The 275047-nt window shown below is 39.5% G+C and overlaps 2 protein-coding genes and 1 long non-coding RNA gene across 9 annotated transcripts; 2 read left to right on the top strand and 1 right to left on the bottom strand.

Annotated features, from left to right (window-relative positions):
- Positions 1-9740: 9740 nt before the first annotated feature.
- LOC108705640 (glycine dehydrogenase (decarboxylating), mitochondrial-like) lies at positions 9741-27556 on the bottom strand. Of its 5 annotated transcripts, none has more exons than XM_041564027.1 (5): positions 22486-23491; positions 21303-21344; positions 20068-20210; positions 19891-19966; positions 9741-9917 (listed from the first exon to the last, which is right to left on the bottom strand). In XM_041564027.1, the coding sequence occupies exons 1-5, from the start codon at positions 22501-22503 to the stop codon at positions 9741-9743; spliced, it is 456 nt and encodes a 151-aa protein (XP_041419961.1). In that variant the 5' UTR covers positions 22504-23491. The 5 variants fall into 5 exon arrangements, 3 of the variants coding, with proteins under 3 accessions (XP_041419961.1, XP_041419958.1, XP_041419964.1); XM_041564024.1 differs by lacking the exon at positions 22486-23491 and adding an exon at positions 21426-21505; XR_005961477.1 differs by lacking the exon at positions 22486-23491 and adding an exon at positions 27078-27209 and having other exon boundaries at positions 9779-9917.
- Positions 27557-101709: 74153 nt separating this feature from the next.
- kdm4c.L (lysine (K)-specific demethylase 4C L homeolog) lies at positions 101710-223663 on the top strand. 3 transcript variants are annotated; one of them, XM_018258140.2, is made up of 22 exons: positions 101710-101884; positions 108153-108299; positions 109883-110058; positions 112882-112996; positions 118769-118962; positions 124977-125026; positions 136686-136789; positions 138931-139068; positions 174043-174239; positions 176689-176918; positions 181518-181861; positions 183965-184091; positions 186707-186882; positions 187580-187793; positions 188320-188396; positions 194003-194058; positions 196204-196312; positions 210494-210679; positions 211494-211664; positions 212641-212760; positions 219958-220050; positions 220424-223663. In XM_018258140.2, the coding sequence occupies exons 2-22, from the start codon at positions 108159-108161 to the stop codon at positions 220457-220459; spliced, it is 3054 nt and encodes a 1017-aa protein (XP_018113629.1). In that variant the 5' UTR covers positions 101710-101884; positions 108153-108158; the 3' UTR covers positions 220460-223663. The 3 variants fall into 3 exon arrangements, with proteins under 3 accessions (XP_018113629.1, XP_018113602.1, XP_018113637.1); XM_018258113.2 differs by having other exon boundaries at positions 101712-101884; positions 220283-223663; XM_018258148.2 differs by lacking the exons at positions 174043-174239; positions 176689-176918; positions 181518-181861; ... (9 more) ...; positions 219958-220050; positions 220424-223663 and adding an exon at positions 142244-142303 and having other exon boundaries at positions 101716-101884.
- A 7035-nt stretch (positions 223664-230698) lies between these two features.
- On the top strand, positions 230699-273963 carry LOC121394061. Its single transcript, XR_005961475.1, has 4 exons — positions 230699-230934; positions 271239-271366; positions 272170-272241; positions 273532-273963. It is a non-coding gene; the product is annotated as an uncharacterized LOC121394061 (long non-coding RNA).
- Positions 273964-275047: the final 1084 nt, after the last annotated feature.

Genomic DNA, 275047 nt, shown 5'->3' with positions numbered 1-275047 from the left:
AAAGTTGCATTTTATTCCATTTCTGTTCTATCACATTTATAGACTCATCATGCTGCATTTTCTTATACTTTTTGCACATTCAGAAATCAATAGAATAGAAGGTTGTTTCTGGAACTTACAAAACACGCATAAATGCAATACTGTATATGCATTTTTACACATTTAGCATGCTTTTAATAAACGCCTGTGTGTAAGAGATCTAAAGCAGAAATTAGTAAAGAACAGGAAGCCATCCACATTTAGAAGAGCAATGACTGGGTGGCTGGGCAAATAAGGGGCAAGATGCTTCTTTCTGAAATAAAATAAATAATGGGTTATTAGATACACTCCTAGCCCCATACTCTGTGCCCTTTGGAGGCATCCAACCACTCTCTAAACTTTCAGTGTGAAAATATAACAGCCATGGAACTCCCTATATATTGTATATAATCAGTGTAGGACTGGGGCAGCAGGACACCGGGAAAAAAGCCCCGGCCCCGATCTATCCTTTTGTGAAACTCCCTCCCTGGCCCCCACAGCAGCAGAAAAAAAATGTAAGAGCGGGGCCAGATTGGGGGGGGGGGGGGCAGGTTGCGCTTCGGGAAGGGGGCAGAGAGTGATTTGTGTCTGGGGTGGGGGGCCCCCCAGCCCAACACTGTGTTTAATGTTTTATAGCAAGAAGGTGCTCTTCATTCTAAGCTTGAAAAGAAAGTCTCTTCCTGCTATAAAATAACCCTAACGTGCAGGGGTCATGACATGTTTTGGGGTTTCTCCCTTTCTCAAGTGTATAGAAATGTTCTACATTTAAATATATAACCCCACCTCTCCTGATGTCATAGCCTCTGTGTGGTCTCAAAGTACTAGACTATATTTCCATGAGTTATAGGGGGTTATTTACTAAACTCCGAATGCAAAAAAAACCCCAAAAATTCGTGTTTTTGTACTATTAAGTCCAAATTATTAGTGGAAAAATAAACACAAATCTTTCGCGATTTATTAGGGCAGGACTACACGGCGATTCCACCGCGATCTGGCACTCTGCGCAAAATCGCAGGTGTCACGTCAGATGCGACGGAAATAAGGTAAGTAATTCAATTGTCGGATCTTGTCGCATTGTTGATCTGACATGACTGTCGGATGCAGGCGCAGCGATGCGGCGGAATTGCCCATGTAATCCTGCCCTTATACCCCGAGGATGGAAAAAGTCAGAATCCGAAAACCCGGCATCTCATACCTGCCGAGGTTGCATATAAGTGAATGGGAGAAGTCCCAAAGATTTTTTGATCTGTGCTGGGTTTCGTGCAATAACCCAAAGATTTCTGGGTTCTCTGGCAAAAAACCCAGAAAAATCATAAAACTTTGTACGATTTTTATTTTTCACGATTTTTTCGAGTTTTTCCCGCAAACAAAATTTTCGGGAAAGTGTATTAATAAATAAGGCCAAAAAAAGTGTGAATTTGGTTAGAGTTTTTTTCACAAAATATTTGAATCAATTTGGACTTTGATAAATAACCCCCTAGGTGTCCCTAGAAACCTTGTATTTTTTTATTCTCTTATTCTTTATCTGGCTTACACAGTCTATCCCTTAGAGCCATGCCTTTTTTTTATATATAAACATGGGTGTGTCTGTGAATAATTTCCCATATTGCTTATCTTGCTGAATAATGGGCCAGAACCTTCTTATTACCTGTTCAATTTTCTTACTTCTGTTATCAAATTTAGTGATCAAAGCTACCCTTCTCTTCTGCCTGCTTTTTTGGTTTTAACAATTTGTCTCTATCCACCATTTGAACTTCTTTCTGTGCCCTCTCTAGCTCATCTTGTCGTCTGTTGTAACCTTTCTCTGTAAGCCTATGTGTTAACTCTATATATGAAAAAAAGAGTACCCAGAGAGCACAACACATCTTATGGCATAACCGTGAGATTTATTGCGGGAATGTCCAGCATTACAGGTTTCGGCATAATAGCCTCGTCAGGTGCATAAATATTTGACACAACAAACAATCTTTTAACCCTTTAAGTGCCACAGAACGTAGAATCTACTTTATGTGGAAAAGTAACTTGAAATGCCACAGAACGTAGATTCTACGTTCTGCAGCACTTCCGGGTTTGCGAGCGGAGGAGCGGCTGTTAGAGCCGCTCGCTCCATTCCTTCACGATCCCCTGCCCCTAGGCAACGAGCAGAGATGGGGATCGAGTGGCCCCTGGGGCGCGATCGCCCTGGGGCCCCAAAGCAGCAGCAGGCACGGTTAACTTACGTGTCCTGCTGCTGCAGCCTGCACTGCGATGATCAGCTCCGCCCACACAGCACAGGGACACCGATGACGATGCAGATGTCTTCCTGGGGCCCTTCCAGATCGCCTGCAACAGTCTCCAGCGACTATTTCAGGTTAGTGCAACAATTACACACACAAACACACCAACACACACTTATTACAGTAATACACACTTAGATTCACACTAATACACACTTAGATTCACACTTGCACACACTTACACATACATTTTTGGGGATTGGGGGGGTCACTTACACTCACTGCACTCACACACACGTGCACACGCACACACGCGCACATAACATGTAATTTACCAATTGTACACACGCACACGCACATACATGGCATTGTGGCTTTTTTTTTTTTCTTATCGCATCGTCTCTTTTTTTGGCTGAAAAAAATGTTTTATTGCCATTACGAATAGCGTATTCGCTAACCGTACTGTGCAATACGTTTTGTATGTTATTTCGGTGATTATATTGCAATTTTGGGTATTTTGGTGCATTTTTAGCCATTTTATTGCATTTTTAGCCATTTTATTGCATTTTCAGATCTGCATATGTTGTGTTCACTTGTTTCTAGCCGTATAACCTGTTTGGCCCAGCTAAAATATTCAAACTGTGATTCTGACGGCCAATAACACTAGTCTGGAAAAAAAACATTGATTTTTGTGGTTTTATTGGATTTTTTTGCATTTCACTCTTTACTGCCTTATTTTGTTTTGCCTTGTAAATTTTATCTACTATATATCCATTTGGGGGTCTCTGTGCGCCACATAGTTTGGTATATCTATGCATATTGGGCATCAAAGTGTTCAGTAGACCCCTGCCGTTCATATTTAGGATGTTTTATGCTGATAAGTTACGAAATGTGGGGCATATAATGGGGTAAAATTCAAGCTTTGTGACGATTTTCAGAAATTTGATAAAAACCGTTACGTTCAGCATTTATTTGCAGTTTGGCAGTTTGCAGTAGAAACACTTATTTACCCATATTGGATTCATCAGAATGTGTACTTTCTGAAAATATATAGTTTTCTGGGGTCTCTGTACTGTTAGGGGGTCTAATGTCGCATAATACACACACCAGGTGCTTATATTGCAGCAGCCAGCGCGTCAGCCGTGAAAATGTATATACACTATTGTCATTTGGGGGTCTCTGTGCGCCACATAGTTTGGTATATCTATGCATATTGGGCATCAAAGTGTTCAGTAGACCCCTGGCGTTCATATTTAGGATGTTTTATGCTGATAAGTTACGAAATGTGGGGCATATAATGGGGTAAAATTCAAGCTTTGTGACGATTTTCCGAAATTTGATAAAAACTGTTACGTTCAGCATTGCTTTGCAGTTTGGCAGTTTGCAGTAGGAACACATATTTACCCATATTGGATTCGTCAGAATGTGTACTTTCTGAAAATATATGGTTTTCTGGGGTCTCTGTACTGTTAGGTGGTCTGATGTCGCATAATACACACACCGGGTGGTTATATTGCAGCAGTCAGCCGTGAAAATGTCTGTACATATTGTCATTTGGGGGTTTCTGTGCGCCACATAGTTTGGTATATCTATGCACATTGGGCATCAAACATTTAGTAGACCCCTATGTTTATATTTAGGATGCTTAATGCTGGTAATGATACATGGACAATACGATGCTGGAAAGTTGAAGCTTTGAGGCAATTTTCAGATATTTCACCAAAACCGCCAAATTTGGCAAAGCCTTGCGACTCAGTAGTTTGGAGCAGAAAGGCATGGGTACCCATTTTAGATTCTGTAGAATGTGTACTTTCCAAAAATATATGGGTTTTGGGGGGTAAACATATATTTCTGTGTTTTTACCCCACAAAAATGCAGTCAATGTGTTGATTTTTCATTAGCTGAAGTTACCCACGGGACTGTTTGTATGCGGTAACTTCATTTTGGGGCCTCTAAATGCCAGATACTTTGGTAAACTTATGAACAATGGCCACCAAAATGTTCAGAGGAACCCTGGCAATCATATTTAGGGTGCTTTTTCTTAGTACGTAATGATACATGGGTGATATGGTGCTGGGAAGTTGAAGCTTTGAGGCAATTTTCAGATATTTCACCAAAACTGACAACTTTGGGAAAGCCTTGCGACTCAGTAGTTTGGAGCAGAAAGGCATGGGTACCCATTTTAGATTCAGTAGAATGTGTACTTTCCAAAAATATATGGGTTTTGGGGGGTAAACATATATTTCTGTGTTTTTACCCCACAAAAATGCAGTCAATGTGTTGATTTTTCATTAGATGAAGTTACCCACAGGACTATTTGTATGCACTAACTTCATTTTGAGGCCTCTAAATGCCAGATACTTTGGTAAACCTATGAACAATGGCCACCAAACTGTTTGGAGGAACCCTGGCAATCATATTTAGGGTGCTTTTTCTTGGTGCGTAACGATACATGGGTGATATGGTGCTGAGAAGTTGAAGCTTTGAGGCAATTTTCAGATATTTCACCAAAACTGACAACTTTGGGAAAGCCTTGCGACTCAGTAGTTTGGAGCAGAAAGGCATGGGTACCCATTTTAGATTCAGTAGAATATGTACTTTCCAAAAATATATGGGTTTTGGGGGGTAAACATATATTTCTGTGTTTTTACTCCACAAAAATGCAGTCAATGTGTTGATTTTTCATTAGATGAAGTTACCCACAGGACTATTTGTATGCGCTAACTTCATTTTGAGGCCTCTAAATGCCAGATACTTTGGTAAACCTATGAACAATGGCCACCAAACTGTTTGGAGGAACCCTGGCAATCATATTTAGGGTGCTTTTTCTTGGTGCATAACGATACATGGGGGATATGGTGCTGAGAAGTTGAAGCTTTGAGGCAATTTTCAGATATTTCACCAAAACTGACAACTTTGGGAAAGCCTTGCGACTCAGTAGTTTGGAGCAGAAAGGCATGGGTACCCATTTTAGATTCAGTAGAATGTGTACTTTCCAAAAATATATGGGTTTTGGGGGGTAAACATATATTTCTGTGTTTTTACCCCACAAAAATGCAGTCAATGTGTTGATTTTTCATTAGATGAAGTTACCCACAGGACTATTTGTATGTGCTAACTTCATTTTGAGGCCTCTAAATGCCAGATACTTTGGTAAACCTATGAACAATGGCCACCAAACTGTTTGGAGGAACCCTGGCAATCATATTTAGGGTGCTTTTTCTTGGTGCATAACGATACATGGGGGATATGGTGCTGAGAAGTTGAAGCTTTGAGGCAATTTTCAGATATTTCACCAAAACTGACAACTTTGGGAAAGCCTTGCGACTCAGTAGTTTGGAGCAGAAAGGCATGGGTACCCATTTTAGATTCAGTAGAATGTGTACTTTCCAAAAATATATGGGTTTTGGGGGGTAAACATATATTTCTGTGTTTTTACCCCACAAAAATGCAGTCAATGTGTTGATTTTTCATTAGATGAAGTTACCCACAGGACTATTTGTATGTGCTAACTTCATTTTGAGGCCTCTAAATGCCAGATACTTTGGTAAACCTATGAACAATGGCCACCAAACTGTTTGGAGGAACCCTGGCAATCATATTTAGGGTGCTTTTTCTTGGTGCATAACGATACATGGGGGATATGGTGCTGAGAAGTTGAAGCTTTGAGGCAATTTTCAGATATTTCACCAAAACCGACAATTGTGGGAATGCCTTGCGACTCAGTAGTTACTCAGTAGTAAACATATATTTCTGTGTTTTTACCCCACAAAAATGCAGTCAATGTGTTGATTTCTCAGTAGCTGAAGTAAAGTCCTGAACAATTTGGATGTGCTAACTTCATATTGGTGTCTCTAAATGCCAGATACTTTGGTAAACCTATGCATAATGGGTATCAAACTGTTCAGTGGACCCCTGGCAATCATATTTCAGGTGTTTTTTCTTGGTACCTAATATAGTTTGGGATATGCGCAGCAGCAAAAAATAACCTTTGAAATGATTTTTCAGAATTTTGAATTTTTTGAAAAACCGCTATGTTCAGACAAGCTTTTATGCTTGGTAGTTGGGAGTAGAGAGACATAGCTACCGATTTTGTAATCGGCAGAATGTGTACTTTTCAAAAATGTATGGTTTTCTGGGGTAAACCTACGGTTTCAGGATTTTTTGCCTTGGAATCTAAAGCATGCCGTTTTTTGCCTTAGTACTTTCAAAATTCGGTAAAATACTGCCGGGAGTTTTTGCTGAACAGAAGTCCTAAATCTCCCTAAAACTATACATATCTGGTATTGGCATGTTCGAGAGACATAAGGCTTTCTAAATCAGTTGGATTTGAAAATGAAATATTTTTCTGGTATAAATTGATATACAATGAAAAATGGCAATTTTTCATTTTTTTTTGGTATTTAGCACTATAAATTTTTTTGCACAGCTGGAAATACATGAAAACTCAGGCAGATGTAGAAAGCTCAGTTTCTACCAAAAAAAACAATGTATAGTTTTCCTAGGTAAACTATAGGTTTCCCCTCAGAAAATGCCCCTAAAGTGAGAGATCACAAAATGTTTCAAAAACGGCTGGCATTTCGCTTAACCAAAATGTGAAATTCTGCTGGCACTTAAAGGGTTAAACCCTTCACCCCACCAACAAGTTTTTTACCAGCTCCATGGTGTGGCCAAGTACGTATATTATTATGAGATCAAAGAATCACTGCCATCTAGTGGCCTACTCACTAACTGCATCTGCAGGTAACAATGTACAAAAAGGAATGTCCTTATAACGACCGGTAGTAGTTCCCTATCCTGGATTGTATAAAAGACCATTCACATTTAGATATATACATGGAACAATTTTCAATCCATATTCTATTCAAAGGGATACCTCAAAGAGAAAGGCATTATATTACAGAAAGCATTTATAGCTCAAGGCCTTATTCATTCCTAATGGTTCTAATGTCTCCATTTTAAGTATCTACCTTGCCTCACATTGTAAAAGGAGGCGATTTCTATCTCCACCTCTTTGTGGAAGCTGCACTTCCTCCAGTACCAGGCAACTTAATGTGGCCGGACTATGCTTTTGTAAATAAAAATGTTTGATATAGAATTATAAAGAGTATCTCATTTATCGCACACGGTAATTTTCTTCAATTTCTTTATTTATTCATTATTGCCAAATTGATTTGAGATCTCAAATCTATTTAGAAAAGACTACCTTGTATAGTTCATGTATATAACAATATTAATTTCAGATTTACCAATAGCATTTCATATTGCACATATCAAAGTATTCTACCATATAAGCAAGGTGCACTTAATAAATCCTATTTCATATTGTCTGTGAATCAATTGTTCAATTGAATGTATTTAAATAGTCAATGTGACAACACAGTTCATAGTTTAATTCCCAAATTCATAACTGTTAAAAGCATCTCATGGAGGTATTGGTTAGCTCACTCTTTTTAATCTTCATTTGGGCACTTGATAATTCCAAACTCAGTCAATAATTCAGTCAGTATATGGCCACATCCGTCTCCTACTGGCACATATTTTTTCCTAAGGAGCAAAATGTATTCGTGCACTGATCCATTCACAATTGTAGTTGCAGAGTCAATAGCTACATACAAACATATAAGGCAACAATGTAGCCCAGAGCCATACTTTAGATCGGCACGGATGTTGCACATGTCTCACACTGATGATGCACATGTCTCACACGGATGTTGTACATGTCTAACAAGGACCTTGCACGGATGTTGCACGTATCTTGCATGTATGTTGCTCGTGTCTCGCATGAACCTCACGCGGATGTTACATGTTCCTTGCACAGCTGTTGCAAGTGTCTTGCGTGAACCTTGCACAGATCTTGCATGGTCTTTGCATGGATGTTGCACATTTTCTGCATGGCTGTTAAACCATACATGTGTGTTACATGGACCTCACACGGATGTTGCACATCTCACACGGATGTGAGCTTTCATGGATGTTGCACGTGTCATGCACGGACCTCACCAGGATGTTTTACTTTCCTTGAACAGATGTTGCACAAGTCTTTCACTGATGTTGCATGTCTTGCACAGATGTTGCACGTCTTGCATGGATGTTGCACATGTCTCACACTGACCATACACAGATGTTGCACAGTTCTTGCATGGATGTTGCATGTGTCTTGCACAGATGTTGCATGTGTCTTGCACAGATGTTGCATGTTCATGGCACTGCATGGATACTGCATGTATCTTGCACAAACCTTGCATGGATGTTGCAGATCCTTGCATGGATGGTGCACGTGTGTCTTGCATGGATGTTGCATGTTCCTCGCACAAATCTTATACAGATGTTACATGTGTCCATGTGCGGATGTTTCATGTGTCTTGCACGGATATTGCACACATCTTGCATGGCTGTTGCACCATTCACATGTGTTGCATGGACCTTGCATGGCTGTTGCACATCTTAGCATGAATGTTATACGTGTCTCACACGGATGTTGTACATGTCTCACAAGGACATTGTACAGATGTTGCACATGTCTTGCACAGATGTTGCACATCTTGCACAGATGTTGCATGTGTCTCAAAAGGACCTCATATGGATGTTGCACTTGTCTTGTTGTACTTAACAAGCACTGACCTTGCAAGTATTTTGCACATTCATCGCATGGATTTTGCACATGTTTTGCATGAACCTCGCACTTATGTTGCACCATGCTTGAACAGATGTTGCACGTCTTGCACAGATGTTGCACGTCTTACATGGCTGTTGCACCATACAAGTATACAAGTGTGTTGCATAGATGTCGCACATGTCTTGTATGGACCTTGCATGGATGTTGCATTTTACAAGTTTATTGCATAGACCTTGCACGGATGTTGCTTGTGTAATGCAGCGAGGTTCCATATGTCTTGCATGGCTGTTGCACCATACAAGTATACAAGTGTGTTGCATGGATGTTGCACATGTCTTATATGGACCTTGCATGGATGTTGCATTTTACAAGTTTATTGCATAGACCTTGCACGGATGTTGCTTGTGTAATGCAGCGAGGTTCAATGTGTCTTGCATGGCTGTTGCACCATACAAGTGTGTTGCATGTACCTTGCATGGATGTTTCACGTGTCTTGTATGGACCTCACACGGATGTTGCACATGTCTTACTTAGATGTTGCACTTGTCTTGCATGGACCTCACACGGATGTTGTATGTTAATCAGACGGATGTTGCACCTGTCTTGCACAGATGTTGCAAGTGTCTTGCATGGACTTTGCATGGATGTTGCAGTGTCCTTGCACAGATGTTGCACATGTCGTGCACGGATGTTGCACTTGTCTTGCACATATGTTGAACGACACTAACAAGTGAAGCACTGACTGAGTACCTGAACAAAGTACAGATTGATCTTGAATGTCTAAGTGAGAGTATTATTCAATATAAGCTTAAGAAATATAAGCAAGATACCCAGGACTACAAGCTTGACCGGGTCTACACATGGGTCCAACAGAGAAGGGAGACATGCTAAGCTCTGGTAGTGAAGACACCATTAACTAAGCGATCGATGCAGAGAAGTGAAGTTGAACGCAGAATCAAGTGACTGTTGTGGGGATGTGATGTCAGACTTGAGCGCGGAGGCAGTGGACCACGACCCTGCAGCACCAAGAGATCAGATGTTTTTTTCTCCAGCCACAAGCAAACCTGGAAGGGAGATGGCATTATAGGAGGAAAGAGAGGAACGCAATTGGCAAGGAAATGAGCAGCTACTCCCACAACACAGGCACAGATGAGCAGCGAATACTCACTGAGAAGGAAGAGGTAAATGACTTAATAATGAATCTGTCTTCTAAGCCTCTGTCCCCCGGTGAACTGAGATTACTTAATAAGGGCTTTGTCCCCATGTATGTGACCCCTTCTCTGTACAGATTAAAATGTTTACATTTCTGAGATCGATCAAATTGAAAATGCTGTTTATGAATAAGAGCACAGGTATATGGCCAAAGGGTAGAAAAGAGGTGAGTAAATTAAAAAATTGTAGTATATACAATCCAGTATTTCCCTGTGCCTCACTAGATACCTTTTACATGATACACACTGACATTGACAAAAGTTTAATGAAACATTTGTTACCAAGAAGGAGCAATCTTAATTCAAAAGAAGAAGATGCACTATTTAAGTTACAAAATAACAATGATATAATAAGGGGGAAAGTATTGCAGTGATGGATAAGGCTGACTACATGAAGGAAGCCCACAGACAACTCGACAACAGGGAATATTATATAATACTTGATAATGATTCAACTAGTAGATTAAAAATGGACATTAAACTGTTCCTTGAGGATGCATGGTTGGCTGGAGTAATTTCTCCAGAGATACAGGAACTCCTTTACAAAGATAATCCATGGGTTCCAATTTTTTACCATTTACCAAAAATACATATGACCTTTATAAATCCCCCTTGTGAGGCCTATAGTGTCAGGGGTTAACTCTTTACTACAACCCTTAGCATTATACATTGACACTTACTTATAAGAGATTCTTCCTAAACTTGATACATGTCTAAAAGACACTACTCAATTCTTAGAAACAATTGAAGGTTTGGAAACTAAGTTACATTCACCCATACTATTTACCATAGATGATAAAGATTTATACACCTGAATACCACATGATGAGGGTACAGAATGTACCAGGGAGTATACTAAAAGAAGATTTAGCTCCACACAAGACTAATTTCCTATGTGATTGCCTTGAACTGGTGTTGAAATGAAATTTTCTGTTTTGACATAAATTTGAACATGAGAACATTTTGCATAATCCACTGTTTGAGGAGCATATTGCATTATGGAGGCATTATGTGGATGATATGTTTCTCATTTGGACTGGTCCCCTGGAGATATTATCTGGGGTTGAGCGTGTTTTGCATGGACCTCACATGGATGTTGTAAGTTCCTTGCACTAATGTTGCACATGACATGCACGGATGTTGCACATGTCTCACACAGATCTTGTGCGATACAAATTTGTTGCACGGACCTCGTAGGAATGTTGCACGTTCCTCACATGGATGTTGCACGTGTCTTACACAGCTGTTGCACCATACAAGTATGTTGCACAGACCTTGCAAGGATGTTGCATTGATGTTGCATGTTCCTCCCACGAATGTCGCACATTCCTCCCATGGATCTTACACTTTCCTAACACTCATGTTGCACATGTTTCTCATGGACATTGCACAGATGTCGCACAGTCCTTGCACAGATGTTGCACATGTCTTGCATGGATGTTGCACGTGTCTCACATGGCTGTTGCACAGACCTTGCATGGATGTCGCATGAATATGTCTTGCATGGACCTTGCATGGATGTTGCACATGTCTTGCACGTATGTTGCACGTGTCTCACATGTCTGGTTCACCATTCACATTTGTTGCATGGACTTCGCAAGAATGTTGTACTTGTTTTGAACAGATGTTGCACGTTCCTCGCACGGATGTTGCACGTTCCTCGCACGGATGTTGCACGTGCCTCGCATGGCTGTTGCACTATACACGTGTGTTGCATGGACCTCACACTGATGTTGCACATGACTTGCACGGATGTTGCATCTGTCTTGCATGGCTGTTGCACGTGTCTTGCAAGGCTGTTGCACCACACAAGTGTGTTGACCGGACCTTTGATAGATGTTGCAAGTGTCTTGCATGTTCCTTGCACGGATTCTGCACGTCGTGAACAGATGTTGCATATGTCTCGTGCATACATTGCACGGATGTTGCGCAGTCCTTGCACGGATCTTGCACTGATGTTGCACATGTTTTGCATGGCTGTTACACCATATACGTGTGTTGCACAGACCTTGGATGTTCCTTGCACAGATGTTGCACTGTCCTTGCATGGATGTTGCACATATCTCACGCAGCTTTTGCACCATACAAGTGTGTTGCACAGGCCTTGCATGGATGTTACACCTGTCTCACGCTGACCTTGCACTGATGTTGCACTGTCCTTGCACGGATGTTGCACATGTCTTGCACGGCTGTTGCACAATACATGTGTTGCATGGACTTTGCACAGATGTTGCACATGTTTTGCACGGATATTGCATGAACCTCACACGGATGTTGCATGGTCCTTGTATAAATGTTGCATGTGTCTTGCACAGATGTGTCTTGGATGTTGCACATATTTTGCATGCATGTTGCACGTGTCTCACATGGTCCTTGCACCAATGTTGCATGGTCCTCGCAGAGATGAACGCATTTTGCATGGACTTCAAATGGATGTTGCACATTCCTCGCACGGATGTTGCACATGTCTTGCACGGATGTTGCACACGTCATGCACAGACCTTACGCGGATGTTGCAAAGTATTTTTACTGATGTTGGACATCGTTTGCATGGATCTTGCATGGATGTTGCATGTGTCTTGTATGGATCTTGCATTATACAAGTTTGTTGCACAGACCTCACATGGATGTTGCATGGACCAAACACAGATGTTGCACATGTCTTGCACAAATTTTGCACATCTTGCACATATGTTGAACATGTTTTCATGGACTTCACATGGATGTTGCACGTTCCTCACACTGATGTTGCATATGACTTGCATGGATGTTGCACATGTCTCACATGGATGTTTCACATGTCTTGCATGGCTGCTGCAGCATTCACATGTGTTGTATGGACTTTGCAAGAATGTTGTACTTGTCTTGCACATATGTTTGGACCTCGCAAGTATGTTGCACAGTCCTCGCACTGTTGTTGCATGTTCCTTACACATGTTGCACGGACCTTGCAGGAATATTGCACGGATGTTGCACGTTCCTTGCATCGATGTTGCACATTCCTTGCACAGATGTTGCACGTTCATCACACAGATGTTGCACATGTCTTGCACTGATTTTGCACATGTCTTGCACGGACCTAGCATGAATGTTGCACAGTTCTTACACAGATATAGCACTTGCCGTGCACGGAATGGTGCAACAGCCGTGCAAGACGTGCAACATCCATGCAAGGTCTGTGCAACATCTGTGCAAGGTCAGTACAATGTCCATGCAAGACATATGCAACATCCTGGGTGAGGAATGTGCAATATCCGTGTGAGGTCCGTGCAAGGTCTATGCAACATCCATGCAAGACAAAAACATTCTTGTGAATGCATCACAGATGAATGTTGCAGCAGCAGTGCAAGACTTGTGCAACATCCATGCAAGGTCTGTGCAACATCCATGCAAGACGTGCAACATCCGTGCAAGGACGTGCAACATCCATGTGAGGTCCGTGCAACATGTGTGAGACAAGTACAAAATTCTTGTCCTTGCACGGATGTTGCACTGACCGTGCACGGTTGTTGCTTATGTCTTGCACAGATGCTGCATGGACCTTGCATGGATGTTGCACAAGTCTTGCACGTATGTCTCACAAGTCTTGCATGGCAGTTGCACCATTCACGTGTGAAGCATTACTTTACAAGAATTTTGTACTTGTCTTGCACATTCCTCGCACAGATGTTGCACGCGTGATGCATGGTCTTCGCAAGAATGTTGTACTTGTCTCACTGATTTTGCACGTTCCTTGCATGGATGTTGCACGTTTTCCATGGATGTTGGATGTGTCTTGCATAGCTGCTGCACCATTCATGTATTATGCATGGATTTTGCAAGAATGTTGTACTTGTCTCGCAAAGATGTTGCACGGACCTCGCACGGATGTTGCACATTCCTTGCATGGATGTTGCACCATTTATGTGTGTTGTATGGACCTCACAATGATGTTGCACATGTCCTCAACAGATGTTGCATGTGGCTTGCATGGCTGTTACACGTGTCATGCATGGTGGTTGCATGGACTTCGCAAGCATTTTGCATATATCTTGCATGGATGTTGAACGTTCCTCTCCTGGATCTGGCATTTGTCTTGCACGGATTTTGCAAGTTTTTAGCATGGACCTTGCATGGATGTTGCATGGACATTGCACGTTCCTCGCACAGATGTTGCATTTGTTTTGCGCGGATGTTGCACATTTCTTGCACGGAACTTGCACTGGTGCATGGACCTTCCACGGATGCTGCATGTCTTGCATGTATATTGCACATATCTTGCATGGCTGTTGCACCATTCACATGTGTTGCTTGGACTTTGCAAGAATGTCTTACTTGTCTAATACGTATGTTGCACGGACCTTGCAAATGTGTTGCACTGACCTCGCACTGTTGTTGAGGTTCCTCACACGGATGTTGCACTTTCATTGCACGGATGTTGCACATTCTTCGCATAGATGTTTCACATTCCTTGTACAGATGTTGCACGTTCATCGCATGGATGTTGCATGTTCCTTGCATGGATGTTGCACATGTCTTGCATGGAGCTAGCAGTTCTTACATGGATGTTGCACTTGCCATGCATGGAATGGTGCAACAGCCGTGCAAGACATGTGCAACATATGCACAAGACATGTGCAACATCCATTCAAGGTCCGTGCAACATCCGTGCAAGACATCTGCAAAATCCGTGTCAGTGTGAGGAAAGTGCAATATCCATACAAGGTCCGTGCAACATCCATGCAAGACATGTGCAACATCTGTGCAGGGAACTTGCAACCTCCATGCAAGGAAGTGCAAGGTCCGTGCAATATATGTGTGAGACAAGTACAAAATGCTTGTCCTTGCACAGATGTTGCACAAGTTTTGCGTGTATGTCTCACAAATCTTGCATGGCTGTCACACCATTCACACGTGATGCGTGGACTTCACAAGAATGTTGTACTTGTCTCACACTGATGTTGCACAGACCTTGCACGGATGTTGCACTTTCTTCACAAGGAAGTTGCATGTTCCTTGCACAGAGGTTGCACGATCCTTGCACGTTTTTGCACGAAACCTTGCACGGATGCTGCATGGACCTTACACGGATTTTGAACATGACTTGCATGTATGTTGCATGGCTGCTGCACCATTCACGTGTGTTGCATGGACTTTGCAAGAATGTTGTACTTGTCTCGCACACGTTGCATGGACCTCACACATATGTTGCATGGACCTTGCACAGTTAATGCACATTCCTTGCATGGATGTTGCACGGACCTTGCACTTTCATTGCACAGATGTTGCACATTCAATGTTGCACATTCCTTGCACGTTTGATGTTGAACATTCCTAGCACAGATGTTGCATGTTCATCACACGGATGTTGCATGTTCCTTGCACTGATGTTGCACATGTCTTGCACTAATTTTGCACATGTCTTGCATTAACCTAGCATGAATGTTGCACAGTTCTTACATGGATGTTGCACATGCCGTGCATGGAATGGTGCAGTCATGCAAGACATGTGCAACATACGCACAAGACATGTGCAATGCCCATGCAAGGTCTGTGCAACATCCGTGCAACATCTGTTCTAAATCCGTGCAAGGTCCATGCAACCTCCATGCAACCTCCATGCGAGGAACGTGCAACATCCATGTGAGGAATGTGCAACATGCATGCAAGGAATGTGCAACAAAATTCTTGTCCTTGTACGGATGTTGCAAGGACCTTGCACAGATGTTGCTCATGTCTTGCATGGATGTTGCATGGACCTTGCACGGATATTGCACATGTCTTGCACGTATGTTTCAGAAATCTTGCATGGCTGTTGCACCATTCACATGTGATGCATGACTTCACAAGAATTTTCCCCTTTAGCATTTCACATCTTTGGTAAAATATTGCTCCTGTTTTGCATTAAAGGAGTTTCTTGTGCTTTTCTTTACAGCTTTGCTGTTTGTTTATGTACTAGTTATTTATGTGCAGCTGTGATATTGACAAAATGGCAACCATTTCTTTATTAACCATTTCTTTATTAACCATTTCCCAACTATAACACAAATGTTTAGAAACTGCATTAAACTGAACTTTTAAGTATGTAAAAGAATGGCCAAGTCTAAGCAACTTTTCACTTGGCCTTCATTATTTTTTTTGTATATTTTTAAAATGATGTTGTTTATGCTTCTGACTCTTTACAGCTTTAAAATGGGGGTCTAGACAGAAAGGCTCTGTAAGACTACACATATGATGTTATTGTTTGTATTACTCATATTACTATTCAAAACACCCCCTTATTATATTACAGTCTCTTATTCAGATGAATGCATGGTTGCTATGCTAATTTGGACCCTAGCAACCAGATTGCTGAGATTGCAAATTGTAGAGCTGCTGAATAAAAAGCTAAATAGTTAAAATATTTTGGCAGTATTTGTTTTTATCCTGATATGATTCATTAAATGTGTTTTATGTAAACAAAGGAATAACCATAGACCCTGCGGTTGTGGGGAGTCAGGTGGTCCTGGACTATGGGGTTTGCTGCAATAAATCCTTTCCGCAGCACTTTTATAATGTTAAAATCTGTGCCTGTCAGGAGCAGGAGGGGAGGGGCTCGTAGACGCAGAATTGTTGTTGTGCAAGCCAGACCCCTCCGAACATTTTTTTCATGGGTGTCAACTTCTAGGTATGCCGTGGAATGTGAATTTAATATCTGGAGTGGCACAGGGACATGCATGTTGCTATAACAGTAACAGCAGATTGATCTGTCCAGGGAAGGAATTAAGCACATCTAAAATGGCCTACTGACTAGTTTACTCCTTATTGCCCCCCGATATTTATTTTTGCTTTTTAAGCAACCTCCTTCATATGATTTACGTAATTTGCATAGGAAAAGTGACCCAGGAGAGGTATCAGGCATTGTAATGACAGAAGATGGGGTTCATCAGTGACCACTAACACTTCGCTAGAGGAGGAGGCACAATATTCAGTAGCCAGTGAGTTTATTTATAGAGAACACTTAGGGGCAAATTCACTAAAATTCGTAGTTACGCCAGGCGCAACTTCGCCGCACTTCGCCAGGCAGCGCTCTGCAAATTCACTAAAATCCGAAGTTGCGCCAGCATTTTTTGGGACTTAGAAAAAATTTGAACTTTTTTTGAAGCAATCCCTATCTACTCTATTGTGCTTCGCCTGGTCTTAGGTGGCGAAGGAAGTCTAGCGTAAAAGGTAGCGTTCAGTACACTGCGCGCGTTAGTGAATTTGCATAGTTACGTCCGTAGCAAAAATTCGCCAGGCGTAAGGGTGCGAAGTAACACTAGCGAATTTACGCCAGCGTTCGTTAGTGAATTTGCGAAGTAACGAAAATGCCCAACGCTAGCGAATTGACGCTAGCGTTAGGCGCTTCGGCGCTTAGTGAATTTGCCCCTTAGGCTATGGGCACACATGTTGTTAGAGGCTGTTGTCAGCCTGCATATTTTTGAAGGCTGAGAGAGGCAGATCTGCTCAGTGCTCCTGCTCCATTGATTTGAATTCGACCAGCCTGTGTGCGGTCACACACATCTGAGGTCAGTATTTGGGTTAACCACAGCCTGTCTGTGACACACACATGCTGGTCAAATTCAAATCAATGAAGTAGGGGCACTGAGCAGATCTGCTTCTCTCAGCCTGCAAAAATATGCAGACTGACATCAGCCTGTGTGCCCATAGCCTTACACTCTACCCAGTAGATGGGTTGCTAGGTTGCACACTTTTATTGCATCAATCAGCTAAAAATAACAGATTACCAAATATTTGTGGCTCTCGATTTTGAGATTTTGCTAAAGCTTTGTGATTGTAGATGTATTCCCATTTCTCAATAAAAAATTAATTATAAGGGTGGAAAAACAGAACAAATGAGTGTACAGGCCAATCCAATAATGTGAAAAGGAAAAAGGGATGGCCATAAAGAGCAAGAACAGACAAGCAAATGTGTCGATGTTATCCCTCTCCTAGACTACTTATCTTTGTGACTACCTGCTAAATGCTAGACAACACAGATGAACCAGATCATCAGTGATTACTCTACAACAGGGGTGCCCAGACTTTGTTACCCTAGGATCTACTCTCGACACCTGGCCTCCATCAGGAGATCTACCTTGATAAAAATAGTGTGCTCTCCTAAGGCAGAAGAATGCCGACTCGCCTGTATTGTGCAATTTCATGCAATTTCACCGGCCTTGTCAATAAAAATGATGGTTGATCCCAATGTTATTAATGGGGAAAATAATAAATATATAGGAAGGCCGGTATTTTTCCCCGGAAAAGATGGCATCCCTATCCGTGCTGCTCCTCTTGTCTGCCTTCCCTCCCTATCTTTCATGGTGCTCCTCTTGTCTGCCTTCCATTTCTCCTTTCCGTGCTGCTTCTCTTGTCTGCCTTCCCCCTTTCCCTTCCATGCTGCTCCTCTTGTCTGCTTCCCTCTCTCCCTTCCATGCCTCTCTCCCTTCCATGACGCTCTTCTTGTCTGCCTTCCCTCTCTCCCTTCCATACCTCTCTCTCCCTTCCATGACACTCCTCTTGTCTGCCCTCCCTTCTGTGCCACTCCTCATCTGTCTTCCCTCCCTTCCATGCCGCTCCTCGTCTGCCTTCCCTCTCATCTTGTTTGCCTTCCCTCTATCCTTTCCTTGTCGCTCCTCTTGTCTGTCTTCACTCCCTCCCTGCTGTGCCGCTCCTCTTGTTTGCCTTCCCTCCCTTCCGTGCCCCTCCTCGTCTGCCTTCCCTCTCTCCCTTCCATGCTACTCCTCTTGTCTGCCCTTCCTCACTTCCTTCCATGCTGCTCCTCTTCTGTCTCCCCGTCCTCCCTCCCTTTCGTGCCACTTCCCTTCTGCCTGCCTGCCTGTCCTCCCTCCCGTTTGTGCTGCTGCTTCGCTTCTTTAGCCTCGCCTGCCTTCCCTTCGTGCTGCTGCTCCTCGTCTTCTTTAGCCCACCCGCTCTCCTTCACTTTGTGCTGCTCTCCAGCCTAGCCAGGCCCACGCTGGGCTCTAGGCTGATAAAGGGTCCAGTGGGCCCGAAACGTTGCCTGTTTGATATGTGGTTTTTGGGAAAATAAATCAACTTTTGCAATCACTACAACTGACTTGGTGTGCTGCTGGAAAACTGACTTGAGATATTTATGATCCCGTGGCAGGCTTAGATCTCCCAATTCAGCACCAGACACCAGCGATTGGATGTCACTTTGTGGGAGTTTGAGCATTCCATTCCTGTTACCCACGCCGGGCTCTAGGTCGCTGTCTACCAGGAACCAGGATCGACGTCCTGGGCACCCCTGCCCTACAGGACTCTAAGAAATGTGCCAGAAAGTTACTCAGTGCAGTAACCCATAGCAACCAGTTAGCAATTAGCTTTGATAAATCTACTGCATGAAGATTACAGAGATTAAATGCCCAGCTGCTAAATGTTACAGAACTGAGCCAAATTTGCAATTTGTGCTGGTTCTCTGATAATAACAATATTTTTGTTCAATATTATAGGTATGGTATCTGTTATCCAGAAAGCTCTGAATTACAGAATGGACATCTTTTTAGGACTCCATTTCATGCAAATAATCCATATGTTTACAAATTATTTCCTTTTTCTCTGTAATAATAAAATTCTACCTTGTACTTTATCCTAACTGATATACAGTATAATTAATCCTCATGGGAAGCAAAGCCAGCCGATTGGGTTTATTTAATGTTTAAATTATTTTCGAGTTGATTTAAGGCATGAAGATCCAAACTACGGAAAGATCCTTTATCCGGAAAACCCAGGTCCCATAACCTGTATTAGTTGTTTGACAGTAGCCTGAAGCATTTGTGAAACAGATTCAAGAGTCTAGTGCACTTACTGTCCGGTGGTGCTCTCCTTTCGCATTCAAGTAAGCCTTGATTGCAGCCAGGCCAGCATTTTCACCCTGAGCTCCACTTTAAGTTTGGGGGAAAAAAAAAGCAGAAAATATAATACAGCATGTACAGCATACAACAGTTCCATAACAATCACACAGACAGTACAGAGGATTTTTTACCTGTTTGGCTGGAAGGATATATAATCATATCCTGTTATTTCACATAGATCCTTCTCCAACTCTTGGAATAGCTGCTGGAAGTCTTGGGCCTGATCTAGAGGCACAAATGGATGTATATTGGCAAAAGCTGACCAAGTAATTGCCTATGAAGGAAAAAAACCACATCAGTACTTGGGGAGGGAGGCAAGCATTGTTACAGCTTCACGTGCATAATTCTGTACAGTAATTGGACAAAACCGGTTACAGTGCCACCAGACCGTAAATAACATTGACCTCAAGGAAAGTACAGATCTGCTCATCCTTGAAATCATTCACCAGATGCAACTTTCTCTGGGAGAAAAATTAAGCACCATCCACTGCCATGCTTTAATGCAAAGTCAAACTCAAAAGTAAAAACAAAATTCAGCTTTATAAATATAATAAAATGTTAACCAAAAAAACTACATAGTGTGCAATTCAAGCAGGAAATGTCAGTAGTTATGACCTTTCTCCAAGAACCTTCTAGCAAAAAATGCAAAATGCTGTCCAGCCTGGCCATCCAAAAAAATTATCCACACTTCGTTATTGCCTGAAAATGCTGCGGTTACTATTAAGCACATACAAAATTGGACATCAGCCTTAGAAACGTAAAAACAGACAGTTCAGGGAACACCTGAAAGATGCATATGCAATTTTGTTGATTTTGATGCAGTGGGCATGAAATGGAGCAGATGCAGCTTAAACCATGACTGCAAATCACTGGAATTTGGGAAAAACGGCATTATTGGTAAAAAAAACAAAACATGGTGATTTGAAACTCAAAATTCACTTTGTATACTATGCTGCTTTCATAAATAACCCTTTAAATGTCATACGATACATCATTACCAACAGCAGGGCAACAGAATATTAACTGTACACACTTATACTTACATTCTTAGCAAATAATCAAAATTCATAAATGATAATCAAGGACAAAAGAATAGACTGACCACTATAACTACCAAATCTGGCAAAGCTACATATATTTAAGCAAGAATATTCTCTATCCAGACAGACCTGGTGCTATCCTGCGGGATGTCCTGTCCAAACTGCATTCCAAGGGACACTTATTGGCTCTTTTGATTTACCACCAATGCAGTATTAAGTGCTTTACATTTATTGGATTGAACATATTATAATCACAAATAACATTTATGTTCCACTCATCAGGCTTATATTATGGAAAGAAAACATGCATTTTACTGAGCACTTACTGTAAGTTCAGAAGAACTATTAAATTTCATTGTGCAGGATCCCTGTTGGTACAACAAATGGAATAGTTAAGACTATACTATACTAGGAGACTATTTTGGAAAAAGTAGTATAAGGCATCTTACCAAAGGAATCATACTGTGCACAAGTAAAATATCTTTGTTTTCTAGCCGTTTCATGTAGCGGACAATATTGGTTTCATAATGATAGCTTAGAGAGAGAAAAAAAAAATTGCACCATCAGAGAAGCTTGGGGAGAAGCTTTATGCCACCTTTGCCATCAGCAAAGGTTTCTTTTTATGAGATTCATAACTTTAATCTCTGTTGGAAAGCCAGATTGCAAAACTGTTACTCAGGGTCAGACTGCCCCAAGAAGGCACCAGGGAAAATTTGGGGAACAGGACAAATGCCGACTGATATGTTTCCTGGTACGCCATTAAGCCAGTGAGAATATTGATCAGATGCGACTTGCCACCAAAGATAACCTTTTAAAGTAAGCAGTTGGTTGGGGCAGCCCCAATGGTCTGGTTCTCCAGTAGTGCAATAAAGATTTACCAAACACTTTAGGCAGGTGTAGCGGGGAGATCCCCTGCAATTTTATTGAAGTCACGTGATGCAACGTTTCGGGGGCATACCCCTTCATCAGACATCTGAAACGTTACATCTGACAGACTGAAACGTTACATCACGTGACTTCAATAAAATTGCAGGGGATCTCCCCGCTACACCTGCCGAAAGTGTTTGGTAAATCTTTATTGCAGTACTTGGGAGAGTTGCCGACCTCTCCAACCAACACAAGGCAAGACTGAATAGGAGAAGCTTCATTGATACTGGTTCTCCAGTACGCCCTCAAAAACATAAGGAAAAAAAGTCCTAGTGAAATTATACAGGATAAATGCTATAAAGATATATGAAGGAGGATCTACCCATGGAAAAATCATATGGTGACACAAGCAAATTGTCCAAGGAGACTGACAAAAAGGAATTGCAGTTCCATTAGATAAAGCATGGTAAGCAGAGAACTGTAAAGAATCTCAAGGACATGAAGGCAGATGAACAAAAAGTAAAAATTAATTGGGAATCAGACACACTTTCTACAGCTGAGCCATGCAAAGGAAAATGTTTCTACAACAAAAAGGAAGGTTAGAATAAGGAGTAATTTTGCTAAAGCAGGGGGGGTTCTCACCGGCAACAACTTGACCATTCAGGAGCCCCCATTCGTGACGTACCCGGGGTTAATATTGACTGTGTTTTTTTCTCTCGAGCTGCATTAATGAGTTACTGATATTTACGATTCAGTAAAGCGCCGAAAGCTGCCTTTGCTAATCAGCTTCTCAAATTTTTTTTCAAGCTATCTTCAGAAGCCTGTCTTTGTGAAACACCTGACCAAGGTCCACCGCGAGCTGATGCAAGGCATGCCCCAAGAAGGACAGGGGGGCATCTTACAGGTAACCCCTGTAAGAAAAAGGGGCAGTACCCTTTTAAACAATGGGTACTGCCCACATCCTTTTTTAGCAAGGATGCTGCTTTCCATCACAGGCAGGTTAGCGCCAGCCCCCTCTTAGCAATCAACCTAGGAGCAGACAGCTTGCCCTTCCATCACTCCAACTGTCCACCATCTGAGCTTTTGGCACAGGCAGGCATTGTGATTTGTTTCCACCTCTTGATAGGCAGCGGTCCATCCAGTCCTGGCACAGGTGGGAAACAATCTCACAACCTTCGGTATCGTAGGCACGCTCCTTAACTATTTGGCTATTGAGGAAGCTACCTTTTGAAAGGTATCTTGGGTTTGTATTGACTCTGTTAGGCGGAAGATGGACTGCCGGTACTGCCAGTCAATGAAGAGGCCCAAGAGGACATAGGGTTATTATGGTCATCTGTAACTGCTCTTCACAAAAGCCAACCTTGTGGCACAGTTGGTAAAGCGCTGGTTGTTTCCCCGAGGTATCCAGGGTTCAAATCCCAGTGTGGATACTTTCCTGGAACTTTGAGGGTTGTCATTTTCTTCAGGCTGCATTCAAGAGTGAATGCTACTTTAGGACATTGGGTTGTTATGGTCATCTGGAACTAGTCCACACAGGAACCATCACGGTGGCTCATTGGCTAAATTGCCCGTTGTTTCCCCGAGGAGTCCAGTGTGGATACTTTCTTGGAACTTTGAGGGTTGTCATTTTCTTCAGGCTGCATTCAAGAGTGACTGCTACTTTAGAGTCAGAAAAAAAACAGCCTCCCCACACGTCTGTTTTATGGCACATGCAGCAAATTGCCTGGTGTCTTCCCCCAAATGGCCTGTGTTTGAGCCTGTGCGGAAGTTGCCTGTTTATTTTTTTTCAGGCTGCATTAATGAGTAACTGATATTTACAATTTGGTAAAGAGCCAAAGGCTTCCTTTGCTAATCAGCTTCTCAAATGTTTTTTTTCAAGCTGCATTAATGAGTAACTGATATTTACAAATTGGTAAAGTTCCAAAAGCTGCCTTTACTAATCAGCTTCTCAAATGTTTTTGTTTCAAGCTATCTACAGAAACCTGTCTTTGCTAAACAATTGACTAAGGTTCACTGCGAGCTGATGCAAGGCATGCCCCAAAAAGAGCAGGGGGGGTTGACCATTCGGGAGCCCCCATTCGCGAGGTACTCGGGGTTAATATTGACTGTGTTGGGCGGAAAATGGACTGCTGGTACAGCCAGTCAATGAAGAGGCCCGAGAGGATATTGGGTTGTTATGGTCATCTCGAACTGCGATGCACAAGAACCATCCTTGTGGCACAGTGGGTAAAGCGCTGGTTGTTTCCCCTAAGCGTCCAGGGTTCAAATCCCAGTGTGAATACTTTCCTGGAACTTTGAGGGTTGTCTTTTTCTTCAGGCTGCATTCAAGTTTGACTGCTACTTTAGGACATTGGGTTGTTCTGGTCATCTGGAACCTTTCCACACAGGAACCATCTCGGTGGCTCAGCGGCTAAATCGCCGTTGTTTCCCCGAGTTCAAATCCCGGTGTGGATTATTTCCCCAACCTTTGTGGGTTGTCATTTTCTTCAGGCTGCATTCAAGAGTGACTGCTACTTTACGACATTGGGTTGTTATGGTCATCTGGAACTGTTCCCCACAAGAACCATCTCGGTGGCTCAGCGGCTAAATTGCCGTTGTTTCCCTGAGGAGCCCCGAGTTCAAACCCCAGTGTGGATATGTCCTGCGACCTTTGAGGATTCTCATTTTCTTCAGGCTGCATTCAAGAGTGACTGCTACTTTAGAGTCAGAAAAAAAACAGCCTCTCCACATGTCTGTTTTATGACACATGCAGCAAATTGCCTGGTTTCTTCCCCCAAATGGCCTGGTTTTGAGCCTATGCGGAAGTTGCCTGTTTTTTTATTTTTTCAGGCTGCATTAATGAGTAACTGACATTTACAATTTGGTAAAGTGCCAAAAGCGGCCTTTGCTAATCAGCTTCTCAAATGTTTTTGTTTCAGCTATCTACAGAAACCTGTCTTTGTTAAACAATTGACTATGGTTCACTGCGAGCTGATGCAAGGCATGCCCCAAAAAGAGCAGGGGGGGTTCTTACCGGCAACCACTTGACCATTCGCGAGCCCCCATTCGCGAGGTACCCGGGGTTAATATTGACTGTGTTGGGTACTGCCAGTCAATGAATCAGCCCAAGAGGACATTGGGTTGTTATGGTCATCTGGAACGGCATCCTACAGGAACCATCCTGGTGGCTCAGCAGCTGAACCGCTCACTCTTTCCCCGAGGAGTCCAGGGTTCAAATCCCAGTGTGGATACTTTCCTGGAACTTTGAGGTTTGTCATTTTCTTCAGGCTGCATTCAAGTTTGACTGCTAATTTAGGACATTGGATTGTTCTGGTCATCTGGAACTGTTCCACGCAGGAACCATCCTGGTGGCTCAGCAGCTAAACCGCTCACTCTTTCCCCGAGGAGTCCTGAGTTCAAATCCCGGTGTGGAACTTTGAAGCTTTTCATTTTCTTCAGGCTGCATTCAAGAGTGACTGCTACTTTAGATTAAGCCAAAACTGGCCTCCTTGCTGGTCTATTCTATGGAGCATGCAGCAAATTGCCTGGATTCTTCCCCAAATGTCCTGGCTTCGAGCCTATGCGTTAGTTGACATTTTTTTTTTTTGAGCTGCATTAATGAGTAACTGATATTTACGATTCGGTAAAGCGCCGAAAGCTGCCTTTGCTAATCAGCTTCTCAAATGTTTTTTTTCAAGCTATCTTCAGAAGCCTGTCTTTGTTAAACAATTGACCAAGGTCCACTGCGAGCTGATGCAAGGCATGCCCCAAGAAGGGCAGGGGGGCATCTTACAGGTAACCCCAGTAAGAAAAAGAGGCAGTGCCATTTTAAACAATAGGTACTGCCAACAGCCATTTTTTTTTAGCAATGACGCTGCTTTCCATCACAGGCAGGTTAGCGACAGCTTGCCTTTCCATCACTCCAACTGTCCACCATCTGAGCTTTTGGCAGAGGTAGGCATTGTGAATTGTCTCCATCTCTTGATAGGCAGCTTTCCATCCAGTCCTGGCACAAAGTTTCCGGCACAGGCGGGAATCGATCTCACGACCTTCGGTATCATAGGCATGCGCCTTAACCATTTGGCTATTGAGAATGCCCCATTTTGTAAAGTAACTTGGGTTCGTATTGACTCTGTTAGGCGGAAAATGAACTGCCGGCACTGCCAGTCAATGAAGAGGCCCGAGAGGACATTGGGTTGTTATGGTCATCTGGAACTGCTCTTCACAAGAACCATCCTTGTGGCACAGTTGGTAAAGCACTGGTTGTTTCCCCGAGGAATTCAGGGTTCAAATCCGAGTGTGGATACTTTCCTGGAACTTTGAGGGTTGTCATTTTCTTCTGGCTGCATTCAAGTTTGACTGCTATTTTAGGACATTGGATTGTTCTGGTCATCTGGAACTGTTCCACACAGTAACCATCTTGGTGGCTCAGTGGCTAAATTGCCCGTTGTTTCCCCAAGGAGACTGAGTTCCAATCCCGGTGTGGATAATTTCCCCGACCTTTGTGGGTTGTCATTTTCTTCAGGCTGCATTCAGTAGTGACTGCTATTTTAGGACATTGGGTTATTATGGTCATCTGGAACAGTTCCACACAGGAATCATCTCGGTGGCTCAGCAGCTAAATTGATCGTTGTTTACCCGAGGAGACCCGAGTTCAAATCCTGGTGTGGATACTTTCCCCGACCTTTGAGGGTTGTCATTTTCTTCAGGTTGCATTCAAGAGTCACTGCTACTTTAGATTAAGCCAAAACTGGCCTCCTTGCAGGTCTATTCTATGGAGCATGCAGCAAATTGCCTGGTTTCTTCCCCAAATGGCCTGGGTTCGAGCCTGTGCGTTAGTTGACAATTCATATTTTTTTGAGCTGCATTAATGAGTAACTGATATTTACTATTCGGTAAAGCTGCCTTTGCTAATCAGCTTCTAAAATGTTTTTTTTCAAGCTATCTTCAGAAGCCTGTCTTTGTTAAACAATTGACCAAGGTCCACTGCGAGCTGATGCAAGGCATGCCCCAAGAAGGGCAGGGGGGCATCTTACAGGTAACCCCAGTAAGAAAAAGGGGCAGTACCCTTTTAAACAATAGGTACTGGGGACTTCCGGGGGGCGGACCCAAAGATGGCCGCATTTTTGGGATCAAAATCTACAGCCATCACAGCTCTCTAGATTGCAGATCGCTGGAAAGATAGGCTTCCCAACATAAGGATAGTGAGGGGAAATAATAATCTAATCTATTTGGCTCATCCCTCAAGTGCTTACCCCTGAAGTCAACGTCCCCGTGTTACGGGCCTGAACCGACTGTCTTGCACACCCTCCAGATCCGGCTGCCAGTGAGAGACTCACTCGATTATACCGCCAGCAGACCTATTCCGGTCCTAAAACCTAAAGCACCTGAAAACAAGGGACTTTGTGCCACTTTCAAGCCACCGGAAGTGCAGACCTGAAACCGGAAGTGCAGACCCGAAACCGGAAGTGCGGACCCAAACCGGAGCGCAGCTACACAAGTGAGGAGAGATCTGCAGAGTGATCGGTGAGTGTACAACACCCGACCCTTACCCTCCCACAAGCTGTGGTGCACTCCGATTGCGAGAAGACACTTACTCTGCTACCCATCCTGCTGCTGACGCTGGGAGCCGGAAGTGCAGGCCACACGTGAGGCATCGCTTATATCCCCTACAGCTACTTAAGGGGATCTATAAGTCCCAACTTCAGTTACTCGGGCCATCTTTGCAACAATGGGAACCTAACCCCTTACCCGGAAGTGCGGACCCGAACCGGAACGCGGCTTTGCTTCATTGGGCACAATAGGGAAGAGGTTGGTGAATTGAACACACCCGAACCTCGACCCTCATAAGCCACTATACGCTACGGTTACGGGAAGGCACCCCAGATATAACACGCCACGTCATTGACACTAGAGGCCAGAACTGCAAGGCCCACACGAGGCGTCTATTTTACTCATGCCATACCCCAGAACAGCCATCCACCACCACGCTATAAACCTGCTCTTGCTTTACAATTGCTGGAGGAGCGAACTATACCATCCACAAATTGGTGGACCCTATGAGCAATAATTTGGATATTGGCTAAACCCTCTCAATTGGAGACATTACAGTGTGCTGTAATACCTCACACTATCCACTGAAGATCACTCCAACAAATCCCATCTCTAAGACAACTACTCACCGGCTTACAAACACCCAATGAACCCTGTACCCTTTTGTACGTAGAAGCCGAAACAACCTTACTTCATACTTCATTCCTCTATAAGAGGACACATGAGAAACAATCTCAAGCTGTAACACAGGATTACAATGCCCCACTGCATGAACCCATGATGGACTAATCGCTCCCAACTTGCCCATAAGGAGGAGATACTTTCACTACACTGTACTACTAAAGAGAACTCTTTCCACTCTTCCACTATTTGAACACATACAGAAGCTTTATACACAAATCTCTATTACATGATTATCTACTACGAACCATGGGCAAATACCTGGGTCAATCAGCTACAAAATCTCAGAAACAAACAAAACCAAAAATTAAAAAGGCAGTCCAAGAAGCTGACCCAACGGACTCAGAACCTGAACCAACCATGGATAAATACCTCGGTCACACCACCACAAAATCACAGAAGCAAACAAAAGCAAAAGCTAAAAAAGCTACCCCAGAAGCCGACCCAACTGATTCGGAAACGGAACCCAACTGATTCGGAAACGGAACCGAACCAAGCAGAAGACCTAATGAAAATACTAGGCCCGTGGCTGGATCAAAGATTGGACACTATCAAAGAATCTGTGTCAGAAGTGCTTCAACAACTAACTAACCAAAATCAGAGAATAACGGATGCTGAACAGAGAATTGGTACACTGGAGGATGAATTGGAGAAAACACAACAGTTAGTTGACACACAGCAAAAAGAAATCACAATCCTGGCCGAAAAAGTGGACGACCTGGAAAACAGGAGCAGGAGAAACAATCTCTGTGTAATTGGCATTCCGGAATCAATTAAAGGAACTGAGTTAGAAACATTTCTACATTCCACCCTTCCAAATCTACTAAAAATGGAAGAAGATCAATCTCACTTCTTGATTGAACGTTTCCACAGAATCGGCCCCCCATTACCAACGGAAACCAAAAAAACGAGACAAGTCATATTCAAACTTCTCAATTACACAGATAAAATTAACATTCTCTCAGCCTATAGGAAAACGAAAAATATATCGTATGACAACAACCGCTTGTTAATATTTCAAGACTTCTCTGCTTCTGTCGCTTCAAAAAGGAAGGAGTTCTCACCAATCTGCACAACCCTTTTCAATTCTGGCTACAGGTTCTCCCTTTTATTTCCAGCAAGACTCAAAATCATAGACAAAGACAATGGAAAACCACTATTCTTTGAGAATCCAAAACTTGCTAAGGAATATTATGATGGGAAAACAAGTGACGCCAATCCTGCTTAATTTAACGACTGGGATAATGTTTTTCTTTACTTCCTTTTTTTGTGAGTATACCACAGTGAAGGGTAACCCGTACTCCAAACTGAAATGTTATTGACTCACAGAAAGACGCTCGGAGAATTGTATTTCTTTTATCCCTACAATCAACCTCCTCAACATGAGTGACATGTTACGGACAGACCATATCATAAAGGGCAAGATGTGAACTGTTTATGTTACTAAACTCTCTTACGCTTCTTTTTTCTTTTTTGACCAATATGTTGTTTTACAAGTTAAATAGTTATTGTTTATATGAGCTCGATGCGATTCAGGTTATGAAACAACCCTACATGACTTATAGGATTCCAGGGACTCGGTTTGCTCGCTGGGACAGACCGCTCCCAATACATACATATATCTTACAAATTGACCATTTCCGAAAGGGAATAGGTTAGAATATGCAACCCACACATATGACAGGTTCCAAGGCCCCTTCAAACACACCTATAGAACAATTTAAAATAGTCTCGTGGAATGTGGGAGGTCTAAACTCTCCAATTAAAAGACGTAAGGTACTGGATAAACTGCAAAGAGAAAAAGCCCAAATAGTACTCTTACAGGAAACCCATTGGAAACAAACAGATACCCGAACATTAAATGATAAATGGATGCAGACTACACTAGATGCTTCTTATAGAACCAAATCCAGAGGGGTAGCGATATTAATTAACAAAAACCTACAATGTACTATTTTGCGAACTTCCAAAGATAAGAATGGCCGATACCTAATATTGAATGTAGACATTTCTGGTACCAAATACACAATAGTGAATGTTTATGCACCTAATGATGATAACAAATCTTTTTTTGCAGATGTGTTGCAGAAAATAACTTCCTGGGAGGCCGCAAATCTCGTATTGGGTGGAGACTTCAATGCTGTTTGGGATGATTTCATGGACAAATCAGGCAAGCCTACTGCGCATTCACGCAACAGAGCAAAACCTGTACACATAACGTGTAACACTCTGCAACTATGTGACACATACAGACATACTTTCCCCACAACTAAAGATTATACGTTCTACTCTGGAGTCCATGGCACGCACTCCAGAATAGATTACTAATTCCTATCACAAACGCTTCTACCAACGTTATTATCAGCTGACATCAACAATATAGACATCTCAGACCATGCGCTAATCTCAATTACTTTAAAGCTGCCCACGCCCCTGCCCAATTCCTATAACTGGAGATTCCCGGCATATCTGTGCACTAGTGAAGACTTCCAAACCTTTTTGAAAACAAGTTTGGCTAATTACATAGATGACAATATTGATCACTGGGATAACCCACAACTATTATGGGCGGCGGCTAAACCAGTACTGAGAGGACAGGTTATCTCATACTTAATCAGACAGAGAAAATACTACAACGAGAAATATACAGTGGTGTGAAAAACTATTTGCCCCCTTCCTGATTTCTTATTCTTTTGCATGTTTGTCACACAAAATGTTTCTGATCATCAAACACATTTAACTATTAGTCAAAGATAACACAAGTAAACACAAGTAAACACAAAATGCAGTTTTTAAATGAGGGTTTTTATTATTTAGGGAGAAAAGAAATCCAAACCTGTGTGAAAAAGTAATTGCCCCCTGAACCTAATAACTGGTTGGGCCACCCTTAGCAGAAATAACTGCAATCAAGCGTTTGCGATAACTTGCAACGAGTCTTTTACAGCACTCTGGAGGAATTTTGGCCCACTCATCTTTGCAGAATTGTTGTAATTCAGCTTTATTTGAGGGTTTTCTAGCATGAACCGCCTTTTTAAGGTCATGCCACAACATCTCAATAGGATTCAGGTCAGGACTTTGACTAGGCCACTCCAAAGTCTTCATTTTGTTTTTCTTCAGCCATTCAGAGGTGGATTTGCTGGTGTGTTTTGGGTCATTGTCCTGCTGCAGCACCCAAGATCGCTTCAGCTTGAGTTGACGAACAGATGGCCGGACATTCTCCTTCAGGATTTTTTGGTAGACAGTAGAATTCATGGTTCCATCTATCACAGCAAGTCTTCCAGGTCCTGAAGCAGCAAAACAACCACAGACCATCACACTACCACAACCATATTTTACTGTTGGTATGATGTTCTCTGAAATGCTGTGTTACTTTTACGCCAGATGTAATGGGACGCGCACCTTCCAAAAAGTTCAACTTTTGTCTCGTCGGTCCACAAGGTATTTTCCCAAAAGTCTTGGCAATCATTGAGATGTTTTTTAGCAAAATTGAGACGAGCCTTAATGTTATTTTTGCTTAAAAGTGGTTTGCGCCTTGGAAATCTGCCATGCAGGCCGTTTTTGCCCAGTCTCTTTCTTATGGTGGAGTCGTGAACACTGACCTTAATTGAGGCAAGTGAGGCCTGCAGTTCTTTAGATGTTGTCCTGGGGTCTTTTGCGGCCTCTCGGATGAGTTGTCTCGGCGCTCTTGGGGTAATTTTGGTCGGCCGGCCACTCCTGGGAAGGTTCACCACTGTTCCATGTTTTTGCTATTTGTGGATAATGGCTCTCACTGTGGTTCGCTGGAGTCCCAAAGCTTTAGAAATGGCTTTATAACCTTTGAAATTGAACTCAGGTGTGATAAACCACAGTTAAGTTATTTTTTAACAAGGGGGGCAATCACTTTTTCACACAGGCCCATGTAGATTTGGAGTTTTTTTTCTCCCCTAATAACGTAAACCTTCATTTAACCCTTTAAGTGCCACAGAACGTAGAATCTACGTTCTGTGGAAAAGTAACTTGAAATGCCACAGAACGTAGATTCTACGTTCTGCAGCACTTCCGGGTTCTGGAGCGGAGGAGCGGCTGTTAGAGCCGCTCGCTCCGTTCCGCATCGATCCCCTGCCCCTAGGCAACGAGCAGAGCAGGGGATCGAGTGGCCCCTGGGGCGCGATCGCCCAGGGGCCCAAAAACAGCAGCAGGCACGTGTAACTTACGTGTCCTGCTGCTGCAGCCTACACCGCGCTGGATATCTCCGCCCCCACAGCACAGGCACACAGAGGACGTCGCAGATCTCTTCCTGAGGCCCTTCCAGATCGCCTGCAACAGTCTCCAGCGATTTTTTCAGGTTAGTGCAACAATTACACACACAAACACACCAACACACACTTATTACAGTAATACACACTTAGATTCACACTTACACACACTTACACATACATTTTTGGGGATTGGGGGGGTCACTTACACTCACTGCACTTACACACATGTGCACACGCACACACGCGCACATAACATGTAATTTACCATTTGTACACACGCACACGCACATACATGGCATTGTGGCTTTTTTTTTTTTTTCTTATCGCATCGTTTCTTTTTTTGGCTGAAAAAAATGTTTTATTGCCATTACGAATAGCGTATTCGCTAACCGTACTGTGCAATATCTTTTTTATGTTATTTCGGTGATTATATTGCAATTTTGGGTATTTTGGTGCATTTTTAGCCATTTTATTGAATTTTTAGCCATTTTATTGCATTTTCAGCTCTGCGTATGTTGTGTTCACTTGTTTCTAGCCGTATAACCTGTTTGGCCCAGCTAAAATATTCAAACTGTGATTCTGACGGCCGATAACACGAGTCTGGAAAAAAAACATTGATTTTTGTGGTTTTATTGGATTTTTTTGCATTTCACTCTTTACTGCCTTATTTTGTTTTGCCTTGTAAATTTTATTTACTATATATCCATTTGGGGGTCTCTGTGCGCCACATAGTTTGGTATATCTATGCATATTGGGCATCAAAGTGTTCAGTAGACCCCTGGCGTTCATATTTAGGATGTTTTATGCTGATACGTTATGAAATGTGGGGCATATAATGGGGTAAAATTCAAGCTTTGTGACGATTTTCAGAAATTTCATAAAAACCGTTTTGTTCAGCATTGCTTTGCAGTTTGGCAGTTTACAGTAGAAACATTTATTTACCCATATTGTATTCGTCAGAATGTGTACTTTCTGAAAATATATGGTTTTCTGGGGTCTCTGTACTGTTAGGGGGGTCTAATGTCGCATAATACACACTCCAGGTGCTCAAATTGAAGCAGCCAGCGCGTCAGCCGTGAAAATGTATATACACTATTGTCATTTGGGGGTCTCTGTGCGCCACATAGTTTGCTATATCTATGCATATTGGGCATCAAAGTGTTCAGTAGACCCCTGGCGTTCATATTTAGGATGTTTTATGCTGATAAGTTACGAAATGTGTGGCATATAATGGGGTAGAATTCAAGCTTTGTGACGATTTTCAGAAATTTGATAAAAACCGTTATGTTCAGCATTGCTTTGCAGTTTGGCAGTTTGCAGTAGAAACACTTATTTACCCATATTGGATTCGTCAGAATGTGTACTTTCTGAAAATATATGGTTTTCTGGGGTCTCTGTACTGTTAGGGGGGTCTAATGTTGCATAATACACACACCAGGTGCTTATATTGCAGCAGCCAGCGCGTCAGCCGTGAAAATGTATATACACTATTGTCATTTGGGGGTCTCTGTACGCCACATAGTTTGCTATATCTATGCATACTGGGCATCAAAGTGTTCAGTAGACCCCTGGCGTTCATATTTAGGATGTTTTATGCTGATACGTTACGAAATGTGTGGCATATAATGGGGTAGAATTCAAGCTTTGTGACGATTTTCAGAAATTTGATAAAAACCGTTATGTTCAGCATTGCTTTGCAGTTTGGCAGTTTGCAGTAGAAACACTTATTTACCCATATTGGATTCGTCAGAATGTGTACTTTCTGAAAATATATGGTTTTCTGGGGTCTCTGTACTGTTAGGGGGGTCTAATGTTGCATAATACACACTCCAGGTGCTCATATTGCAGCAGCCAGAGCGTCAGCCGTGAAAATGTATATACACTATTGTCATTTGGGGGTCTCTGTGCGCCACATAGTTTGGTATATCTATGCATATTGGGCATCAAAGTGTTCAGTAGACCCCTGGCGTTCATATTTAGGATGTTTCATGCTGATAAGTTACGAAATGTGGGGCATATAATGGGGTAAAATTCAAGCTTTGTGACGATTTTCAGAAATTTGATAAAAACCGTTACGTTCAGCATTGCTTTGCAGTTTGGCAGTTTGCAGTAGAAACACTTATTTACCCATATTGGATTCGTCAGAATGTGTACTTTCTGAAAATATATGGTTTTCTGGGGTCTCTGTACTGTTAGGGGGGTCTAATGTCGCATAATACACACTCCAGGTGCTCAAATTGAAGCAGCCAGCGCGTCAGCCGTGAAAATGTATATACACTATTGTCATTTGGGGGTCTCTGTGCGCCACATAGTTTGCTATATCTATGCATATTGGGCATCAAAGTGTTCAGTAGACCCCTGGCGTTCATATTTAGGATGTTTTATGCTGATAAGTTACGAAATGTGTGGCATATAATGGGGTAGAATTCAAGCTTTGTGACGATTTTCAGAAATTTGATAAAAACCGTTATGTTCAGCATTGCTTTGCAGTTTGGCAGTTTGCAGTAGAAACACTTATTTACCCATATTGGATTCGTCAGAATGTGTACTTTCTGAAAATATATGGTTTTCTGGGGTCTCTGTACTGTTAGGGGGGTCTAATGTTGCATAATACACACACCAGGTGCTTATATTGCAGCAGCCAGCGCGTCAGCCGTGAAAATGTATATACACTATTGTCATTTGGGGGTCTCTGTACGCCACATAGTTTGCTATATCTATGCATACTGGGCATCAAAGTGTTCAGTAGACCCCTGGCGTTCATATTTAGGATGTTTTATGCTGATACGTTACGAAATGTGTGGCATATAATGGGGTAGAATTCAAGCTTTGTGACGATTTTCAGAAATTTGATAAAAACCGTTATGTTCAGCATTGCTTTGCAGTTTGGCAGTTTGCAGTAGAAACACTTATTTACCCATATTGGATTCGTCAGAATGTGTACTTTCTGAAAATATATGGTTTTCTGGGGTCTCTGTACTGTTAGGGGGGTCTAATGTTGCATAATACACACACCAGGTGCTTATATTGCAGCAGCCAGCGCGTCAGCCGTGAAAATGTATATACACTATTGTCATTTGGGGGTCTCTGTACGCCACATAGTTTGGTATATCTATGCATACTGGGCATCAAAGTGTTCAGTAGACCCCATGCGTTCATATTTAGGATGTTTTATGCTGATACGTTACGAAATGTGTGGCATATAATGGGGTAGAATTCAAGCTTTGTGACGATTTTCAGAAATTTGATAAAAACCGTTATGTTCAGCATTGCTTTGCAGTTTGGCAGTTTGCAGTAGAAACACTTATTTACCCATATCGGATTCGTCAGAATGTGTACTTTCTGAAAATATATGGTTTTCTGGGGTCTCTGTACTGTTAGGGGGGTCTAATGTTGCATAATACACACACCAGGTGCTTATATTGCAGCAGCCAGCGCGTCAGCCGTGAAAATGTATATACACTATTGTCATTTGGGGGTCTCTGTACGCCACATAGTTTGGTATATCTATGCATACTGGGCATCAAAGTGTTCAGTAGACCCCTGGTGTTCATATTAAGGATGTTTTATGCTGATACGTTACGAAATGTGTGGCATGTAATGGGGTAGAATTCAAGCTTTGTGACGATTTTCAGAAATTTGATAAAAACCGTTATGTTCAGCATTGCTTTGCAGTTTGGCAGTTTGCAGTAGAAACACTTATTTACCCATATTGGATTCGTCAGAATGTGTACTTTCTGAAAATATATGGTTTTCTGGGGTCTCTGTACTGTTAGGTGGGCTAATGTCGCATAATACACACACCAGGTGCTTATATTGCAGCAGCCAGCGCGTCAGCCGTGAAAATGTCTATACATATTGTCATTTGGGGGTCTCTGTGCGCCACATAGTTTGGTATATCTATGCACATTGGGTATCAAACTGTTTAGTAGACCCATATGTTTATATTTAGGATGCTTTATGCTGGTAATGATACATGGACAATTCGATGCTGGAAAGTTGAAGCTTTGAGGCAATTTCCAGATATTTCACCAAAACCGACAACTTTGGGAAAGCCTTGCGACTCAGTAGTTTGGAGCAATAAGGCATGGGTACCCATTTTAGATTCTGTAGAATGTGTACTTTCCAAAAATGTATGGGTTTGGGGGGTAAACATATATTTCTGTGTTTTTACCCCACAAAAATGCAGTCAATGTGTTGATTTTTCATTAGCTGAAGTTACCCACGGGACTGTTTGTATGCGCTAACTTCATTTTGGGGCCTCTAAATGCCAGATACTTTGGTAAACCTATGAACAATGGCCACCAAACTGTTCGGAGGAACCCTGGCAATCATATATAGGGTGCTTTTTCTTGGTGCATAACGATACATGGGTGATATGGTGCTGAGAAGTTGAAGCTTTGAGGAAATTTTCAGATATTTCACCAAAACCGACAATTGTGGGAAAGCCTTGCGACTCAGTAGTTTGGAGCAGAAAGGCATGGGTACCCATTTTAGATTCGGTAGAATGTGTACTTTCCAAAAATATATGGGTTTTGGGGGGTAAACATATATTTCTGTTTTTTACCCCACAAAAATGCAGTCAATTTGTTGATCTTTCATTAGCTGAAGTTACCCACGGGACTGTTTGTATGCGCTAACTTCATTTTGGGGCCTCTAAATGCCAGATACTTTGGTAAACTTATGAACAATGGCCACCAAAATGTTCAGAGGAACCCTGGCAATCATATTTAGGGTGCTTTTTCTTAGTACGTAATGACACATGGGTGATATGGTGCTGGGAAGTTGAAGCTTTGAGGCAATTTTCAGATATCTCACCAAAACCGACAATTGTGGGAAAGCCTTGCGACTCAGTAGTTTGGAGCAGAAAGGCATGGGTACCCATTTTAGATTCTGTAGAATGTGTACTTTCCAAAAATATATGGGTTTTGGGGGGTAAACATATATTTCTGTTTTTTACCCCACAAAAATGCAGTCAATTTGTTGATCTTTCATTAGCTGAAGTTACCCACGGGACTGTTTGTATGCGCTAACTTCATTTTGGGGCCTCTAAATGCCAGATACTTTGGTAAACTTATGAACAATGGCCACCAAAATGTTCAGAGGAACCCTGGCAATCATATTTAGGGTGCTTTTTCTTAGTACGTAATGACACATGGGTGATATGGTGCTGGGAAGTTGAAGCTTTGAAGCAATTTTCAGATATTTCACCAAAACCGACAACTTTGGGAAAGCCTTGCGACTCAGTAGTTTGGAGCAATAAGGCATGGGTACCCATTTTAGATTCTGTAGAATGTGTACTTTCCAAAAATGTATGGGTTTGGGGGGTAAACATATATTTCTGTGTTTTTACCCCACAAAAATGCAGTCAATGTGTTGATTTTTCATTAGCTGAAGTTACCCACGGGACTGTTTGTATGCGCTAACTTCATTTTGGGGCCTCTAAATGCCAGATACTTTGGTAAACCTATGAACAATGGCCACCAAACTGTTCGGAGGAACCCTGGCAATCATATTTAGGGTGCTTTTTCTTGGTGCATAACGATACATGGGTGATATGGTGCTGAGAAGTTGAAGCTTTGAGGCAATTTTCAGATATTTCACCAAAACCGACAATTGTGGGAAAGCCTTGCGACTCAGTAGTTTGGAGCAGAAAGGCATGGGTACCCATTTTAGATTCTGTAGAATGTGTACTTTCCAAAAATATATGGGTTTTGGGGGGTAAACATATATTTCTGTGTTTTTACCCCACAAAAATGCAGTCAATGTGTTGATTTTTCATTAGCTGAAGTTACCCACGGGACTGTTTGTATGCGCTAACATCATTTTGGGGCCTCTAAATGCCAGATACTTTGGTAAACTTATGAACAATGGCCACCAAAATGTTCAGAGGAACCCTGGCAATCATATTTAGGGTGCTTTTTCTTAGTACGTAATGACACATGGGTGATATGGTGCTGGGAAGTTGAAGATTTGAGGCAATTTTCAGATATTTCACCAAAACCGACAACTTTGGGAAAGCCTTGCGACTCAGTAGTTTGGAGCAGAAAGGCATGGGTACCCATTTTAGATTCAGTAGAATGTGTACTTTCCAAAAATATATGGGTTTGGGGGGTAAACATATATTTCTGTGTTTTTACCCCACAAAAATGCAGTCAATGTGTTGATTTTTCATTAGATGAAGTTACCCACAGGACTATTTGTATGCGCTAACTTCATTTTGAGGCCTCTAAATGCCAGATACTTTGGTAAACCTATGAACAATGGCCACCAAACTGTTTGGAGGAACCCTGGCAATCATATTTAGGGTGCTTTTTCTTGGTGCGTAACGATACATGGGTTATATGGTGCTGGGAAGTTGAAGCTTTGAGGCAATTTTCAGATATTTCACCAAAAACCGACAATTGTGGGAAAGCCTTGCGACTCAGTAGTTTGGAGCAGAAAGGCATGGGTACCCATTTTAGATTCGGTAGAATGTGTACTTTCCAAAAATATATGGGTTTTGGGGGGTAAACATATATTTCTGTGTTTTTACCCCACAAATATGCAGTCAATGTGTTGATCTTTCATTAGCTGAAGTTACCCCACGGGACTGCTTGTATGCGCTAACTTCATTTTGGGGCCTCTAAATGCCAGATACTTTGGTAAACTTATGAACAATGACCACCAAAATGTTCAGAAGAACCCTGGCAATCATATTTAGGGTGCTTTTTCTTAGTACGTAATGATACATGGGCGATATGGTGCTGGGAAGTTGAAGCTTTGAGGAAATTTTCAGATATTTCACCAAAACCGACAATTGTGGGAAAGCCTTGCGACTCAGTAGTTTGGAGCAGAAAGGCATGGGTACCCATTTTAGATTCAGTAGAATGTGTACTTTCCAAAAATATATGGGTTTGGGGGGTAAACATATATTTCTGTGTTTTTACCCCACAAAAAATGCAGTCAATGTGTTTGATTTCTCAGTAGCTGAAGTAAAGTCCTGAACAATTTGGATGTGCTAACTTCATATTGGTGTCTCTAAATGCCAGATACTTTGGTAAACCTATGCATAATGGGTATCAAATTGTTCAGTGGACCCCTGGCAATCATATTTCAGGTGCTTTTTCTTGGTACCTAATATAGTTTGGGGATATGCGGAGCAGCAAAATAAAACCTTTGAAATGATTTTTCAGAATTTTGAATTTTTTGTTGAAAAACCGCTATGTTCAGACAAGCTTTTATGTTTGGTAGTTGGGAGTAGAGAGACATAGTTACCCATTTTGTAATCGGCAGAATGTGTACTTTTCAAAAATGTATGGTTTTCTGGGGTAAACCTACGGTTTCAGGATTTTTTGAATTGGAATCTAAAGCATGCCGTTTTCTGCCTTAGTGCTTTCAAAATTCGGTAATATACTGCCGGGAGTTTTTGCTGTACAGAAATCCTAAATCTCCCTAAAACTATACATATCTGGTATTGGCACGTTCGAGAGACATAAGGCTTTCCAAATCAGTTGGATTTTTATCCGTAAAATGAAATATTTTTCTGGTATAAATTGATATACGATGAAAAATGGTAATTTTTCATTTTTTTTTTGGTATTAAGCACTATAAATTTTTTTGCACAGGTGGAAATACATGAAAACTCAGGCAGATTTAGAAAGCTCAGTTTCTACCGAAAAAAACAATGTATAGTTTTCCTAGGTAAACTATAGGTTTCCCCTCAGAAAATGCCCCTAAAGTGAGAGAGCACAAAATGTTTCAAAAACGGCTGGCATTTCGCGTAACCAAAATGTGAAATTCTGCTGGCACTTAAAGGGTTAAAAACTGCATTTTGTGTTCAATTATGTTATCTTTGACTAATAGTTAACGGTTTTTGATGAGCAGAAACATTTAAGTGTGACAAACATGAAAAAGAATAAGAAATCAGGAAGGGGGCAAATAGTTTTTCACACCACTGTAACTTCTTACAAAAACAATTAACCAAACACTATACAACTTTTAAAAGAACGAATACCCTAGACGACAAAAATAAATACAAAGAAACGAAAGAACTTTTTGATATTTTATTAACTGAAAGGGCACACAAATCAATTAGTCACACTACAAAAAATTCTACAGATATGGTAACAAATCAGGGAAATTACTGGCACAAATAGCTAAAAAAAGGATTCGCAACACATATATACAGAAACTAAAAACATCAAATGGATGGACACATGATACCAAGCATATTAGAGACATAATGGCCGAACACTTTCAGAAATTTTACGAATCATCCTCTGACGACCCACAAGATGGCGTAAAATTTCTACAGGAAGCAGGTCTCCATAAATTGACAGTCCAAGACCGTGAGATCGAGGATGCACCTATAACAGAAAAAGAAATACACACGATTGCACAATTAAAAAATGGGATAACACCGGGACCGGATGGCCTTTCGGTGGAATTTTACAAACATCTCTCACCAGATATAACACCTATTTTGTCTAAGCTCTACAATGATACCCTACAAGGCACACCTCTATGGCATGAAGCTAACGTAGCTAGAATAATATTGATTCCCAAAGAAGGTAGAGACTTAACAGACCCCACTTCATATAGACCAATATCATTATATAACCAAGACCTTAAAAAACTGACTAAAATAATGGCAGATAGATTACAACAAATCCTTCCCTCAATACTTACCGAACACCAAGTTGGTTTCATTAAACACCGTCATTCAGTTCAGGCGCTTAGGAAAATCATAACAGCAGTCTATTATAGTAACCTGGAAAAAAGAAAACACGGAATGTTAATGAACCTAGACGCAGACTAGGCTTTCGATAGGATATCACATGCGCATTTATGTAGATTGCTTAAATTTCAACATTTCGGCATTCAGACCTTCAATCTATATAAAACATTATACCACTCGCCCACCACATTTATAACGGTAAATAACGCTAATTCGGATAGATTTGTAATTAGTACAGGTACACGCCAAGGCTGTCCATTATCGCCTCTTTTCTTCAATATAGCAATCGACCCGCTGTTACGACATATATTGAAATGCCAACAACTACAGGGGATACAAATGGGCCAAACTAATCTTAAAGTGACAGCTTTTGCTGACGATATCCTGCTTTTTATCAATCAGCCGAAAATGGAAATACCCGCTCTCTTACAGATCATTCATAGATTTGGCAAAATAGCAGGATTTAAAATCAATTTAGACAAATCAGAAGCTCTCCAACTATACCATACAGTAAACACGGATTGGCTTCCACACTTCCCTTTCAAAAAAACTAAACAAAGCATTAAATACATAGGAATCCACATTCCCTCCCACCATAAAGATTTTCCCCGACCTTTGAGGCTTGTCATTTTCTTCAGGCTGCATTCAAGAATGACTGCTAAAAATGGCCTGGGTTTGAGCCTGTGCGGAAGTTGACAATTGATAAATAATTGACCAAGGTCCACTGCGAGCTGATGCAAGGCATGCCCCAAGAAGGGCAGGGGGCATCTTACAGGTAACCCCTGTAAGAAAAAGGGGCAGTACCCTTTTAAACAATAGGTACTGCCAACAGCTATTTTTTTTGCAAGGACGCTGCTTTCTATCACAGGCAGGTTAGCGCCAGCCCTCTCTTTGCAATCAACCTAGGAGCAGACAGCTTGCCCTTCCATCACTCCAACTGTCCACCATCTGAGCTTTTGGCACAGGTAGGCATTGTGATTTGTCTCCACCTCTTGATAGGCAGCTTTCCATCCAGTCCATCCAGTCCATCCACAAAGTTTCCGGGCACAGGCGGGAATCGATCTCACGACCTTCGGTATCGTAGGCACGTGCCTTAACCATTTGGCTATTGAGGGGACCCCTTTTGTAAGGTAACTTGGGTTCGTATTGACTCTGTTAGGCGGAAGATGGACTGCCGGTACTGCCAGTCAATGAAGAGGCCCGAGAGGACATTGGGTTGTTATGGTCATCTGGAACTTCTCTTCACAAGAACCATCCTTGTGGCACAGTTGGTAAAGCACTGGTTGTTTCCCCGAGGAGTCCAGGGTTCAAATCCCAGTGTGGATACTTTCCTGGAACTTTGAGGGTTGACATTTTCTTCAGGCTGCATTCAAGTTTGACTGCTAATTTAGGATATTGGGTTGTTCTGGTCATCTGGAACTGTTCCACACAGGAACCATCTCAGTGGCTCAGCGGCTAAATCGCCCGTTGTTTCCCCGAGAAGACCCGAGTTCAAATCCCGGTGTGGATACTTTCCCTGACCTTTGAGGGCTGTCATTTTCTTCAGGATGCATTCAACAGTGACTGCTACTTTAGGACATTGGGTTGTTATGGTCATCTGGAACTGTTCCACTGTCTCGGCGGCTCAGTGGCTAAATCGCCCGTTGTTTCCCCGAGGAGACCCGAGTTCAAATCTCAATGTGGATACTTTCCCTGACCATTGAGGCTTGTCATTTTCTTCAGGCTGCATTCAAGAATGACTGCTACTTTAGAGTCAGAAAAAAACAGGCTCCCCACATGTCTGTTTTATGACACATGCAGCAAATTGCCTGGTTTCTTCCCCCAAATGGCCTGGGTTTGAGCCTGTGCGGAAGTTGACAATTGTTAAATAATTGACCAAGGTCCACTGCGAGCTGATGCAAGGCATGCCCCAAGAGGGGCAGGGGGCATCTTACAGGTAACCCCTGTAAGAAAAAGGGGCAGTACCCTTTTAAACAATAGGTATTGCCAACAGCCGTTTTTTTTGCAAGGACGCTGCTTTCTATCACAGGCAGCTTAGCACCAGCCCTCTCTTTGCAATCAACCTAGGAGCAGACAGCTTGCCCTTCCATCGCTCCAACTGTCCACCATCTGAGCTTTTGGCACAGGTAGGCATTGTGATTTGTCTCCACCTCTTGATAGGCAGCTCTCCAGTCCATCCAGTCCAGGCACGAAGTTTCCGGCACAGGCGGGAATCGATCTCACAACCTTCGGTATCGTAGGCACGCACCTTAACCATTTGGCTATTGAGGAGGACCCCTTTTGTAAGGTAACTTGGGTTCGTATTGACTCTGTTAGGCGGAAGATTGACTGCCGGTACTGCCAGTCAATGAAGAGGCCCGACAGGACCTTGGGTTGTTATGGTCATCTGGAAGTGCTCTTCACAAGAACCATCCTTGTGGCACAGTTGGTAAAGCACTGGTTGTTTCCCCGAGGAGTCCAGGGTTCAAATCCCAGTGTGGATACTTTGAGGGTTGACATTTTCTTCAGGCTGCATTCAAGTTTGACTGCTACTTTAGGACATTGGGTTGTTCTGGTCATCTGGAACTGTTCCACACAGGGACCATCTCGGTGGCTCAGCGGCTAAATCGCCCGTTATTCCCCTGAGGAAATTATCCCGGTGTGGATAATTTCCCCGACCTTGTGGGTTGTCATTTTCTTCAAGCTGCATTCAAGAGTGACTGCTATTTTAGGACATTGGGTTATTATGGTCATCTGGAACTGTTCCACACAGGAATCATCTCGGTGGCTCACCAGCTAAATCGCTCGTTGTTTCCCTGAGGAGACCCGAGTTCATATCCCAGTGTGGATACTTTCCCCGACCTTTGAGGGTTGTCATTTTCTTCAGGCTGCATTCAACAGTGACTGCTACTTTAGGACATTGGGTTGTTATGGTCATCTGGAACTGTCTCACACATGAACCATCTCGGTGGCTCAGCGGTTAAATCGCCCGTTGTTTCCCCAAGGAGACCCGAGTTCAAATCTCATTGTGGATATTTTCCCTGACCTTTGAGGCTTGTCATTTTCTTCAGGCTGCATTCAAGAATAACTGCTACTTTAGAGTCAGAAAAAACCAGGCTCCCCACATGTCTGTTTTATGACACATGCAGCAAATTGCCTGGTTTCTTCCCCCAAATGGCCTGGGTTTGAGCCTGTGCGGAAGTTGACAATTGTTAAATAATTGACCAAGGTCCACTGCGAGCTGATGCAAGGCATGCCCCAAGAAGGGCAGGGGGCATCTTACAGGTAACCCCTGTAAGAAAAAGGGGCAGTACCCTTTTCAACAATAGGTACTGCCAACAGCTATCTTTTTTTTTGCAAGGACGCTGCTTTCTATCACAGGCAGGTTAGCACCAGCCCTCTCTTTGCAATCAACCTAGGAGCAGATAGCTTGCCCTTCCATCACTCCAACTGTCCACCATCTGAGCTTTTGGCACAGGTAGGCATTGTGATTTGTCGCCACCTCTTGATAGGCAGCTTTCCATCCAGTCCATCCAGTCCATCCAGTCCATCCAGTCCATCCAGTCCATCCAGTCCATCCAGTCCAGGCACAGGCGGGAATCGATCTCACGACCTTCAGTATCGTAGGCACGCGCCTTAACCATTTGGCTATTGAGGAGAACCCCTTTAAACGGTAACTTGGGTTCGTATTGACTCTGTAAGGCGAAAGATGGACTGCCGGTACTGCCAGTCAATGAAGAGGCCCGAGAGGACATTGGGTTGTTATGGTCATCTGGAACTGCTCTTCACAAAAACCATCCTTGTGGCACAGTTGGTAAAGCACTGGTTGTTTCCCCGAGGAGTCCAGGGTTCAAATCCCAGTGTGGATACTTTCCTGGAACTTTGAGGGTTGACATTTTCTTCAGGCTGCATTAGAGTTTGACTGCTACTTTAGGACATTGGGTTGTTCTGGTCATCTGTAACTGTTCCACACAGGAACAATCTCGGTGGCTCAGTGGCTAAATCACCAGTTGTTTCCCCGAGGAAACCCGAGTTAAAATCCCGGTTTGGATAATTTCCCCGACCTGTGTGGGTTGTCATTTTCTTCAAGCTGCATTCAAGAGTGACTGCTATTTTAGGACATTGGGTCATAATGGTCATCTGGAACTGTTCCACGCAGGAATCATCTCGGTGGCTCACCAGATAAATCACTCGTTTCCCTGAGTAGACCCGAGTTCAAATCCCGGTGTGGATACTTTCCCCGACCTTTGAGGGTTGTCATTTTCTTCAGGCTGCATTCAAGAATGACTGCAACTTTAGAGTCCGAAAAAAAACAGGCTCCCCACATGTCTGTTTTATGACACATGCAGCAAATTGCCTGGTTTCTTCCCCCAAATGGCCTGGGTTTGAGCCTGTGCGGAAGTTGACAATTGTTAAATAATTGACCAAGGTCCACTGCGAGCTGATGCAAGGCATGCCCCAAGAAGGGCAGGAGACATCTTACAGGTAACCCCTGTAAGAAAAAGGGGCAGTACCCTTTTAAACAATAGGTACTGCCAACAGCTATCTTTTTTTTTTGCAAGGACGCTGCTTTCTATCACAGGCAGGTTAGCGCCAGCCCTCTCTTTGCAATCAACCTAGGAGCAGACAGCTTGCCCTTCCATCACTCCAACTGTCCACCATCTGAGCTTTTGGCACAGGTAGGCATTGTGATTTGTCTCCACCTCTTTTAGGCAGAAGGACATTGGGTTGTTATGGTCATCTGGAACTGCTCTTCACAAGAATCTGGAACTGTTCCACACAGTAACCATCTCGGTGGCTCAGCGGCTAAATTGCCCGTTGTTTCCCCGAGGAGACCCAAGTTCAAATCTCAGTGTGGATATTTTCCCTGACCTTTGAGGCTTGACATTTTCTTCAGGCTGCATTCAAGAATGACTGCTACTTTAGAGTCAGAAAAAACCAGGCTCCCCACATGTCTGTTTTATGACACATGCAGCAAATTGCCTGGTTTCTTCCCCAAATGGCCTGAGCTTGAGTTTGGGTTTGAGCCTGTGCAGAAGTTTACAATTGTTAAATAATTGACCAAGGTCCACTGCGAGCTGATGCAAGGCATGCACTAAGAAGGGCAGGGGGCATCTTACAGGTAACCCCTGTAAGAAAAAGGGGCAGTACCCTTTTAAACAATAGGTACTGCCAACAGATATATTTTTTTTTGCAATGGCGCTGCTTTCTATAACAGGCAGGTTAGTGCCAGCCCTCTCTTTGCAATCAACCTAGGAGCAGAAAGCTTGCCCTTCCATCACTCCAACTGTCCACCATCTGAGCTTTTGGCACAGGTAGGCATTGTGATTTTTCGCCACCTCTTGATAGGCAGCTTTCCATCCAGTCCATCCAGTCCATCCAGTCCATCCAGTCCATCCAGTCCATCCAGTCCATCCAGTCCATCCAGTCCATCCAGTCCATCCAGTCCATCCAGTCCATCCAGTCCATCCAGTCCATCCAGTCCATCCAGTCCATCCAGTCGCTAAATCGCCCCGAGGAGACCCGAGTTCAAATCTCAGTGTGGATATTTTCCCTGACCTTTGAGGCTTGTCATTTTCTTCAGGCTGCATTCAAGAATGACTGCTACTTTAGAGTCAGAAAAAAACAGGCTCCCCACATGTCTGTTTTATGACACATGCAGCAAATTGCCTGGTTTCTTCCCCCAAATGGCCTGGGTTTGAGCCTGTGCGGAAGTTTACAATTGTTAAATAATTGACCAAGGTCCACTGCGAGCTGATGCAAGGCATGCCCCAAGAAGGGCAGGGGGCATCTTACAGGTAACCCCTGTAAGAAAAATGGGCAGTACCCGTTTAAACAATAGGTACTGCCAACAGCTATCCTTTTTTTTGCAAGGACGCTGCTTTCTATCACAGGCAGGTTAGCGCCAGCCCTCTCTTTGCTATCAACCTAGGAGCAGACAGCTTGCCCTTCCATCACTCCAACTGTCCACCATCTGAGCTTTTGGCACAAGTAGGCATTGTGATTTGTCTCCACCTCTTGATAGGCAGCTTTCCATCCAGTCCATCCAGTCCATCCAGTCCATCCAGCCCATCCAGTCCATCCAGTCCATCCAGTCCATCCAGTCCATCCAGTCCATCCAGTCCATCCAAATCCATCCAGTCCATCCAGTCCATCCAGTCCATCCAGTCCATCCAGTCCATCCAGTCCATCCAGTCCATCCAGTCCATCCAGTCCATCCAGTCCATCCAGTCCATCCAGTCCATCCAGTCGCTAAATCGCCCGTTGTTTCCCCGAGGAGACCCGAGTTTAAATCTCAGTGTGGATATTTTCCCTGACCTTTGAGGCTTGTCATTTTCTTCAGGCTGCATTCAAGAATGACTGCTACTTTAGAGTCAGAAAAAACCAGGCTCCCCACATGTCTGTTTTATGACACATGCAGCAAATTGCCTGGTTTCTTCCCCCAAATGGCCTGGGTTTGAGCCTGTGCGGAAGTTGACAATTGTTAAATAATTGACCAAGGTCCACTGCGAGCTGATGCAAGGCATGCCCCAAGAAGGGCAGGGGGCATCTTACAGGTAACCCCTGTAATAAAAAGGGGCAGTACCCTTTTAAACAATAGGTACTGCCAACAGCTATTTTTTTTTTGCAAGGACGCTGCTTTCTATCACAGGCAGGTTAGCACCAGCCCTCTCTTTGCAATCAACCTAGGAGCAGATAGCTTGCCCTTCCATCTCTCCAACTGTCCACCATCTGAGCTTTCGGCACAGGTAGGTACTGTGATTTGTCTCCACCTCTTGATAGGCAGAAGGACATTGGGTTGTTATGGTCATCTGGAACTGCTCTTCACAAGAATCTGGAACTGTGCCACACAGGAACCATCTTGGTGGCTCAGCGGCTAAATCGCTTTTTGTTTCCACAAGAAGACCCGAGTTCAAATCTCAGTGTGGATATTTTCCTTGACCTTTGAGGCTTGACATTTTCTTCGGGCTGCATTCAATAATGACTGCTACTTTAGAGTCAGAAAAAACCAGGCTCCCCACATATCTGTTTTATGACACATGCAGCAAATTGCCTGGTTTCTTCCCCAAATGGCCTGGGTTTGAGCCTGTGCGGAAGTTTAAAATTGTTAAATAATTGACCAAGGTCCACTGCGAGCTGATGCAAGGCATGCCCAAAGAAGGGCAGGGGGCATCTTACATTTCGGAGGACCCCTTTTGTAAGGTAACTTGGGTTTGTATTGACTCTGTTAGGCGGAAGATGGACTGCCGGTACTGCCAGTCAATGAAGAGGCCCGAGAGGACATTGGGTTGTTATGGTCATCTGGAACTGCTCTTAACAAGAACCATCCTTGTGGCACAGTTGGTAAAGCACTGGTTGTTTCCGCGAGGAGTCCGGGGTTCAAATCCCAGTGTGGATACTTTCCTGGAACTTTGAGGGTTGCCATTTTCTTCAGGCTGCATTCAAGTTTGACTGCTACTTTAGGACATTGGGTTGTTCTGGTCATCTGGAACTGTTCCACACTACACAGGAACCATCTCGGTGGCTCAGTGGCTAAGTCGCCCTTTGTTTCCCCGAGGAGATACGAGTTCAAATCCCAGTGTGGATAATTTCCCCGACCTTGTGGGTTGTCATTTTCTTCAAGCTGCATTCAAGAGTGACTGCTATTTTAGGACATTGGGTTATTACGGTCATCTGGAACTGTTCCACACAGGAATCATCTCGGTGGCTCACCAGCTAAACTGCTCGTTGTTTCCCTGAGGAGACCTGAGTTCAAATCCCGGTGTGGATACTTTCCCCGACCTTTGAGGGTTGTCATTTTCTTCAGGCTGCATTCAACAGTGACTGCTACTTTAGGACATTGGGTTGTTATGGTCATCTGGAACGGTTCCACACAGGAACCATCTCGGTGGCTCAGCGGCTAAATCGCCCATTATTTCCCCGAGGAGACCCGAGTTCAAATCTCAGTGTGAATATTTTCCCTGACCTTTGAGGCTTGTCATTTTCTTCAGGCTGCATTCAAGAATGACTGCTACTTTAGAGTCAGAAAAAAACAGGCTCCCCACATGTCTGTTTTATGACACATGCAGCAAATTGCCTGGTTTCTTCCCCCAAATGGCCTGGGTTTGAGCCTGTGCGGAAGTTGACAATTGTTAAATAATTGACCAAGGTCCACTGCGAGCTGATGCAAGGCATGCCCCAAGAAGGGCAGGGGGCATCTTACAGGTAACCCCTGTAAGAAAAAGGGGCAGTACCCTTTTAAACAATAGGTACTGCCAACAGCTATTTTTTTTTTGCAAGGTCGCTGCTTTCTATCACAGGCAGGTTAGCGCCAGCCCTCTCTTTACAATCAACCTAGGAGCAGACAGCTTGCCCTTCCATCACTCCAACTGTCCATGGTTGACAGTTGGAGTGATGGAAGGGCAAGCTGTCTGCTCCTAGCTTTTGGCACAGGTAGGCATTGTGATTTGTCTCCACCTCTTGATAGGCAGCTTTCCATCCAGTCCATCCAGTACTGGCACGAAGATTCCGGCACAGGCGGGAATCGATCTCACGACCTTTGGTATCGTAGGCACGCACCTTAACCATTTGGCTATTGAGGAGGACCCCTTTTTTAAGGTAACTTGGGTTCGTATTGACTCTGTTAGGCGGAAGATGGACTGCCGGTACTGCCAGTCAATGAAGAGGCCCGAGAGGACATTGGGTTGTTATGGTCATCTGGAACTGCTCTTCACAAGAACCATCCTTGTGGCACAGTTGGTAAAGCACTGGTTGTTTCCCCGAGGAGTCCAGGGTTCAAATCCCAGTGTGGATACTTTCCTGGAACTTTGAGGGTTGACATTTTCTTCAGGCTGCATTCAAGTTTGACTGCTACTTTAGGACATTGGGTTGTTCTGGTCATCTGGAACTGTTCCACACAGGAACCATCTCGGTGGCTCAGCGGCTAAATCGCCCATTGTTTCCCCGAGGAGACCCGAGTTCAAATCCCGGTGTGGATAATTTCCCCGACCTTGTGGGTTGTCATTTTCTTCAAGCTGCATTCAAGAGTGACTGCTATTTTAGGACATTGGGTTATTATGGTCATCTGGAACTGTTTCCACACAGGAATCATCTCGGTGGCTCACCAGCTAAATCGCTCGTTGTTTCCCTGAGGAGACCCGAGTTCAAATCCCGGTGTGGATACTTTCCCCGACCTTTGAGGGTTGTCATTTTCTTCAGGCTGCATTCAACAGTGACTGCTACTTTAGGACATTGGGTTGTTATGGTCATCTGGAACTGTTCCACACAGGAACCATCTCGGTGGCTCAGCGGCTAAATCGCCCATTGTTTCCCCGAGGAGACCCGAGTTCAAATCTCAGTGTGGATATTTTCCCTGACCTTTGAGGCTTGTCATTTTCTTCAGGCTGCATTCAAGAATGACTGCTACTTTAGAGTCAGAAAAAAACAGGCTCCCCACATGTCTGTTTTATGACACATGCAGCAAATTGCCTGGTTTCTTCCCCCAAATGGCCTGGGTTTGAGCCTGTGCGGAAGTTGACAATTGTTAAATAATTGACCAAGGTCCACTGCGAGCTGATGCAAGGCATGCCCCAAGAAGGGCAGGGGGCATCTTACAGGTAACCCCTGTAAGAAAAAGGGGCAGTACCCTTTTAAACAATAGGTACTGCCAACAGCTATTTTTTTTTTGCAAGGACGCTGCTTTCTATCACAGGCAGGTTAGCGCCAGCCCTCTCTTTGCAATCAACCTAGGAGCAGACAGCTTGCCCTTCCATCACTCCAACTGTCCACCATCTGAGCTTTTGGCACAGGTAGGCATTGTGATTTGTCTCCACCTCTTGATAGGCAGCTTTCCATCCAGTCCATCCAGTCCATCCAGTCCTGGCAGTCCTGGCACAGGCGGGAATCGATCTCATGACCTTTGGTATCGTAGGCACATGCCTTAACCATTTGGCTATTGAGGAGGACCCCTTTTGTAAGGTAACGGGTTCGTATTGACTCTGTTAGGCGGAAGATGGACTGCCGGTACTGCCAGTCAATGAAGAGGCCCGAGAGGACATTGGGTTGTTATGGTCATCTGGAACTGCTCTTAACAAGAACCATCCTTGTGGCACAGTTGGTAAAGCACTGGTTGTTTCCCCGAGGAGTCCAGGGTTTAAATCCCAGTGTGGATACTTTCCTGGAACTTTGAGGGTTGACATTTTCTTCAGGCTGCATTCAAGTTTGACTGCTACTTTAGGACATTGGGTTGTTCTGGTCATCTGGAACTGTTCCACACAGGGACCATCTCCGTGGCTCAGCGGCTAAATCGCCTGTTGTTTCCCCGAGGAGACCCGAGTTCAAATCCCGGTGTGGATAATTTCCCCGACCTTGTGGGTTGTCATTTTCTTCAAGCTGCATTCAAGAGTGACTTCTATTTTAGGACATTGGGTTATTATGGTCATCTGGAACTGTTCCATACAGGAATCATCTCGGTGGCTCACCAGCTAAATCGCTCGTTGTTTCCCTGAGGAGACCTGAGTTCAAATCCCGGTGTGGATACTTTCCCTGACTTTTCAGGGTTGTCATTTTCTTCAGGCTGCATTCAAGAATGACTGCTACTTTAGAGTCAGAAAAAAACAGGCTCCCCACATGTCTGTTTTATGACACTTGCTGCAAATTGCCTGGTTTCTTCCCCCCAAATGGCCTGGGTTTGAGCCTGTGCGGAAGTTGACAATTGTTAAATAATTGACCAAGGTCCACTGCGAGCTGATGCAAGGCATGCCCCAAGAAGGGCAGGGGGCATCTTACAGGTAACCCCGTAAGAAAAAGGGGCAGTACCCTTTTAAACAATAGGTACTGCCAACAGCTGTTTTTTTTTGCAAGGACGCTGCTTTCTATCACAGGCAGGTTAGCGCCAGCCCTCTCTTTGCAATCAACCTAGGAGCAGACAGCTTGCCCTTCCATCACTCCAACTGTCCACCATCTGAGCTTTTGGCACAGGTAGGCATTGTGATTTGTCTCCACCTCTTGATAGGCAGCTTTCCATCCAGTCCATCCAGTCCATCCAGTCCATCCAGTCCATCCAGTCCATCCAGTCCATCCAGTCCATCCAGTCCATCCAGTCCATCCAGTCCATCCAGTCCATCCAGTCCATCCAGTCCATCCAGTCCATCCAGTCCATCCAGTCCATCCAGTCCATCCAGTCCATCCAGTCCATCCAGTCCATCCAGTCCATAACCAGGCTCCCCACATATCTGTTTTATGACACATGCAGCAAATTGCCTGGTTTCTTCCCCAAATGGCCTGGGTTTGAGCCTGTGCGGAAGTTTAAAATTGTTAAATAATTGACCAAGGTCCACTGCGAGCTGATGCAAGGCATGCCCAAAGAAGGGCAGGGGGCATCTTACATTTCGGAGGACCCCTTTTGTAAGGTAACTTGGGTTTGTATTGACTCTGTTAGGCGGAAGATGGACTGCCGGTACTGCCAGTCAATGAAGAGGCCCGAGAGGACATTGGGTTGTTATGGTCATCTGGAACTGCTCTTAAGAAGAACCATGCTTGTGGCACAGTTGGTAAAGCACTGGTTGTTTCCGCGAGGAGTCCGGGGTTCAAATCCCAGTGTGGATACTTTCCTGGAACTTTGAGGGTTGCCATTTTCTTCAGGCTGCATTCAAGTTTGACTGCTACTTTAGGACATTGGGTTGTTCTGGTCATCTGGAACTGTTCCACACACAGGAACCATCTCGGTGGCTCAGTGGCTAAATCGCCCGTTGTTTCCCCGAGGAGACCCGAGTTCAAATCCCGGTGTGGATAATTTCCCCGACCTTGTGGGTTGTCATTTTCTTCAAGCTGCATTCAAGAGTGACTGCTATTTTAGGACATTGGGTTATTATGGTCATCTGGAACTGTTCCACACAGGAATCATCTCGGTGGCTCACCAGCTAAATCGCTCGTTGTTTCCCTGAGGAGACCCGAGTTCAAATCCCGGTGTGGATACTTTCCCCGACCTTTCAGGGTTGTCATTTTCTTCAGGCTGCATTCAACAGTGACTGCTACTTTAGGACATTGGGTTGTTATGGTCATCTGGAACTGTTCCACACAGGAACCATCTCGGTGGCTCAGCTGCTAAATCGCCCGTTGTTTCCCCGAGGAGACCCGAGTTCAGATCTCAGTTTGGATATTTTCCCTGACCTTTGAGGCTTGTCATTTTCTTCAGGCTGCATTCAAGAATGACTGCTACTTTAGAGTCAGAAAAAAACAGGCTCCCCACATGTCTGTTTTATGACACATGCAGCAAATTGCCTGGTTTCTTCCCCCAAATGGCCTGGGTTTGAGCCTGTGCGGAAGTTGACAATTGTTAAATAATTGACCAAGGTCCACTGCGAGCTGATGCAAGGCATGCCCCAAGAAGGGCAGGGGGCATCTTACAGGTAACCCCGTAAGAAAAAGGGGCAGTACCCTTTTAAACAATAGGTACTGCCAACAGCTGTTTTTTTTTTGCAAGGACGCTGCTTTCTATCACAGGCAGGTTAGCGCCAGCCCTCTCTTTGCAATCAACCTAGGAGCAGACAGCTTGCCCTTCCATCACTCCAACTGTCCACCATCTGAGCTTTTGGCACAGGTAGGCATTGTGATTTGTCTCCACCTCTTGATAGGCAGCTTTCCATCCAGTCCATCCAGTCCATCCAGTCCATCCAGTCCATCCAGTCCATCCAGTCCATCCAGTCCATCCAGTCCATCCAGTCCATCCAGTCCATCCATCGATCTCACGACCTTCGGCATCGTAGGCACGCGCCTTAACCATTTGGCTATTGACGAGGACCACTTTTGTAGGTAACTTGGGTTCGTATTGACTCTGTTAGGCGGAAGATGGACTGCCGGTACTGCCAGTCAATGAAGAGGCCCGAGAGGACATTGGGTTGTTATGGTCATCTGGAACTGCTCATTACAAGAACCATCCTTGTGGCACAGTTGGTAAAGCACTGGTTGTTTCCCCGAGGAGTCCAGGGTTCAAATCCCAGTGTGGATACTTTCCTGGAACTTTGAGGGTTGACATTTTCTTCAGGCTGCATTCAAGTTTGACTGCTACTTTAGGACATTGGGTTGTTCTGGTCATCTGGAACTGTTCCACACAGGAACCATCTCGGTGGCTCAGCGGCTAAATCGCCCGTTGTTTCCCCGAGGAGACCCGAGTTCAAATCCCGGTGTGGATAATTTCCCCGACCTTGTGGGTTGTCATTTTCTTCAAGCTGCATTCAAGAGTGACTGCTATTTTAGGACATTGGGTTATTATGGTCATCTGGAACTGTTCCACACAGGAATCATCTCGGTGGCTCACCAGCTAAATCGCTCGTTGTTTCCCTGAGGAGACCCGAGTTCAAATCCCGGTGTGGATACTTTCCCCGACCTTTCAGGGTTGTCATTTTCTTCAGGCTGCATTCAACAGTGACTGCTACTTTAGGACATTGGGTTGTTATGGTCATCTGGAACTGTTCCACACAGGAACCATCTCGGTGGCTCAGCTGCTAAATTGCCCATTGTTTCCCCGAGGAGACCCGAGTTCAGATCTCAGTTTGGATATTTTCCCTGACCTTTGAGGCTTGTCATTTTCTTCAGGCTGCATTCAAGAATGACTGCTACTTTAGAGTCAGAAAAAAACAGGCTCCCCACATGTCTGTTTTATGACACATGCAGCAAATTGCCTGGTTTCTTCCCCCAAATGGCCTGGGTTTGAGCCTGTGCGGAAGTTGACAATTGTTAAATAATTGACCAAGGTCCACTGCGAGCTGATGCAAGGCATGCCCCAAGAAGGGCAGGGGGCATCTTACAGGTAACCCCGTAAGAAAAAGGGGCAGTACCCTTTTAAACAATAGGTACTGCCAACAGCTGTTTTTTTTTGCAAGGACGCTGCTTTCTATCACAGGCAGGTTAGCGCCAGCCCTCTCTTTGCAATCAACCTAGGAGCAGACAGCTTGCCCTTCCATCACTCCAACTGTCCACCATCTGAGCTTTTGGCACAGGTAGGCATTGTGATTTGTCTCCACCTCTTGATAGGCAGCTTTCCATCCAGTCCATCCAGTCCATCCAGTCCATCCAGTCCATCCAGTCCATCCAGTCCATCCAGTCCATCCAGTCCATCCAGTCCATCCAGTCCATCCAGTCCATCCAGTCCATCCAGTCCATCCAGTCCATCCAGTCCATCCAGTCCATCCAGTCCATCCAGTCCATCCAGTCCATCCAGTCCTGGCACAAAGTTTCCGGCACAGGCGGGAATCGATCTCACGACCTTCGGTATCGTAGGCACGCGCCTTAACCATTTGGCTATTGAGGAGGACCCCTTTGGTAAGGTAACTTGGGTTCGTATTGACTCTGTTAGGCGGAAGATGGACTGCCGGTACTGCCTGTCAATGAAGAGGCCCGAGAGGACATTGGGTTGTTATGGTCATCTGGAACTGCTCTTCACAAGAACCATCCTTGTGGCACAGTTGGTAAAGCACTGGTTGTTTCCCCGAGGAGTCCAGGGTTCAAATCCCAGTGTGGATACTTTCCTGGAACTTTGAGGGTTGACATTTTCTTCAGGCTGCATTCAAGTTTGACTGCTACTTTAGGACATTGGGTTGTTCTGGTCATCTGGAACTGTTCCACACAGGGACCATCTCGGTGGCTCAGTGGCTAAATCGCCCGGTTGTTTCCCCGAGGAGACCCGAGTTCAAATCCCGGTGTGGATAATTTCCCCGACCTTGTGGGTTGTCATTTTCTTCAAGCTGCATTCAAGAGTGACTGCTATTTTAGGACATTGGGTTATTATGGTCATCTGGAACTGTTCCACACAGGAATCATCTCGGTGGCTCACCAGCTAAATCGCTCGTTGTTTCCCTGAGGAGACCCGAGTTCAAATCCCGGTGTGGATACTTTCCCCGACCTTTCAGGGTTGTCATTTTCTTCAGGCTGCATTCAACAGTGACTGCTACTTTAGGACATTGGGTTGTTATGGTCATCTGGAACTGTTCCACACAGGAACCATCTCGGTGGCTCAGCTGCTAAATCGCCCATTGTTTCCCCGAGGAGACCCGAGTTCAGATCTCAGTTTGGATATTTTCCCTGACCTTTGAGGCTTGTCATTTTCTTCAGGCTGCATTCAAGAATGACTGCTACTTTAGAGTCAGAAAAAAACAGGCTCCCCACATGTCTGTTTTATGACACATGCAGCAAATTGCCTGGTTTCTTCCCCCAAATGGCCTGGGTTTGAGCCTGTGCGGAAGTTGACAATTGTTAAATAATTGACCAAGGTCCACTGCGAGCTGATGCAAGGCATGCCCCAAGAAGGGCAGGGGGCATCTTACAGGTAACCCCGTAAGAAAAAGGGGCAGTACCCTTTTAAACAATAGGTACTGCCAACAGCTGTTTTTTTTTGCAAGGACGCTGCTTTCTATCACAGGCAGGTTAGCGCCAGCCCTCTCTTTGCAATCAACCTAGGAGCAGACAGCTTGCCCTTCCATCACTCCAACTGTCCACCATCTGAGCTTTTGGCACAGGTAGGCATTGTGATTTGTCTCCACCTCTTGATAGGCAGCTTTCCCATCCAGTCCAGTCCATCCAGTCCATCCAGTCCATCCAGTCCCAGTCCATCCAGTCCATCCAGTCCATCCAGTCCATCCAGTCCTGGCACAAAGTTTCCGGCACAGGCGGGAATCGATCTCACGACCTTCGGTATCGTAGGCACGCGCCTTAACCATTTGGCTATTGAGGAGGACCCCTTTGGTAAGGTAACTTGGGTTCGTATTGACTCTGTTAGGCGGAAGATGGACTGCCGGTACTGCCTGTCAATGAAGAGGCCCGAGAGGACATTGGGTTGTTATGGTCATCTGGAACTGCTCTTCACAAGAACCATCCTTGTGGCACAGTTGGTAAAGCACTGGTTGTTTCCCCGAGGAGTCCAGGGTTCAAATCCCAGTGTGGATACTTTCCTGGAACTTTGAGGGTTGACATTTTCTTCAGGCTGCATTCAAGTTTGACTGCTACTTTAGGACATTGGGTTGTTCTGGTCATCTGGAACTGTTCCACACAGGAACCATCTCGGTGGCTCAGCGGCTAAATCGCCCGTTGTTTCCCCGAGGAGACCCGAGTTCAAATCCCGGTGTGGATAATTTCCCCGACCTTGTGGGTTGTCATTTTCTTCAAGCTGCATTCAAGAGTGACTGCTATTTTAGGACATTGGGTTATTATGGTCATCTTGAACTGTTCCACACAGGAATCATCTCGGTGGCTCACCAGCTAAATCGCTCGTTGTTTCCCTGAGGAGACCCGAGTTCAAATCCCGGTGTGGATACTTTCCCCGACCTTTCAGGGTTGTCATTTTCTTCAGGCTGCATTCAACAGTGACTGCTACTTTAGGACATTGGGTTGTTATGGTCATCTGGAACTGTTCCACACAGGAACCATCTCGGTGGCTCAGCTGCTAAATTGCCCATTGTTTCCCCGAGGAGACCCGAGTTCAGATCTCAGTTTGGATATTTTCCCTGACCTTTGAGGCTTGTCATTTTCTTCAGGCTGCATTCAAGAATGACTGCTACTTTAGAGTCAGAAAAAAACATGCTCCCCACATGTCTGTTTTATGACACATGCAGCAAATTGCCTGGTTTCTTCCCCCAAATGGCCTGGGTTTGAGCCTGTGCGGAAGTTGACAATTGTTAAATAATTGACCAAGGTCCACTGCGAGCTGATGCAAGGCATGCCCCAAGAAGGGCAGGGGGCATCTTACAGGTAACCCCGTAAGAAAAAGGGGCAGTACCCTTTTAAACAATAGGTACTGCCAACAGCTGTTTTTTTTTGCAAGGACGCTGCTTTCTATCACAGGCAGGTTAGCGCCAGCCCTCTCTTTGCAATCAACCTAGGAGCAGACAGCTTGCCCTTCCATCACTCCAACTGTCCACCATCTGAGCTTTTGGCACAGGTAGGCATTGTGATTTGTCTCCACCTCTTGATAGGCAGCTTTCCATCCAGTCCATCCAGTCCATCCAGTCCATCCAGTCCATCCAGTCCATCCAGTCCATCCAGTCCATCCAGTCCATCCAGTCCATCCAGTCCATCCAGTCCATCCAGTCCTGGCACAAAGTTTCCGGCACAGGCGGGAATCGATCTCACGACCTTCGGTATCGTAGGCACGCGCCTTAACCATTTGGCTATTGAGGAGGACCCCTTTGGTAAGGTAACTTGGGTTCGTATTGACTCTGTTAGGCGGAAGATGGACTGCCGGTACTGCCTGTCAATGAAGAGGCCCGAGAGGACATTGGGTTGTTATGGTCATCTGGAACTGCTCTTCACAAGAACCATCCTTGTGGCACAGTTGGTAAAGCACTGGTTGTTTCCCCGAGGAGTCCAGGGTTCAAATCCCAGTGTGGATACTTTCCTGGAACTTTGAGGGTTGACATTTTCTTCAGGCTGCATTCAAGTTTGACTGCTACTTTAGGACATTGGGTTGTTCTGGTCATCTGGAACTGTTCCACACAGGAACCATCTCGGTGGCTCAGCGGCTAAATCGCCCGTTGTTTCCCCGAGGAGACCCGAGTTCAAATCCCGGTGTGGATAATTTCCCCGACCTTGTGGGTTGTCATTTTCTTCAAGCTGCATTCAAGAGTGACTGCTATTTTAGGACATTGGGTTATTATGGTCATCTGGAACTGTTCCACACAGGAATCATCTCGGTGGCTCACCAGCTAAATCGCTCGTTGTTTCCCTGAGGAGACCCGAGTTCAAATCCCGGTGTGGATACTTTCCCCGACCTTTCAGGGTTGTCATTTTCTTCAGGCTGCATTCAACAGTGACTGCTACTTTAGGACATTGGGTTGTTATGGTCATCTGGAACTGTTCCACACAGGAACCATCTCGGTGGCTCAGCTGCTAAATTGCCCATTGTTTCCCCGAGGAGACCCGAGTTCAGATCTCAGTTTGGATATTTTCCCTGACCTTTGAGGCTTGTCATTTTCTTCAGGCTGCATTCAAGAATGACTGCTACTTTAGAGTCAGAAAAAAACAGGCTCCCCACATGTCTGTTTTATGACACATGCAGCAAATTGCCTGGTTTCTTCCCCCAAATGGCCTGGGTTTGAGCCTGTGCGGAAGTTGACAATTGTTAAATAATTGACCAAGGTCCACTGCGAGCTGATGCAAGGCATGCCCCAAGAAGGGCAGGGGGCATCTTACAGGTAACCCCGTAAGAAAAAGGGGCAGTACCCTTTTAAACAATAGGTACTGCCAACAGCTGTTTTTTTTTGCAAGGACGCTGCTTTCTATCACAGGCAGGTTAGCGCCAGCCCTCTCTTTGCAATCAACCTAGGAGCAGACAGCTTGCCCTTCCATCACTCCAACTGTCCACCATCTGAGCTTTTGGCACAGGTAGGCATTGTGATTTGTCTCCACCTCTTGATAGGCAGCTTTCCATCCAGTCCATCCAGTCCATCCAGTCCATCCAGTCCATCCAGTCCATCCAGTCCATCCAGTCCATCCAGTCCATCCAGTCCATCCAGTCCATCCAGTCCATCCAGTCCATCCAGTCCATCCAGTCCATCCAGTCCATCCAGTCCATCCAGTCCATCCAGTCCATCCAGTCCATCCAGTCCTGGCACAAAGTTTCCGGCACAGGCGGGAATCGATCTCACGACCTTCGGTATCGTAGGCACGCGCCTTAACCATTTGGCTATTGAGGAGGACCCCTTTGGTAAGGTAACTTGGGTTCGTATTGACTCTGTTAGGCGGAAGATGGACTGCCGGTACTGCCTGTCAATGAAGAGGCCCGAGAGGACATTGGGTTGTTATGGTCATCTGGAACTGCTCTTCACAAGAACCATCCTTGTGGCACAGTTGGTAAAGCACTGGTTGTTTCCCCGAGGAGTCCAGGGTTCAAATCCCAGTGTGGATACTTTCCTGGAACTTTGAGGGTTGACATTTTCTTCAGGCTGCATTCAAGTTTGACTGCTACTTTAGGACATTGGGTTGTTCTGGTCATCTGGAACTGTTCCACACAGGGACCATCTCGGTGGCTCAGCGGCTAAATCGCCCGTTGTTTCCCCGAGGAGACCCGAGTTCAAATCCCGGTGTGGATAATTTCCCCGACCTTGTGGGTTGTCATTTTCTTCAAGCTGCATTCAAGAGTGACTGCTATTTTAGGACATTGGGTTATTATGGTCATCTGGAACTGTTCCACACAGGAATCATCTCGGTGGCTCACCAGCTAAATCGCTCGTTGTTTCCCTGAGGAGACCCGAGTTCAAATCCCGGTGTGGATACTTTCCCCGACCTTTCAGGGTTGTCATTTTCTTCAGGCTGCATTCAACAGTGACTGCTACTTTAGGACATTGGGTTGTTATGGTCATCTGGAACTGTTCCACACAGGAACCATCTCGGTGGCTCAGCTGCTAAATTGCCCATTGTTTCCCCGAGGAGACCCGAGTTCAGATCTCAGTTTGGATATTTTCCCTGACCTTTGAGGCTTGTCATTTTCTTCAGGCTGCATTCAAGAATGACTGCTACTTTAGAGTCAGAAAAAAACATGCTCCCCACATGTCTGTTTTATGACACATGCAGCAAATTGCCTGGTTTCTTCCCCCAAATGGCCTGGGTTTGAGCCTGTGCGGAAGTTGACAATTGTTAAATAATTGACCAAGGTCCACTGCGAGCTGATGCAAGGCATGCCCCAAGAAGGGCAGGGGGCATCTTACAGGTAACCCCGTAAGAAAAAGGGGCAGTACCCTTTTAAACAATAGGTACTGCCAACAGCTGTTTTTTTTTGCAAGGACGCTGCTTTCTATCACAGGCAGGTTAGCGCCAGCCCTCTCTTTGCAATCAACCTAGGAGCAGACAGCTTGCCCTTCCATCACTCCAACTGTCCACCATCTGAGCTTTTGGCACAGGTAGGCATTGTGATTTGTCTCCACCTCTTGATAGGCAGCTTTCCATCCAGTCCATCCAGTCCATCCAGTCCATCCAGTCCATCCAGTCCATCCAGTCCATCCAGTCCATCCAGTCCATCCAGTCCATCCAGTCCATCCAGTCCATCCAGTCCATCCAGTCCATCCAGTCCTGGCACAAAGTTTCCGGAATCGATCTCACGACCTTCGGTATCGTAGGCACGCGCCTTAACCATTTGGCTATTGAGGAGGACCCCTTTGGTAAGGTAACTTGGGTTCGTATTGACTCTGTTAGGCGGAAGATGGACTGCCGGTACTGCCTGTCAATGAAGAGGCCCGAGAGGACATTGGGTTGTTATGGTCATCTGGAACTGCTCTTCACAAGAACCATCCTTGTGGCACAGTTGGTAAAGCACTGGTTGTTTCCCCGAGGAGTCCAGGGTTCAAATCCCAGTGTGGATACTTTCCTGGAACTTTGAGGGTTGACATTTTCTTCAGGCTGCATTCAAGTTTGACTGCTACTTTAGGACATTGGGTTGTTCTGGTCATCTGGAACTGTTCCACACAGGAACCATCTCGGTGGCTCAGCGGCTAAATCGCCCGTTGTTTCCCCGAGGAGACCCGAGTTCAAATCCCGGTGTGGATAATTTCCCCGACCTTGTGGGTTGTCATTTTCTTCAAGCTGCATTCAAGAGTGACTGCTATTTTAGGACATTGGGTTATTATGGTCATCTTGAACTGTTCCACACAGGAATCATCTCGGTGGCTCACCAGCTAAATCGCTCGTTGTTTCCCTGAGGAGACCCGAGTTCAAATCCCGGTGTGGATACTTTCCCCGACCTTTCAGGGTTGTCATTTTCTTCAGGCTGCATTCAACAGTGACTGCTACTTTAGGACATTGGGTTGTTATGGTCATCTGGAACTGTTCCACACAGGAACCATCTCGGTGGCTCAGCTGCTAAATTGCCCATTGTTTCCCCGAGGAGACCCGAGTTCAGATCTCAGTTTGGATATTTTCCCTGACCTTTGAGGCTTGTCATTTTCTTCAGGCTGCATTCAAGAATGACTGCTACTTTAGAGTCAGAAAAAAACATGCTCCCCACATGTCTGTTTTATGACACATGCAGCAAATTGCCTGGTTTCTTCCCCCAAATGGCCTGGGTTTGAGCCTGTGCGGAAGTTGACAATTGTTAAATAATTGACCAAGGTCCACTGCGAGCTGATGCAAGGCATGCCCCAAGAAGGGCAGGGGGCATCTTACAGGTAACCCCGTAAGAAAAAGGGGCAGTACCCTTTTAAACAATAGGTACTGCCAACAGCTGTTTTTTTTTGCAAGGACGCTGCTTTCTATCACAGGCAGGTTAGCGCCAGCCCTCTCTTTGCAATCAACCTAGGAGCAGACAGCTTGCCCTTCCATCACTCCAACTGTCCACCATCTGAGCTTTTGGCACAGGTAGGCATTGTGATTTGTCTCCACCTCTTGATAGGCAGCTTTCCATCCAGTCCATCCAGTCCATCCAGTCCATCCAGTCCATCCAGTCCATCCAGTCCATCCAGTCCATCCAGTCCATCCAGTCCATCCAGTCCATCCAGTCCATCCAGTCCATCCAGTCCATCCAGTCCATCCAGTCCATCCAGTCCATCCAGTCCATCCAGTCCATCCAGTCCATCCAGTCCATCCAGTCCATCCAGTCCTGGCACAAAGTTTCCGGCACAGGCGGGAATCGATCTCACGACCTTCGGTATCGTAGGCACGCGCCTTAACCATTTGGCTATTGAGGAGGACCCCTTTGGTAAGGTAACTTGGGTTCGTATTGACTCTGTTAGGCGGAAGATGGACTGCCGGTACTGCCTGTCAATGAAGAGGCCCGAGAGGACATTGGGTTGTTATGGTCATCTGGAACTGCTCTTCACAAGAACCATCCTTGTGGCACAGTTGGTAAAGCACTGGTTGTTTCCCCGAGGAGTCCAGGGTTCAAATCCCAGTGTGGATACTTTCCTGGAACTTTGAGGGTTGACATTTTCTTCAGGCTGCATTCAAGTTTGACTGCTACTTTAGGACATTGGGTTGTTCTGGTCATCTGGAACTGTTCCACACAGGGACCATCTCGGTGGCTCAGCGGCTAAATCGCCCGTTGTTTCCCCGAGGAGACCCGAGTTCAAATCCCGGTGTGGATAATTTCCCCGACCTTGTGGGTTGTCATTTTCTTCAAGCTGCATTCAAGAGTGACTGCTATTTTAGGACATTGGGTTATTATGGTCATCTGGAACTGTTCCACACAGGAATCATCTCGGTGGCTCACCAGCTAAATCGCTCGTTGTTTCCCTGAGGAGACCCGAGTTCAAATCCCGGTGTGGATACTTTCCCCGACCTTTCAGGGTTGTCATTTTCTTCAGGCTGCATTCAACAGTGACTGCTACTTTAGGACATTGGGTTGTTATGGTCATCTGGAACTGTTCCACACAGGAACCATCTCGGTGGCTCAGCTGCTAAATCGCCCATTGTTTCCCCGAGGAGACCCGAGTTCAGATCTCAGTTTGGATATTTTCCCTGACCTTTGAGGCTTGTCATTTTCTTCAGGCTGCATTCAAGAATGACTGCTACTTTAGAGTCAGAAAAAAACAGGCTCCCCACATGTCTGTTTTATGACACATGCAGCAAATTGCCTGGTTTCTTCCCCCAAATGGCCTGGGTTTGAGCCTGTGCGGAAGTTGACAATTGTTAAATAATTGACCAAGGTCCACTGCGAGCTGATGCAAGGCATGCCCCAAGAAGGGCAGGGGGCATCTTACAGGTAACCCAGTAAGAAAAAGGGGCAGTACCCTTTTAAACAATAGGTACTGCCAACAGATATTTTTTTTTTGTTGCAAGGACTCTGCTTTCTATCACAGGCAGGTCAGCGCCAGCCCTCTCTTTGCAATCAACCTAGGAGCAGACAGCTTGCCCTTCCATCACTCCAACTGTCCACCATCTGAGCTTTTGGCACAGGTAGGCATTGTGATTTGTCTCCACCTCTTGATAGGCAGCTTTCCATCCAGTCCATCCAGTCCATCCAGTCCATCCAGTCCAGGCACGAAGTTTCCGGCACAGGCGGGAATCGATCTCACGACCTTCAGTATCGTAGGCACGCGCCTTAACCATTTGGCTATTGAGGAGGACCCCTTTGGTAAGGTAACTTGGGTTCGTATTGACTCTGTTAGGCGGAAGATGGACTGCCGGTACTGCCAGTCAATGAAGAGGCCCGAGAGGACATTGGGTTGTTATGGTCATCTGGAACTGCTCTTCACAAGAACCATCCTTGTGGCACAGTTGGTAAAGCACTGGTTGTTTCCCCGAGGAGTCCAGGGTTCAAATCCCAGTGTGGATACTTTCCTGGAACTTTGAGGGTTGACATTTTCTTCAGGCTGCATTCAAGTTTGACTGCTACTTTAGGACATTGGGTTGTTCTGGTCATCTGGAACTGTTCCACACAGGGACCATCTCGGTGGCTCAGCGGCTAAATCGCCCGTTGTTTCCCCGAGGAGACCCGAGTTCAAATCCCGGTGTGGATAATTTCCCCGACCTTGTGGGTTGTCATTTTCTTCAAGCTGCATTCAAGAGTGACTGCTATTTTAGGACATTGGGTTATTATGGTCATCTGGAACTGTTCCACACAGGAATCATCTCGGTGGCTCACCAGCTAAATCGCTCGTTGTTTCCCTGAGGAGACCCGAGTTCAAATCCCGGTGTGGATACTTTCCCCGACCTTTCAGGGTTGTCATTTTCTTCAGGCTGCATTCAACAGTGACTGCTACTTTAGGACATTGGGTTGTTATGGTCATCTGGAACTGTTCCACACAGGAACCATCTCGGTGGCTCAGCTGCTAAATCGCCCATTGTTTCCCCGAGGAGACCCGAGTTCAGATCTCAGTTTGGATATTTTCCCTGACCTTTGAGGCTTGTCATTTTCTTCAGGCTGCATTCAAGAATGACTGCTACTTTAGAGTCAGAAAAAAACAGGCTCCCCACATGTCTGTTTTATGACACATGCAGCAAATTGCCTGGTTTCTTCCCCCAAATGGCCTGGGTTTGAGCCTGTGCGGAAGTTGACAATTGTTAAATAATTGACCAAGGTCCACTGCGAGCTGATGCAAGGCATGCCCCAAGAAGGGCAGGGGGCATCTTACAGGTAACCCCGTAAGAAAAAGGGGCAGTACCCTTTTAAACAATAGGTACTGCCAACAGCTGTTTTTTTTTTGCAAGGACGCTGCTTTCTATCACAGGCAGGTTAGCGCCAGCCCTCTCTTTGCAATCAACCTAGGAGCAGACAGCTTGCCCTTCCATCACTCCAACTGTCCACCATCTGAGCTTTTGGCACAGGTAGGCATTGTGATTTGTCTCCACCTCTTGATAGGCAGCTTTCCATCCAGTCCATCCAGTCCATCCAGTCCATCCAGTCCATCCAGTCCATCCAGTCCATCCAGTCCATCCAGTCCATCCAGTCCATCCAGTCCATCCAGTCCATCCAGTCCATCCAGTCCATCCAGTCCTGGCACAAAGTTTCCGGCACAGGCGGGAATCGATCTCACGACCTTCGGTATCGTAGGCACGCGCCTTAACCATTTGGCTATTGAGGAGGACCCCTTTGGTAAGGTAACTTGGGTTCGTATTGACTCTGTTAGGCGGAAGATGGACTGCCGGTACTGCCTGTCAATGAAGAGGCCCGAGAGGACATTGGGTTGTTATGGTCATCTGGAACTGCTCTTCACAAGAACCATCCTTGTGGCACAGTTGGTAAAGCACTGGTTGTTTCCCCGAGGAGTCCAGGGTTCAAATCCCAGTGTGGATACTTTCCTGGAACTTTGAGGGTTGACATTTTCTTCAGGCTGCATTCAAGTTTGACTGCTACTTTAGGACATTGGGTTGTTCTGGTCATCTGGAACTGTTCCACACAGGGACCATCTCGGTGGCTCAGTGGCTAAATCGCCCGTTGTTTCCCCGAGGAGACCCGAGTTCAAATCCCGGTGTGGATAATTTCCCCGACCTTGTGGGTTGTCATTTTCTTCAAGCTGCATTCAAGAGTGACTGCTATTTTAGGACATTGGGTTATTATGGTCATCTGGAACTGTTCCACACAGGAATCATCTCGGTGGCTCACCAGCTAAATCGCTCGTTGTTTCCCTGAGGAGACCCGAGTTCAAATCCCGGTGTGGATACTTTCCCCGACCTTTCAGGGTTGTCATTTTCTTCAGGCTGCATTCAACAGTGACTGCTACTTTAGGACATTGGGTTGTTATGGTCATCTGGAACTGTTCCACACAGGAACCATCTCGGTGGCTCAGCTGCTAAATCGCCCATTGTTTCCCCGAGGAGACCCGAGTTCAGATCTCAGTTTGGATATTTTCCCTGACCTTTGAGGCTTGTCATTTTCTTCAGGCTGCATTCAAGAATGACTGCTACTTTAGAGTCAGAAAAAAACAGGCTCCCCACATGTCTGTTTTATGACACATGCAGCAAATTGCCTGGTTTCTTCCCCCAAATGGCCTGGGTTTGAGCCTGTGCGGAAGTTGACAATTGTTAAATAATTGACCAAGGTCCACTGCGAGCTGATGCAAGGCATGCCCCAAGAAGGGCAGGGGGCATCTTACAGGTAACCCCGTAAGAAAAAGGGGCAGTACCCTTTTAAACAATAGGTACTGCCAACAGCTGTTTTTTTTTGCAAGGACGCTGCTTTCTATCACAGGCAGGTTAGCGCCAGCCCTCTCTTTGCAATCAACCTAGGAGCAGACAGCTTGCCCTTCCATCACTCCAACTGTCCACCATCTGAGCTTTTGGCACAGGTAGGCATTGTGATTTGTCTCCACCTCTTGATAGGCAGCTTTCCATCCAGTCCATCCAGTCCATCCAGTCCATCCAGTCCATCCAGTCCATCCAGTCCATCCAGTCCATCCAGTCCATCCAGTCCTGGCACAAGTTTCCGGCACAGGCGGGAATCGATCTCACGACCTTCGGTATCGTAGGCACGCGCCTTAACCATTTGGCTATTGAGGAGGACCCCTTTGGTAAGGTAACTTGGGTTCGTATTGACTCTGTTAGGCGGAAGATGGACTGCCGGTACTGCCTGTCAATGAAGAGGCCCGAGAGGACATTGGGTTGTTATGGTCATCTGGAACTGCTCTTCACAAGAACCATCCTTGTGGCACAGTTGGTAAAGCACTGGTTGTTTCCCCGAGGAGTCCAGGGTTCAAATCCCAGTGTGGATACTTTCCTGGAACTTTGAGGGTTGACATTTTCTTCAGGCTGCATTCAAGTTTGACTGCTACTTTAGGACATTGGGTTGTTCTGGTCATCTGGAACTGTTCCACACAGGGAACCATCTCGGTGGCTCAGCGGCTAAATCGCCCGTTGTTTCCCCGAGGAGACCCGAGTTCAAATCCCGGTGTGGATAATTTCCCCGACCTTGTGGGTTGTCATTTTCTTCAAGCTGCATTCAAGAGTGACTGCTATTTTAGGACATTGGGTTATTATGGTCATCTGGAACTGTTCCACACAGGAATCATCTCGGTGGCTCACCAGCTAAATCGCTCGTTGTTTCCCTGAGGAGACCCGAGTTCAAATCCCGGTGTGGATACTTTCCCCGACCTTTCAGGGTTGTCATTTTCTTCAGGCTGCATTCAACAGTGACTGCTACTTTAGGACATTGGGTTGTTATGGTCATCTGGAACTGTTCCACACAGGAACCATCTCGGTGGCTCAGCTGCTAAATTGCCCATTGTTTCCCCGAGGAGACCCGAGTTCAGATCTCAGTTTGGATATTTTCCCTGACCTTTGAGGCTTGTCATTTTCTTCAGGCTGCATTCAAGAATGACTGCTACTTTAGAGTCAGAAAAAAACAGGCTCCCCACATGTCTGTTTTATGACACATGCAGCAAATTGCCTGGTTTCTTCCCCCAAATGGCCTGGGTTTGAGCCTGTGCGGAAGTTGACAATTGTTAAATAATTGACCAAGGTCCACTGCGAGCTGATGCAAGGAATGCCCCAAGAAGGGCAGGGGGCATCTTACAGGTAACCCCGTAAGAAAAAGGGGCAGTACCCTTTTAAACAATAGGTACTGCCAACAGCTATGTTTTTTTTTGCAAGAACGCTGCTTTCTATCACAGGCAGGTTAGCGCCAGCCCTCTCTTTGCAATCAACCTTAGGAGCAGACAGCTTGCCCTTCCATCATTCCAACTGTCCACCATCTGAGCTTTTGGCACAGGTAGGCATTGTGATTTGTTTCCACCTCTTGATAGGCAGCTTTCCATCCAGTCCATCCAGTCCATCCAGTCCATCCAGTCCATCCAGTCCTGGCACGAAGTTTCCGGCACAGACGGGAATCGATCTTACGACCTTCAGTATCGTAGGCACGCGCCTTAACCATTTGGCTATTGAGGAGGACAACTTTGGTAAGTTAACTTGGGTTCGTATTGACTCTGTTAGGCGGAAGATGGACTGCCGGTACTGCCAGTCAATGAAGAGGCCCGAGAGGACATTGGGTTGTTATGGTCATCTGGAACTGCTCTTCACAAGAACCATCCTTGTGGCACAGTTGGTAAAGCACTGGTTGTTTCCCCGAGGAGTCCAGGGTTCAAATCCCAGTGTGGATACTTTCCTGGAACTTTGAGGGTTGACATTTTCTTCAGGCTGCATTCAAGTTTGACTGCTACTTTAGGACATTGGGTTGTTCTGGTCATCTGGAACTGTTCCACACAGGAACCATCTCGGTGGCTCAGCGGCTAAATCGCCCGTTGTTTCCCCGAGGAGACCCGAGTTCAAATCCCGGTGTGGATAATTTCCCCGACCTTGTGGGTTGTCATTTTCTTCAAGCTGCATTCAAGAGTGACTGCTATTTTAGGACATTGGGTTATTATGGTCATCTGGAACTGTTCCACACAGGAATCATCTCGGTGGCTCACCAGCTAAATCGCTCGTTGTTTCCCTGAGGAGACCCGAGTTCAAATCCCGGTGTGGATACTTTCCCCGACCTTTCAGGGTTGTCATTTTCTTCAGGCTGCATTCAACAGTGACTGCTACTTTAGGACATTGGGTTGTTATGGTCATCTGGAACTGTTCCACACAGGAACCATCTCGGTGGCTCAGCTGCTAAATCGCCCATTGTTTCCCCGAGGAGACCCGAGTTCAGATCTCAGTTTGGATATTTTCCCTGACCTTTGAGGCTTGTCATTTTCTTCAGGCTGCATTCAAGAATGACTGCTACTTTAGAGTCAGAAAAAAACCAGGCTCCCCACATGTCTGTTTTATGACACATGCAGCAAATTGCCTGGTTTCTTCCCCCAAATGGCCTGGGTTTGAGCCTGTGCGGAAGTTGACAATTGTTAAATAATTGACCAAGGTCCACTGCGAGCTGATGCAAGGCATGCCCCAAGAAGGGCAGGGGGCATCTTACAGGTAACCCCGTAAGAAAAAGGGGCAGTACCCTTTTAAACAATAGGTACTGCCAACAGCTGTTTTTTTTGGCAAGGACACTGCTTTCTATCACAGGCAGGTTAGCGCCAGCCCTCTCTTTGCAATCAACCTAGGAGCAGACAGCTTGCCCTTCCATCACTCCAACTGTCCACCATCTGAGCTTTTGGCACAGGTAGGCATTGTGATTTGTCTCCACCTCTTGATAGGCAGCTTTCCATCCAGTCCATCCAGTCCATCCAGTCCATCCAGTCCTGGCACGAAGATTCCGGAACAGACGGGAATCAATCTCACGACCTTTGGTATCGTAGGCACGCGCCTTAACCATTTGGCTATTGAGGAGGATCCCTTTTGTAAGGTAACTTGGGTTCGTATTGACTCTGTTAGGCGGAAGATGGACTGCCGGCACTGCCAGTCAATGAAGTGGCCCAAGAGGACATTGGGTTGTTATGGTCATCGGGAACTGCACTTCACAAGAACCATCCTTGTGGCACAGTTGGTAAAGCACTGTTTTTTTCCCCGAGGAGTCCAGGGTTCAAATCCCAGTGTGGATACTTTCCTGGAACTTTGAGGGTTGACATTTTCTTCAGGCTGCATTCAAGTTTGACTGCTACTTTAGGATATTGGGTTGTTCTGGTCATCTGGAACTGTTCCACACAGGGACCATCTCGGTGGCTCAGCGGCTAAATCGCTCGTTGTTTCCCCGAGGAGACCCGAGTTCAAATCCTGGTGTGGATAATTTCCCCGACCTTGTGGGTTGTCATTTTCTTCAAGATGCATTCAAGAGTGACTGCTATTTTAGGACATTGGGTTATTATGGTCATCTGGAACTGTTCCACACAGGAATCATCTCGGTGGCTCGCCAGCTAAATCGCTCGTTGTTTCTCTGAGGAGACCCGAGTTCAAATCCCGGTGTGGATACTTTTCCCGACCTTTCAGGGTTGTCATTTTCTTCAGGCTGCATTCAACAGTGACTGCTACTTTAGGACATTGGGTTCTTATGGTCATCTGGAACTGTTGCATTTGGCTATTGAGGAGGACCCCTTTTGTAAGGTAACTTGGGTTCGTATTGACTCTGTTAGGCGGAAGATGGACTGCCGGTACTGCCAGTCAATGAAGAGGCCCGAGAGGACATTGGGTTGTTATGGTCATCTGGAACTGCTCTTCACAAGAACCATCCTTGTGGCACAGTTGGTAAAGCACTGGTTGTTTCCCCGAGGAGTCCAGGGTTCAAATCCCAGTGTGGATACTTTCCTGGAACTTTGAGGGTTGACATTTTCTTCAGGCTGCATTCAAGTTTGACTGCTACTTTAGGACATTGGGTTGTTCTGGTCATCTGGAACTGTTCCACACAGGGACCATCTCGGTGGCTCAGTGGCTAAATCGCCCGTTGTTTCCCCGAGTAGACCCGAGTTCAAATCCCGGTGTGGATAATTTCCCCGACCTTGTGGGTTGTCATTTTCTTCAAGCTGCATTCAAGAGTGACTGCTATTTTAGGACATTGGGTTATTATGGTCATCTGGAACTGTTCCACACAGGAATCATCTCGGTGGCTCACCAGCTAAATCGCTCGTTGTTTCCCTGAGGAGACCCGAGTTCAAATCCCGGTGTGGATACTTTCCCCGACCTTTCAGGGTTGTCATTTTCTTCAGGCTGCATTCAACAGTGACTGCTACTTTAGGACATTGGGTTGTTATGGTCATCTGGAACTGTTCCACACAGGAACCATCTCGGTGGCTCAGCCGCTAAATCGCCCGTTGTTTCCCTGAGGAAAACCGAGTTCAGATCTCAGTTTGGATATTTTCCCTGACCTTTGAGGCTTGTCATTTTCTTCAGGCTGCATTCAAGAATGACTGCTACTTTAGAGTCAGAAAAAAACAGGTTCCCCACATGTCTGTTTTATGACACATGCAGCAAATTGCCTGGTTTCTTCCCCCAAATGGCCTGGGTTTGAGCCTGTGCGGAAGTTGACAATTGTTAAATAATTGACCAAGGTCCACTGCGAGCTGATGCAAGGCATGCCCCAAGAAGGGCAGGGGGCATCTTACAGGTAACCCCGTAAGAAAAAGGGGCAGTACCCTTTAAACAATAGGTACTGCCAACAGCTATTTTTTTTTGCAAGGACGCTGCTTTCTATCACAGGCAGGTTAGCGCCAGCCCTCTCTTTGCAATCAACCTAGGAGCAGACAGCTTGCCCTTCCATCACTCCAACTGTCCACCATCTGAGCTTTTGGCACAGGTAGGCATTGTGATTTGTCTCCACCTCTTGATAGGCAGCTTTCCATCCAGTCCATCCAGTCCATCCAGTCCTGGCACGAAGATTCCGGCACAGGCGGGAATCGATCTCACGACCTTTGGTATCGTAGGCACGCGCCTTAACCATTTGGCTATTGAGGAGGACTACTTTTGTAAGGTAACTTGGGTTCGTATTGACTCTGTTAGGCGGAAGATGGACTGCCGGTACTGCCAGTCAATGAAGAGGCCCGAGAGGACATTGGGTTGTTATGGTCATCTGGAACTGCTATTCACAAGAACCATCCTTGTGGCACAGTTGGTAAAGCACTGGTTGTTTCCCCGAGCAGTCCAGGGTTCAAATCCCAGTGTGGATACTTTCCTGGAACTTTGAGTGATGACATTTTCTTCAGGCTGCATTCAAGTTTGACTGCTACTTTAGGACATTGGGTTGTTCTGGTCATCTGGAACTGTTCCACACAGGGACCATCTCGGTGGCTCAGCGGCTAAATCGCCCGTTGTTTCCCCGAGGAGACCCGAGTTCAAATCCCGGTGTGGATAATTTCCCCGACCTTGTGGGTTATCATTTTCTTCAAGCTGCATTCAAGAGTGACTGCTATTTTAGGACATTGGGTTATTATGGTCATCTGGAATTGTTCCACACAGGAATCATCTCGGTGGCTCACAAGCTAAATCGCTCGTTTTTTCCCTGAGGAGACCCGAGTTCAAATCCCGGTGTGGATACTTTCCCCGACCTTTCAGGGTTGTCATTTTCTTCAGGCTGCATTCAACAGTGACTGCTACTTTAGGACATTGGGTTGTTATGGTCATCTGGAACTGTTCCACACAGGAACCATCTCAGTGGCTCAGCGGCTAAACCGCACTTTGTTTCCCCGAGGAGACCGGAGTTCAAATCCCAGTGTGGATATTTTCCCTGACCTTTGAGGATTGTTATTTTCTTCAGGCTGCATTCAAGAGTGACTGCTACTTTAGAGTCAGAAAAAAAACATCCTCCCCACATGTCTGTTTTATGACACATGCAACAAATTGCCTGGTTTCTTCCCACAAATGGCCTGGGTTTGAGCCTGTGCGGAAGTTGACAATTGTTAAATAATTGACCGAGGTAAACTGCGAGCTGATGCAAGGCATGCCCCAAGAAAGGCAGGGGGCATCTTACAGGTAACCCCTGTAAGAAAAAGGGGCAGTACACTTTTAAACAATAGGTACTGCCAATAGCCATTTTTTTAAACAAGGACGCTGCTTTCCATCACAGTGAGCCCCCTCTTTGCAATTAACCTGGGAGCAGACAGCTTGCCCTTCCATCACTCCAACTGTCCACCATCTGAGCTTTTGGCACAGGTAAGCATTGTGAATTGTCTCCACCTCTTGATAGGCAGCTTTCCATCCAGTCCATCCAGTCCATCCAGTCCATCCAGTCCATCCAGTCCATCCAGTCCATCCAGTCCATCCAGTCCATCCAGTCCATCCAGTCCATCCAGTCCATCCAGTCCATCCAGTCCATCCAGTCCATCCAGTCCATCCAGGAATCGATCTCACAACCTTCAGTATCTTAAGCACGCGCCTTAACCATTTGGCTATTGAGGAGGACCCCTTTTGTAAGGTAACTTGGGTTCGTATTGACTCTGTTAGGCTGAAGATGGACTGCTGGTACTGCCAGTCAATGAATAGGCCCTAGAGGACATTGGGTTGTTATGGTCATCTGGAACTGCTCTTCACAAGAACCATCCTTGTGGCACAGTTGGTAAAGCACTGCTTGTTTCCCCGAGGAGTCCAGGGTTCAAATCCCAGTGTGGATACTTTCCTGGAACTTTGAGGGTTGACATTTTCTTCAGGCTGCATTCAAGTTTGACTGCTACTTTAGGACATTGGGTTGTTCTGGTCATCGGGAACATTCCTACACAGGAACCATCTCGGTGGCTCAGCGGCTTAATCGCCTGTTGTTTCCCCGAGGAGACCAGAGTTCAAATCCCGGTGTGGATAATTTCCCTGACCTGTGTGGCTTATCATTTTCTTCAGGCTGCATTCAAGAGTGACTGCTATTTTAGGACATTGGGTTGTTATGGTCATCTGGAACTGATCCCCACCGGAACCATCTCGTCGGTGGCTTAGTGGCTAAATCGCCCATTGTTTCCCCGAGGAGACCCGAGTTCAAGCTATCTACAGAAACCTGTCTTTGTTAAACAATTGACTATGGTTCACTGCGAGCTGATGCAAGGCATACCCCAAAAAGAGCAGGAAGGGTTCTTACCGGCAACCACTTAACAATTCGGGAGCCCCCGTTCGCGAGGTACCCGGGGTTAATATTGACTGTGTTGGGTGGAAAATGGACTGCCGGTACTGCCAGTCAATAAATCAGCCCAAGAGGACATTGTGATTTTTATGGTCATCTGGAACAGCACCATACAGGAACCATCCCAGTGGCTCAGCAGCTAAACCGCTCGCTCTTTCCTCGAGGAGTCCCTAGTTCAAATCCCGGTGTGGAACTTTGAAGGTTTTCATTTGCTTCAGGCTGCATTCAAGAGTGGCTGCTACTTTAGATTTAGCCAAAACTGGCCTCCTTGCAGGTCTATTCTATGGAGCATGCAGCAAATTGCCTGGTTTCTTCCCCAAATGGCCTGGGTTCGAGCCTGTGTGTTAGTTGTCAAAAAAATTTTTTTTGTAGCTGCATTAATGAGTAACTGATATTTACGATTCGGTAAAGTGCCGAAAGCTGCCTTTGCTAATCAGCTTCTTAAATGTTTTTTTTCAAGCTATCTTCAGAAGCCTGTCGTTGTTAAACAAATGACCAAGCTCCACTGCGAGCTGATGCAAGGCATGCCCCAAGAAGGGCAGGGGGGCATCTTACAGGTAACCCCAGTAAGAAAAAGGGGCAGTACCCTTTTAAACAATAGGTACTGCTAACAGCCATCCTATTTTAGCAAGGACGCTGCTTTCACAGGCAGGTTAGCGCCAGCCCCCTCTTTGCAATCAACCTAGGAGCAGACAGCTTGCCCTTCCATCACTCCAACTGTCCACCATCTGAGCTTTTGGCAGAGGTAGGCATTGGGATTTATTTCCACCTCTTGATGGCAGTCCATCCAGTCCGGCACAGACGGGAATCGATCTCATGACCTTCGGTATCGTAGGCACGCGCCTTAACCATTTGGCTATTGAGGAGGCCCCCTTTTGTAAGGTAACTTGGGTTTGTATTGACTCTGTTAGGCGGAAAATGGACTGCCGGAACTGCCAGTCAATGAAGAGGCCCGAGAGGACATTGGGTTGTTATGGTCATCTGTAACTGCTATTCACAAGAACCATCCTTGTGGCACAGTTGGTAAAGCATTGGTTGTTTCCCTGAGGAGTCCAGGGTTCAAATCCCAGTGTGGATACTTTCCTGGAACTATGTTGTGATTTTCTTCAGGCTGCATTCAAGAGTGACTGTTACATTAGGACATTGGGTTGTTATGGGCATCTGGAACTGTTCCACACAGGAACCATCCCGGTGGCTCAGCAGCTCAATTTCTTCTGGCTGCATTCAAGAGTGACTGCTACTTTAGATTCAGCAAAAACTGGCCTCCTTACACGTCTATTCTACATAATAATATAGTAACATAGTAAGTAAGGTTGAAAAAAGACACACGTCCATCAAATTCAACCCTACTGGGTTCTTTTTTGTGTTTGTTTTTTCAACAGGCCTAACTGCTAGAAAAAGGCAATAAAAAAAACAATCTGAAGCCTCACCAATTTGCCTCAGAGGGGTAAAAAATTCCTTCCAGACTCCAAAATGGCAATCAGACCCTTTAGTCCCTGGATCAACTTCATTAATGACTTAGGGGAGGGTGTTGTAAGTAATGTATCAGTGTTTGCAGATGACACAAAATTATCCAGCCCAATTAATTCCATCCAGGATGTGGCATCCTTGCAACAGGATCTTGACAAACTGGCAATCTGGGCAGCTAAGTGGCAAATGAGATTCAATGTTGATAAATGTAAGGTCATGCACCTGGGATGTAAAAATATCCAAGCCACTTATACCCTTAATGGGACTGCACTAGGCAAGTCCATTATTGAAAAGGATGATAAACTTGTAGATGATAAACTTGGCTGTAGCAAGCAATGCCTTGAGCTGTATTAAAAGGGGCATAGAGTCAAGGGAGGAGGGGGTCATTCTTCCACTGTATAGAGCACTTGTAAGGCCCCATCTAGAATATGCCGTACAGTTTTGGTCTCCATCACTCAAACAGGACATTATTGTATTAGAGAGGGTACAGAGAAGGGCAACTAAGCTGGTAAAAGGTATTGAAAATCTTAGCTATGAGGAAAGACTGGCTAAATTGGGGATGTTCACGCTGGAGAAGAGGCGCTTAAGGGGTGATATGATAACTATGTATAAATATATAAGGGGATCATATAATAATCTCTCTAATGCTTTATTTGCCATTAGGTCTTTCCAGCTGACACAAGGTCACCCATTCCGATTAGAAGAAAAGAGGTTCCGCCTAAATATTCGGAAGGGGTTTTTTACAGTGAGAGCTGTGAAGATGTGGAATTCTCTCCCTGAATCAGTTGTACAGGCTGATACATTAGATAGCTTTAAGAAGGGGTTGGATAGCTTTTTAGCAAGTAAGGGAATACCGGATTATAGGAAATAGGTCATAGTACAAGTTGATCCAGGGACTAGTCCGATTGCCATTTTGGAGTCAAGAAGGAATTTTTCCCCCTCTGAGGCAAATTGGAGAGGCTTCAGATGTTTTTTTTTGCCTTCCTCTGGATCAACTGGCAAATAGATAGTTAATAAAAAAAAAAGGTTGAACTCGATGGACATGTGTCTTTTTTTAACCTTACTTACTATGTTACTATGTTACTATGTTTCCTATTAACTTCTTTACTTCTGTATTAAGCCACATAGGATGATTCTTAGAGCTGCTACATTTACTCCTTAAGGGGAATAAATTGAGAACAGTATTGATTTAATATCATTTTAAATGACAACCATTTCTGTTCTGTGTTTTAGCTGAAAACTTAATGCCCCAATCAGTACTCTGTAGGGCAGCCCTCAAGGCACTAAAATTAGCTTTTCCAAAATTCATGTTTTTTGTTGCCCCAGTATATATTTGTTTTTTGCACCAGACATTAAGGGGCAGATTTATCAAGGGTTGAATTTCGAAGTGGAAAATACTTCGAAATTAAACCATCAAATTAGATTACTTCGCCTTCGAATGTCCAAGCCAACGTTTTTTTTCAATCAAATTTGTCCATTTTCGGTCAAACGAAAATCGAACGATTTCATCGATCGATCGAACGATTGGCTATGGATTCTAGGAGGTCCCCATAGGCTAACATGGCAGGTTTCAGATGGCGAAGTGTCAAAGTCAAAGTTTTTTAAAGAGACAGTACTTCGATTTTCGAAGTCATACTTTTTTACTTCGAATCGAAGTCAAATTGAGGCTTATTCGACGGTCAAAGTACCCAAATTTTTTTGAAATTCTAAGTTTTTAACTTCGAAAATTCACTTCGACCCTTAGTAAATCTGCCCCTAAATTATATAACATTATGGTCACTATTACGCAGGGGTTCAATGACTTGCACATTTGCTATAAGTTCTGGGTCATTTGAGATCACTAGATCCAGAATAGCAGTTTTTTCTAGTAGGCTCCTCCACAACCTGTGCCATAAAATTGTCATGCAACAAGTTTATAAACTTGTTCCCATTAACTGATCTGGCAGTACTGTTGCTCCAGTCAATATCTGGGTAATTAAAATCCCCCATTATCATTACTTTACCCAAACTAGCAGCCTTTTCTATTTGCATCAGGAGCTTAGCCTCCTCCTCCTCACTTATATTAGAGGGTCTATAGCATATGACTACATTTAATTTGCTGGACTCTTTACAATTGGTGAAAAACTCCAACCATAAGCCTTCTGCCCCCTCATTTTATAACATAGCCTCCTCCTTTATATAAACTTTTAAATCCTGCCTAACAAATAGACATACCCCTCCTCCTTTTCTATTGCCTCTGTCCCTCTGAAACAAAGTATAGCCACTGATATTAACTGCCCAGTCATGCGACTCATTCAGCCATGTTTCAGCCACACCAATTATCATCATATTTTCCCGCTAGCACCAGCACCTCCAGCTCTCCCATTTTACCAACCAGACTCCTTGCATTTACAAACATACATTTAATACTGGTACCATATTGAACATATGACATGTGGTCCTCCCTATACTTAACAGTAACCCAGCCAAATCTCCTCCCCCATTTTCCCTTTCTTTGCCCACTATCTCATCTAACCTGTCTTCCACTAAAACTTTTACTGAACCCTCCCCCCACACCTAGTTTAAAATCTCCTCCAACCGGCTAGCCATCTTCTCTCCCAAAACAGCTGCACCATCATCATTGAGGTGCAGCCCATCCCTAGCAAAGCCGACTGAGAAATCAGCCCAGTTCTCCAAAAACCCAAACTCCCTTCACCAATCTCTCAGCCACGCATTAATATCCCTACACTCCCGCTGTCTCCTTAACGTTGCTCGTGGCTCAGGTAATATCTCTGAGAAAATTACCTTGGAAGTCCTCACCTTCAAATTTACACATAGTTTTGTTTAAATCGTTCTTGAGGACTTCACCACCTCCTCTAACTTGGTCATTGGTACCTATGTGTACCAAGACCACTGGGTATTCCCCAGCCCCTCCCAATAATCTGTCCACTCGTTCCACCAAATGCCAAACCCTAGCACCAGGCAAGCAGCAGACTGTTCAGCATGTAGGGGCCTTACGACAGATTACCCTATCCACCTTTCTAATAATTGAATCCCCTATAACTAAAACCTGCCTTTGCCTTTCTTGCACTTCCCCCACCACCCGTATTAGAACCACTGCCTCCCAGGGTGCTCTGAGAGTCAGTCTGCTCCATACATGCCAGTTCAGAGTTTTCCTCCCCAGCATCTTCAGCCAAAATGGCGAATTTGCTGTTTTGGACAAGCTATGGACCAGTCCCCTTAACCTTCTGTCCCCTACTTCCCCTTCTGACTGTCACAAACCTTCCTCCCTCATTAGCCTCCACTGCCCCTTCTCCTCCCCCCATTCCACTAGCCCCTGCCAGTGGTTGCTCTGTGAACCTCCTTTCCTCCCCCTCGTTTGTCACTGCTCTCAGTGCTGCAAGTTCACCCCTTAGAGTCTGCAGTTCAGATTCCAAGATGAAAACCCACTGACATCTCTCACATGTAAATACTGCCTGGAACTGCTGCTCCAACACCACATACATGTGACAAGACACACACTGAGTTACTTTTACCAGCAAACACACTTGCACTCATATTTACACTGGACACTTACAGTCTCCCAAATACAATTCCTCACAAACACCTTTTTGGTTTTAAACGCCTTAAGGTTTTTAATGCTGCTGAACACTAAGGGCTCTTACAGACTAGCGTTTGAAGCTGTGCTCCCCTGTGTTCCGTTTTTATGCGTTCAGCCGCAGGGGAGTGCAGGAGTACACGCATTCAGTTTTTATTAATGGGGGTGTACTCACACAGGCGCATGTAGGCACCAAACACAGGTTGAGACGCAACATGCTGCATTTTTCCTGCGTTCGATCCTGTGTGAGTACAGCCCCATTGAATAAAACTGAATGCGTCTATTCCTACGCTCCACTGTTTGTCTGTAAAAGCCCTTAAACACTGTATCCAAAAGGATGTGAGGATCTCCAAAAATGAAGAGGCAAATATAAAAAGTAGAAAAATTTATTAGGACATGAAGACCTAACGCGTTTCGTGCCTATTGGGGCACTTACTCATAGGCTTAAAAGCCCTTAGTCACATACAACACTCGCTTATGACTCTCGAAGAAAAAGTTTCAAAGCACAGAACAAAGAGCCTGATCAGAATTTACCTGATTAACTCCTCCCCCTTAATTAGCAGACAGAGAGAGAGAGAAAAATGCTGTTTGCTACCAGCAGTAAAACAACCCCTTGTTAACTTTTTTTTTTTTTAAACAAAAGTTCCCTTTAGAAACAATTTCAGGATTTAACACAAAAAGAAAATAAATGCACTAAATGTATCTACCAGTTTACCCCAAACAGAGAAAAGAAAAAGATGTTTGTCTCAGTCAGATACATTCAGGGTACACAGCAGTCAGTATTTTGCACTTATTCTCTTCTTGCACCCAGCACTCCCAGCATGCACAGCAAACACCAATGCCTTAAGGTTTTTAACGCTGCTTAACACTTAATTCACATGCAACACAGAGGGGCACATTTACTGAGGGTCAAATATTGAATTTTAAATACTTCAATATTTGACCATCTAATTGGTGTGCTACGATAGTCGAAGGCTGTTTTCAATAGAATATGGGCGCTTTCGATCGAAGAAAAAAATCGTTTGATTGATCGATTCCATGCTTCGATGCAAAGGTTTGCGAATAGTCGAAGATGATTGAAGGTAGCCTTTGCCCCACTTCTATTCGAATTGATCGATTCAAATTTTTCATGCCCCACTTCCTTTATGCCATTTTTTTCAAACAGGAAGTCCTCTGGAGGCCATTTTAGGTGCATTTTCGCCCTTAATGCACACTTGCTATTTGGATGAGCCAGGTGGAGGAGGCTGCCAAACTGCTGCAGAGAAAATGCAAAGAAGGAGTGAGGAGGAGTGAGGAGGAGTGAGGAGGAGTGAGGAGGAGTGAGGAGGAGGAAGGAGGAGGAAGGAGGAGGAAGGAGGAGGAAGGAGGAGGAAGGAGGAGGAAGGAGAATGTGCTTCCAGCCCTGATGAGGTGCCATGGGTGGCTACATCCCACACTACGGTGGATGAAAGTCACCACAGGAGGGGGAGAGAGGGGGACAGGGGCTGGAGTGTCAGAGGGAGGGGTTCCTGGGCTGAAGTGGAGGAGACCCTGTCAGCTGGAGGGTCCCATAGAGGGGGAGAGGAGAGGTCTGGGAGTGGCAGGAGTAGGAGCTCCCCCAGCTCATGCCATGTGTCCCACCAACATCGGAGACACATGGAAGGTCCGGCACCCCAGCTAGGGAAAGTAGGGCCTCTCCCAGGGCACGCCACGTGTCCCCCCAACATCGGAGACACGTGGAAGGTCTGGCACCCTAGCTCCGGGAAAGTAGGGCCTCCCCCAGGGCATGCCACGTGTCCCCCCAACATTGGGGACACGTGGAAGGACCCGCAAACCAGCCAGGGAAAGTAGGGCCTCCCCAGGGCACGCCACGTTTCCCCCCCCCAACATCGGGGACATGTGGAAGGTCCCGCACCCCAGCCAGGGGAAGTAGGGCCTCCCCAAGGGCACGCCACGTGTCCTCCCCAAAATCGGGGACACGTGGCAGGTCCGGCACCTCATCCAGGGCTGGAAGTATAGCTACCACTGCCAGGAGGAGGCAAGAGGAGGAGGAGGAGGAGGAGGAACCCACACCTGCCTCACAGAGGAGGCCAGAGGAGGAGGAGGAGGATGATGATGATGATGACTGAGATGAGGGCCCCAGTGGGCGAATGGCCCAAAGATTCACCAGTCAAGAGAATGCAGCACTGGTTGATGAAGTCATCGCACAATGGGATTTGTTGTTTGGATGTCGCTCCCAGCGCATCAATGCTGCCAGATGAAAAAAAATCTGGCAGCTGGTAACGGACAAAGTCAACACTGTAGGCGCTGTACACAGAGTTCGCAACACTGTGTACAAGCGCTTCAGTGACCTGAAGCGTTGGATATGGGCGAAGTTTGCTGCCAAGAGAGCAAAGGCCCAGAAGACCGGCGGGGGCACTTTACCAGCTTTGAGGCTCCAGCCTTTTGAACGCCGGCTTCTGGACATTATGGGCAGAGAGGTCTGTGAAGGTTTGGAAGGGCTATTCCAGGACACAGACTGGAGAAGTAAGTACATTTTAATACACAACATTCTTACTGCTTTTATCCACATTCTTATCATTTGCCTAAATAGCTCATTTCCCCTTTAGCATTTAGCTTCTTTGCTTAAATATTGCTCCAATTTGCCATTAGAGGATTTTATGTTTCCAGGATTATTGTTTGTTTTTGTAGTAGTTACTTACGTGCAGCTGTAACATTGCCAAAGGGTGGTTTACCTTGAAGTTAACTTTTGAAGTATGTTATGTTATAATTTTAGACTATCATATCATTCTATTCCAGTCTCCTATTTCTAGGAATGCATGGTTGATATGGTAATTTACATCCTAGCAACCACATTTTAGAAATTGTCTACTGTAGAGCTAAAAAATACATAATACTGTGCACCATTGGAAAACATTACTTTAAGGTTAACAACCCCTTTAACTTCAGTGTGTAAAAGTGTGAAGCAACATATGTAGAGCCTACAGCAGCTGTATTGTCATCTATTACATTCTGTTCTGCTCACATCATTGCAAACAGTGCCTTTGTGTCATGTATTTAACTTTTCAACCTTAGCATCTCCCTTGCAGTGCCCTGATAGACTCCACTTGGACTTTACCATCGCCCTTCCTGGCCCATTACATTTGAGTTAATATTTTAAAGGACAACTTAAATATTTCAGAAACATGTTGTAGGTCTGTCCATCAGCCTAATAAACAAGTACAATTGTAGTAGCTTATGATTGACAATTTTTTTTTTTTTTAATTTTCTTAACAATTGCAGCACCACTGCGGACAGCGCCACAAGCCACGAACAGGGACCAAGACCTTGATCCTCAGCAGCCCCAGGAAGAGGGTGAGGCTGCAGATAGCCCTAGAGCCCCACAAGCTCAAGGTACAGACATGTTTGTGTTTGTGGCCAATGTAGTTGCTTCATCAAATTGTTTGCAACATTACTAATGTCCTATTTCACATTACAGAACACCGAGCTCCCCACACGCCCAGTCACCAGACGTGATACCTGTGGTGCCCCCCAGACTTAAGAGCAATGTTTTACCTAATAAGCCCTTCCTTTATTTGTCTGTGCATGTCACAAACATGCAAAGCACATTTACTGAGTCCCTTATGCAGCCTACTTTATGTGCCTCTTCAGTGTTAATGAGAAGCAGTAGGTTGTTAAAGCCAGTTTTTTGATAGAATATACATTTTTAGCATAACCCTATGGGACCAAAGTGTAAATTAGATTAGATTCTTCTGCTGCTCTGGCTCTGCAGTTCTCCCTTCCTGTGCCCCTCCCATTCTGACTGGCAGCCTCAAATCACCATACAGCTCTACTGCTATTTCACTCTCTCTCAGGCCCGCTTTAAAATCCTACTGATGTTTTTGTGCCTTCCCTTGACTGTTGGCTCTGCTCAGTGTACATTCTCACATGCTGACTCTACACTTTTCTTTTTCCTTTTGCATGGTTCTTCTTGCTCCTCCTCACTCCAAGCAACCCACTGTCTCAAGTTTTACTCCGGCTCCTCATGCCATGTAGTAGCTTCCTCCCTCCATGCTGTCTCTCCGGTCTCCCTCTCCACTTGCAGGGTCCCTCTCCCGTCTTGCCCCCACCTCCTTTACCACCACTCTGTCAAGTTTCACTCCCCTCTCCCAGGTTCAATCACCACTCTCATTGTGTTTGTCATACAATCTCCTTAACTTGCAGGTGATGACAAACAAGGCAAACAAAAAACACATATATTTTGCCAATATACAGATTAATGTTCCATTTCAACTCCAGTATTGGAATGATTTAGCCCCCCCACACCCAAACATGACAACACCCACCACCAATTTATCTTCTAAGATTAGCTTTGTGAGCTTCCTTTCCCATCTTTGTTTTTTTGATATGGGTTATGCACATGTCCAATAAATGTATCTATATTTATATTAGATTTTTGTTGTAGGTGATGCTGCTGCAGGTGCTGCTGCTCCTGCCGCCGCTGCTCCAGCTGCAGCAATTGGGGGACCACCACAGGAGGAACAACAGCGACTGGGTGAGAGACGTCAGGACTTTATTGGGCTTCTGACGATGCTGGGTCGCCAGCACCGCTGCAGGATCTCTGGATGCGAAGATGGTTTGTTCTCATGCATGCCACCTTACATGACGGCATGCAGAACATGGAACAAACCATCCAACAAAGCACCCAGGACCTGGTGGCAGCTATTAGTGTAATTCTCCTACCGCACACCTGTAGTTCACCAATCCTGCAGTTGGTGGTGCGTTCCTTCCGTTGACCCGGCCGGGTCCCTTAGCAACCAATGTGTATAAGAAATGGATCCGTACACACACTGATTAATGTAGTCGGGGAATATCTCCTTTTATTCAGCGACCAAACATCAACGTATCGGGGGGAACACCCACCGGGGGGGGAACATTAGAGACCAGCCTCACCGACCAGGGGGTTCTGCTGAGGGTCCAGTCCCTGGTCCTACTGCTGCTCCCCCTCCTCAACAGCGCAGAGGAAGGGGGCATGGAAGGGAACAAGGTCCTGTCCGAGGGGACAAGCGCAAACGTCCCTAGCTCCAGTCTGTGTCACTTCTCCAACTGACACTGGCCTCTTTGCCCATTTTATCCTGGCAAAGAACTTCGTCCAATTCACGCTTCAGGTGTGACTTTGTCCATTAACCAGCAATAGGACTGACTTCCAAACAACACATCCCATTGTTTAGACCATGCTGCATTCTCTTGACTGAGGGGTGCCATTTTAATATCTATTGGCACCCTTTCCAATAACACCCGGAAAAGCACTTAAAACATCAAACTGCATTTGCTCTAACATATTTGTCTATTTATGGTGTTATCAGCACCAAGGTGTGCCATATCTACCATCCATTGGCACCCTTTCCAATAACATTTGGAAAAGCACTTACTAATATTTGCTCTAACATATTTCTATAGTAATGCTGCAGTGTTTCCCAAAACATTCACTTGGCCCCAAAATGTTACATGCAAGGGTCAAAGAATTGAAATACTACACTTTTGCTTGTGTATTTTTCCGTAATTACTTCAAACCTAACATATGTTAACATATGCTACCTCTGGCCTACTTTGGCTACCCAGCACTCATAATAGGTGCTAATGCCTACTATCTCCTCCACCTATGCTCATTAAATAGCAAGTCTAATGCGTGGCTCAAGGCTGCAGGAAGGAAGGGTTTGGGTTCCTAGAGCACTGTGCTGATTTTTCATTGGGGTACAACCTATACAGTCGTGACGGTTTGCACCTCAATGGAAGAGGGTCCGCGGTGCTAGGGGAAAGAATGGCTAAGAGGTTGGAGGAGTGTTTAAACTAGGCATGGGGGGGTGGGTGAGATAAAGAATTATGGGGAAGCTAGGGTAGACGGGGCAGTGGGGTTAGTAAGGGGTCATGGGGGAGGAGTGAGGGGGGCATACAGTTTACCAGCTAAGGAGGTCCCTCTGTTACAAGGAAAACAGAATAATACTAACTTAACGTATAATTCTTCACTAAGTAATGCAAATTTCAAAAGTAAAAGTAGTGACCTCCGCTGTATGCTGGCAAATGCACGGAGTTTGTCAGGTAAAATGGGAGACCTGGAATTAATTGCATGCTCTAAAAAATTATGATATAATTGGTATCACTGAGACCTGGTGGGATGAAACATGTGACTGGATTGTGAATTTAAATGGTTACACCCTTTTTAGGAGGGACAGAGCGATTAAAAAGGGTGGAGGAGTGTGTTTGTATGTAAAGCCTGAATTAAAGCCATGCGCTAAAGAAATAACAATAGCTGGCACTGGTGAGGGTGTAGAATCACTCTGGGTAGAGATTTTGACTGGGCAAAAGGTAACAAAAAGAATTATCTTTGGTGTATGCTATAAACCACCTCGTATAAGTGTCGAGTATGAAGCCCAGCTACTCTTGCAGATACAAGCGGCTTCACAGCTGGGTCAAGTTGTTGCTATGGGTGACTTCAATTATCCAGACATTGACTGGGGTAATGGGGTTGCTAAGACAGAAAAAGCTAGTAGGTTTGTAAATATGCTAAATGACAACTTTTTATTCCAGCTCGTTCAAGAACCTACTAGGAATAACTCTCTTTTGGACCTTGTAATAACTAACAATACTGAACTCATCTCTAACATTTGTGTGGGTGAGCATTTAGGGAATAGTGATCATAACATGGTCTCCTTTGAGATTCTGTTGCAGAAGCAATTCTATAAGGGAGTAACTAAAACACTAAATTTCAGACGTGCAAACTTTGACAGTATAAGGGCATCTCTGCAACATATTAAGTGGGAAATGCTTTTCACAGGGTTAAACACAGAACAAAAATGGGAAGTCTTTAAAATGCTGCTTAATAAATATACTTGTCAGTATATTCCACTTGTAAGCAAGGAACGTTGTTGCAAAGCAAAACCTTTTTGGTTCAATAGAAGCATTGGTGTTGAGGTGGGTAAGAAAAGACATGCTTTTAAGGCTTTCAAGTTAGCTGGTACAGCCGAAACATTTATAAGGTACAAGGAGGCCAATAAATCATGTAAAGAAACTATAAGGCAAGCTAAAATTGCTATAGAAAAGGATATTGCAGCAAGCAGTAATAAAAATCCAAAATTATTTTTTAAATATGTTAATAGTAAAAAAATGAAGCAGGAAGGGGTGGGACCCTTACTATCAGAGGGGGGTCAGCTAGTTGATGAAAACAAAATAAAACCGCAGATTCTGAACTCATATTTTTCATCTGTCTACACACATGAGGAACCAGTAAGTGAAGGTTTCCTTCTTAACAGTCCCAATTCTAGTAATACAACTAATGATGCATGGTTCACACATGAAGAAATTCAAAAGAGACTAGAACATGTTAAGATTAACAAAGGTCCAGGGCCAGATGGTATTCATCCCAGAGTAATTAGCGATCTTAGCCTGTTAGCCTGACGTCAGTGGTAGGAAAGCTTTTTGAAGGGTTAATAAAGGATAAGATACTGGACTTCATAGCAAATTATAATACTATGAGTTTGTGCCAGCATGGTTTTATGCGTAATAGATCTTGCCAGACTAACTTAATTTTTTTTTACGAGAATGTAAGTAGAGACCTAGATTCTGGGATGGCAGTGGATGTGATTTACTTAGACTTTGCTAAAGCATTTGATACAGTGCCACACAAAAGGTTACTGGTTAAATTAAGGAATGTTGGCCTGGAACATAGTACCTGGATAGAGAGGGCTCTGTACTAGGTCCCTTGCTTTTCAACTTGTTTATTAATGACCTGGAGGTGGGCATTGAAAGTACTGTTTCTATTTTTGCAGATGATACTAAATTGTGCAGAACTATAGCTCCATGCAGGATGCTGCCACTTTGCAGAGTGATTTGTCTAAACTGGAAAACTGGGCAGCAAACTGGAAAATGAGGTTCAATGTTGATAAATGCAAGGTTATGCACTTTAGCAAAAATAATATAAATGCAAGTTATACACTAAATGGCAGTGTGTTGGGAGTTTCCTTAAATGAGAAGGATCTAGGGGTCTTTGTAGATAACACGTTGTCTAATTCTGGGCAGTGTCATTTTGTGGCTACTAAAGCAAATAAAGTTCTGTCTTGCATAAAAAAGAGCATTAACTCAAGGGATGAAAACATAATTATGCCTCTTTATAGGTCCCTGGTAAGGCCTCATCTGGAGTATGCAGTTCAGTTTTGGACTCCAGTCCTTAAGAGGGATATAAATGAGCTGGAGAGAGAGTGTTGGAATGTAAGTTCTTCCTGCATTCATCAAGTATCAGGAGTCAGCAGTTGTTGGAAAGTTCTTTTATTTCCAGAGGAAAATTATACAAAAAAAAACAGAAGAAAAGTATTTTTTCACAGAAAGCACTGTGATAACTCCATATAACAAAAATAAACAGGGTACTTTGCAACTACCCCTTTCCAGGCAGCTACCCTCTGCACTCAGACTGCTTGCTCTGAGATCAGGAGTTCTACTAAACAGCATTTTGTATGTTCTTTAAGTAGGTAAGTCTGTCTTTCCCAGCAGCCCATGCTCTTAAAGACACATTCAGCTACAGCTGATAATACCTTCATATACATTTTGCTTCCTATCTCCCCATAATAGGAGCTTACAATCTTATTATTCACAAAACAAACACAGGCAAAACCCCATTATCAGCATATAAGAAAAACACATTTTGCTTACATGTGACCTGCTGCAGCTTTTACCAATTGGTAATTAAGCTCAGTGCTTGCATCCTGCAAACACCCAGTGCTTAGGTTTTGCTCCCATTATACCAAATGGGAACAGACACACTTGGTAAGTTATATTTTTAATTCTTTTACTGCTGGGTAAAATGTGGAGAGCATAGTTTATTACTTTGTCTGCATAGCAAGAAAAATGGGAAGAAAAAGAGATTTGCTGGCCAGCAATAGAGAGAGAGGAAAAGCATTTATATCACACATACAGGCAGACAAAATAAACCACTGGCATATCCTAACATACCCTCCAGCTTAAGTGGAAGCTTGTTCTTCCACAAACTCTTCCTGGACTTCAGTACCAAACCTAGATAGGTGATCAGCATTTTTATGCTGACTCCCTGGTTTGTAATTTACTGTAAACTTGTAAGGTTGTAACGCCAGGTACCATCTTGCTAAACGAGCATTGTTATTTCTCATTTGGTTCAACCAATATAATGGATGATGATCGGAAACTAAAACAAATTCCTTTCCGGTCAGATAATAACGTAAACTCTCTATGGCCCACTTAATGGCCAAACATTCCTTTTCTATAGTGGAATATTTCTGTTCTCTTGGAAACAACTTTCTGCTAATGAATAAAATTGGGTGTTCTTTCTCATCTTGAATTTGGCACAAAACAGCTCCTATACCTCTCTCTGACGCATCAACCTGCACTTGAAATGGTAGTGAGAAGTTTGGATTAGTCAAGACTGGAGCTGTGCAAAGTTTTTCTTTTAGAATTGTAAATGCTTTGTCACAATCTGGTGTCCACTCAACAACATTCCTTCGGGTCTTTTTTGTAAGATCACTAAGACAAGCTGTTAAGTCAGAGAAATTTGAGATAAAACGGCGGTAATAACCTGCTAGACCTGAAAAAGACCTAACTTCTTTTTTCGTCTTAGGAACAGGGGCTTCTTTTACTGCCTTTACCTTCGAAGTTTCTGGTTTAACTTTGCCATTACCTATCACATATCCTAGATAAGAGGTTTCTTTTTGTGCTATAGAGCATTTGGTTGGATTTATTGTAAGTCCAGCATTCGAAATGGCACAAATAACTTTCTCTAAATGGACAAGATGAGACTTCCAATCTGAGCTAAATATAATGACATCGTCAAGATAAGCAGCACAGTATGAACTGTGTGGCTTTGTCACTATATCCATTAGACGCTGAAATGTGGCTGGGGCCCCGTGTAACCCAAATGGCATACGTGTAAACTGAAATAACCCTTGGGGTGTAGCAAATGCAGTTTTCTCACGGGATTCTTTATCCAATAAAATCTGCCAGTAACCTTTTGTTAGATCAAATGTAGAGATATATTGGGCTTCACCCAGCTGGCTAATCATATTGTCAATGAGGGGCATTGGATAAGAGTCAAATTTTGAAACTTGATTAATTTTTCTGAAGTCTATGCAAAATCGCTTTTCCCCATTTTTCTTGGGTACAATGACAATCGGAGAACACCATGGGCTAGTAGATGGTTCAATGACACCTAGCTCTAACATATTTTCCAATTCTGCCTCTATTATTGGTTTAAGTTTCTCTGGTACCCTGTAGGGTTTTTGATGTATTGGTTTTGCATCCCCAGTGTCAATAATGTGTTTAACTACATTAGTATGACCGGGTTTAGATACAAATGTTGCCTTGTGTTTCTTAAACAACAGATCTAAGTCTGTGTTCTGCTTAGATGTCAGTTCTGTACCCCTTTTTAGGTCTGATAATTCAGAACAATTATGGGACAAACTAGAATAAGCTTGCTCAATGACATTTGGGCAACATTCTGAGAGAATAGTGCACACACTAGAAGACCTGTCAACCCACTTTTTTAATAAATTGGCATGAAAAATTTTCTTTTGCTGTGTTCTACCAGGCATAAAAATTTCATAGTCTACTGGACCAGTCTGACGTATTATTTTAAATGGTCCTTGCCATTTAGCTAGCAACTTATTCTCAGAAGATGGTAATAAAAGTAGAACTTTGTCACCTGGTGAAAAATGTTTCTCTTTGGCATTTTTGTCATACCATTGCTTCATGTGTGACTGTGATTCAGTGAGGTTAGCTTTGGCAAATTCAGTCATCTGATTTAACCTGTCTCTCATAGAAATCACATAATCCACCAAATTCTTTTGTTGACATTCAGGTTTCTCCCAGTTTTCCTTAATAACATCTAGTGGTCCTCTTGGCCGCCTGCCATAAAGCAGCTCAAATGGAGAGAAGCCACTGGATGCTTGAGGAACCTCCCTATATGCAAATAATAGATATGGGAGTAATTGATCCCAATGTTTTGGATCTTGACTTACAAACTTCCTGAGCATTTTTTTTAGCGTTTGATTAAAACGCTCAACCAGACCATCAGTTTGTGGATGGTATGGAGAGGTTCTTACCGCTTGTATACCCAGAAGCTGGTTTATCTGTCTCATTAGACTGGACTGGAAATTTGAACCTTGGTCTGTAAGTATAGTTTGAGGAATACCCATGTGGCTAAACAGTTTAATCAGTTCTTCTGCAATTTTCCTGGTAGTGATACTTCTCAAAGGAATAGCCTCTGGATAGCGAGTCATATAATCACTCACAACTAATATATATTGGTTTCCTTTACTGCTTTTTTGCAAAGGACCAACGATATCCATGGCTACTCTTTCAAATGGAGTATCAACCAAAGGAACTGGAACCAGTTTAGATTTTTTCCACCTGGAGAAGAATATTGACATTCGGCACAGGATTCACAGAAAGTAGCCACATCTGAATGTATATTTGGCCAAAAAAAACGATTTAATATTCTGGCCACCATTTTCTTTCTACCCAAATGGCCTGCTAATGGTATAGAATGAGCTATTTCCATAATTGGCTCTCTGTACTCTGAAGGTACCACTAATTGCCATACTTGTTCTTTAGTTTGGGGGTGTTCACACACACACGATACAATGTACCATTTTTTAATTGGAAACAAGGAAAATGTTCAAGTTTGTTTCTCCCTTCATTTGCCTCAGTGAACAGTGGGCAAAGGGTGATATCTTGCAATTGCTTAGCAGAAATATCCACCTCCCACTTCAGAGATTTAAATGGTTCCCCTTGTAGAACAGAATTTGAATTTTGAGACCTCCAATTTTCACAGGCAAGCCTCTTTTCCCTTCTAGAAAGGTGACCTTTACCTGTACCCTGAAACACATCTTTTTCAAAAGGAAATATTTCACCCAAGTTTTCAGCTGTAGTCTGGCTTTTAACTTGAGACCTTGTTGACACAGCAGACACCTTACTGTCCCTGTTCAATATATCACTGAAACCAGGTGTATCTTGCCCCAAAATAACAGGGTAAGGTAAGTTAGGTACTATGCCCATCTCCAACGACACCCGTGTATTGGCTATTTCCACAGGTAGTACTGTCTTAGGGTATATTTTTGTGTCCCCGTGAACACACTTCAAAGGTAACTGACCAGTGACATTTGGGGAAGCTAGCAAATTGGACCGAATTAAAGATTGTTGGCTCCCTGTATCAACTAAAGCTTTTACAGTTTGGGAGTTGATTTTGACAGGTTGTAAATAATCATTCACCACACAAACACAATTTGTAACAGTCTCCTTGCCAGACTTTACCCTCTTACTTAAACAGTCTTTGGCTAAATGTCCCACTTTATGACACAAGAAACAGATAACATCTTTAGTGTGACCTTTGTTTTTTAAAGTGTCTTGTCTGGGTTTATCACCACTGCCAACAACTGGAGTAGCTCTTACCATATGCATCTTACGTGATAGTCCTTTTCTTGAGAGTAAAAAATTCTCTGCCAATATCACAGCCTGGTCACCGCTCTCTGGCTGATGCTCCTTTAGCCAAACTCTCAACGGTTCAGGAAGGATTTCTAGAAACTGTTCAAGAATAATGGTTTGCAAGACTTGTTGGACAGTCTTATTTTCTGGAACAATCCACTTTTGGCACAATTCAGTCAGACGCGTATAGGTCTCTCTGGGTCCTCCTTTTCAATGTAGATATAGCCTCTGAACCTCTGTCGGAAGGTCTCCGTGTGAATATTATACCGCCTCAAAATGGAACTTTTGACTTTTTGATAGTCCCCAGCATCCTCAATCCTCATTTGGCTATATGCTTGCTGAGCCTTGCTGGTGAGGAAGGGTGCAAGATGAATGACCCATTGATTTTCTGGCCATTGACTTTCTTGAGCAACTCTCTCAAATACTGTCAAATATGCTTCTATGTCATCAGTCTCTGACAGTTTAGTGAGTTTTAAACTTGGCACAGGAGGCATATTATGCTGCATTGCTTGCAGTAACTTGCGAAACTGGTCATCTCTCTTTGCTCTCTCAGCTTCCTGATGCCTCAACTCATCCTTACGTTGCTGTTCCTCTTTTTCCATACGATACCTTTCTTGCTCACGATAAAATCTCTCCTCCTCCAGTCTGCGCTGGTCACCTATTTCTTGGCGCTTTACCAACCAGACTAAAAGTTCTTCCACATTTTTAGGAGTGGTCCCAGTCTCAGTTGAAATTTTAGCACCATCATCAGATATAGCGCCCTCCTCCGGAGGTTCCTCTGGGATCAAAGGTTCACGCTGCTTTGGCCTGGCTCCTGCCATCTTGGCTATTTGATGTGATCTCTCCGTCACTTTAAGACTTTTGCCAGACTGTTTCAGGAGCTCAGCTTCCTTTGCGCGTCTCCTTATGAATTCCCTTCCACGTGCTTTTACTCCTGCCATGCAGTGCTTAGTTCAACACCAAATGCAATCTCACCGCAGCCACCATATGTTGGAATGTAAGTTCTTCCTGCATTCATCAAGTATCAGGAGTCAGCAGTTGTTGGAAAGTTCTTTTATTTCCAGAGGAAAATTATACAAAAAAAAACAGAAGAAAAGTATTTTTTCACAGAAAGCACTGTGATAACTCCATATAACAAAAATAAACAGGGTACTTTGCAACTACCCCTTTCCAGGCAGCTACCCTCTGCACTCAGACTGCTTGCTCTGAGATTAGGAGTTCTACTAAACAGCATTTTGTATGTTCTTTAAGTAGGTAAGTCTGCCTTTCCCAGCAGCCCATGCTCTTAAAGACACATTCAGCTACAACAAAGTTGAAATTATTAACAAAATAATACCTTCATATACATGTTGCTTCCTATCTCCCCATAATAGGAGCTTACAATATTATTATTCACAAAACAAACACAGGCAAAACCCCATTATCAGCATATAAGAAAAACACATTTTGCTTACATGTGACCTGCTGCAGCTTTTACCAATTGGTAATTAAGCTCAGTGCTTGCATCCTGCAAACACCCAGTGCTTAGGTTTTGCTCCCATTATACCAAATGGGAACAGACACACTTGGTAAGTAATATTTTTAATTCTTTTACTGCTGGGTAAAATGTGGAGAGCATAGTTTATTACTTTGTCTGCATAGCAAGAAAAATGGGAAGAAAAAGAGATTTGCTGGCCAGCAATAGAGAGAGAGGAAAAGCATTTATATCACACATACAGGCAGACAAAATAAACAACTGTGCATATCCTAACAGAGAGTGCAGAGACGTGCAACTAAATTGGTTAGAGGGAAGGAAGACTTAAATTATGAGGGTAGACTGTCAAGGTTGGGGTTGTTTTCTCTGGAAAAAAGGCGCTTGCGAGGGGACATGATTACACTTTACAAGTACATTAGAGGACATTATAGACAAATGGCAAGGGACCTTTTTACCCATAAAGTGGATCACTGTACCAGAGGCTACCCCTTTAGACTAGAAGAAAAGAACTTTCATTTGAAGCAACGTAGGGGGTTCTTCACAGTCAGGACAGTGAGTTTGTGGAATGCACTGCCGGGTGATGTTGTGATGGCTGATTCAGTTAATGCCTTTAAGATTGGCTTGGATGATATTTTGGACAGACATAGGGGCACATTTACAAAGCTCGAGTGAAGGATTCGAATTAAAAAAACTTCGAATTTCGAAGTGTTTTTTTGGCTACTTCGACCATCGAATGGGCTACTTCGACCTTCGACTACTACTTTGAATCCAACGATTTGAACTAAAAATCATTCGACTATTCGACCATTCGATAATCGAAGTACTGTCTCTTTAAGAAAAACTTCGACCCCCTAGTTCGGCAGCTAAAAGCTACCGAACTCAATGTTAGCCTATGGGGAAGGTCCCCATAGGCTTGCCTGCGTTTTTTTGATCGAAGGATATTCCTTCGATCGTTGGATTAAAATCCTTCGAATCGTTCGATTCGAAGGATTTAATCGTTCGATCGAACGAATAATCCTTCGATCGTTCGATCGCAGGATTTGCGCTAAATCGTTCGACTTCGATATTCGAAGTCGAACAATTTTAGTTCCTGGTTGAATATCGAGGGTTAATTAACCCTCGATATTCGACCCTTAGTAAATCTGCCCCATAATATCAAAGGCTATTGTGATACTAAGCTCTATAGTTAGTATAGGTATGGGTATATAGAATTTAATTAAAAGTAGGGATGGGTGTATGTATGGATGCTGGGTTTTCATTTGGAGGGGTTGAACTTGATGGACTTTGTCTTTTTTCAACCCAATTTAACTATGTAAGTCCAAGGTGTATGATATGCCTTAAAGGCACAAATGGTTGTTACTTTGCACAAGAAGTTATGTTGGCTACCGCTGGCCTACTTTGGCTACCCAGCACTCATAGGTGCTAATGCCTATTACCTCCTCCTCCACCTGTGCTTATTAAATATCAAGTCCAAGGTGTATGATATGCCTTAAAGGCACAAAGCCTTGGTTGTTACTTTGCACTATCAAGCATTGTTGGGTGTCCAACACTACCTGGCCAGAAATAATCTCATATTGTTGATACTTTTAAACTGGCCAAATTGTCATATATTGACAAGTGTCATTTGTAGATAATATTGATTGTTATATTATTGTTTTGGACACAAGCTTATCAAGGGCCAAATTTTTGGATACTGTTTAATGTAAAGTTGGCCATGATAAATCCTAGGGTGCATTAGCAATGTCATGCAATATATGCTTTGTAAAACCTTTGTAAAGCTTTTTCCCTTTAGTGGTCTATAGGGGCTGCTATATTTTGAAATATATGTTGAGACCAAATTCCTCCTGTGCCTTCCAGCTAAGGTACATATTTAATGGTTTTAAATAACTATTGTGTGTTCCAAAAAACAAACAAACTTTATACAGATATAGATTGTCTTTTTATTGTTGTTCAACTGTTGATTTTGACAAATATTGTGTCAGTAAAGCCACTAAAACAGTACTGGGTGAGTTTGTTTTTTCTTTTTTTGCCAAGGTGCTTGTCCAAAATAGTAATATGGGTAATGTCATTTCAAACAAGAAAACAGAAGAAGCCATACCTGTGGATCAAACAAGAAAAATGCATTAACACAAATCAAAATAAATTTAAGTAGCCACACAAAAGCCTGTCATTGGTAAACAAACACTGCCACTTACTGATAATGTTTTCGAAAGGTGACTCCACCCAGGTTCAAATGAGGCAAACAGCTGTCAGTTCATCACATCTGTCCCGTGTCGAGTCCAATTTAGTGGGTCAGAAAAAGTTTGCACATGGAGAGGCTGCAAAGTCAAACAAATAATATGGTAAGTTGTACTCTAGATTCCCAGAGTAATTGCTAAATACCTGAATAACGGAGTTTGAGGCATGGCTAATCAGTCAGTGTCCATGTCTGTATCCTCTGTGGGCAAGTACCAAGATAATAAAGTAGAGTTTGACACACGTGAAGTATAACCATAACACAGTAGGAGGCCAGAAAGCTGAAATGACAAGTACAGATAATGGTTTCTCTTGAATATGTGTATACACATGTTAAATGTGTTTCTCATCATTTTCTGCTTATAGCATAAGATGTTACAGGAAAACATTCACTGCTAGGGGCACACCAGCACATCATCATTATTATTATTATTATTATTAACATGTATTTATATAGCGCCAACATATTGCGTAGCACTGTAAAGTAAATGTGATTATACAACTACATCACATGAATTACATACATAGAACATATGGAGTAACAAACATCACAATCAATACAGATACAAAAAGGTGAGGAAGGCCCTATGCATAGGCAAACAGTCTAAAGGGAAGGGAGTAATACACAAGGTGTGGGAGTGGGCAAGATCGAATCAAGTGGGTGAGAAATGTGGTATTGTATGCGGTGTTGCGTTTGGTAGTTAAGCAGAGTGAGGGTAGGCTTCTCGAAAGAAGTGCGTTTTCAGAGATTTCTTGAAGGCATCAGGCTGTTCATTTGTAAGAAAAGTAGAAAAAATTGTTTACTTTCCATATATCCATTCAAAACAATGTCATTTCACATCAATCATATAAGGCCTAATAATTGGGATTGGTTATATAGAATCAAAAGACTCATTACCTGACATATTACACTCATGACAAGCCAAACAAGTGACCTAGGAATTAGTGGGTTTCAGACATTATTGAGTTGATCTAGATCATTACTAAACCACATTACAATGGGGGGAATTCTTATTTTTAAGAGCTCTTATAGACGAGCATTTGAAGCTGCGCTCCCCTGCGTTCCAGCCACAGGGGAGCGCAGGAGTAGAAGGATTCAGTTGTTTTCAATGGGGCTGTACTCTCCGAACACAGGAAAAATGTAGCATGTTGCGTCTCAATCTGTACAGCCCCATTGAAAACAACTGAATGCGTCTACTCCTGCGCTCCCCTGCGGCTAAACGCATAAAAACAGAGCGCAGGGGAGCGCAGCTTCAAATGCTCGTCTGTAAGAGGCCTAAAGGCTAAGCAAATGACCTGATTTACAGTGGAATAACATGGTTTGAAAGGCAACTGACAAGACTGAAAACAATCACAAAAAATGTATTTAGGAATAAGGGCCCCAAAAAAATATGTGCCACTATTTGGCCCTTGAGAACTCTTAACTAGTACAAATTAACTATTTGTGTGGTTTGTTCAACTTACAACTAAAAGTGGGCATGGATGAGCCATTCACGCACTCTTCTTCCCTCTGGTTGGTTTTCCCTCCATCTACCAACATACCCCTCAATCTCAGGTTCCAGGTCATCATGAAAGTCTGCTGTTAATCCATGCTGCCTTGCCACATTATGCAGCATGGCACAGACAGTGATGATATGTGAAACCTTCAGGGGGGAATAAAGCAGAGCTCCCCCAGTGACTGAGAGGCATCGGGAGCGCGATTTGAGCACCCCAAAGAGGCGCTCGATGATATTCCGTGTCTTCCGATGGGCACGATTGTACCTACGTTGGGCAGGTGTTTGGGCAAACCTCACAGGGGTCATCAACCAAGGCAGAAGCCCATATCCTATGTCTCCTAAAAATGTAAAAATAAATATATTGATTAATTGATTCCAGTTGTCTGTTGTATTGACTATTCCAATGCTATAGTTATGTCCATTGTGTAGTAGTAAAATCTTTACAAACAGATCTACCCACAGATTCTTTGCTGTTGGGGTGCTTACTTTACCCCTTTTGTTTGCAACCAACATTGGTGGCACAAAAAAAGAGCTAATCCCCCCCCCCAGGCAAAAAATTGTGTGTGCGCAGATCCATTAAGAAATCCTCCCCTTAACACATAACACCTGTAAACTGAATCAGGTGCCAAGAATTAAAAGCCCTAACAAAGTTAGCTGATTGAACTAAACTACAGGTCCCAATATGCATAGTGCATCTATTGTAGCCAGACTGCAAATAGGGAAACATTTCTTGAAAATACATACATATCACCTATATAAATAATATTCGAAGTGTCTTTGTATGAAATTGAAAATAGAACTTACCCACAAGCTAGCCGTCCAGCATTTCTCCTCAGTTGAAGAGGTCATGGAGAGCTGACTGACGCAGGATAGTGGCATCATGGAAACTTCCAGGAAAGCCAGATCTCACACTCATGATGTGCATCTTGGAATCACACACCACCTGCACATGGGAGCGCTTACAATTTCGGTAGCGCTCCTGGTGATGGCGAGGTGGTGTGAGCGCAACATGAGTGCAATCAATGGCTCCTAGGCAATTTGGAAATTGGCCAATTAGGAGAAAATCATGTTTCAATCTTATCCACTCTGCGTGAGTTGAGGGGAAGAAAATGAGCCTTCGTGAGTGCTGCAGTAGTGCCCTCAGCACTTGTGCTAGTATCCTGCTAAAGGTGGGCTGGCTCATGTCAATGAGGCATGAAAAAATCTGCTGGAAACTGCCAGTGCCCAGGAAATGCAAAACTGCAAGCAGCTTGCACATCCCAGGCACTGCCTGAGACCGTGCCATCACAGGTTCAATGGCCTCACTGATGAGGCCATAAACCTGCACTATGGCAGCATGACTCAGGTGGAACATCCTCACAACCTCATCATCAGGCAGCTCATCCAAACAAAGTACAGGTCTCCTGAAGCGATGAGGCTGCCTGATCCTAGTAGGGACAAGCTGTTCTTCCTCCGCCTGCTCTTGGGCCTCCAAAATGGCGGCTGCCAAAATGTCCATTTTGAAATAATTAAAAGTCAAATGGCATCTTTTGGGGATTTTTATAAGTAAGACAGTGTTTCCCAGCATTCCATGCAGCTTTTAAACATTTAACCATTTAGTGAAGTGTAAGGATAGATAGGGCCAATTAATATTTGAAGTGATGTGGAAATAAAAAATAATGTTAGACTTTTGTAAGCCATTGCTACTTGAAAATCAAGGTTATGTTCTGATAGATAGCAAAAACAAACATGTTTCTGGTGTCAGTATTTCTTTTAATGTAATTCACCAAACCTCTAGTGCAGCCAGAACTAAAGAAGCAGTTTATAAAATGATCCCTAGGTGTCACTATACACCCACAACAGTGGAGAGAACCAGCAAAGATAATCAAAGACAATCGAATAGTCTAATGATTTTTTGCCTCGACTATTCGATTAATTTCCCTCGACTATTAGATCATCTTCGAATATCGAAGTCCAAAATCAACTTCGGCAGGTCAAAGATGGGGTAAAAATAAAACTTGGGTGAAGATTTCATAAATAAGGTATCCTTCGAGTCGAGTCGAATGGTCGAACTAAAACATCCTTCGATAATCGTACTTGTCTACTTTGATTATCGAATTTGACTATTCACCTGATCGGAGGTTCGTTCGATCGTTCGAATTGAAGGTCGAAGTCGAGGTAAAAAAACAGTCGAGGCTTAGTGCATCTGCCCCAGAGTCACATGCAACACTCGCTTAGCAGCTCCCACACTCACTTATGCATTGAACATTGCACCAAAATATAGTTCTTTTTACTAGTTATAAATATTTATAACTTAAATACAATAGTGACTAACTCAGATTGTGTAAAATTATTACTCTTTTTAGGAGTTGTCCCCCCACATGCCACTCAACTGTATTAGAGAATCTACAGCTGTTAGTCAGCATTTTTTGGTTGTGTCAGAACTCATGAATCAATGTTCATTTCTGTACATAATTTTTTTCCTACAATCAATGTGTAATCTTTACTGTTGTACATGTTTGGCTTTGTACATTGTTAAAAAACTTGCAGCATTCTTTTTCCTTTTGTTTAATTGTAGTTCAAGTTCCAGAGCCACAGAGCCAAGGACCAACAGACAGGGAGAGGTGAGCGGCCTCCGGTCAGACCCCTGCAGGGGTAGCAGTGTTGGCCTATGTAGAAGAGGAGCCCCAGGATGCCAGTGGGGCAGATGTGCAAGAAGCGCCCGTACAGTCTAAGGGTAATTATTATTAGTATACTTTCTGAAATATTTATATCTATGTCCTGCAAGCTGAATCCCAGTCCTTGGCCCCGCCCCCTTGTGGTGCCCCAGAGGCGTAAGTTTAAACAATTTAATTTAATATGATGCCTTATGTTTTAAGTATGGGTGGTTGGAAGAGTTGTGTGCCTAGGCCTGGTGGGTGTTACGACACTGAGCACACCTGTGTTTACAAAAATCAATGGTCGCTGTAGAAGAGGAGGGTGTGAGGAGACAATAAGGGCTAATTACCAATGCAAATGCAGTGTGCAAATTTTAGAATAAGTCAACAAGTGGGCATTTTTTATTTAATTTGACCACTGTGTGGAACATTGTGCCTCTAGGTGCAGATCTCTGCACTCCGCTTGAGATAATACAAAAATATTGATAACTGACTTAGCTCTAGTAATGAGAGATTTTTTTTGCCACAAAAAATAGACTCCAATGAGTGAAAAAAATTGTCACCCATTGACTTTGAATATGATTTTTTCCATGTTTTTAGTCAAAGCAAAAGGGGTCCGATTTGCCCAGCACTACTTCACACCATGGTTTTCTCTAAATTATAAAATCTAAGCTCAAGGTAGAAGCTCTTTTCAGAAACAGAAATAAAACAGCAGTGCTTGGAATTTTGTTCAAGCACGTTCAAGAATTGCAATCTGCTTACCTTTTTGAAAAATTATAGTCCAGCTACAGTTTTAATAAAAGTTTTGTTTCTGTAGATACTGCTGTGACAGTTGCTGCTGCTGGGGAAAGTGGCCAGGATCAATGCCAAGAAATGTAATTATCAGCTGTGGAGGGTCCATCTCGGATTGCACGGGCATTCGCGAGCTTGCCTAACACACTCCAGCTTACAATAGTGCAGCAACGCAGCTAACATTTCTGCCAAAGGTGCTGGATGGCCTGTATTGATGGCCACCCAGTTGACCTGAGACGGGAATTGGCTGCGTTGAGGCAAGACCTTATTGGTGAGCTGCACCAAAGTAGGCTGGAGAGAGAGCGTCAACATCGTGAACGTCAGGAAAGTGATGACTGGTGCACAAATGCTCTGCTGGCAGCCCTGCTGCAGGCACAGCATGCCGGGTCTGATTAAGGTTTGCTCCCTGGGCCCTCTTCTGAACCTCTACCACCACCCCATGTGCTGCCCAACCAGCTAGGGCAAGGGGCATGGAAAGGGGTCCAACACTGTCTGTGGGCCCATTAAAAAGGCCAAGTAGATGTCCTATTTTCTGTGTCGCTGCTGACGCTATACAACCTCTAGTGGCCAATACCCCTCAACTGATGCAACTCATACAATTCACTACACAATCTGATGGGAATGAGCACCAAACAAAGTCCAATTGTTTTTCAAATCCTCATCCATAAATGCTGTATTCTCCTTACTGAGGGGCGCCATAATAACATCTGGGAAGCACTTGTGACATCGACGTCAGTGCTGTCCAACTTCCAACTTCGATGGTTGGTATTTTCTGGTCTACATGGCCTATGTCAGTGTTGACCACTCCCCTTTTTAAACCACACCCACTGTAAACCACACCTATGTTACCACAAAAAACAAAACAAATGGTTGGTGCTCACAGCAGGCATATCACTCATTACTCATATATAAAAATATGTCATGTTAAAACATACCCTTAAATTCATGTGCTTCCTCCTCCCCTGTGGATAACACAGCACCCCCCAGCACATAATTAAACACCCTAGAGCCCCCTAACAACAAATTCCAAATGCTAACAAACCCCCAGAACAAAACTCTACAAGGCTGCTGTCCCACAGGTATTGTAGGGCAAGCATGATATGGCACACACATGGAGCATAGGGCAGGCAGAGTATGGCACACACAGGGACCATAGGACAGGCAGACTATGGCAGAAACAATGAGCACAGGGTGGGCATAGTATGACACAGAGCACAGGGCAGGCAGAGTATAGCACACACAGGGACCATAGGTCAGCCAAAGTATGGCACACACAGGGAGCATAGGGCAGACAGAGTATGGCACACACAGGGAGCATAGTTTCCCTTCAGTAAGTAACAGAGGAGATAAGGGTTCTGCAGGAAAAAAAAGGATTTAGGTTATCTTAGAGCTGTGTATTCCTCAGCTGTAATTTTCATTCCCCGGGGGATATAAGTGGATAAAAACATGCCCCATATGTTTCCAGAAGGCGAGAAAAAAAAATTAAGCAAAAACAATTGTCTGAGCCATAAAAAAAAAACAATGGAGCGTGTTTTCAGGGGATTTATTATAGCCCAAATACAAATGGAAAAATAAAACAAAGACACCTATACTAGACCACGCTTGGAAACACTATAAGACAACATTAGCTACACAACCAATAGCAGCTAGTGCGCGGTTTCCCAATGCAGCGGTTACATTCATTGGCAGTGATTTTTACCCTCGGAAATCTGTCGCCAAACAATACTAACACGCCTAGAACGCGAACGCTCTCAATGACGCGCTTCCCCCACCTCCTTAACCCTCTGCGGACCGGGCAACGTCATCAAGCTCAGCCCTTGGGTAGCAGCTGTAAAGACGGCAGGGACTTGTTGCGGTTGAAACGGAAAGGCCTTTGCTAGGATAAAGGGCCTTGAATCAGAGGTACTCGTGTATCAGTCATTGTGTTGTGTATTTCTTAGTTGGGGCGCGCTCGGCGACATTCGGAGGAGTCCTGACGGGGCGCTGTATTTCAGTATAATTCAGTGCGCCCACATTTACAGATATTTGCCTAGACATTCCCACGCCACTTCTTGGTAACCTTGTGTTCATAGCAGTGCGGTAACGTGATTTCCTTGTGTGTCTCTGCATAGTGGTATTATTATTATTATATCTGTCACACAGTCGTGTGACTGCTTGCGTGTAAATACAATTTATTTATGGGTGTTTTCTATTTACATATAATGGCATGAAGGGATTGGGCAGGTGGAGCTGTTCCTGTTTCAATTCCGCCATGTTTGATACTGGCAGAAAGTAAAGTTCCCCCTGGCATTTGGGGAAGTCATTTGATTTTGGCCAGAATAGCTGAAGATCAATGAAAAACAAACTGGCACAGCAAGAACTGTGTGTATAATTTGCTGTGGGGCCCAGTAATATTTAGTTACACCACTGACTACTGGTATTGGTATTACAGCATCTGTATCGATTACTAGAGCGCTTATGTCTGTGATCTATTATTTTAGGTCTGGTTTTTTTTTTTTTTTTTTTTCAGCCTTTGCAAAATTGGAACATGCAGTACCCAGAGAAAGCTGTCCTTTAAATGCAAACTGTGACTCTTTAGCTGTTGCTGAGTTACAAGTTGCACGTCTGTACCTTAGATTGTAGATTCTGTACTCAGATGTTCCACTGAATGTGGTGCATCTGTCAGAATTACACATACGCTTTATCATCTGTGACACTGTGGGTATGCAGATACCATGGCCTCTGTTCTGTAAACTTAACCCTGCTTAAAAAAAAACAAAAAAACCCCCACACAATTATTTTTTTGCACTTCCACTTCACAAGGGGAATTTAACCGTAATGTTTACATATAGTATCTTATTGACTTCATTGAACTAAACAACAACTTAGAATTTGTTTTATTTTGATGATTGGATTTATATCCTGTCTCTCCTGAACCTGCAAGGTACACCAGTAACCTATTGTATGGACTGGGTAAGAGACTGGGTGATTATTATTTTTATTTTATACTGCCTTGCTTTCTGTTTAGATGCATTCTCGATCATTTTGTTGTTTGTAGTTTAAACCACATCCTTGGGTCTTAGTGGTGCATATCACACTTTACAAATTCATTAAAGGGGTTGTTCACCTTCCAAAACTTTTTTTCAATTCAGTTGCTTTTAGATTGTTCCCCAGAAATAAAGACTTTTTTCAATTACTTTCCATTATTTATTTTTTACTGTTTTTCCAAAATCTAAGTTTAAAGTTTTTTTCATGTCTCTGGTGTTTGAGTCTGGCAGCTTAGTAATTTAGGCGCAGACTAAACTGTTACAATTTTGTAACATTGAGTTGATACATTTCTCAGCAGCATCTCTGGAGTATTAGCAACTATTGTATCAATTCTAACAGCTGCCTGTAATGAAACTCCGGGATTCTACTCCTCAGTGATACAGATAAGACATGTATCAACTAAATGTATCCATTTAAAACAGTTTACAGGGTCGGCGACGCCCCCTCCCAGAGCTGCTTCAGAAGGTGAAAAATGACACTTTACACTTCAATATTAGAAAAACGGTCACACACAGAAAATAGAAAGTCATAGGAAAAAGTCATTAATTCTAGTGATCCATCTGAAAACAACTAGTTGTTTGAAGGTGAACCACCCCTTTAAATGAGTGAAGCCTTTCACAGTTACCACTTCAGTAGGTAGCTCTCTGAACAATAATAGTAATAACACTTTTCATACCTTTCTATTCACATTGTGCAAATTTTATGCTGCTAATTGCCTCCATTTTCATAGTGCACATGCCACATATCATATTCCACCCCTACCATTATCTACTCCCATCGCTGATACAGACATGCTTGGTGGGTTAAATTGACAAACCCGTGGATGGTGAGGTCTACACAAAGTGAACATAGGTATGGCAACTAAGGAAGTCCAAATATACATAGTACAAGTAATTCGTAGTGAGAAACATTTTAATACAGATGGGTTATTCCATCTGCTCAAATTTCTTGTTAAAAACTAACAGATCGTAATGATTTACTGACTATACCTAAACAATCTCTTGAATCTCTTATTTCATTTCTCACTCTAAGAAGCAGATTTATTAATGTTTGATTCGTGCTTTCCATGAAAATTTTAGTTGTTTTTATGGTCAAAACTCACATTTTCAGGTTAAAAAAAAACTTTTCAAGATTTTGGCAGACAGTCCCTTGAACATCATGCAGGCTATTAACATCTTTGAATGGTTCATTGGACCTCTGCCATAGACTCCTACAGGGCCGGAACTAGGGGTAGGCAGCTCCTTAGGGCACTATTTAGCTAAGTTTGCTATACTTATGCGGCTCTGTCTTAGCTCTGCCCCTTCCCTCAGTAAGCTTCCGGTTCCTCCCCTGTGTGAAGAAGAAGAAAATCAGAGCAGATGGGCATCTGACAAAGTGTGTGTTATAGAGAGTATAAATTAACTTGTGTATAGACAGATGTGTAAATACTTATTTTCACATTATTAAAAGTTGGGTGTTAGTTTGCCTACAGCCATTTTCTCTAGGAAAATTTCCACAAAGCAGATTGACCCCTTCAGTTCCTTGTCCCACTGTCTCATTGAATCTTTTAACTCTATTCACTTCTCATATTTATATTGATAGTTTCACTCTTCTGATTTACTCCTCAATCACATCTGTTTCTAAAATCCATATGCCTCCTCACTCCTCTATATATTTGTATAGCTATAAATATCTATAATATTTGAATTACAATATTAATTTATCTATATATTTGAACCGCAGTCCCTCTCACTCCTGTCCTCATTCTACCTGTTAGTTACTGCTTTAAAGTGATATTGACACTAAAGAACTACTTTTTAAAATATGAATGTACATTAAAAGTTACCTATAGGTCATGCTGATTATTTTTTGCTGAGAGGTTTGTTTTTTGCAAAGTAATTTTTAGTTGAAGTTCCTAAACCTGACAGTATTGCCAATCTGACTGTCCCACCTCAGGCTGTCCGTTAGAGATTTGCTAAAGGACAAATGTGGCAGACCCTTATAGACAATCACAGGGAGTCAGAAAAAAAAGCATTGGGCAAATACTTTATGGCAAAATATTATAGGTAGCATGCAAAGTCAAATTTATGATATGATGTAAAAAAGGCATAATTTCTGGTGTCAGTATTTCTTTAAGCCCACCTTTCTTTAAGCCCCTTCTTTAAAGGAAAACTATACCCCCAAAATGAACACTTAAGCAACAGATAGTTCATATCATATTAAGTGGCATATTAAAGAATCTTACCAAACTGGAATATATATTTACATAAATATTGCCCTTTTACATCTCTTGCCTTGAACCACCATTTCGTGACTCTATCTGTGCTGCCTCAGAGATCACCTGACCAGAAATACTACAACTCTAACTGTAACAGGAAGAAGTGAGGAAGCAAAAGGCAGAACTCTGTCTGTTAATTGGCTCATGTGACCTTACATGTGGTTTGTATGTGTGCACAGTGAATCTTACGATCTCAGGGGGCGGCCCTTATTTTTTAAAATGGCAATTTTCTATTTATGATTACCCAATGGCACATACTACTAAAAAAGTATATTATTATGATAATGGTTAATTTACATGAAGCAGGGTTTTACACATGAGCTGTTTTACTCAGTATCTTTTAATAGAGACCTACATTGTTTGGGGGGTATAGTTTTCCTTTAATAATCAGTTTGTCCACTCTCTGTTCACATGAACATTTTTATTTCTCTTGAATGTAAAGCACAGCCTAGCACGCTGGCTATTTTATCTGATGGACTGACTCACATTACTATATGTACATGCCAACGGTACTGATTTGCCTAATAAAGATGGCTGCATTAGCGCAGAATAATGTGTGTGTGGGTATAATGCTGGCTAGCTTTGTGAAAGTCAAAAATGTAAATCCAGAGAGCAGATACCCTTGAACCTTACTAGACTGTGGTTTTAAAAAAAAAAAAAACCCCAAAAACCCAAATACTCTTTAAATTAAAAATCAACTGTGTGTTGTTTGGTCTCTTATGCAAATCCAGTGAATGCACAACTGAATACAGCTTAATACAGTTAAAGGAGAAAGAAACCCTTAATAAAAAAAAACCCTACCCCCCAGCCTAGCTGCTACCCCAGGCAAATGCCCCTAAATCTTTACTTACCCCTCCATGCAGATTCTGCCCAGTGGAGTTCACGGCAGCCATCTTCTTCTCTTTGGTAAACTTCGAAATAAGGCCAACGGAGCAACAACTGCGCATGTGCTGAAACTTACGAAGATTGCTGAAGCGCTGGTCTCATTCCAAAGATTGCCTAATTGGCTGAAGATGGCTATCTGTGAACTCAGCTTGACAAAATTGCACGGAGGGGTAAGGAAAGAGTTAGGGGCATTTGCCCAGGGTAGCAGCTAGGCTGGGGGGAGGAGGGAGGGCGGTCTATGTAGGGTAGGGTGTAGGGTTTTTTTTATTAAGGGTTTGTTTCTCCTTTAAGCTGGCCATACACTGCAATATCCGCTTGCTTGGAGAGGTCATTAAATGAATTTGTCTAAGCCTGATTAAGCCACCCACATGTTGGGCCAAATTGGAATAATCCAATTGATGGTAAAGTGTCAGTAACAGAATGACAATGCTATATTTCGCAACTCCCAAGTTCAAGTTTTTTCCCTTTGAGTTTTAAGATACCATTCAAGTTGTGAGTTCAATCAAGATATAAAAAACTCTTACATTCGACCTATGATAAATAACCCCTAAGTCTACACAGAGAACTAGCTGTCTATCAATATGTAGCCCACAAATTCACAAAAAATTAAAAATATGTTCTTTACACAATTTTCATCCAGTCCAGTATAATCAGATATTTCAGCTTACTCCATTTAAACCTATAGTGTTGTATCTGACTAGTATACAGTACATAAACCATTTGAAGTTCTGTTCTGATATTATAAATATCTTGTTAGATCTGACAGAAATATATGTTCTTTGGAAACAGGATTTCTAACATCCAGTTTGATTATTTGTCTGATCATATTTTTCAAATACCCCTTTCAACAAGATTTCATTTAAAGGCTTGTTTAAAAGAGCCCTAGTTTGTGGCAACTTAAAGACCTAGCACAGAAACCCGTTTCTAATGGGTCAAGGGGCAGAATTCACAATGTAACAGGTCAGGTCTTTTGAATTGCTTTAATCAGCTGGTTTGCAACATTGTTTCAGAAGTCAGAGCTACGAATGCAAGTGTATACAGACAGATGCTTCTATCAGTAACAATTACGTGTACAAATGGCTTTAAACCAAACTTTTTTTAATGAATGTAAAGTGGTTGTTCTCCTTCAAACTAACGTTTATTATGTTCTTAATTGGTCTTCATTATTTGTTTTGTATAGTTTTTGAATTATTTGCCTTTTTCTTCTGACTTTTTCCAGCTTTCAAATGGGAGTCACTGACCCCATCGAAAACAAATTCTCTGGAAACCTACACATTTATTGTTATTGCTACTTTTTTTTTTATCAATCTTTCTATTCAGGCCCTCTCCTATTCATATTCCAGTCTCTTATTCAAATAAATGCATGGTTGTGAGGTTAACTTAGACCCTAGCACCCTAGCACTTCTAAGACACTTGCATAGATGAGTATACATAGACTCCAGCACAGATGTAATACTTGCTTATTGGTTAAACTATAATATGAAAAAAAGGTAATTAAAAGGTGAACTTCTGCTTTAATTCAGGAAGTGTGTTGGGGTTTTTTTCAAAATGCCAGTAACTCGCATGCATTATCAAACAAGTTGTTTGCAGGACATTTTTAGCTATAAAGGAGTGGTTTACTTTTATGTAAACCGTAAGTAGGTTCTAGAATAGCTTATTCTAAGTAACCTTCAAATGGGGGTCACTGACCACATAAGAACATCTCTGTTAGTCTATGACTATGATATTACTACTTTGTAGTACTCATCTTTCTATTCAGGCCCTCTCCAATTCAAGTCTCTTATTCAAATCAATGCATAGTTGGACCCTAGCAACCAGATTGTTGAAATTGCAAACTGGAGAACTGCTGAACAAAAAGCTAAATAACAATTACACATATATAATACATATAAATGCATAAGTACATACATTTGCATCAAACCTAAGTAGTTATTTATGATTCTTATGTTTTTATTGTAGCGTCTACATTTTTATTCAAGTATTTATTTTATTGTTTTATAGAAAAAGATGGCTTCATCTGACTCAGACGAGCAGAATCCTACCTGTAAAATTATGACATTTAGACCAACTTTCGAGGAGTTCAAAGACTTTAACAAATATCTGATATACATGGAATCTAAAGGTGCTCATCGAGCAGGGCTGGCAAAGGTAAGTACTTTAGTGGATATAATGTTTTTAAGAAGTCAGTGTTGTTGTTGGGCCCACTCTAGCAGTTGCCGGCAGGCAATCACCGAAGGGTTAATGACCCTAAGGGCAGAGACACACATGAAGATTCTGGGAGATTAATTTGCCAAATTGCCTCTTCTTTAGGCGACTAATCTCACCGAAGTTGCCTCACGAGAAGTGCTCAGAGTGCCATCCTGCCGGCGATTTAGAGTCTAGCTGGCGGGAAGGCAGTTTGGGGTTATTAGTCACCCTAAGAAGAGGCAATTTGTCAATGGGCGACGAAATCTCCCTGAATCTTTGCGTGTGTCTCTGGCCTAACAGAACATTGGGAAAAACAGTATACTGCACAGGATGAACAAAATATTCATTGAGTGCTGCCTCAGTTACTGCACCTAACTGATAAGATTACAGTCACTCTTCTGCAACCTTCTCCTCTCTTGGCTTTCAGGCCAAACTGGTCCAAGAGGTTGTCGGTGGTGGCTAAAAGCCTTGAGGTATAATCCTTTTAGAGGATGGGGGAACCCTCCCCCCTACTTTTGTTCAGAACCAATTCATAGCTGTACTGCTCTCATAGCACTGTACTGTATGTGTGCAGCTAGAGAATCTGCTAAACAATAGCTAGAATCTTCAGTAAATAAAAGAAATTAATTCCTTGTAAATTTACTGGTGGATTCTAACTTTCTTATTCTGCAAAAGTGAAATACAATACAGATAACCGCAAATCAATGTAAACATATGAAAAACAGATATAACTGCGTCTACATATAAGCTTATAAAAAGGGGGTGTTCAGTTGCATATGCAGTGAAAAATGGGGTGAACTTACCCAAAAGGACAGGGGTCCAGGTGCTCAAGCCCCAGACCTTCAGCTCAGGGAGGCAAATATTGCAAAAAAGTATTTATTTAAGCAAAAACATCCCAGCAAAGCAGACGGCTTTGCTGTGATGTTTTTGCTTAAATAAATACTTTTTTACTACATCAATTCACGGAGTGACGCATGTGAGTGGGACTTGGCTTTTTCTATTGAGTGTTGTTCTTAGATCTACCAGGCAGCTGTTATCTTGTGTTAGGGAGCTGCTATCTCGTTACCTTCCCATTGCTCTGTTGGAGGCTGCTGGGGGGGGGAAGGGAGAGGGATGATATAACTCCAACTTGCAGTAAAGCGTGACTGAAGTCAGAGCACAAGTCACATGACTTGGGGCAGCCCCATGTCAGATTTCAAAATTAAATATAAATACATCTGTTTGCTCTTTTGAGAAACAGATTTATGTGCAGAGTTCTGCTGGAGCAGCACTATTAACTGATGTGTTTTGAAAAAAACTTTTTTTCCCATGACAGTATCCCTTTACCTATTTTTTATAACTGCCTCAGTGAGAGTGGCCACTAGATCGCAGTGCAGATATCAATAATATAATTCTGCAAGAATAGCTATGAGGGCAGCAAAATAGTGATTCATAGTGATTTTGCATCCTCAAAATTAAGCACAGAACCAGTGGGTGCTGATCCTTCCAAATATGAAAAAAAATATTTTGTATGGCCCAATTTTTGTTAATTTGATTTTTTTCAGGTGATCCCACCAAAGGAATGGAAGCCCAAGAGACACTATGATGACATAGATGGTCTTGTGATTCCTGCGCCAATTCAGCAGATGGTTACTGGCCAGTCTGGCCTTTTCACTCAGTATAATATTCAGAAGAAACCAATGACTGTAAAGGAGTTCAGGCATATGGCCAACAGTGGCAGGTTTGTATGCTTGTATAAAACGTCTGTGTTTGTTTATAGTATGTGCTGAGGAATGGTTGATGGTGTAATTTTTTATCTAATTAATATTGCTGCTTTCTGGCTAGTCAGAAGTCAAAGTAGTCATAATCGCTTAAATATGTGTGTTACTAGAAGCCAGCAAGGTTAAGAGTTGCTGTTACTCTTTTGAAACAAATCCAGCTTTTGTATAGCATGGAAAATTAATAACTGCTATAAACAACTAAAATTACTCTACTTTTTGTTTAACTTCTCCCATCTCATTGAATGTTTATTTTGGTAGTCTTTTTTTAAAGGGGGCCTCTGCCCAAAAACTTTTTTTCCCATAATGAAAGAAAATACAATTTCAAGCAACTTTCCAATATACATTAATAAAAATTTGCAATGGTTTAAACCCTTAACATGCAAGCAGATTTTTACTATACATTTGTTTTTCTGACTAAATGTTTGTGTTGTTCCACTTTTTTTTTTTTTTTTAAAAGGTAAGTTTTATTTTATACATCCAAAACAGACAATTAAGCAGACTAATCCATATAAGATTAAACAATCGGGTATGAGGTATAAGTTGACACAAAGCATAGTATGACAGATGTTACGCGGGGTGTGGATGGTTACGCCAAAACATAGTTTTTATGTTGGAGCTTAAGGGCTGGTTTTGGTCCTTGGGGTATTCAGGGGTAGGCTAACCCTTCACCGCCTAAGGGGCAAATTCACTAAGCGCCGAAGCGCCGAACGCTAGCGTTAATTCGCTAGCGTTTGCCATTTTCGTTACTGCGCAAATTCACTAACGAATGCTGGCGTAGTTTCGCTAGTGTTACTTCGCACCCTTACGCCAGGCGAATTTTCGCTAGCGACGTAACTACGCAAATTCACTAACTTGCGCAGTGTACTGAACGCTAACTTTTACGATAGACTTACTTCGCCACCTCAGACCTGGCGAAGCGCAATAGAGTAGATATGGATTTTTTCAAAAAAAGTCAACATTTTTTCTAAGTCCCAAAAAACGCTGGCGTGTTTTCTACAATATGGGTGATAGGCTGAAAAAGATCGAAAAATTTTTAGGGGCTCCGCTCCTTCCCCCCTACATTTCCTGACTCATGGCAACTTACCTAAACAGTGGGCACATGTGTAGGGCAAAATAAAATTTTTATTTGATGATTTGAAGGTTTTCTAGGCATTTGTAGTGCTGATACGTATTCCTCCATTGAAATTTGAATTTGGCGCCGTATGCAAATTAGCCTTCGCTAGCGTAACTTCGCTTTACATAGCGAATCAACGCTAGCGCAACTTCGCAAACTTACGCTACCCCTGAGCGCAACTTCGGATTTTAGTGAATTTGCGGAGCGCTGGCGAAACTACGCCTGCCGAAGTGCGGCGAAGTTGCGCCTGGCGCAACTTCGCATCTTAGTGAATTTGCCCCTTAGTGTGGAAAGGTTTTTTTGATTCAAGCTTCCTAAGGGGGAGTAGAGCTCGGGTCAATATCACTCCATGGGCCTCAGATCTTGTCAAATTTAGTTGGTGCTCCTCTAACTTCATAGGTAAGTTTATAGAGCGGTACTGTACTATTGACCAGTTGTATCCAAGCACTAAGAGAAGGTGGGGAGTTACCCATCCAGTGGAGTGCTACAGTTTTTTTGCATAAAAAAGAAGAATGCAATAGCAAAGTCTAGCATGCTTGGTTGGGATTATCTCCTCTAAGACCCTCAAGAGGCAGATAGTTGGAGCTATTATCCACGGAAAATCGAGATTGTCCGCTTGTTAGTGTGACTTGACTTGTGTGTTTAACAAAATATAGGGCTCTAAACACTGAAAAAATATATATGAAAATATACATACATATAATAAATATATATATGTGTGTGTGTGTGTAGTCCAGGTGATTGAAATTAAAGGGAAAATATACACCCCTTTTTAACATTACTTGCATCTATCTGCCTTCACATATTGAAAGAAAGTCACGTTACTCAACGAGCCATTTCCCAACATCCTTTAGGATCACAGTGTAATTCAACCCCTCCCTTACCTAGTTTGTTGTGAAGTGATGGATTTGGGAACTTGAAGTCCCTTCTCTTTTCAGAAAATCTGTGCAACACCCGCTATGGTCCCAGAATCCATCACTTCCCACTGCACAAGATGAGGGAGGGGTTGCATTAATTTGTGAACCTAATCAGGGTGAAGGCAATCACATTTTGACTATTGTAGTTTCTCTTTTAATTCGTGGAATTAGGTATGTCTGTGATACATTTATATTTATTTCTGAAAGTGCAGATGGTGTTTATGCATTGAACAAATGCAGTCAAAAAGGCTGTATACTTTTCTTTTCACACAGCTATGTCTTTCAGCAGGGTTGTATGTTTGCCTGTTGACTTTTTAGAGCAGGACTACATGACACGCTTGGACCCGACATGTCGCAATGCGACTAAACGCATGCGACGTGTCGGATGTTTTACATAAGATGGAAATGAAGGAGAAATTGCATGTTATAACTACATTGGTCCAACTATCGGATCAAAACGCAGCGTGTGGATCAATGTAGTTGTAACATGCGATTTCTCCTTCACTTTCGTTTTATGTAAAACATCTGACACGTCGCATGCGTTTAGTCGCGTTGCGACGTGTCGGATCCAAGCGCGTCGTGTAGTCCTGCCCTTACTTACACAAGCTGTTTAACTTTTCTAACCAGTTGCAATAGACAAATGCCAAAGCATGTTTTAGACACGTCTGTGTGTATGAAAGGGAGCTTATTCATCTAATAAATGTTATATATAGGATAGAGAACTTTTCTAAACAATACCATATTTGTTTCAGGTATTGTACTCCGACGTACATTGATTACGAGGATCTGGAACGCAAGTACTGGAAAAATGTAACATTTGTTCCGCCAATATATGGAGCAGATGTTAATGGAAGCCTCTATGAAAAAGTAAGTTAAAATTGTAGTGACTTAGAAATTTTAAATTCTGATTTATTTTTTAAATACCCCATTAGTTTTTCATTCATAAAACATGTTGAGTTAGGATTTGGGTTAAAAAGCATAGAAAAGTTTTCTGCTAAAATGTTTTTAAAACACATTGCTACTAGCCCACTCAAAATTTTTGTTTACTCTTAAGCGTTGTTCCGCTTTTTATTCTGCTTGTATGAAAAGGGAGCTTTTTAAGCTTCAAAGTAGTCCTTCCATATACCCAGAAACCAGTCAGCTTATTAGTTAGTTTCTCTTAACTACATGCTTCAACAACATAATGCTTTTAAAGGGTGCATTGAGTTGTGGTTGTACTTCACAGAAACTTAAAAAGGTTTGAATCCCTCGGCAATCAAAGTTTTCAAATTTAACATTACACTTAAAGGGGTTGTTCCCCTTTGAGTTAACTTTTAGTATGATGTAGAGAGTGCTATTCTGAGACAATTTGCAATTGGTTTTTATTTTTTATTTGTTTGTTTTTGAGCTATTTAACTTTTTATTCAGCAGCTCTCCAGTTTGCAATTTCAGTTATCTGGTTGCTAGGGTCCAAATTACCCTAGCAACCATGCACTAATTTGGCTGAGCCACTGGAATATGAATATGAGAAGGCCTGAATAGAAAGATGAGTAATAAAAAGTAGCAATAACAATACATTTGTAGCCTTAGCATGTAGCATTTGTTTTTTAGATGGAGTCAAGAGACACAGTCAGATTTATCAAAGGTCGAGGTGAACTTTCGAATGAAAAAAAAAAAAAATTGAATTTCAAGCTATTTTTTGTGTACTTCGACTTGGGAATAGTCCAAATTCGATTTGAATTTGAAAAAATTCGAAAAATTAGAATATCGAAATTTATCATGTACTGTCTCTTTAAAAATTCGACTTCGACCATTCGCCATCTAAAACCTGATGAATTGCTGTTTTAGCCTATGGGGGACCTTTTAGAACCTATTTGGAGTCAATTGGTGGACTTTGAAAAATCAAAGCTTTTTTTGGGAAAAACTTTGAATCGAAGTCGATCGATTGCTCTATTAATTCGATGCGAACTATTAGAATTCGGCCTATATGAACCTATTCTATCGAAAACTGACCTATTCGTCCCAAAAAAGCTTAGACTTCATTTTGGTTGGTCTTCTTTTTGAGTTAGAATTTCGAAGTTTTTTTCTATTCAAATTGATAAATATGCCCCTATAAGTTAACGTAAAGGTGAACCACCCCTTAATTAAAGTGGTGGAATATATATTTATGATATGCATATAGAAAGTTTTTAACTGCTTACTACCTCCATAGACCTGTTATGAGATAGTCCTAAAAGAGTGTGTGGGGCTTTTTTTTTTTTTTTTAAAAAAAAAAAAAAAGAATATTTTAAGATAGTAGTTCGCCCAACCAAATGCCAGATTGAGGGGGTTATTTATCAAAGGTCGAGTTTTAAAGGTTTGTGAGGTTTTTTTATACCTCGAATAAACTCACAACTAAAATGTTTTCTGATTTAAGAATACATTTGAATGGAAAAAACTCTAATTGGTGTAGTCAGGGTGAAAAGCTTGAATACTCGAATTGATCGAGTTTTCACATGAAACCCACTGAAGAAAACTGGCCTGCTTCTGGATCTATGGCAGTTGAATGCAAATAAGAAACCTCCTAAATGATGTGTTTACAGTCAAGCAAATCCATCCTTTTACAAGTAAGACAAATTAAGGTGCTTAATGAGAGGATTTTTAAATATTCTTATACGCTCATTTTATTTACATTTTAAAATTTATTTTAAATTTGAGAAACCCTTAAATAGTCATAGTATCACTTTCATTACTTTTTAAATATTGGGAAAGAAGTAGGACACCACAGCCTAAAGAGAATTAAAGGTAAGTGAATACATCATCATTTGGCATTCGCTCAAGGACCATGTTCTTGGCAACCTTTTTTTCAGATTTCATTGGGTTTTATTTAATTTGCATTATATTTTAATACACGTCTGCTTCAGATGTATTTGTTATACAGGTATGGGACCTTTTATACAGAATGCTTGGACTTGGGGTTTTCCAGATAATGGATTTTTCTGTAATTTTGATCTTCATACTTTGTCTATTTAAAGGGGAACTCCATAAAAACATAACTTTAGCACAATTTCAAGCAACTTTGCAATATACATCAATTAAAAAATATGCAGATTTTTCATGGTTTGTAATGGTTTGGAACAGTTCCCTAAGCCTAGCCCCCTGCTCTTCTTCTGGTCTCAATGACTACATTGCTGAGCTGGCTAACTACTGTTACTTTGTATCAACAGCCAGCTGTCTTCAGCCTGCATCCTCCAGCATAGATTTCAGCATAGAAAATAGCATTTATTCATACTTTTTGAAGAAACCTATAATGGGTGATGGATATATTAGGGGTTTCTGTGTTATGTGGGCCTCTTTTGGTTTGGAAGCCTGAGTTCCCCTTTAAATAAACCCAATAGGCTAGTTTTGCTTCAGTAAGGATTAATTATATCTTAGTTTGCATCACGCACAACGTACAAATAGTTGTGGTCCAAGCACCATTTCCTACTTTAAGTTGCTTCCGATTTAAATGAACTAGAAACTTGCTTATGGCAGTCATAGAAATATCACTTTGCGATTGCTCATGAATTCTCACTTCACCCAAAAACACTTGTAAGGACTACTGTTAGTGCTTAAAATAGGATAATATTCATAGTATTCCAAATCATTGGCCAAGTTGTCAAAATGCAGAAACTTCTTATGCTTAATATAATTTGGCACATTACAGATGAAATGTATAATCATGGATGTAGTAGTACACCAGTGCTGCAGAATATAAATATATTTTTATTATTCTCAATACAGTAGACTAATCAAACCTGACTGCTGGCTATTGATTTATGGAACAGAACGACACCACTGTTTATGAAAAGCAGGCAGCTGTCCAGCCATGACTGAAAAAGCGATTGTCATTGGCTGCCAGAGATCAGTCCTGATTGCAGTTTTATACTTTCTTGGACCACGAGTTTACAAAAATCATCGAGGAAATAGAGAGACAATTGAACTTACTAGTTGCATTGTTATAGAATTAAAATTAACTCTAAATCAGAAGATCACTACCAGTGCCTACATTTGTGTACATTTTTCATAATCCCTGCTGTAATATTCGTCAGAATATAGCAAACTTTACCATCCAAACTTGATTTGAAATGCGTGAAGGGCTACCTAATTTACATATGTATATCTTAATATATGACAATTACACACAAGTCATTAGAAAATGTGAATACCAAATTACACTTGGAGAGTGGTTAAGTTAACATTATGTTATAAACTGCTTTTTGGAACTCAAAAATTGATTTTTACAAACCATAGCTAGTAGTGGTTTTCTCACGTTTTTCCACCAGGTGGTGCCATGGCAATTGGTAACACTTTAAAAAGTATTTTCTCATGATAACAATACAGGAGTATTGTTTTAATTTGTTTTATTAACTAGACTTTTTTTTTTAATGAAATAATTTTATTTCCACAATAAATGTCAGTCTTGCTCTATCTATCTGGGAGCTCTTTCATTTCCTAAACATTTATGAATATAACTGGCAGTGCCCCAAGCAACAGAACTGAAAAAAACAAGACATAGATAATAGCTAGAGAATCCATCAGAAAACCTTCTCTCTTTTGTTTTCAATCCTTGCTAATTTGTCTACATACCATTTTGCATGCAAACACTGTATTTGTATTGGACATTCATTTTCAAGGGCCAAATTGACATTAAAATATAAAGGGGTTTTGTTTGCATTTATATTTATGTGCACTTATCATTGATTAGATTGATGGTAAAAACTATGCACAGTATAATAAAAACTGTCAATGTGGCCCCTCCAGACCAGATATCAGCTAGATATCCTGCTGGACGAGTGGAAATGGAAAGCTAAGGCTGAGCACATGTTTAGGTGAAAAGGATTTGAAGATGTGAGGGAGCATAAAGAGGATGAACAACAGTCCAAAATTTTCTTAAAAGTTCAGCGCTAATTCATAGCTCAAGGGAAAAAATAATATGATGGAAAAAAAGGAAAAAGGATTTTTTTATAGTGTAGTATTTACTGAGAGTTGTAGTTCCACAACCAAAATAAACTCTTTGGTGCAGTTACCCTTTACGATTCACCACATGTGGCTATTGAATGGGTACTTACAAACGTTTAGATTTAGCATATGCACATCACGATTTGTAGAGAATAAAATCGTAGGGTATTCTTTCTGGGCTGGAAGAGGTTAAAAATGCGCAAATATAGTGTAAAAACCCTTTTTATTAAATATCATTAAAAACCAACTGGTTGCACTCACATTTTAGTAGTTACAACAGGCAAATAGTCACTTTTCCATGCAAATCCGTACTGCTGCAAGTCTTTCCTAGCGGTTACTGTTGGGGTTCCGACCAGCATTTCCTCCACAATCCGCTTGCCGCTTGTTGCTTCCTGGATGCTTGGATGTGACGTCAGCAGTTTATGCCTATACTCTAAATGCGATTGGGGGGTTATTTGATAAAAAAATTTGAATATCTAAAACTCGCACGAATTTTACCGACTCAAAAACACGAATCGAATTCAACTAAACTTGACTAAGGTTTTTTCCTCAAATGTCAGTAAGGCTATTGACATGTCCAAATTGGTCCCTGGACCTCTCCCATTGACTTATACGTGAACTCGGCAGGTTTTAGGTGGCAAATAGTCTAATTCAAGTTCTTAACGAGCCAGAGTATGTTAAATCTCAAAATTCGAATTAAAACTCAAATTGAGTTTGGCTAATTCACAGTTCAAATTCGAGAGTTTTGACCATAAAATTTTTTTTTTTTGAAAAGTAGAATATTCAATTTGACCCTTAATAAATCTGCCTCTTAGAGTGTTTTATCTTTGTTCCTAAGAATATATGGGGGATAAAATTCGAAAAACTCAAGTGTTGAACAGATTTTTATTTTGTGTACAGTTAGCAGTACAACAGAAGAATGGGTTAATAATCTGAATACTTGTCAAAGTAAAATAAGTTTTTTTTTTTAAATTAGATTCTTATACACTATTTAAGGTGTTGTTGGTTAAATCCAGGTAAGGCATCTTGTTTCTATGTTGCAATCTGAACATTATTTAAGATGTTAAAAATAATTCTGTCTTGTAAACTAGAAAGAAAGTATCCTTTCACATCATACATTTGGGACTTTAATATTGATACGTTCACTGCATGCCTTACCATTCATTTCCTGAGATAAGAAGCCTTCTGTGATTTCTAAAAGGTCAGGAAATAGATTGTAGGTGTCTCAGCATGGAATAAATGTCATGGTAAAGTGTATCAAACCTTACATGACTGTATTAGTGTACATCCCAAACTAACAATATTCTGCTATTGCTCTGTGTGTCAGTATTAATTAGAACATTTATCTAATGCCTCCCCTTTGTCTAGTTCATGGAACATACTAGCTCTTCCTGCAGCCTTTTGAGAAGCTATTCACTCTTGTGAATTATGATTTGAATGCAGAGAGCTTTAAATATACAACTGATGTGCTAAATTGTCTTTGTAATTTAGATCCAACACCAACTAATGAACAGGTTTTATTTATTTATTTTCTATTCGCATATTGGTTCAACCCAAGCCCGAGCAATTGGTTAGCATCTACGTTCTAAGTCTTCTTTCACCTTTATTACTACAGTATCTTTACTATGTAAAGTTACATTTTATACTTTTTTCTTTAATCTATATTGTTTACTTTTCTAGGGTATTGATGAATGGAACATTTCCCGACTTAAGACCATTCTGGATGTTGTAGATGAGGAATGTGGAATATCCATTGAAGGTGTCAATACGCCTTACCTTTACTTTGGCATGTGGAAGACGACGTTTGCATGGCATACTGAAGACATGGATCTGTACAGCATTAACTACCTCCATTTTGGGGAGCCAAAGTCATGGTGAGTTTCTGAAATCCCTCAGTAAGTACAGTTTGTGCCCCCCCCAGCGAGGAACTTTCAGTTCCCCTTCCACTTATATTAGTTATATTGATTTTCTTTTGTGTGCACCACTTAAATATTCACGACAGCTTTTTGACATTTTTTAGATTATACAAGTGAATTGGCACTACACTAAATGCTGAATAATAAATTATTTGGACAGACAAGTTGAATTGGAACAAAAAGAGACACTACTAGGTGCTGAATGAAATTATTTGGACTGACTGAAGTTGAATTAGAACTACAAGAGACACTACTAGCTGCTGAATAAAATTATTTAAACTGACTGAAGTTGAATTAGAACAACAAGAGACACGCATAGGTGCTGAATAAAATTATTTAGACTGACTAAACTTCTGGTAGAACAATGGTTCTAATCTATGTAGGAACATGCAACAGTACAAGTTATCATGAAGGCTCTGTGGTTCACCATAATTTAAAACTAGCCCTATGTCCAGTCTTATGCCACCGGATCATTGGCCTAAACCTAGCAATCCTCAGTGATAGCCACACAGCACTCTTGTTCCAAAATTGGCAGTCATGATCTCAGTCAGACCATTAAAAATAACAAAAAATTCAAGTTACACACACAGGTCAGTCACAGTCTGGACTCTCAGGTATTTAACGCTTTAAAAAAATGCCTTCCCCCTGCTGCAGATCAGGACAGAGGACTGTCTCTGACTGCTGCTGCCTCTAAACTGCACCAAAACAATAAGCGCAAATCACTTTCTCCCCTCTCTATCCGGACCTCCCCATTCCTTTTCTTCCTTCCCTTCCCTTGGTCTTACTCCCTTCCAATCATCTCACTGCTTCCCTTCCCCTTTGTGCAGCTCCACCTGCACCCTGACCTGTGTTTCGCTTTTGTTCTCCCTGGCTGCTCCCTCCCTTCTTGACAAGCAAGAGCAGGGGTCCCCAATCAATTTTTACCCATGAGCAACATTCAGATGTAAAAGGGGAGCAATACAAGCATGAAAAATTTTACTGGGTGGTGCCAAATAATGGCTGTGACTGGCCATTCGTTACCCCGTATGTGGACTGTCAACCTACAAGAGGCTCATTTTTTTCAGTACACCTGGTTTTATGCAACCAAAACTTGCCTCCAAGCCTGGAATTCAAAAATAAGCACTTACTTTGAGTTCGGAGAGCAACTTGTTGCTCACGAGTCACTGGTTGGGGATCACTGGTCTAGAGAGATCCGCCCAGGCCGCCCACTGCTGCTCCTCTTCAGTCCCACACTCCTTCCTGACTCCAGGTTGCGGCCCGTGATGCCACTTCCTGGTGCGCGCAGTCCGCTAACCCGGAATCGACGGCGGCTGTACCCTAGGGCCCTTCTGGACTCTGCCCCCCCTGCAGGGGCTTTAATTACACGAAATATCACAGAAACCGGAGAGTCTTCAAAATGTGGGTTTATTTTATCAAAGCACTACATGTTTCGGACCTCTAGGATCCTTCTTCTGGTGCAAGTTACGAGAGGAAGGATCCTAGAGGTCCGAAACATGTAGTGTTAAAATAAACCCACATTTTGAAGACTCTCCGGTTTCTGTGATATTTCATGTTACTGCAGTGGAGAAGGCTACTCTACTAACCTGTTGAAGAGTCAGACTACAAAGTCATTTGGAGGATCTAGAGGGAATAAGAACCTATATCCATGGCTTTAATTACACCACTGAAATCACTGTTATTTTTTGCAGTGCTAGAGAACTGCACATTACAAAAGTGGGAGGATTAATCACCACACATTCCCTGGTTTCCAGTTTCATTCGTAATTTAATATCTGTGCAAGTGCAAATATCTTCAAAAACAAGGGTTTAGAATTCACCATTTCATAAATACGACTGTAAAATTCACAAATGAATACAAACGAGGTGAGTTTTTTTTTTGTGGTGAGCTCTAATCTCACATTTTGATAAATCTGCCTTCTAGTGTCCTGTTTCACTTTACTCTGTGGCACACAATGTTTTCTGTGCCTGCATTTCTAGAAAGTCTGACCCACTCATTGATCTCATTGCACTGGGGCACACACGATTTTGGCTCAAAAATGCATCCTTTTTTTAGTAGTCAGTATTTTTACATACATTTGCAGATCAGTCTTTTCTCCGCCTGTGTTTCTACGCGGGCTGAAAAATTCCTGGTGTGCCAATGTCCTAAAAGGAGCTCTATTTTGGTGTTTTGTGTGTAACTATTGTACCCCATAAATATTTTTAGCAAAATTGTGCTAGTATAGGGAAATATGCATTTTAGTTGTAGTTCTATGTGAAGGTTAGGCTTTTTGCTCTCTTGAAAAGTTTAGGATTTTTGCTCCTTTCTAGACCAATGCCCATGTGGTCTCCTATAAGTACTCTATCACACTTAGGCATTAATACAGAGTGCAACTGAACTGGAAGGCTAATAACACATGCAGTGTTTTGACCATATTTGTTCTCGAACACAGTTGTTGGGGCAAAATGCCATTTCTGGGAAAATTGCTAATATCATAATAGTTTTCAGTTCAACATAAGCCTATGGAAATGTTGCACAACTTGAGAAAAATGTTGGTGGCATTTTCATGCTCCAAAAACCTGATGTGAGAAACTGTTTTGTCAGTTCCCACACATAAGATAATTCAATAATAAACTAGACTGTTTATTTTAGAATTATGCAGTTAGCAAAGTTATTTTAATGTACTTTAAAGTGTGCTTTATATGTTGCATTTGTGCACTGCTTTAATGAAAATTTCCCTAAAATTCTTGTTAGCAGCAGTCATTTTCCTGCTGTTTTTTCCCTGGCAGCTAGGCATGCCTGGAAGGGAACTGCAGTATATTTTTACATGTGTGAAGGCAAAGCTGTGATTGACTACACTGAAGAAGAGGTATTAATCTCAGTTTATGCTTTACCATTGAATCAGAACTATATAAATGGAGTAAGATCAGAACTCTCCGTATGCATGTTGGTTTTGCAGCATTTCACTACAAATGTATACAGCACTGGGAACTCTACATTTATCAGCTCACTGGATAGACAATACCAGTGAGACTCTATAAAATAGAGTTGGCATTATGTCTTTCTTTGTCTGCATTCAGCAGTTATTTAGTTCCGATTTGCTGCTTTCACTTATACTTTGTAAAGTTAAGCACTACAGTATGGTTATTGTTGAACACTGCATTCTACTAGTGCTTTATCTACCAGTAATGTACAAAACAAGCATCCAATCCTCTTGATATTTTCTTACTTGGGCAGCACTCTGCATCCATGATCTGTTCAATCTATTGATTTCCCATCTGAAAAATTCAAGTGATGTACACTCGCTTGAAAAAATATTCCTGAAGGCAAGCCTTTGATTTTATTCAAGGGTAAAATTATTTTGAAATAGCTGTGTGTACTACTGTGCATCTTGCCTGCTGAGGGAACACATTTCAAAAAGTGATGTGCCATTAGGTCTCTATCCAGCTATCTATTTATGAATTTTGCAGTGCACAAATACCTGATTTACTTCTTGTATAAACAGTGGAATAAAAGACAAAGTACATGAAACTAGTCTACATATTAGCTTTTCCTCAGTAGAATGGCAGCAAGGCAGTCTAGGCAATGTGATGAAAAGACAACTAGAGCCTGTGGTAGAAAAGCAGACCCATAATTTTTGATTCCCACCACAGTCCTGGTGGGGGGTGGATCCTTTCTGATGGCAAAATAGCTTAAGGCACTCCTGCTATTGAAGGTTTCTGAGAGATGCTGTGGTCTGTGCCAGCAGTAGGGGGGCACCTAAGGCCATGTTGCAAGGAAGAACCCCCAATATTGTAAATATGGTGACCCACTGATTTGGAGGTTCTGCAAGTGTTCATCCAGGTTAGTGATGCTCATGTTTATTTCCAATAAAACACTTATATTTCTGTGGTTTTAGTGTTTTTATTTAAATGTGCATGTTCAGTTCCACAGTGCTGTTAATTGCTGGTTTACCTGTTAAATGCCAATTGCCTAGCGAAACTAGTGGAACTGGAACCTTTTTTTATTGGTTAAATTGGTTTTTATTAGATTTGAGTTATGGTATACTGCAGTGGTTGGAAACAAAAGGAGGAACTGGCACACAGGAACATAAGCAAACGGGGTTAACCCCTTACGTGTTTCTTAACGTCAAATGATACACAACGTTTCACCTGGCGTTGAATCCGTAAGGGGTTAACCCCATTTGCTTATATTCCCGTGTGCCGGTTCCTCCTTTTCTTTCTCTCCATTGGATTTCGGGGAGTGCCGTCTCCCCAGAGGACTGTGCACCAGGCAATCTATCTGAGGAGGGCTAGTGAGTGCGTTCACACTGTTTCTACAAATACTGCAGTGGTTTTCACTTACTTGACTTTAACAACTTTGTGTGCAGTATTTTCATCTTGGTGCTTCAACATGCTATATATTTGTGCCCTATGCTAAATGTTCCCTGCCACTGCTCTCACAAGCCTGCCAGCAACTTTCAAATGTATTCACTCTACTTATAGTTCATTTGGTCTGTTCCATCCCCTCTTGCGCCCTAAGCAACTGCCTCTGCTGCCTACCCTTAATCCTGGCCATGTGATACTCATGCATGCACAGTACATGTAAAACTTGAACTTTTTACTCCACTGGGCAATTGCAAGGCCAAGTCACGGATGCCTTGGAAACAAGTAAAATGGTGGTGGAACATGCAAGTTAGCTGCATTGCTCCAGGGGAGACATTCAGCAATTTCTTTCAATTGCAATAGATTTTTATTTTACATTATAATACGATATAATTATTTTATTGTAGATATAAAGTTAACTTTTAATTATATCTATACTGACCCAGATTTGGGGCTGCTCTACATACTAGTAATACCAAAAGGAGCTCTAAACCCAGTTAATGGTCTGTAAATGTTTTTTTTTATGAAATAAGCAACTCCCCTCCCTAATTTTATTAAACCTACTGTGACATCCAGCATACATTACAGTATAATAGGGATGTGCAGGTCAGAAAAAACTCAACCCACATCGACCCTAGCTTGTAAAACCTTAACCCGCACCCGTCCCTAACCCTCAACATTTTAACATTGTAGGAGCCACACCCTACCCATAGCCGCATCTTCTCACTCTGTATTCTGCTTCTGTGCATGCTCTGATTCCAAGACCAGGAATCTTCAGGAGCAGAGGAGGAGTGTACTACCCACACCCAAACACTTATCCACAATGGTTAACCAAATTTCAACCCAAACCTGCCCAAGTGTGAAATGTTACTGGCAGGGAAGGTATTAAAGTACATGCATCGGATACTTTATCCAGAAATCTGTTATCTGGATCAATTTGATTTACAGCAGGCCATCTCCCATAGACTCCATTTTAAGCAATTACTCATTTTATAAATTATTTAATTTTCCTCTTTTATAATCAGCGTAACTAAGCTGCATGAATCCATATTTGTGGAAAAACTATTCCATTGTTTTTTTTTACTGTCTAAATATTAAACTGGTGGATCACCTTTAAGTTAACTTTTAATATCTAATATAAAATGCTAATTCTAAGCAAGTTTTCAGTTTGTCTTCAATTTTCTTTTATGTTTTTTTTGAATGGTTTGCCTTCTTCAGACTCTATTTTCATTTAGTGGTCTTTAAACAAATGCTATGTAAGGCTATTGTTATTGCTACTTTTTATTGCTCATCTTTCTATTCATGCCTCTTCCTATTCCTATACAGTCTCTCATTCTTATCAATGCATTGTTTGCTAGGGTCATTTGAACTCTAGAAACTAGATTGCTGGAAAGCTGCTGAATAAAAAGCTAAATTACTCAGACCACAAATAATGCAAAAAGAAAACCTACTGCAAATTGTCTATCACTCACAACATCATACTTAAAGGTCCCAAGCATTCAGTATAATAGGTCCTATACCTGTATTTTGGATAGAACAGGTTTTCAAATCACAAATATTGTGCCTGTATTTATATTGGAAGGAATGAGTTTGATTTTAGTGTATTTAATATTTTGTCTTTTTCTTTGTCAGGTATACAGTTCCACCAGAGCATGGTAAAAGACTGGAAAGACTGGCTCAAGGTAATATTTTAATGTATTTTCAGTGATGCCAAACAATGAATTTTATTCTGTCAATGCAAAGTTTGAAGGGCTCTCCTACAGATAATACAGTGCAAACATTCTTCTGTGACTTGTGGCCATACACATAGATATCCGCTCGTTTGGCGATGTCACCGAACGAGCGGATCTCTCCCAGATATGCCCACATTGATTGGTTGGGGATATTGGGATGATCTGATCATGGGCGATTGTGGGCCCTAGGGCCCATATATCAAAAGTTGCCCCTGACTGGGAAGGCTAGATGCAATTTTGGCAAAACAATGGTGTTTTCCTCTAGTTTTTTGCACTTTGTACATTGTCCCCTTTAATGAAAAAATTTAATTATTTGACATTTTGTGGTTGTTTCTGCTAGGTTTTACTGTGGTTCATTTATTGTGCTTTTTACGATCTTATACTGCATCTGTTGACAAGCATATCCCACAGCAAACTTTAAAACAGAAAGCAGGGAGGCAATTAAAATGGTGAGGTTATGTTCTAACCACAAGGCAATAGGCATTGCATAGGAAAAGATTGTCACCAGCCCAGGGTATCAAGTAAGAGATTATAATCACTTGGGGTGCCTAATATTTGACACCCCACCAATGATTATAACTTTACTCAATTTTAAAAGAAAATGGAAAATACACAAGAATCTATTTAAAAGGAACAGTTTGACTCCTGTGTATCCTGTGTGCAATGAGTAATATAAACAGTCTAAACTTTGCAGATAATCTTTCTAGGAGTATACTAATGCTCATTAAAGTATTCAGTAATTTCTACTGATGCAGAGGCAGTTAACAGTATTAATTTTTTGACTGCAAATTACATTAACAATAATTAAAGAGTTCATAATGAGCATGAAAGAAGCTGGGATGTTAGAAGTAACGAACATCCAAAAATAACAAGATAATTGATTTGTATGCTAAATTCCATTCTAGTAGTAACGTATAATTTAAAGGGAAATGAAATACAATTTATGAAAAGGGTTTAAGCCATAATCTGTAATACAAGTCCTTTTTAATAAAAAAACAAAAAACAAACCCAAAATCTTTTTAATCAAAACATCCATTCCCGTTTAAACACATTTTAAAATCTCAGCTGTCAATCATAGTTTCCCTTCCCTGCCTCTATGCCTTCGGCACAAGAATCTCTTTCCATTGTGCACTTCCCAGATGTCACTGCACTCATCACCTTGTGTTATGTTTTGGGTAGCCGCGGATCTTTTGCAAAGTATTTCAAGAAAATATCCTTTGGTAGTATTGAAACAGCTGAAGCTGTATCAAGCATCAAGTTAATGGAGTGCCCCTTGTCAGCAGAAGCAGTACTGACACTGACTGTGCATATAAACTTGTCTGGAATAAATGTACCAGCATTATCCACACTTAATACTGTGACATTTGTAGGAGTGACTTCATGAACATCTTTAGCAGAACTACGGCAGATCTTAGCAAAATGTCCTACTTTTGTGCAGTTGCGGCACCATAAAGCTTTTGCAGGACATCTAACATGATTTGCAGTGTGTTATGTTGAACCTGTAAGGCCCGAGGGCCCCGAGGTAGTAAGGACCAAGGAGGAGGTAATAAAGTCCGAGTTCGCAGTACAGAAGGAGTAGGCAATAGAATAGTCGTAAACAGGCAGTAGAATCAGTTCAGGCAGACGAGGTTCAAAGACGAGAGTTCAGGCAAGGTCGGTACACAAGATATTCAACGAGAAACACACCCAGGAATCAGCAAGCGAAAACCTATAATTGGGCATTGAGGAGACTCTGAAGCTGCTTTAAATAGGCCAGGGTTTGGCGCCAATTTTGGACGCGCTGACGTCATGAGGCGGACGCCGACGCACTGACGCCAGCGTCCTGACGCCGACGCACAGTCTGACGCCGGCGTCCGTTCCAACGCCGGCGACCAATCCGAGGGCGTAAAGACGCTGATGTCATAGTGCTGCGACCAGCAGGATCCAGGAGACCGCCATCTTGGACGCCATCTTGGCCGCCATCTTGGAGAAGATAATCGGTTATCATTACAGTACCCCCCTCCTTAGGGGGGGCCTCAGGACCACCTGGGCTGGAAGGGAACTGTCGATGAAACCTTTGGACCAAGAGAGGAGCATGGACATCGGAGCTTCTTACCCACGAGCACTCCTCAGGACCGAATCCCTTCCATTCAATGAGGTACTGCAGGGTGCCTCTAGAAATCCGAGAGCCCAAAATCTTCTTTACTTCGAACTCTTGATGCCCATCTACAATGACAGGAGCTGGGGAGGAAGAAGAAGAAGAAACTGCAGGTTTAAGCAAAGAAACATGGAAAGCATTGGGGATCCGCATCTCAGGAGGAAGTTGCAACCGCACAGCCACAGGATTGATGATCTCGGTGATAGGGAAGTGACCAATAAACTTGGGACCAAGTTTAGGTGAAGGAACTTTGAGGCGAATATTGCGAGTAGACAGCCAGACCTTGTCACCAGGAACATACAGAGGGGAAGAAACTCTCCTCTTGTCAGCAAACTTCTTCTGTGCAAGGGAACTCTTCTCTAAGTTGACAATAGTAGCCTGCCAGATGGCCGACATGTGGGCAGCTTGATCGTTGGCGGCAGGAACATTTGTGAGCAGAAGATCTTGAGGAAAAGCCAAGGGGTTAAGACCATAAACACAAAAAAAAGGAGACTTTTCGGAAGAAGAGTGCAAGGCATTGTTATGTGCAAATTCGGCCCAAGGAAGGAGGTCAGCCCAATCATCCTGACACAGGGATATATGACATCGGAGGAACTGTTCAAGAGCCTGGTTAACTCTTTCTGCCGCTCCATTAGACTGGGGATGATATGAAGAAGAAAACTGCAGGGAAATATTAAGGGCTTTACAAAGAGACCTCCAAAACTTAGAAATAAATTGGGACCCACGGTCAGAGACAATCTCAGCAGGAAAACCATGGAGACGAAAAATATGTTTAATGAATAAAGAAGAAAGTTCTGGAGCTGAAGGAAGTTTCCGAAGAGGAATAAAGTGTGCCATCTTACTAAATCTGTCAATCACCACCCAGATGACAGTGTAGCCGGAGGAAGCAGGAAGATCCACGATGAAATCCATTGCCAAATGGGTCCAAGGGCGGGAAGGAACAGGCAAAGGTAAAAGTAGGCCTTTGGGAGGAGAATGTCCAGACTTGGATACAGCACAAGTGGAGCAGGAAGAAACAAAGTCTTTAACATCTTTTCTTAAAGAAGGCCACCAGACGAGACGAGATAAAAGTTCAGTCATTTTTTTAATTCCAGGATGACCGGCCTGCTTCGAGCTGTGAGATTGGACCAGAATGGAATGACGAAGCTCAGGAGGAACAAAGGCTACGCCTACAGGAGTTTCCACAGGAGCAGAGGCTTGAATAGACAAAAGATGAGAAGCAAGGGAAGGAAACAGGGCGGCAATGATCTTTGTAGGAGGCACAATGGATTCTGGGTCTTCAGAGATGGGATTTTCGGGGGTAAAACTTCGGGAAAGAGCATCCGCTTTCTTGTTTCTTGAACCAGGACGAAAAGTTAAGATGAAGTTAAAACGTGAGAAGAACAGTGCCCATCTGGCTTGTCGGGGATTGAGGCGCTTAAGAGTCTGGATATACTCTAGGTTTTTGTGGTCGGTGAAGATGGTTACAGGGACCGATGACCCTTCAAGTAAGTGTCTCCACTCTTCTAGAGCAAGTTTGACAGCCAGTAACTCACGGTTCCCTACGTCATAATTTCTTTCGGAGGAGGAAAACTTCTTGGAAAAGAAGGCACACGGATGCAGTTTACCATCAGAAGAGGATCTTTGAGATAATATTGCTCCTGCTCCAATATCCGAGGCATCTACTTCGATGAAGAAAGGTTGGAGAGGTTCAGGGTGCCTAAGGATTGGGGCAGACGAAAAGGATTCTTTAAGAGTCTTGAAAGCTTCCAAGGCTAGAGAAGACCAATGCTGAGGTTTACCCCCTTTACGTATAAGAGCAAGAATTGGAGCAATCTTAGACGAAAAACCTTTAATGAACTGTCTATAATAGTTAGCAAAGCCGATGAATCTTTGAACAGCCTTGACACTGGTGGGAAGAGGCCAACCTTGAATTGCCGAAACCTTGGCTGGATCCATCTTGAAGCCTTGTTGGGAAATGATGTATCCTAGGAAAGAAATGGTTGATACTTCAAAGGAACATTTCTCCAACTTGGCAAACAGATTGTTTTTTCGTAGACGGGAAAGAACTTCTTGAACCTGGTGACGATGTTCTTGGAGGTTTTTGGAAAAAATAAGAATATCGTCCAAATAAACGACCACATATTGCCCCAACAGATCCCGGAAGATATCATTAACGAATTCTTGAAAGACCGCAGGAGCATTGCAAAGGCCGAAGGGCATAACCAAGTACTCATAATGCCCGTCACGAGTATTGAATGCGGTCTTCCATTCGTCTCCTTCTCTGATCCGGATAAGATTGTAGGCCCCACGCAGATCTAGTTTGGTGAAGAGGCTTGCACCCTTGAGCTGGTCGAACAATTCAGAGATGAGAGGAAGAGGGTAACGATTTTTCACCGTAACTTTGTTTAAACCCCTGTAGTCAATGCAGGGCCGCAAACCGCCGTCTTTCTTTTCCACAAAGAAGAATCCAGCCCCGGCCGGAGAGGAAGATGGACGAATGAACCCCCTTTGGAGGTTTTCCTGGATGTATTCCTTCATAGCAAAAGTTTCGGAAGGGGAAAGCGGGTAGGTGTGGCCCCTAGGAGGCATGGATCCAGGAAGCAGTTCAATAGGACAATCATAGGAACGATGAGGAGGTAAGGTTTCAGCAGACTTCTTGTTGAAAACATCTGAGAAGACTTGGTAAACTGGAGGTAAAGAAGAATTCGGGGTCACAGAAGAAACTTTAATAAGAGATTTGACAGGCAGACAGTTCTGTTGACAAAAAGGACTCCAGCGGGAGATCTGAGCAGAAGACCAATCAATGACTGGATTGTGAATACTCAGCCAGGGCAGACCAAGTACAATGGGAGTTGAAGGGCAGTCAATTAAGAGAAAAGACAGTCTTTCTAGATGCATCGTTCCCACAGTGAGAGAAAGTTCCAGGGTAGACTGTGAAATAACAGCAGAAGATAATGGACGATCATCAATGGCAAGAACTCGAAGGGGAACAGCCAAGGGTTGAAGAGGAATGGAATGTTTTCCGGCAAAATCTTTGTCCATGAAATTCCCTGCTGCACCCAGAATCGAGGAAAGCTTGGGAAGAAATCTTTTGGGTTCCAAACCGGATCTGTACAGGAAGAAGGAAACGTAGAGTAGAAGAATGGGGAGAAGGACCAATTCCACCCAGGTAAGTCTCCCCAAACATACCTAGGTGTTGGCGTTTCCCGGCTTCACAGGGCATTCATAGGCGAAGTGGGCCTTGCCCCCACAATAAAGGCAAAGACCAGCAGCCCTTCTCCGAAGCTTCTCCTGTTCGGAAAGGCGAGCCCGTCCTATCTGCATCGGTTCTTCAGCCGAAGGAGAAGAAATTGCAGGAACCGCAGGAGAAGAAGGAGAGGGTGGGGAAGGAGCCAAACTGGAAAGAAATGGTCTCTGAAAGCGAGGAGCCAGTACTGGTTGAAATCTCTGGAATTTCCTTGCCCGCTCTCGATCAACTTGATGCTCCCTCTGCCGGGTATCCACTTTCACTGCCAAGGCAACGAGATCTTCCCAGAGTGGAGGCATTTCACGGGACACCAGATCGTCCTTAATGCGCATTGCCAGCCCATTATAGAAGGCAGCATGATAGCTATCGTTGTTCCACGAAGTCTCAGCCACCAGGGTACGGAATTCGATGGCATACTCAGGAACTGTACGAGTGCCTTGCTGTAATTGGAACAAGCGAGCAGAAGCTGAAGCGGATCGACCTGGGGCGTCGAACACCGTGCGAAGGTCACGGATGAAGGCCTTGGCATCGTCAATGACCGGATCCTCCTTCTCCCAGAGAGGAGAAGCCCACTCCAGAGCTTTCCCTTGCAGGCGGGTGATGATATAGCCCACCTTCGCTCGCTCCCGAGACAAACTGACCTGGAAGCAGGGTGAACTGGATCTCACACTGATTGATGAAACCACGGCATGATTCCGGATCACCGCTGTACAGGGGAGGTGCAGGGATGCGAGGTTCGGAAATCTGGAGCGGAGTAGCTGGAACCGGCGGACGAACTGGAGCCACTGGAGACAAGGCAGACAATTTCTCCAGGATTGCTTCTAGTGCCTGGCCGAAGTGGGTTTGCTGGGCTTCGTAGGTCTGCATGCGAGAAGCCAAACCACAAACGGCTCTGCCGACATCTGTAGGGACATGAGGCTCCTCAGAAGGGTCCATGGCCCAATTATAATGTAAGGCCCGAGGGCCCCGAGGTAGTAAGGACCAAGGAGGAGGTAACAAAGTCCGAGTTCGCAGTACAGAAGGAGTAGGCAATAGAATAGTCATAAACAGGCAGTAGAATCAGTTCAGGCAGACGAGGTTCAAAGACGAGAGTTCAGGCAAGGTCGGTACACAAGATATTCAACGAGAAACACACCCAGGAATCAGCAAGCGAAAACCTATAATTGGGCATTGAGGAGACTCTGAAGCTGCTTTAAATAGGCCAGGGTTTGGCGCCAATTGTGGACGCGCTGACGTCATGACGCGGACGCCGACGCACTGACGCCAGCGTCCTGATCTAAAACCCTAAACATGGTATTTAGGGTTATGGCCACAAAATGGACTTGGTCAAAAAAAAATTCACTGTGCTACTCATGGCAGAACATTTTGTCCTCTTTCTGATTTTCAAATGTATGTAAATTTACAGCATATATTTAGGAACAAATACAAATTAAATTAATCTTAAAAAAAAGGTTTTTAAATACAAAATGTTAATGACAAACTGAAATAAGAAGAGATTGGCTGAAGAAATCTGTGCCTATATTTTAACTTGTGTAGTCATTTATAGCAATCAATTCATTTTTGTAGATCAAATCATTAAGTGTAATCTTGAAGTTGTTTCCTGTAGAAATGCAAAAAATACTCATGAAAATGGAGCTGCATCACACCAACTAGATTTCTTCAGGAATGATTACATTCATTTAAATAATTACAGTGATAAAACAGCCGTTCCATTAATGTTGTTGACTGTGTTAAATGCAATGAGGCATCACCAGTTGCCCAGGTCAAGCCTGCACTCAATGCATAAGACAAAGGCTGCAATATTTTCCATTATCTTGTCTGCACATCATAATTATCATACTTGCCTTTTGTGCCTGTATGCTTTCATCTGTAGTTTTTCTGAAGTTTTGATTGACTGTGGAACCTACAAATATTTTATTGGAAATATATTAGAGTTACATCAAATAAAGCAGTTTGGATTTGCCCTTCAGCTGCTTTTTATTTAAATTTTTTCTTCAATATTTTACAAGCTGACATTGATGTTTAGTGTTTTCTGTGATTTATATATATATATATATATATATATATATATATATATATATATATATATATATATATATATATATATATATATATATATATATATATATATATATATATATATATATATAAAAAAAATATATATATATATATATATATATATATATATAAAATACTTGTGGTTTCCGCACTCCACTGAATAAAGCAAAATACCCAGGTGCTTCTCAAAAAAAAATTTTCAATAGATTTTCCAAGGGAGAATGAGTGCACACTGGGAGCATTTAAATAGGTTATTTTAAAACCATAATTTTATTTAAGTTAATTAAAAACAGGCCGACGTTTCGGTCCACATCTAGGACCTTTTTCAAGACCATGAATGTTTAAAATCAAACCTTTAAATAGACCAAAAAGAAGGAAGGGAGAGGCACTCACCCAATCACATACACCAGATCAGAGTCAAGTGAAATTAGAGAGGAAGCCAATCACCAGCATGTATTATTACCCAAGTGACTAGGATAAAGCACTGAGAAAACCTGTGAAACAAATATGAACAAAAAGAAAATTAATAAAAATAGATAAAATCACAGAGTCAATTATAGAGAAAACAGAAACCTGCACATACATTTTTGTTACAATTTGTAGATGCATGTCAATCAAACATATACAATGTATCAAAATACTCAAGAATATTTAAACAAAAAATAATATAGTAAAGGGCACACAATGTAGCACAATATAGCAAACAAATGTCTCACCTCTGCTTTAAAAAGCACGTTAAGGGACAATTTTCATTCAGGCCTAAAGGGGCCAAAGTGTTTAGCTTTTTTATCCAAAATACCTCACGTTGGAGTAGAATATTGGAACGATCCCCTCCCCTTCTAAGTGGTGGAATGTGATCAATCCCAATAAATTTGAAAGAGGGAAGTCTGTGGCCTTTTTCCAGAAAATGTTTGGCTACCGGTTTTGTAGTTTTCCCATCCCTAAAAGCCGTACTTATTGCGGATCGATGGGCATCCATCCGGAGCCTAAGGGTCAGGTCAGTTTTTCCGACATAGGATAACCCACACGGGCATGTGATAAGATATATCACATGCGTAGTACTACATGTAATATGATGTCTAATCTCCAACCGTTTGCCCGTATGTGGGTGCAAGAGTGATTGGGGGACTTGTAGCGACATGAGGTACAGGTAGGGCATCTGAAACAGCCTGGTTGTTGGCCAGCCATGTCCGTGGTTTCACGGTATAACACAGAACAGGGTAATTTTTAACCAATAAATCCCTCAAATTTGTGCCCCTTTTGTAACATACTATTGGGGGATTTGGGATAATTCTGGCTAATTCCTTATCCGCCTGGATAATGTTTCATTGTTTTTTAACAAACCTACCCATGTTCATCGTACCATGATTATACCTAGTACTAAACACCACATTTGCTTGTTCACCCTTAGAGGGAGTCTGGCCCTGAGAGGATCCCTCGCTATACTCAAAGCATCATTTAACACTTTATCAGAATAGCCCCTGTCTTTAAAGCGATTCCACATCTCAATCAGCTGTAGTTCCCGATTATTTGTATTCAAATTGTTCCGCAAAATTGGGAAATTGGTAAAGACTTTTTCATTGAATTAGGATGACTGCTTAAGAAATGTAATAAAACATTTTTATCAGTAGGTTTGCGGTATAGTGTGAAATCAACTTTAGTGCCATTCAAGGTGAGAGCCACATCCAAAAAATTAATTGTTTATCGGCCTGTTTTTAATTAACTTAAATAAAATTATGGTTTTAAAATAACCTATTTAAATGCTCCCAGTGGAATATATATATATATATATATATATATATATATATATATATATATATATATATAATACCCACTTTGATCCTAGTTGCTGATTTCCTTTTGCCAGCCTGTGCTCCACTTCTGACCTAATAGGAGATTGTGGGTTTATCCTGAGTGTAATGGACCATGACTGGGTGAAATGGGAGTGTGGAAACCAGTTGAATTTTTTTTTATTGGAGCCCTATTTTACTTAGCAGGATTTACTGCCCAGGGGTCCCAGACAGACAATGGTGTCTGCTAACTAAGTAGTATGGAGGCCACCTGATTTCTGATGTTGGCCCTGGCTAGCAGGGATAGTTGTCAAAATGCACCCTCAAGTGTTTGACAACTGAAAACATGTAGTGATTTAGTCTAAATACCTCTGCTTCTTAGACACACATCTAAGTACCGTAAAATGATGATGGCATAGGCAGCAGTAGAGTTTTTTTATTGAGGGAGGGGGGCTCATAGTATGAGTGGTCAATTTGCACACTGCAAAATATGCACTAAATATTAAATACCAGAACTGAAGGTAAAAAATTGGGGGGAGGGATATAGCCCCATCCTCCCTCTCTTACAGCTAAGATAGAACAATATGTACTGCATAATAATAAACTAAATCATTTTGCAAGCAGAATTAATTTGGGAAATAAATGCATGCCAGGTTACTTGTAGCCACACAGGTTAGAACTGTGTTTATATGATAAATTGTCCATTATGGAAACTTAATTTTTTTGCTGAGTGACTTATTCTTATTCTGTTGTTTCTTTATTTTTGTGGTTGCTGAAAACAAAAAAATAAGTTATTTAAATGACTGATTTCCTTATGCATTATTCCAAATGAAATCATTGTGCTGAAAGGACAAGGATACCACCTGCTGAAAATTCTAAACGAAAACGGCTATAAAATAAAGTGCCAACATCCAACTAAAGTGCTTTAGAAGGGCTTTAGTTGAGAAGCAGAATTCAGTATACTCTTAAATGGATTTGATTGAGTCATGAATGAGTTCCAAACCCAGAAGAATTTTACATTGAATAGTAAAATCGAAGTCTAATAATGAATACATTATATGTGCATGTATTTTAATTTCATGCTAGATTACGTTCTTGATCTGTTGCTTCTTGCTCAATAATACAGAACTGTCCATTTCACAGCATTGTTGTAATGCATTCATTTGAAAGATTTATTGAATAGTGTTTGTTGTTTCCACACATTTTCTAAGTGGAATATTTTAATGAAATTTTTGATACTTTTCATAGATTATTTGGCTTGTATTAGAGGTTAATTCTTGTTTTATCTCTAAAAGAATAGGAACCACAGAATGCCTAAAATGTTAATTTGTCACATTTCTGTTATTCCAGGCCAGCTTTACATCTTCATCTTACTTCCTAAATGGATAGTATTGATTAGTTACTAATGAGACTTGTTGGGAAAATGTAGTATTTTAAAAAAAGTAAACTGACATACATTGTTTTGTATTTCTATGTGCTGCTGAGAAATTTTGTTTATGGCGAACCCTGTCATGCTATTTTTCCTGATACTTGTCATAACTAAATAGGACATGCATTTTGTGGATCAGTTAGCCAGATTTAGCACACAAACATTTGCTAATATTTATAGCTCTGATTTGGTAGATATATTAGACCCTCTTATTAACATAAGGCAATTTTTTGTTCAAACAGTAACCCATGCAAATTGCATTAAACATAATACTGAAGGTAGAATAATACAAACCAATCTTAGTTTGCTTTTTTTTTTGGTTACATATTTGCACTGCATAAGTAAACACGCCCACTGTATCATAAATATGAGAGAAACAAAAGTGTAAAATCATTGATGTGGGCGGTTATACATGTAACAACTCTGAAGCTAGTTGTTTAACTGATTTCTTTTTTAGATATTTTCCTAATACTATGTAGAGTTCCTTTTCTGTGTCCTTATGACACCCCAAATACCCTGGAGCATGTTGCCTCCATACATTCCAAGTGCAGCAACACATGAGAACATTTTAGGACATTTGGCCCTCTGCTTATTTTTTCTTAACTAGCCTTGCCTCTACTGGGAGAATTCAGCTAAGAGAGACCCAGCTGGTTGCACACTGCCTAGACAAGACCATCCAACCTCAAGCATGATGTGAGGGACCTATTTACTAAGATGCTAGTTTAAGGGAGGATGTACAAATAGAGCTAATGCAAGTCTAAGAGTACAAGCAGAGTCCATATCAGGATCAATTTCATAGAAGGCAGAGGAACAAAATTTAAAACAAATTATATAGGAAAATAAATAAAAAAGGTAATTTGGTAATTAAACTTATTTCAACTTTACACACTATTAGACAGGAATGTCATAAAATTTGTTTCATATTCAAAATACTGAAACTTTTAATGTGCTTATTATTTTTGCAGGTTTCTTTCCCAGCAGTTTTCAGGGTTGTGATGCGTTTCTGAGGCATAAAATGACTCTCATTTCTCCATCAATATTGAAGAAATATGGAATTCCATTTAGCAAGGTACACAACAGTGGCAATTTGTTTGTAAATCCTTATAGAACCATTACTGTAGAAACTTCTTTACGAAAGCAGTACTTACACAAGAGATCTAAACCATATGCAAATAAGACACTGACTTCTTTTGTAATGTTGTACAATACTGCATGTTTTCATTCATCACATTCCAGCCATTACTGAGGATATTTAAACTTACCAGTGGCTCTCCTGAAGATACGCCTCTCTTTCTATGGGAGTTGATAGGCTGTGGGATCTGTAATCCATTCTGATGTGGGTTGTTGCTTTTTCTGCCTAATTACCTGGATTTTTGAATGTATTATTCATAAATGTTATCTGAACTTTAACCTACTCACAATTAGCACCAAACACAATGTTGTAACTCTTCTCAAGAATGTGCTGCTTATATCTCATATGAGAATACCTTGGAAGAATAATTGCAGAGATGCATAAAGCTTGAAGAAGCTACAGAGCTTTTCTAAAGGTCTGTATGTTCATCAATTTGCAGTAAGGCACAGTCTTCAGTTGAAGGAAGTGGGGTGTGCTTTAAAAATCATGGCAAGATGGCAGCCTGCAGTACTGACAAAGGTGAAAAGGAACACTAGGGTAACAGCAGTGTCTCTGCAGAAGTATTTTGAACTTGCCAAGATTGTGTTCATATGTCCACTAAAAGAAAAACGTTGGAAAAACAAAAGTGTTAATGGAAGGACACCACCTAGGTACTCTCTTCTCTTGTTTGCAAAAGACCACCTGCTATTCCACAATGCTTCTGAAACAGTGTTCTTTGGATGGATAAGGCAAACGTTGAAATTATTCATGCCATTGCTGTGCCGTATTTGCCAATATCTAATCTCCGACAATGAAGCATGGTGGAGGGAATATCAAGGTTTGGGTCTGATTTGCTGTTTGCAGCAGAGGAGATCTGACTCTTGTTAAATTGTTGTAAGAGTCGGATCAGGAGGACAGAAATGGATAAACAGATACTATAATTTACAAAAGGTTTAAAATATTTTAATGAATTTTGGGATGTTTATAATGACATTTTCTTTAGTTATGCAACAAATAAAAGTAAACCAAAACGTGTTTGTGGTTGGAGGACCCCTTTAATAGTAGTTGGGTGATGCATGAAGACAATACCTGGAAACACATCAATAAATCACCAAAATGGCTTTAAGAGAAAAAAATGTTCTTCAATGATTCTTTTAAATACGGAGTGTTGAGCCTGATGAAATGTGAGTAAATAATATTGAATGAAACATACTTTTAAACCTATACATATTTTGCAGATGCTCTTGCTTTACATAACTCAGAGTTGTGGGGCATACAGGAATGGGATATACTTAAGTCCAATAGGGGCTTGGTCTGGATGGCCTAACATGTCCTAAATTTTTTGTATAATTCCTCTCAACATGTTAAGTATGGGCCTACCTTCTGCCTGAGTGCTCTGTACTTTTCACACATATGCGCATGGGCGCAACCATTGTGCAACACATGTCAGGTGGGCATTACGTGCAAGTCCGGGCTTGCACTGTGAATTTTATGTAGTAAAACTATGTAAAGTGGAAGTAAACCCATGCAGGGATCATTAACGGTTAGCCTTAGGCCACTGTAACTTCATCCCCCTCACTGTACCCACATCACCCCCACATTTTTGGAGACACCTTTTTCTGCTGAAATTTTGGTCCAGGCAAGACCTTGCAGAGTGTACTAACCATTTGTAACCTGTTGATACATCAGCACATTCTACTGTAATGTTTTAAGTAGAGGTTACATTGCACATGAACTCTTCAAAGCATAGAATGAACAACTCCCGTTGCTTGCCTACCAAGCCTTGCATTGGCACATGTAGGAGAGTTTTTCAAGTGCTTGTGTAATTGCTCTTAGTCAATTTTACTTAACCTTCTCAGTGTTCAATAAACCCCTCTTTGTTTGTAAATATGATAGTTTCTATACATTTTTGTTTTGTGAACTAGTTTACCAATATATTTATTTGTGGGGACTAGACCCTTTAGTTACTGATTTTAGATTGTTTTAGCTCTCATTCTTAACCACGTAATTTTTTTTGTCTCTTGCTTCTTTGATGTCTCGGTTTGATGCATCTTTTCCTTTCACAACTCATCATGCCTTCTCTCTTTTCAATCTTGCAGATTACACAAGAACCTGGTGAATTTATGATCACTTTCCCATATGGGTATCACGCCGGTTTCAATCATGGTTTCAACTGTGCCGAATCGACAAATTTTGCTACAGTCCGGTGGATTGATTACGGAAAAATTGCCAAACTGGTGAGCTGATGATTTGCGTTAGACAAACGCTTGTTGTCCTGCTGTGCTGCATGAAACTTTCATTGTAAAATTACAATCTCAGCATATCAAGCTGTTAGAATATTGTTCAGCTCCTACTGATTGCCAGTTGGCACCCTAATAATATATTATTTAGAAAAATGCTCTGCTTTTTTCTCCTCTCTTGTCATTTTTGTTGTGATGGGCAAGTATTTTAAGGTAACACAAGGACACAGGTATTTATGCTTAAATGCATTCACACATACCTGCCTTAATTTTCACAAAGAGGGTGTTTCAAAATTTGAACTTGGTTGACTTAGGGGCTGATTCACTAAGGGTCGAATATCGAGGGTTAATTAACCCTCGATATTCGACTGGGAATTGAAATCCTTCAACTTCGAATATCGAAGTCGAAGGATTTAGCGCAAATAGTGCGAACATACGATCGAAGGATTATTCCTTCGATCGAACTATTAAATCCTTCGAATCGAACGATTCGAAGGATTTAAATCCAACGATCGAAGGAATATCCTTCGATCAAAAAAAGTTAGCCAAGCCTATGGGGACCTTCCCCATAGGCTAACATTGACTTCGGTAGCTTTTAGATGGCGAACTAGGGGGTCGAAGTTTTTTTTTTTAAAGAGACAGTACTTCGACTATCGAATGGTCGAATAGTCGAACGATTTTTAGTTCGAATCCTTCGATTCGAAGTCGTAGTCGTAGTCGAAGGTCGAAGTAGCCCATTCGATGGTCGAAGTAGCCCAAAAAAAACTTCGAAATTCGAAGTTTTTTACCTTCGAATCCTTCACTCGAAGTTAGTGAATCGGCCCCTTAATGTCTATTTTTTTTTTTTTACAACCTCACTATAATTGGTACCTTTAGATTAGTGTTGATTGATTGCAAGAATAGGAAGTCAGAGGGGAAAAGGTATAAATTGCATAGTTTTTATCACCAATTCAGTTAGTAGAATTGATATATGTCAATATGGATTATGTGTTAACACTGTGTAGGCAGCTATGTGTGATAATACACATCAGCAAAATAACACAAAAGATAGAGCTCCCCCTCCTGTTTTGTATTTTCTTTTTTCTACACCTAATCATTCTATATCTAATTTTCATCTTTTTTCAGCTTGTGCTTTATAAATGATTCATTCTGAGCTAATGAAGGTGTCTATGTGCAAATATGAGGGGTGTTATTAAGGTTAAAATAAATATAATTCCGCAAGACACAAAAAAAAGCATGGAATGAGGGTAACTGCAGGAGGATGGCATAGAAGAATAGTTAGGGGTGCTAGAGAGGGTTTGATCAGCAACCCCTACTGAATTGTGTGTCGCATGAAAAACCTTTGAAACTTTTCCCCATGAATTACTGTAGGGGATTTTAGTCAATGACCATTATTAGTATTTTTTGTAAAATAGTTGACACTAGTGATGGCGAATTCCCGCAATTCGCCGCTGGCGAATACATTTGCAAAATCGCCACGAAATTTCGCCAGTGTCACAAAAAATGGAAGCCGGTGTCCGGTTTTTTTGGACGCCGGGGCATTTTCGCCAGTGAATTTGCGCCAGCGTAAAAAAAAAAACGGATACCGTTTCGCGAATTTTTTGGTGAATCGAAACGCCCCAAATTCGCCCATCACTAGTTGACACATTTAAAAGCAATATTAATATTTTTTTTTTAGAATTTCAACTTTTAGATCTTACATAATTGGGTGAAATGCTCTATCTGTAAAATTTACAGATAGGCAAACTTTTTTACTCATTCTCTAGGGATAACTTCCTGTACTGGATCATTAAATAAATTTAGTGGCCACCAGCCAATATGACAGACTGTATATATGTATTGCAGAAAAGGAGCACTCCTATAATTAAGTGAAAATTATGGCTTTATTCATAATTGTGAACATTTTGGTATGGGATCTGTTATCCAGAATAACATTGCAGAAACTGGGGTTTTCCAGATAACTGATCTTTCAGTGTTTTTGATCTTCATACATTCAGTCTTCTAAAAAAAATCTTTAAACATTAAACCCAGTTGGCTGGTTTAGCTTCCAGTTAGGATTAATTGTATCCTAGTTGGGGTCAAGTACAAGGTATTGTTTTATTACAGAGAAAAAGCAAATCATTTCTAAAAATTTTAATCATTTGATTAAAATGGAGTCCTTTCTCTAATTTGGAGCTTTCTGGTTAATGGGTTTCCATATAACGGATCCCATACCTGTAGTGAAATTGGCACAAAAAAAATCACCTTGTGATGTCAAAAGTGTAGTGCACAGGAGAAAAAAACAAATACACCATGCACTCCTACACTGGGGACACGTGGGACAATACCTAAATCACTATTCGATACTTAACTGTCCCAATCCTCTGGAAGGGGTTAATAACCACACAGTTCAAATGAAATGTCCCTTCCCCAGAGCTCTTATTTCCCAGGTAGCGCTACCATTTCCCAAAAGTACCTCTCTCTTTGGAATTTAGCAGCAGCTTCCACGTAGCAGGTAAGTAGACCAGAATTGTCTTTACTTCGGGGCTCCAAGCTTGAATCCATGCCAGTATCTTCCTTTGGGTGGCTCATTCATCGGGGGGCTCTCAGAGGCAATCACACTGGAGATTATAGGTAGCTCTGCAACAGGATAAATCTCACCAGTGGCACCTTTCTCCTTCTGAGTCTCTAGCAGCTTGGCAGGGAACAGGCTGCTCTTAATCTGTACCTCCACAGATTCCACAGATTTAACAGCTTCTCTGTACTTAACAGTCTTACAGCTACTCGTGCTGGCTCTGTTCAGCTCTCTGGGAGACCCCTTGCATTTGGCTCCAAAGTCAGGCACACCCCCTCTCCCAAGGATGCACTGGGGTGCCCAGCCAATCGGGTCGCTCTCCAGCCTGTAACTGGGCTGGATGATGTCACAGGCAAAAAAAAAAAGGATTCCCCTACATTGGCAACACCAAATTGGTTGGATTAGTTTGTTAATCCTTGAACTTCATAGGCAGGTGTGTCCAATCATAAGAAACTGTATTTAAGGTGGCCAATTGCAAGTTGTGCTTCTGTTTGATAGCACGGGATCCTCAAAGCAATGCTCAAAAGATCTAAATAACAACAAAGATTGTTCAGTATCATGGTTTAGAGTTAGGCTACAAAAAGCTATCTCAGAGGTTTTAACTGTTCATTTCAACAGTAAAGAATGTAATCAGGAAATGGAAGGCCACAGGCACAGTTGCTGTAACCCCAGGTCTGGCAGGCCAAGAAAAATACAGGAGAGGCATATGCAGAGGATTGTGAGAATGGTTACAGACAACCCAAAGATCACCTCCAAAGACCTGCAAGAACATTTTGCTGCAGATGTGTAGCTGTACATCGTTCTACAATTTAACACAATTTGTACAAAGAACATCTGTATGGCAGGGTGCTGAGAAAGAAGCCCTTTCTGCACTCACACCACAAACCGCGTTGCTTGTTGTATGCAAAATCTCATTTAGACAAGCCACAGTCATTTTGGAACAAAGTGCTTTGGACTGATGAGACAAAAATGTAGTTATTTGGTCATGACAAAAAGCGGCTTGCATGGCGGAAGAAGAAGACCGCATTCCAAGAAAAACACCTGCTACCTACTGTCAAATTTGGTGGAGGTTCCATCATGCTGTGGGGCCGTGTGGCTAGTTCAGAGACTGGAGCCCTTGCTAAAGTTGAGGGTCGGATGAATACAACCCAATATCAACAAATTCATCAGGATGATGTTCAAGCATCAGTCACCAAGTTGAAGTTAGGCAGGGGTTGGCTATTCCAACAAAACAATAACACTCAATACACTTCGAAATCTACAATGGCATTTATGCAGAGGGAGAAGTACGAAATTCTGGAATGGCTGTCACAGTCCCCCGACTTGTATTTCATTAAAAATCTATGGGATGCCATTAAATTTAACTGAACTGGAAAGATTTTGTATAAATGAATGGTGAAAAATACCGCCATCCAGAAACTCATCAAAGGCTATAGGAGGTGTCTAGAGGCTGTTAGATTTGCAAAAGGAGGCTCAACTAAGTATTGATGTTATATCTTTGTTGGGTTGCCGACATTTATGCACCTGTCTAATTTTGTTATGATGCATATTGCATATTTTCTGTTAATCCAATAAACTTTGTCACTTCTGAAATACTACTGTTTCCATAAGGCATGTTATATATTAAAAAGAAGGTGCTACTTTGTATTTCTTGATGGGGGGAATTTGAATAATAGTGTATATTAAGAGCAAGTAGTCAAAAGGTAGATCAGACCAGTAAAGTGAAGCCAGTGTAAAAAGAAAACTTGCAAAAGGATCGCCATGCACATTTACAAATTAGTATGTCACTGACACTGCAAGGAGTGGCGCGGGTAAAGTGTCTTGGTTGAAAAGTTTGGCCAGTTTATAAAAGATTGAGCAGCTAGGTACAGTGAAGTGCGGGTTTTGCTGTTGTCACAAAATAAAGGTTAAGAATGCCAGAGGCATTTTTTTTTTTTCCCCACAGGGGTGTGTCAGAAATCCTGCTCTGCCTTGAAAGTATCTGACATTAATCCCTTATACCTCATTTGGAAGTTTATAGGTATAAATAAATATATATATATATATATATATATATATATATATATATATATATATATATATATATATATATATATATATATATATTTTGGTGGGTTGAAAGGTTAATCTTCTAGTGGTGGTCCAGAAAATGGATCTGTGGCAAGAATATAGCCTGGATACTCTCCATGCTGCGGCCCCTTCCCTTAGGACAGCAGAGCCTGTGAGAGAGCTGCCCCCAACTATCAATCTTTGTTGGAGCTCTTTCTAGCTATTCCTTATGTATCTAGAATGTGCTACAACGGTAGCTAGTCCTGTAACTGACTATACCTTGTTCACGGGGTCCTTGTTCCTGATTTTCACTAGAAGGATTGTCTTTCTAGGGCTGAACAGTTAAATTAGTTCTTTCACATCCATGTAGTTCAACAGATGAAGGCCAAAGAGGAAGAACCACTCTTTGCCAAACACTATATTAAAGTGTAACATGAAGAGGTTATAAACTGTAATAACTAATAATATGAATATGATAATTAGAGAAATTAGATAAATGGCCCAGTAACTAAGGAAAAAAGAAATGTTTGGATTTACATTCAAAAGGTCCCTATAAATATATATGCACATGGCTTTCTTTGCTTCTGCTGTTAATTTGGATAATGCTGTCACATTGTTTAAAAAGACTGTAGTACATAATAGTAATAGTTTTATACATGATAGATCTGTGCCTTAACCCTTTGCCTGCCAAGCACGTACACCATACGTTCTGGCAGGCAAGGGCTTCAACTGCCAAGCACGTACCTTGTATGTGCTTGCAGTTTTACACGCTGTACTCTGCATCAGCGGCTTTAGCCGCCTCTGCAGAGCTTTAGAAGCATTGACAGCCCCCTGGGCAACGACGCTGGGGGCTGTCATGTCGGTCCTGCGACAGGATTGTCGCAGGGCCGACCTAAAAGAGGCAGACACATCAGATCGTGTGTCTGCCTTGCTGCACTGCTTCCTCCTCCTTACCTCGTGTTCCAGCAACGCCCACACACTTCCTGCTGCCCGTAACTCTGCAGACAGCTTCTCAAAGAACTCCTCCAGCCATCAGATCACCCAGAAACGGTAAGTGGCCTTTATTTTACACAATTACATACACTTACCTACATTTATACAGTCATACACACATATTTTATTTTTTTGCATTTTTCATTTTGCCCTTTTATGCCCTTTTATGCATACGTAAAACATTGTGTGCGATAAATGCGGCAAACTGCAACATTTTTAGGCGATTTTCAGAAATGTTGTAAAAATCTCTACGTTTAGAAAAGCTTTGCAGTTTGGTGTAGAAAGATGTCTTTATCTTTGTTGGATTTGTCAGAACGTGTACTTTCCAAAAACATATGGTTTTGGGGGGTCTTTGCTGTTAGGAGGGTCTTGAAGCCAGGGCAGCCAGGCGCCCTAGGCAACCTGTCTGGCCCGACGCCAGCTGAGCGATGCGCAGGCAGATTGGCGCTCATGCACGCGCGCACCGATTAGCGCTTGTTTGCGATATGGAGCTCTCTCGTGCAAGCAATTTGTAAAAATGGAGTAAGTAAATGCAAAGATAGTCATGGAGATCGGGGACAGGACATGGGGTAGGCGACAGAAAAGGTACATGCCTGGTGCCCCACCAGCTTTGCTCCCTAGGCATGTGCCTACTCTGCCTACCCCTAGTTCCGGCCCTGCTTGAAGCACATAATATGAAGTCAAGGGTCTATGTTTACAGAAGGCAAATCGGCAGCGGAGAAAACTCATATGCACTATTTACATTTGGGGTCCGCACATGCCCAGCTGCCTTGGTAAATCAATGCATATTGGGCATCAAACTGTTCAGTAGATTCTTGGCATCAGTATTTATGGTGTTTTACAATTGTATGTAAGAAGTTGGGTGAGATAAATGTGTCCAATTGCAATATTTTTAGACAATTTTCAGAAATGTAAAAACCGCTGCTTTTATCGCCAAATTTAGGAAAGGCTTGCGACTTGGTACTTTGGAGTACAAAGACATGCATACCCAATTGGGATTTGTGGGAATGTGTAATTTCCAAAATATATGGTTTTCTGGGGCGAACATACTTTTTTCTACCTTTGCCCCCCCCCCAAAACTATGTAAATGTGTTTATTTTGGAGTACCTGAAATGACAGACCATATTGGGGTCTTCCTTTTGGGGCCCATATATGCCACGTGCTTGGGTACACCTATACATATTGGGCATCAAACTGTTCAGAGGACCCTAAGCTTTCATATTTGGGGTGATTTCTCTTGATACCTAAAAAAAATGTGGGTAATACGATGCTGCAGGGTAGAAATTTTGAGGTGATTTTTGGAAATGTCACCAAAATCACCAAATTCAGGAATGGTCTGCGGCTTGATACTTTGTAGTACAAAGACATGCATACCCAATTTGCATCCAGGGGAATGTGTACTTTCCAAATATATATGGTTTTCTGGGGTAAACCTACTTTTTCTACCTTTGCCCCCCCCCCCAAACAATCTAAATGTGTTGATTTTGCAGTACCTGAAATGACAGACCATATAGGGTGTCTTCATTTTGGGGCCCCTATATGCCACATGCTTGGGTACACCTATACTTATTGGGCATCAAACTGTTCAGGGGACCCCAGGCTTTAGTATTTTGGGTGATTTTAATTGATACATAATAGTATGTTGGAAATACGATGTTGCATGTTGGAAGTTTTGAGGTGATTTTAGAAAATGGCACCAAAATTGCCAAATTTAGGTAGGGTTTGCGGCTTGGTGCTTTGGAGTAGAAAGACATGCATATCCAATTTGGATTCAGGGGAATGTTTACTTTCCGAAAATATATGGTTTTCTGGGTTGACTTACTTTTTTCTAACTTTGCCCCCCCCCCAAACTATGTAAATGTGTTGATTTTGCAGTATCTGGAATTACAGAACGGATAGCTCAAATGAGGTGTCCACATTTTAGGACCCCTATATACCACATGCCTAGGTAAACCTATACATATTGGGCATCAAACCGTTCATATTCAGGGTGTTTTACATTGATACCTAATGATGTGTGGGAGATATGATGCTGTAGAGTGGAAGCTTTGAGGTAATTTTTCAAAAAAATCAATTTCTATAAAACATAACTTTAGGAAACAATCGCAACTTGGTAGTTTGGAGTACAAAGATATATTTACCCATTTTTGATTCACCAGAATCTGTTCTTTCTAATAATGGGTCATTTTCTAGGGTAAACCTACTGTTAGTGGAATGTTTGTCCTTGAAAACAGAAGTATGCCGCTTGGGGAGCGGTGCTTTGGAAGTTTGGTAGTGTACTGTTTGTAGATTTTGATCTATACAAGTTAGAAATCTCCATAAAGCTATATAAATTTGGTATTGCCGCGTTCAGGCAGGAGATATAGATCTGTCCAAATTGGCTGTGTTCTCATACATAAAATACATAATGTTTCTGATATATGTGATTGTTCTTTGTGAAACATAATTTTTTTCATTTTATTAGACACTTAGAAGCCTATATTTTTTTTACAGAAGTAGAATTACACCAAAATTCTTGCATATTTTGAAAGTTCATGTTGTCCTGAAAAAAACAATATATTGTTTTCCTGGGTAAACTAAAAGACTGCCCCAGTGAAAGAGTGCAAAATATCTAAAAACTGCTTGGCAGTAGATGTTTCTAGGACAAAACGGCTGGCAGGGAAAGGGTTAAACGTTGTTTAGCAAAAGTTGATGCTCCCTTTAGAAATACTATAGAAAATTAAGCAATTTTGGGAGCTATTTTTGCTCCATGCTTTTGGTGCAGATAGATTAAATGTCTGTCTGTCAGAATGAAACTATGATAATGTATGCATATTGTGCAACAGGAGATGCTGGAAAGCATGGTTTGTATGATCAAAGAACTGGCCTGCAGGTTGTGTTTCTTTTCCTTCTTTTAAAGTGGGCTGAAATGCAGTTGTTTTGATGTTTGGTTTGATGGATTTGTTTGCCACTGCATTCATTAGCTTCATATCAAAAAACTGACAGGCTGTTAAATGAAACTTTGGCTTAGATTTTCAGCCTGACTGTTTGGAGGCATTCCTGAAGATTCAATTTATTTATTTATTTTACTTGTGTGGGTAGCAGCCTCCAGCATTTGTTTTTTTTTTGTTTATGCAGAAGGAGCAGTTATTTACTGCGCTGATTTTCTTAAGTGAAAATAAAAATTATTGTCTGAGGGACATGCCATATTTCCAGTGTCGTATCATAACAGACCACTTTTGTTAGAGCAGGTGAAAGCAGAAACAAAACATATAATGCAACTGCATTTGTTTCCATTTAATTATATTTTCTGTTGGTTTATTACATTGACTCCAGGAAATAAAATGGGTTATAGATGGTTTTACTTAAATATAATAGAAGGGTATATGCATCAAACATTCATATTACACAGAAATGTGACAGATGCAGGAGGTAATAATGGCCCTGCTCATTAGTACTTACATTCAGTTTTTTATAGTTGAATGAAAATATATGTAAAAAATATTTTTTTTCCCTGCCTGTCTGATTTTTAAGTCAGTTTAATGTAATGTTTATACAACTATTTTGTGGAGAACCTTTACAACGAAAACATTAAAGAATTTGGGCAAATATGTAAGCCCCAGAAGGATCACATGCTGCACAGTATCTTAGGAAAACTGAAATATCTTGTCTGATAAAAAGACCAAGTCAAGCAAGGCTGTTTCTTTCCCCAATAGGATTGTGTGTTAGGTGGAGGTAGGAATATAGAGACTACTAATATTACTGCAGGAACCTTTCATGTTAGATAGATATAATTGCCTTTTTTATAAAATGAATATGAAAAAAAAGCATGATGCAAGTCTTTACACTAGGGCGACTGAAGAAGCAGCTGTTATAGCTAGTAGATACACGGACATCAGAACAGCCAGGGCAGATAAATGACTTTATATATTTCCTCTGATCAGTCACATTTGTTTGTTGGCACATGCCAACAAAGGCATGCTTTGAGACAGCAGAGCAGGAGGAAAGAGAGGAAAGCATATTTGCTACATTGAGTGATTCCTTCTGGCCTGATTGATGAGAGGAGCAATGTAAAAGGCAGCTGCTTATCTCTACCAATACATATTGTAGCATCCTGGCTCCTGCAAGCACAGATACCACATAACACCATATGTCAATGAAAAATTGGACAGACTGGTAAACCATAGAAAACTGCCACCAAAAGTATTGCACATTTAGATTATGTGGTAGATTAACTTTAGTTTTCTGCACATCATGGCCAACTGCAATGAGCAATTAATATTTTCACAGTGTTGGACATATCTGGTTTGCTGCACTGGGGAGATACTAAAAGCATGTATTGCTTCTATTGTGAAATAAAAAAAACTTTGCAAAATACCAGGCTTTAGTCTTTAAGGGCAGTTTAGCTCTCTTTGATTTCTATTGCTGCCTGCATACATAAGAAATAATACAAATTTCAGATTGCTCATTTGATAAAGCTTGTTTGATAATACAAATAATGTATTACAGGAGTTGCCTAATCAAAACTTTCACATTTCAGTGTATTATGTTGTCCCAAGTTTAATGTGTTCATTATTAAACAGCCCATCTTTGTCTGTGCCCCCCCACATTTCACAAAGCCGGAACTTGCATATTATTGCCAGTTTCCACATACATCTAAATAATTACACTTACTGTATTACATATGTGTACTTGTGTAGGGAGCAATGGCCTTGAACAGAATGTCCATCAACTTTAGAACCAAAATGGAAAGGACAGTATACTGCCTTGTTCAGTGAATTGTGCTAAACAGGGAAATTGAAGCTACTCCTTGTTTAGTTCTTGTGATTTAGATTAGATTACCACTGCACAGATAAACTCCCATCATAATAGACTCCTTCTAACAAAACAGTAAAAACAAAGGGTGGAGGCAGGAAGGTTCCTTGATACATTTGCATTTTTTTTAGATTATAGCACAACATCAGTTATACCCTGATAATATCATGATTTTGCCACAGGGCCTTTAAGAAATATTGTACTGTAGAATGTAAAAGTCTAAAGTTCATCACTTATGTGCTTGCTACAGCAATGTTGTGTGAGCAAAGAATACAGTTCTGCAGCATTGAGCAGCTGCTAGAAATAACATTGTGCTATCTCTTGGTCTAACCTACATTGTCAATTTGATCAGTTACTAGAAACTATAAAAAGCCAGGAGGTGTCACTACCACACTTTGTCCAAATATGTAACAGTACAATTACAGCTTTTTATTCAGGTAAAGTTAAAAAAATTATTTGGATGCTCTTCTAAGGACTTTTAAAATTCACAATACTGTTTTTTTTTCTCTGTTGGTTCAAACATATTAATCTCTTTATAAATGGCTATTAAAATAAATTGTGTGACAACAGTACCATCTTCAGGTCAGTTCTTTTGACTGGGCAGTACAGGAGAATATTTTCCGAAGGTAAACGGAGAACTGTTCTGTTGATGTTCTGCTTACATAAGAGCATTTTTATGAATGAAGCATAACAAAGAAGTGGGGTGTAATTGCTGCATGTTAGGTTTAGGGAACCTGTACCAACGCAATATAACTACAGCCCTTTAGCAGTGACGATTGTGCTTTGTGAGGATGCCCCTGGTAGATCTCTATCTGATTTCTAATCAGTTAGCTGAGTTTAGGGACTGACTAATATATTAATATACAATATATATGAAAGTTATGATACAAGGCTAATTAGTTAAAGAATCATATTCTCATTACATGACAGCTTTGAAACCAGGGTACATCAGAACAGGGGCATAACTACAGAAGAAGTTGAAGGAGGCCCAATAAGGCCCTAATTAATGCTACATTTCAATAGATTATAGTAGAAAACTGTAAATTTACCCATATATTTAGCCCTTAAATTGAATTTGCTGTGGGGCCCAGTAAAAATTTCTATGACGGTATACCTCCCAACATTTTGGGAATAAAAAGAGGGACAAAAAAAAGTTGCCGCATGTAGTGTGGCAATTTTTTTTTGACTATGCCCATTTTTGTGGCCACCTAATTACCATGTTCATTTTACAAAATTTATAAATTTATAAAAGTCTGATCATATTTCAGTGTTTTTTTCCCATTTATTACAGTTTTGCTAATGAAGGTGAATTGCCCTTTAAGCTGTGAATCTAACTTTTCCCAAGGGACCTGTTATCTCATATTGTTACAATTACTTATTTGCTTATCTAGATTGCTTATCTAGATACATTTGAATTGTTACAAAATGTATCTTATCTTCTGTTGTGGCTGTTCTGGGCTCTCTGCCAAAAGCCAATTAAGTTAGAAACTTTTTTTCTTTTTCTGGCTATTCAGTGCAGAGAAAAACTGACTTTCCGGTACAAATGACGGACTTCGGGTTGAGCTGTCAAAAGAAAGACTGTCCCTCTAAAAACAGGACAGTTGGGAAGTATGTGACATGGAAACTCTGCTTGATGATTTACTACCCTTAGCATAGCTTTTCAACAACTGCTCAGATTACACTGACCATTTTAGTATCATTAACACTCCTATCAGAATTAAAGATGGTACAGCTGTGACAGCTTTGAAGGCCTGGATCATTTCTGCCTCAGTGCTTTTGAACCTTTAGACTAGGGCACTAAATTCAGTATATAAAATACGACATTTCTAGCAACAGTCATTTTTAGGGTTTAGTTCTTAAAGCTGAGCAATGTTTTGAAGCATGAACCCTTCCTTCTGTTATCCCTTTTCACCTCATTAAGAGTGCCCCCCCCCAACAAAAACATTGTGCAGCTTCCTTCAAATGTGACTCTGTGCCATGTAACCTGCGTTGCATGGCGTTTAATTCCATAAAAAAAAGTAATATACTAATAATTATATTTTGTGTTGTAATCTTCCCTTAGCTGCACCACTCTATTATTTTGTTTTAAAAATGTCTTCATTATACCTGCAGTGCTAATGCTTTATAATTTGAAAATTGTCCCAGGCTAACTAAACAAAATATGTATATAGCTTATTTTGAACAGCTGGCATATGTTTAAAAGTATACGATTATGCTCTTTACTTGATATAAAGTGTTTATATATAGTGTTGTTACAATGCTTTATTGCCCTAATAACCAAGGTATTCAGTATGTGTGACAGGTGAATATACCATATATATTGTATACCATATAACAGCAGGTCACTTTATGAATAAATACATAGCTGCAGACACGAGTCTAGCATGGGCTTACATGTCTTTTGATTTTGTAGGGACACAGATAAAAGGTATGCAGATATAGAGCTCACCCTCACTGCATCGTAGCGTCTCCCTTTCCAATCGCTGCTCTCGCAGGAATCCGGCCACTTCATTCCGGAGTTACGCTTGCACATGAAATTACCCGCTGTTCGGCGCTGACCTAAATACTGACAGGAGAAAGATGCTGCTTTATTGTGCACACCATGTAGACATTACCAGAGAGTTAGGGCACGAAACACGTTGGTTTCACCTCCAACCCACTGCCAATGTCTACATCAGTGATCCCCAACCAGTAGCTCGTGAGCAACATGTTGCTCTCCAAACACTTGGATGTTGCTCACAGTGACCTCAAAGCAGATACTTATTTTTGAATTCCAGGCTTGGAGACAAGTTTTGGTTGTAAAAAAAACAGGTGCACAGCCAAACAGAGCCTCAATGTAGGTTGAAAATCCACATAGGGGCTACCAAATGGCCAATCACAGCACTTATTTGGCACCCCAAGAACATTTTTCATGCTAGTGTTGCTCCCCAACTCCTTTTACTTCTGAATGTTGCTCACGGGTTCAAAAGGTTGGGGATCCCTGGTCTACATGGTGTGCACAATAAAGCCACATCTTTAATATGAAGCAAACGTCTCCTGTCGGCATTTCGGTCAGCGCCGAACATCAGGTAATTTCATTTTGATATTGTAGTCCACTGGCTCTCTGATGCTGTTTTGAATTTATTCCCGAATTATGCTGGTCGTTTATATATACAGTTACAAAGCTAATTGCCTGCCTCTGAATGCATGTTTATTCTAAATGCCATGTACATGCCATCAAGTGGTCGCAGGCAACTGGAACCCCAATATTTTCCTTTTATTATTTATATTTTTACTGAAACATTGAGCAGGACACATACATTGCATGAACATATTTATTTTGTGCTATTAATGAGGTGGTATAGTGGTATGCAGATTTTGAAACAGATGGTCTATGTAATTATTACATTAGTGGCATTTGTGTGTGTGGTGCCATATATTGACATATTAACAATGGGATTATAAAAGGGGTAGTTCGCCTTTAAGTTAACTTTTAGTACGTTCTAAAATGAGCAATTAGCAAGTTTTCAATTGGTCTTCATTTTTTGTAGTCTTTTGCAGCTTTCAATTGACCCCGGCAGTCTAAAAACAATTCCTTTGCAACACTAAAGTTTTATTTTTTTTACGGAAACTTTGAGCAGGACACATACATTGCATGAACATATTTATTTTGTGCTATTAATGAGGTGGTATAGTGGTATGCAGACGGTCTATGTAATTATTACATTAGTGGCACTTGTTTGTGTGGTGCCGTATATAGGCATATTAACAATGGGATTATAAAAGGGTAGTTCACATTTGAGTTAACTTTTAGTATGTTCTAAAATGAGCAATTAGCAAGTTTTCAATTGGTCTTCATTTTTTATAGTCTTTTGCAGCTTTCAATTGACCCCGGCAGTCTAAAAACAATTCCTTTGCAACACTAAAGTTTTATTGTTACATTTTATTAATCTGTATATTGAGGCCTCTCCGGGTCATATTCCAGTCTCTTATTTGTGCCACTGAAGGTTGCTATGGTAAATTGGACCAGGGCCGGGCCAAGGTAGTTTGGCACCCTAGGCAAGGGATTCAAGCGCCCCCCATCCTGTATTTCCCACCTTACCATTATAGTTTTTTAATAAACAAAGCGTTCAACACATCAATGATTGAAACTTTTCATTTATATAAATATTCCCTCAAATCTTTACTTGCGACAGCAGCCAGCCGTATATATTGCCCCAAAATATGTACCTGTGCTAGCCATAAAAATTGCCTCCAATACTGCAACTGTGCCAGCAGCCAGCCATAAATATTGTCCCTAAATCTGTACCCATGCAGCCATAAAAACTGCCCCCAAATCTGTACCTGTGCCAGCAGCCAGCCATAAATATTGCCCCCAAATCTGTACCTGTGCAGCCATAAAATTGCCCCTAAATCTGTAACTGTGCCAGCCATAAATATTGCCCCCAAATCTGTACCTGTGCAGCCATTAAATTTGCCCCTAAATCTGTAACTGTGCCAGCCATAAATATTGCCCCCAAATCTGTACCTGTGTAGCCATAAATATTGCCCTGAATTCGTACCTGTGCAGCCATAAAAATTGCCCCTAAATCTGTAACTGCGCCAGTCATTAATAATTCCCCAAATCTATACCTGTGTAGCCATAAATATTGCCCTCGAATGTGTACCTGTGCAGCCATAAAATTTCCCCCAAATCTGTAACTGTGCCAGTCATACATATTGCCCCCAAATTTTGAACTGTGCAGCCATAAAAATTGCCCCAAAATCTGTAACTGTGCCAGCCATAAATATTGCCCCAAATCTGTACCTGTGTAGCCATAAATATTGGCCCCAAATCTTTGCCCGTGCAGCCATAAAAAATGGCCCCTAAATCTGCGCAAGCAGCCAGCCATAAAAATTGTCCCAGATCTGTACCTATGCCAGCAAGAACCAGGAAGCATCGGAATAAGGCCTTGAGTGCCACACTAACTCGCCAGCCCAGCTCTCCTCCTCTCTCTGCTGCTCATGGTGTTGACATCAACGTCTAGATGCGACGATTCCTTCAGCGTATGCACCACCACGCGTTGAGAAGCGATGGATGCCAGTAAGTAAAAGGGAGGTTAGGGATCGCTGCAACCTGCAGGAGGTAGACCGCTTGCAAGAATCAATAGTGCATGGTGCAGCCACATATAAATTAAAGTCACACACTTGGGTCAGGTGGTATAAAGCAGGTTTTATTAAAAAAAAAAAACGAAAAAAATTCCCACTAAAAATGCGCCCCTTATGAATGCGCCATAGGCAGGCGCCTACTCTGCCTACCCCTAGTTCCGGCTATGAATTGGACCCTAGCAATCAGATAGCTACTGAAATGCCAAACTGGATAGCTGTTGAACAAAAAGCTAAATAATTCCAAAATTACACATAATAAAAAAGGAAAACCGATTGCAAATTGTCTCCGAAAGTTACTCTCTACATCATTCAAAATGTTAATTCAAAGGTGAACAACCCCTTTAAATGGTTTGTATGTAGTACAATTATAGTTGTGCAAGGGTGCTCTTTGTTAATTTGACCACAGTTTTTTTTTTTTTTTTTTTAAGTTAATATAGTACAGTACATTATCTATGCATTAATTATATAGCTCACCAAAATGTTGGGTACCATGCTAATGGCGTATTACAGGGAATTATATAAAGTATATTTATGGTATATAAGGAATATTTGTAAAGTTATTGTCGGCATTTCCTGGTGCATGATGTCTTAGGTTACTAATTTTCTGTAGGTTTCTATCTATTTGTATTTGAAAAATCATTGTTGGCATGCAGTGTCCTTCTCTATTATGTCCAATTTCTCAGTTTATCCAGTAGAGGGCAATAAAATGACACATACAAGATGAAGTTATTTATCTTTGTAATACTGTTTAGATTTATTAGTTACATATATTCAAATGTATATACAGTATAATATAAGTTAGTTACTTTATATTTGTTCACATTAACATGTATTTTTTACCCGAAGTTACCTTATATATTCAGGCATCCTTTAGTATTATACCCTTGAAATATAAATAGCCATCATCATAGTTCTATTCAGTGCAGCCATTAGAAATATCCAGACCCCCCCAAAAAGGTGCCGTGTGCAATGATAAAATAAACATGGAGCAAATGAAAGAAAAGTCAGATCCTTTTGTGTTTCACACCTTTAGTATCCATGCTAGAATCTTCAGTACAGTCTTTTTGGTGTTTCATATGCTTTAAAGCAGAACTTTAAACCAGACTTCCGTAGTGGGCCTGACCAATAATAGCCTTCCTATGCCTCTGAGCCAAAGTTGGCCATAGGCACAAATATTTTTAGACCATGTGTTTATCATCCAGAACGTTTTCATACCATGGTGATCAGTCATTTAGTCGATTGGACAGGTTACAATTTCGTAGGTACTTAACTGAAAACAAAGTTTGTAGGCATTTTGCTGTCCCCTGTGCAGCTCCCTACTAATGCAGGGGGGGGGGGCATGCAGCCTCTGTAACTTTGCTGTCCTAGACCTGGGCTTTGTGACCTTCCCACAAATCCAGGCCTGCTGCCTGGATTGACCTGACCAAAGCTATATGGCACAGATGTTCTCTTTATAGTACAGATTTTTATTGTACTGGAAAGGAGATTGTTAGGGCTGAAAACATGCTAATATCTTTGGTTTTTACTGCTCTGCTTTGTGGGGTAGTGGCTCTGATTCTGAAAATGTATTTATAATTCCTGCCATAAAGCAAGATAGGCTTCTGTCAGAAAATAAGTTGTCAGGTCAGAACCAGGAGATATATTTCCAGATGCAAGCAAATGCAAGTGTGCTTTGTTTTCAAATAGTGCTACTATACACACAATATTTAACACTGTTTTCATGTAAAAGTAAACACTTAGCAAAGATATCCATTTTTGTGCCACAGATTATAGAATCTAGGAGCTGTGGCAGAAGGACATTGTTACAGACCATAGATTCAATGGTTTGTTACACTTCTGAATTGGCATCCCTAAGCAATGAACAGAGCTACGGAATGAGCAATCACATATTTGCTGTTGTTCTTGCACCTAAGATATCCATAATGCCATGTTCACCATCTTGCCTTTCCATGTCGTCCACTTGCGGCCCTCCTGCTTCCTCTTCCTACCACCTCCTACTCCTCATCATTTATTTATAGAACATCCGCAAGTTACAATGTATCATTTATTACACAGGGTCTTAAATTATTTAACAAATAAGGTTTAAAGAATAAAAAATAAAATCTTGTGCTTACAAGACCTTCCCATCTAAAGGGATGGGTAACATTTGACATACATTTTTTGACAAGAACTGGTGGTGATTCTTTATGGCATGTTGACTGGTCTGATCATTCAGGTTGGTTGTAAGGAAGCAATTGAAGTTTTAGAGGGATGAGGAGAGTGTGATAAGTCGTAGCAGGGAATTCCAGAGAGGGGCAGAAGCTCCAAAGAAAAAGGGAGTGTGAATTATTTTAAAAACATTTTTGACATCTTGGGAGAGATTTCATTGCCTTGCATGTGGATGTTGGTAGTTTTTAGTTCATTCATAAGGAAATTGGAGCCAATGATTGGATTTTTATAGGGGGGCAACTAATGAGGATCAGTGAGTTAAGTGAATGAGACTAGCAGCAGTGTTTAGAACAGACTGAAGTTGTTATAGAATGTAGATTGAAATGCTTGTAAGGAGTATGTTGCTGAACTGACGTAAATGTTTTGCATATTACTAATCGAAAATGTATATTCAACTAATGTTGTCTGCACATGAAAGCAACTGGATAAAGACTTCTAATTTAAGTAAAAATTTGCTGGCAATAGAGGGACTGAATAGAAAGATAAGGAATAAAAAGTAACAATAATAAATCTGTAAGTTCACAGAAGAATCGTTTTTTGGCTACCTGGGGCAGTGACCCCCATTTGAAAGCTGGAAAGATGTAGAGGAGAAAGACAAATAATTTAAAAACGATACAAAACAAATAATGAAGACTAAATGCAAAGTTGCTAGGAATAATACATTCTATAACAAACTAAAATTGACCTTAAAGGTTAATTTAAAGTGAAACTATTCTTCAAATTATTAATGTACATTAAAAGTTACCTATAGGTCAAGTTGATCACTTCCACTTATTGGGCTGCTTTTATAAGTTACTGTTTTGACAACCCGACTGTCCCTTTTGTAATGCAAACATACACAAATATGTAAAAATGTTTAATTTCTGTTTTCAGTGGGGCTCAATTATAAACAGAGGGCACATTTGCATCTGGGCAGTAACCCAGGGCAACCTAACAGAGTTTTTCTTTCATTGCTAAACCTGAAGATGGCTGAAAAAAGCCACTGACTGGTTGCTATGGGTTACTGCCCAGGTGTAAATTGGCCCTGTGTTTATACATGAGCCTTACTATCTCTTTAAGAGAGTTAAAAAGTGAAGTATAAAAGTATTTATTAGTAGTTAAAGCTAATTAATAAACTAAAATAACAGAAAAAATAGTCGTCTATAGCTAGAAATACTGCAATTTATTTAAATGTATTTTCTTTTTTCTCTGTAAAAATGATACAGTACCTTGTACTTAATCACAACTAAGATATAATTAATCATTTTTAGTGGTAAAACAATCCTATTGGGCTTATCTAAAATTTTAATGATTATTTGCAGATTTAATGTATGAAGTTTCAAATAACGGAAATACTCCTTATCCGGAAAACCCTAGGTCCTGAGCATTCTGGATAACAGCTCCCATACCTGTAATAAAAATTCATGTCTTCAAATTTGTCTACAGCAGGCTCCCCATCTTGGATCTTTTGAGTGTCCATGGCCCTGCACATGCTCAGTGTGCTCTAGGCAGCTGTTGAGAATCTAAGCTTATGGGGTTGTCATAAATCACCAATACAATAAGGCTTGTAATTATGATGCACAATATAGTGGTTTAAGAGCTATCTTCACTGCTAAATGGCTTTGGTGAATTTAGGCTGAATAAGACACTCAAGACATAGAGTAAGTAATGGCAATTCTAGCCTAATTCTTTGTTGAACTTTAGTTCTCTTTTGAAATGGCATCCGGGTGGTAGGGTCTGTGATGGAGGCAATGGGAAAGATTGACTGGAAGCCTTTTTTAAAAATCTATTTATGTTCGGACCCTATGCAATTCATACTTAAATCTGAGCCTTTTTCTAGGGTCAGTGAGCTTTGACAATGTGATCCTTATGTTTCTAGTAAACCAAACTGGAATAACAAGAAAGTACAAAGGAATTTCTTACATGTACAATGCTAACTTCGTGTTTTTCATACATCCAAATACATTTATTTATGTTGCTATAATACAATATGCTTTAAACACCTAAGTGTATAAAAATGTTACTTTGTAGAAGTCCTGATTTTGCAATGTTTTGCCAAATATATTCAATGGCAGCAGTTTTTATTTTGTACAGCCTATCTCTTTATCCAGTTTTTATTTTTACACTGAACTGTTCCTTTAAGATGCCATTTATTGCTAGATTGGTTTGCTATATATTCCCATCAGACTTTTTTTTACCCCTCACTCCATTTATTTACTATGGTAGGTAAATATATTCCTAAGTGTTGGTCAATACTGACTTTATGAACTTAATGACATGCTAAACTGCATATTTCCCTTCAATATATATGTGCCACACATATGTCCTTATTTGCTAATATTGCTAGTTTATGGCACTGCCTGCAGTATAAATATTAGTATGATCATTTGGAGCTTTTTACTTGCCAACATCAACAGGGGTTTCCAATACAATTTTAGAATAATTTTTATATTGAATTTGTAAGCAAGCTATGTTTGATGTTTATTTTACTCATATTTTCCAAACTTAGCTGGTAGTAAAAGTCTCTCTAAACATGTTTGGAATATGTTTTTGGAACTCCTTATACCCCAGACTTTTGTATAATGTAATGTGTTATGCCAGTAACTTTATTTTTGGCTTTTTAAGTATTCCTGCAACTCACAACTTTAAAAATCAAAAAACAACCAAAAAGTTTTATTAGTTTGATCATTTTTACATTCATTAACAATAATTAAAAAGACCGTTAACACAGCGAATTAAATAATTTGTATGTAATTGTTTCTTCCCCTCCCCATTTTTTCTGAATGCATCATTCTCACATTAAAGACCTTACTGCTAGGTCAATTACATTTCAGCAAAATAAATAGGTACAGGTTTAGACTGAATGTGACAGAAAGTTTTAACTTCATACTAGTTCATGAAATCAATTGCACTCTCACTTCTGTCATAAATTGCCATTTTTAAAGGTCTCTGCATTTGTGACAGCTGATAAAAATTTTATATACAATTCAAATTTTCTTATTTGGCTTATTTTATGAGACCATGTTAGCAAATTGTTATTTGGTGTACATTCTCTAAGGCTATTGCCAAATTTCTTTTTTTCCCCTACCTTTCCTGTACTAATGGGAATAATTCCAGCATTGCTCAATTTTGTGACACTTTTTTTTTTAAAATTCAGTAACTTGAAAGGTAATGAAACCTTCTTTTACCTTTTTATGATGAACTAGATCAGAACAGACATTTGCTGAAGTTTTTTCTTTCTTTCTTTTGTTTTAACTTTTTACTTGGCTTGCAATGCATTCTTTTGATATTTATAGTGACCAACGTGATATTATTTTACTCTTGTTGCTGTGCAGTGTGGTCTATTTGAGTTGCTTTTCCCTAGGATGTTATATAAAATGCAATAGAGAACATATTTGTTTTCTAGATGTTTGTTTGTTTCTTTACATTTGCTAATTACTGTGAAATTGTGGCTGGATATTTATGGTTTTATTACTCCATATTAAGATTTACCAAAGCTTAAACTGAAAATTCGAAATTAGAATTTTTGACATTTTATATGGTCAAAACTGTCAAATTCGACTAGGGAGTTATTAAAATGTGAAAAAAAAATTGGATTTCGACTTTCGAGATTTATAATACTCTGGCTCTTTAAGAGCTCAAATTCGACTATTTGCCATTGAAAACCTGCCAAATTGCTGTTTAAGTCAATGGGGTAGGTCCAGGGTTCAATTTGGTGTTGTTTGTAGCCTTTCTGACATTCAAGTTTGTCTCAGAGAAAAAACTTGAATCTGGTTTAATTTGATTCTAATTCGATTCGAGTTTTCGGGTTGATTTAATTCATCTGAGTTTTAAAAATTAGATTTTTTTAAAAAAATTTGAATTAACTTTAGGGGAAACTAACATGAATTCGAAACTCGACGTTTGATAAATGTGCCTCCAAGTGTTTATCCTGTTGGGCTCTTAATACTGGAGACCATAAAGATGTCTGCATGTATGGTGATTATGGCGAAGTGTATGGTGATGTCACAAAAATCCTTCTGTCGCACCAAAATAATAAATCTTTGCAGTGTATAAACTGTGTGGAGTGCCATGATTCAGTAGTAGAATGTTTCAGTACAGAGTACATACAGTTGTAAGCATTTTACACATAAATTCTTTTTTCTGTTAGAAAAGCGTTGACACTAAGATACAGTTATGGTTTACCTGATACTCAAAGCACATCAGAGGCAAGCCTCTCTCTTCATTGGGACATGATGTAAACAAATCATGGGATTGTTTTAATAATTTGAATAGTTTTGGTAGTAGTTTATCAGTCCTCTGAATACAAAGTAGTGGTTTCTATGTTGTGGTAAAGATTGGTTGACATTTATATAAAAGGTTTACACTTCTAACCTTATAGTAAAAAAGTTTTAGTTTGGGATCATCTCTTTGGTGTCAGTCATTGCTAACTATTCTTATTACCTCATGAATAGTTAAACCTTTTTGTTGACATTTGATATCCCAGTGTTGCTAGTAATTTTGACTACTGTGAACATATTTTTGATCAAATAGTAAAGAAAAAACAATTAAAATGATTTGCAAAACTATGTTAAACACTGGTCTTGTACAGTGAGACATTCTTTTGGAAATAAGGAACCTAAGATATGATTTTGATTTAGTCAGTGTCTGATTCAGTCCATATATAATTTTGTTGTCTAAGTCAAGACCTAGAGCAGCAATGTTACAACAGGGAAAAGCTAGAATGAGATTCTTTTTAAATATGGTACACTGCTAAGAGTTTGTCCTTGATATATTATTGATTACATAGAGCCTTTGCCCATTGGGATTTTCCTGACTGCATACATTCTGCATGAAATTGAAGCTGCTCCCTGCACTTGTGCCATATTTTCTATTACTTTGTGAATTTGGCTTGATTTCAGAATCCACATGGGTGTAATGTACAGGTGTTTCATTGCTGTGTTCTCAGTATAAAAGGCAAATCGCATATTCCTAAATCATTGCTTGTCATTAAAATAGAACCCAGTAGGGCTTTTGTGAAGGGTAAACTTTACCAACATTATTTAATAACAGAGTTAACTCCACAAATGATTTAACTGTCCCTTTTGCTAGCAGATCCAATTTCATGTGAAAGTAATGCAGAAGGAAACATCCTATTTTAACATTCTGTCGCTGTTTGTAAATAAGAAATTCTGTGTTTTTTCAGCAGTGTTAAGAACAAAGCTGTATTTAAAAAGTAGTATTGTGTGACTGTTTATTCAATTGTCCTTCCTGAAACGTTGAATCACCTGATCTCATCCATGGCTGTGAATAAAAGGCTAAGAGAAAAAATAAATCGATTTATTGGCCATACAGTATATCTGTTTCAATGCCTCAGAGCTCCCGTGCTTTATATATCCATGATGCAAAAGTAAGGATACCAAAGTGGATGTATGCCCATTTAACATGTTAAAAACAGTGATTATGAAGCACACCTTGTGTAAGATGGTTACAATCACCATGTAATGAAAAAATGGACACTGTGGGACAACAATACTCACTTAATTGTACTTTTAAACTCACTGAAACTACTCTAATACAGATGGTGCATTTGTTTCAATAACACGGCACACTATTGTATAGACCGTCTGCATTTCATTTAATTGAAAAAGGTGTAATTATTCTATATTTGAAAAGAATGACTTGGTAAGCAATCTGAGCCAAATGTCTACATAAAGTATGCTTGACCTGTATTTTTTTTTATGCACAGTTTTATGTTTGGACCACAGATTGGAATTGTATGTATGTATATCGGCAACATTAAATAGCTCCTACAGCTCTAAATAGTAATATATTTCGGTTGAAGTTGATGTCTTACCATTTACCAAGACATTTGCTTTTTTTTGTTTTTGTATATGTCAATGACATAGGTCTGTAGTAATCTGTTAGAGTAGAGTACATATATGTATATAGAGGTACATTCCCCCTTTAACATAATACAGAGCAGAATAATACAGAAAGCACATAAAACTTATATTATGAATGTATTATGTTCTCAAGCTAGCCTTGGTTGCTACTACCCTGTACTTGACGGCAGATCCACCTATTTTGCTGTAAGAGCAGTTCCTTGTTTTTCTGTGCTGTGAAGCAATATCTCTATCCTCTCCATGTGGTAACTCCTAGTTAACTTATTTTTTATATGTTCTATCTTCTTGTTGAATTCCTAAGTAACTCCTATCCTACCTGTGCATAAAGTTCCCATGTAAAACCAGTATAAGCCCTGTGATTTCTTTTTGACTCTTCAGTGTTCTCCCCTGAATAGAAGTGGTGGGCTGGAGAAAATAAATAATTTTTCCACCCTATTGCAGCACCTTTGCAGAAGCTGCTAGGACTGCACACTTCAGCAAATAAAACACTCTGTCATACCGGCTTCTGAAAGAAAAATACTGAAACAGTGCGCTCAGTGGAGGGCTGGGCAGAGGGGAAAAACTGCCAGGCAATGCTGTTGTCAAAAAGTGCTTGGGGAGAGCACTGCACTTTGAGTTCAGAGTCCACAGAGCTTTTGTCAAATAAAATTTTACCTAAAATAAAAAGGATCGTACACTCCTAGCATTATACCTTTTGTTTGGTTATATTTGTAAAAAAAAAAAAAAAGTGCCTAAAATCACTTGCTACCACGTTATATATGAAAGCGAGAGATCTCCAACTTTCTCATGTCCCTGCACACCTCCTAGTTAGATGGGATGCATGCAAAGTTAGCACTAAAGCTTTCTTTGGCATCCCATGTGTTGCATTAACATGACCTTTAGCCTTATGACATGTCTTTCACTGTCCCTTAACAAAACAGCATAGATGAATATAAAGACATGATTATAATATTTGGCCCTAAGCTTCAGTAAGAATGAAGATAGACAGTACCGCTTAGTATTAGAATCCCTGCCAGCCGAGAAGGTTTGTGTATTGTAGTCATGACCGTGTTTGTTACTACAGTGCTGACACTTAAAATAAAAAAGAGGCAGTAGAAAAACTCTTAATCAAAGTTAAGCATATGAACATGAATGAGTTTTCTTGCTAATCACACTCAACATGTATGATCCATCAACCTGGTTTGATGGCATTATGTACAGTCATATGAAAAATTTTGGGAACCCCAAACTTTGGAGTTTTGTTTATCACTGGCTGAGCTTTCAAAGTAGCAACTTCCTTTTAATATATAACATGCCTTAATATATAACTCTGCGCTAGTCGAGGAGGGGACGCATCGCTAGTGCAGTGAGCGCTATTGCAGTTAAAAAAAAATGTTTTCATGTGAAGTAGTTATGTACTTGTTTAGTTGTTGCTGGGGTCAGCTCCCAGTAACCTTTTTGTGCTTTAGGGTCAGTACACACAGGCAGATTCAGGAAGATTAGTCGCCCAGCAACAAATCTCCTCTTCTTCGGGGTGACTAATCTCACCGAACTGCCTTCGTGCCGGCTGACTATCCCATGAACGCTGCCTTTACGACCTGGCCTGCCTGATTGATCCTTCTGAGTTGTGTTATCTTCCGTCCAATATCCTTGGTAAACGATCGCCTTTGCCAGTCCAGAACTCTTGCTTAGCTCCTCTTTTATTAAGACCAGATCAGATTAGCGGAGGGCTCCTCCCGAAGTGAAAGGCGGCTGCTACAGGTGGAAGCAGAGCCGAGACCAGGGAGCTTAGCACCTGTTCTAGATTTAGGGAGCCGAATGTGAAACTTAGGCCTTTCACACAGGTCATGTGATTCTGAGGTAAAGTCTTTTTTTTTTTTTTAATTTGGGCGTCCAGTGCGTTCTTTCTTTCTCAGGATGTACCAAACTGTAGATTTTGACACTCCTAATATTGTAGTAATTTCTCTGTTTTTTTTTCTATTTTTGCAGTTTAAGGATGTCTTGTTCACCTGCATGAAGAGCTCCTTTGACCGCATGTTGTTTGTTCACAGCAAAATCTTCCACATACATTCCACATTCCCCCTCAAATCAACTCCAGGGCTTTTATCTACTTTATTGATAATGACATAACGAAGTGCCCACACCTGCCCATGAAATAGACTTTGAGTCAATTGTCCAATTACTTTTGAGCCCCTGAAATGAAGTGATTGTGTTAAAAAAGGCTTTAGTGCCTCACATTTTTATGCAATCTTTTTGTTCAACCCACTGAATTAAAGCTGAAAGTCTGCAGTTCAACTGCATTTGATTTATTTCATTTAAAATTCATTGTGGTAATGTACAGAACCAAAATTAGAAAAAAGATGTCTCTGTCCAAAGACTTATGGACCTAACTGTATATACTGTATATTCACGTTTCGGCCTCCCCAAGTCCTTTCTCAAAGTCCATCTCTGCAGCAAAAGGTGAATGTGATACGGGCTAACTTACTCCAGTCTTATCTGTGATTAGCAGCCCAGATGTATAGAGTGTGCCATCAGCTTGCACCAGAGTGTGCCATCAGCTTGCACCAGAGTGTGCCATCGGTATTGACCGTCATCAGAGATGGGCGTTAATCACCTTGATGGGGTTAATCACCTTGATGGTTTTTCTACACGGTTCCTACACTGCACCTTCCTCCACTGTTGGGATGTGGACGGTTACTATAGTGCGCATTATGCTGGTTTCCAGACAGATGGCAGTCCACGAACGGCGGTGGTTACTGGCCTGGAGGACAGTTAAGTATGATGGCCGGATAGGTGTTTTTGGGGCTTCGAACATTTTCCGCAGGTTTAATGGGAAAGGGATGCTTGTTTGCAAGTGGAAAGGCCGTAAAGGATACTTTTAATACAAACGTATTGACATAGGAGTATCCGATTTTGGGACTATTATTTGAAATGGATTGGGACACTCTATATGGGATTCTTCATGTGTAGTGATGGGCGAATTTATTTGCCAGGCGCGAATTTGCGCCATTCGCCACCGGCGAATAAATTCGTAAAACGGGTGCGAAAATTCGCTGGTAAAAATTCCATAAAAAAAACAGACACCGGCGTCATAAACAGACGCCGGCGTCAAAAACGAGAGACCGGCGCCATTTCGCAAATTCGCCCATCACTATTTATGTGATTTTTTTTATGCAATCTTTTTACATTTTATATATTGTTTATTTTTTAAGATTTTTTTGATGCACTATTTGGACATTATTAATTGAATTCATGGGTTCAATGATTAATTTATATATTCACTATATTTTTGGACGCAATATACCTGTATATACATTTTTTGGGGTATACTAATTTGTAGTAATAGCCAAATACGAGGGGTTGTTAGTGGAGGCAGACACAGGTGGGTATGGATACTACAGTATTGGATTAATGGTTGGAGGGTAATAGATACTTCTGATACACTGATGAATTTCCAGGGTAGATTTGGGTTTTTTGATATAAATTTAAATGACTAGCACCTGGGGTTTTTGTAGGTTAACACATTACCATGGATAAAATAGTTGTTTAAACAATGTGTGAACCTCGCAGTGACACTGATGTAGTGGGATCCACTTGTAACACTGCCCTAACATTCTCAAGAACCTATTAACTAGTTTCACATAGTACACTGTTGCTAGTTTAGGAAGCTCATAGCAACAAGATGCTTTATATTTATACAAATCTAACATTACATATTTCTGCCCTCTATCAGCACAGACACCAACAGAGCAGTATAGGATATGAAATGGTTAATCCAGTGAAAAAAAGGGGAGATTGATATTTATTGTTTGATACTGAATTGTTTCTCAATACGCGACACATTTGTAACATTAAAAACAATATGCAGCATGCTTAGATGCATTGAGTAATATAAGGCTACATTGTGTCTTGTTTTTAACTAGGGGTTTGGTAACTTGTTTTTAACTTGCTGTTTATTTTTGAACATATGCTATGCCTTGCTGATATATGGTGAACAAATGTGTTAATTGTTTAATTGAATTTGTCTGTGACAATGATTATATGAGTTTTGTTATAGCTGATGTTTCCTGCCAGTGAGTGAATATAGGGCATGACTGTGAATCATTTGGCACTTTGAGAAAGGCGTTGTGGAGGCCGAAACGTCAGTCCTGTGTAACTAATAAATTATTTATTTTTCTTTATAAGACCTGTGAGTGCAGATCTTTCTACAGTTGTTGGAGATATTTTGTTGTTTCTGCACCCAGGCAAATGAATTCAAGAGTGCTGGCAACCTTTGGATATATACACACACATGTATAAGAAGAGCAGGTATGGGCCACACATCCTAAATTTAGTAGAGACCTGGGTGCTCATGTGTAAATAATCAATAGAAAAAATGTAGGGATGGCCCTCACAGGATTTATTCACAAAAGGCAATGAGGATGAAAAAAAGTCCCAAACAGGAACCTTTATCAAGGAAACACAGTGCATTGAAAAAAAACTCACCATATATAGCCAAAGAGAGGCTAAGTGATCACAGACCCTACCCACATTCATGACATCATAGTGTCCAAAACACACCGTGGAAATAGAGTGTAATAAAACAGCCATCATCGGACCCCTGGATGTAAATGCCCTTATTTAGGCCAACTCTGGCACCAACAAACAAGTGATCCCAGCTTTGGGGTCATGAGTTGGCATGTGCAGCGGGTATCACCTTCGCATATACTGTACACCTTACAGACTAGGACAATATACATAGACTTCACCCAAAGCAGCAGGGCTGGTTATCGACCTATAAACCAATATCATGAATGCATAATCATAACACAAACTGCCATATATGGTATTGTGGCTGTTGGTCCCAGTGTTGCCTTCTCCTAAGGTCTACCATAAAACTGGAATCATGCCGAAGTAGCCCCATAAGGCCAAAAAAGGCAAAGGCAGGGTCATAAGGTCATTTAAGTGAGTATGTTTGCCATTTGTCCCAGCCCACATATCTGTATCATGGATAACCTAACGTGCCCCCCGTCACGCGACAGAGTGCCTAGTCCGACTGACGACTTTCAGGACCGGCTTACGTGTGTCCCAAACCAGTGAGGCATAAAAACATTGGTGTGGGTCAAGAAACGGAAAGGTAAGTGGGTGTGTGTATATATATATATATATATATATATATATATATATATATATATATTATATTATATATACATACACACACACACCTTTAATGCATAGTATTCAGTGACTTTACTGTATCACTAGCTACAGTACGTTGTTGTTGGGATGTTATATGCTAGATGTGAGTGGCTGCTTTTTTTTTTTTTCATTTATTTTGGTAACTGCTCTTAAGTTGTTTTGTGTGTGTTTAATGCTGTTTTGAGCACAGGCATTGCACTGGGTAATTAAATGGAGCATCCTTACCATCTTTATGGCCAAGAAACTGTATGTTCACTGGGCCATGTACAAAGCTGTTAGGAATAAAAAGGGCTGTTGGGAGCATAAAGACATTTCAAGGAGAAGTTTAAAATGCTTCACTGCAAGTCCAGTAAAATAATAGAATTTTGTTTGCTTTCTCAATCAAGATTTCATATGGTGGTAGAATGTAAAGTGCTGTTAGAACTACACCAGACTAACTTTCAAACAATTTATTTTAAGCTGTTGCTAAAAAGGACCTTTAGGAATAGATAAGACTATTAACTGTAAAAAGCTAGTAAAATATCTATAACTATCCTTCTTTTAAAATTATCTGGTAACATGTTTTTGATATTATTGGCCTGCTTTTTATAAGGCATAAATGTTAGAACATATTAATGTTCCTATAATTATGAAGTTTATTTAATCTAAATGAATGTATATAACTAAACACTTTGTTTTTATTACCTTCCAAGTCTTAAATACTTTTTTTTTTTGACAGTGAAAATAATTTTAACATTTTAGGGGCACATTTATTAAGGTTCCAGATGTGTTTTTCGGATATAAATAAAAAAACCTCAAATTTATTCGAGATTTATTATACCATGACCACAGAAATAGCTTGAATCCGAAAAAACATCATCAAAAACCTTTCAAGGTCATGTGGCAATCAATTAGCGGTCCCTCGAACCAATTGAAGATGTTAATAGCCTGCATGATGTTTTGTTTTTTTTGGTGGGTTTCGCTCAAAACTCAATTCAAGCAATTTTTTTTTTGGTGAAAACGCAATCAATACGAGTTTTCAGGTTGTTACCCCCGAACTGGCTGATTCGAGTTTTTTCTATCTAATTTTTTTTTTAATAAGAAACTATTTGCGTTATGACTAAAGGGTTTGTTCATAAAATTAATCTGAGAACAATATATTGTGTCAGTTAATGGCATGCTAGGATAATTTAAGCCGAATAAGAAAAATCAGTGTGCTAATATGATGACATTTTGAAGAAATGCATTCAGTATTTCTGTCAACCAGATTTTTGTGCAAAAAGAAGTGACAGAACAAGTTTTGCGATCGATAATGACAAATTTGAACCTAAAAACATACTTATATTTATTTCAGTGTCCAATAATATTGTGAAGTGCCCTTTCATACAGGCTAAGAATATGAATGTTGCTTAAGTTGTCATGACAACAAATATGTTTTTATGCACTATAACAATTGAAAATGCGTGCTATTGAAAAGATGATGTGAGTCTAGATGAAAAATTGCAGAAACAATGAAAATGCTGAATTCAGTTGTTTGTTCAATTATTTTTCTCTCTTGCTGATTAAAGTTTTTGGTTTTAGCAATTAAAAGTTTTAATTACTCTTAATAGCCATAAAACGCAATGACTACTAGTGGTAGTAAGGATTATGCAATCTTGCAGGAAAAGTTACGATACCATCAATAGGCGGAACATTTCACTAGATTAAATATCAGTAAATTAGCTTGGCAATTATCAGAAACATAAAAGCCTAAATTAAAATTGCACTGATTGTAGTGAAATCTTGAGAAAAGCAGTGTGATCATATCAACTTTAGCACCTCTTTTTGTGACTCTATATTTTGGTGGGGAATAGTAGATATATCCATTTTATGTGCTATGCCATTTAATAAAAATACAGAATTTGTCTGATACTTATCAGTGGCCTACAGATTCAACTAAGGTTATTGGCTCCAATAATCAAGGAGAAGCGACTACACGACTGTTATTATCAATATTTTCTCTATGCTACAGGGCTACATGTGTTATCTTTTTTTGTGGGTCAAGAATTCATTAGCTGAAGAAAGATGCTTTCATACAAAACATCTTAAAGAAGAAGGAAAGGTTAAAATTAAGTAAGCCTTATCAAAAAGGTCCACCTAAATATAGGTGGACTGAGACCTCTGTCAAAAGAAACACTGCATTTCTTTCATTCTATTGTGTACACATGGGCCTCTGTATCAGACTTCCTGCCTTCAGCTTAAACCTCCTTGCCCCAGGCATGAGTATGCTCAGTTTGCTCATCTCCCCCCTCCTACTCTGAGCCCAGAGCTATGAGTGAGCATAGAGAGACTCAGGCAGGAAGTGATGTCACACCAAGCTAATACTGCAGTTGCTATCCTAAACAATCAGAGAGCTTCTAGAGCGTTTTACTCGGGTATGGTAAAACATTCTACAGAATAAATATAGCATTCTAGCTTCCACTATTGCAGCTAATCTATTGGCAATAGAATGCCTCCATAGCTTTCCTTCTCTTTAAAGCAAGAACATATCGGATTTATTGCATTAATTTGGCAACTGGTGTCTCCAAAAACACTCTCATAGTAGATTATGAAACCGATTCATGTAATTTATTTATTGAGGTACATTGAGGTTTTGCATTACAGTTGTGCTGCCTTTATCAGCTGTGACATTGTTACTTTGCCTGTCTATATTTTAGGCTTTAATTCCAAGCCTCCTTAGCAGGGCAGATCTACATAGTTACATGGTTAATTTTGGTTGAGAAAAGATAATAGCCCGGCACATTCAGCCTCTCCTAAAGCCATCTATTGATACATTTACATACAGTGCCTGTAGTAAACTAAAGTATGTATTTTTAGGTCCTCATAGTCTTGAACATTAAGCTAGTCCAATAAGGCATCCAAGGCATTGTTAAAGGCATTTCTAGAAGCTGCTATTGCAACATTCCACCGTACTCACCATGAAGAACAAATTTTTCTGCTACAAATTAAAGTTAATTTTCTCAAGTTGGCCTTTGGTTCTTTGATATTTTCTATGTTAATAAACATCCCCCTTAATCTGTCTTAAATATCCTCTAATGTACAGTGAATACAACCCCAACTTTAGTCTTTCCTCATTGTCTAATTCTTCCAGTCAATTGACTAGCATATCTTGCATGTCTCTGCAAACGTTTTAACTCATTAAAGGGGAACTAAAGTCTAAAATAGAATAATGCTAGAGATGCTGTATTTTGTATACTAAACATAAACTTGCTGCACCATAAGCCTAATTAAACAAATGATTTATCTTTACAAAGTTGGCTGCAGGGTGCTGTCCTCTTGTAACTTTCTTAAACATATTTGCAAGACCAAGACTACGCACATGCTCATTGTGGTCTATGCTGCAGTTGGGAGGTTAAGCTTAGGGATCGTCATAAATTATAAAAACAGCACAAGTCAAATAATACCTTACCTTCCATAGAAGCTGATACAGCAAGACTGATTAATAAACAGAATCTGCAGACTTCACTGGGTCTGTGGATACAAATCTCTACACAGTTGTCAGCCGTTCTACAGGAAAACAAACAAAGCTGCTCGAGGTCAGGGAAGTAAGGTGGGGGCTCCCCCCCTGCCATTTGAAAGTATGATCGTTTTCCTGCAGAACAGTTAGGGACCGTCTGAAGTTTCCTATGTGCAGCTGTCACAGCAAGTAAAACGAAGGGGGATTGCACTGCATACAGTTAGGTTTATTCTAAAAACGGTACACATTTTTTTTATTAAAGTATATTGTATTAAAGTATATTGGAGATAGATTTCTTTTTCATTAAAGAAAGTAAAAATTAGATTTAAATTTTTGCCCCCTTTAAGGAATTGGGCCCACAATTGCACTGCATATTCAAGGTAAGGCCCTAACAGGGATGTATAAAGAGGCAAAATGGTGTGGTCATCCCTCAAGCTAATGCTTTAACAATGCTTTATTCACTTTATAAGCCAGTGACTGACACTATAGTTAATTACCCACAAAAGTCCCCTATTCCTTCCCAATCATGGAGGCCTCCAACACAGTACCATTTGGTGTATGTCTAGCATTTATGGTGTTTCTACCAAAGTGTATAACCCTGCATTTATCAACATTGAACCTCATTTCCCAATTTGCTGCCCATTTCTCCAGTTTAGTCAAATCTCTGGATGGAACTATGTTTTGTGTAGCCACCCAAGAATCTCCTACCTTATTGATGTGTGTGATCTCTTTCATTCTGCATTTGTGTGCTGGCTGAAAATTAAAATTCAACAGTTCCAGTTTAATGTATTAAAAAACTAGGCCTAATTGAAGTATGATATTCTGTGTATATGCATACCTCAAATTGCAATATGGTCAAACATGTATTGTACTTGTTAGTAAAAAAGTAAAAGGTATACAACAAGGGGATGATGGGTTTCCTAAGCTACAGAAAGACCTGTGTTCATGTCCATTTAATTTGTGACCTCACTACCCAATTGATGCAAGTTTGCATCCATAGTCAAGCATCATTAGAACTAATGGTATTCTATCCAAATTCTTTTTCATTATTAATCATTGTGTAATTCACACCACAATTCACACCTCTTCCATCTGTGTGTGTTTCCTAGTTTGTTCCTTGGGTATAAGGGAGAAACACCACCGTATCTTGTTATATACTCTTATGTCATTTTCATTAACTTTGAATTATTTACAAATAATAACAAAATTGCTTGAGCTGTGTTCATGGGTTTCTATGGATCTTATGCACTGTTATCTCTAATGTGAGATTTCATTGTGCATTTTTATTTTTAAATTATTATCGTGAGCATTTAAAAATTCACTGCAAAATGGTTTGTTTAAACCGTGTTGATTATGTAATTATTGTATTATGCTATACAGGTATGGGACCTGTTCTCCAGAATGCTTTGGGACCTGGGGTTTTATGGATAACTGATCTTTCTGTAATTTGGATCTTCATACCTTAAGTCCACTAGAAAATAATGTAAACATTAACCCTAATAGGCTGGTTTTGCTTCAAGGATTAATTAATCTTAGTTTGGATCAAGTACAAGGTACTGTTTTATTATTACAGAGAAAAGGGGGATTATTTGGATAAAATGCTGTTTATGGGAGATGGCCTCTCCGTAATTCGGAGCTTTCTGGATAACGGAGTCTGGATAATGGATTCAATACCTGTATTCCTTCTGTTATACTTCTCTGTATGTATATAGTTGTGACATAAAATGTTATATAAACCAGATAACCTGTTGACTATATCTGGATCTTGATAAAAATCTTTTACTTATTTTTGTGGTGAGTATTTTAGGTTATGTTCAGATGCAATGCTCAAAGTGTGTGTCAGAACAATTGATGGGAAACTTAAAATAGCAGCCGCATTTCTTTCAGTTTTGTTTCATTCAGTACCCAGATATGCAGTTTTCCCCACTTACATTTAGCCAGTGAAGCAGGACCAGAGAATTAATTTCGAAATACTTTAATGTATGACTGCTACAGCATTCATTTGTTGTTCTTTGAAGGTAGAACATATTTCTACACATTTCTTTTACAACATAATAGATCATCAAAGGCATATTAAATAAAAATGAGCAGTATTGGTTCTGTTTCAGCTTGTTTATATAGTTAACGTAGAAATTATGTACCAGCCCAAGGCAATACAACCCTTTTTCAGTAAAGATCTGTGAATCCAAATGACCACAGTAGCTCCCTGTCTTGTATGCTGGTTCACAGCACATACTCTGTCATACCTGTGGTTAGAGACCGACACACAATATACTGCATTTATAAAATATAAAAGTTATGGTACAAGGCTGAATAGGAAGTAATTCAAATGCTTACTTCACAGCACCTCAGAATTCCACCCAATTTGAGCCAGAATGTAATAATCAGCCATGTATGTCAAAAACTGGGATTGCGAAAACTGCCCAGCTTGTATCCTTGCACACCATTATATGCCCTCTTATTTAACGACTTAAATATTGCAAGTCTTCCCAAACAGGCTGAATTAATGGCTGAAGTATAGTACTGAATAAAATGTATTTATGTTTCAAGGTATATAGACGGTGGATCACAATTTAGTTGCCAAAGGAATTACATATTATGGTATTTGGCTCTCCGGTCTTAGGAAACACACGTGCTTTGCGTTTTTAATTTTTCATGTGGTGTAAAAAGGGGTTCAACTGAAGTCCAAAGCAGATCTAGGTTTGAGAAATAATCCAAAATCTTTTTTTTTTTCTTGTTTGTGATTACAGTGTTCTTGCAGCAATGACATGGTTAAAATCTCTATGGATATATTTGTCAAGATGTTTCAGAAAAGTAGATATCCGCTATGGAAACAAGGGAAGGATATCTGCACAATTGATCATACAAAACCAACAACTGGACCAACACCAGAAGAAATAGCTTGGCATATGAAGCGAAGTCGTAGGAAGAAAGAGGCTGTCAAAAGGTCTGACCCTGTTTTTAGTCAACATTAGTGTTTTGTTATATATAATATTTATAAAACTTCTTGGTTCCTCTGAAGTTAACCTCAGCTGGGATGAAAACATAATGTTTTACTGCATTCATTTTAAAGCATAAGCTAAATTTGAAACATAATAATAGCCACTAATAATTGTTAAACTTTATATATTTTTTTTCTACTCCCTTTTGGCCACTTCTTTTTAGCGTCTTTCATTTGGCTTGTCTGAAATCCTGAATTTAAATTTCAGTTGAACTGCTTTAATAACCTAACCTTTACTAAAACTTTGAAACACAATTGCAACTAACCCACTTCTTATGAGCTTTTACTTGCTGCCCCTCTCCCTTTTCACATAGTTTCCCTCCATATGTAATAAAAGGCACAAAGTTTGCCCAAGTGCAGTACCCATAGCAACCAATTAATCTTGGCTTTTAAACAGGTGGCCAGTAAATGCTTCCTGCTGATTGGTTGCTGTAGGTGATTAGGACTGTTGCAGACTTACACATTTTATTACATAATGCCTTTAGACACTCAAAGACCACCACAGAGCTCATTTTTTATTTGGTGCAAAGTAGAAAAAAAAAGACAAATCATAGTGTATTTTTGCTCACACTATACCTTGTGATGTGATGGTAAAAGATTACTTCTTTTGAGTGTAATTGAATTTCATTATTTGATTTTCAGTATCATCTCTACGTTGGTAAGCACCAATGCAAAACCACCTATGCAAAACCACCTGTTCCTCAACCTCTTTTTTTTAACTTAAATAACCAGCTTCCTTTCTGCCCTACCCTCTCATCGTTCATGCATACAAACCAATTTGGTAATGCTTCTCCAGCATGACAACATCATTCACAAACAGAAGGTGGGTTTGCACATATAACAGATATGTGAAATAGTATAGGCTTTACCTCAGCATGTACTCCATGAGGGTCCTCTGATGTCTTATGTAATGCTGTTCTAAACCGTTTCCTCTCTTACCTGCTTTTTTTGTTTAATATTAATACACTGAATATTTATGAATTAGTTTGCATGTATACAAATATGCTAAGTAAAGGTTTTGAAAATTTTAAAGTGTGATCCTTGCTGTAAGGCTTATTTACTTGGGTCTCTATGTGTTTATAAGGATAAAGGGTTGCTCCCCTTCCAACACACTGTCAGTTCACCTGAGGTCTTAATTTCTGGTAAACAAACTGAACTGGAATAATGTTTAACATATATTAAAACATAGTCTTTCAGTTGTTCCAGTGTATTTTGCTTCCTCTGGGTAGCACCCCATTAAAATGAATTGTTCAGTATAAAAATAAAAACTGGGTAAATAGATAGGCTGTGCAAAATAAAAAATGTTTCTAATATAGTTAGTTAGCCAAAAATGTAATCTATAAAGGCTTGAGTGACTGGATGTCTAACATAAAAGAATGCTACTGCTTTGCAGCTCTATGGTTTCCACTGATTGGTAACCAGGCAGTAACCAATCAGTGACTTGAGGGGCGGGGCACATTGGTCATAACTGTTTGCTTTTGAATCTGAGCTGCATGCTAAGGATCAGTTGCAAACTCACTGAACAGTTCTGTCCCATCTGGAATCCCTTCAAGTTGCTGACTAACTCAGAGTTAGAGAGCTGCAAAGCAGAAAGTAGTGTTCTGTTCTCCAGACTTTTATAGATTACTTTTTTTGGCTAACTATATTACAAACATAATTTATTTTGCATAGCCTATGTATTTACCCAGTTCTTATTTTTACACTGAACTGTTCTTTTAAGAAACCACTGAAATAGTTATAGACTTTCTACTGGCAGTTACTAGAAGGTTAAAGTTAAAACTACATTTTGTTTAAAGTTCTGGAATTTCTGCTCAGATCTGCAGTAGAGATCAAATCATAAAATCTGATACCTTTGAACTGCATTCATACATCAATGCATGAATATTATGCTACCTTATATCACTGCATTCTGTGTCCATGCACGGGTATATTATTCTCATTGCTTGCATATTTCTGCCTTTGCCATTATCTGAGAATCAATTAACACAATTGTTTCAAACTTCTTTAGAGGCTTTAGTGAATATCTTGAATATATGCAAATTGTTTCAAACTTCTGTAGAGCCTTTAGTGAATATCTTGAATGCTTTTTTCCTTTTAAGCATGAATGTCAAATTGTGAAGCATTTGTAATTTACCATTATTTAAAATGAACCTCCATCCTTAAGAACTTAACAGAGGTCATTTAATGTAACGTTCGAAAACTTGTCGAACTTTGAGGCTTACAAAGTAGAAAAATCAGTGTCTAATCTGTGACATAATAAATTTTACACACTATCAGCATCACGAAAATGACAGTTTTGTGCTAGTTTATTAAGGTGAAAGGCATTTATATTGGAAGACATTTTATCTTATCCTAGCCAGGCATTCTAATCTGACAACAGTATCTTCCATTACAGCCTTCAGCATACTAGATCTCGTTCTAAGAAGCTTAAGACTGCAGAGAACAAGAAAGCTGTGGTACCAGGGGCAGAAATCATAGCTAGTGAAGCTACAGATGACTTCAAGGTCAATAACCAACCTACAGTAACAGTGGAGCTAGAAGAGAAAGAAAAACCTACTGGGTGTACTATGAATATTAAAGCAAAGAATGTGAATCAAAGTGGATCGAATACTATCCTGGCTTCAGGTAAGCAAGAGTTTGAATAAATGCTTTTGTTGGATCATATACTAGAATGTTCAACTAAAAGAGCCTTGTGATATTTTGTTTTATATGTGTATGTGCAAAAAATGTTCTGCACTCATGGGTCATTGGCAAACAAATCGCAACTATTTACAGGTATGAGACATGTTATCTAGAATGCTTGGAACCTGCATTTTTCCAGATAACGGATCTTTCTGTAATTTGGATCATCATATTTTAAGTCTACTAGAAAATCATTTAAATATTACCTAAACCTAATAGTCTGGTTTGCTTCCAATAAGGATTAATTCTATCTTAGGATCAAGTCCAAGGTACTGTTTTATTATTACAGAGAAATTTGAATTATTTGGATAAAATGAAGTCTATGGGAGAGCTTACTGGATTCCAGATAATGGATCCCATACTGTATTTAATCATATTCACAAGTCCAAGTCCTCTTCCCTTCTCTGCTTCTGCTTTTTACCTCTGCCTCCAATTCTTTTGTACCCTATAACCCGGAGATGAAGACTTTTGTGTTAAAGAGGAATCTGCAGGATAATAAAAGTCCACAGACACCATAACATCACTGGGTGTATATTGGGTGCTTAAGGTTTCACTAGAAGCCACATTTCCACTCAAAAAACACTCGGTTAAGGAGGTTACAATTAGAGCAATTGCTAAAGTGGTACAGCAGAACACTGACACAGCATGATCATAGTATAGCACTAATAGAGGTCTTACAGCACATATCCTGTACCAGAGGAAGATACTAAGTTTTGGAATAAACAACCAAAGGTTGACTCTGCAATATCAGACTTTCCTAAACATACTGTCATAACAACAGAAAACACTGCCATTAGGCTTCTGATGGACAGATGGATTGGACAAATCTGCAGCTTTTGGTGTCAAGAGATAACAGATCCTCCTCCTTATGACCAAGCAGTTGCCAGGCAAGCAGATCTTTCCCCAATATATCCACTTTAACTTGCACAGGCCCTTGGACCAAATGATCACAATGATTCCAAAAGAAAGCCGTCAGATTGTAGAATCCGTCTGGGATTTGACATGTTGAGGTTGTCAGGCAGGCCCATTGGCGGTCCAGGCAGATCAAAAATGAGGGATGGTCAAAGAATATTGTTTGCTTACTTTCATGGTTAATTGTGCAGGCACAAGCAGCATGTCACAGTCTGTTCATATGTATGTGCTAATAATCACAAAATATTTTTTTTTGTATTGTGGACAAGATCTACATAATTTACTGTGCAAGTAAAATTGATAGCAGACAGTGTATACAAGTAGGCTATATTTTCCCTTTTAAGAAATAAAAGTATTTGAAAGAGACAAAGCGTAGTGCTTTGGTGGGTAAGCAGACCTCTCATAATTCTTCGGCTTTTACTATTTGACCAAAACCTAAGCAAGCAAATGACAGTATCTTAAATGGAAGCTCACAATAATACCTTACAATTCTCTTTCAACACAAAAACACAAAATCATTCCTTCTTGGAGCTGTAAAACACGGTAATAGCTACTGTATCTCAGATTTTATAAAAAAGAAATAGTCAAATCCACAGAAAATACAGTCAAACTAATGCTTGTATTTAGTTGTCCTTAATGGGTAGTACACAAATATTCCCAGAAGTTCTACTTTAATATATTGTATAGTAGAATTGTGATACTCTTGTCACACATGCAGTCTTTCCTAGTCACACAAGAAGTGTGGTGTTTATACAAATGGCTTTCCTACTATAGGGGTAATATGTGGTGTTTACAGAAATGGCCTGTAGATGTCACTGTGCCCAGACTTATACTGTGCATACTTCCTGACAGCTTAAAAGTGAAAGTTACTGTTGTGTAATGGCTGCAGGAGAGCCTGCTAATAAAGCACTGTTATACTGTCCTCATCATCGGCTACACAAAACATAACAAATTGACGACGAGATGGCTCTTCTACCTCTGCAGCAGCCTGTGCCTTTTCTTCAAAACCCTGGTGAGCCTACCATACCTTTTACTGTTTGGATCCCTATGTTTGAAAATTACATTATTGCTGCTGACCAAGGGGAGATTTCCGCTGCTAGAAAGTGTGCTTTACTTATTCACTGCCTGGGAGCGGAGGGACAGTGTATATTCTATACATTACCATTACCTGATAATACTTATGAAACTGCTCTTACTGCTATAAAGAACTTTTTTGTGCCAAGAGTAAATGTGGTTGCTGAAAGATATAAAATCCGCCAACGTGGACAACGTAATGGCGAATCCACAGAACAATTTGTAGCAGCTTTGAGAGAGCTGGTTGTTACCTGTGAGTTTGGGACTCTAACAGATACAATGCTAAGAGACCAAATAGTGGAAAAAACAAACACACCTCACATTAGAGAGAGACTGCTCCTAGAGCAGGATTTAACCCTTGCAAAGGCTTACAGTTGCTAGCCAAATTTGAACAGCAGTGGCAGAGACTAAAACTCTCAGTCAGGAAACTGCTGGGAATGTACAGATTGTGAATTCAGCACTGTGGCCTAATAATGCACAGTCACAGGCAAAATACAGTGCTAAGGAAAGGGATTCACCTACACTGCAAAACCATACAGCAAATACAAATACAAAATACTGCTTTCACTGTAGTTCAACACAACACACTGCAAATCATGTTACATGTCCTGCAAAAGCTAAGATCTATTTCTGCTAAAGATGTTCATGAGGCACTACTACAAATGTTACACTATTAAGTGTGGATAAAGCTGGTACATTTATTCCAGACAAGTTATATGCACAGTCAGTGTCAGTACTGCTTCTGCTGACAAGGTTCACTCCATTAACCCGATTCTTGATACAGGTTCAGCTGTTTCTACACTACCAAAGGATATTTTCTTGAAATACTTTGCAAAAGATCTGCTTGTTGCACCTGCCTTGAAACTTTCAGTTACTTAAAGGATCCAATCCCTGTGCTTGGTTGCTTGCCAGTGACTGTACAATTTGAATCAAATACTGCAAAATGTGACTTTTATATTGTGAATAAGGGTACTGCTATACTTGGAAGGGATCTCTTTGCTGCAATAAAACTTACAATTGGTTGATTGTCTCATTACTACAGCACCAGTGCCTGCCACACAGCCAGTGTCTAAAATTTTACCACAAAGCAACACTTCACTGGGTTGTGCAAAGAACTTTGTACACAAAGTTAAGTTGAGACCAGCTGTAGAATCAGTACCATTTCCTGATTCAGCATGGGAAAAACTTGCTAATGATATTGTCTGTCCTTTTGCAGATGCTCCTATAGACTGCAGATTTGCTATAACCTTGATAGAGTATTACAGTAAATGGCCTGACATTGCATATGTTTCTCCAAAGGAGTTAATATCAGACAACGGACCACAGTTTGTCTCATATGAGTTTGAATCCTTTCTGAGAGAGAGGAATATTGTGCATAGGAAATCTTCAGTGTATTACCCACAAGCAAATGGAGAAATCGAGCGATTCAACAGAAGTCTGAAAGAAGCACTACCGACGGCAAATCTTACTGGGAAATCATGGAAAGTATTTACAACAGAGTTCCTACATAACTACAGAGCAACGCGCCATGCAACAACCCAATCATCTCCAGCTGAATTATTACATGGCAGATGCGCACTAAGTTACATGTTGCAGACATCAAACTTAAACAAAATACTGTGCCTACAAAATACATAGTAACATAGTAAGTAAGGTTGAAAAAAAGACACATGTCCATCAAGTTCAACCTTTTAGTTTTTTTTTTTAATCTGCCTAACTGCTAAACATTGTGAAATCATCTACTGCTACCAATGATACCAAGCCAAATGCAAGGCTTATACTTCAGAAAATGTGGTGCAAGAGAAGTACACTTTCAGCCTGGATCTTTAGTCAGAATTAAGAAACCATGAATACTGAAACAAGAACAATCTAAATTTACCACACCACTTGAAGTGAGACGCCAGCGAGGACCATACACATATGAACTGTCTGATGGACGCATATGGAATGCAAGTTGTTTTGCTCCTGTTAGATATGACTTTGGATAAGCTCCATTCGATGAAGTACATTTTCCTACTCCTGATGTCAACTGCAATTGGCCTGAAGAAAGTGAACGTATAAGGCGTACTGAGAGAATCAGAAAACTACCTGCATGGACCCAGGACTATGTGATGTGAATGTAAATTATTGCTTTAAGATGCATTGTTGTTGTTTATTACATTTGCCCAAATGCTTTCCTACTATAGGGGTAATATGTGGTGTTTATAGAAATGGCTTGTAGATGTCACTGTGCCCAGACTTATACTGTGCATACTTCCTGACAGCTTAAAAGTTAAAGTTACTGTTGTGTAATGGTTGCATGAGAGCCTGCTAATAAAGCACTGTTATACTCTCCTCATCCTCGGCTACCCAAAACATAACAAGTCTTTCCTAGAAACTGGAACATATTTGAGTTAAATGTCACATTTCTGTTAAACACAAAAACAACAACAAAATACAAAGCACTTTACTTACCATATAATTATACTGTCCAGTCCAAAATACTGTTGGTTGTGAAGCTGTGCTGCAAGCTGCATCTTTTTGATGTGTATTAATAATCATTTTTGTGGTCAACAGGTTCTGAATCCAGTCTTCAAGATCAGGTAGTAAATCAAGAACAAAATGGTGACGGTAACCTCAATTTGGCTTCTTTGGGTTCAGAGGAATCGTCTGGCACTTTTGATGATCTGAAAATGCAAGAGGACAGACATAAAGAGGAGAAGACTGAAAATGCATTATATCAGAATTCAGAAAACTATCATCCCTCGGTGCTTGAGAGTACAGAGAAAGACGACACAATTAGCAATTCCAGTGAAGAAGAATCCAGTGACCTTGATATTGCTGAAAATGGCCTTGAACCTGGAGAAGTTCCTAATATGATTAATGATGAGAAACAGGCCTCTGAAATCTCCAGTCAGTGTGTAAGAACTAATCATTTTTGTTTTATTTATTTTCATTCCTGTTGAGCAGCTGTTAGTAGATCTATAAGAGTATAAGCCTAACCTCATTAATGTTTTAGAGATGATATTATACTTGCTCATTTACTGAAACGGACAGAGCATTAATCATTATAAAGCAAGATAGATTTGATTGTACGGCTCTGACAGCCAGTCTGCTGTACTTGTAAAAATTAAACACTATCAGCATTAATCATTGGGTTACGGTGAGCATCATCTATGACAAGCTTGCTATCACATGCATATATGTACAGCACTCATCATCTCTTCAAATCAATGTAAAAAATATTTGGACATTTTTGTTATGAATCATACTCATGCTTTTTCAGATTTGCTATTGCAGTGCCTGTAAATACTTCACATTTTATATGGATTCAGGTTTTTACCTGAAAAACTTGTAGGATAAGTTATAGTTATATAAATCCTTTGTTTACAATTACTTTTCATGCATCACCGACCACACAAATTAATTCTTAAAACATAATTTTAGAGATAACTCATTTAGAGTTTAGCATTAAGCCTTTACTTTTTTGGGTGACTTGTGTGAAATCTCACAGGACCATGGTTAGTCACTCAAAACTATAAAAGAGCTGTGCTTGTTATCCCCATTGTTTTATCTGGTGGACATTGGGCAATAAGAAGTGACAGGAGCCACATCCCCTTCATTATATTCTGATCTGTTAAGTCTTCCAGTCTCTTTTTATCCTCATGTGATTAATATGAAATCTGAAGCAACCACAGTCAAGTCACTCAAGAAAATCAGTACACTCATGAAATTTATGATACAGAAAGTTTGGGACCTGGGGTTTTTGAGATAAAGGGTCTTTTACTTTTAGGTTGATAAAATCATGCAAGCATATTATAAACCAACAGCACTGTTCTCCATCAACTTATATTTATGGCAGCCTTTATTATGGAGAAAAAGCAAATCAACCCAACATGAATAATTGTTTATTTGAATACAGGTATGGGAGCTGTTATCCAGAATGCTCGGGACCTGGGGTTTTCCGGATAACGGATCTTTCCGTAATTTGCCTTAAATCTACTAGAAATTCATTTATACATTAAATAAACCCAATAGACTGGTTTTACTTCCAATAAGGATTAATTATATCTTAGTTTGGATCAAGTACAAGCTACTGTTTTATTATTACAGAGAAAAAGGAAATCATTTTAAAAAATTTGGATTATTTGGATAACATGGAGTCTATGGGAGACAACCATTCCGTAATTCGGAGCTTTCTGGATATTGGGTTTCCGGATAAGGGATCCTATACCTGTATCAGCAACCTCAAAAATGTATGAGTTGCTGTAGAAGTCAATGGTAACTGTCAAGGAATAAAAATTGTCGATATGATTTCAAACAACTTTTTCTTGATTTTTTAAGCCTCTTTGAATATGTTTTTGCGAGCCACTGTTTTCCTGTGACAAAATGCAACCAAAATTATTCAGATTTTTCTCCTTAAAAATGATAGTGCTCGAGAGTTTTGAAAAAAATTTTTTTGAATATTAAAAAATCACATACTTTGTTTTTGTTTTTTTTTACTCCCAAAATTTATAAATCTGCCTTGTGACTAATGCCACATGACTGCTGATCCCAGACCCTAAAGTGGAATTTGTTTCTTTGTTCGTCTGCACCCGGAACCATTGCATTGGGCCAGGTGGCAGATTTCAGCAACGAAATGCAAACTTTTACGTTTTCATGCCGAATTCTGTGTAAAGGCTGATTCTCGGCCAAGATCAATCCATGTGCCACATTCGATAATCCATGATTAGATAATCCATGTGCCACATTAGGTTGATAAAATCCTATTAAGATATATTCAGGTGCAGTAAATAGATGCACAAAAAAGAAAACCTTGTGCTGCCATTACTTCAATTCTAGCTGATTAGGCTATTGCTGACAGATAAAAGGCATAATTATTATTATTATTATTAACATGTCTTTATATATGTAGTCTGCTTAAATTCCCTCCCCATCTGAAGTCTGTAATAGATAGGGGGGAATATCAGTAGTTCAGGTAGCATGTGATTGTTCCACACCCAATTCACTTTTGAAATTAACAGGGTACGCATGTGTTAGAAAAGAGTGGGAAACTGAAACAGACCACCAAGAGCAGAAGACTTCCGCTGAGCACTCCTCCATGTGGGTCTGCGATTATAGTGCTAAAAGAAGATGCCATAAGTGATGGAGGTAATTCAGTTGTGTTTAGTCCGATGATTATCATATCGGTTTAGTCATATGATTTGTGTAAAAAAGAACAATGCTTCTCTTTGATGCAAAAATTTGGGCATGGCTGAAATCAAAGTGGGAGGGGAAGAACTTGATTTACCTGCAGAGATCTCAACCCATCTGAATACATGGGAGGAAATTGAATACCTATTGTGAGCAGGGCCTGATTTGTCAAAAATTTTAATTCTATTGTTGCTGAATAGAAACAAATCTCACTAACTATGTTACAACATCTTGTGGAAAGCCTTCTCAGAAGAACATAAACTGTTACAGCAGCAAGAGAGTACATGCAGCAATTGGGGTTCCATTATGCTGTTCAAAATAGTATGACTTATAGGCTTTGTTGTGGCAAAGGAAGATTTTTATTGCTCTAAACATGTTTACCTACGCACCTTGTCCCAGGTGAAAACACACTGATACATGGGTAAAGTTTTTAATTTAGTCTACTAAACTCACTCATAAACAATGAAATACAAAATATAGTTAAGGCTAGGAATTTTCACTTTGGGTCCACAGTATGTTTCTAAAGTGTGGCCAGCTCTTTTGTTTAGCATTGACAGTCAGCAGCCTCCTTAATTAATGCCCACTTTTCTTAAAAAAAAATCCAGTTTACTGAATGGCACTTTGAACCATGGAAGAGGCACACAACAAATTAATTTGAATCATACTTATTTGGCCATTATTGGGTGCATTGGGTGCATTTGGTAATTTATCCAAACTAGGTGAGTCACTTCGCATTGTTGGAGCTGTAGTGACACAGGACTGAAGAAAAATGTAGCATTTTACCTTTTGCTTCAGAACACCGCTATTTTTCAACTATAAATGTTATAGTGATAAATTCTGCCAGTGTCATATTTTAAAAATCCATTGTACAGTGTTCTTTTAACATTGTCATACAGTATATGTATTTTGTGCAGTGTATAAAAAAAGTTACAGTGGCTATTTATAATAACACTGTATGCTGCTTTCTTTAATACATCACAGTTAAAATGAGAGAGCTTTAGTGGGTGCCATGAGACAAATTTAAGTCAGAAGTTGTAGGTGTGATGGTAATATTCATTTGTAGCACAATCACCCTGCACAATTACTGGAACATACTATAGTATCTTTAAGCCTAAGAGAAACACTGAGGAGAAATATGCATGCAATTTCATTATCTTCAGCTCAAATTTCAATTCTGTTTATCACAGGGTTTGCAATTAATTTACTCAGTGTGAGTTGTCTGCTCATCCGTCACATAACTGATATAACCATTTTTAGGATGTAATTTATTTGAGGATACCTTACATTTATAATCTCAGCCCAGTAGTTCTGTCTCACATAGCTCAGCTTGCATTTAAATAACTCTCATAGAAAAAAGTTATAGACTGTGATCCATATCATTGTAATCTATGCATGCCTTGAGGGGATGCAGGTAAAAGTGGCTTTCATTCTGTTTTCAATATACAAATACATTTACCAGATGAATATTAATGGCCTAGTTGGCGTTGGAAATAAAATTTGTTCAAGTTTAAAATACAAATAATATTTTTTTAGTGTGTTCTGATAACACAGCTACAATCCTACCCTAATCACAGGTAATAATGTAAAGCCTTCCTTTTGCCTAGTGGCAGTTCTTAATATAGGATTAGCCTCTTCTTAAAATATATTCTTTTAGGCAGGGCTTCAATTTCAATGTGCCATATTTCCATGCTAGAACCATCTGACATCTTGGATGTACACTTTCAGGTGATAACTGTTGCAACTATACTACTTGCATAAGGTCATTCTTCTTAGGCATCATTGATATCCCCCAATCTTAAGTTTATTGCCCTATGTGTTGCATTTTTTTGGGCAAAACTGAGGAAAGTTAATGTGATGATTATAGAGTTAGAAGGAAAGAAATCTGCTGTAGTGTTTCTAGATTTTAATTTCAATTGCCTTAACATCAAATTTCCCCATGTGGCATAATCTAACCACACCAGGATGTCTCCACAGTTGTCAAGAAATATGTGTGCCTGCAACTTTCCCCCTGTGGTCTCTATTAATATTGGCTTTCAGTTGAGTAACCTTGCCATTATTGTTAAACGCTTCTCCTGTCAAACATTTTCAAAATGGAGAAACGCTAAACACATCTTTAGTATTCATTCTGCATCAATATATGTATTTAGTAGCATCAGAGCTTTTGTGGGGAGTACAAAATTCAAAATTGACATAATTATTAGTAAATAGAAAATGCTACATTTAAAGTGACATTTATAAAAATTTTACACTGCTGTATTCAATATGACTCAGGTCTGCTGCAGTTTTATTTCAACTTCTACTTTGAAAATTAGATTCAACTTCTCACAAGGTTCCCAAAAGACTGTATGTGTTTCCATTGCTCTGTTACACCAGATTTCAGAAGATGCCTTCAAAGTCAATCGGATCCAATTTTCTAAGTAGTATCTAAGAACAAACAAAACAACCCTTTGATTTATTTATACTTGTATGAAAAAGGGGAGTTCCTTTGCAAAACATATTTTTTCAGGAGACTAACCATTTTTTGCACACAGTAAATTTTAAAAGATGTATCCTAATTTCCTTTTATTTTGTAGAATTGTCAGAAAGTATGGATAATGATGTTACAGAAACAGAATCATGGGCAAAACCACTTTTTTACCTTTGGCAGACTAAGTCTCAAAGTTTTGCTGCTGAAAAAGCTTACAACCAATCCGTTTCAGGAATGAAGCCGTACTGTGCCATATGCACTCTCTTCTTGCCTTATTACAAGGTAAGCAATAAATATGTAGTAACAGAGATGCCTGGTCTCTTCTTGAATAGGAATACTACAATATGTCTATTTACAACCTCCATTCAAAATACATAATTATACTCTGTTAGGCTTATTTACAAACACCAGACAAATTTGTGCAGTAACTCTCAAAGCAACTTTGTAATGGGCTGACTACAGGTAAAACAAATACCAAATATGAATGTAACAACCAAATGGATTTCAGGTGCTAGATTACCAGATTCAACAGGCACAAATTGATCCTTGAGGACAACTGTGATATTAATTTATTCTAAATAGCACTGGTATATTTAAAATATTTGTAATGGAATCTGCTGTAGCAGCGGTGTGCACTTGCGTCTAAACTTGAGATTATAGACTTCACAAAAAAGCCATTTGACTGAAAGTCAGAATGGCAGTTTTTATTTTGCTTATTGTTTGCATTGCCTTTGGACAAAAAAAATAAAATAATTGGGAGTGCTGCTAGAGGTAAGATACTGCTTGTACTTTGACACACATATGAAATTAAATAAGGCTTACTGGGCACAAAACCTATGTCTCTATTTTGCTACATTTTATTACATTTACACACATATTTATGTGTGTGTGTGAAAATATATGTGTTTGTGTATGTATACAGTTAAGATTACTATGTAATTTCTTTTTATCATAGATTTTATGCATTTTTATGTTGCAGTCAGAAACCTACAACGATGATGTTCAGGCTTCCTGGGATGATTTATCAAATAGTATAATTTCGTCTTACTCAAAAACAAAGTGTCTCATCCCAGAAATGTGCTTTACAGACAAGAAAGGCAAAAAACAACATTCATCTCAAAAAAGCTTCAGTAAAGATGATGAGAGAAGTCAGTTAGTTACCTGTGCAAAGTGTTTTGTCCAGGTTCATTCAAGTAAGTTTATTGTCTCTTTAATTTGTTCTGTGAATCTTTATGATTCATACCATTAAGATGGTTGTTGCTTGGGCCATGTAATTTATCTTTAGGATGGTGCAGGGAGGGTTGCGCCACCTGAAACATTGATGCACAGTTGGTCTCAATAAATGGAGTAAACTTTTCCTATCACTGTACCACCAGTGCAATGATTTGTGGATTGTGAGGTTTGTGTGGCTGCAAACCCTTGTTTGATTGGCGTGGTGCTATAAAGTAATTTTGTGTACTGACACAATTAGAAACAGCAAAACAACAGATGTGTGCTGTCATTTGGCATATATTTGATTTTTCTTTTTTGTGTAAATGTATTTATCAAGCAAAAAAAATAAATAAATAAACGTGAAATGTGTTTCTGAAAATGTCAAGGACACTTGTTATTTTCTCTTTAAGTTTGTCTTATTTCTACTCCATACACCGCTGCGTTTCTTGAAAATCCGGACACCAAAAGGGGCAGAATTCATTAATTAACGGAATTCTCACATTATAGGTTGTTATGGTGTTCCTTCCCATGAAATTCATGATGGATGGATGTGTGCTCGATGTAGAATTGGAGTTTGGACAGCAGTAAGTTGCATCATTTATTTTTAGCTTCTGAGCATGACAGTGTAACAGAGACGAAGCGTGACAGGCAGGAACTAACTGAATACCTAGGATTATTGGTAAGAGAATTTTTTAGAATTAAAACAGATTTTTTCCCCCTTATATAATGCATGGGCTATCAGACTTTTTTCATATGTTCCTGAAGTCTCCTTAATTTTAATGAAATTAATAAAGGACTATTGTTAAGAGTTAGTCCTACTGGTGCTCCATGCTAAAGACGTTTCTTTGAGTTTAACTGCCTTCCGGGGGCTGGTTTGTACGTGGCAGCACAGAGGTAGTGCTTCTGCTTTTGTTTGTTTGAAGCGTACATAATGCAATTGAAATCTGTTTTCAATAAACATGTTCATACACAATTTTAATTATTTGTTGGGGCTATTTATACAGTGTGTAAAACATTATATATATATATATATATATATATATATAGTGAAAAAGGATTGCGGCACTCACAGGGTTTTAGTGAAAAAACAAAAAATGTTTTATTATTAAGCCTCAACGTTTCGATCCCCCACAGGGATCTTCGTCAGGAGCAAAAACAAACAAACTCCTGACGAAGATCGAAACGTTGAGGCTTAATAATAAAACATTTTTTGTTTTTTCCCTAAAACCCTGTGAGTGCTGCAATCCTTTTTTACTGCTTATTTCCAATGCTGGCACCCAGGTATTAATTTTGTCTACGGAGTGCACCATTCCTTTATATATATATATATATATATATATATATATATATATATATATATATATATATATATATATATATATATATATATATATATATATATATACACACACCCACATACACACCCATTGTTTTTTGTTTTTTTTTTATATAAAAATGCACTTCTGTCTTGTACAGCATACATAAACTACACATTGACCAATTAATCATTGTATTCTACAGAGGCCTACCATCACCTGTGGCTTATAGTTGTGTGTGAGGACTCATTTTTTAACAGTACAGAGTTTCTTAAAATGCAAAAGTGCTAGGCCTATTTATTGGTCCCTCAAGCCATTAAAAAAGTCCCTGTGAACATACAGGCCTGAACTTATAATACTAGTGTTTCGATTTGGAATCATACAATTGTATGTATTATTATAAAAAATATTCTTCATGCAAAAAGGCTTTATTTAATTTGCTCAACTGTTTAAATGCTTTCATAGTTATTTGTGCTGATAAAAGCAATATTTGTATGTCCATTGCGATTCCCTGCACTGCTGCTCCTAAGTACATGTATCGTTGAAACAATGTAGTGAGAGTGAGCTCTTCTCCAGCCAAGACAATGGTTTGCATGTTCTGTGATTATAGTACTTGTAAAGTAGGAGTATAACACAATTACGTAAAACATTGTGGGGAAATTGAGTCTTGGCTGCAGCAGACCCATTATTTCAATGATACAAATATTCAGGACCAGCAGCGAAAAAGAATAGCTAGGGACAGACAAGTGTGGTTTCATACTGCATTCAATTGCACTTGTTTTTAATTAACATATTATAAAAAGTTGCTAAAAATGAATATTTCTTTAATTTAGAAAAATGTTATTCAAGCATTTGGCTGGTGTTTTGCTGTAATTTAAAAGCAATACTTTAGGCCCCCATATACATTGAGACTTATATTGCATTATATATCAAGATATTCCTTATAGTTAACATTCATAAGCACACGTACCCTTCCCCTTTGTTTAGGTCCTTTAAGGGGCAGATTTATCAAGGGTCGAATTTTGAAGTGGAAAAAACTTCAAAATTCGACCATTGAATTGGATTACTTCGACTTCAAATGTCGAAGTCAAAGTTTTTTTTTTTTATCGAATTTGGCCGTTTTCGGTTGAACGTTCGATCGTATGATGAAATTCTTTGAATCGAACATTTCATCGATCGATTGAACGATTTCCCTTCGACTTCTAAAGACTTAGCCAAATGTTGGCTATGGGTACTAGGAGGTCCCCATAGGCTAACATAGCAATTCGTCAGGTTTAGGATGGCCAAGTGCCAAAGTCTAACTTTTTTTAAAGAGACAGTACTTTGATTTTCAAAGTGAACTTTTTTACTTCTAATCGAAGTCAAATTTAGGCCTATTCGATGGTCGAAGTACCCAAAAATTAGTTCGAAATTTTTAAATTCGAAAATTCACTTCGACCCTTAGTAAATCTGCCCCCAAGTGTATGCAACAAGGCATTACTTTTCATTTACAGACCAAGAGGCACCTGCCAGGCCTCTCTCCCCAGCTGCCACAACCAGGCTCCCAAGAATTTAATTTCCTCTCCATACCCATAGGCAGAACTGAGCAGTGGAGTTGATGGCCATTATTTATGGCTGCTTCACTTCTGCTCTCTGATCACTCAACATTAGCATGTGCATTGAAAGCCAGCTCATGGTTTGCATGCTCATGGTTTGCAAGGGCAAAAGTTTGTTGCTTTGTGTTGAGGTCCGATAATTTGTTAAAGCCATTATCATACTGCACAAATATGAATAATCCACAAAAAATCTCTATGTGCTGTAGAAGTTTGCACATTTATTTCCTTCAGTCATTTTCTCCATCGCAATGGTCATATTAAAGAGTTAATCAAGTCTTGATGCAAGGGAAAATTATAGTATGGGGATCTATTAACAGCTCAAGAGTTTCAGCTTTCTACATTTTTTAGCTGTATTCAGCAGTCGAGTGTTAATTCTCAGCAGGCTGGATGACATCATGTCTGTGGCCAGACTTCTGGAAGCAGACAAATCTACAACTTTTAATGCTAACATCCCTGGAAATGAGAATAAAAGGCATTAGTTTGTCTCGGGCTTTACTAATTAACCCTAAACGGCAAACAGCAGGTATGACTGGCACAACAGCAGAAGTATCTTATTTTTTAAAAAATTAAAAAATTCTTTATTTGCAATAGGAGCGATATTTCATATTTCAACATAATTACAGATCACTGTACATTATGTTGGTTACGGCCATATCGGTTAGTAAATTCATGGTAGATTTTTTCAGATACAGAGAAGTCCACTTCACATGTGATGCTCTTTGAAAAACTGGTTAATTTCAAGAGTATTACTTGTTCTTAACTGATGTGTTCTAAAGTGCCTCGTCATATTCACTAAAATGTATTATATTCGATTAGAACCTTTTGAAATGATATGATGCAAAAGGCAAGTTGTATGTAGAAATATATGGGAAGTAGAATTAATTTTAGATAACTTTCTGTCACCACTTTGATATATATATGGATTATCAAAACTCCTACACACTTATATACCATTATTATTAGGGTTGTTAAAGAAAATCACAATGTAGCTCCACTGCAAAATATTTGATTAAAATGTCTTGTATGAACAACCAAAGTGATAGTGGATAAAACTAGAGGTACATTTTGCTGAAAGTTAAAAAGACCGCTTAACTCTCTGTTGTTTAAGGGGTAGTTTATTTTTGTTACGGTTATAGAATCTGCCTTCCTAAGCAACTTGTCAATTGGTCTTCATTTTGTATAGTTTTTGAATTATCTGCTGAGTTCTTCTGACCCTTTCCATTTTGCTGTCCCCAGGAACCAAAAGAAACTTTGCTCTGTGAGCTAAGGTTTTGTTATTTTGTATTACTTGCCTTAATATTCTGGTACTCTCCTATTCAGATACCAGTCTCTCTGTCAGGCCAGTCCCTGGTTACTAAGTTACTAAGTTAGTTTGGGCCCTAACAAGTAGATAAAGTAGATAGCTGCTAAAATTCCAGACTGGATAGCTGCTGATTGCTGAACAGTGAAAGCATTAATAAAAACAAAAAAAAAACAAAAACAAATAATAAAAAGCATAGACTTATTGGAATGTGTCCCAGAATAACACTCTGCATAATATTTTATTATAATGTTAATATTTGTGAGAAGGGAAAATACACAATCGGCTAACTATAATTTTGCTAGGCCATAGCTTTCTATTATCTTAATGTTGCTACTGTGTCCCAGCAACAATCATTCTGTCCTGGCCACTTTCCTTTTACAGAAGACATAGCTCCCAAAATATTTGGTTACTGGGCTATCTAGTATTTTACACATTAATATAAGCATGCTAGGAATTGAATTATTTAAGAACCATATGGGGGCAAATTCACTAAAGCGCGAAGCGCCGAACGCTAGTGTTAATTCGCTAGCGTTGGCCATTTTCGCTACGGCGCAAATTCACTAACGAACGCTGGCGTAGTTTCGCTAGTGTTACTTCGCAACTTTAAGCCAGACGAATCTTCGCTAGCGACGAAACTACGCAAATTCACTAACTTGCGCAATGTAGCGAACGCTACCTTTTACGCTAGACTTCCTTCGCCACCTCAGACCTGGCGAAGCGCAATAGAGTAGATAGGGATTGTTTCAAAAAAAGTCAACATTTTTTCTAAGTCCCAAAAAACGCTGGCGTGTTTTCTACATGACGGGTGATAGGCTGAAAAAGATCGAAAATTTTTTGGGGCTCCCCTTCCTCCCCCCTACATTTCCTGACTCATGGCAACTTACCTAGACAGTGGGCACATGTGTAGGGCAAAATAAAATTTTTATTTGCAGATTTGAAGGTTTTCTAGGCATTTGTAGTGCAGATACGTGTTCCTCCATTGAAATTTGAATTTCGCGCCGTATGCAAATTAGCCTTCGCTAGCGCAACTTCGCTTTATATAGCGAAACAACGCTAGCGCAACTCCGCAACCTTACGCTACCCCTGTGCGCAACTTCGGATTTTAGTGAATTTGCGAACCGCTGGCGAAACTACGCCTGGCGAAGTGCGGCGAAGTGCGGTGAAGTTGCGCCTGGCGCAACTTCGCATCTTAGTGAATTTGCCCCCATGTCTTTGTGGAAGCACCTACTTTCTATATACAGGTATGGGACCCTTTATCCAGAACTCTTGAGACCTGGGGTTTTCCGGATAAGGGATCTTTCCGTTATTTGGAACTTCATACCTTAAGGACTATAAAATCATAAAAAACAAAACAAAAAAAACATTAAATAAACCCAATAGACTGGCTTTGCCTCCAATAAGGATTTATTATATCTTATTTGGGATCAAGTATAAGGTTCTGTTTTTTTATTAGAGAGAAAAAATAAGTAGGTTATAAAAATCTGTATTATTTGGATAACGTGGAGTCTATGGGAGATGGGCTTCTTGTAATTCTGAACAGGTTTCCGGATAACGGATGCAATACCTGTACAAAATATCCCCTATTTACATGTTTCCTGTATTTGCCAGTTGCCTGTATAATATGCCATTACAGCATTATATTGCCTCCTGCATGGTATCTTGGCATAGAGAGAAAGGAAAATGCATTATTATGGGCTGTCCAATGTCATTTGTGAGCTCACTTACATAGGGAAACTGATTCTATTGGATATCAAATAAATGTGCAGAATTTGTAATATTTTTTTTAAATACTCAGAGAATTGTTCTTATTGGAATTCTTTTAACTGATGTTTTGTAGAAGAACCATTAGAAAACAATTTTATCGCACTTAAAATAATGAACAGAGAAAATTTGCTATTCAGTGCAAAGCATGCTGATGGCATACTGCACTTGTGATTATTCATGTGTTAATCATTCATTTGCCTTTTTTCCTTTAGGAATGCTGCCTTTGCAACTTGAGAGGAGGTGCATTAAAGCAAACAACTGATGATAAGTAAGTCTTATTCTGCCATGTTTAGTTTTGTGGACTTCATCACAATCTCACAAAAATATTAGTGTGGAGAGCATAATTTCCCCACTCTCTCAACCCAACTGTGTGTAATTGTGACAGGGACCCTAGGTTGTAAGCTCCTCTGGAGCAGGTGTATTGGTGCTATATAAATAACAATGACAATGATGATAAATAGAAGCTTTGTCTACAGTTTGGTCTTCATATGATCTCTTGGCATGTATTTCTGTCTATACTGGTTCCTGTAACTTGAACTGATGCATGTGCATCCATGAAACCACATATTTTATGTACTTGTTTATTTCTGTAGCACTATTGAAACTTATTTCCAGTGTTATTGGACTGTTTTTTTCTCTTTTCTACATTCTAGCATTTCTATGCTTCTAAATGTTTAGTACACATATAAAACAACTTGGGAAGCTAATGCTTTTCAAATGCCGCAATACCCTGTTCAGACTTTTCTAAAGGAGCATATATTGTTTACTTGCAAAATGCACATTTCTTTTGTGATGTGCTATGTCAGGCACTTATTTGAGCTAATGAAACTCCTTTGTCAATGTCTGCAGGAACCTTATCATACCCTAGCGTATTTTCTTCATTAGTCCTAAACGAACCTCACGATTACTTAATCTTTTTGGTTTTGTCAAAGAACCATAAAATTGTGGCAAATAATGAATGTGTAAGGTTTTCGCTTTTGAGAGAAAAAAAATCACCTCTCTGTTTTAGAGAGTATATTCGATTTCTGGTTTTGACCTTTAAACGTACATACATGGGTAATAGTTATGGTTAAAGAGGCAAAAATTTATTTTCTATGGGAAATGGCCTTTACGTAATTCTGAACTTTCTGCATAGCAAGTTTCCAGAACCATACCAATAGTATAACAATTGTTATGGGTTACGTTCAGAGAAATAGCTGTGCTAGACCAAGCATTATAGTTGCTCTGTTGGAATGGGCTTATTACGGATCATTAGTGTAAGAATTTAATAACAACAAAATGATGGTGAGAGTCAGGAACACCAACCAACTGCAATTGGACCAGGACTACATCAGCATGCCTATGTAGTTCTAAATCAGTGGATTTTTCAAACTTTTCCTATAAATATCTGTTTGATATTCCCTCCAGAGTTCTCCTACACAGGCCAATAAGATGCCTGCTTGTTCTGGGAGGGCTGAGTGGCAGCATTTACTGTCTTAAAAAGTGTATCAATGTTAATTTAGGGCTATTATAAATACCTACCCCTATTTTCAGGCAGTGCTAGTGTGTCATGTATTGTCACCTGTTCTTTGGCAAACAGCCTCTGCATTATGCCACAAGTTGTTGCAACACACTGTTTGTCACTAATGGCATCTACCCACTTGATTTCAGAAATGATTTTCACAGCTGATACTTTTTTTTTTAACCTATTCAGCAGAGACAAACTTGTCACAAATGAGGTATCTTGCCAAAAAGTAATTGGAGAGTAAAGCAGTCGGACATGAGCATGAGACTATAGCCCCAGCACTAATTAATATTTGTGTGTGGTTTCTCATTCTTTCCATGATTAAGCCTCCCCAAACCTGCCTGAATAAAAGTGAAAAGATAAACCCATATAAAAACCATCAGCCTGTTGCCTCAGCTTTGCTGATGCCTGATCTTCCAGAGTGAGGAGGCGGGGCTTGCTCTTCGTGGGAGCAGGCAAAGTTAGAAGCTCCTAATGGCAGCCATGATTTGATTCAGAAATCATGTTCCTTTGGATCAATTCTCTTCCCAGATGTGTAGGTAGTCTGTGTGTGCTCCCAATAAATCTCCACACCAAGGCTCCCTCGAAACATTGCCCTACTTTTGAGATTGCTGTCTCTTTCAGCTGCCTTTTTCAGAAAATTTGGGTAACAAGTCAATTGTGCGATTACTTTACACGACGTCAAACCTAGTGTAACCCATTAAATCTGTGGGACAAATATAAATAGCAGTGTGTGCAAAGTTAATTGCATTTAAGTGGTGATGTTTGGTGTATTTCGGTGCATTTTTTTCCCCCACACAACTTTTGCACCTATATTGATGGAAACCTGATCATTAATGAACATTCCTGGCTGGGCCATGTAACATAGCATCACTTATATCTAATACAGATATATCTTTGCATTTGTAGGTGGGCACATGTAATATGTGCTATTGCTGTTCCAGAAGTCAAATTTCTAAATCTGACAGAAAGATCTGAAATAGATACCTCTACGATTCCACTTGAAAGGTTAAAACTGGTAAGTATGGAAATGAATTCCTGTTGAGGATTAAAAAAACTAACCTGTTTGATAAACTGGAATGTGAGTCAATATAAAAAGATGTATATAAGATTGCTTTGTGGCTCATACATGTGCAATTTGATGTGAATTTGTTTTGGTAGCAGCAATTACTATTCCTTCAGATAAAAATCCATTCCCACATGTAAATAGTTTTACAATAAATATTTTAATAAATATTTTAGAAATAGAAAGTAACGGTACAAATATATCCTTTATTTTTTTGAATCTGTGAGACTGTGCTTTTTTCACACATCTTATGTAAATGGGAACTTCCATATTGTCTGTTTTATAAAACAGAAATAGTAAAAAAAAAACTCAATGACAGTAAATAGGTGACACAGTTCTAAGGAAGCCTTAAGGTCCCCATAGATGCATTTTTCTTTGATGAACACCCCATTTAAGTGTAATCCAATCAATCTGTCAAATTATCATGAGGTTAGTGGGAATCAAACGATTGTTCATCTAACGATTTTTCGTCCGACATCGGTCAAAAATTGATCGGGCAGGTTGGAAAAATTTCATTGGTCGCAGTGAAATCTATCTATTGTCCAATTGTTTGCAGGGCCAAGCAGACAGCTACCCTCCGTTTTCCTTCAACTAGACAAAATCGCTTGAAATGGTCTTTTTAGCTGATGGATAAATTGTACATTTAAATGATCTTTTCAAGATAAGCTTGTTCTAACGATAATGAAAAGATCTTATAAAAATCTGTGCATCTATGGCCAGCTAGTTAGGCTTATGCTTTGTTTTATGATTTGTTTTCTCACAGCATAATGTGGTAGTTTAGCCATTTTGCACCCTGGTTCACTCATTGTTTATATGCTGCACAAGTCAGGAGCAAGGATTTTTTAGACTGATCGACCTGAGCATCTGGACTGCAACTTATTTTTAAGGCTACGGCGACACTGGCTGATATTCAATCCCTACGCTTTGATTAGCATACGATGCTGGGAAATTGAAGCTTTGAGGCAATTTTAAGGTATTTCACCAAAACCGCCAATTTTGGGAAATCCTTTCGACTAGTTTGGAGCAGAAAGGCATGGGTACCGATTTTAGATTCAGTAGAATGTGTACTTTCCAAAAATATATGGCTTTGGGGGGTAAATATATTTTCATGTGTGTTTACCCCACAAAAAAATGCAGTCAGTATGTTTTTTTCATCAGCTGAAGTGACCCACAGGACTATTTTTATGTGCCTACTTCATTTTGTAGCCTCTAAATGCCAGTTACTTTGGTAAACTTATGCACAATGGCCATCAAACTGTTTGGAGGACCATAGGCAATCATATTTAGGGTGCTTTTTCTTGGTGTGTAATGATACATGGGCGATACAATGCTGGAAAGTTGAAGCTTTGAGGCAATTTTCAGATATTTCACCAAATCGCCAATTTTGGGAAAGCCTTGCGACTCAGTAGTTTGGAGCAGAAAGGCATGGGTACCCATCTTAGTTTCAGTAGAATGTGTGCTTTCCAAAAATATATGGTTTGGGGGGGTTATACATATTTTTTATTGTTCTGGGTGTATACTGGTAAGTTCATTTGGAAGTCTAATCCAATAACTAGAAAACAGTGCCTAGCATTTTAGTAAATGAGGTAGAATGTGACTGCAGTTGGACAGTGGCAATGTAGCCTGTAACCCTGTCATAAATAACCCTTTATGCTTTAAGGGGCAAGCAGAATGGTAGCTCTAATTCATGTTTACATTCGGAAATGTTCAGAGAAGTAATACAAATTGCATCTTCTTATTTTTCATGTATCTTCTCCTAGACAGTAAAATATGAACTAGTTATAAGTAAGATATATTTTTCTCTTTAATTATACTGAGGAACACAACTTAGTTTTTTTCATTTTATATGCTTTAGACTGGAAGAAAAGTGTAAAGGCCTATAAACATTGTAAAGGTATGTTGTGAACTACATTTAGTGCTGGCAGGTATTTATTAAGATATTTATATTCTTTTACAACAGATTCAGGGCAAGGTAAATTTCCTTCTTTAAATCAAATTGAAAGCTTAAGTGGTTTTACCTCTGTGTCCTATCCAATTTATGAGCAAAGGTTGTAGTTACCATTTAAAAGGTCTCTTTTCCGTGGCAATAAAATTACAGTTTCTGCTTTTCAGCTTGTGCAACAGTAATGAAGTTTTCATGTAAATATTCTAGGCACCAGATCTTAAACTTACATGGGGAAAACTGTATATGGTGGGCTCCGTTAGAAAAAAGACACAATTACACAGACCATAATAGTGGTGTGTTAAGCCAAAGCTGCAATTGTGGGTGTGTGAAAAAAACTGAAAACAACATGAAATGTGTTGTACTGAAGTACTGAAAAGAGAGAGAGAAAAAGAAAAAAATATATGTATATACACTCTTTATCAAATCATCTGTCTCTATTCATAAAGAACACTCTTTTAGACATAAAGCATGAGCAATTAAACTTAACCTGAAAGATTCACTTCAATTTACTACACTGCAGCCTGAGGAACTCTGATTAATTTAGCTGTGATAGAAGAAGAGAGAAATACTCTGACTGAAAAAGAACAAACAAATGATATTTAGCATTATGGCACAAGGGTATTTGCGATTCCATCTTTCCATGCACTAATGACAGCACGTTTCCCTGCCAACAGTCAAGAGAAGTTTTTACTTTTTAAATAATTAAAGTGGAACTCTACAAAAACATAACTTAAGCTTTTTCAGAAGTAAGCATAATTTCAAGCAATTTTTCAATATACATCAATGAAAAAATATGCATACTTTTCATGATTTTTAATGTTTTGAAACAGTTTTCTAAGCCTAGCCCCCTGCTATCCTGCTGATCTGTCTGACTACTTTGCTGAGCTGGTATCAGCAGCCAGCTGTCCTCCGCTTGCATCCTCCAAATCCCACAATTACTTGCACACGTGATTTCAATAAGGAAAGGAACATCACAGTGAACTGCATTGTGGGTTATGTAGTTCCTGCATGCTGTCTGTAAGCTGTGGAAAAGTTGTTACAATTTGTAACATCTGTGTTTTATTCCCTCATTCCCTGCCAGGATTTTGAATGATGCAGAAATAGAACTGTTAAACAGCTACATTTCAGCATAGAAAATAACATTTATTCATACTTTTTGAAGAAACAGGTAACTGTTATACTGGGTATATTAGGGGTTTCTCTGTTATGTGGGCCTCTTTATCAAATTTTGGTTTGGAAGCCGGCATTCCACTTTAATTCACTTAGTTCTGTATGATAAAGTATAGGTTCCAGCAGAACATATGCTTAATGTACCCCTGAAGTTGCAGACCCATTTCAGATAATAATGGACACTGAACTCTACTATGAACATAAAGATGTTAGCACGATAAAGGCATGTATTCCCCCATACTAATTGTTTGTTGCTTATTGAAATATCACTGGTTACAAAGTCACAAGAATGATTACTTGCTGTATTATCAGACCTTTACCCCACTGTCCATGCATTTATTTAAGCAAGAGATAAATATATGGGAAGGCTGTTTAAATCCATAGTACAAATCTTTTACTATGTCATCATGTATAATAACATTCACAGTGTCTGGCAAACCTTTATTTCTGGCTCTATATATAAAAAGCAATAGAAAAGATTGGGGTGAAAATTCATCTTTCAGCAAGTTCTACAATGGTTCATTCTAATCCCTGATCTCAGTCCAACTGAGAATCTGTTTTATTTAAAACTGAGGTGTACAAGTCTTATGTCTGCTAAAAACAATGGGACAAAACCACTTCCAAACAGTGTGCAAAGCTGATATTACTACAAAAGGTGGCTCTATAAAAATAAAAGTATACTTATTCAAAAATTGTATTTCATTTTATTTTTCTTAATCTTTTTTTCTAATATCAAACAATGTCAAATTGAAAAAAATAGTTTTGAGTTTCAATACTTTAACACATATTGCAGAACAGTAGTGCAGACTTTATTATTGCATAAGAATGCATAAAAAAAGTCCTTTTTACTTGGAGGTGCCAAAAGTGATTGCATATACTTAACTGACACCACAGGCCAGTGCACCCATCAGGAGAAAACTGCACCGGCCCGGGATTTTTCCAGCGATCATTTTCCTGCTTTTTCTTCTTCAAATTTCCCAGGGCAGCCACATGCACAGTAGAACAAAATAGCCGGCTATTTTGTTAATGCTAGGCTTTTTACTGTAGTGCACATGTGCATCCCTGAGAAAAAAGAAGAAGCTGGAAGACAACCCCCCAGTGGTGCACTGAATCCATTATGTTGGATTCAACTGAATCCCCGAATCCTTTGTGGAAGATTCAGATGGATACTGAACCGAACCCTAATTTGCATATGCAAATTAGGAACAGGAAGGGCTAAAAAACCAGTGCACGATTAAACATGTTTTTCACTTCCTTGTTTTGTGACAAAAAGTCACATGATTTTAAGGATTCTGATTTTGTTTGGCCAGGCACAAGGATTTGGCCAATCCTGCTGAAAATGGCTGAATCCTGGCCGAATACTGAACCTAATCCTGGATATGGTGTATCTCTATTAAGTTCCAAGCTGAATACATATTTTCAGTAGACTTTAAACATCTTCTTTGTTGGGTATTCTATTTGTTTTCAGCGTGATATATTCTTTCTGAATATAGTTTTCAAAGGGGTGTTTGATGTATTAAGTAGTACATTTGCTTGGTATAAATGGAGATGTATGTGTAAGCCATGGTAAAAATTAGGAAAGACTATTTTATTATACTTGTCCCATAGTCTTTATCAGTTTGGTAAATTATTTGCACAAATATAGATCGATTTAAATGATGTACAAATTATATAAATATTAAATAAATATATATATATATATATATATATATATATATATATATATATATAATTTATGTGCATAAAATGGGCTTTTATACCTTTGACAAGAGCCAAGATGATGGAGCCATTACAATTCCATTAATAGATGTAAAATACATGATGTAATCTAATAAATAAAGTCTAGCTGAAGGGGACATATCAGGTAGACACTGTAGACACAAAGTTTTTCTTGTTGCTTTCAGCATTTAACTGCCTAAGCATTATGAATTGACTCTATTTGAGTGAACAATCACTGCAGCGTTCTTGCAAAAATGTGTACATGAAGCTCTTTTGTTACTTTATCGTCAGAGCTTCTTGTTATTTTTATGTTTGAAAATCCCATTTCTCTGTCAAAATAGAGGGAGAAAATGAGTTTGAAAATAGATGAAGCTGCCCTCAGGCTTTCAATGACCTCAGATTTTGTATTTGACAAGTGAACTGAACATAAGCACCAGTACACTCTGTGTGACAAGCATTATTTTGAAAATGCATTTACACTACAATGATGACTGATCCATAAGCTTTTCAGATTTCATCCAGGGCCACAGCAGTTTTGCTTGAAGCCTGTGCACTTTAGCTCTGCACCTAGAGGGAAATAATAGTAAGGTTGAAAGCTGGAGACTATGATTTGCAATGTCTTATCAGTACTGAAATTCCTATGATTTTATTGCATTTTTATGATGAAAAAATAGGTGTAGTCATACCTTTTATATTAACTGTACATTTTAGGGAAATTGAATTATGTTCAAATATATGTTGTGGGTCTGAAAATGTACTTGAAAGAGTTTATACAGCACAACCATTAGTTTAAAGGGATACTTTCATAGAATTTTTTTTTCAAAACGCATCAGTTAGTGCTGCTCCAGCAGCCTGCACTAAAATTGTTTCTTAAAAGAGCAACCAGAATTTTTATATTTAATTTTGAAATGTGACATGGGGCTAGATATATTGTCCGTTTCCCAGCTGCCCCCAGTCATGTGACTTGTGTTCTACTAATCTTCAGTCACCCCTTACTGCTGTACTGCAAGTTGGAGTGAGATCACCCCCTCCCTTCCCCTCCCAGCAGCCTAATAACAGAACAGTGGGAAGGTAACCACATAGCTCCCTAACACAAGATAACAGCTGCCTGGTAGATTAAGACCATGATCCCTAACCAGTAGCTCATGAGCAACATGTTGCTATCCAACCCCTTGGATTTTGCTCCCAGTGGCCTCAAAGCAGGCTGACAATCCATATAGGGGCAACCAAATGGCCAATCACAGCACTTATTTGGCACCCCAAGAACATGTTTCATACTTGTGTTGCTCCTAGACTCCTTTTACTTCTGAATGTTGCTCACAGGTTCAAAAGGTTGGGGATCCCTGATCTAAGAACAGCACTCAATAGTAAAATCCAGGTCCCACTGTGACACATTCAGTTACATTGAGTAGGATAAACCATACCCTGCCAGAAAGCAGTTCCATCCTAAAGTGCTGGCTCTTTCTGAAAGCACATGACCAGGCAAAATGACCTGAGATGGCTGCCTACACACCAATATTATAACTAAAAAAATATACTTTCTGGTTCAGGAATGAAATTTTATATTGTTGAGTGAGTTATTTGCAGTGTAAACAATGTAATTTAGAAATAAAAACTACATCATAAAAATCATGACAGAATCCCAAGAGGAATGAGATTTATACCAGATAAAGACAAGGGTAAAAGGAAAGTCCCAATGATCCCAAATTCTGGAGAGACTTTTTCTTCTTTCTACCCCTTCTCTGTTAGTGGTTCCTCAAAAAACCCATCTTTTATTTTGTTGACACCCCGAAATATACCTTTGCAGCAATTGTTTGATTGTTGATGCAGTGGCAAACAACTTTTCCCTGTAAATCATTTTTTTAATGCAAATCTATTTGGGCGTCATTAAAAGGCACAAAGTAAAAGACACAGCTACAATTCCGTGTATTTCCACTATATTCCCTTTTTTCTGTCAGTGATCTGAAAATCCCCTTGAACTGCATGATCGTTCTAAAACAAAATGGCAGTTATATAAATAAACTCTTTTGAGTACATAAATTGTACTAAAGGGTATTTCATGTGAGTATTTATTTTTTAAATAGGACTTTACCTGGAAAAAAATATTTTGTATAAAAATGGTGATATTTTCTCATTGTAAGGTCTTAGCAGCACAAGAAATCCCAGGGGCACGAAAATGTTATGGTAGTGATTGATAATTCAGTCTGTTAACAGGAATGGGCTTTGGGGCCAGAGCAATGGCGATATAGAAACATAAAGGGAATGAATCGAGAGTTCTCTTTAAAGAGAAATGGGCTTCTTGCTTCCCTTGCAAATGTATTACAGTGTAGCCAAATAATAATTTTGCTGTGTTCTATGTAAGTGAACAATATTTTAATACAATCAACAGCACATTGCATTCTTGCAGAATCCAGGTTAAATGGCAGTTGGGAAATTGATTGCAGTGTATGTTCTTTCATTTAGTTAAATCTACAGAAGGATGACAGAAGCTCATAATTTTTTACTTGTATTGAAGAGTAAAGACATTCTTGACATTGATGCATGGCACAGCTCTCATGCATTGCCAAAGATGTAAAGGCTTATTGATTACCATGCAACAGTTTCAGAAACTATTGCTGCAGGACCATTAAAAAAATACACACATATATAAGATTATCATTTTTGTAGAAAATTGTTGTGGCAATATACATAATTCATAGGCATTGCAGGAAAACACACATTAAGGAACTGATAAGTCTATGTGGGAAAAAATGTGGGCATATGTCTTAGCTAGTGATGGGCGAATTTGCGAAACGGCGAAAAATTCGCGGAACAGCGCCGGCGTCTCGTTTTTGACGCGGGCGCCCGTTTTTCGACGCGGGCGCCCGTTTTTGACGCCGGCGTCCATTTTTTCGGAAATTTTTTTTTGACGCCGGCGAATTTTTTCCGCGAATTTTCGCGGGCGTTTCGCTAATTTATTTGCTGGCAGTGAATCGCGCAAATTCACCGTGAATTCGCGCCTGGCGAATAAATTCACCCATCACTAGTCTTAGCTACCTGTATTACCAAATATGCTTTAAAGAAAACTATTTTTTTAAATGCTTCAACAAGGATTCTTTTTAAAAGTATTTTGGAAGACCTTTAATACACACAACACGAGACTACTTTCTGGTGTTTTCTATTGACATGAACGCGTCTGTTTGATAGATCTTCTGCCTGGGAAATTGAATCTAGCAGTGGTTTTGTCTCAAAATTGATTACATGGGTAGCTTCCAGTAATACGGTTTCTAAATGTTGCTTGTAAAATAAGGTTACTGTGTTTTCTGCAAAGTCTGTTTTCAATGCACGTCATAAATGGGCAGTATTTCCTGGATGGCAAAGGAATAGGTTGCATCTGAAAGAGCTCGGTGTCTGCAGGATTTCTAAACCTGCACAAAGCAATGAGGACTAACCACTGCTCTTGTCAAATCTTTACATTTACCTCTGAGTTTACAGAGAGATAAGTAAAACCCAAAATAATCGAGGCAAACAGAGTTTTTCCCACCTGTGGATCTCAGTCCTTCGACAAATAAATATGGTGCAGAATTTGAAAGGCTCCAAAAATTATAAAAATTCTAAAATATTATATTTTATTTAAAAAGAAAACTAATATTTTATGGGACCTGGGGCATGATAAAATGATTCACTGGCTATGAAATTTACCTTTCATATCAACAGGAATTGAACACTTTATAAATAGTATATGGATCAGCATAATCTTTTTCCCTTTCTTAACAAAGTTGCAGATGGCCAAGGCATTGCCTCAAAAACTAAGCATTGTGCACAAGATGTAGAATATTTCACTTACTCAAGCTTATTTCCATTGAATACAAATCTTTACATGATATTGGTTTATGAAAAATGGATGTACATGATGCACGTCATTTGTTAAACTATCGGCCCTATCTGTTTTTTTCTATTAGTTACTTGTCTTAACCGAGACAAGACTGAACCTTTATTTATTAAATACTCAAATGCTCCTCTGTCTTTGCCAATCTAATTTTTGTGTGTTTAAATGCACCTGTTCTTCTAGCACATTTGAGAAGGGTTACAGCACTGTGCCAAAGTAGTAGAAAGCAGTTCAGACATTCATCTTCAGAATTCTGGAGACCACAATAAGAAAGCAACTGACTTGTTAAACGTATATCTGATAGCTAAGCATACTTAACTCCTGAGTATCTATGTATATCAATAACTAGAGAGATATGTAGACATGCCATGGAAAGCTCAGTTTACTGGCCTGTTAGTTTGACTACAGATACACAACTTTCCATACCCCAAGATTCCTTTTGACTTTATGTAAGAACAACACAATAGAAAAGCCATATAGCCAGCACAAATGGCACTGTGGTACACCAGGCAATGTTAAAAAACCTGTACTGCAAGCTATGCTAGAAGTACCTCCATGGAAGCAAAAGGATGGAGCAAATATACAATAAATACATATTCCCATTGGAAAAGTGGCTGCTTGCAAATAACCTTAATGGGTTCATTTACTGTGTTTTTCCCTTTGTATGTAACTGTACTTAATGAGTTTAGTGAATAGGGCTTGTGCTGAACACTATTGCAATCAGTTTTTGTTTTCTTAAATTAAACAGATAAAACAGTAAAACTGTAATTAGTGATACTTTCTTTCCTAGTTTTTTGGGAGAAATGTTAGAGGAGGAGAAGGTTTTTAATAATATTATCAGAGCACACATAGACCTCCTGCATTATGGACTTTCGCTTACTTGTGATCCAAAACAGACACAATAAAGGGGTAAAGAGGTTAGTTTATATAGAGCTCTTTATCAATGTTGAAACTTTAATCAGCTGGTTATAGGGTAGGGTAGTAGCATAGGTAGTATGTGTAAAAACAAAACAATATTTTTTTTTTTAATTAATTTAGCACCATTTAAATACACTTGCAAGTGGAATTCAAGTAAATAAAATTTAATTTTCTTACTGTAATAAAAATATCAATAATGTTGTTGGCAATTGTGTATTTTCAGTAGAGTTTTTACTGCTTTAATTAATTTTTCCGTTGCAAAAGATGCTCCATTTTCTTTTTAACGCTTTCAGGTGAGTTAGTTGTCATAGAAATTTTGTTTCTCTGACTTTTTTCTAATTGCAAACATATTAAATTTTTTTAAAATGTATTTAAAATGTTCTGTGTATGGAATCGTAGGATCTTTTCCTGTGTTCTAGTCTTTGGTTTTTAGATTTTAGTTTTGTCAGTATTTAAGTAAGATAATATAGATAGTAATTTGTTTATATGCTACTTACTATATCCATGTATGTGTTTTTAAATATGGAAAGGAAAGTAAAATTATTGGAGATAGCTGAAGTGGCTAAAAATTTGTTTCAGTTCTCCATTAATTAAGATAGCATTGTAACTGATTTGTTGTTCGGAATATCTTCTCAACCTTATGTCTACTTTCAAATACGTTTTTATTTTAAGACTGAGTATTTAGTGGCATGCTTAATAAAATGCATTATATATCTTTTCAGATATATGCATATTTATTTTAAATAGTTCTGATATTTTGTTTACCTTCCTGTAGTGCTACAGAGAACCCTTCCCTTATGATTGGTTTAACTGTCTTTAATGGACAATAAAATGTAATAGCATAGTTTATTAAAGAGATACTGACACAAGGAATTAAATCATTTTTACATCTATCGTAGCATTGGCTTTGCTTGCTACATTTCTTTTGCCATAAAGTATTTGCTCAAAGCTTTTACATTACCCATCTCACTCCCCCTGCTCGTCTATGAGGGGGCTGCCATATTTATGCAACAGTAGTCCGTTAGCATTAGAAACTTTAACTGACAGGCTGAGATGGGACAGTCAGGTTGGCAAAACAGTCAGGTTTAGGAAGAACTAAAAATTATTTATAAAAACAACCCTCTCAGAAAAAAACAACATGACCTATAGATAACTTTTAATGTACATTCATATTTTAAAAAGTTGTTTTTAGCGTCAGAATCACTTTAAGTGCACTGGACATCATTCTTCTCACATTTTAATTTTTACTGATCAGTTGCATCAGGCATGTTGTAGAAGTCTAATTTATAGACTAAAACTGAATGCATGTCTGGTCTTTTGCTGAGGTACTGTATGGAAGCTCTAACCATGTTGTATAAATGGTGTATATTATGGTAACATGGTAAGTTGTAAGAGTTTCAGATGTTCTTGACCACTCAAATGTTAACTATAAACATGTTCATACTTTTGATGCACAGAAGTATTGTTGGTAGCCAAAGCTCCTCAAACCATTCACTCTTGATAACTAAGCATATCTGTATAACTTTATAATATCCTTTTATATAAATTTAGACATTGAAGGGTTTTCATTTTCAGCAGAGACTGGAGAGTCTATTCACATATCTTTATGAGCTTGGCAAAGCTAACTATTAACTATGCACAGCAAATTAGGAAGCAGACTTTTACATTTTAATATCTATGTATACTGTGAAGCCCACTGGAAGGCACCCTCAGAGAGAGAGAGAGAGAGAGAGAGAGAGAGAGAGAGAGAGAGAGATGTTTTTTTGGCAGTGTGATGTAGGCCACTAACAAATTGGTGATAACCTAGAAAAAAATGTCCCATGTCTTTCCGTATATCCCACAATAATAAAAATGTAGTTGCAGGTAATTTATCACACAGCACCCGCTTTGTGACACCGTTACAAATGTTGTACTGCCGAATCATTATTGTTTTTTTGTGACAAAAGGTAATGTACCATGTTATGAAATGCAGATCAGTAATGTTTCAAAGAAAAAGTTGTGAGTGATAGTTGAGTTGTTTTCTTGTGCCTTTTGGAAAATGCATTATCTTGTTCTCTCACCTAGCACAAAAGGGATATTGAATAAAAGAAGCCAGCCTGGAGTGTTCTCTTTGTTATTTCACAGCCACCTATTAATATTTCAGAATGCTTCTGGCTAGGGCCTGAGCTTTAGAGACAGCATGTGGCACCTTAATGCTAACTAAGCACCATGACGGCATTGTAATGGCTCACTTTGTGTGCTTTGATTTGCAATTGAATACATTGCAAAACATCACAAATTCAACTAGTTTGCAGGAAATTTAACACATAAAGACCATGATATTTTTAGAATGAAAGGCATTTTAGTTAACATTAATGTAAGGTTTTCCCCTGTTACTATTAGACTGCCATTACCACTGTGTCCCAAAATGATATCTTGATACATGGCTGTTCCACTAGAAGTCCTGGCCAAATGTGGTCCTCAAAGGGTGTTTTATGGCTTGTTACAAGCTCCACATGTAATTACATTGGCACACATCTTATAATTGCACCCTACTATTCTTAAAAAGATGGGCAAGACTGACCATATACACAACACCTCAAACAAACCACGTTGTATTGAAAGAAATGGGAAAGAGTCTTTTTTTCATTTTTATTATTATTACTACTACTACTACTACTACTACTACTACTACTACTACTACTACTACTACTACTACTACTACTACTACTACTATCAATTAATAATAAGAAGAAAGATAGGTTAGCACACTTCTTAACAGTGTGGGAATTTGCACCAGTGGAGTAGTCCATAGCTATTCAAAGTCAGATACAAGTTAGCCTATCAAACAGAATAGAGCAGTCGCACAGCCTTAACAACCCCTAAAGCTTGCAGCCTGGTACACCGTAATGGAGGATTTGGCAACCTCCCGGACAACAACTGGAAAAGAGATACCAGCACACGAAGCATGTAGTTGTAGGGAAAATCCTTGCCTATTTATAAGCAGGGTGGTCTAATAAAAGTCAAATTTTTTGCACTGGGTATGGTATCACATAGCGATCCGTGAGAAGGTAGCCTTTGAGTGTTGGCCAATTCTTTACTAGTAGGATTGCAAGTTGCCAGGGAGCTTGCAGCCCTACATTGAATAACCTGAAGGGCAAGGGCACTAGAACTGTAACTTGATTGTCAGCACAGTAGTTCATATCATCTATTCTACATCATATAGGGTTTAAGCAAACTTTGCTTGGTTACTATAGGTTGTGGGTTGTGCCCTGCTGTATTCAGACGGGGAATGTGGTAGGTAACTTCACTGTCTAATGTTTAATCCAGTGCAGAATTAAGAGCACAGTCTGCACAGAATATAGCCCCATTGCAAATGCTCAGTACATGGACCCTCAGGGGCTTAATTATGCACCCCTTAGTTGCACTTTCATCTGGGTCAATAGTAAATAAGGCCTTATGGTAGTACAGGGTAATGCAAATATTTAACCCTTTATAAGATTTCCCCAAAGGAATCTTGCAAGTTGTAACGCTATCTTAGATTTTACTGTGGAATATGCAAAGATAAATAGTTAAACTAAAGTTATATATTTCATTTTAAAACCACTTAGTTCTTCAAATAAATACATAGGTTATTTTCAGATGATCTTCAAGTACCATGATAAACATTTCAGTAGGTTATTTGCTTCAGCAGAAGCCCAGCATTAAAACATAAAAACAATCAATACAAATCTACTTTCCCATGGTGATCATAAAGCAGACTTGATTTGCTTTCCTAGTTTGGCTGTGTCCTAAAGCAAAAAGAAAGCATGTGTTGAGCAATGCATAGCTATACAAGTTGGATTAGAACCTATCCATCACACCTATTGATCTCCTGGATTTGAGCTGTTCTGACATTTAAAACTTTTTGATTTTTTTTTTTTTTACATTCCATAACCATTAAATATTTCATAGCCAAGTAGCTGTTCTCTCGCTGCCGTGAGTGTCAATAGCATGAATCGCAAGAATTAAAGCAATCTTCATGATAATACATATTTACATTTGGGTTGCTTGAACAGTTTTTTCTTAAGACTAATTATATAGATGCAGTAAATGGTTAAAACATAATATGAAATAGAAAAATATTTTCTTTTCCATATAGATTGCAGTTTGCCAGCTGTAAAAATATAGGAGAGATCTGCTGAAGCAATTGAAACCGATGGCAGTCACAACTTTTTTTCATAGTGCTCCTGAAGTACAAATGCAAAAATGGAACATTTTAGCATAACATTTCTTAATTATACAATTCGATTGCTGATATGATATTACTGTTAAAAATAAAGCACTGTTTGCAGCAAGTTCTGCCTCTTGGCTCTTTTCTCAGTAACTTGCACGTTAAGCATATGATTTTACTGTTAACCTGCTGATGAGAATAAAAGCTTTTAATGAAAGTGTGGATTGCTGCCTATCTTTATACAGATATGATATTGTGCCACAACCGGAACATGCATTCTTTTATTTTTAACATTGATTCTTTTCTTTCTTTCTTTTGCAGAGATGTGTTTTTTGCAGAGAAAGAGTTAACAGGGTTTCTGGAGCATGCATCCAGTGCTCATATGGGCGCTGTCCGACATCTTTTCATGTGACCTGTGCTCATGCAGCTGGAGTACTGATGGAGCCTGATGAGTGGCCCTTTGTAGTATATACAACATGCTTCAGGCACATGATCAATCAGAATATGGTGAGAACCTTTTCTGGACACTTTTTATTGTATCGATTGGAAAGCTTCTAGACCATGGCCCCAGAATTTCTCTGACTGATATCTATCTTCTTGTGATTCTCAATCTGTTATTTTTATTACTTACGAAGTGGAAATGGAGGCTAGCTCTGGGCAGTTGGATTGATGCTTTTCACATCATAAGATGCCTAAAATAATTGTGATTTTGACTGCCTGAACATCATGTACTGTTGATACTGTAATGAAAGAATTTTCCTTCAGGTATCCCTCAACCAATGAACAAATAAAGATAAGCTATTTATAAAAAAAAAAAAAGACAGCAAATAATAAGAAAAGTGTTCACTCATTTTTTTCATTATTTTATCAGATCTCAACAAATTTGCAATTGTTTTAAAGCAAAACAGTTCAAATGCCGACCTATGACATCTTATTTGATTTACATAGTTTTATGTACGGTAGTTAAAATTACAGTGTTGGGCATCTTATGACTTATGTGGCTATTAGTCGACTGTTTTTTGAGTTGTTTTTGCAGGAATTTGTCTTCTGCCACTCCCATGTTAGACATTGTTGCTCCTTGAGCAATCAACTGTAATCCAGTGAGAATGCCCGCACATGCAGAGATCTGTATTCCAAATGCTCTAGGTGGAACAGTCTTCAGGCAATTCATTTATAACTGAGAAATTGTTGAGGCAAATTGCAAGGCTTATTGGATTTCCATTATCATATGGCACTAACTATATGACAATTATAAGTTATATTTTATAGTGTATATTAATGATTTTATTGATTGCTTATGGTATGTTTTGTGTTTTTCCAGAGAAGTAAAGTTGCTAATAAAAAAATATCCATTGGTCAGACTGTAATAGCAAAACACAGAAATACACGATATTACAATTGCCAGTTGAAAGAGATTACATCACAAACCTTCTATGAAATTGTGTTTGACGATGGATCTACAAGCAAAGACACTTTCCCTGAAGATATCATTGTAAGTGAAAAAGTGTTATTGTAAAATATGCTGCGAACTGTTAAGGGGACCGTCATACTGGTATTTAAATAATAACATAAAATCCTAAAGCGTTGTTTTAAATCTGTGCTGGTTTCTGTCATATTTGTAATTTTTAAAAGGCTAGTAGAGTTAAAAGCTATAAGCCTGATTCTAGGTTCTCCATTAAAAAAGAAACCTATTTCCAATATTCATTCATTAAACATTCTGTACCAAGTGTGCCTTCTACCTTATAGCTGCTAATGAGAAGGCAAAAGGTACAGGGCTTGCTTTGTATGCTGTGCTTGCGTATGCTTTTCATTTGCGTCTGCAACTGTGTATGAAAAAAATGGTGTACTTCCTATCCCTGATAAATGGGCCCTTTGTCAATATTACTTTTGGCTTGCCATATTATAATCAATCTTCCCCCCCCCATATGGAACACATATCTGTACTCTATAATAGAAAATATTGTTAATATAATGTGTAATGGCCCAAAAGTGTTTTCTTTCCCCACACTAATATTTCCTAAGGCAGATGGGAGAGTGATACAATAGTATACAATATATATACAACAGTATATAGGAAATGCACACATGTTCAGCATAACTGCAGTAACGAATGTGTAACCGAACATGAATTTGTAATGTCATATGTTTATGATACTGATGGTGATGGTGAAATCTGCCTATACAGATTTTTCTCCAACAGCATCATGCCCCTTCTTTATTTATAGTTAAAAGCTAACTAATTAAACGTGAACTGTAGCAATGGCCCCACCATACCAAATGGTACAGCACTTTGGTTGTAGTCTCTAGCCGTTTGTATACTTTATTCAACCAGTCTTTCCCCAAAAAAATATAAATGTGTAAATACTTTCATTCTTTTTCATCCTTTGGCATTCACTCTTTCATCCCTTGACATCAACACTTTCATAACTCTTTCCCACTGAAGTAAGTGTTTTGTGTTTATTTTATAGAACAGACACTGTCTTACACTAGGTCCACCCGCAGAGGGAGAGACGGTTGAGGTTAAATGGTCTGATGGCTTACTTTATGGAGGAAAATATCTGGGAAAGAATACAGTTTACATGTATCAGGTGAGTACATGTTAAATATCTTGCATTCAGTTTAGTTATAGCCATTTACCACATGTGGCCTCTGTCTCACGCTGTGTTGCATGTAACATTTTAATTGCCCATTTTTATGAAATAGAATTGGATTCGAAAGTTGTGTATATATGTACGAAAATATGATTCCAGTGAATGCAGTGTATGAGTGTCATTCTTTATTGTCTCTGAAAATACTGCATGAATGCCGCATGAAAATCCCGTGTTTGATGCAAACTGATAAGTTCCTTTATCAGTTTGCATCAAACACAGATTCCATAATGAAAGCCTGTTTCTGTTATCTGAATAGAAAGTGTTTAATAAAGTGTAGTTTTTGGGGAAAAACTGTTACTTTTTCAGGTAAAGTTTTTTTCTGGTAAACAGAATTCTCAAGGCTTAAAAATGCACTAGGGGCATATTTATTGACACTGGAGGCAAACTTTACAGGTAGCAATGGAAGTCTGTGGGCGACAATTTTTTTTTTCACCCGTTGGAGTCTGTGAGTGTCATTTTTTGCAGCGAAACTTGGCAAACAATTTTGCTAATCACAAATCCATTGTTAATATTATAGCTAATGGCTGATTTATCCAAGGTAGAATGTTCTATTTTATTTTTTTTTACCTCAAATGAACTCGAATTACCTCAAAATTTGAATAGTATCTTATTTAAGAAAAAACTTGAACGTCTAAAACTCGAACAAATATTACTGGCCTTAAAACTCGGATCGAATTCGACTACAACTCGAATCAAGTTTTTTCTACATGAACGCGGCAGGTTTTAGGTGCTGAATATTTTAATTAGAGTTTTTCCCAGGGTCAAGGCATGATAAATCTCGAATTCGAGTTTGGATTACGAATTTGTGAGTTTTGACTAAAAATCCAACTCGAAAATTCGAATTTACAATTTGAACCTTAATAAATCTGCCCCTTAGGCTAGTGGCACACTAGGCATTTCTGAGGAGGTATAAAAAAGGACCAGCTGCTTTATTTTGCTCCCTGTTTTGTGTATACTAGCTGGATCGACCCATCAGCACTCAGATTTTGGCACATAAATTAACACTTCCATGTTTAAATGCTGTCATAGCACACACTGCAGTGATCAGAATAGAGCAGATCAGCCTTTTTTGTACATGCAACTATACGCAACACCTATTGTGCCACTAGCCTTAGTATCGTTCCACAGTACAAACCAGGATCAGTTAATCTTTGTATGAATGGAACACTGAATTTAACTACACTGCTGCTTAGGATGCCTGTGGATGATTTTACTCAAGGCAAATTATTAGAAGATGTAACTGGAGCTGAATAAACACATGCATGATACTTTATGAATATTTGAAGCCTAACCCACTCTAAAGAACTCAAAAGATTAATTGTATAGTATAAAGGACTATTCAACATGCTAAATCATTTCTGTCTCTTTTGTGTGTGTGTTCTGTTCAGGTTTTTGTATGTGCTTGGCTATTGTAGGCTGTGTAGGCAATACTACATCTCGCTTTTACCTACATAGCAAACTGTTTTTCCTTCCCCCCCCCCCGCTCTCTTTAGGCCATGTTCATATGTAATGTACACACCATCCCCAGGCCAGAGAGGCAGCCACTATGTTCTCTCTATGTCTAGAGACTGTAAGCACACAGTCTCTAGACATAGAGAGAACATAGAGGCTGCCTCTCTGGCCTGGGGATGGTGTGTGTGCTTACTTTAGTTACTGAATATTTTTGGCTAATAAGCCAACCTGTTCAGATAGCCTAGACTAGCTCCCTCTGTGTGACTCAGTGGCCCATCCTCAATGAAGGATGCCCTTGGTTACTGGAAAGCCCTAGCACAAGTTAGTTATTAGTAGAAGAATGCAGAAAACACGAGAAGTTGTGCAAGAGCTCCCTGGGTTAACTTAGGATACTTCTAAAACTCTGCTTCCTCAGTGGCCATTAGTAAGTGGTAAGTTTATTGCACCGTATATGTATAGTGTATGATGCTTGTTAAGTTTGTGGGACAGTTACAGTGCCATCTGTGAATCAAAGGACTTTAGGGTTATCTGGCTGGTCAGAGTTTTAGCTTGGTGAACTAGTCTGAAAGCTTGTAAAGAGAAGATTTTGTTAGAATGCTTATTTGTTCTCCTTAATAGTAATGGAAGACCACTTTAAGAACAAACCAAATGATTTTCTTGAATGAATTTCTTGAAATCATGGTTGAATGGCCAATACAGCAACTTTCTTTCTTTCTTGTCTGTGGGGGCCCTGTTCAAATGATTGACTTCAAAAATGGGTCAGAGCCCTAAAAACACCAGATACCACTGGAAGCCATTGTCCAAAGGGGAAACTGCAAGAAGATTTGTAACAGCTTTGTAGAAGTTAGGAAAAGCAATGCTAAACGCAAAATAAACATGCATCCTATATAATAAAGTTGAAGTGTCTCTGCGTCCAGTCCCTGTGTCCATGGGATTGCGCTACTGCACATGTGCCCCACGGGACGCAGAGACACTTCAACTTATAACGTCACAATCAGCCATTAGCTCCTCAGCTTCATGCCTCCCCTTCCATTGGCTGCGCCGTCCAACGTACGGCACGTCCAATCAGGCTGACGATATCACGTGGTGCCGCCCCTCTGTCTCCCTCCCTTGCAGTGCCAGACCCCCTCTACATATAAAAATTTGTGAGAAAAAAAAGTTTTCGCATGCGCACGAGAAGCGCTGCTCACGCATGCGCATGGCGGCGTTCGAGCGGCCGAACTCGGTGCGGCACAGTAGGGGGGCGGGGGGCCCTGGACCAGCAGTCCTGGTGGGCCCCGGGCCCCCCAGTCCGACCCTGCTCCCTTGCCCAACTGGCTGCTATATCCCGGCATCCCTTGCGCCCGCCTCTTTCTCTTTCCGGTAACCAAGATGTCTGAGAAGTGAGGGCTGAGTGCTTGTGACTTAAATCCGTCGTCATCTGCCGCTTTGTTCGCGTTGCTGATGGCTGAAATGATGTGAGGACTGTGTGACTGGGCTACAGTGACTTTATATTGACAGGGTGTAGTTATATATATATACGGTAGATAAAACATGGCTTCCCCTCAGAACATCAGCAAGAGATTCCCGGGACATTTAAGGTTTCCCCGCAGCTCCCAGACTTCCCACTATCGCTCATATGGACATGGTCAAGAGGGGAGAGAGTGGGGAACAGAAAGAGGCCTCGCATCATTTCAGCCATCAGCAACGCGAACAAAGCGGCAGATGACGATGGATTTAAGTCACAAGCGCTCAGCCCTCACCTCTCTTAGACATCTTGGTTACCGGAAATAGAAAGAGGTGGGCGCACGGGATGCCGGGATATAGCAGCCAGTTGGGCAAGGGAGGGAGACAGGGGGGCGGCACCACGTGATATCGTCAGCCTGATTGGACGTGCCGTACGTTGGACGGCGCAGCCACGTGACCAGGAAATGGCAGGGGATGTGTGAAGCTGAGGAGCTAATGGCTGATTGTGACGTTATAAGTTGAAGTGTCTCTGCGTCCCGTGGGGCACATGCGCAGTAGCGCAATCCCACGGACACAGGGACTGGACGCAGAGACACTTCAACTTTATTATATAGGATAGGATATCCTTATATAATAAAGTTGAAGTGTCTCTGCGTCCAGTCCCTGTGTCCGTGGGATTGCGCTACTGCGCATGTGCCCCACGGACCGTCTCTGGCGCATTTACGCAAGCGACGTAGATAGACGCGCAACTTCGCACCCTTACACTGTGGCGTGTTTTACCATTGTGGGTGATAAATACATTACCGTTCGCCGACCTAGAACAATTCTGTTTTTATAAATGTTTGACTACATATGTTCTAGCGCCCGTTAATTTAACGGGCTTAATGTCTAGTTCATTATAAAATCCTTCATGCTGCCAAAAGGAATAACAAAAGGAGCCATGGTAGCCCTTAATCCAATGTAGATACATTTGCCCAAATGGAGATACAGTAATTATGATACCATTGGAATCTTTAATCTGTTTGCTGCACAATTAATTTGTATGAGATTTTTTAGAAACTGATCAATTTTTAAATTAACTTGACTTGTTCAACATCATTAAAGTAATGTGAAACTTTCTCTTACAGTGATTAGAGTTTTGATGTATTTCAAAACTCAATTTTCTCATTTTCCAATATAATGGTGCAGATTAGATTACATTTAATGCAAAACTTTAGAGATTTCTTTGGGCTGAACATTTTGGAAGTGACATTGTACACACGTTTTTTATTTAACTGATATCTTATGCAGTGTCATTCAGGTTGTCTTCTCTTCACCTGCATTTCTCTCTGCAAATCTCCAAAGAACTGAAAGCTTTTCAATTAAATTCTGCCAGTTGTTGCAATGGAAGCAAATACAAAAAAAAGAAATTAAATAAGGAGAGCGGAAAAAAGGTTGATGGATGTGCATGTAAAGAGTTTTTTGCACTACATTAAATGTGGCACTTTAAATGTAGATAATGCTGTGTGGGTTATCTTTTGTAGCAGATTGCATATTTAATGGAAATTCTAGAGACAGACAACACAGACACATTAAAATAGTAATTCTAGTTACAGCTACTTACACACTGTGCTAAACTTGGATTTTTTTCCTATACAGCTTGGCAATAACTATTACAGCTTAAAGCTTAACATATTTTGGCGTATGTGAGGTGCAGTTTGGGATATAATAATAAATAAAATACAAGACTTAGCATTTCTTAAATACTGGTAAGATGGTCCATCTGCAGTTTATAACTTAGGGAATTAGTTGGTTAGGAGAATTTCTTCCAGACATGGAAAAGTTGTTGCTGAAGTCAATTGTTAACAACATTCCTATGGACTATATTTTTGTAAAAGTAGATGATTTAAGCAATGGCTGAACAAATCTATAAATCAAGTAATATTTTGTTTTTCTCCCCTTAGTGCTTTGTTATTAAAACAAAGAATTTTTTTAAGTGATACAATGGGCAGAATACATTTTTCGCATATGTTCCATTTATTATATTTGTGATGTCTATACTGCCATTTTTTTCAAATTTAAATGTAAAATTAGGCAGTACGCATGCTTTACTGCCTGCTATTAAGTCAATATTTTGTTTTCTTGTGCAGCTGAATTTAGTGCCTATGTTTTGCTATTCAATCAATATTTTATTTCATCATGCAGCTGAATTTAGTGTTCCAGAGTAGGTTCATTGTAATGTGTCGAATTTGCCTTTATTTGGGTGTCTGCTGTTTCTTGTGTTTCCACTTTAAATACATTATTAAAATAATCAGTACACATCAGTACTGTCCCAGTATACTGATATGTTTTTTAGCCAATAGATTGTTTTCTTTTTTTTTTTTTATAGATAGGATGGTCATAGAAATTTAAATAATCTTTGTGGTGTTTATACAAATGGCCTGTAGATGTCACTGTGGTCAGACATAATGTGCATACTTCCTTGTAGCTTAAAAGTGAAAGTGATAGCTTACTGTTGTGTAATGCCTGCATGACTCTGCTAATAAAGCACTGTTATACTCTACTCATCCTCGGCTACTTGGAGTAAGGTTCTTAGTGGGGTCCCCCTGGGCTCGGTATTAGGTCCACTTTTGTTTAACTTGTTCATTAATGACTTAGGGGAGGGTGTTGTAAGTAATATATCAGTGTTTGCAGATGACACAAAACTATCCAGCCCAATTAATTCCATCCAGGATGTGGCATCCTTGCAACACGATCTTGACAAACTGGCATTCTGGGCAGCTAAGTGGCAAATGAGATTCAATGTTGATAAATGTAAAGTCATGCACCTGGAATGTAAAAATATCCAAGACACTTATACCCTTAATGGGACTGCACTAGGCAAATCCATTATGGAAAAGGACCTTGGAGTCCTTGTAGATGATAAACTTGGCTGTAGCAAGCAATGCCAGTCAGCAGCAAATAAGGTCTTAAAAGGGGCATAGAGTCACGGGAGGAGGGGGTCATTCTTCCACTGTATAGAGCACTTGTAAGGTCCCGTCTAGAATATGCCGTACAGTTTTGGTCTCCATCACTCAAACAGGACATTATTGTATTAAAGAGGGTACAGAGAAGGGCAACTAAGCTGGTGAAAGGTATGGAAAATCTTAGCTATGAGGAAAGACTGGCCAAATTGGGGATGTTCACGCTGGAGAAGAGGCGCTTAAGGGGTGATATGATAACTATGTATAAATATATAAGGCGATCATATAATAATCTCTCAAATGCTTTATTTACCAGTAGGTCTTTCCAGCTGACACAAGGTCACCCATTCCGATAGAAGAAAAGAGGTTCCGCCTAAATATTTGGAAGGGGTTTTTTACAGTGAGAGCTGTGAAGATGTGGAATCCTCTCCCTGAATCAGTTGTACAGGCTGATACATTAGATAGCTTTAAGAAGGGGTTGGATGGCTTTTAGCAAGTGAGGGAATACAGGGTTATGGGAGATAGCTCATAGTACAAGTTGATCCAGGGACTAGTCCGGAAGGAATTTTTCCCCCCTCTGAGGCGAATTGGTGAGGCTTCAGATGGGTTTTTTGCCTTCCTCTGGATCAACTGGCAGTTAGGCAGATTTAAAATTTAAAAAAAAAAAAAAAAAGAGGTTGAACTTGATGGACGTGTGTCTTTTTTTCAACCTACTATGTTACTATGTATGTTACTATGTTACTATGTTACCCAAAACATAACAAATGGCGACAAGGATGGCTCTTCTACCTCTGCAGCAGCCTGCAGCTATTCTTCCAAACCCTGGTGAGCATACCATACCTTTTACTGCTTGGATCCGTATGTTTGAAAATTACATTATTGCTGCTGACCAAGGGGAGATTTCTGCTGCTAGAAAGCGGGAGCAGAGGGACAGCGTATATTCTTTACATTACCATTACCTGATGGTACTTATGAAACTGCTCTTACTGTTATAAAAAACTTTTTCGTGCCAAGAGTAAATGTGGTTGCTGAAAGATATAAATTCCACCAACGTGGACAGCGTAATGGAGAATCCACAGAACAGTTTGTAGCAGGTTTGAGAGAGCTGGTTGTTACCTGTGAATTTGGGAATCTAAGAGATGAAATGCTAAGAGAACAATCTTGTTCCTTTAAAACTGCATTAGCATTTAAACATTAAACATAGCAAATATTAATTCTGATATTTTTATTTGAATGTTTGTTAGTTAAGTTAGGCTTTGAAATACAGCAAACATTTTGTGTTTCTCTGTTCTAGGTTGAGTTTGAAGATGGCTCCCAGATTGTCACTAAAAGAGAAGATATATACACACTTGATGAGGAGCTTCCAAAAAAGATTAAATCCCGCTATGTAAGGGTTTTAAGATTTCTTTTTATATATATTATATGATATACAGATTTATCTAGACATCATGCTTTAGATTGTGCTAAAACGGTTTGTATTTAAATAGAACAACATTCATAAGTGTTGCTGCTTTATAACCATTCAAAATAATAACGCTCTAGAGAGCTTATATTAGTCACTGCTTCCACTGCATCATTTATTAATCTGTTACTGTTCGCTCCCATTATTTATGTTTTAGTCCAGAGCCTCTGACATGAAATTTGAAGATGAGTTTTATGGAGAAGAGGTCATTTGTGGTCAGAAGAAAAGGCAGAGAGTGCTCAATGTGAAGTTAGAAAATGATTATGTTAATGATCCTTTATATCATACTTTCTTAAAGAGCTCATTCCAGACGACATGCCAGCAAGTACTTTGAAGACCAGAAAGATCACTTCTACAATCTGCACTGTGGCTAAACAACAGTAAAGACGTCTGAGGATTAAGATACAAATGTATATACATAACTTTGTTAGTAAAATGAATTGTTGTGAATTATTAATCGACAAATTACAAAGCAATGAATTGATAGCACAAAATGAAAAAAGTCATTTGTCATTTCTCTTCAGTGGCTGATATGGGCTTTGAAAGGCCATAAAGTTTGAAATACACATTGAAACAACTTTCTTAAGAAACTCAGGACTTCAGCATACTACTTTTTTTTTTGTAAGGAACTCAGTACAATAAGTTTAATGCAAAATGTCTATTCCACATAAAAATCTCATACCAGCATTTAACTTTTGGAAGTACATATGCAAATATGTCAGGGATTAAAATATCATTTATAGAAATCTTGTTTTTTTTTCCCATTTTCTATGTTGTAGACTTTTTTATTGTATTTTTGTGTCTCTTATTTCATTGTCCTCCAGGAGAGATACCTGATTTGACTGGTTATTTACATAACAGAGATGAAATGAAGATTTTGTAAAATTATTTTTATTTATTCAAGTACTGAATACGTGATCTTTCCCTAACCATCAGCTAGATGTTACTTTCTTAACTCAGCACACTCTGGTCTATAGCAATTTGTCTTTAGGTAGAAGAATTAGCCAATCAATGGACTTATAACATCTGACACCATGGGGTAAAGAAAGCTGTTATCAATATTTTTTTTTTTCCATATTTAATGCTAAGCAATAAACCATTATCTGCACATACACCTTCACTGTTGATGGGAAAGCCAACTTCAGCCATTTTCAGAAATATTTTCCTTGCATAACTAATTACCATTTAGTTGCCTCTCATTGGCCAGAAAAGAATTCAAAAGGACATTTGTGACATATAACAGATGGTCTGGAAAAGTCAGTTCGTGAAGTAGATGGAAATCTCTGCTTTGGTTTGAACATTTGGATTATTTACTATTTTTACAGTTACATTTTTCTTCTTGCCCTGGAAGTTAAGCAGTGAAACCACAGTATATAACCTATAGTGTCCTTTGCCAAAATACACTCCATCTGTATAATATTTTTCAGCAATAAGCAATGTTTTCTAGAACAAAATACAGATATCCTTTTTTTTGGCTAACAAGACAAAAAATCATCTTTAAACATGAAAATTGATTAATTTGAGAGTTTATATCTTAATTTACATTTTTTATTACATATTTTTATGTTTGGTTCTTGATTCTTTCTGATGTCCACGTGAATTGTACTTACCCTGTGAACAAAATACAGATAAGCCCATAGTTACCATTTCCCTTAACTAAGCAGCAGAACATAAAGTAATTTGCTGGGTAAGGAGAAAGATGACTTCAGGGTATATGCTTATGATAAATTAATTAAAGTTGGCCATACATGGGCAAATAGAAACTGTTTACTCTGCCCTTTCAGATTTAGTAGGCAGCTTATTGCCCTGCATATTGGGTCTTTCTAGTGGTATGCCTGAATCATATCTGGAAGATGAGAAAATCCTAATGGATGAGGACCAACTCACCACATTTACATACACACTCTTCTCCCTGTGGGTCTCCATTGGCATGCTGTATGAACAATTTTTGTGTGGGTGCATGCTCATGTTATTTATCTGCAATCAATTTAGTATGATATTTGAACAATAAATGAAATGTGTGGGCATACACCATACAATCACAAAGATTCAGCATTAATATTATGTAGTCTTTTTCGAATCTGAGGGGAAGTTACAGTAGTAAAAATAGGGAAATACTTTTACAAGCAAATCATGCCTTGTTATAAGGTGAAAAAGATGATACTGTATTCTGTTGTCTTAATTAGTTTGTGCCAGAGATAGCATTTTCTTATTTCTGTATTTTGTAGCTGGTTGTTGTTAAACGAACAGTAAAAGCTAGTAGTTATAGCATATACATATATGTAACATGGGGTTTTTAATATGCAGTGCCTTACCCAGAACCACTGAACTAGAAATCTATGCGCTAAAGAAAGTGCTACTTCTCCAAAAACAGTGCCAAGTGTGTGCCACTATTTTTCTACACCTGTATTAAAGCCATTCAGCTCATTTGTAAATAGCTGTGCAACAGTCAGAAGAAAAGAGACTTGTTTTGAATCATATTTCTCCTGCTTTGCTGTATAAGGATTGCTTGGCACAGTTTTCTTGGTGACTATTAGCCATATTACATAACCGAAAAAGCTGCTTCTGTTTTCAGGTCAATGCCATGTGGGGCTGCTTCTGCAGATACATGCAAGTTGAGATTCAGCCCTTATCTTGTGACTTCATTTGGAGCCACTGTATTGGCCTGGGTTCATACACACAGAGCAAATTTCTTTGTCAAAATATGCATGTATTTTGGCACTGAAATTTGCTCTGTGTGCCTGCACCCGGGCCCTATGCTGTGACTCTGGGTACAGTCTCAAGAGAAGGCTAATGATAATGGAGGGGCCGATTCTTGGCCTGCATTTGTTTTGTACCCAGTGGATCAACCCCATATGGCGTTAGCCTTATTCATGTTTATAAACAAAACAAAATGTTGTAAATTGACATTTGACTTAACCATGGATGTTTTTTGCTTCTTGTTGTTTTTTGTTTATTTTCAGCTAGCATTTTTGGAAACAAGGCAAAGGTATATTTAAAGAACTAAACCGTGGCCCATCCTTAGCCCCCTTCACTGCCCACCAAGCTCCCTCCCCGCAACATCAGTTCCCCTGTGTGCCAACCTGCTATAAATTTGCAGAGTTGCACAGCAATGTTCAAGGTGCCATCTTTCCCTGTCTTCTTCTATTAGACTGCTGACACCGATCTTACAGGAGCATGCACAGTTGAATCTAAATCCTTCGACTGCGCAAGCTCCTGCAAGATCCGTTTTGGAGAACTGACAGATAAGGATCCAGAGGAAAATGGCACCTTTGAACTCTGAATATTTATGGCAGGGGAATTTTTCAACAGAAAAGATGTTGCAGGCAGGGAGTAGAGGGCAGTAGAAGAGGGGAGTAAAAATGGGCTAGGGTTTAGTTCTCCTTTAACTTTACTTGAGTTGATAATTACTCATTTTTTCAGCATAGTGACAATGGAAACAATCAGCAGTCTGGGCTATGTACTATATAACAGTTTTTTCTTTTTATTTAAATATACATGTAAGTATGATCTTAGTTTTATTATAAACCCTTTGTGACCATACCACCAGTGATGATGATAAAAATTATTTTATGTATAATAATATAAAAATTATTTTATGTATATAGTAATATTACTATAGAATCATATACTCTTTGCTGTCCACTGACAGCATGTTTTACCTTGGTATTGGCTGCTGATAAAGAAGGACTTTTGTTAGGCCAAAACTGGACACCCTAGGCTTGTAAGGCATTCTGAGTTTAATGCATGTCGTTAACCTCATTAATTGTTTAGTAGCTCTATACTTCAAACCAAATATGGATTAAGAGAAGAGCAAATCTTAGAAACTAGAGGTAAATGTTATTGTGATGTTTGTGCAGGAGTTGTTCTGATTCTGCAGGGACTTTTGGCTCATGCTGCCTGCTTGCATTATTTCACTTTTGCAAGAATAAGTGAGTAAAAACAGCTCTATATTAAGATTGCTTCAGTTTGTGATTATCTCTCTCCAGCAGCCTGCTCCCCAAATGGGGCAGATTCCAGTACACGCTCTTAGTCATATAAAGTGAGCTAGTTGGTGCTATGAGGTCTGCTCTGCCTGCACTCATTTTGTATCTATTTTCTTTTATTTGTACTAGAGTATTGGTAGTCTGTTACTTAAAATACAGAATGCAATGTCATTCAGAGTATTAAATTAAATTAAATTAAATGGCTTTCTTTTCTGTATTGTACATTTATTTACACATTTTATACTGTTAGTTTTTATTGATAAGAAAAGCAAAAAACATTACATTATTCTTTTTTTCAACTTTAAGGATTATGGAGCTTTATGTACGTAATCATCTTCTTCGAATCATAATTTATTATTTTAAAAATATACTGTACATTTGTAATGTCTTTTTGACTCTGTATAATTAATATAATTTGAGACTTTTATGTTTTTTCTCTTTATAATTTATGTGTTACATTTTGGTAACTTCCATTCAATTAAAGACAATAGTTTGATACTATCAATAAATATTTTAACTACTTTGGTCCTCCAGAGATGTCCAACACTCTCTTTTGAGTCTACAATTTCCAGTATCTATTTGCGTAAGTTTGTCAAACTCAGACAAGGTCCCCAGTAAAAGTAGACACTAAGGGGTTTATTTATCAACATTAGTAATATTTTTTTCAGCAATTTGAATTTTTTTTTAGCTAAAAATCCTGAATTTGAATAATTTGAAAAAAAACCCTTTCAGTATTTATTAAGCAAAAAAATAAAAAGTGAAAACCTCTAATGTAAAACTTTGCCATCAAAAAGTTGCAAGGTCATGTAAAAGTCAACGGGAACTCTCCTAGGCAAAATGTAAACTATTTATTCAATTCAAGTTTCTTAATTTCTTTTGAGCTTCTTGACCCATTAAAAATGATGAAAAAATTGATTTTTTATTCTGCTTTTTTTTAAATAAATATGGTAACATTTCCTTTTTGAGTTTATTTGAAAATTGTGAGTTTATATAGAAATATATGAATCTTGATAAAATATTCACTTTTTGCAATGTTGCACCTATGTTCATAAATCTACAGCTTTGTGTGGCCTGTTAAGACAAGATATGGCACTTGTGGTTGATTTGGAGGCCTGGAATACCCAGGTGGGCCAGGTTAACTTCTCGACTTGCTAAGATATGTGTAGTTAGCTAGAAAAATAATTTGAGTACTCTGTACTCTATTCAGGGGCGCGCCGCCAATGAGGCGAGCTGAGACGCTCGCCTCAGGCGGCAACGCCGAAGCGGTTTCCAGGGGCGGCAAAAAGCCGCTCCTGCACCTTTAAGAGCCGAATTTCCGGTTTTTAAACCGGAAATTCGGCTTTACTAATGCGAGAGAGCGCAATTGCGCTCTCCGCATTAGTGTTCCTGCCTCCCCTCCCGACAAGTAAGTCGGCGAGGGGGGGCGGCATTGCAGGAGCCGCCTCAGGCGGCGCTTAGGTCCGAATCGGCGCTGACTCTATTCAATATCAACCCCCCCAATCTTGCCAAAATACATTTTCAGCTCAACAAATAAAATATGTAAAATTAAAAATAAAATGATTTTTATTCTACTTAATCCATGGCTAGCAATTGGCATGCTATATTTGTACCAGTGAAATTTAGTTAACTTCTGATTCAGAGAGAGATGAAAAAACCCTATCTGAAGCACGTTGTACATGGAGTTTCTTTTTGAACCTTGTTTTGCTCAATCACTAAGGCCATCCCCACTGTTTCATGAAATAAAGCTGGCTATATATGAGCAGATATGATCTGCTGATTAGGTGGTTTATCTGCCTGTGTATGGGCCTTACCAGGCAAATTTCTGGTACGTTGGACAATCCCATTGAGCAAAGACTACACTGACTTGTTTATATAGTCTTCTACTAACATGCAGACATTGCCCAGGGCAAAATTATCAAATCAGCCCAGCGTGGCCAAATCAGGCAAAGATTCACTCATTTGGTGGCCTCGTTAACAAGTGGATCATTAAATGTATGGCCAACTTAACATGTATGAGAGTGCAACTACTTCATGATAGGAGCCTTTCGTGTTCTAATCTCAGAAGATACAACTGTGCATTTATATAGCAGGTACAAAGATAGGGATACTTTCAGCAGTACCTGGGGTGAAGGAAATTAGGTAAATTGAGGGAGTTTTGTCCTTTACCTGCCAAGCATGTAGGTACTATGCACTTGCAGGAAAAGGCTCTAATTGGTACCCATGGGTACTTTGTGGTAAAGGGATCATTCTGCACTAGAGGCTTTTGCCACCAGTGCAAAAAGACAAGGGGCTACCACGTTGGTGCTGCATGCAATTTTTGCAGGACCTGACCCCTAAACCACAAACACAACAGGCTACATGTCTGTCTATGTGATAGGGCAGAGACACACGAGAAGATTCAGGGAGATTAAGTCGCCCAGCAACAAATCCCCTCTTCTTCGGTGACCAATCTCCCCAAACTGCCTTTCTGCTGGCTAGAATCTAAATCGCCGACTGGATGGCACTTGAAGTGCTTTGTTTTCCGAAGTATCCTCGGAAGGCAACTTCGGCGACTTCAGAAAACTAAGCGATCCGAGTGCCATCCCGCAGACAGGAAGGCAGTTTGGGGCAATTGGTCACCCAAAGAAAAGGTGATTTGTCGCCGGGATGGCCCTTCCAGCCCCCTGCACCAGCCCATGCATTTCCTGCTGTTAACTCTGCAATCCTGGGAACCCCCATTGTTGCCAAAAACTCTCCTGCTCACAAACTTTGTAAATGCCCTTTCTTTACACACAAATACATGCATTTAAACACAGACATTTTACTAAAGGTTGCTTTTTTTTCTGACTTGTTTTTTGTTTGAACATATTTACAGGTGTATATATAGTGAATAAAGTACCCCCTCTTGTAAAATATAAGGATATTATAAGTTTCCGAGGAGTTTCATGACCATATAAAAACACGAGGCCGAAGGCCGAGTGTTTTTATACAGGTCATGGAACTCCGAGGTAACTTCTAATATCCTCATATTTTACAACTGGGGGTACTTTATTTATTATAATACACAAATTTTAGGGAGTCATGTGACAGAAATGACATCACTACTCACCGTTTATAACTGATGACATCACTACTCACCGTTTATAAGGATATAATTTACAGTATATTCATGGCTTTTGTGTATTATATATATATATACACGCATTCACATACCTTTTTTTGTGTGATTGTTTTCACATCTTTTTTTTTCTTGGTACCTAATGATCTGTCGTAAATAAGACTTTTCAGAAATGTCATCAAAACGTATTGGAAAGTTTTGCGGTTTGGTAGTTTGGAGAAGAAAGATGTATTTATCCATTTTGGATTTGGGAGAATGTGTACCCCACATAAAATGCTGTAAATGTGTTGATTTTGCAAAAGTTGAATTGACAGCAATGTTAGATATATGGGGGTATTTTCATATTGGGGCCCCTTCATGCCACATAATTATGTAAACCTATGCACACTGGGCATCAAAAAGACCCCTGGTGTTCATATTTAGGGTGTTTCATCTTGCTACCTAATGATATGTGGGAGATAAGATGCTGCATAGTGGAAGCTTTAAGATGCTTTTCGTATATTCATCAAAACCGCCAACTTTAGGAAAGCTTTGAGGTTTGTTAGTTTAGAATAGAAAGACATATTTAGCCATTTCCAATTCATGAGAATGAGTGCTTTCCAAAAAAATGTCTTTCTGGTATACCAACTTTTTTTTATGGCTTTACCCCATACAAGTGCAGTACATTTTTTGGTTTTGAAGTAGCAACAGCATGTGGCCACTACATGCCACATACATATGTAAACCTATGCACACTGGGCATCAAACTGTTCAGCGGACCACTGGCATTCATGTTTAGGATGTTTTATCTGGTTACCTAATGACATGGGAGATACGATCCTGTAAACTAGAAGCTTTGTAGTGATTTTACAAAAATCTAAAAAAAATGTATAAGAATTGATAAATGTAGTTTTTGTAAGAAGACTATTTACCCATGATGGAATTGTCTGAATGTAAATGTAATAATAAATGTATTACTGAACATTTTGGCCTTACAGTATGCAGATGTATTGAGAGGTGCTTTGGAAATTAAACTGCTAGGTGTGTTTGATCTATATAAGTCAGAAATCTCCATAAAACTATACATATTTGGTATTGTCAAATTTGGAGAAATTGGACTTTCCAAATCAGTTGTATTTTCGTGCAAATCAATAATGTATCTTGACCTATGTGTTTATATTCTGGAAATTTTGATTTTGATTTCATTATTTAGACATTTAGAAGCCTATATATTACAGAAGTAGAATTACACAACTCATTTTCTTGCATTTTTTTTTTTGAAAGCTCAGGTAGTCCTGATAACACCAACATATAGTTTTCCTAGGTAAACTATAAGCCCCTCCCCCATTAAATGTTCCTAAAACAGAGCATAAAATTGTCTAAAATTTTTCAACACTCCTGAATCATCTGGCAGTGAACGGGTTAACCATATTTGTAGTGTAAAAAAAAAATACCAACCAGCCTTTCTTCATAATTGAGAATTTCCATACCGATGTGCCGTTTGAGTTCTAGAAAACAAAACTGGACTGCATACTTTAGATTGGGGGTGGTCTTTAAAGGAGAAGGAAAGCTACGGAGGCATTTTATTGCCAATAGATTAGCTGCAATAGTGCAAGTTAGAATGCTATATTTATTCTGTATAATGTTTTACCATAACTGAGTAAAAAGCTCTAGAATCTCTGTTTGTTTAGGATAGGAGCTGCAGTATTAATGTGGTGTGACATCATTTCCTGCCTGAGTCTCTCCCTGCTCTGGGCTCAGATTACAGTAGAGAAGTGAGGGGGGGGGGGAAGAGGAGCAAACTGAGCATGCTCTTGCCCAGGGTAATGAGGTTTAAGATGAATGCAGGAAGTCTGATACAGAAGCCCATGAGTACACAATAGAAGGAAAGAAATGTGCTGTTTCTTTTGACAGGGGACTCAGAGCAGCACTACTTTGGGGGTTTACTGGTATATTTAGCTGGACCTTTCTGATAAGGCTTACTTAGTTTTAACCTTTCCTTCTCCTTTAAAGTATTTTTTTTTTTTTATAAATGATGAGAAACAGCCTCTTCTCCTGTAAATCTATACCTTTTACAATAACCGTATTGCTGATTAAGGACCATTAACACCAAAATATAGTTGTACTTTATTCACCCCTAAACTACTGCAATTATACGTAACTCTTACTCCCCTTGGATTTTGAAACATTTCAACTGGAATTACTTACAAAATTCTCTGAAGCAGCAGGGGGTCAGGCAGCCTGCTGCATTACTGAACCGGAAGTTAGCATTGTAGTGGAGGATCTTCAGCACATTTTTATCAGCATCTGCAGTTTAAATGTATTGGTTTTATTTGTGTTTTTTTTTACAGCTTTGTGAGTAATGTTGTGACAGATTGTGAACATAATTTACTGCTTGTAGATATAACTTACTGCTTCAGTGTGGTAAGAATACACTAGTCAAATATCTTCTTCTAATGACAACCAGAATACCACCTAAGGACAACTAAGAACACACAGCCACAAAATAGGTAATGAAGCATCTGTGTGCTGAAATTGCCAGGTAAAACCCTGATATTAAGGATTACAGGCAGCTACCTTAACAAAACATGTGCAAACTAAGGGTATGATTGTCCTGAACCATGGGCCAGCAGCACAGCATAAGCTGAATACTGCTAAATTCTAACATGGTTTTGTTGAAAGGTTTCATATAACCATGATATGAGCTATTAGTACAAAGTGCCTTCAAATACTGATTCTCAATGTCTTATTCACCTGGAGCTGCAACATTATTGTAGAGGGGCTGATTGAGTGCAGTTGCAGAATTGTTCACTGATACATGATTGTCATTCTCCCAATTCAATAAACCTTCTTCTAGAATCCACATTGTGAGGAAACTTCACAGTAGGGGGTTATTCACAAATACCCACTAAACATCATAAGGACAGACTGTCTGGCAAGGGGACTGAAAACACAATTATCATACCTGTGCTATAGTGGAGTGGTCTTGTCTCAGGGCAGATTTAAAGGTAATATTGTTTTATGGTCATAACTTAAATATCATCTAATACAGATATAAATCATTGCACCCATTATTTACCTTATAGCTAGGACTTCTCGAGGAGTCCAAACAAGCCCACATTATTATGATCCCTCCCAGTGTTACCTGATATTCTGATAAGGCCAGAATAATATGTGTTGGTCTTGGGGTGTTTGGTCTCTATGGAAAGAGAATTATATTTCCTACCTGATATTCATAGTTTCATAATTTTGCTATACAACCACAAATAGTTTAGGCTGGTTGAAAGATCAATGCATCCAGAATAGCCAGTGGCAAATTGTTGACCCGCAGCAAAACGAATTACCTAATTTCCCCTAGGTCTCTCCTGGTAATAGTTGCCCGGTGCTGGCTGGAGGGGTCGGCGCCTCTCCCAGAAATATCTGCAAAGAAGATTAGCCAAACAACACAGGCTGGTGTAGCGGGGATCTCCCCTGCACGTTTATTTCGTCAAGTGACGAAATAAACGTGCAGGGGAGATCCCCGCTACACCAGCCTGTGTTGTTTGGCTAATCTTCTTTGCAAATTGTTGACCCGCCCTCACTTTTCTCATTGGATGGGGGGTGTGACCTCTCTTCCCAACCAGGATATTAAGGGTCCAGACAACTGGGAAGATATAAGCCTTTGGGGACCAAGCTGCTTGGGAGGTATATGTCGTTATTCTTCCGTTCCCCGGAAAAGGACTCATATTAGATCCTTCTGTAGGTGATGTATGTAGGTTTCTGTATTTTTATCCCATTTTATGTTATAACCATTTGCTGCCTTGTAATTGTATCTGATCTTTTTATACTTTATGCACTGTCCACTTTGGACTATTAAATCTACAATTTAAAAGAGTTTGTCTTTGCTGCTATCAACGAACCTTTGACCTGAAGAGAAGTATGTATGTCAAATGTATGCTAACCCCTCTTGCTAGAAGGAAAGTTGTTTTTGCTTGATCCTTTGTCTGCGGTTGTGGGAGTTTTGTGTTGATTGCCTTAACCTGTCTGCTGGATTGAATGTCATAGTACTTAGCTAGAAAGCATAATGGGATAAGCCTCTAGTAATTGTCAGAGTGTAAAGAGTCAGTGCTTGCGGCCCTTTAGCCCGGTGGTGGCAGCTTTTAAATTTTGGCCTGTTGGGACTGTTTGGGTGTGACTGTGTGTGAGTTCTGCACAGGTTAGCAAGGAACTGCGTAGGCCTTTACAGTTGCATGCTGTGTCACGTGAGTCTGTGGTGGCGTGCGTGACAATGATCATCAGTCTGATCTGGTCTTTATGTAACTGGTAAGGCCAATGCTATGGTATGTTTTCACTGAAGAATCTCCCAAAACATACATTATGCCAATGCACCAAAGCAATCTTGGTCATTTAGGGGCAGATTTATCAAGGGTCGAATTTCAAATTAAAAAAACTTTGAAATTTGAATTAAAAAAGACCAACTGAAATTTATTTTCTGGGTGAATAGGCTGTTTTTGTTCGAATCGTACAATTCAAAGTAACCGTGCAATCGATCGAATTCGATTCAAAGTTTTTCCAAAAAACAACTTTGATTTTTCAAAGGTCACCAATTCAGCCAAATCAGTTCTAGGAGGTCCCCATAGGCTAAAAGAGTAATTCTGCAGGTTTTAGATTGCAAATGGCTGAAGTTGAATTTTTAAAGAGACAGTACATGATAAATTTTAATATTCAATTTTTTTTTCAAATTCAATCGAATTTGGACTATTTCCCTAGTACACAAAAATTTGCTCGAATTTTTTCAATTCAATTTTCACTTCGACCTTTGATAAATCTGCCCCTTACTATATTATGATAATAAAAATCTTTTTTTAAATTGAAAAAGGTTAGAGAATAATGTAGAGGGAAACGAAAAGGTGCTCTCTGTTCTGATCATTCTAATTACACATTAAAATGAGGACTAATAGCCATTTTAAACATATACAACCCACATTTAAAATTACTTAAAAGGAATTCTATCACAGGAAAACATGTTTTTTTTTTTCAAAATAGGTTATTAGTGCTGCTCCAGCAGGCTTCTGCAATGAAATCTAATTTTCAAAAAAACCGATTTTTTTTTTAAATTTAATTTTGAAATCTGACATGGGTTTGAGACATGTTAGTTTCCCAGGCACCCCCAGTCATGTGACTTGTGATCTGATAAACTTGAATAACTCTCTACTCCTGGGCTGCAAGTTGGAATGATATCACCCCCTCCCTTTTCCCCAGCAGCCTCTCAGCAGAACAATGGGAAGGTAATAAGATAACTGCTCCCTGGTAGTAATAGTAAAAATCTAAGTCCCACTGCGACTCTTTAAATTAAGTGGAGTAGGAGAAACAATAGCTTATCTGAAAACAGTTCAATCATGAAGTGCTGGGACTTTCTGAAAGCACATGACCAGACAAAATGACCTTAGATGGATGCCTACACACCAATATAACAACAAAAAGAAAATACACCTGTTCTTTCAGGAATACAATTTTATATGGCTAAGTAAGTTATTTGTAGTATAATTTAGAAATACCTTTTTAAAACAGCATGAGCATTCTTTTACGTATTTAAAAACAGCTAGAGGTCCACATGCTGAGCACTTAAGCTGGCCATAGACCTAAAGATTTGCTTGTTTGGCGACATCGCCAAACGAGCGGATCTTTCACCGATATGCTACTAACGGCATGGCTATATCGGGGGTAATTCGAACGTTCAGCCGTATCGATCGGGAAGACCCGTCGGAAGCCCCCATACACGGGCAGATAAGCTGTCAAATTGGTCCAAACAACCGATATCGGCAGCTTTATCTGCACTTGTATGGCCACCTTTTGGGTCTGAAATAGGGGTGTCAAACTCATGGCTTTGCAGTATTTGGAAACTGCAAATATCAGCATTCCACACATGATTCAGGTGGGTTTAGGTTAAACTCTTCCTTCTGCTCTCCCCGTCCATGACCTTACTGTGCCTACTTCCACCTGAGAGAATGCTTGTCTGAGTGGCCTTGCCCTTTCCACAACATCCTATCAGGGCAGGTCGAGTGCGGGTCCATAAATAAGGAGGCGCACTAGGTTAGGTGTGGGCGATGGAGTTTTGCACATCACTACTTCAAATAGCTAGGATCAAATTACATATAGATAAACAAATGTCTATTTATAATGCTCCAAATATAAAGTAAAATAAACCAAGTAAAATAAATATATGTAAAAAAATACAACAAAAATGATACATGGCTAAAAAATAAATAAAACTGTGTGGATGCTAGGTAACAAATAACTTTTCCTAAACTGAATGAATATTTTGTGCAACCTCTGTCCTACTTTGCAGTCTGCCAGTCAAGACAATGCCTTGTTACTAATGTTAGTGTCCCTATCAAGCTGTAGCAGTTTATATGTCAGCTGGTGATCTGCAAAATTAAAAAGTGAAAATGAAAAAATGAATTACCAATCAAAGTTGTTCTGTAAAGTTATCTGCACTTTATTTTGAATATCTCACTATACCATGATAAAGATTATTTTTAAGATGAAATTCCCCTTATAGTGATAGGAAAGCAAAAAAATAAATGATACATGGGAAAGAGGGAATTGAGATCTGGTTGTGTGATTCATAAATTACATAAATCCTACCCTTAATAATTTAGGAAACAGTTTGTCCTGCCTCTGGGACTGTAATTCTCTGCTGACATTATCTGATATGAAGGATTTTTTTTACCTACAGTCCCAGAGCTGTGGCCTTTTTCGGATTATTTCCAGCTGTCGAGTGGATTAGATACAGGTCTGCTGGGAAGTTTAAACACAAACATTTTGCTATGGATTACAGAATAGTTTGCAAACTTGGTTACTTTCCCCATGGTGAATACATATTTTTGAGTTATAGCTGCACTGTATCAACAAATTTCATCCGAGTTATTGTAAATGTGCATAACCCCTAGGAGAATATTTATCTCAAAATGGGAACATTGGCTTCTCATTATTAGCTGTTTGGAGATTTCTTTAACTTACGAATATCAGCTAGCTGGATTTTCTGTTTCCAGGTATTCTTTCCATTCAGACTAATGCCTTGTTCTAACTATATATTTAAATACGTGCAAAAATATAGAGGAGATATTTCTTGCACGCCTAGTTTTTATACTCCTTAATTTATTATTAAAATAATGAGAGGTTTTTTTTCTATTCCCCATAAACATTACTTTCCTTTCAGTATTTGAATGTAACACAGCAACACTCATTTTATCCATCATTTGAGGGGAATCTCTTATGATTGTATACTAACTTCTCCTTTTGCCAGAATCAGATGTGTAACAATATATATAATGCTGCAGAAGCTCAGAAAGCCACTGGGCCAATAGACAATTCAGGACTTTTTTCAAATATATTCTTGCTTCTAAATTATTATTCAGCCCTGCAGCAACTATTATTTCATTCTAAATTAGGTATGCAACGAATTCAGGATTCGGTTCTGGATTCAGCGAGGATTCAGTCTTTTTCAGCAGTATTCGGATTCGGCCGAATCCTTCTGCCCGGCCAAACCAAATCCTAATTTTTTTTTTAATTTTTAAACACATCCATAAAAGGCTTCATATGTTATAATTGTTGATAAACTGTCTTCTTTCTTGCACAACATGAAGTGTTTTTGTTTGCCCCTAGCAAAGTTAACAGTTGAATAGTTGGACTGGTGAAGCTTTTTTTCCCCCTGACATTACACTGGTACTTTTAATTTCTTTGTGTTACATTGGCTGCTTTTTTTTCGTACCATGAAATCACTAAAAGTCCCCATCGCCTCTAAAAGTTGCTTAGCTGTGACAATTGTAATGTACTTCTAATTGAAGGAGTTGCACGGTATGTTTAATAGTTTTAGCAGCAGTTTTGACTGATAAACTGGATGCCTGCCACTTATCATTTGCTATCTGGGCAGAATACAGCACAGGATCTTTTTCCAGTTTGCTATGAGCACCCATGTTAAACACAACATACAGTAGTATGTGCAGTGAGCACTTTCAAGTACAATCACCTTGGTTTTTTTCCCCCACAATGTACCATTTGTTGAACTTGCAAGGGGTAGTTGCATTTGAGTTGTGCCGAAAGTTTTCCAAGGCCAAGCGCACATTGGGTGTACAGTTTGTTTTGCACGCACACTTTTGTGTGTAGCTCCACTTTACAGTTACACTAAATATTGTCATGAATACCAATGCTTTGTACCAAATATTCACTCCGAGTAGCTGCACTCAGGCTGAGGCAAGAAGTCAGTGGAGCTGGATAGATGTGCCCCTTATGCCCGGTGTGTCAATGTCCTTAGGCTTATGTCCTCTACACTGATTTTTTAACACATTTCCCTTGTAACATGCAGTTAAGGTGTTATGTTCATTGATTCTGATCTTTGTGGGCAGATATGTAGCCTATCAAAATTGAGGGGCACAAATGGGAAATGAAGAAGGAGTTGAAGATGCAAATAGAAAGATTCAGTGCAAGGATTTATTCCACAAACAGACCAGTAGGGTAAATATTTATCTTAATTACATATGATTATATGCTAGGTTTGATTAAGTGCTCTCATTGTTTTATTGACAACATTGTGTTCTAAGTTTGGGATTCTTAACCTATGTATTGGAACCTAAAGCTGGATATCCTTATTGTTAATAATGCCATTAACTACAGTCAATATATTTTTATAGTGACAACTATCATTACAATAAGTAATAAGTACAGTCACGGTTATAGACCTTACTTTCATTGGCTTACTTATAAATAAATAAAAACAGGCCATAGGTTAAAAAAAAACATAGGTTTTGAAAAATGTAATTTAGAAAATATTTAAAAAGAGTGAATACAGTGTATTTTCATGTTCCTAGTACAGGAACAGAAATCCACGTAAAATGAGTCACAACACAGGTAATTGAAATACAAAGGGAAAAAGAAAAGAGACAACGCATTAACATGTCAGCAGACAGCTATCATCAGCATCACATAACTGTCTCCTGCACGCAGGGCCCACCAGTCACTTGAAATGTATCGGCGTATCATTGCAAGCATGGCTTCCAGGGACAGTTACTGTACTGGATGCTGATAATACAGCAAATGGCAATGCTGAATTGTTGGAACAGAAATTTGACTGACAATAAATTGTTCCATTTCTACTGCATTTCTAGACACATTACGCAATACACAAAGCCAGTTTTTAATTGCTTGCAAGCAAAACCATTGTGTTACTCCTTTTATTGCAGCATTCTTAGAGCAACGAATGCTCATTATGGTCAAGGATTTCTATATATCAGTGGTTGTTCTTTCCAATTATGGTATAAGGTTCACAGGTAAAATGATTTCTCTTGATGCATTTCTCTTGCTTCTTCTTCCTGATCTGATACCCTCAACCCTGGGATTGTCAGCGACACAGGAACAATTATCCCATATTAGGCACTAAAATAAACACAACTATCAGCCATACTGAATGTTGAGATCAGCATCCCTACATTCAGGTGAGATGACTTGGTTAAATGAATATGTAAATATGACCCACATCCTTAGTTTCTGTATTGTTCTTGTCTCAGCTAATGATTTTCAAGTGCAAGCTCTGAGGTTTAATTTTGCTAAAAAGTTGTTATAAAATATAAAATAGTATTGCATGAAATCTTTTAATTTAGCTCTATAGCTCAGAATTTCTATAGGGGGATTCTAAAATAGTATTGCATGAAATCTTTTGATTTAGCTCTATAGCTCAGAATTTCTATAGGGGGATTCTTCCTTGACTACTACATTTTTGAAGAACATTTGATTTGCTAGTATTGTTCTCAGCATACTGCTCTATATATACACACACAAACTAAAATATTTTGCTGATTGGAAGCAAAACCAGTCTTGCAAATTACAGAAAGATCCATTATCTAGAAAGCCCCAGCATTGTGGATAACAGGTCCCATTCCTGTACCTTACATATGAACTAGGATTTACCATACTATAGTTCTGTGTATTGTGCTGGCATGAGCTGGGTGTATAGTAACAATATTGTTAACACCATGACCCTCCAGATTATTATAGGTGATATATTCAATTTATATTTAAACATCTTTTCCAATATCTTTTTATATGCAGAATATCTGCATCATTTAGGGGCACATTTACTAAGCTCGAGTGAAGGATTCAAAGTAAAAAACCTTAGAATTTAGAAGGTTTTTTTTTGGGTACTTCGACCATCGAATAGGCTACTTCGACCTTCGACTACGACTTTGAATCGAACGGCACTTTAAACCTAACGAGCATCAATGTTAGCCTATGGGGACCTTCCCCATAAGCTTTCTAAGCTTTTTTTGATCGATGGATTAAAATCCTTTGAATCGTTCGATTCGAAGGATTTAATTGATTTTTCCTTCAATCGTTCGATCAAAGTATTTGTGGAAAATCCTTCGACTTCGATATTCGAAGTCGAAGGATTTTACTTCGATGGTCGAATATCGAGGGTTAATTAACCCTCGATATTCGACCCTTAGTAAACGTGCCCCATAGATACTGTATTGGGATAAGTTTTAATAATTATTCGACCCTGTTAGTTTTAGGTCTAATGAATAGAAAAATCATTTACATTTTTTTTAAAAAGAAAAGATCTAAGAATCTGCGTTCATCTGAGACAGTTTGAGAACGAGTAACAACACATTATGGAAGATTTCACATCTTAGTTGATTAAAATATGAACTTTTATTTTTGTTGGTGGAAAATGAAGCCAAGTTAAATGATGTTTCATCTTCAGCATGCCTCCGTTACAACAATATCATTATCTTGGATTTCAGATGAATTTAATTAGACTGTAATGAACAAAATTGGTTGTTTTATGTAATTAGAATGCCATTTAGTAGAGAATGAAATGAATAGAATGGTAATTGTGTCTGTAAGAATAGGGTTCTGTAGCTTTGCTTTGGAATCACACCGATCACTTCAGGCTTCCATAATAAGATTGATCTATCAAGAATCAGAGCTTTTATTCAATACCTAGTTAAGTAAGAATATCTTTTGTCCCAAGGCATATCAGTTTGCTTGAATTTACTGTAATAAAATATACTGCACAGTGAGACATAACTACCACAAAAGCTTGATATATAACATTATGCACGCCACCTGTATGGTATAAAACTTCAGAACCTTTCCTCAAGATGTCTTTGTTTAATTCAATATATGGTTGGCAAAAATCACAGACTTATTAATGGACACATAGAAAATGAGCAATTTATACAGTTCTAAGACCTTTCCCCAAGGCAACAGCATGCAGTTCTTACCTATTTGAATCTGTGCCTGACTGACAGGATATGCAGTATGTTCTTTAGGGGAAAACAATTTTCTTATTTATTGCTTAATAAAACACAATAAAGGGGAGGTTTACCTTTAAGTACATTTTAAGGTAAGTTATTGGATGGCCAATTCTAAGCCATATAGTTTTTGAATTATCTGCCTTCTTCTTCTGACTCTTCTTCTGACTCTCTCCAGCTTTTAAATGGGGGGTCACTAAACTCATCTAACAACAAATGCTCTGTAAAGCTACAAATGTATTGTTATTGCTACTTTTTAATTACTCATCTTTTTATTCAGACCCTCTCCTATTCATATTCCAGTTGGTAGGGTAATTTGGACCCTAGCAACCAGCTGAAATTGCAAACTGGAGAGGTGCTGAATTGAAAAGCTAAATAACTCAAAAACTGCAAATAATAAAAAATCAAAACCAATTGCAAATTGTCTCAGAATTTCACTTGCTGCATCCTACTAAAACTTAACTAAAAGGTGAATAAACCCTTTAAAGGACAAGTAAACCCCAAATGCACGTAGGGGTTTAATGATGTAGGCACCTCAGTGAATTCAATTGCGGATTTTTCCACAACTTTTCAAAGAAATACACTTCCACCACCATCTTACCTGGCTTTCCCAATTTTAGACTTACTCTCATATGTAATAAAAGGCACAAAGTTTGCCCAGTAGCAGTAACCCATAGCAACAAATACAATGTTTAATTTTAAACAGGTGGCTAGTAAATTCTATCTGTTGATCGGTTGCTATGAGTTACTGCTCCTGAATAAACTTATTGCCTTTTATTTCATAACTGCCATTATAAACTCTTGTGCAGTAATGCAGTTATTTTTTCACTTTACCATCTGTATAATTTGGAGTGCTATATAAAATCATATTTGCTCAGTATAGAGGAGTAACTATAGAGTAGGGGATTTAGTTGTTATGTGTATTTTTTCTATGTACTTCCTATTACTGCTATTTCTCTGTGCATTTTGGGAACCTTATTAGCTTCTTCAAGTATAGTAATTAGTATTTTTTTTTCGGTTCATTAACATTATATATATGCAGTTTATTATGAACAAAACGCAGCAGTTCTAACAAACCATGCTGAATATGCTGGGTATTCATGACACGTCTTGGTTTGAGCAGCTAATACCTGCCCAGGTAAAAAAAACTAATGTTAACTGCATAATGAATACAAATGGCACTATATAAATAGAAATACATGCCACCAATATGGTAATTATAGTTCTACAACAAAGGTGGGAATGTTCCAAGGTAAATATTAAAAAAACAACATTTGAATATTTTCAATAAATTGTTGGAATGTATAGTCTTGTATTTAAAAATCCAACACTGCACTCTTTGCATTATAAAATCTCTTCTTTTTAACAGTATTCCTGTAACCCCTGTAACTTAACATCCCAAGTGGGTTCATATGCAGATACTATTGCTGAAAATGGTTAACTTCTTATTCTTCTTCACATATTACCCTGCTCTAAAATATGTCTTTTAAATCGTCTATTGGACTTATAAACATACTAGTACCACACAGACATGATTTAACATGAAATACATATTTACTGACATAGAAAATCAGCATACCTTGTCATTCATCCCTGGTCCCCCTCATTTCATCATTTTCTGTTCCTTGTGCTTGGTGCTGTTTAAACTCTACATATGGTTTAACTGAATTGCTCTTGGTGTCAGTGGCACAAGTATATGAAGTACCAGATCTACTGATAAAATTGGCCATTGCTTCTAGTGAATCATCTGGACTGAAGGCAAAGAATGCAAATAACCTCTCCTGAATCTTAAAGGAACAGTAACGTCAAAAAAATAAAAGTGTTTTAAAGTAATGAAAATATAATGCAGTGTTGCCCTGCACTGGTAAAACTGATGTGTTTGCGTCAGAAACTCTACTATTGTTTATATAAATAAGCTGCTGTGTAGCAATGGGGCAGCCATTCAAAGGAGAAAAGGCTACACAGTAATAAGTTACACAGCAGATAGCAGATAAGCTCTGTCTGTCTAATGGTGTTATCTGTTATCCATTAGTTAACCTGTGCCATATAGCCGTTTTTCAATTTCCGCCATTGCTCCACAGCAGCTTGTTTATATGAACTATAGTAGTGTTTCTGAAGCAAACAGATCAGTTTTAGCAGTGCAGGGCACCACTTCATAATATTTTAATTACTTTAAAACACTTAGGGGCTGATTCACTAAGGGTCGAATATCGAGGGTTAATTAACCCTCGATATTCGACTAGGAATCGAAATCCTTCGACTTTGAATATCGAAGTGGAAGGATTTAGCGCAGATAGTTCGATTGAACGATCGAAGGATAATTCCTTCGATCGAACGATTAAATCCTTCGAATCGAACGATTCGAAGGATTTAAATCCAACGAACGAAGGAATATCCTTCGCTCAAAAAAAGTTAGCCAAGCCTATGGGGACCTTCCCTAACATTGACTTCGGTAGCTTTTAGATGCCGAACTAGGGGGTCGAAGTTTTTTTAAAAGAGACAGTAATTAGACTATCGAATAGTCGAACGATTTTTAGTTCGAATCCTTCGATTCAAAGTCGTAGTCAAAGGTCGTAGTAGCCCATTCGATGGTCGAAGTAGCCCAAAAAAACCTTCGAAATTCGAAGTTTTTTTTACTTCGAATCCTTCACTCGAAGTTAGTGAATCGGCCCCCTACATTTTTTGGTGTTACTGTTCCTTTAATATTTTAGGGACAAAATAAAGTTCTCAAGACCATTTGTGGCTGTACAAGATATGCCAGTTCCTAGAATTGCACATCTGCTAAGATGATGCTTATGACACAGTAGGTGGGATTAATATGTTGAGGCCTATTTATCAACAGTGTCATTTTAGTAGTTTAAAGGGGATCTGTCACCCAAAGAAATTATTCCAAAGCCTATTTTTCACGTTAGTCAAGCAAAATAAACTTTATAGCAAGCAGGCAGCAGCCATTTTGTAGACACCGTTATTAAGGAAAGCTTTGTATCATCTCAAAATGTTGTTTGTGTACTAGAATGGGGACCCGATGTCCATCCAAAAAAGTCATGGTTAAATAACTCTTACTACTGAAAAAGGGCCCCAATATTCATAATATTGCCCCACATAAGGTGCAGGTGATTTCAAAGACTAACACAATACCAATGTGTTAGAAATACGGTAATTTAGGTACATTTCAGATTATTCAGATTCTTACTGTTAATACTATCAATAGAGGTCTCGATCTTAACACCTCTGTACTCGCCCCCAAGATCAGCAGAATATCAGTCATACAGTGGTGGTGCTGTGGGTTTGCAGTTTCCCTAAAACTCCTAACATGTAGCAAAATGTATTTAGTTGACAGAAGACTGCTTAAGGGCAACTTGTATTGTTCAAAGTGAGTGAAAAATATATACAATGAGTGCATGTAATAAGCACTGCCATTTTAATATAACACGTCAGCCCCTTTATGTTTTGTATCATAAACTGAGTGTCATAATTATAGCCAGTTTCCATGGATAACTGTAAGTGTGTACATTATACAAACCTTGACTATATTTTCTGTGGGAATAAATATTTTGTTGTTTGTTTATCTCATTAAAGCATTACCTAATGTATGCACTGACTGGGTTCACACTAGTTGCTATGGCAAATTTTGGTAAGATTTTTTACAAGAGGGTTTACTGATTGTTATCCCTAAGGAAGATTGTTTTAACACAAACAAAAATTGGATCTTTAATAAACCTTTTTCATAGGCAAAGCAGTATTCTTTTAGTTTAAAACCAGTGAAAGCCTTAATTGTCAGGAGCACCAAAATGTGAAAAGACAAAGCTAAAGGAAATATATTACTAATATAAATATGTTCTTTAAAATAAGTAAATAGAAAAAAAACCACAATTAAAATAAAGTTGATATATTATCAATTGACGCACAGGTTTGGCTTGCATTAAAAAAAAACAGGTTTGCATTGCAGTAGAAGTATATTATAGCAGAAGGAAGATGTAATTCATTATGTTTAAGACAGCTGCTTCTTCTTGGTACTTAACAATATATCAACAGCCTACCACGCTATTATTTATTTATTAAAATATAAGGCTTGAAGGATATCAAGTCTATTACAGCAATGGATGGATTCAATATCTGTGCAATGGTGTGTTAAACATGAAAGAAGCATCATTATAACTCAGATACACTATTAATGCATTTTGTTCCTTACTGGAATCAAATTTGAATTGCTATATCACACCAGGCATTCTGTTTTGTTACTGACTTTCCTGATTATATTTTGCCCATCAACATTCAGAATATCTATTTATTTAAAATGCTGCACATAGTGAAATAATAAATACATGCACCCAAAAAAAGAAAAAAATGAAGACTGCTTACTGTTTGCACCCTTAAAGGGGTGGTTCACATTTAAGTTAACTTTTAGTATGTTATACAAAGGCCAATTCTAAGCAACTTTTTAATTGATATACATTATTTATTTTCTACAGTTTTTGAGTTTGCTATTTTCTTCTGGCTAGATTTCTAGTAGGGGTCACTGACCCTATCTAAAAAATGCTTTGTAAGGCTACACATGTATTGTTATTCCTCCTTTTTATTACTCATATTTAAATTTAGGCCCTCTCCTATTCAGTATATTCCAGTCTCATATTCAAATCAATGCATGGTTGCTAAGGTAGTTTGGAGCCTAGCAACCAAATTGCTAATATTGCAAACTGGAAAGCTGCTGAATAAAATCTTAATATCTCAAAAACCCTCAAAAATCTATATCATACTAAAAGGTAACTGAAAGGTGAACCACTCCTTTAAAGGGGCACTAATATCTAGAACTATTTTTGATACCCTCATAATGAGAAAGCCATGTATTACTCTGCCAGCAAAGGGCTATTAGTAGGATTGTAGAATCTAAATAATTTCTATATGTCATAAGTTTAAAACAAACACCATAGTAGACAAAAATTATTTTATTCTTAAGGCATTAACTCTTCCCAAAATACCTCACCAGTTACATGGAAGTAAGTCAGCCAAACAGATAAAAATCTAAAATTACAAAAACAAATTGAGGTTATATCCTCCACATCTAGATCATATATATAACTAAACAGAAATAACAATTTAAGATTATTAATTTAATTTACAATCAGTAAGTACTTTTTAAAAAATAGAAACAAAATGGAGTAGGTAGGAGGTGCCCCATCACAAGTTCATTATTTATAATGGTCAGCGAATGATATGCTCTCCTAAAAAATAAAAAAGCATTCCATTGACTTCCGGAATGCTTTATAAGCAAGACTAAAGTTGGTTAATGTTTTATGATTGAATTGGACTGACCCCTGGCCACTCTATGGTGTCTAGTTATGGTACCTTCAAATAAAGGATACAACCACGTGATATTGTTTGTTAGAGATACATCATAATTGAAATACAATTGTTGCTCAACTGTGTAGTTACATGAGATCTCATTTCCCTCTGGGGATGGTAAAAAATAATATTGTGGAGGGGCCCCTCCTACCTGCTCCTTTTTGTCTTTAGGGTTTGGGAAGTACTTTTTAAACTCATTGTTAATTATATGAATAAAGAACATATTTAAAATCTTTATTTCTGTTTAGAGATATTCATAATCTAAACGTGGAGGGTATAATGTAATTTTTATTGTATTTCAAGACTAAAAGACTATAGAGGTTATTTATCAAGGTCTGAATTTATCTCAATATCGGCTGCTACAAACTCCGCTTATTTATTATTAAATTTTCCTGAAAAATAACCTTTGCGGGAAAAGCTCAGATTTTCCCAAATTTTTTGTGAATTTCCCTTGAAAGCTCTGAAAACATAGTGAAATTGCCCGAAACCCCCGACACAACCAAAAATCAATGGGACGGTTCCCATTGACTTTTATGCAACCTCGACAGGTTTGAGATGCTGTGTTTTTATATTCGGGCTTTTTAGCCCTCGGGGTTTAATAAATTCTAAAAAATTCTTGATTTTTGTAAAAGCCTATTATAAAACAAAAAATCTCGAATTTTTCAGATTTCTGGGATTTTCGGGTATTCGGAGTTTAGCAAATAACCTATAGAAAATATAGGGTAAAGAGTCTGATAGCAGGAAACACTAAAGAATTGTAACCTTCAGTCTCTTACAAGCAAACCAGTTCGGTCAGCAGCCTTACAAATGTGAAAGTAACAGTTAAAATATAACTTTTATTCTGATCTACCAATAAAAATACTCATATCGAAACACACATACTGTCTGCCTCCTCTGCTGACAGTGCTGGACCATGTCCACAAAACCATACATAATTTAAAAACTGCAAAAAGTGGACCAGTGGTATCAACATGCAGATTCCTAATGTCTGCCTATGGCTATTAATAATGATAGTAAGCCATCGTGTTTATGAAGTAATACACCTTTGCCCACTCCCTCCCTTCCAATAATTTCCTCAGACCCAATTCTGCCTGTCTACGTAGGGACTAGGTAGGAGCTAGGTATCCCACAGTCCACCTATGCCAGCCCAACGCGTTTCACCGTGTCTATGGCTTCTTCAGGGGCATAAGTGATGAGTGTGCGTTTAGTTGGTGTTTAAATAGGCTTTCGGCGATAATCCGGTGCGTGTTTGCGCTGGCGCTTCCTGTTTCGTGCTGGCAATTTTGGATGCAATTCACCATGTGTTTTACCCATAAGGTTGCATTTTCCCCATAATGCCAGCATTATTCCGGGCGTGAGATTTGCACTAAGCGCATTACACCTGATATGTTAAAATACATGCAATTACGATTGTGTGTGTTTATAAATCAGATGCAATTGTTGGAGTGGGCATTGGGTCTTTTCATTGCTTGGTGTTCCATGCTTAAAAATAATGAATGTTGCAAATCAGAAAAAAGAGAAAGTACCCCGCTTAATCCCTCAACTAACAGTAGTCACAAACTAGACTATCCTGTAGCCTTCTTCAATTACCTTATAAGTACAAATTAAATTATATAGTGCAGTGCTATAATTGATTTTTATCCAATTAATAAACAATTACCAAAATTAATTATTGATAAAGTGCAGTGCAATATAGTTCATTCAATTAGATTTTAAAATGCAAATTGGTGATTATGCCCACTTTGGAACCAATTATAAAACACCAGTTTCCCTAAACCAGGATTTAAATCCTCTCCAATATTACAAATAGCAGTGTTGCTTAAAAAAATAAATGAATTATGTTCCCCCCGTCCAATTAGGTTTAAGGAATTAGTTCATTCGATTTAAAGTGCTTAACAGTGCTGTATAAATAAATATAGTACAGTTAATTAGAGTGACCACATTTGATAGGATCAGGGGCGTAACTACAGAGGAAGCAGACCCTGCGGCTGCAGGGGGCCCAGGAGGTATAGGGGGCCCCATGAGGCTCAAATTCATATACAATTTCAATACATTTTGGTAAAACAGGACAACCTCTCGATATGTTTGGGGCCCTAAAATTAATTTGCTGTGGGGCCCAATAACATCTAGTTACGCCACTGGATAGGATAAAAAATTATTTTTTAAAAAATGCTCAAGTTCATGAAATGAGAAAGAAAAATGAAAAGAAGAAGATGTGGAGTTGTTGCAAATCTGCTACCTAAATTGTTTCTTTCTCTGGGACACCACAAAGACTGAGAAGGCAGAGTAACCGGGACTGTGGTCTCAAGTTTTTAAACTAAGCCCTAATGCTGTTGAAGGCTAAGATATCCTAAAAAAACACAAATCCACGGTCTCCTGGGAAATTCAGTAAAACGAGAGAGGTATAGTTTTGAGCTGAGCAACATTCCACCCCCTGCCAATAGTTAGACCAATAAGTTAAATGAATTTTTAAAAATCACTAAAGATCTGTAAAAACGAATGAATGTTGTCATACATTTGTATTGCATACATTCATTTATATCAATTTTATGAACCCAAAAACTATTTATTCTATATTCATGCTGTTATAAAAATATATATTTATTGTGTAATGTTAAAATACATATCAATTAACCCTTATGGCGCCTAACACTTACCCAGCACTTGTGACATGTTTTATTTAAATTAATCTATATTTGTTATATATGGGAATATGGGATTTACAACATCTTTATATTGTTTTAACTTTTCCCCTGAACATGGATCATTTAGAATCGGTTTGAAAGTGAAGTGATTTTACAGTTGAGAGAGAGAGAGAGAGATACATGGAGTTATGTTTTTTGTTCTTTGAGATTGCCTATGACCGTTGGGAGCTGGGGGTAAGCATGTTGGATGCTGGGTAAGCATGAAACATGTTAGGCTCTGTGAGGGGTAATTGATATGTATTTTAACATGACACACTAAATATATATTTTTTTATAACAGCATCGATATAGAGAAAGTAATTTTTGGTTTATAATATCTTACCTCAGTTTGGTCACTAGAGGTCTCTATCATGCTCAATTCCATACTTTACATTGAATTTAGTTTCTGTAGCCAACCATTTTTTTGATTATCACACATTATTAATACCACTGATTCCCACCATCACGTTCAAGGAAAAGTAGCTCATCTGCTGTAGTGTGGGGTTTCTTATCTCACTTAATACGTACTGTGCAATGTATTATTCATGAAATTATCTTTGCACTTTAACAGACAAACAACATATTTTCTTTTTATTTGGTTCTTCGAACATATTAATGGTACAAAATGTAATAATAATAAATGCATAATAAAATTAACAAATATTTTCTTTGGTAAACAGTTCTTTTTGTGTATAGTATCACTATTAATAAAATGAGAAGATTGTTGGGTGGGGTGTAGAAAAGGGGAACAACAAATCTTAACTCATACTTACAGATGCATTAGGTTAAATGGGTGGTTTACTGTTAAAGGAGAACTAAACCCATCTATAATGTGAAAAGCCCCTTCCACTACCCAACATAGTGCCCCCTCCCTGCTTTTGCCATACGTAGTGCATTAGTGAAAAATGTGCCCCTAATTGTGAAACTAACAGATCTGAGCGCAGCAGAGCTCAAGGGCGCCATCTTCTGCATCTTGGTTTTCCTCCAGAAGGGAACACCAACATGAAGATATTTGGCTGGTGCCAGGCCGGTGTTCGTGTCAAATGCGAATGGATCAGAAACTCAGCAAATGTCCAAAGGGAAGAGGATCCGAAGAAAACTGAAGATGCGGAAGATGGTGCCCTTGAGCACCCTTTTACATCTCTAGCAAATGAGCTCTAATTTATTATGGGCAATGTGGCAGTTATATGGCTCGTTATGCAACGCTACCTCGATCTGAACTTAACTGATGGGGAGCACATTGGGGGTTATTTACACAAATCTGAAGTTATCTCATAATTAAAATGAAAAAAACTCGACCAAACTTCCATGCCCGATCTTGCTTTATTTATTAATAAAATAACTTGAATGAATAGGATTGGGAAAAAACCTGATACAATCGAGCGAAAATGCAAATCGTACGTTTTTTTCGGACTTTTGTCTCAAACCTCTCAGAATTTTCGTGTTTTTGCCAGAAAACCCAGAATTTTTCAGATTATTGGGCTTAACCCAAGCAAACCACAACATCTTCAAATTGGGATAGGGACATCTCTCATTGACTTATACATGACCTCTACAGGTCTGAGATTGTAGATTTTCAAATTCCAGCTTTTTGCAGCATCAGGGTACAATAAATCTCAAAACATTTGAGTTTTCCTCACATGAAAAAAATCAAGTTTTTGCTCAAAAAACCCTGACCAGAAATTATCGAGTTTATTAAATAACCCCCATAGTTTATACACAAGAAATATATACCACTTCCAGAACTGGAGATTCAGTCTTTCCGTATATTCCAATATTTTTTCCTTACAGTTTATCACTGAATCTGGCAAATGCCAAAGCTGTTAATTAAAAGACTTAACATTTTAAAATACACACTTAAACGGAAAAGGAATACGATTTTGTGAAGCTGCAGAAATCCATTATTACAGCTGAAGCATGTTAAAGCTCGAGGCAGAGAAGATAAATTGCCTCCAAAGTGATACAAACTTAGTTTGATTATTGTGTTACACCTAATCTATCATAATGTCCCCAAGACTTTTTCTCCTGTAACTCAAAATTAAAAATGCTGTTTTGCAGCAATAATCTTAGTTTAAATTTGCATATTTATGTTTCTTTATAAACTAGAATTTACATATTGCATCAACCAAATGATGCAATTATTAAGGACTGGTATGGGATATATTATCTGAAATGATTGGGACCTGGTATTTTCCAGATAATGGGCCTTTCTTTAACATGAAACACCATACCTTATGGCTACTAAAAACATTTTAACAGTAAAAAAAACTCAAACTGATTTATTAGCCATCAGTATGAATTTATTCTAGCTTCGTTAGCATCAAGTCCTCTTATTCTTATAAAGTAAGTAAAATCCATATTTTATATAGGAAACCATGGCAAATGACTGCTGCATTTTTGGACTTTGATAACAGGCTTATAGATTATTGATTCCATACCTGTAATAAATAAAGCTCATACAATTTAAGGGAGAATTAAGCATCACAATGCTTTTTTTAAATTTTAAAACATATTTCTGAAATATACACTATAAAGAAAATAGAAAATAGTGGCCACATTGTCTCTCCATTTGTCATTTAAAGTTTGGTGAAATTAATTTTTTAATATTTTTTTTCCATTAAAACTTTTCTATATTAATCCCTACCACAAAGCTATTTTGTATCTGTCGTTCTTTCTGTCCAGTAGATTCTTCTTATGTCACCCTTCTTTTTTTCTCTGTCCAGCTGCATACTGAGTCCTTTTGTTCCAACTATCCTCCTCTGAAAAATTCTTTCCTCCAGACACTATTCATTTCCTAGATACATCTGAAAGTTTCTGTCATCTCAGCTCTCGCCCTTTGGCCTGATGTATGTGCTAAGGTCTTGAAGTCATTCCTGATGTTTTATTTAGACAATAAATCATTTTAGTAGCTTTTTTTATATATTAATTTGTTTTGTTAACTTTTTGATAGCTCAACTAAATTAAACACTGAAGCTGGAAACGGAGGTAAAAAAAAGTAAAACGTACCAACATAAGATCTATGATATAACATTACAAGAGTATGCAATGTTTTGGAACTGCACATACATACGTATACTGTATAGAGCAGGGGTCAGCAAACTTTACTATCAAAAGAGCCATTTTGCCCCCTCCAGAGCCGGGCCAACCCGGCCAGGCGCGGCGCCGGCTTAGTGTGCGCTCAATCGAACATGTGTGAAACGACGTTACAGCGCGCATGCGCAAAACTACGCACTGGCGGGCATGCGCAAAACTATGCGCTGGCGCGCATGCTCGAAACTATGCGCTAGCGCGCATGCTCGAAAATACGCACATGCGCGCAAGTGCATTTGAAACGAAAATTACCAGTGCCAATCAGGGAGACACAGGACCGGACATGGGGTAGGCGACAGAGCAGGTACATGCCTGGCGCCCCCTCAGCTTTGCGCCCTAGGCACGTGCCTACTCTGCCTACCCCTAGTTCCGGCCTTGGCCCCCTCTTCCACTAAAGAAAAATAGTCTAGAGCCGCAAAATACAACAAACAGAATTGCAGTGTGCATATGTAGGCCTACTTTGAAATAAATTAAACACTGAATAGCCCTATTAAATGCTAGTGTTCTCCTCTGTTTAATGTGACTTCTGTTTCTGAAGCTCCATGCTGATCTTCCCTCTCTTGTCTTGAGTGTGTGACCGCGGTAAGGACCATGATGAAGCATCTTGCTGCGGCTCAGTCTTGCCTGTCACTCCTGGGACGTCTATACAGCCCTCGCTCCTGCTGGCGGCTTCCTGAATGTGCGACCGCGGTAAGCTAACCGCTGAGTCACAGCAAGCTGCGGGTTGCTTACCCCTGGTATAGAGGTATGGGATTTGTTATCCTGAAACCCGTTCTCCAGAAAGCTCTGAATTATGGACAGGACTCCCATAGACCAAAATAATCCACATTTGTAAAATGATTTTTTTTTATTTGCAATACTAAAACAGTACCTTGTACTTGATCCAAAGTAAGATATGATTAATCCATTTTGGAAGCAAAGCCAGGCTATTGGATTTATTTAATGTTTATATGATTTATGGTGTGAAGATCCAAATTACAGAAATATATGTAAACATAATGCTGTTGAGTGCTGTAACTAAACATTATATGCACTTCTCTGACCAAAATGTCTGTTTAATAAATTTTGTTGTCTTTTTCGCAAGACCTGTGATTGAAGTGTTTATATTATATAAAGGTGTGTTTTGCCTTTAATATCTCCCCAGTAGGAGATATAGGGGCAAATTCACTAAGATGCGAAGTTGCGCCAGGCGCAACTTCGCCGCACTTCGCCAGGCGAAGTTTCGCCAGGGCTCCGCAAATTCACTAAAATCCGAAGTTGCGCACAGGGGTAGCGTAAGGTTGCGAAGTTGCGCTAGCGTTGTTTCGCTATATAAAGCGAAGTTGCGCTAGTGAAGGCTAATTTGCATACGGCGCGATAATTTTTAATAAAAAAAATCAAGTTTTTCGGATTTCTGGGAATTTCGGGTATTCAGAGCTTAGTAAATAACCCTCATGGTGTTCACAGGGAGAGTAGTTTTGCCTGCAGTCTAGCTGTGGAAGCTGTAAGACACTTTTTCCCAAGAAATGCACTCATGTGGGGAGGTGCAAGCCTATAAAAAAATTTGACCAAAAGTAAATAGTTAAGACCACTAGGGATGTAGCGAACTGTTCACCCGCGAAGTAGTTCGCGCGAACTTCGACCGTTCGCGTCCGCCGAATGTTCGCGAACGCTTGGGAACGTTCGCATTTTGAGTTCGCGTTCGATCGTTCGACCATTCGACCATTCGAATTCCTTCGACCGCTAAAAATCGAACGATTTCCATTCGTTCGAACGATTGTAAGCATTCGATCGAATGAAAAGCATTCGATCGAATGAAAAGCATTCGATCGAATGAAAAGCATTCGATCGAATGGCTTCGATCGTTCGATTCGAATGAAAATCCTTCGATCGAACGATTAAAATCCTTCGATCGTTCGAATCGAACGATTTTAGCGGGTGTTCGAAGTTCGCGAACTGTTTGCGAACGTTCGCATTTTTTGCCGGTGTTCGCGAACGGCGTTCGCGAACACCAAATCGGCAGTTCGCTACATCCCTAAAGACCACCATTTGGTGTTTACCTTGATGTTGATTACTGACTTGCCAATTTTATCCTTACTTTGTAACTAAAAAACCCAATTTTTAAAAATATAAAGGAATGGGATCTGTTATCCAGAATGCTCGAGACCTGGGATATTTCTGTACTTTGGATCTCAGTATTTTAAGTCTACTAAAAAGCATTTACATAGTTAAATTGGGTTGAAAAAAGACAAGTTCCATCAAGTTCAACCCCTCCAAATGAAACCCACACACCCTTCCATACCTTCACATAAATTATATATACACCCATATCTATCTGATATTATGTCTGTCCAAGAAATCATCCAAGCCACTCTTAGTTTTAACTGATAAAAAAATGCAAAAATGTATTTTTGGTTATATTTGAGAATTGAATGGTCCATTACTCTGACAAATGTTGCAGACCTTTACAATAAATAAAACAATTAAAAATGATATGAAATATGCTCATGTTTATCATTTCAGTGTAAAGCAAATGGTTAAATATTTTTGAAAACCCAAAGGTCCCCTGTGGTTTTCCATAAATGACACCTGTTGACGAAGCAGAGAGAGCTTACAATTTAATTTCATCTGCCTCCAAACAATCTCTCTCATTAAGCAAAATGATGATAGAACTCATTGAGGCATGCTGTTTCACTTTCTACCGGGTAATGTATAACTACAGTAATCATTTGCAGCAAAGGGAGGCACAATTATCCTGAAACCTCATTGTGGAAGTTTAAAAAAGCAAAAGCATTATAAAAGCAGGCTGTGTAATTTCACCACTTTCTTGTTCAAAGCAGTTTGCAGTGTAATTATTGTGTTCAACATAAGCTGACAGTGTTACACTGCAAATGACAGAACAAAAACATTTTTGCATTATATATATATATATATATATATATATATATATATATATATATATATATATATATATATATATACTGTGTATATATATATATATATATATATATATATATATATATACACACACAGTATATATATATATATATATATATATATATACTGTATATATATATATATATATATATATATATATATATATATATATATACACACACACAAATATGGAAGGCACAATTTATCCTTATTCAAGAAAACACTGTTACTTTTGTAGGGGTTAGTCCCCATTTCTGCTGCTTCATTCTCATAGCAATGAATTACATTATTTTGGTAATATAGTAAAGGAAAACTATAACCCCGGAACAATGTAGGTCTCTATAAAAATATATTGCAGGGAACAGCCCATATTTAAAACGCTGCTTCATCTAAATAAACCCATTTCCTAACAATATACTCTTTTAATAGTATGTGCCATTGGGTAATCCTAAATAGAAAATTTCCATTCTTAAAACAAAGGGCTGCCACTTGGAATCCTACGATTAATGGTGCACACAAACAAACCAAGGGCATGCTAGGTCACACGAACCAATTAACAGAGTTCTGTCTCTTGCTCCAATACTTCTTCCTGTTACAGTTAGAGCTGCAGTATTTCTGGTCAGGTGATCTCTGAGGCAACAAAATGGGGACTCAAGGCAAGAGATGTAAAATGGCACAAATTTTACTGATATGTTTTGCTTAAATATTAATTTTAGGGGTAAAGTTTTCCTTTAGTATTAACAACATCCTACCAGTTGCGTGAAGCATCGCATTTATTTTATTTTTTATATAACAATTAAAACCTAGAAAGGGCATGTTCTAAATATACAAAATAGAAAGGAAACTTAATACTAAGTTTTTACATATTTACAGGGTAATATAATAAAAGGTCTCAGGTTTGCCCACATCTAGTTAACCCATATCAACCAATCAGATATTTGTTTTCAAATGCTACCTGTTGATCAGCTTCTATGGGCTAAAAGACAAGAAGCAAACTTAAGACTATTTATTAAATGAATGTTAATAATTCACGTACAAAATCACTCAGCAATACTGAGCCAATGATTTTGGCTAGTCACGTCTACCTCACAAAGCCTTATCACTCAGTGAACTGTATATGAGCCATATTGTTTCTAAAAATAATATAAAGAAAGCTTTAGAGTGCACACAATGATAACATGAAAAAGATCAAAGGCGTGCAAAAAATAGATCTCTTTTCCTTTGTTGCTCTTTGAAAATGACCTTTCTATCCTCTTGAACCCATCTGAAATTTTCTAGTACTCGAATAGAAAAAAAACTCGTAAGAAACATGACTCTAAGGATGGAAAATTGATGCTGTGAATTGCCATGGAAATCAATGAAGAGGAATATTAAAAACTAATTCATCCTTAGGAATTCTTTGTGAAAAAAGGAAGGTTATGGTCAAGAACAAATCATTGTGTGAAGTGAGGTGTAACAGCGGTTTTAGAGGTGGAAGCAAGACTGTAGCTGCTTATTACTGATTGATTTCTCACTGAGTTACAGTGATGAAATAAGGGAAGAAGCAAGAATCACCTGTTGTCCTACAAACAGTGGGGTGCCATGATACACTTATGCCTTTTGTAGCAAGCACCATCACTGCTTTTAAGATTCTTAGCTCACTGTTTGTTTCAGTGCAGTATAAATACAGTACTTGAAACACACTTTACAAAATGTGCTATTCTATAGGTTTTATAAAAGGAGAACGCATTATGTGGTGTCGCTGTTGAAAAGATATCAATGATCGCTTTATTGCTAAATGCTTAATATACTTATAGACACTCAAAATCATCGGATGGCTCCTCAGAATAGCGAACTTTGGATGCATAACATAACAGTGACAGTGCATGTGACAAAAAGAGACAAACAACTTTAAATTGATGGAGAAGACACAGAGATATATAATTATATAGGTGTGCAATTCCAGTTGGGCAGAATGGGAAGGTATGATACACTGTAGAAAGAGGAAAACAAATATCTAGACCCTGCTACATATCTGGCATTTGCAATATGCCCAGTGGTCATTTATTATTGCCAAGGAGCTGCCTGGATCTGGGAGCTGGAACAGGCCTGGGTCATCGGCCCAGTCTGAGACTGGCCCTGTATAAATAAGGGCAGCGCACTTGTGTGTACAGAATTGGGCGCACATGAGCGTCTTGTGACTCACAGTGATTCCAGCCAGACTTGGAAAACTTTCAGCACAACTGAACAGCCTGATTCAAAGTAAAGTGCAAGCGCTTTGCTTGCAATTGCACCAGGTGCATTATTTCCTTGGAACTGCAACAACACTGGATCATGGGGATTGCACATATAATTGCACTTGGCTCACTGCATTGGCAAACATACAGTAAATGAGCCCTACTAGGGTTTACTAAGTAAAACAAACACATACCTTTGCATGAATAAACTTAAGATTCTCTGTATGTATGTGCTATAGATGCTGACCATAGAATAATATTTTGCATAGGTGATAACTAGGTATTCTGTTTATATATTTTATATAGTGAATAAAGTACCCCCTCTTGTAAAACATAAGGATATTATGAGTTGGCCAAGGAGTTTCTTGAATATAAAAACACAAGGCTAAGTGTTTTTGTACAGGTCATGGAACTCTGAGGTGACTTCTAATATCCTATTATTTATTATACTTCACGAGTTTCGGTGAGTCATGTGACAGAAATGACATCACTAAGCACCATTTATAAGGATATAATTTACACTTTATTCATGGCTCTTGTATATTATGTATATAAGGTCTTGAGCTGTATTAAAAGGGGAATTGATTCATGGCAGGAAGCGGTCATTCTTCCACTGTATATGGCATTGGTAAGGCCCCATCTAGAATATGCCATACAGTTTTGCTCTCCATCACTCAAACAGGACATTATTGTATTAGAGAGGGTCCAGAGAAGGGCAACTAAGCTAGTAAAAGGTTTGGAAAATCGTATCTATGAGGAAAGACTGGCCAAATTGGGGATGTTCACACTGGAGAAGAGGCATTTATGGGGTGATATGATAACTATGTATAAATATATACGGGGATCATATAATAATCTCTCTAATGCTTTATTTACCAGTAGGTCTTTCCAGCTGACACGAGGTCACCCATTCCGATTAGAAAAAAAGAGGTTCCGCCTAAATATTTGGAAAGGGTTTTTTTCAGTGAGAGCTGTGAAGATGTGGAATTCTCTCCCTGAATCAGTTGTACAGGCTGATACATTAGATAGCTTTTAGAAGGGGTTGGATTGCTTTTTAGCAAGTGAGGGAATACAGGGTTACGGGAGATAGCTCATAGTACAAGTTGATCCAGGGACTAGTCCGATTGCCATTTTGGAGTCAGGAAGGAATTTTTCCCCCTCTGAGGCAAATTGGAGAGGCTTCAGATGGGGTGTTTTGCCTTCCTCTGGATCAACTGGCAGTTAGGTAGTTTAAAAAAAAAAGGTAAAAGGTTGAACTTGATTGATGTACGTCTTTTTTCAACCTACCTTACTATGTTACTATGCATGCTACCTAATAATAACAAATCACCATATTTAGCAAAATATACTTTCTCATACTTTTGGCTTGTTCCACTATGCACCAGTTTTTACTTTGCCTCAAGAAGTTATAGTTGCATTCCAGGTTGAACATAATGAGTAATGCTTATAGCACCCTGCTTTCCTCCCAAGACAAATTCCCATATGTCTCTGTGCTCTGTTTCACTGTGCAGAGGCCTGTAACTGCACCCATGAATGCAGCACTGTATTTATGAGGGGTGGACAGGGGGAGGCATGTAGGTGTCCCTCTCCAAGTTCCCTAACTTTCAAATGTGAAGGTTAGGAAGCAGTGGTGGCTGCAGGCCCTGTACTTTTAGCCTGCCATATGCCTGGCCTGTGCCCACCAACTCTGTGCTCTGTACCTTGTGTTGCAATCTTTTATCCAGTGTTAGGTTCAGTGTGTAGCACTAAGGGGTCCATATACTCCCACTTTAGTGTGCATGCAGCAGGGGCAGTAATAAGTGAGCCCTATTATTACATATGCATAGCAGGTCACTTTATTGTACTTTACTCTTCCAATATATCATTTATTTTAGACAGATTTTCTGTAAAAATGCATATTCTGTATGCAAATAAATAAAATTTGCTAAATTAATTATTTACATAATTCATAATTACGTGTGACATTGAATATCATTTTGAAAGTTCTTTCAGAGAAAGTGAGTCTATTATAGTAATCTCTTTATATATTTAAATACGTACTTAATGTCTTCAAATCATGGTGACAACAATCATATTTTCCAAGTTCATTAATGTCATCATGCAAATTACATTTTAGTTTTGCATAATGGGTGAATACATAACTGTATTTTGATGTTTCTCCTCATGCAACGATGATATTGCTTCTGCTTTTCATCTAGTTCAGATAGGTTTAACTTTTAAATAAACATGCTTTTTAAACCTTTAATAGGAATTGTGATACTCTTATCTTATACGAAGCAGAACAGGGAATGCACGCCATAAAATATTTCATAAAGGCCAACTAAAAGTCAGTGAGGTATTAGGCTATAAGAGATTAATCTTTTGCACTTTGCTGAATATGAGAAATATTCCCATTTTCTGTTAAGTATTTTTGTTCTAAAGGGTTAATAATTATGGTTTAATATTTAACCTTACTGCTACCCCTGCAATAAGCAATGTTACTTTGAAAAGAGATAAATAGCTCTGCATAATGAGTCCCTCTCTTCTGTTAACTGACTAAATCATCACTTTAGATGTTTAGAACATGGAAACTGGGTCTTTAAGGATGCATTTAAATCATTGCTAAATTGTTACATACATTTTATAAAGTGACCACATTTAAAGGTGTGGTGTGTTTTGGTCAGCTAACTAAAAATACTTATGTTGGCTGACTATTAATCAGTTCATATACATGGTGATGATTGCATTTGATTCTAGGAAAACGTGTTTCAGGATTACCAATGATTTCTTTTATTGACGTCTGGTTTTCTACAAATGTATCTACTAAGTAACAAGCAGTTCTTTGAAATTTTCTGCCATTCCACTTTAGGGGCCTTACCTGGAGGAAACATTTATTTTAGCTAGGTTAACTTGTAAAGAACTAGCATGAAACACAATCAAGCATGGACATTTTTGGCTACTTAATCAATGAATTTCAATGGAAGGACAACCTACTTGGTCTAGCCTTTTGAAGAGGACACAGGCAGGTTCTACTTTACTTTTGTCATGTGTCTTTTTCCAGACACCCCTCCCCAATCCTGACTTATTACCACAGTACAGAATGTATCTTGTTGGTACCTAAGTCCTTTATGTACATAACAATAAGGCATTTTTATTTCTGTAAGCTTAATGTCTTTCTGGCAATCCAATCTGGGGGTCACCAATGACAGGCAGAGGCATCAGCAGACTTTAGTCCATGTACTTAACCCATAAACCAGTCTTTTCCAAACTTTAGGACTGGTGCCCTAAGGAGACTATAAGCAACAAATGGGGACCAAACTAAGACTAAAAGTTGAATGCTTATAAACATAGGAGCAATATTCAGACCATATTTTGATCTAATACTTTTTTTGTGCGAGCAAAAGGCTTGACCAAATTTTGGGTCACAAAGTAGAGCTTTAAAGGAACAGTTCAGTGTAAAAAGATAAAAACTGGGGAAATAGGCTGTGCAAAATAAAAAAAAAATATTTCTAAAATAGAAATAGAAATGAATGAGAGAGGCGGTATTTCACTTTCGACTTCATTCTTTGATAAATCTACCCCCAAGACTGCTGCAAAGCAAGAAGTAGTTTTCTGGCTATTATGTTAGACATCCAGTCACACCAGCCTTTATAGATTACATTTTTGGCTAACTAACTATATTGAAAACATTTTGTATTGTGCACAGACTAGCTATTTATCCAGTTTTTATTTTTATGCTGAACAATTTCTTTAAAGGGGGTTTTCACCTTTGAGTTAACTTTTAGTATGATGTAGAGAATGATATTCTGAGACAATTTGCAGTTGGTTTTCATTTTTAATATTTATGTTTTTTGTTACTTAGCTTTTTATTCAGCAGCTCTGTTGACCTGTAAACTATTGTTCCTTTTACTATTGTTCCTTTTACATGCAAAGGGTCAGATGTTGAACAATGACTTCTGTGTATTTGCTAAAATAGGGATTCATGGAATGGAATTAAATAGCAATTATTTGTTGGCTCTGCTATGTTAAAAATACTCATTTGAGCAGAATTTTATAATTTACGGTTTTGCCCAGTTTGACATAAAACACCCTTCTGATCAAAATATCTGTTGATCCCAAGGAAAGCTAATTGTGCAAGTGAAGTGCTATAAGTTAATCAGCAGAAATACTATGTTAATTATAGATGCTATTCATGTTCATCTCATAAATAGCAGGAATTAAAACTACTGATTACGGCAACCCAATCTGGTAGTCAGAGATATTCCTGCATGTTTGGAGTGAAGGAAAGTCTGATTACTTTGTCATTAATCACTCCATCTTTAAAATCATGTTCTTGTTTTTATTTCATGAAACAACCTAGGAAATGTGCAATGTTTAAATAAGGTATGTGTCTCTTACTAAGAAAAAGCAGGATACTATAATTAAAGAAAATAGGAATCACATTTTGATTCACTGTTTTTCATTTTAATTATCCTTGTGAAGTCCTTTTGTAATTTTTCATTTTTTCTTTCTCACATGCATTACATCTTTAATCCAAAGTGCTTAATTAGGTAGTGTGTACACATTAAAAATGCATAGGAGCTTCATATGAGTTAAAGAAAAGACCATTTTCCAACCAGTAGAACATTAAAGAAGGATAATAAAAATAGACTGTTGACATATCTAGAATAGAACAATAATGTGATATTTGCTGTATCCTGTAACCAGCTGATTTAAATCAAATTCAGAAAATTCACATATTTCTTTGTATCATCAATAGTTCACTGACATAGAAACAATTTGTATATCAGTAAAATGTGTAATCATTAAATCACATTTTATTATTTTGAACATCAAGGCTAGAATGCAAGGTTTACAATATATATGCATCTTCATTTTTTATTTTTCCATGTGGTGCGGGAATCTTAGAGCATTAAATGAGAAAGATAATTTATTAGTACTTTTCTATAATGTCTATTCTCCACATTACTTTTAGAGGTTATTTACTAAACCTCAATCTTTTTCTGGTCAGGATTTTTGGGAGAAATTTTTAGAGGAAAAAAAACTCGATTTTTTTTTATTATTCCCCTGGAGTGGTTAAAAGTCCAAATACAAAAATCTGCCATCTCAAACATGCCAAGGTCATGTTGAAGTCAATGGCAGATGTCCTTTTACAATTTGGAGATATCATGATCTGCACTGGGTTTCGTCCAATAATCCAAAATATTTGGGGTTTTTGTGGCATCAAACATGAAAAATTCACACAATTCGAGTTTTCACTCTATTTTATAGTCTTTTCCTGACCTGACTTTTCAGAGTTATTTTATTACTAAATAAGTTAAAATTGTGGATGGAAGTTTGGTCGTTAGTGATGGGCGAAATTCGCGAAACGGCGAAAAATTTGCGAAACGGCGCCGGCATCTCGTTTTTGACGCCGATGCCCATTTTTTTGACGCAAATTTTTGCCGCTAATTTTCGCGAGCGTTTCGCAAATTTATTCGCCCATCACTATTGGTCGTGCTTGGTTCAATAAAAAGATAAAATAAATTTGAGTTTCAGTAGATAACACCCTTAGGGGCACATTTACAAAGCTCGAGTGAAGGATTCGAATTAAAAAAACTTCGAATTTCGAAGTGTTTTTTGGGCTACTTCGACCATCGAATTGGCTACTTCGACTTCGAATCGAACGATTCGAACTAAAAATCGTTCGACTATTCGACCATTCGATAGTCGAAGTACTGTCTCTTTAAGAAAAACTTCGACCCCCTACTTCGGCAGCTAAAAGCTACCGAAGTCAATGTTAGCCTATGGGGAAGGTCCCCATAGGCTTGCCTGAGATTTTTTGATCGAAGGATATTCCTTCGATCGTTGTATTAAAATCCTTCGAATCGTTCGATTCGAAGGATTTAATCGTTCGATCGAACGAATAATCCTTCGATCGTTCGATCGCAGGATTTGCACTAAATCGTTCGACTTCGATATTCGAAGTCGAACGATTTTAGTTCCTAGTCGAATATCGAGGGTTAATTAACCCTCGATATTCGACCCTTCTTACATCTGCCCCTTAGTGTTGCTTATTTCAAAGATTTTATTCTACATAGATTTGCTCGTCACCACTTCCCTGGCTTCATTGTTCCACCTCCTCTTTGTACAAAATGTAGTGAATCAATATGATTTATCCAGCACTTTTAAATGCTTGATCTTGATATAGGTATGTGATATAGACTGAAATGTTGATCTCCCCAATAAATATTTTTTTGGCATATATATACACATAGATTTGTATATATATATATATATATATATATATATATATATATATATATATATATATATATATATATATATATATATATGCCATATATATATATGCCATATATACATTTTTTTTTAAGTTGAACTACATTTTGCACTAGTTTACTTTCCTCTCTTGTCAGAGAAAGTTGGAAACATATTTGTCAACTTCACACGCAGAAAAATTGCTTTGAAAATTCATTGCATGATTCAATTTTAACTGCAGGAAATCCCTTGACGAATCAGTAAATAAGCAACTTAGGAATTAAATTAGCCCCTAGCTACCTAAAGCAAATAACCAATACACAAAATTGTGTTATCTAGCTGACCAGTTGAAGCTGGAAATTTTCCATTTTAAAGAAAGAAATTAAATGGCATGGCAGCATATTACTCTAATTTCATATACTCTGGAGAAGAAAATATCATCATGAAGCTGGCCATGGGTGAAATTTATTTAAGTAGTGTGTGGGAAATGATGATTTAAAAAAAAAAAAAAAACTTGTGAAAATTGACATAATAATTTAATTACAGTGGCTCTAAATATTGGATTTCAAATGTGGATCATTTTGCAGTAGAAATTCAGAATATATGTTATTAATGCAAATTGTAGGGAGCTAAAGTACAAACAGAATTTAAATATTTATTGCTGTTATTCATTCTGTGCAAGATTATAGATATACATCAAGGCACATGTACGCAGAGGATGGTGCAGCAGAATAAAATAAAGTGCTACTCATCTGCTAGCTCTCATTGTAGCTGTGTTCTAGAGATGAAAAAGAGCCCAATGGCGAATAGAACAGTCACATCCTCACCAATACGTTTACATTTTTTATATCCAACCTGAAAAGGAACCTGGTGACCCCTGGAAATTTTTCTGCGGATGCCCATATGAGAAAGTCAAGTTTTCTCAGTGGCAATTCCATAAAGTCGAGTTTATAGAGCGGCAAGCGGATGAAACGAATCAATGCTCGATTTTGTCACAGCATTTTTAACTGACTTTTTGAGAAGAATTATTGATAAATGAGTTCAGTTCATGGGTGGGAGTTTGGTCGACTTTAAAAACTGAGATAAATGCGAGTTTTAGTAAATAACCTCCTAAGTACTAAATTTACCACATTAGGTGTGATATGTAACTCAATAATGTTGGGATTTGAAGTTATAGTCCATTTATGACAATCTTTAAACTGGGCAGAGATAAAACCTACCTGTAGACTGTAGTAAATCAAAGCACTGGACTGTTCATGGGAATACCTTAACCTGTAGACAATTATAATGTTCACAATTTAGAACAGAACCAACGAACATCTGAAATAGTAATTCAAAAGCTCATATAGCACATGCACTTTGTTTATGGTAGCTCTGATTCCTAATGCTGACCATATCTTGATACAAACAAATAGACTTTGCAGACCATACCCACCAGCTGAATAGTATGTTTGTGTTTTATAAACACATGATAATTATAATTTTAAAGGCAACCCCAGGGGTGGACACCGACGTTTACTGTAATACATACCGTATTATACTGTATATGAAGAAAGTGTAGATTGATCTGTGTAATAATGCAATTGTTATGTCAATATTATTGACTGCTTTTTTAAAAGCATTAATGCTTCACATTGCAAGTTGTGTTGTGGCTACAAAGCATCCATCCCACTGAGCAAGGAATTAAAAGTTATCTAACTGTCAGAAGAAGATATATGAGGTTGTCCATGCTTGCAATGCTGTAGGAGCTTTCCTTACACAACAAAAACAAAGGATATGCCAGGTTTGCCCCTAGTCTCTTGCGGTTGATGCAAATAAAAAGATCTGATTTTAAGTTTCATGCAGTTAACAAACGGTATTAACCCAGAAATGAAAACTGTTTTCATTGCTGGCGGCATGGAGAGTTCATTAGAATGAGTTCTATTTCTTACACCTATAGCGGGTAATCAATTTTACAGACACTTGATCATCTAAGATGCATCAAATCTATTATATAAAACATTTGTCTCAGCACATTTATTCATAGTATACATTGTGGCAGGCAAAATGCAGTAGAGACTCATTTGGCAAACAGCAGAAATACCTCATTCTTTTGCATAATATGTTCTGAAAATTGTATAGAGATTGTGAAATATACGTCTAGGAATATTGAATATAAAGTTTATACAATATAGTCCAGAAGTCTGAGCTCACCATTAATGCACATGTAAGGACAAAAACAGAGCATTATTAATATACAGGTATGGGACCTGTTGTCCAGAATGCTCAGGGCCTGGGATTTTCCAGATAATGGATCTTTCTATAATTTGGATCTTATACCTTAAGTCTACTGGAAAATCATGTAAATATTAAAATAAATATGCCTCTAAAAAGGATTAATTATACAGTAGTTTAGTTTATATCCAGTACAAGGTACTGTTTTATTATTACAGATATATATTTTTTAAAAATGTGGATTATTTGGATTAAACGGTGTCTATTGGAGACATCTTTTCTGTAATTTGGAGCTTTCTGGATAACGGGTTTCCAGATAACAGATCCCATACCTGTACCATGTAATGTAAACCTATTTTGTGTCAAATATTTTACACACTTCTTTTCACTGCTAATTTTTACTTGTGGGATTCGTTAACACAGTTTTAAAAACCTTTCTTATTAGACAGTGGGCACAACACTGACATTTCTAACATTCCTACCTGTACAGAGAATGCAAAATCTTTCCATAACTGCCATTCAGTCTGTGACCTTCCAGGGGGAACCACTGCCATAAACTATAGCTATAGTGTGCTGTATTTTTTAGTTCTAGTTTCTGATCCCACCATTTTCCTGACTTCATCTGACAGACACCTGCCCTAAACTGTGCCGCTTTACTGAATTTTGCCTGCCTGCAACCTGCTGGCCTATCTGTCAACTAAATTCCCTTCTACAATCCTAACTTTTTATTTCCATGGCTATTCATTTTTAAATTTCAACCTTATTGTCAATTCTGCCTGTTGTACTTGGCAGTTATGAAGTTAAAGGATACTGTTATAAGTGAAAAAATACTCAAAGAGGTGAAGGTTATTCAACTAAAAGGCATTCTGCTCATTGGTCCAGTGGCATTTGATTTTATAAAGATTCCTTTGTATTCTGCTGAAATTATATTAAATTAGGTAACCCTCACCAAAGAACACATGGAGGTCTAGGTGGATATGTTTCAGAAGTTTCATCTCAGGGAGCAGATACTAGACAGATACCAGACATTTGCCTGTATTTTATAGAGTGTTTGATAAGGAGAAAAATACCTGAACTATTGAAAGCCCAATAAGAAAAAAATTGCGAGATATAGGAAAATGAAACTTTAAACAGTGTATTTATATAGATTTAGACCATCATTGATGCTATATTATACTGGAGGCCACATAAGATACTCACATTTAGGTGGAGTTTTAAAAGGAAAATCAAATAATTATCCCGTAAATCTATATTAAATTAAAAATATGTCTTCATTCCAAAAATCATTTTAAAAAGATAGACATACAGACCACATGGTATTCCGTCTTACGCGTTTCATACCCTCTGGTACTTACTATAGTAAAACTCTAGCTAAACTTGAGAGTAATGCAGTTTGGAACAAGTATATATTAATTGGAGCATTAACCCTGATGAATATTTTATGGTACTAACCTTTGTCTAATGTTCTTAACAGGATTCACAAAAATATGCTTTTTATATATTTTGTATAATAAGGGGCAGATTTATCAAGGGTCGAATTTCGAGGGTTAATAAACCCTCGAATTCGACCCTCGAAGTAAAATCCTTCGAATTCGAATATCGAATTCGAAGGATTTAGCGCAAATGCTTTGATCAATTCCAACCAATTTAAGCGATCCATCAAAGGATTTTTATTTGATCAAAAAAAAGCTTAGAAAAGTGCTGGGGAAGGTCCCCATAGGCTAATATTGCAGCTCGGTAGGTTTAACGTGGCGAAGTATGAAGTTGAAGTATTTTTTAAAGAGACAGTACTTCGACTATCGAATGGTCGAATAGTCGAACGATTTTTACTTTGAAATCATTCGATTCGATCGAATTTGACCCATTCTATGGTCGAAGTACCCAAAAAAATACTTTATAATTCTAATTTTTTTTCATTCGAATTCTTCAGTCGAGCTTAGTAAATCTGCCCCTTAAAGTTATCATTTATGCTGGATATAGGCAGACCAAAGAGTGGAACCCTAACAATGTATTTGTATAAACCTGCTCTGACAATTGAGTATGATGTGGCAATGTTTAATTGGTTTTAGTAATAAAAGGGTGGGGCCATGTTGGGTAAACATGTTCATGATCTGTTGGGTATCATTAATGCCTATGATTAAGTACCAGAGGGTATGAAACGTGTAAGGGGGAATACCATGTGGTCTGTATGCCTATCTTTTCAAAATTACTTTTGGAATAAAGACATATTTTTAACTTAATATAGATTTACGGGATAATTATTTGATTTTGGATTTATGTACCCTTTTAACTGGGGGGTTTATCCCTTTTGGACAGGCCCTTAAACATTAGCATCCCATATAATTTTTTTTTATAGAGTTTTAAAAGGATTATCTTAACTATTAATAATTTTTATTGATTTTCATATAATTCAAATAACAGCTTTGTGAAAGGTAGCTGTACATCGCTGAATTGCGTTATCATTATTGTAATCAAACCTTAAGTTGCAAATATAAATGGAATGAAATGTATATATACGTTGCAATAGACTAAAATAAAATACAGTAAAAATAAAATAAAATGCAAACATATAATGCCTCTCTCAGTAACTAAGCTTTGGTTCTATTCTCTATTTCTCACTTATTGCACTAATATTATTGGAATATGGTTCTCAATTTACAAGAACACAATGTGTTGTGGTGGGGGCACCATAATAGCAATAATCCAACCAAGGCTGCCAAACCAGTAAAAAGTTTCATTTAATATACTTGTTATCTTTTCATTACAGAAAATCCAGTCTGTTTTGGTTTTTACCAGTTCAGAATTAATAGATGGAGATTTTCAGGATTTTGCAATCACAAGGGGTCTTGCTTTAGATTAATATGTAAAATTGAGAATATGAAATGTAATATTCTGATCCAAAAACGAAGGATTATTTTAGCTATTCTAACCCCTGATCTGGAGTTACAGTTACATAGTTACATAGTTACATAGTTAAATTGGGTTGAAAAAAGACAAAGTTCATCAAGTTCAACCCCTCCAAATGAAAACCCAGCATCCATACACACACCCCTCCCTACTTTTAATTAAAATTCTATATACCCATAAATATACTAACTATAGAGTTTAGTATCACAATAGCCTTTGATATTATGTCTGTCCAAAAAATCATCCAAGCCATTCTTAAAGGCATTAACTGAATCAGCCATCACAACATCACCCGGCAGTGCATTCCACAACCTCACTGTCCTGACTGTGAAGAACCCTCAACGTTGCTTCAAATGAAAGTTCTGGAGTGTACATAAATGTTCAGTAGTCAAATAATAATTTGATGATAAAATAACAATTTATGTTACACACATCAATCAAATCAATAATATTATTGGAATATGGTTCTCAACTTGTTCTTACAAGCACAAGGTCTTGTGGGGGGGGGCACCATAATAGCGATAATCCAACCAAGTTAAAAGGTTTGGTAAGTATCATGTAATATACTTTTTAACTTCTCATTACAGAAAATCCAGTCTAATTTGGTTTTTACCAGTTCAAAATTAATAGGTTGAGATTTCCAGGATTTTGCAGTCACTTCACGTGCTGCCAAAAAAAGGTAGTTTAACAGTTTCCTTTGATCTTCTGATACTAAATCAGAGGTAGCTCCCAAAAGCGTTACAAAGGGGTCTTGCTTTAGATTAATATGTAAAACTAAGAATATCAAATTATATATTCTGATCCAAAAATAAAGGATTATCTTAACTACTCTAACTGCCAATCTGGAGTGTGCATAAATATTCAGTAGTCAAATAATAATTTGATGATAAAATAACAATTTATGTTACACTGATCAATCAAATCAATAGATATTTACTGTATATAGATATAAAACAAAGCAGGTCAATGCATCATTCTCTTCTGTATCTGGTGTTTCCATACTTTACAGCACTTTTTGTTAATGAGATCTAAAAGAAAATAATGATTACAAAGTCAATTTATTAAAGTCTGATATGCCACAATAGCTAATAGTAAAAAAAAAAGATTGCAATAATTAAATACAATGTTGCTTTAACCAAAAGATTTAAAAATCACTGTACAGCAAAGTGCTCCATTTTTATCTGTTTTTATCTGTTTTGTCCTAATGAGATTTTGCATAAGAACACATTCATTTTAAATAAATAAATCAATAAATGATACATTATATTACAACGAGCTGTGTTCTGGAAAGTGTCTGTGCATGTATTGTTGGCATAAAAGCTCTCAAGGGTGCCATATATCAGAAACTCATTTATAAAACCTATTTCTTTCCCCACAGATATACAAAGCATAATTTCCAACAATCCACTAATTATGTATTAGGCCTTATAATAGCAGGGATGAAACCATGTAATAACTATTTGCAAATTACGTCTGTTGCTAACAATTTGACTAAAATTGCAGTTTCCAATTTATTTAAAGTATTTCCTGCTGATAGCTAATATCTCAACTTCCACTTTTTGTTTTCACCCTTCACTCTTTTTCTTTGTATTACTTTGCCAAGTTTTTAGTTTTACCCATGTGAATCTCTCTAATGAAGACACACCAGTGTTGTACATTTTGTGCAAACCCATAAAAAAAGGCTCCAGAGTTAAATACATCTTTTCAAAATTGTAATGTTTTCACCTAATATTTGATTATTTATAATCTTTTCGGCTCTGGCCCTTATTGTATTTAAATTTTTTAGGTCAATATAACAATGTGTAAAACACAGTGGCAAAATACACATTACAGCTATAGTATATAAGCATAAGTATAAAAGTGCACTTATGGTAAATAATGGTCTGAAACCGTAAATGTTAAAATGGCATTAAAAATCTGCATTATCACCACTTTTTAGACTTTTTTCTAAATTGGCTTAATTGATTTCACTGGACATCACAATGTTGTAAAAAACTGACATCTCAACATTCTTATTTATATATACAGGTGAAGGGGGACAAGAAAAACTCTTTGTAATTTACATTTTTTGCTTGATCATAATGGATGGTGTTAATTTACAGCATCAATACAAATTTATTAATATGATATTTGTATTATATCTATATATACATTCATATAAAAAAGTTTGGGAACCCCTCTCTGTCTGCATAATAATTTACTCCACTTTCAATAAAAAAAGATAACAGTGGTATGTCTTTCATTTTCTTGGAACATCTGAGTACTGGGGAGTACTGGGGTGAAGCAGTATTCAGTTGTATCAAGAGAGACAAAAATTGAGTCATTTGGTTATAAGAAAAACCGTTTTGCATGACGAAACAAAAACACAGCATTCCAAGAAAAACATTTGCTACCAACAATCAAATTTGGTGGAGGTTCCATCATGCCGTGGGGCTGTGTGGCCAGTTCAGGGACTGGGGCCCATGTTAAATTCAAGGGTCAGATGAATTCAACCCAATATCAACAAATTCTTCGGGATAATGTTCAAGCATCAGTCACAAAGTTGTGAACAAACAAACAAACAAGACAATGACCCTAAACACACTTGGAAACCTACAAAGGCATTGATGCAGAGGGAGAAGTACAATATTCTTTAATGGCTGTCACAGTCCCCTGACTTGAATATCATCGAAAATCTATGAGATGATTTAAAGCAGGCTGTCCATGCCAATGTCAAATTTAACTGTACTGGAGAGATTTTGTATGGACAAATGGTCAAAAATACCACCATCCAGAATCCAGACACTCGTCAAAGGCTATAGGAGGCATCTAGAGGCTGTTACATTTGCAAAAGAAGGCTCACCAAGTATTGATGTAATATCTCTGTGAGGGTGCCCATGTGTATGCACCTGTCTAATTAAGAGGGGTTCCCAAACTATTTCATATGACTGTACAGTGAAAATTAACTGTGTATCGTTTTTCAGTAATGGAACATTTTAGGAATGAAATTAAAGTCTTTCCATAATACTGTTCTGGCCAAAAAAAGTTTGTTCATTTCCATTGCTCCATATATAGGGCCCCCAATAGCTTAGCATCTAATTCAAGTGGACTGGACATGATCAATCTTTAAAATGTTATCACTGTGGGTGTTATTGGACAGCAGGAAGCAAAAAGAGACTTCAGCTCAGTCACACAATTTGTGCAATGTGATAATTTGAACTAAGGCTGAAAAATCCATTTGGCATTCATTCTAAAAAGGCCACATACATAACAGCTTGTGTTCCCAATACTGAAGCTGGCAGTGACCAAAAGCAACTGCGAATCTTTAAGATTTGTAATTATTATTTATCGAGTCATCTAATGAAAGTCAAGGATTTGGTGCTTGACAAATTGTTTACTTTTGTAATTTTTAATAAAAATTCAGGATAGCTCACATAAGATAAGAAATCGCTAGCATGGCAATTATTGCTATTAGCAATGAAAAATGGAAAGGAAGCTTATCTTAGAATTTATCAGCAATTTCTACATAAATTAGAAGAAAGGAATGATCAAGAACACTAACTTCATTTTTGAGGTTGCTTAGTGTGCATTTCCCTGGCCATCTGTTTCTACCAAATAACAAAATAAAGCTAGGAGAAACAACAATAATAATAATAATAATACATCCAGGTAATACTTAACAACCAGCAAGATGTATGTTGTAAAACAGCAGACTGATAAACTGTACTTCCTAATTGGTTGCTATAGGTTACTAGGTCAGATGCACAATTAGGGGCTTATTTATTAACATTGGAGACAGTTGGATAGTTTATGCAAAAGTTTGAAGTGACCCATCTGCCAATGGAGAAAAGATTGCCAATTTTTATAGTTTGCACAGTGTGCGGTGTTTGATTGTGCTCAAAACATTGAAATTCTTATTAAAGCAGCTCCCATGAGTGTGGTACTTTTTCCTTGTACTGTATATATTCTTTACAAACATCACATCAAAGACACATTTGGGACCACTGAGATTTAAATACAACAGACTCGCTGGCCTTATTCGGGGATTCTACTGCTACAAAAACGATACATTTTGTTCCAAACCAATGGTATTGATAAATAGGAAAATATTAGAAAAAATGGATGATGGAAGGAAAAAATATGCTCTAAGAGTTTTCAACATTTAAATTCACTAAATATAATTAATTTTGGGACACCATTATCTGAATTAGTGAGAAAATGCTTTTCAGGATTTCAGGATTCAACTTTGACTAAATCCTCACTTAGCACCAAACCAAATCCAAATCTTCTTCCAGCGCTCTTTCAGCACTCCCAAATAAACGCTCTTGATGATGTAATTTTTGCATCCCAGCTCAGTTCTGCTCATCACTTAATAGTTTTGCTTTGCTTGGGTACTGCAGAGTGTGGGGTGACACATTTGTGAGGTTCGCCTGTGGCAGTGAAGATGGGGGAGAACTCTCTGGGAATACTGTGCGGAAGCGAGAATTGTGTTTAGCGGTGCTCCCCACTGTGCCTCCCTTCTCTCCTCACCCCTCAGAGCCTGTGGAGTAAAACTTTATCCCTATTGCTGGGGGGGATGCTCCATGTATCATACAAACTTGTGTACCATAGCCTTGTAACAGCTGTTTTGTGTGCAGCACCCCGAGGCCTATCTGAGATCTACCTGCCCCCCCTTTTGGATTTAACTGGGACCTTGTGACTGACACCCAATATCGCCTGGCCTTGCCCCATCTTCTCCTGCTGAGATGTCCTACTGCTTATTTAATTTTTTATTAGCTTATTTAACTTTATCAGTTCCTCAAACATTATATAATGTGAAGGCAAGTGGCAACCCTAGGACTACAAACGCAACAAATCCAAGAACAGTGAATATTAGAAAGGTGATGCTGAACTTGAACTATCAATGCATTAGAAAATATCTGGTGTGTTGGGGCTTGTAATTTATTATCTATTGGTTGCTCAAATTGTTGCGCTAATTGCTAATGAATTAGGTATTAGTTATGATGATTACAGAATTATTTTAATATTGTTATACATTTTTAAAAAATCTAATTAGATTGCAATAATGACAGAAAAGTGTCAGGTGGGATTTAGTGATTATGCAAAGGGTGTTCAAATGATAGCTGCAATGACATTAGCATATATATTTATCTTTGTGTTTGTTTGATGTACAGTCAGAAAATCCATGCTACTCAGTCCAGTAGAAGTTGTTCCTGTGCTGATAGTTGGCTCCGTATTAGCAGTAGCAGACAGTGCACATCAACATCATCATTCATCACCCAGCCAAAAAGCCTCACTCAAGGTAGGTAAATGAAAAATAGTATTCTTCTAACTTTGTCAAATCAATCATCCTACTAGTATAGTGTAGACTAGTTATGTATCATGAGCTGCCATTTCTGTTGAGCAGGAGAAGTACGTGTAACATACTAGTATGAATTGAGGTTTTACTAAACCTCAATTTTTTTTGGTTGAGGTTTTTTGGGGGGAAAACTCACTTTTTTTGCAGAAAAAAACCCCTTGAATTTATTTAGATGTATTATACCCCGAAGCTGCTAAAAGTCAGAATCTGAAAATCGGCCATCTCAAATCTACTGAGGTCTTGTAAAATTCAATGGCAGATGTCCCGTTTACAATTTGAAGATATCTTTCCTGGGTTTCGTATAGGGTTTTCAGACAATAACCTGAGAGATCCGTGCACCAAATCCAAAAAACTAGTACGATTTAAGTTTTCGCTCGATTTTATTGAGTCTTTTTCTGCACTGAAGTTTTTCAGTTATTTTATTAATAAATAAGTTAGAATTGTGGATGAGATAAATTAAAATTTTAGTAAACAACCCCCTCAGAGTAACATTGTTTTTGTGGCAGCCCCATCAAGTAATATTAAAAATAGTACTACTAATGGAAAAAATCTACAACAGTCCAGTCCAGTCTGGAAACATTTCACAATGAAAGAGGGGGATTCAATGAAACCAAAATATAGTATTTGCTTTGTAGAATTATCTCGAGATGGCAAGGAGGCAAAACAACATACCACATCACCACTGCTAAAACATCTATGCGTGAGGCATTCAGCAGAATATAAAACATTTTTGTGTTTTCCTCCAGGTTCTACCAGTATCACCTCTACAATGACTGGCAGCACATCTGCAGAGGTTTCCAGTACTGTACCTGAACACAGTAAGAAATCCACTTGTGTCCAAACTGCCAACCTTAAGCAAGCAACAATTAACAAGTTAACAAAACCGAAACATCAGTGGGCCTCTGATAACCCTCATGCAGTTAAAATTGATAAGATGATGGCAGTAGATTTTCAGCCTTACTCAATTTTTGAGGATGTTGCATTTACTGAACTTAGTTCTCCTAGATCCAAAGTACAAAATTCCATTGGTCATTTTTTTCTCTGAAAAAGTAATACCTGACCTGAATGATAAACTGATAAAGCAAGTTAGACCTGCAGTTGACAGAGCAAATGCCCTAGCTCTCACATGTGACACATGGACATCCGAGTACACTATCCAATCATATATTAGTTTGAGAGCACATTGGATTGATGTTGAATTCATATAGAATAAAGGTGGTTTAATCCAACAGGTCACTGACCAGTAACATCTGACGCGTTTCGGGAGTAGCTTCCTTAATCATAGACTTACAGGTACAGACATGTCACTTCCTTAAGTAGGCCATGCAACAGCGGCCTCTAAAGGTTGTTCCTAAAATTACATTGTATTACATCTTACATAAAATGTAACCATTTATGTGACAAATTTTAAAAACACTATTTATTTGTACTCTTAAAATCCAATGTTAGTTAAAAACATTTGTTCCCTCCATCAATGATGTAGAAAAGAGAAAGAAACATTCTTTTATAAACTGAGTTATGTGCCCATAGGGAATACTCGGAATTTTTAGTAAATTACATATTTGTGTTTTTATTTTCTTAATAATTTTAATTAATTTACATTAATTAGAACAATGTGGAGTGAATATCTCCAAAAATACTGCCTAATAGTTATATATGTATGTGTACATTTGACTATAAATAAGAACAATATACTAGGGGCACGTTATAGCCTGATTGATATTTATTTATTTAAATTTTAACGTAAAGTGTGTCAACGTTGACATATAGTATGTGGTAATTCTATTTGTTTAAATTATAAATTTATTTTGAAAAAGGTCCCTTTATTAGCTCCCGTCTTTTAGTAAATTAAATTTAGACATTAAATCATGTCTTGTGTTTAGGCCTTTTGGTGTCCTGGTATCTAGTTCCAGGATCCAATATGCTTCTCTTAGGTTCAAAGGGCGCAGGGTGTCCCCTCCTCTCTCAGGGGTCTTTACCTGTTCAATGACCTTCACACCCAAATCATGTGTGCCCTTTGAGGAGCATAGTCTGAAATGTTTACCTATAGGTGTCTTTTCATCTCTGTTTTCGATTGCTCTAATGTGCTCTCTTATTCTATCTTTCAGGCACCAAATGGATCGCCCTACATATTGTCTAAAGCAATTTTTACATTCCAATAGATATACTATCCATTTGGAGTTGCAGTTGTAAAATCCTTTACTTTGATATGTTCGACCTGTAGCATTGGAGGTGAACCCCTTACTGGTATCTATCACACCACATGTTTTGCATTTTGTAGATCCGCACTTATAAGTGCCCTTAGTGGAAAGCTAATCACCCCTCTGCTTAAGGGCGGGTGAAGAAATCATACTGGGTGCTAATACATTACTCAAGGTGGGTGCTTTTTTGGACACAAATTGCATCTCATTAGAGGACAATATCTTGTCTAGTTTTTCCTCTCCATACAAGACCAGAAGATATTTCTTCACTACTCTACAAATTTGGTTATATTCCTGGCTGTACTCCATTACATAATAAATCATTTTATCTTCCTGGGACTGGGTCTTTTTGTCATTGTGTGTGTATTTCTTATTCAAAGCAAGCTTGCTTGCTCTCTCATAAGAATTATATATCAGGTCTTTTGAGTAACCTCTGCACATAAGTATATTGTGGATGACAACTATTAGTTTTTAATATAGTGTTTCCTGCTGTAGGCTTGCAGAAGATTTCCGATTATTGCGTGAACTTCTGTGACGTGTTCAAAATTTTAGTTATTGCTCTCATTCCCATGTTATGTGGTATGGACGAATATAGGGATTTAAGCTATAATTCTTCAACCAGGTTATTTCTTTAATTTTTTCCAGTAGATGACCTGAATCTCTTAAATAAGAGGGTAGATTTGGAACTAGGGGTTTTAGACTGAAATCCACCCAGTCAGAGAGGCCTTCATTGGCAGAGGCAATTGCTTGCCATGATGGGTCTCCCTTCTGGAGATGTTAGGGATTTGTGGATTTTATGGAGGTGGTGGAACACAGGGACCACTGGATGAGGCTTAATAAGGTAGTCCTTGTCTCTGGGGTCCACCACCCCCAGGGAAATACCATATGAGACTAAGTGCTCAATTTCAGTGGAGAATTTATTCTGTGGTTTGGAAGTTAATTTTGTATATACTTCTACATCCCCCAATTGTCACCTGGCCTCTACCAGATAATCCTCTGTGTTTATAATCACTACACCTCCTCCTTTATCAGCCTGTCGGATCGTCAAATTTGAATTATCCTATAGGGCCTTAAGCCCCTTTCTCTCTTTAATTGATATATTATTATTAACCATTTTCCCATTTCTGCCCGAGTACAATTTTTTTAAGGCTTATTCCACCAATTCTTGAAACGTGTCCATAGGAGGACATCTACATTGTAGTGGGTAGATGGATATGTGGGGAGATGGATATGGCCCACTAGTCCCTCTTCAGAGGGAATTCTACTCTCTTCCTGTAAAGAAATAAGGTCAGTCACACAATGTGATGTTGAATTCAGTTGCAGAAGTGAATTATTGCAGTGTAAAGCTTTTAATACCAAGCACACTGGCAGGAAATTTGCTAATTTTGTACTATAAACAATGGGAACATGGGACATTCCCACA

This window comes from Xenopus laevis, chromosome 1L, assembly GCF_017654675.1.
Source record: "Xenopus laevis strain J_2021 chromosome 1L, Xenopus_laevis_v10.1, whole genome shotgun sequence".
NCBI classification, from domain to species: domain Eukaryota; kingdom Metazoa; phylum Chordata; class Amphibia; order Anura; family Pipidae; genus Xenopus; species Xenopus laevis.
Note: the sequence above shows the minus strand (reverse complement) of the source record. Positions and strands in the feature narration are given on the sequence as shown.

Excerpts from the sequence above, each read along its gene's own strand:
- LOC108705640 (XM_041564024.1), bottom strand. The coding sequence starts at position 21,479 with ATGAAACGGCTAGAAAACAAAGATATTTTACTTGTGCACAGTATGATT. Across the intron at positions 21,345-21,425 it reads TGCACAGTATGATTCCTTTG|GGATCCTGCACAATGAAATT; the intron begins GTAAGATGCCTT and ends TTGTACCAACAG. Across the intron at positions 20,211-21,302 it reads ATAGTTCTTCTGAACTTACA|GCAATTACTTGGTCAGCTTT; the intron begins GTAAGTGCTCAG and ends TTTCCTTCATAG.
- kdm4c.L (XM_018258113.2), top strand. The coding sequence starts at position 108,159 with ATGGCTTCATCTGACTCAGACGAGCAGAATCCTACCTGTAAAATTATG. Across the intron at positions 174,240-176,688 it reads AAGAAAGAGGCTGTCAAAAG|CCTTCAGCATACTAGATCTC; the intron begins GTCTGACCCTGT and ends CTTCCATTACAG. Across the intron at positions 196,313-210,493 it reads CACTTGAAAGGTTAAAACTG|AGATGTGTTTTTTGCAGAGA; the intron begins GTAAGTATGGAA and ends TTTCTTTTGCAG.